The sequence below is a fragment of the Triturus cristatus genome, chromosome 9 (genome assembly GCF_964204655.1).
Source record: "Triturus cristatus chromosome 9, aTriCri1.1, whole genome shotgun sequence".
Classification (NCBI taxonomy): domain Eukaryota; kingdom Metazoa; phylum Chordata; class Amphibia; order Caudata; family Salamandridae; genus Triturus; species Triturus cristatus.
The window spans coordinates 992485019-992773376 of NC_140592.1; the positions used below are offsets into that span (position 1 = coordinate 992485019).

A 288358-nucleotide genomic window follows, 5' to 3' on the forward strand; every position below is an offset into this window, starting at 1 on the left:
CCTCCTGCGTGTGTGGGCACACATTACAGCAGGTGCAGTGTACTGAACACAACCAATAGAGGGCACCCTAGCTTCACTTTTAAGCAGGAGACGACAGTGTTGAAAATGGTAAGATTCAGACTGTCCTATTTTTCCTACGATGACTGATATAAAATATATTTTACAGAACTCTGTTATTGATAAATCAGATTAATAGCTGAATCAGGAAAAGAGCATTCTTTGGGCCCGATTCACAGAACTAACTTAAGACAAAATCCTAAACTTACTACCATTTTGGTATTCACAGAAGGCACTTACTCATTTTGGTATTCACAGAAGGCACTTACTCATTTCGGTATTCACAGAAGTTAGGAGTCCTAACTTTAGGACTCCTAAATGCCTTCTGTGAATACCAAAAGTCTTAAAATTAGGATTTTTCTCAGTTTAGTAGTAGTATAGTTAGGACTCCTAACTTTAGGACTCCTAAATGCCTTCTGTGAATACCAAAAGTCTTAAAATTAGGATTTTTCTCAATTTAGTAGTCCTAAGTCTAAATTTAGGACTACTAAACTGAGAAAAATCCTAATTTTAAGACTTTCGGTATTCACAGAAGGCATTTAGGAGTCCTAAAGTTAGGAGTCCTAACTATACTACTACTAAACTGAGAAAAATCCTAATTTTAAGGCTTCCGGTATTCACAGAAGGCATTTAGGAGTCCTAAAGTTAGGACTCCTAAATTTAGGACTACTAAATTGAGAAAAATCCTAATTTTAAGACTTTCGGTATTCACAGAAGGCATTTAGGAGTCCTAAAGTTAGGACTCCTAACTTCTGTGAATACCGAAATGAGTAAGTGCCTTCTGTGAATACCAAAATGAGTAAGTGCCTTCTGTGAATACCAAAATGGTAGTAAGTTTAGGATTTTGTCTTAAGTTAGTTCTGTGAATCGGGCCCTTTGTGTTTAACTGACGGCCCACATGATCGAAACCGAACCTGACTCAGCCTTTTATGCTTCTCAGATCAATAAAATGGATATCATTAAGTTGGCTATCAAACTGCAAAGTGAAATTTCTCTAAGTACTACTTAATTATTCGTTATTACTTATCTAATGCTACAGAATTACAAAACTCTCCACTAAAACTGCATTTTAAAAGCTGTCCACATTTCACCAATGTTACAGGCCAGTTTGTTTGGAAATGTGTCCCTTGCCTCTCTTTTTTCTAAATGTTGCTCGCAAAGAACCTGCAACCCCCAAATAAAGATGTCTGTAGCACTGTACAATTTAGAGTGGTGCTACTGGGTAAGTGCACCTTCAGCTTAACGGCTACTGTTAATAGCAATAACTCCTTATGAGAGGGAACCTTTGAACCATTGTTTAACCCTTACCACTTTTAATCAATATTTTGGGTCTACTGAGCTTTAAAATGTGCTGTTTGCTCCATATTGTCCCAGAAGTTGGGAGAACGCTTCGAATCCCGTGTAAAGATTTGGGGCATAGTTTAGCCAGTGAGATTTGTGGGGTGTGAGTCTCAAATTCCCCAAATAAAATAACTGGCTGCGAGGTGGAAGGGTGAGATGACCAGTTTTGAGATGCACTGTTTCCATGAGGGACAGTGTGAGTACTGATTTACATTAGGTGGCCCTGTGTCTAGAGTGGCACAGTGGGCGAAAGATGATGAGTTGGAATGCTACTCCGAGCGATTGTCACTGGTTAAACTATTTGCAAGCGTTCCTCCCATCACCTTTTATGTGTTTGATTGCCAGTAGTATGCGAGTAAACATGAGACTGGTGCAGCTTTCCAAGCCTACTACTGTCAATGTTTGTGAATTCCAAAAACTAGTAAATTTGCATCCATTCAGTAGCCCTGCTAAATATAGGCCTTACCTACTCCACCTGTACTTGGTTCTCCCACTGGGGAACTCATGACTACGGTCACATGCAAAACAGTGGCGTGGAGCCCCTGCCCTGAAATCACTTATTTTAAAAGAATTTTCACTGAACGCACTCTTCTTTGTCTCTGCTACAAGAGCCATGAGAACCCTTGATGGTAGAGTTGTCAAAATGGTGAATGTGGGGGGCGTGGCTTGGAGAGCCATCATGGCGGACGGAGCCTAATCGGGCTCCGCACGTCCACACCATAATCCTACCGAAATCCTGCCAAAATCCTGCCCAGACGTGGCTGGTGCCCCAGACTGTATAGGGGGCCTTATTTTCTTGTTGCTGGATGCCGCTGAGCTGCGGAAGGAGTGGTACCAGCGAGCGAACACCGGCCAGGCGCCGGCCGAGTCTCCTTCTCGGCACCCCGGCCGCACTCCGAAGTCTTCCGGCCACCTGATCCATGGGCACATATGGTGCACGGCCTTGCTGTTTTACAGCCGGAATCGGCCCTCAGCGAGTGACACATCAGTGAGAGCCTGGGATGGGCCGCAGCCCCCAGAAGTGAGCACTCCGTGGCGGCGCTGGTCCGCATTGTGACCCAACGCCCTCCGCATTGCTGCCTACGGCCATACCATCCATACATGCCAGCGGTGCTTCCTCCGACCCAACCTGCAAGCAGCATTGTGGATTCGGGCGGGCCTGGGCCAGGGCCTTTCCGCTGCTCCCTGATAACCTGGCATGGGCTGCCGGGTCCTCCAGTAAACCCCGGGGGGAGCCTAGAAGACAGTGTCTGCGGCCCTGCTGCTACCTGTGTGGACAAAGTAACCTCGGCCTGCCTGGGATCCTCTGTGCGCTGCGCTCAGCCGGTGGTAGCCTGGAGGGGGTCCTACTAGACCGGCATTTTTTACAGCGAGGGGCGCTCCGTGGGGAGCTTTAACGCCGAGGCACGCAACACCGCATGGCTCGTGGCCCCTCCATGTGTCGAGAATGCCTGGTGCGCCCTTCGTGGCCCTCGCAGAGGGTGTGGCGCGATCCTTTGTGGGCCGGTGCCTATCGATGGAGGTGTGAGTGTGCGGTGGATAGCTCTGACAGATCGTACCTTGTCGGGCCAGTGGCCCTCCCTCTTATGAAGCATCCGTCCTGAAGCCTTTGGTCGAGACATTTCCCGTTCTAACGGATTTTCTCTTGCACTGTGGCAACACCTCCCTGGGCACGTATACGACCCTGTGACATCAGTCCATACTCCTTGCGCAGCCGTAATAACCTTGACCTCCTCCACAATGGACAGGGACAAACCCAGCGCAGCTGGCCCCAAGCAGGGCACCCTAGACCAGTTCACCGCGCCCACTGGGGGCTCCACGGGCGGTGAAGGGGCGAGCTTGACACCCGACAGCACGGTCCTCCTAGCATCGATAAACAGTGACAGAGACATGCTGGATGCCAAGATCGGAGCAGTAGGGTCTGAGGTCTCATTCAAGATCTCCGTAAGGCTGCTGATCGCATCACAGAGGCGTAGACGAGGGTCTCGACAGTGGAAGATACAGTTTCCACCCTCCAGGAAAAGGTTAATAAACTCACTGTTTATACGCGCCTGGTCCAGCAACAGCGCCAGTTCTTCACCACTGCGAAACGCAAGTTGCGTGACATGAACCTACAATATATGCTTCTATATCCTGCCAGGATACGAGTGATCTTCAACTCCAAGTCGTTTTTCTTTGACACTCCGTAGGCCGTCTTTGCCTGGACAGACGAGCGCCCCCAACTCCGGTCAGGTTCACCGCCGTTACTGGATTCAGACTCATCACGCAGTTCACGGCGTCATAGGCCACGGGGGACCAAATCCAAGAGACAACATGGTTCCGGATCAGACAGGCTCTCCATGAATCCGAAGCAGCCCTCCTGAACTCTTTGGCGCACCGCTGGCAGCCAACCACAAGTTGACATTGATTGTTGTTCATTAAGACTCTCTGTATGAATCTTCCTCTGGGTGGGCGTGGATGCTAGGCCACAGACTCTGTGTACCCCTCTTGTTCTCAAGTTTTCTGGTTGGGTAGGGTGCCTTTGGTGTGGGGGCTCGGGTTTTCCCTGTTGGGAGCCTGGTGTGCCTCACACCGCGACAGATACTCCTAGTTTATTGTAGTGTCGGGTGGGGGGTGGTGGAACATTAGGGGAATGTAGTTTTAGGTTGTTGTTTTTTATGTTATATGCAGACAGACCATCTAGATTTCGATATCTTTGCTGCTATTCTTTTCGAGCTGAGAGATAATGGTGCTAGGTGATGCAACCCCTCTCGGGGACTTTACTGTGGTTTCGTGGAATGTCAGGGGCCTCCTGAATAAAGTGAAACGAGGTTCTATCTTACGTCAAGCTAGGAGGTTTGCGGTTGATATCTTACTTTTGAAAGAAACCCACCTCTTAGGCACCAAAGCCCATTGTCTAGCCCGCTTTGGTTTTCATCATGTTTATCATGCGGGGTGAACCAGGGGTTCCCGGGGGGTGGCCATTTTAATACATTGCAGGGTCCAGTTCGAACACGTAGTGCATAGGACAGATCCTCGGGCCAATTCCTTTTCGTCACGGCCACGCTTTATGGTGAAAAGGTTACTATAGGCAGCATCTACACCCCTCCCCCGCTAGGGACGGCCTTCATTGACAAGATTTCTGGAGAGATCTGCCTGAGGATGTGACCCTTCTGGGGGGCGACGGGAACGACACAATGGGGCCATTGGACCGGCAACGCTGTGCCGGTCACACATTGGAGGCCCCAATTACAGTAGACAAACTGACTAGTGCCCTCAATGCGATACACCCGGGGCGCGCCCCTGGTCCTAATGGATTCCCTATGGAATCCCTGCGGCCGAACATACACCTCTTAGGCCCCCATTTATTGGCGGCAATCCAGGAGGCTGAGGACCTAACCATATTGCCGCAGGATTGGCGACATGCGGAAATAGTGTTATTCCTCCAGCCCGGCCGCCCTCCTGACGACCCCTCCACTTACCGCCCCATTTCCCTCATTAACTTTGCGCCTAAACTGTTGGGGAAAGTCCTTTCCGAACACCTACGGGCATGTGTCTCAGATTTGATCCATCCCGATCAGTCGGGATTCATGCCCCAAAGAGCCACCCCCCCATAATATCCGAAGGGTACATAACGCTATGTATGGCAGCTGCCCCAGTGCTGGGTTGGCTGGCCGCCATGCTATTGGTCGATATTGACAAAGCTTTTGACTCACTGAGCTGGGTGTACCTCTCCCAATTGCTCGAGGTGATCAATTTTGGGCCGCGCTTCATTGCATATGTGCGCCTGCTCTACACCGACCCAACGGCGTCAGTGCACATCGCCGGGCACCGCTCCCACCCCTTCCATATCCAAAGAGGCACTAAACAGGGCTGCCCCCTGTCCTCGCTATTGTTCGCTCTTGCGGCTGAGCCCTTAGCAGCATGGGTTAGAAGTGATCCTGTGCTCCGTGGCTTTGACTGGTCTCAGACGCGATCGGACCGTATAGCGTTATACGTGGACTAAGTCCTATTTTTTATGACGGACCCCTGGTTCTCTGGGTCCCTTATACTGAAAATTCTCAGGGTGTTCGGGGAAACTACAGACTTACACACGAACCCTGCAAAATCTGTGCTGTTTCCAGTGTGCGGTCATCAGGGTCGCGATGCTTGGTCTTCGCAGCTATCCCGGGTGACGGATGGTTTTAAATATCTCGCCATTTTCGTGTCCCCATGCCCCAAAGTCTCCTGGTCACATAATATCACTCCGTTGCTAGCGAGTCTCAATGGCGAAACGGCAATATGGTCCTCTCTTCCCCTTTCCTTATATGGGCGTTCGCCATCTTTAAGATGGTGTTGCTGCCCCGGATTTTGTATCGCCTCCAAAACTTCCCATATCCTATTCAGCGCCCTTGGTTCGCTCAGGTTGACGCCATACAAAACCAATTCCTCTTAAACGGTGGTGCGGTCAGGGTCGCTCTCCGCACATGTGTGCAATCCACATACTGTAGGGGGGATCCTAGCAGCGGACATCTACTCTTACTATGTGGCGTCCTAAATGTTTGGCTAGAATATCATGCAACAAACATAATGTAAACATATAATACAATCTCTTTAAATTAAAAAAAAAAGTGTATTTCTTTAGCATGCGGAAGCGTTTCACCTTCGTACATCACATTATATCACTGAATAGACAGACATTTATTAAAAGTGATAACTTTTAGAAACATTTATTGCTACAGACGACATTGCCATTGGGGAACTAAGAGGAAAATCAGTAAATATGTCATTCCTAAACGAGACCTAGATTCTAATTATAGATGGAGCAACATTATAGTCCATTAAATGCCCCATAAGAGGTGATTGCAAAGTGGACATCCTGAACTCAAGTATTTAAAGTTTGCACATATGTGATAATAAAGGAAAGGGAGTCTGCCCAGGATCACACAATTTGGACAAGCAGGGAAGCCAGTATTGATTTCAGGTTATTTGGTTTCACGTTTTTAAACTTAGCATCAGAATGTGTATTTCTGTTTTTCTCTCTGTCTCTCTCATGCTTTAAATCGAAGGTCACTGGTTTGGCTTTCATTCTTGTTTCAGAAAAGCAGAAACGGGGATAGAAGACTTGACCCAGGACCCCCAGGCCGAACTAACAAGCCAAGAATGCATTTATTTGGGGGAGTGACATACCCCAAACACCGTCCCTGAAACCACGCCCCTGGTAAGAATTTCTAAGGTTCACACAAATATTGTCACCCGTTCCTTGGGATTGCTATAATCCTGCTTGTTAAATGTAATTAAAATTATGCTCAGCCTTGACTAAGCAAGCATAATTGATCCAATAATCAATCATCAGGGGAGAATCCTACCATAATCATAATATACAAATGCATTTTTACACTTCACTAATATTATTGCTTTAATTAAAAAATGGTCAGGTGTTTGAACTTGAAATCTCGACGACCTGAACTTTGCCTTCATGTTGTGATTAGTTGGGGGGCAGGACGCCCACTAGAACTCCTGGAATACTCCTGCCTCTAGCCTAGTCAGGTTACAGCGCCTCGGCGCAACTCTAGTGGCCTCAACTTGCTAAATAAATTAAATGCCAATAATATTTTCCCACCTACTCACTACTTGGTTACTGTTTTGCTTTTGTGTTCCTGAATTATCAGCTTCTCAGTTGAGCCTTGATGAAAATATCCTTATGTCAGACATTTTCACGCTAGCTCCCACGCTCTTTAAAAACTGTTCGCTACTATCGGCCTTCCCAGCCTGGCAGCGGTGTCACGGCATCGCCCCACTAAAGGTCAATGGATCAATTCTCCATTATTGTTCTATCTCTACAACCCTGTTTTTCCAGAACAATCCGCGGAGTTGGCACAAACGGGGGATCAATAGGAGGAAACCGCCTTTGTCTGTAAAACGCAACATGTAACATGCCCTGCAGTGAATATGGCCGCCTTTGGAACCCTCCCTGGGGCGCCTGCCAGCAGGCGAACTTTGACTCGAAGCGCTTGATAACACGATCAGGTGCCTATCGGATCATTAAGGAGCCTGTTCGTGTATTTACGGCCCTCTGAGATAATGGCGGGGTGGCACTTGTGACGCTGGCATCGACCCGCGCCCCTGGTTGTTGATAAATACTCATTCGGAACATGAGGGCGTCAGTGCGCGCGACTTTGGAGTCCGGAGGTGATTCTGCGCACTGAGCCATGGCGTTCGCATCCTGGTTGTGGGCCTTCGGCTGCTGTCTCTTGGTGACGGGCGTCCGTGGTAAGAGAATTTCGAATCATTATTTGGAGGGAATTCAATGAAAATGTATCACTGTGAATGCATATTAACTGCAGCAGTTTTACCATCTCGGCAGTTCATAGGCCCCTGACCAGAGCAAATCTTGGGTATTCGAATGTGTACCATTGGGAATTCGGGGCACCTGTGACCTCCCACGAATGATGTGCGAGTGCGCAGTGTGTTAGATGCGCCAGGCACTCTCTACTTGATAAATCAGTTTAAGATTTTATTAGGGGAGGGAGAAATAGGAAGTTTACTGGCAGAGGTGACAAAGTGGCCCATATTTGGTTCTATGGACCCAAAGATGAGTCTGTGACTGCGTTACTATTTCAATTTTGGATTTTAGTTGCATTTATATTCGGAGCTTCATAGCAGGGGCTCTGCATAGTATTTATTTTGTAAATCTAATCCTGCCTATACGCCGTTTTTTATGCTATATGTATTTAATGGAATTTTATTTTTCTTTATTCTAAATCTGATTGCGTAAGGGGACTTGGCTCGAGATGAAATTGTAGAGGCAGAATATTGGAGCTCTCATGTGGTTCAAGAGCCTCTAGAAGTACCAGCACCCTATTACTCAAACCACAAAAATTCAAGAAAAAAAAGACTTATAATCGATCATTTTCAGGTATTTGCGCCAAGGATCCGGAACTCTCTTACCCCCCTCGAAGTCAGGGTGATCCCTTCCACTGCCCTGTTGAAATCAGAAGTTAAAGAGCTCTTGATGAAAAAATATCTGCCTCAGTCCTCCTTCCCCACTTGACTCTAGGACCTTTTGACGCTGCTCTGTGCCCTAGAAGATATGTTCTTGAGAATGTTGGACATTCTAAATATATGCACCTGTTGATTTGATGTTTATTTGTGTGTTCCATGTACTCGTCCTTTTGCATAATCTGTAAAGCGCTCTGATTCCCTCTGTGGTCATGTTAGCGCTATATAAAACCTTCAAAATAAATAAATAAAATAAATAAATGTGTGTGAATGTATGCTGCAACCACACAACCTTAGAAACTTGGAGCCTCATTTATGAAAACTCGCATCGCTGCGTGAAAACGACGATGCAACAGTTTTTACTGCGTCCTCCTTGCGACAGGATGGACGTGCCGTATTTTATCTACAGCGCACCATGTCCAATGGAGTTACAGATGTCAGTTTTTCTGATGTATCTGTAGGCGCAAAAGAAGTACATTGCTGGGGTGTGCCTGAAAACAGACGCAACTCCAGCAATGTGTCCTTTCCAATGGGGCAAGCCCCATATGAAAGGGCCTGCATCAGTCTTATGCCTGCTGTGAGACATCGTAAGATATTGACGCAGTAGAGTCCTAGAAGTGTTGCAGTAAAATCTCATATCTTTCGCTACTCCACTTCTACGACCCTTTATTGTGGGGGAACGTCCACCCTGCATACATTATACCTGAAACAGGTATAATGTAGCACAGGGGTTTACAAAGTGACGCATCTGCTTAGATGTGTCACTTTGTAAATATGGTACAACGTGGCACATTATTTACGCCGCCGCACAGTCCCAAAAAGTGACACAACGGCAGCGTAAAAGTGTCACAGGCCTTCATAAATAAGGCCCTGGATGGGTATTTGAACCGGTATTATATGCAAGGGGATACCTCCCGTACAATTTTAATGCAAACGACTGTTCACACATAATGCACATGAAACCTTTCATTTGAGAATTATGCATGTAACATAAGGAAAAAAAACATAATTTTACCCACCCCATTCATAGTGCTGATACGTCGGACAGTAATATGCTACTTACACCTTTGCCCTAGGTCGGTGCAGGGCCACATGGCAGTGTTGACCGAATTACACAGGAAGAAAAGGCAAATTATGCGGCATAATGCAGTGGATTTTGTGATAATATTTTTTTATTTTTGTTTCAGTTTTACAATTGTTAACACTGTCTAGGCATAGGTTGCACCTCACTGGTACTAGTTTAACACCTACATATAGCAATAAACAACATAGGGGACCAGTCAGACTTGTACATGGCTTTCCACTGCATGACAACATGTGTTGCTGCATTTTGGGCAACTTTTGAACCGTTGGAGCTAGACACAATTGTTTTTGTTTGTTAAAATCTGCATATTATGCAGCAGAAGATGTATTATTTGGCACATGCAGCAAATCCATAATTATGAAAAAAAACACTTTGGCCCCACAATCGCATAATTCCAGTGGCCCTGGCTTGCTTGCAAGGGTGTTGATGTGTAGATTGGCTTATGTGGGAGGTAATTTGTTGTGTGTGAAAAAAAGAGATGCACTTATGTTCTATGTTGCTGCACCTTGCCTTGTAATAGTGTGACAATGAGTAAGAGATAGGGAGTTTAAGCTTATAAGGCATTGATGTTTTGGTAGGGAGGGTGAGGTAATGCAGTGTGTCCTATGGAAGTGTCTTGGTGTTGTACATGATTTCTAGAACTGCTTATGCTGTGTCTGTGCAAGCTTGTAGATGTGCACATATGTGTAGTGTAGCGAAGAAGAGTGAGAGACTGCTGTGCATGCACTTCTGCCTACCGTCTGTGAAAGAGGTTCAGTTCCAGCTCTAGAGTAGGTCTAATGCTCAGTTCTCTGGCATCCATGCCATCCTTGTTGGCAAATGTTTTGTTTCTGCTGGTGAATCGGACCCTTCATCGTCTGAGTCAATACATTTCTTGCGAGGTGTGGGAGACTCACCAGGGTGCCTGTCTGGAGTGGAAGGCTTTGTTCTGTGAGTTTCTTTGCGGTATTTGTTGAATGAAAATGTTCCCTTGCCATGGCTGGCCCTTTAGGAAATGCAGAGTGCCTTGAATGCTAGAAATCTGAAATTGCTTGGAGGCTGTGGCAAAAGATAAAGGATAAAGGATAAAGATCTCTATATGCAATCTATTTGCCTAGTCTAGACGAGACATGGCAATAGTAGAAGTGACATGAATCTACTGAGGAAAGCATAGATGTAGGACAAATATTTGATGAGTTTGCATTGAGCTGAAAGCACTGCTTGTGATTTCATTAACTTTAGGGGACAAGGGAATGGTTGGAGTCCATGATCACTCCAAAGTTTCTTACTTCAGTCGATGTTGTTGAAAGTGGGCTTAATTCCTGGAGTCAGATCTCCACTTAGGTATGATAAGTTAAGTAAGAGAAAATCATTGAGTCTTTTGGTGTGTCAGAGATTGTTTTAAAGAAGGTGATGTAAAAGGCAGCAGTAAGATGACACTAGACCTGTCCAAGAGGTTGGAGGATACCCAATATGGCATTATTTCTTTGGTGCAAAGCTCCTCTAGCCTCAGAAGGAGGAAGTGATGGTGGACTATTGATGTGGCTGACACGTCAATTCGTAAAAAGTCAGCAGCTGCATTTCTTCTATCCACTGTACTCTGGGTTTTTCTGCTTCTGACTTCTTCATTTGAATTAAATCATTGTTGCAAACAGAGTAGATTTCAGGGAAATTCCTATTTTAAGTTTAACAGTTTTATTAGAACAAAAATACAGAAAATTGCCATATATAGAAATTGAGGAATAACAATAAGAAGTCTAATTATAAGAAGCAAACAATACAAAGATACATATTTTAAAGCAGAAAATAGCACAATCATGTCTAAAAATGAGATATGTACGTTTTTTGTTTAATAGAGAGGAAAGAAGAGAAGGATAAGAGAGAGAGAAGAAGAAGAGGAAAAAGGAAGGAAATAATGAAAACATTGAAGGAATGTATCTAGGTTTTTGCATATAATACATAGTAAATAGTACATTTTGGATGATCTACCTAGAAAACATATAAAAAACTCAAGCAGGCATTGCAAACAATATATATAAACTGTGTAAGTAAGTTAAATTGTAACTTAGACAAATAGTAACTGGTGACCATAACTGATCACGCTTAATAGCTAATTAAAATTAATTCAAATGATTTTTTTATCTAATCTATGATTATGCCACATTAGATTCCACCAAACAGAAAGTTTTTCCTTTGTTTTGAAATGAGAAGTATTAACCTGCAACACAATAGCTATTAACAGATCAACCAATTTTGCAAGCAATGTATTCAGAGGCAAAATAACATTTACACCCTCTAAAAATATATTCTGCAAGAAAAAAGGTGATAAAACCCTAGTGACAACATTAACCTTGGACCATACTATCTTGTGGAAATCAATAACTTTGGGCGAAGCAAAAACACATGCATACATGAATTATCAAAACTATCACAGCTTCAGCAAGCCTGCTGTCTTTCTAAGACAAAGTTGGATAGTTTGTATGGGGTGATGTACATCCTATTATAAAAGAAAACAAGGGCCTGTATCAAGCTGGCCGAACACGCAACAGAATGTGGTAATGACCACATTTTGTCCCAGATATCTATAGACTAAGTACAGGGCAAATCTGTTTAGCACAGGTGTTCACCACATATGGTTTTAACAAAGTACAGGCATTTAATAATGTAGATAGCATCCAAAATTTGTGTGAAGACAGAAAAAGTATGTGCATATATGTACATGGGAAAATCAATGTGCGTTCTAGAGAAGACCATAACTTGTCGGTTGTAGGGGAGGGAGGTAATGAAAGACCTTAAATCTGTTTAATACTAAATGATTTATGATACCGCATGAAATCAGGTAAGTTAACACTACCATTATGCTTGGGAAGTTAGAGACTACAGAGCGACACATGGGCCTTTTTCCCATTCCATAAGCATTTGAAGTGAATACTATAAATCTGTGTAAAAATGTGTTTGGGAATTTTTATTGGAAACATCACAAGGAAGAAATTTATAATGGGTAAAAACATAATTTTAATTGTGTCTTATTGGTCCCACTAGGACCATTTCTCAGTACGGCATATGATTTTTTCCAGTAAATCAACAGTATTTGCTTTGAGTGTCCCTAATTGAGCCACAGTACCATGTACCTAATACCTTAATCTGTGATTAATTCCAGGCTAGACCTGACGATACAAGGGATCTTCTTCCTACCTAGGGATTTTATTTGATCGGTCAGGAACATGGACCCAGGCAGTTAAAGCCAGAAGGCTGTTGTTTATTGAGTCATTAACGGCATTATCAAATTTTAGTAGAAAACTAAGCAGACGCCCACCTGTTGAACTGCTATGGCAAAATGCGTGGCAATACCCACCTATGGAGCTGGAATTTGGGGTTATGCCGATGTAAACTCATTACAGATTGCGGAAAATATGTTTCTCAAGTTCCTTTTGACAGTACCGGATAGTACTTCAAATTATATCTGTCACTCGGAACTGGGTATGCCATATTTAGAGGACACGATTAAGATCCAGCCCGTCCTCCTGTGGCACAGAATTTTGACCGCAGATGAGAATGTTTTTAATCGCCATATATTGACAGATGCTCTGGGGATCGATGGGGTCAAACAAATAAAGTGACTAGAATATGTTTAAATGTTTTTATCCAAATTAGGACACTTAGAATATTTTAATGACCCTCATACTATGCGCAATGTGTCCAGGAAAGACCTTAAAGCCTAGCTGCATATGCCTTTTGGGTGAAATCAGAACTACAACCGAAATGAATAAACCAACGGTTCAAGCCCATCATCTTACCCTGTTGACCCCAACTATACAACCGTATATTTTGTTAATTACTGGCGATTATGACCGATTTTTGTTAACCCGCTTCAGACTGAATATTTTATAAAGATCCTTAAGTTTCCCTGAGTTAAATGACTGGTCAAGAGTATCATGTAAATGCCCATGCGACGGCGTTTCTGTACATTCAACTATACTTATATTATTCCTCTGTAAATGTTATTTTATCCCGAGAAGGAGATGGATTATTCCTGTACTAAAAAAACTTGGATTGAGACAATGTCGCCCGGTATTTTTGGCACTGCAATTCCTAGAAAATGAAACTGCTATTGCTTTTTAAAAAAATGCTTTTAATTTTCATAAATCCATTATAATGTAACCTTATTTATGTACATAATCTGCGTTAAAAGTAGCTATGACATGATTACGTTTTTCAAAATGGAGTTTTAATTATTTGACAAATGTACTGTGCTTTTATGGTTATTCTTTACAGTAACCGAATAAAGAGCTTTTGTTTCATTGGTTGATTGATACAAGGGATCTTTGACACAATACTTATTAAGGGGCAACACCTCAGATGTAGTTATGTTGAGTTTATTTTTGGAGATTTGTGAATAAATATTAAGTTCCTTAAAAAAAGCTGAGAGGGAAAATTGTGGAGATGACATGAATAATAAAATGTCATCTGCATAGGCATTACGTTTTATATGGCAATCTTTTATTATAAATCCAGTGAATTTTGGAAAGAGTTAAACTCAATCAAAAATAGTTCTAATGTCAAAATAAAAAGGAGAGAAGATAAAGGACAGCCCTGTCTAGTGTCTCGCTGCAGAGGCAAGTAAGCGGACTGAGAACCATTAACAAATACCGAGGCAACATTCTTTATTGGATTTAAGGAGATAAGAAAGTGAGTTATAACCAAGAGGAACATCTCACAGAAAAGACGTGGTAGTATTCCAATGAAGATAAGTTAACTGTACATCTTTCTGTAATGTTACTACTATAGAAACCCGAAGCAATTACAGAACCTAAATGGAGCCAAGCAATAAATGTCAGACACTTTGTTAAGAATATCATATTAGAAATTATTTCTGAACTGACTTACCTTTCTTCCATAATTTGATTGACACTTATTACAGAGAACCATGAATTGACTTTGGCTCTTCTTGCACAAAGTACAGGGGTTAAGGTATCATTAATGTAGCTGTAAGGGCCAGCAGCATCCAAAATATGGTTGTCTTTTGCTACCCAAATAGATATCAACGGTGGTTAGAACAGAAGTTCTCTTTTAAAGACACAAGACTCTCACCCAGCATCCTTAAAAGAGGGTTTTTTTTTCCCTAGGAGTTAACATAGATCACAAATATTCCTATATGTCCCAAAAAATAAATGTAAAGGCTGGCACATAATGCGTCCACAACATAGGACTTGGGTTTTATTGTGCAATATCATGGTCTTGATTGGATGCACTAGTAATGCTGTTCTAATCCCCATTTTTGTTGCATTTTGTTACTTTTCACAGACCTCTCATTTGTCCTGGCAATGCTTCCTAGCAGCCAGCAAACACCACAATGCAATTGGAAATCCACAGGTGGTTAAATAACTCTATCTGCCTCCCTTCGCATACACTAGTCATGAGACATCTGCAGAGCTGCGAGCCCTTGATTCAGACACTGGTCACCACATTCAGACAGCTGGAGTGTTCGCCCACAATATCCCTTTGTACAACAGTTTTAGGTGTAACAGTGCACCCATACCTTACAGTGCACCCTGATGTCACAGTATAAACCAGATACCCAGGTTCTGAGGGTCACTGGGTAACCCCATTATACTTGATATACAGTATAAATGTGGCCATAACTCAAAAACAATTCTCATGTATACTCAATTGCACAAAGCACAACTATATAGTACGAATTATTGCACATCCACAGAGCTCTCAGAAAGCATCTGTGCTCTGTTCTCTTCAAATGCTGGAATCCCAGCTCTGACAGTACTCTCAGAGTGATTTTGGCACATTACATTCCAGTAGGGTGTAGATGTGAGCCATTTTCTGGTAAGATAATTTATGAATTAAAAAAGTTTGCTGCCTCTTTCCCAAGAATCTGCTCAACCTGCGGGTTCTCAGTTTATCATCACAGAGTGACAGACTCAGCTTTCCATGCTTCCCGTGCACTTTTAATTATTATCATTCAGAAAGGTGATAACACATAACTTGTATTTGTAAAGCACATGCTCACCCATAGGCGGAATGGTGTTTATTGTTACCTAACTCAATGGTGCTCATTTTATCGACCTCAGATGGATGAAAGGCTGAGTGGACTCGCAGTGATTTGAGCCTGTGACCATGAGGTTGAACACAGGCCTTTGCAGGGAACACATTAGTCCATTGAGCAGGGGCGTAACACAGGCCCCGCATCCCCCGTGGTGCGGGGGTGGGGTCGAGCTTCAGGGGGCCCCTGAGCACAGTAGTCGGGCCTGAGAGCTCCGGATTCATTCCGGAGCGGGACCCCTCCATGTACTTTGCAGGGGGGGGGGCCTCAACTTTCGTTACGCCAGTGCCACTGAGCCACAAAGACCCGGCACCAGACATGGTTTTAAATGGCACAAGGTAATTTACACCCAATTTAGTTCGTTTTAAAAAGATGATCTAAAAGCAACAAAGAAGCCACTGATTTTCAGTGGCAATATATCTTAACCCTGTGCAAAGGTTCTCAAAACAAGAATGATACGAGTGAGAAAACCAGCTGTACAGCTTACAATAAAAGAGACAACCTCACTAAAGTGTTATATGTCTTAGCCGATGGAAATCATCAGTGTATGAGACCTGATATGATAGGAAAATATACAATAAACACTGGCTCCAATGAGGGGTGGAAACTGACGAACAGCTTTAGATATGATGGCGCTCCTGGCCCCAAAGCCATTCCAGTATCTCTCTTTTGTGAAAACCTAGACGCCTGGGCCACACGTCTTAGTGTCCTTTAAATTACGTCTGTCAGTATGGTTAGATGTGGAGACACACTGTTTCGCCATTGCACTTGTTGCATGCCTTAGAAGACTGGACCAAAGGCAACCTACTACCATGCTGTCAAAGAGACTTTCAAGCAAAATGCAGCAAAGAAAATAATGACTTCACCACTGATACTCCATCCCATGTAACAACTAAAGGTTCTGTTTTATAACTGACTTTAGTGCAGCCTTTGATTCTGATGACTCAAATGGCAGATTGTGGAATCCCTTATAAGCAGGGCCAGTGGAATTATGTGGCAGGAGAAGGGCAGGAGAAAACCAAATTATGTGGCTTCACTGACTAAATTATGAAGCAAGAAAAGGCAATAATGCCTCATAATGTGGAATGTTAGTTTGTCATTCTTACACATACTAACGCTGCCGGGGCACAAGTTTCGCCTCATTAGCACCAGTTTAACTTCCAAATACAACAATAAGCAGCAGAACGGTAACCATTCAAGTTTTGTGAGGGATCTTCCACTTCAAGGTGTTCCCATGTTTTTAGTAACTTTTGATCTGTTTGAGCTAGAAACAGTATTTTTGTTTGTTCAAATCCGCAGATTGTGCAGATGATGGATTATATTGAAACTGCAACAAATCCATATCTATGCAAAAAACGCCATGGGTGCAAAGTGGCACAATTCCTATGGTCGTATTTATAAGACACTATGACTCATTACCGAATTGTACTACCAATGGGTAGAGATAAAACTTAGGAAACCTTAGATTTGAAGGGTCTGTATTTCTAGAAACCAATGTTTAAGCAGGGTTGTGGGGTGGGTTGTGTGTTGATACCTTACTTTTTAGTTCGCATATTGCTGAGTTATTCAGTGCTTTAGGAAAAGTCAATATAATTCTCCAAAAATAGTGCGCCAACAGTTTAATTTTCTTCAAAATGCAGATAAGATCTCCTTGTTGAGTTAGTACAGTGCTGTTCATAAGCTGTCAATAACACGGATCGAACTAAATATGTAATCTTCAGGCAAAAACACAAAAAGCTAGCCGAAGGTGCTGAAATAAATTAACCCTTGAGTGGGTAACTGCAGAAGATATTTGGAGGTCTCGTTGGAGGAGAACAAAGGTCATTTTCAGCACTTTTAGGACATTGCAATGCAGCAGCCAAACTTGCTGGGCTTCATTATGTCAATGGGAGAGAAAAAACTGCGCTACATCTATTAAGATATGGGACAATTTTCTCACCTTTGGTGGGCATCACCCAATGCAGACACCCTTGAACCATTGTGCAAGACTCTGCGCATTCTGACAGGTGTGGGGGTTGTACTGGAAGGAAATCCTTCCAGTGCAAAAACGATACTTTAATACTGTTCCCACCTTGTATGTGCAGCACGCATGAAAAGTTTGAAATGTTTTGAGAAAAGAAAATGTTTCTGAAACCTTACGCCTGCCTCAAGGAAACATAAATGTTTGACAGCAAATTTTGTGTACTAAGTTGATCAGGATTTGCATCAAAGGCTGTAGGTGGTTGTATGAGAATGCCCATGTACCACCCATCGAATGCCCCTTGATGCAAAGTAGTGGATAGTGCTACTTTGTATCACTTCGGTCAACTTTCCAACGCACATCAGGTTTTGCCTTGGAAAGTAAATCCCAACACAACATTTTGTGCAAAGTGTTGGTAAATTTCTCCCCTAGATTCTATCAAGTCCAAAGCTTTATCATTAAATATGGCTTTTGTAAAACTGATTGAAAACCTGCCTTGTCCTTCTCTATACCTGATCCTTTGAACACTGAGAGTAAAGCAGATGTGAGCTTTGACTAATGGGTCAGCCATTTTCCTAGATAAACTGATAAAATGGGCTGAAGTTGCTCAATCCACTTTTATAGGATACTGCTTGGTCACTCCAATGCCACAACACAGGTCCAAGTACACATTTAGTTTGGATTATTGAAACAATAGAGAATCTTAGAATCCAGATATATTTAGCTGTTGTGTTAATATTCCATCTGCTCCCGAATGCTGCATTATATAAATCTAATCTGGAGAGACCTGCATACTGATTGGTGCTCATCATGCACGCTGGCCATTCTCCTTGCTATACTTACTGCACACACCAAGAGTGATGGAATTCACACACCAGCCCACCCAGCTGCGCCACATGGGGTTCATTCTCTTCCGCGATAAGCGGCACATGCAAATGCTATGGCAGGCCGAGCCTGCACACAGGAAGCACCCGTGGATAGGACACCCATGGGCCACAAGAGTCCTCTATATTGGTAGAGTAATGTATTCCTGTCTGAGGACATTATAAGGTAAGGCACCTATACTTCAAGGTCTGTGCATTTATAAAGGCAGTCTGCCCACGGTCATGTACCTGTATGTAGACCTCAAACTGTTCTGTAACATGCAATAAACTTAAAATGTACAGATATTGTGCATTATCCCATTTATATAAATGAAAGGTTATAGGCAAGGGAAATACGCATGTGAGCTACAGTCCTCCTCGCAGGCTAACCAGGTGTTGTGGGTGATATATTTGTGTATAATGTTTCTTAGAAAACATAATTGAGAACACTTCTCCAACGCCAATAATTTAGTCACAGGCAATCTGTCCAAAATAGAATTACAATTGTTCAACAAACCATTGATTTTTAAATTTTATTATTCAAACATGAGTACCAAATTTATAAATCCTTTTTCTTCTATATAATACATATACAATTCATATAAAAAAAACACCAATACACATAGAATAGAACATCACAAAGCCCCACTGACATTGCAATATACAAACATAGAATATATAAATTAATAAAGACAAGACACGAAAAAACACAAAGCACATAAGCAAGACAAAGGCACTTTCTGACAAAAAACAGTGAACATAAGAAATACACAGACACACTTAAGCAATATTCAAAATTCAGTATATGTCTGATGCATCATATCATTAATGTTACATAATTCTGATTTGATGAATCAGACATATATTGAATTTTGAATATTGCTTGAGTGTCTGTGTATTTCTTATGTTCCCTTTGTTTTTTGTCAGAAATTGTATTTGTCATGCTTATGCGCTTTGTGTTTTGTCGTGTCTTGTCTTTATTAATTTATATATTCTATGTTTGTATATTGCAATGTTAGTGGGGATTTGTGATGTTCTATTCTATGTGTATTGGTGTGTTTTTAATATGAATTGTATATGTATTATATAAAAGAAAAATGATTTATAAATTTGATACTCATGTTTGAATAATAAAATTTGAAAATCAATGGTCTGTTGAACAATTGTAATTCTATTTTGGACAGATTGCCTGTGATTAAATTATTGGCGTTGGAGAAGTGTTCTCAGTTATATTCTCTGTTTGATTTCCCTGCTTGCTTCTCCTCCTATCTTCGTTTGTACAGGGACCCTTTAGTATTGTTTACTATAATGTTTCTTAGGACAGAAAGGAAGAGAACTGTTTCACTTTCTTAAAGGCTTCTCCGAAACAGCCTCTTACTGAGCAAATCTGGTCTTGATTCCTTATGGCTGCCCTTGTTTTCTCCTGTCTTGTTGGAGGTCACAGGTCAAACATGCTTATGTGGTGTGCTTAATTTGTAAAATATGAAGTGCAGGTGTTCATATTTTGTTAAGAGGCCACACCCACTTCCCCGGCTTCGCCTACTTCCTCCAGTGGCAAGCAGAGATTGAGAGTGCAAGATTGGCGTGTAACATGATTAGAATAAAAAGTGGAAATGGGAGAAAGGCAAGGGAAGGAGAGTGGACAAGCTGGAGTGTGTGAAAGTAGAGTGGAAGGGAAAGGTGAACAATGAAAAGCATTTAATGAGGGGTGGCGGCGATTAAGAGGAAACGCGGACGTGGGGCAGAAAGTTAAAGAAGAATGGAGAGAAGGGAAGGAGATAGAAGTGAAAGGGAGGAAGAAAAGAGTACACCTCTGCTTTATTAAATATACAGTTATTAATTATGTAAAGTTGAGGGGTGACAGGGCAGTTTCATTCATGGTCTGTCTCTCCAATGCATAGCTGAGCTGTCCAAGACACAGAATAGGGATTCCTTAACTGTGTTAAGGTTTTATGCCATCAACCAATGTTTTGTGGCATCACAATAAGTATTACTAATAAAAGATAATAAAGTGTCAGTTATACCATTGGGATTAAGCTTTGATGGAGAATCAGGCTCTCATGCTTCAAGCAAATAGTTCTATTACATGATCAGGCTACAAGTCACATAATCCCACTTCCACCTATTGTCAAATGAATTCAGACATTCAACTCCATTCATAGAGGCTTCCACAAGCACTTTTGAACTAATTCAACTGAGTCTGCCGTCTGTGCTATATTAGGATTGTAATTTATGAAGAGCAAGTAACAAAAAGATCTCTATGACAAAAACAGAAGCCCACTGAGCTATCCGCATAAATACAGTTCTGTCATCTGCATGGTACATGTTCTTTGCAGAAGGCACATTGACTCTCTGTGCTGCAGTTGAAACTACTACTAGACAAAACACTGATCTGTCTCCAGCAGGGACATAGCATTTAATCACCAGTGTGCAGCATTATCTTCACATTTTTATTGTAGCCTGAATATTGCTGGAACACACATGGAACTTTGTAGTAGGCGCCTTCAATCCAAGGTATTTCCTAACACAGTGCCCCTGGCCTCAACTCAGCGCCCCCCAAACTCAATGCCAGGTGCTCACCACCCTAAAAGCTGCCCCTGTCTGATGCCCAGCTGCTGGTCACCCAAAACAACATGATCAAATGCACGTCGCCAGAATCATGTAAGAATTAACTTTTTATTGTCTGACTTTCTTACACTGCTGCTGATAACTGGGAACTACTTCAAAGCATAGGACAATACATACCTACATGAAACTCGTGCATCAGAGTTTCCAAACAAGTTGAGTACATAAACATGGCAGGTGCACATGGGGCCTGTGGAAGACAAAAATGTAAAAAATGCAGACCTGAAGAGCGTTAGACTCCCCCGCCAGCCTAGTCCCCCTGCCTTCTCACAAGCAGGCACAGCACTCAGTGGAGTGAAAAAAAACTTGAGGGGCCCCCCTGCAAAGTACATGGAGGCGCCCCATTTGCCCTTGAGCTCGGTCAGGAGATCTCAGGCCAGAGGCCTTCCGCCTGTGCACAGTGCTGGGCAGTGCGCAGTGTGTGATTGCTGCTGCTGAGGGCCCCCCCTGGAGCTTTTTTATATACAGTCATTTTAGCGTCATCCCCTCTGATGAAGTGAAGTCCAGATGAATTCTGCACAGGGGCAGCCATGCTGGCATACAATTTAGCTCAGTCTCTAATTACTAATCCATATTGAAACGGAACCTCAACCCAGGTATCTCAACACAGGGATTTAAAATGTGACTTTGACTTGAAGTCCTTCTCGGGATGTGACACATGTTTATACATGTTTTTTTTCCCTTCAGTAATGAAAATCCACATCGTTTTAATTTTCTGGTGGCTTTAAATTGAAATCTAATTAAACCTTGCAAAAATCCAGAAAAAATGCATTATGCTCCTTGATTTGCATTGCATGTGTAGGGAAATGTATATTTTATGATCTTTCCCCAGACAAACACAAACAAATCCAGCTAAATGTTGGTTCCTTGGTATTTATCAAGCTGTTAAAAAAACAAAGATAAGATGTTGCCCTTTGTGGTAATTGGCAAAACCGTGGCCTGCAAAGTGATAATGCCATATTTTGAGCACTATTCAGCATGCCCGTGTCACTGGCATCGCCTGCTCCAGTTAGCCCTCTCATGGGCAGTGCAGAACACAGAGGATTCTGACGGATGCAAAGAAAGTTAAATGCCTTTCAGAAAGATGCTGAATGTCCACACCCTTCCCTCAACTAAGATCAGAAGCACGGATTATCCTCAATGGGGTAAAAGGGTCCGCTGTGATGTTCAAAATAAAAGAGCCGGTCGGACACAGAAATTGGGGCCAGGAATCCCACTGACAAATCGGATAGTTTAAAAAGTGGCTCACACTTGCAAGTTGGGGCTGTTTTGAACTTGTATGGACATTGTATATGTGTCCTGGGGGACTGCATGCACTTGCGTTTGCTGCAGTCACTATATGTTGTGATATCAGGGAAATGAACACTGAAAACTGGTCCTCCACACCACAAAACGGGCCACAAACAGCCAAAAATCGCCCCACAACCTAACCTATCACACCAGCTTTTCTGGCAACTGTGAAGTTGCCCTATAGGCCAGACTGACCTTGCACACAAGACACTCACTGCTGACCTCTATGCACTGCACCTCCCAGAATTGAACAGGTAGGCAGGAAGTCGTACACACGGCCGACTTTAGCGCTGGTGGCGCCCGGTGCGACAATCACATTTGGTGCCCCCCACGTCCCATGACCGCTTCCTCGGATTCTCTTCCTACCCCCTGCAAAAGTGCTGCTCCTCTCTCCTATTATAAGATATTGCTAAACACAGCACCCCCCCCCCCCTGAGGTCACAGCGCCCCCTTCACAGGTCAGCGCCCAGTGCGGCCGCACCAGTCGCACTGCCCTAAAGCCGGCCCTGGTCGTACAATGCACATGAAAACAGACTGCACCGTTCTAAAACACACATATGTACCGGGTGAAAGGTAGTGCAGCTCTCTAAACATCCTGGCTGTAAGTATGCAGCAGGGATTTACAGGACATGGGTCTTTGGAGGTGAAGAGATGTTGTGTGGCATACATCTCAACAGGCTAGCAGGGGTAGGGGGAGGTACAGAGCGCCCAGCACAGCCTAGCCCCTCTGATAGAACGTTTTGAGTTAATGCAGTATTTCCTCCAGGTCGAAGAAGCTCAGAAATTCCCTGTGTATCCTTTCTCTGGTGAGGGGAAAGCCCCCTGGTTCGAGTGGCTAAGATTGAGAAGGCCTTCGGTCTCAAGTGCGATTTCTTAAAGTATCGGTACTAAGGGCCCAGTGCAGGCTTCAATACCAAGCTATGGTCGAGAGGGGTGCTATGAGAGGGCAGGGATCCGAGGGGCACTGTAACAGGAGTGGGCGAGTGCTGTGGCAGGGAGGGGCATTATGATATGGAGGGGAAGGGGACTGTGGACAGAGGGGCACTGAGATACAGGTGAGAAAGGCCCTGTGCAGAGAGGGGCACTGTCAGAGGTAGCGGTGGGGTACAGTGGCATTGATGGGAGGTGTTCTTTAAGAGGCTTTTGGCTGCAACGGCGGCCATTGCGGAAAGGAGAGGACGGATGTGATGGAGACGAGAGAGTACTGGGACAGGTATAAGCGAGGTAATAATACGCTGAATGGCGGGAGGACATTTTTTCTCTTTCGGTTTTGGCCCACCCTCAGCTGCTTCCCGTATTTTGCTGTAATTCTGCAAGGCCTTGCCTGCGCTCTTGAGGCATGCAGTTACTGGGCAGGTTCCTTTGGGTGACGCCGTGCCGGAATTTATCTACCGTGTCCCACAGCCAAGGACTATCTTTTCACTCTGTTGCCTAATAGATAACAGGTGTGTGTTATATACCGCACAGTGCACGCACTACTCACCTAACCTTGCAGCTTCGTTGGCACTGGCAAGCGAAGACTGCTGACTGGCGCCACATAAATTAAGTTCCCAGTTCATCGTACGTGCAGTTTAAACTGTGCATGACACAACACATCCGCCCTGCCCCACCCAGAAGACCATGCATCAGAACCCGCCAAAGCAAGCACACTAGTATGCACCAAATATGAACATGCATGTGCACAAGCCTTGCTCCGAGGGGCGTTTTAATGGCCCGTGCACAGTGCAGGCCAGTGCACAGTGCAGGCCAGTGCACCAACTATGTGCATGGGAGAATAATTTAATAGACCCGGCCCTGAGAAAGAAGTGCCGGTGCTTAGCACCGGAAAGCACCGGCACAAATTAAGCACTGCTTATGTGGTTTTGGATGGGTGGCGATCACTAAACGATGCAGTTCAAAGTTTCAGGGAGACACATGCCTGTCGGGAGTGATTCTGATCCCAGCTCGCTGACACAGAGCACCTGTGAGCATGTGGGGCAAGGGACAGGACCCCCAAAGTCATGAGTTGACTCTCTGAGCCTTCATCTGAAGTGTGCACTGTGCACAAGTACGTTCTAGTGGGAAGGAGACGTCATAGTACTCAAAATAGGCAACACAACGAGTGTGAATATAGAAAGGCCAGTAAGTGCCCAGCCATTTCAAGCACTGGCTAAGGTCATTTGCAAAGCATGTTACTCCCCCTGCCCATCCCTCGGAGTGCACACCTGAAGCCACCATGCTGTGACAGAAATGCATTGCAGTCACATATAATAACAACAATATTACCCATTAAGTATGTTCCGCTCTGTTGAGTCATGTCTATCCGCAGATAATTTGGCAAATATGCACCTTGCTGATTCATGGTCTTCAATCTATGGCCCATGCCTCTGCGTCCACGTGGCTGGACTGTGGCCACCATCCACACCTTGAACTGTCGCGAAGGTCCCAGCTAGAGTAAGACGTGGCTACTCTTGCAGTGGGGTAGGTGTCCTGATTTTTCAAGCCTATCACACATTTTCAGGATCTGAGCTTATTTGAACAACGAGCGAAAACGTGCTTGCCATCACTGTGCTGGTGCGAAGGCAAACGAAATGCTTAATTAAGTAGCACAAAATCAAAAGAGGGTGGATTTGGTCAAGAGAATAAACACAGGATGGAGTTTTAATTTCACTTGGCACAGTTTACTCGTAGACTGCTCTGCACTAATTAGGACACACCACTATATATTGGAGTGATATGCCTCTTATTAGCTATTAACAGCCCTGGCATTGATCGATCACTTGGCAGCAGTCTCTGGCAGAATACAGAAACAGTAGCTGCCAATACTACGGTCGATCAGAAGTGGCCAAGTATTGATCAGTCTTTAGAAGTATCGCCCAACTGATGGAGACGCTGCTCGATAAAAGCAGAGTTCATTTCAAAAGAAAAATGTCTCGGATTCTCACTTTATAAAAATCTTCCAAAAATCCCTTAAGTGATGCAAATGGAAGAGTAAATCTTCAGATGAATATTTTTAATGTCGAATACCACCTTACTGTTACCCCAAAAATAACATTCAAATGGTCAAACTTGCATGCAGCCAGCATTACCATTATCTTCCAAAATAAGGTTGGGCTGTGTCATATTTTCGTTCTATACAAAATGATTGCACAATATTAGAATGCAAAATTGAGGATTGCTTTACAAAGCTTTTAAACAAAAGTTGTGTGTGCAGTGCCCAAGTGTGTACTCACCATTCAGAGGTCAGCCTCAACCGTTCCCTAATATTGTAGTCAATTCATTCATTTTTTTTAATCATTGGTACCAGGGTCTGGTCTATAAAAAAGGAGATATCTTCATACTCGAATCAACCCAAAGCTTAATATTATCTGTTCCCACTACATGGTATGCTCCAATATTATTGCTTCCATATGTCCAGATAATTCCTGATGTATGACATTCCTATAGCACATGAGGGTAATATGCAAGTCTGGGAGCCCATGAGTCAGCAGCGGATTTGTAAGGTGGATGTTGAGATTTGAGGATGAATCAACCTCACAGGAATTGAGTGAGAGCAGGAAGAAGACACACAGAGAATAGGAGCAACGACTCAGAGGAGAGTGAGACACCACGGATTAGCGGGTCACATGCACAAATCAGAAGATTGGTGAGATCTAATAGGATGTGGCTGGGGCAGGTAACTGTACAGGGGACCTGGCGGTGAACTGGGATTGAATGTGGGGTTGCTGGACAGGTGATTTGATGACAGTGCAGGAGATGGAAATTATTAGACAGGAGAGAGGATGAGGCCAGTAGCAAGGGAGACAATCTTAGAGGTTTGGACAATGGAGTGAGCATGGCGGGTGAAAGGACAGGAGAGCAGGTAGTAGAAAAAGATTGCAGAGGGGGCAAGCTAGCGGGTAATTTCATAGGGGAGCTGCAGCTGTAGAATCAAGACATGAGTGGTTCGTTCTCCCATGTGTCAAGGGGAATCATGTAAATCTCCAGTTAGGGCAGGGGCATTTTTCCACTCGGACATTTTCCTGGTTGGCTGCAGGGTCGGGAGATGCTTTCAAAATGAGATTGCTTTCCATGTACCAAAATTCCCCCTAGACCTCCTAGACAAGTTCTCCTTTCTAAAGAAAGTAAAATCATTTCTGGCAGAATGCGACAATTGAAGTGCTGCTGAGTCCATCTTACTTTAGCAGCTGGGTGTTGGTAAAACTATACTCTATGGCCTCCCAGACTCTTCATAGGCACCAGCGTAAGGGGATCCTACATACTGGAGCACAGCTTGTCCATGGCATGAAGAAATATGATCACATCACCCTTATCCTAATGGAACTCCATTAGCTCCCATTGCCACCCTGCACCATTCTTCAAAACCAGCAGCATCTTTTACACAGCCATCATGACAAACACCCCGGCTTATCTTGCAGACAAGCCCACCATCTCTGGTAGTTCTCAGCACAGCTGCAGCCGAGACACAATCTGACTGGAGACTAGGTATAATAAAAAAAAGAAGTCAGTAGGCCTTTTCCATCTATGCGCCAAGGATGTGGACCAACATCCATGTACCCATCAAGAACATTCAAAATGCAGTATACGATTCTATTGAGGTCCGGTTAGAGCAGTTTACTGCCATGGTGTATAGATGCTATCATGGACAATGGCAAAAAAGGATTCTAAGAACCAAGGGCCTCATTTATGGGTTTTTTACCACAGGGCAGCGCTGCAGGCCTTGCGGCTGTGCTGCCCAACGGCAAAAGAAAAGGGTAGGAATGCGGCGTATCTAATAGATTACTGTCCTTTTACCCTGCGCCGGCACACAATGGGCTGCTGTGCGCCAATGGAGGCACCTTTGCACCATGGTGCAAGGGTGCCTGCCGTGCGGGGATGATTATTTTTGTGCAGGAAGGAAAACCTTTCTGAACAAAAACAATTACAAGAGGCTTTTTTCTCTTTCTATGTGTGCTGCAGAATGCAACACACATAGAAAGAGGAAAAATGAGGCGAAAGATAGATATTTCTCCTATGTGTGCCTCCCTTACGCCTCCCCTGGGGAGAAGTACGTTTTTGGCGCTGCCTCAGACTTATGATTTCTCATAAATCTGGTGCAGTGTCAAAAAACCCTGGATGTTGCTGGGAACAGCCCCAGCAACACCCATGGAACCTCCCTTTCACGCAGTTGTCTGCATGAAAGGGGCACATATTTATGGGCCTAGAAAAACCACTTAACATGGCTTTACATGGCCTTATAAATATGCCAGAGGCACATTGCACCACCAGAATGTAAACAAGCATTGGCATAGCCAATAGGTCTCGCCTTTGGGACCTTATCAGTGTTTAGCTATGCAACAGTTGATGTTGCACCAAAGATATTGTGCTGCATAATTAAATACTTTTCAGGTCCCAAAGGTGAGACCTATTGGCTATGCCAATGCTTGTTTAAGTGTTGCGGAGGATTCATGATGTGCCACAGCACCCCAGGACTGATTTAGTAAATTAAACCTATATGTTGTTATATAAATTTATAACGTGCGCGGCTACTCATGAGTGTTCCGGAGCGAAACCAAAGAGGGCAATGCAATGGGCTTAAGGTGAATAGATGAGTTTTAAAAATGTTCTTGAAAACAACTGGATCCTGGACGGTGCGCAGGACAGGAGGAAGAGCATTCCATGCAACCGCCGCTGTCACTGCAAAAAAGCTGCCCCCTATCTTCTGACGCTTGAAACGCGGGACCTGGGCATAATATAAGGACGAAGAACGCAAAGAGCGCGCAGGAACATAAAAGGAGAAACGCCTCTGTAAGTAAAGAGGGCCACCCCGTTGAAGCGCATGGTGGGCCAAAATCAAGAGTTTAAACTTCACACTGTCCACCATGGAAAGCCAATGAAGAGAGCGCAACTATTGATGCACACTGTCCCTAACCGACAGCACCGGTAGGAGTCTGGCTGCGGTATTTTGTACCACCTGTAACTTCTTCAGCAGGTAGCCCAGAGCACTGGCATAAAGAGCATTGGCGTAATCCAGCCGAGACAAGATCAACGCACAGGTGACCGTTTTCCTCGCCGCCAGCGGCAGGAGAGGAGAAATCTTCTAAAAGTTTTAAGCAGGCCAAAGCAACAGCCGGTCAGCTTCTTGATATGTATTGAGAAGGAAAGATCTTCATCGCACCAGACCACCAAGTTTTTTTGCTGGCTTTCCTGTATATCTCTTAGGTCACAGATTGCATGATAGGCTACAAGAACTGGTGAGACTGTTTAGCTATTTTCAAGCATTCCTGGAGCTGGAACTTGATATTCTTGAACTGTGGGAGTACAAGGATCCCACGTGGTTGGTCCTATACATGTATTATGTGGCCTGAAGTGGTAAAGAAAGACTAACATATGTATAATGCATTTTTTAATACAAATGCTTCATTGACAACTGTGTGGATGAACAATGTAATACTTATTGATAGGGAATGTATTTAAATGTGATTACTGAATCCATTGGTTTCAATGGTGAATCTTGGTATGTGATTATGACATGGCATTTTAATGTGGTGACCCCGTAACAAAGCCAAGGATGTGACTTGACTTAGGGTCGAGTAAATTAGTGTAGTTAAAGGTGCTTTTCAGGAAGGGTGCCATTAGGGAGGGGAGTAGGTGAGAGGGCTCCATGCAGCATAGAAAGGCTCTCATTCAAAGAGACATTGATCCTAAACAGGTAGATATTAATATTTACGACCATTATTATCACTAATGTACCCTGTAAGCAGCTACAATTTATGGGCCCTTTGTCATCTACCCCTTCCTTATAGGAATAAAGAGACTGGTGGATTATACGTAGAGGGTGCAGCCACTGCAGTAAGAGCCCAGCAAGGGTGTGATGTCCTGAGTAAGACCTCGATGAAGAAGAAATTGCCTGTGGGAGGGAAAGGGTTAGTGGGAAGGTGAATAACGCGCTGGGTCGTAATGCGGGTAGAGATGGGAAGCCAGGGCTCACTTCAGGATGGCTGCCTCCTATGTGGCTTTCAGGCAGAGGAGAGTCAACTTTCAGTTTCTGGCTTTGGGAAGGATGGGCTCCAATGTTGCTTTCTAGTTTCTGACCATCATCATTGTTGAGGGGAAAGTGGACTTTGTTCCAATGCGAGCAGGCGAGTAAATCAGAATCATTTTTCACTTTTTGCACCCAAAATGAAAGCCTACTGAAGATGTCATCCATTTTATGGGAGGAAAGGGTTAACGTGGGCGAGAACCGGGCCAAGATGGAGGGGGTGGGAGGGTATATGCGAAGGTAGGCCAGGCAAAGAGAACTATCAATCTACTTTAGCACAAGTGGTACTCGTCCCAAGGGCTCCTCAGGATGAAATATCACTCAGAGATCCGAGCGCTCAGGGGGACGGCCAGCCCAAGCAGGAGTTACGACAGCAGTGGGGAAGGGGGAGCACGTTTTCAACCAAGTAGGTGCAGTTGTTTGGGAGCAGCCCTCACAGTGAGGTCATGGGGCACTACAGCCAAGGCACACAGTAATCCAGGGAGATATCACTGACTGTTCAACAGTGCCGGAGAGAGCAAGTTGTTCCCAGTATTTCAAGTGGAGGGGGGTGCAGCTATGGTGGCTGCATTTGTATAGCACTGCAGCGCGGGCAGAGAAAGCTGGCGTCAGCTATGCAGGCAACGATACTGTCATGTTGCAGCATGGACAGAAAGAGCAGCGACTACACAGAAATCAATTACCATGGGAGATGAGGTGTCAACATGCCAAGTCCGGGTGGAAGGCAGCTCTAAGCTGCTGCAGCGTCGGGGAGCAGGAGGTGAACCCGCGAGTGGTGTGCGCACGTGCGCTTGGGAGAGCAGTCTTCACTTTTCAAGCACTGCACTCGTGCTTGTGATGTGCCGCTGCTCGTACCTTGCAAGGTGGATGCCGCCACAAGCATGAGTGCAGTGCTGAAAAGTGAAGACCAATGGCTAAAGGTCCTCCTAGAGCAACGCATGCGCGCTGCCTAGGCGAGACCTAAAAAAGTGACGTTACGGCGGCACAAAAGTGCCGGTAGGGCCTCATTAACGAGGCCCCAAATGATTTTGTTGCTCTTGTCACTCACTACCAATTAAAGAGCCAGGCAGACCTATCCATAGTAGTAACCATAGATTATCTGCTGTACTTACTAATGTCCGTTTCTGCTATAGGGGAGTAGCTGTTTTCTAATCCTGATGTCCTCTAAGGCGCATTGGCTGCTGTGCTGTGTAGGGTCTCCCAATGGGATTAGAAGCCCCAGAAGCCATGTGTTGCAAAGTGACCTGCCGCTGACCGAAAAGCCAGCAGACTGCACTCAGTGCTTGCTTAGTTAAATACCATATTTTACTACTTTTGAGGGAATGCCTTCTTCAAAACCAGAGGTCTTGTAATGTCTTTACCCGCCCACAAAGTGATGTGCCAAGGCTATGTAACTGTGTCTTTACTTTTAAACATGTACCTTATTTGACTTATACACCTCTCTCTCTCTCTCTCTCTCTCTCTCTCTCTCTCTCTCTCTCTCTCTCTCTCTCTCTCTCTCCTCTCGTTCTCTCTCTCTCTCATTTTTCAGGATCAAATGGGGAATGGTGGGAAAACTACATGCAAGGCATCCAAGAACACATGTCCTTGTACGGATACCAGGTACTGTATGGAAAGTCTGTGACTGAGAGAAAGAGAACAAGAAAGAGGGAGCATGAGACAGAGAGTGACAGCGAATGTAGTTGAGTGCATGGATCCAGGCACTTTGCTAAGCTTCTATGAATGTGTGTGTAAATTAGTGTCTGGTGGCCACTTTTCATTTGGGGTGTACATCTGTGTTACAGAATGATTTTTTCCATCCTTGGATATTTATGGCACAGTTTTATTGCTTGTTGACAAGTCACTTGTGATTTACGGCTGTTTCACAGGCAATCAATAGGATTACAATAGATTATCAACACAAGCAAAAGGGTTTCAATATTTGAAGGTTTATCAATCGCTCGATGAGAAGCACTGGGGTGATGAACCCTTAGGGGGCCCACCTGTAAAGTACGATGTAGCGGACCCACACCCTATTCCAACCAGTCGAGTCCCTCACAGCCTATTTTTGACAAGCTTCACAGGGATTGGTTTAACGGGGGGATTGGGGGGGGGGGGGGTTCGTGGGGGAATTGGTAAACCCTGTGACAAGGAGTTTTTTTGTTTCATTTATTCCCCACAACTGGGGACAAATCCGAGTAGGTGCTATTTGGGTGCTTTTTTATTGCACTTGATAAATTCCAAATCCAGGGGTATATCGGGTGCAATAAATGCCAAGTTCACCTGTGGGGCATTTATAATCAGGGCCGAAGCGCTGTATATTTCAATGTGCACTCGTTCACTTGCTCACTCTCTGCTCTTTGTCCCACATGCCTCATACCCTCTCACTCGCCCTCTCTCTCTCTTGCTTTCTCCTGTTTCTGTTTGCTCATTACTTGTCTGTTTTTCAACTGTGTTTTTATAACCTGCTAGTCTCTTAATCTGGCTCCCTCTTCTCTCTCTGGTATCTCTCTCTTTCTTCTCCTTTCTCTCTCCAGTGCTCACATTCAGCTACTTTGCTCACCTTTCACTTTATAACCTCGCAACCACTCTTTATCTCTCTTTCTCTTGCTCGCTTAACTCTTTATAGTTTGTGTCTCTCTTACTCTCTCCGGACTCTTCATAGAGTCTCCTTGCCATTTCTCTTTCCCGGGTGGTTTATTACCTCTATTTCGCTCTTTTCTTACTCTTCCTCACGTGTGAAGTTGTCACCTGGGCGCCTTTTTCCTGGGATTTTCTATATTGCAACAATAAATCAATAAATGGTGCACCTGACCGTGTTTCTTTCAGCAAACTGCTAAACACCTCTCCCAAGGCAGGCTCTCTGCAGGCAGCAGCGGTCACTGTTCTCCAGTGTGCTGGTTCTTCCTGGTATTGCATGGGTGCTTGAGGAACCCCCTCCAGTCCATGCCCTCCCCCTCTATATATTACATACGGCTGCAGGGCTGTGCGTTACACCACTTTTGATAACATACAGTTGTGGTAATATTTTAGCGAGCTGCTGAGAGCATATAACATATTTAATTGCCAGCTGGTTATTTCATGTGCTTGAGGACATTTAATGCAGTGACCTGTCTGAATGATGACCCTCAATCCTCGGCATCACCAAGCCAGAGACAGAGCAGCTCGTTTCACCAATATGAGGTCTGCAGCTGTCAACCTTTTTGTGCTATTTTGATGGTGGCTCTTTCACGATTAACTCTTCAGTGCACCTTTGCACCGATGCAGGCCCTGGCATGGTTTTCTTTTTGTGCTTGCTCCCTAAGAGGCAGCAGTCAGAGCAAAGCAAGATCAAAGGTCCCTAAGAGAAGGTCATTTTCTGTTGGACTCAGTCTCTAAGGTGTGCAGAAGGCCTGTCTGGAAGAGCGCTCTGCTGCTCTCAGCTCGATATGTTTTTATGGATCCTATGGGCATGTTCCAAGATAGGGCTCGTAAAGATATAAAAGGTCTATTGACTCTTAATAAACTATCTTCGACAACATAATTCTGAAAATAACACCCAGGCACAAAGTGCCACAATGCCCGAGTTCTCAAAGTTAAACCAGATCATTACAGCTCTGATCCTAGTGACGTTTTTAGAGTTAGTTTCTGTTCACAAATAGATCTAGAGCAGTGCTCTTCAATAGAATTGATTTTACCTGGAGCTCATTTCTACTCGGCTTTTCAGGGATATTTGTGTTTATTCCCATCCACTGTCTTTGCAGAAAGCACATTTTTGGAAATATTGTAGGTCCATGGGTGTAGTAGCACGGCTAAAATCAAGGCACAGTAACCCTCACCTCATATATCCAATTAAAGTTCCCTTAGCTATTGTAACACTTATAATATGCATACTTACGTAAGTGTTTCACCTGGCCCACACCAGCCCTGTTGTATTTAGTAGAATAAACTGCATAAGGTGGTAATGAAATATGTAGGCAAACTGAAATTATGGACAGCACAAAATTGATACCTTGCAGGGATACAAAGTTTAGATTTTTTTTATTCAAAGAAATGTTAAAGACTCACTGGAAATTAATGTCTGTTTTTACCACTGCAGGAGTTTCCTGAAAAAGCTGGAAGCCACGCTAAGCTGCATCCAGCCTTCGTCTGCCCTGACATGTCTCCCTCTCCAGTGGTCCCCACTTCAGGTGTGTTCCTCCTTCTGGGTGAAGGTGAAGTGGAATAGTTAGTGACTGGTTTGACGTGTCATCGCTTGAGTCAGTTCCAAAACTATGAATATTACCAAAGGGATGCCTTATTTGTCAATGGTGTGTGGATCAATCAATGAGATGAAATTAGTGTATCACTAACTTTATGGACTCCATGGCATCATCTTTTACCAATTTGAAGAAGAGGAGCAAAGGTCTGCTGGAAAGGCTCTCGCCATCAGCATATGATCTCTAAAGAGAAACGATATGGAACGATGGCTACATTTTGGGAGACCTCTGAAAGCTTTTCAGGTTAAAAAGTGATTCATGTGAGCATTCCTCGAATACCTTCACATTTGCTGTTGATGTAGGAAGAATATCCAATTTGTCAGGACATCACTGGATATTAAAAATGTATTTGCAAAGGTAGCTATCCAGTAGGAGAATTGAAATGTTTATCGAGTGGATAGGAGCAGCCAAGATGATTCTGACGTTTCGGACATGAAATATATCTGAAGTATTCAGCAATAAATGTGCTAAAATTATTAGCAGAGGAGTGCAAGATTCAAAGGTTCTTCCACTGGAAATTTGTGATGGATTTTTTTTTTTTTTACTTTGCCATTTATGTGAACTTTACACAGTTAGGAAAGTTTAAAAAGCATATTATTGAAGAAAACTCCTTTAAAAATAAATTTGTTCCAGTAAGTTCTGCAAAAGCTTTTTAGCGGAAAAAAATTAGTGTAAAAGCTTTTCTTGTGCAAAACTTTTTTTCCTACAAACTACTCTGTAGGCGAAGTTGACAAACCGACAAACTTCAGGTGAAAGACTCTAACCTAGTCCTACAGGTAAATCTCCCTCTGCACCAGCATGCTTCTGGGTCCAGGTTCTGTGAGACACACACTCAGCACATAAAGCCTAAAATATGTACAACATGTAAGAAGTTAGGGCCACAGATAGAAAATTTAGGAATTGCGATTTCCACTGTATATTCCTAAAAATGTATTTTTTTAAAATTTTCATAGGGGAAAGGATTCCCTGGGGAACCCTTCCTATTTGGAAATGATTGCCATAATGCGGTCGGAAAACATTCATAAGCACTGCAATTTGGTATTTGGAAGGGACGCCCTAAACATGCTCCTCACAAATACCGAATCGCAAAACCAAATTGCCATGCGGTAACAAGCTATGGCCAGATGCATCAAAGGGTTTTGCCCATTCTGTGTCTATGGGAAAACGTGTTCATGCATATGGGCCCTAGTGAATTGTAATTTTGCATTTGTGCATGTGAAGAAACATTTTTGCGGTCGGAAACGGCCCGATCCTCAAAATGTTTTTTGTACATATGGTCCATAGTTCCCAAGACTGGAGTTATTAAACTTACATGATTTGCCCTTAAGTTCTCTCTTTATTTTTCCTATCATTCAGTTGAGCGAGTCAAAGCTGCTGACGTCAAGATAGTTGCTGCTCTTGGAGACTCCCTTACCGTAAGTTGCAATTTGACTATTTTTCTTACTAATTTACAATGTGTTTCGTCGTGTATTGGCACATCATATGTAGCTAAAATTAGTCTATCAGTTGAAATGTTTCGGTTTTGAAAGTGGCATAGGTCCCGAAGAAGAGTGCTTTCTAAATAATGCAGAAATTCCCTATCATAATGACCAGCAACATTTCAAAATCGAAGTTTGGAATGGACGATTTTAATGCATTCCAAAATCATTGAGAGTAGTGTATATTTGTAAATTGTGCAATCATGTAGTTCCGTGGTCATTTAGGTCTTTATTTAAAGGTGCACAGTAATGTGAAATGCAACAACGGATTTGTTCTCAACCCCATATTCCAGTAAGGGGATTTACAGGTTAGACAAACACGATTTTCCCATTGGCAGCGCTGCTGTTGGATTTGTCATCTAGAAAACACCCTCCTTGCCAGGGCAACATCCTCCGTTCAAGGCATCGGAGGGCTGACTTCTCCAAAGCCTCCTGCAGCCTGCTTTTTCATGTCTGGTCCTCCCTGTACACAATGGCAGCCCCAGAGAAAGGTCTCACTGCATTGGGCACTTAGGTTTTTTTTTTTAAGTCAGTCCCCAGCTTTGGGGGACTGTCTGTCTTTGGAAAAATGTGCCAACATGGCCACCAATGCTTTGGCAGAGATGTCCCTCACTGTTTTCCTCCCAGTCAGCTATTGTAATGGAGGCCTGAGCTGCCCACAGGGAAAAGGTAAGTGGACAAGGAGAGGTTGGCGCATGACAGCGGGTCCATCGTTTTCTAAATGAATCACTACATTAACAAGTTTGATTTGTGCCATGTCAAACATTTAGGATAAGCCTTAAAAGCACAGGGGTCAGAGGGGGTCACAAATGAGAGCCATTACCACGTCACAGCTAACTACAGTTGGCAGACTTGTAACGAGCTTCCGTTGTGAAGCAGGGTGCTTAATTTGTCGAATAATACGTGCCGGGGCCCAAAGGTTTGTTCAGAAGCCTCTGGCGTGCGCTACTAAATGGCAGGAGTGCCAAATATGCCTAGTCCTCATTTCACCTCATGCCTGTTTCATTCACCACCAGACACCCTTGGTTCCTTTATTGTACTCTTGCAGGTTCTTTTTCACTCTTGTGTTCTCCCTTTGTCACTGTTTTTCTGTCTTTCTCCTGCTTTCCTATTTTTCTGTTTTCTCTCTCTTACGCTTTGTGAAAAAAAGTGGCAGTCCCCAAAAATGAGTTCCATTGTGCTCCACCTTCAACCACCGGCTCAAATTAAGTACTGAGAGAGGCATTGTGTCAAGTAGTGAGTAAGACGAAAGCATATTGACATTTTCAAAGAATTGTAACTAATATAGGGGTCATCTAGAGTATAAAAAATTATGGTAGTAAAAAATTGAATAATCACCGTAAGGTAGTTTTGATGTAGCGTTCTTCTGGTATCGAATGCCTTTTTTCTACATATAGTCCTCTTGTCTTATGTAAGCTTTGTTTCAAGTAGGCAGCAACGGCTGATTTACAATTGGTTGACATTTCAATGTGTATTCGTTTTTTTCTGTTGTGTTTGGAAGGTGGTGCCTGTGTGTACACCAGTTGACTGTATTTGTATATTTATTGTGTTTAGTGCAGCACTTTGTTATACCTCTCAGTAACTTTTGAGTGCTTGCAGTTAGAAGGTGCAACTAGATATCTAAAAGGTGAGGATAGTATCCAATTGTTCTTCAGCGCGGCCTTTCTTTTTAGGAAATGTCAGCTGATGGACAGCCTGTAAAGGTTCGGCTTGCAGGGTTTTCAGAGCTTTATGTGGTTGTTTGTGTTTGACTCTTAATTTCAGGTCAAGGGTGTTTGAGAGCCTTGATCCTTCCAGGCCCTGAGGACTCCCCTAGTGTTGCACTTGGATGAAAGATCGATTATCGATTCGATGGACGGACACAGAGTGAAGATCTATGTTGCAGATGTAGTGAGGCATTATCTTCTTCGGGAAAATTGGACCCTTGCCCCTGCAGCCTTTGTGGATGGCACACAGAATCTTACATTTAATCTTGGCATCTGCTGAGAGGCGGTGGAGGGCTCTAAGTGTAGGTTTGATTTGGCCTCGCTTACTGAGGTTAAGGCACATTCTGGCTTCTTGGTTCTGGAGATGTTTCATCCTGGCAATGAGTATCTTGGGTAGACCAGAGTAGATCTTGTTACATTGTTCAGTGCATGCCAGGACAAGGGTGTTCCTCATCTAAATTCTGTGTTCATTTTAAAGGTGTGAGATTTTTTCATAGAAGGGAGAGCTTCACAGTTACACTGTTTGCCGTGCAACCCTTCAGATTTATTGTGTGGCCAATAAGGTCATATACTGTGCACACATGAAGGAGGAATTCTTCTGTTATGCAAGGAAGTGTGAGTTAGGTGCTTCTCACCAGTCAGATGCTCATTGATGTATCCCCCAAAAAACTTTCAAGGGTACTATTGGAAAGATTGCAGGAATGGATCCAAGATCATGACATCCTGACCCCATTGCAAGCAGGCTTTAGAGCCAAAACTTCCACAATAGATCAGTTGTTTAGGCTCCAGTTAATTCACTGGAAGCATGTCGTTTTGGAAGGTGGGAGCCTGTACCTAACCTCGTGGACTTGAGATCAGCATTTGATATGGTGGACCGTAACCAGCTGTGGAGTATTCTGCTGGACATGGGCGTTCCACCCTACCTATGCTCACAGTTTAAACGTCTTCACGAAGGTACATATGCTAAAGTTAGGTATGGTAAAAATGGCCAGGTGACGGTACCGTTCCCCATTGGCAAGGGGGTGAGGCAGGGCTGTGTGCTTGCGCCGACCCTTTTTTCTGTCTTCCTCAACGGGCTAATTGAAGATCTACTAGCCATCAAGGATATTGACTGTCCGAAACTGGCGCTTTGCAAACTTCCCGCATTAATGTTTGCGGACGACACCCTGCTACTCTCGAAGTCAGCTATGGGACTGCAGCGTGTGTTAAAGGGGTTTAGCCAGTTTTGTAAAAAGAGAAACCTCATGGTTAACATCAATAAAACTAAATACATGGTTTTTAACGCCACTTCCATCAACTGTCCACACCCGATGATGGATGACAGACCCCTTGAGAGGGTCTCCATATTTGACTATTTGGGTCTTACCCTGAACGATAAAATGGGATGGGGTTCTCAAATCAATAAGGCTAACCTAAAGCTAACTCAGGCTACTGGCGGAATCTTAAAAGTGCAGAAGAGTTGCATTGTAAAGACTATAAGTCCACCATTGAAATTTATAAAGTGCAAGCCAGGACAGCCTCCCTTTATGGGGCGGAACTTTGGGGACACTGCCCATCCAAAGCCCTCTTACTAATTGAAAATAATTTTATCAGATATCTCCTGACTTTACCAAATATTACTCCACTGGTACCGCTAAGGATGGACTTGAATATCCTACCAATAGCGGATCTTATTTCGTCACGCCCGCTGCTTTATTGGCGGCGGCTATGGAGCACCCCGGAGTTCGGCTGTTATAGGGAGGAATTAAAAGTGGTAATGACATCCTTGGGGGCTGGTAGCATACCCTGGCTATCATTTGTAAGGCACTCTTTTCGTGCTATTGGAAGGGAGAACCTTTGGACCAACCCAGAAGAATTTTACTCAGCCATTCCTAAAAATTTTTGGCATCTGCATTGAAAGAGTGTAATCTGACAAAAATGTTGCAGTCAGCCAATTCTACCAGTTTAACCTATGGGTTTCTGGATTGTAAGTGCCACTATGAATTCGAGCGGGTGTGGGATTCTATACAACCTCTGATAGCTAAGAAACTGTTCCTGCAATTTAGGTATTGGTCACTACCACTACATGCGATAACAAACAAGTGGACGGGAGTGTCCCGTCGCCTATGCCCTGGATGCCACATGGAGGAAGAAACAATAGTCCATGTTATGCTCTTCTGTGTGGCATATAAACAGATTAGGCTGAAATGGATCATCCAGCTCTGTAGAAATCTGGGCATCAGGAACTATTGTGAATTTTTTAGAATCTTAAAATCCGACACTGACCCGGTCCATGTGGTTGCAATCTCGAAATTTTTATTTTCCATGTGGTCAACACGTAGGAACCTGCTAAAACTAGATCAGCCCACAAGTAACCTTGACCCATCTCCCTCTTTGCACTTGCCACTTTAATTAAACTTCCGCTTTCAGTGATTTTCATGGTCTCACGGTTTTTATTCATTGCATTGGTATTTTATTCAAATAGGTTTATATTTTAATCTACTTTAAGATTCTATATTTATCATGAATTTTATATGATGTATGTTTTTTAATGTGCTTTTTTGGCTGTAATAGCCGCAATAAAGCTTCCATGAATGAATGAATGAATGAAATGTGGCTTAGTTTCACATACTCTTGTCCTTTCCTTGACTTTGCTGTGTAAAGGATGTCTGGAAACAGGCCAGAAGATGGCTGACACAATCAAGACTGCTGTTGATTTTCTGGGAGATGGGTTGATGGTGTTATCTTTCATCATCTGAAAGCTAATCCCATAAGGATGTTCGTGTTCATCAAGCCAGTTGTGTCCATCGCAAAACTTGTAATGGGCATAAGCAAGAGTTATTTCAGGCATTGGCAGTGACGTTGGTGACTTGTATGATGAGCAGTTATCTTCACTGATGATTCTTGCTTTAATTTGTGCTTTGATAGAGACTATGATGATCTTTAACTCAAGCCATTTTGTTCCAGACAGCGATTGGTGCAAACGCTACCAGTGTCTTAGAATTGCCCTTTGAATATCGCCATCTATCCTGGAGGTAAGAAGACAGTAGTGATGTTGATAATACTGCAGGTTCATCTGCAGGAGCACCAAACAGATATTTAGAAAATAAAGGTTCACCTAGAATCGACTCCATATCTGAAATAAAACAAATTGTTGTCAAATTTATTGTTAACATTGTCATTCAATTTTGAAAAAGCACAGTATATTAAAACATTACATTTCAATCACAATACAATATTTGCAAAATCAATTAAATTAAGAGCTAAACATGAAATCATTTTTTTGAGTAAAACAAAGAAAACATTACATGCCCTGTAGTGTTCAATAGTACTGAAAACCCACATTGTTGAAAATGTTCAGAAATAATTAGATGGCATTTACTCTTGGTGTCCCACCATGTTCCATATAAAATGTAAATGTTCCCTAGAACATTCATGCCCAATCCCTTCTGGCAAGAGAGGATAAGTAGATGGGGATGGGATGTTTAGCATAGCAAAAAACAGAGGAGTCTAGAAAATAACTCAAACACGCATTAATCTGCCCAGCGCCCTGCCATTGCTTTTAAGAGATTGGGTTCAGGATGTATTCACAGATAGGCATTGCAGTCGGCAAGAACTAGCAAAAAATCAAGTTTCATTCAATAATGTATACAGAGCTGCTCCTTAGTATTAAAGTGTAATACTGGCATTGCTTTATTTCTTTTCACCAGTATTGGAGGTCATGGGAAATTTACTGAACTGATCACCCTTCCTAGTAAGTATGATTATTCTTCATTAAATTCCTGTTAACTTTTTTTTACATGATGTATGTTAGCTGTACCAGGAGGCTAGAGCTGAAATGGCCATAGCTGGCAGTAGGTGTTTTTCTGGTGAGCCGGAAGGGGTGGGGCCGGATTTTGACACGTGGGCGCTGGTTTTGTTACTGGGGGCCGGTTTTGCAGCAGTGTTGCAATATTGGCCCCCTTTAGCAAAATTGGCAGTGGTGCTTAACATTAGTACCCCCCCCCACCTCCCCCGGGGGCCGGTAGAGTGGAATTGCCAGGGCTAGTTTCTGTTCCCAGTCCGGCCATGTAGGAAGCTACCTCTGTGGATGGTTTGCATCCTACCTTTCTCACTCATATAAATGATCTCAATGTAAGTTTTGCAGCTACAGTACACAGTGACCAAACCTGGTGGATAGTCGCACACCTGTAAAGAAACAAGCATCAATCAATGCATTTGTTTAAGGACTGGTGAAATAATCTGGAGCCTGGACAACAATATTTTCCTATCCACCATCTATCAGGCATTGATACAAATGTGTAAATCTATGCCCATCATGAGTAGTTCCTGTGTGAAGATGTAAATGAGTCCTGCTCACCAGGACCTATTTACCTCCATGTACAACAATAAGTGCATTAGACATCCGCTCTGTGAAGGGCAAGACCGTGCCAGGAGGTTTCTTACTACTACATTGGATGATTGGATGTAGTGTCGTGGATGGATTTCCCAACTCCTATTGCTTTCCAAGCTGATTCACAAGTTCTGTCAAAACTCCCTCATTTAAATTATCCTTATTGCTCAAATGTTTGCCAAAATGTTTTCAATTTAAATCTATTGCTTCATTAAAAAAACAAGTCTTCTTTTCACCCCTATTTATTGATCTTGCACAGTTAGGGGACAGCCATTGATGAACTGTGCTGACTGCTTTGTCACTAATATGTCCTGATCTACCGCTTCACAGCCTTTCAGAAGGGAGCCAATTAATGTTTAACCACAAAAGAGCTGCCCCTAAAGTGATAACCACTATAAGGTTTGAGTTATATTGTGAGTGGGGACATCTCACAAAAAGTAATGGACATCACACACCACCTGATGTCATGCTTCACCATTGACCAGTCCTCGCCCTCTAAAACCTTGGTTTGATAGAGGGCGGGCATACACCTGACGACAGGGATGCACTTCTAAACAAAGTGGGGGCCCGTGTATGAGTGAGTGAGACTAAAAATCATTATAGGTATCCTCATTGTGTTTTTTAATGTGAAAGGTAACTATATGATGTTTAAAAGCAGGTGACGGTGTGTGGGGGAATTAGTGTCCCCTAACCGTTGTGTTTAGAGGTCGACATGTTTCTGCCGTCTTGGCCCAGGAGGGTCCAGGGCATTCATCAGGACCTAAATATGTAAATGGGGGCTACGTTCTTACCAAAAGTGGCAAGAGTGTACCACTGTGTGGGCGTGATCACTGTCACACTCCACAATTGGATGGCTCCTAGATTCAAGCCTGTGTAAAGAAAATGTAGGGGGAGAATAAAAATATATAACAACAGACCGTAGTAGTGGGGATAACTGAACTCAATACATGCACTGATCCAGTTTCTGTGTGAGTGACTACTTATGTGACATGTGCCACTCAATTTGTGTACATGATGGGGATGCAAAGGTGAGAGCACGTGCCAATCAATCACTCAGGTGAACAGGGAAAAATAATCAGAAATGAGTCCAAGAACAACAAGCATTGGTTCTACCATTGGGCTCTGGCTACATATTTTAGTGGCTTGCCCCTTAGACATGTTTTAAGATCATGTCCTATCTCACCAGTTCTCATATTTATAGTTTGTACCATTTGGTATTGGTTTATACCAACATTCAGCTAGAGTGTTTTCAACATAAGGTTGTTGTTATCATCAAGGTGCAGGGTCTTCATACAGCCAGCCAGTCAGTGAGTCAGTCAATATAATTTATTCAGTTTTGAAATAAAACTATAATAGTACTTTACATAAAAAACATCAGTTGCATTACATTATAAAATTGCAAGTTGCTATAACACATTTAGTTTTTTACGCCAGATATTTAAAAAACATGATAATAGCACATTTATTAATTCTCTCAAGTCAACAATAAAAGATACATCCACAACTTAAAAATACAACCATTTAATCCATCATCACAATTGATGCCATCTCGCGGCTTAAACCAATACAACTTGTGCAATCAACATGTAAAAGAGAGACAGAAGAGAACACAACATCATCATAAATAATTTCTCATTCTAGTAGCACACTGCTGGTGCTTGACTACTGCCCAACAAACGTGTATTGAGGGTAAAGTTTGGATAAAAACCATAGCTTGTCTTCATTGCCTCAGGTTGGCAGTATAACCAGAAAAAGGTGTCTAAAAGGTACATAAAATTTACAAAATATAAAAATCCATTGTTGACTGGGAAGAACAGAAGTCGCAGGGAAAATGTTATAATCACATTATAAAGAAATTGGCATAAGAAACGAAACTATACAGTGCAAAATGTTATGTATGAGGAACCCAAACAATATAGGGTTTACTCCAAGGACTAGTAGGTATTGGCATGTAGTTCCTCATAGTACGTTTCTGAGACTTGGTTTGCATTCTCTGAGTCTGGCACATGACTAAAATACTAGCCTTTGAATCATTCCTACAAGAGGCAACCAAGTCAACAGGACTATCAAATACTTCTGGCGTGTGCAGACTGCGGCTGAGTTTCTCAATATAACCTCTTCAATGCCTTATCCAGACTGATACAGTCTTTTAATAACAGCTGTGTAAAAGAAGTTTGACTCTTAGTCCAGATGGACAGTCAAGGAAAAACAGGATCGAACCTGATGTGATTGTTAATATAGTCCAGCTCTAATCCTGAGTGGCACAGATGTGCTCTGAAGGATGGCAAGCAGACTTCTCAGAAATCTGTTCTCCACTTTCTGAAGATCGAATAATCCTGAATTTCCATACACTGGATGCTGCAATAGAGAGACCCATGACTTGCTAACCATAAGCAATTCTCTGATGGATTTACTGCTCACCATTGAAGCAAAGTTAAATGGTGCCTCTATACTTCTCCCAAAAGCACCCTCCCAGAAGCGGGTCAGCAGGGACCACCCACAGGTGTCACAAAATGGGACCCCAAATAAAAAAAGGTGGAAACTGGACTAATCTTAGTTTGATTTACAACATAGGACCTATGTTTATAATTTTACGGGCCAAGGACCATAATATTGGTCTTTGACTGGTTTATGGTAAGGTCAAGGTCCAACATGAAGACTAAACGTTTGTCTAAACGTTTCTGCAGCCAAGCGGAGTCTGAGCCATAAGCACCATGTCATCCTCATAGAGAAGAGAAGGTATGGTACAAGTACCAACACATGGTACATCAATGACAGAACTGAGTAAAGGATTTCTAGTCCATTAATGTACAGAACAAACTAAGCGGTGGCCAGGACACAACCCTGTCTTACTCACCTTGAGATTTGGAACAGTTTTTTCATCCCCCATTTTGGCCATATCTCACAGTGCAGTGGTCTTAGATGATCTATGATGTCGACCTCCACTCCCTGATTTGTCATAATGTCCCATAACTTGTTATGGTTGACATAGTCAAATCCAGAACTGAGGTCTATAAACGCTGTGTAAACACAACCCCTTTCACAACTTTCTATTTATTAACTAAAAGATAAAAGTCGAGGCATTGCTCAATTGACCCCACGCCCGGTGTAAAACCTTATTGTAAACTGGATATAATCTGATTATCCTTTGCTCACGTCTCCAGACGATCTAATAGAACACTGTGGTGTTGATCAGCGATATGGGGCGATGACACTTTGGATCACTTTTATTGCCCACAGTAATAGCGTGAGACCAAGAGCAAGGTGGACCACGGCTGGCAAAGGCCCTCAGAACATCAGTTAGGAGAGGTGCCCACAAATCCACGTTTGACGTGAATAAATCTACAGGGACCTCATCAGGGCCTGAAACCTTTCTCACAGGGTATCTGGTAATTGCTTTGAGTACATTATTGAGATCTATTGAAAAGCCATAGGACTTCTGCTTCACTGCTGGTGGATGTAGAAGTTGAAATGCCACCACTGTAAACCTCTAAAAAAGAGGTTAAACCAGTTGTCTTAGGAAATAACAAAATGAGACCCTGGGTCAGAAGAAGCCCTTGAAAATGGGAGGTTAATACCCTGCCAGAATGCTCTGCTGTCTTTCTGTGAGAAGGCCTCTGAAAGAGATTTGTAAGCCTCCTTCTTTATTAGTTGTTTCTTTGTGGCAACAGCCCTTTTGTAAGCTGATCTGCAAGAGCAGACATACTCCCTCTTTCTGAGGATTATTTTAAGTGCTTTTACGAAATTCCTGTGAGATTTTGAACAATTATCATCAAACCACTGTGTATGTATAGCCTTCATGGGCTGATGAGGGACCAGCTGAAACTCCTTGACAGGTTCACATAACACAGAAAGCTGTAAATAATATCTTCTGTGCTATCCCTTTTATCTAAGCATGTTAATACCTCTGTATATTGTATGTAACCAGATTGGTTATAAAACGCTCCTTGCCTAGATTTTGAAATTTCAAAATAACACCCTTATTCTTCCCCGTTACAATCATTGGTCCTTACTTTACCCTGTTATTAGCTCCCCCTACCGCTAGAGTATGAGATGGACAACAGGCTGTGATTGCTATGTGGGGCTTATGGTATAATTGGGAAGGTGTCCCAGCATGCTTGATAAAAACAAAATGAAATGAATTAGACTGCTGCGATACCTTCCGATAAATGTAGGTTTTAAAATCTTAGCAGTGGACAAGGAGTCAAGAACAAAGTGTAGTTACAAAGAAGAAAATTAAAAACTTCTCCATAAGATGTGTGGCAAAATGAGTTATAGTTTCCACAGCATGATCTAGCAGCCCACAAGAACCCGATCTAGAGAGGGAGGAGCAACTGGAAAAAAAGAACTATATCTATCTATATGTTGTTTTTCTAAAGCCCCAAGGGGCATATTTGCTAGAAACTGGCGGAGCGCAGAGTTATGCCAAAATTGGAAAGGCTGCGCTCCAGCAGTTTGACCCTAAACCTGTCACGTTCCATGTTTCAAATTTAAAAACTATTTCAGACCGCACTTGTCCACTATCAAAACAAGTTGGATTATGATGAGTAGCAGATGTCAATGAGAGAGACAAACAGACGTCAGTCACATCCTTAGGGTTTCCTTTCCTCAGAACATATTGTCGGCGTTTATAGTAACATTTGGAGATGAAGCTGCAGCCAAGGTAGATTATCAGTCTAACTATTGATGCTGAACACAAGATGCATATCTGATCACAACTGGGGCACTAAAATGGGACAGCATGTGTTACATTCTCCCCATTTGCTAATGGTATTGTATAGCAAAGCAAATGGCTTTAACTTAATGAAGGCGAGACCTACTGCATTTTTTAATGCTTGTTTAAAGTTGTTTTAATTACTCACTTTGCTGGAGTCAGTCTTAAATGACTCACATCAGGTTCAGAATGGGCCGCTGATGCCACAAGTCTTGTCCTGCACCAGAGACGAGGTGCCGATTATTCACAAAGGAGGCACTTCTGCCTCAGTGACACCCTGAAATCAAAGCCAGGGGTGGGAGTCTCCCTGCGGGGCTTCCACAGAGGCTCGTCTGGCACGTCTGGGCTGGGGTGCATAGAGGTGGAGGTTCTGCCTTCAGTAATCAGATCTCGAATCGTAATGTTTTTGAAGACCCCTTGCAGCTATGAATGCCAAACTGGGAGGAAAAGAACCGAAGAAATAGGAGAGCTTAAACCAGCCAAGTGTTTGAAAATTATAAATCATGTTTGAGCGTCAACTCAATATTCATGGAAAAGGAAACTTTCTTTCAATTTTAGTCACCAGGAAAAAACTATTTCCACAGACTTCAAACAGGCTTCTAGTGTTTTCCAGAGTAAGCGTTTTTTCTAAAGTTCAGGAGTGCGCCCTGAGTTTAGTTTCACATGGAGCTCTTTATGAGGGCGCGTGCCTTGCACCAGTGCACTTTGGTGCACTGACCGACCTCACCACCCCAACCGAGCATATCGGCCGATAGTGCAGCACAGATGGAGCACAGAGACGGACAGAACCTTTCTAAGAATGAGAAATTCATATGCCTGCATGTTCCAGGCACGGACCGCATAGAAACTATGTTACCCCGTTTATTAGGGATTTCAAGCATGCTCTCCACTACGTCCGGCTCATTAACGCTAGCAAGGAGAAGAGTTCCTAGCTTGTTATAATAGATGAACAGTTGGTCTGGGACAAGGCCCGGCTCCAAGAATTTTTATTTGGGTGGGCCAAGGGTGCATTTGGGTGGGCCACTGCGGGCTCGATTTGTCGCATATATGTCTAGGCAGGCCTGCTTCAGGGCCCTCCTTTATCTATTCTTAGTCTTACAAGGCCCAGTAAAACGCACTCTTTTTCAAATCTCTTTCTAAATATTATCACTCTCAAAAAGTGTTTTTTCTATGTAATGTTCCTTTGATGGGAAGAGGAGGTTTCTGAGGTGGAAGTATCAGGCAACTGACACTTCTCGGGCTCCCTCTGTGTGAGCTTTCAGGGAGAATCCCTCTTCATTACTACCTCCACCTGACCCCGGACTCTGCAACGCACTCCCTTACAGGCTTGATTATCCACTACTCCTCTCCAGTGGACCTTATCTCACAGCTGACCTTGGGCCCCAGCCCCATATCAGGCATTATCGGGCTCCACTTTAATTTTTCCCGGTAAAAACATTAGTAAAATCACCTTCAAACTTAAAACATTGAATATAGCAGTAAATATAATTAGCATGCACTTTAAAGTATGTTCCACAGTAGCCCTTATGACCCGACTGCTAATTAAATAAACAAAAACAGAAAGGCCATGACAGGGACGGTTTTAGCGCGGATGCGAAAGTCTTTTTTGACGCCACACCAATAACCTCTTTCTCCGTAAACACCTTTACTACCACCTTCCAACAGTACCCCTCATCCCTCCATGGTCCCCCCCTATTGACCTCTTCCTCGGATTCCCTCACTGAAACACACCATAAGTGCCCCTCATTTCACCATAGCCTCTCCCCCTCGTGACCTCCTCCTTGGATTCCCTCACTGCCACCCTCCACCAGTGCCCCTCACCTCTCTGTAGCCCCACCCCTCATGACCTCATCAGACTCCCTCACTACCACCCTCCACTAGTGCCCCTCGTCTCTCCCTAGCTCCCCCCTCCACCCCATGACCTCTTACACGGATTCCCTCACTGCCACCCTCCAACAGTGCCCCTCATCTTTACGTAGCCCCTCTCTCATATGCATTTCATTTGTTGTATAGCGCAACTCATATCAGTGTAGTGTGTGTCAGTACTTTACACCACGCACACATTATACAGTGACAATGAATCATACAAGTATATAAATCAGTCTACAGGGAATGTCATATAAGCCAATGAGGATTACAAGGTGTATGAATCACATGTCATCCATACTGGTGGGCATTTTAAGAGGGTTTGGTCTGGGGAAACACAACCTTAGGATTTAAAGAGTATTCCATGGGAGTCAGCTTTACTGATAACAATGTATATCTGCCCAAACATACTCATTTTAGCAACATTAGAATAATGAAAGACTGAGGAGGTTCTAACTATATCACAAAACAGAAAAAGCGAAGTTCTAACTATACCATTCATGTTAGTATGCAGCTCTTTGATGCCAGTTCATTGGTCACTGTCCTATGTTAGGATTGTAACTTCTAAACTGCAAGTAACACACGGATCTCTGTGACAAAGGCAGTAACCCACTGAGCTTCCACATAAACTACAGTTCATCTACATTTAAAAACTACTAACAGACAAATGATTGCTCTCCAGCAGGATCATTAATCACCAGAGTTATCTGGGCATTTTGTATTGTCTTATTGTTGTCCTGCATCGGCCATGATAATGATAACAACTGTTTAAATGAAGCACACACGAAGTATGTATCCTGCTGGTCCTGTGCACATTTTAAACCGAAAAACAAATAGTAACAAATTCTCTTACCTACTCCATTAGTCAAACTTTGTGTCACAGCCTGATGTGATAAGCTGCTGCAGGGGTCAGGAAAGGTGAATAGAAATAAACAAACTTCTTTTCTCCTGCACTGCATAGAAAAAGAAATATCCACGCAGCAGGACAGTAGGCAAAGGTTACCTTTGTCAAAGAAAGGATTTGTCCCTTTCGCCATGTGGAGATGAAGGGGTGAAAAAATAAACAAAGCCTCACTAACATGTAAATGGTCTTTTAAAGACCTGTGAAGTACTCCGGTGCGGCTGCGATAATCTCAAAAACTGTCTGTGTGTGCGCGCCCAGAAAGCGGTCTCAGCCTGGGCTGACAGACACGACTGGGGGTTGAAGCACTCGGAGCCAAATGGTGTTGCGCCCCTGCCTTCAAGCCCTCACTGCGAGGGCCAAGGCTCCTGTTTGGGTGGGCCAGGCTCATGTTTGGGTGGACCTGGCCCACCCGGCCCACCCGCTAGAACCGGGCCTGTCTGGAACACGCTCTTCCAAGATGGATGGGCAGTCAAAATGGGGTTCAAAATGTAGACAACAGAATTAATTGAATGCACCGCTTGTCTAAAAGCTATTCTACTCCAGAATCCTAAATCACAAGCATTTGAAATGCGAACTCTCGCAAATGCGAGACCTTTCTGCCACTCGCGCTTTATCTGTCAACATCATAAGCTAAAGCGCGGGTGAAGCGAGTGCTTAAAAAATAAAGAAATAGACGTTTTTTCTATTTCTTTACTTATAAAGCAATCACAGCACCCACGCTTTAGTTTACGATGTTTACAGCTAAAGCGCAAGTGCCACAATTGTAGCAAAAGTAAGCAAATAGAAAATGGCGGCCGCACGCTTTTTTTTCTGTTTGTTTCCCTTTGTTACAATGGCGGCTTAGGCTTTGTACATCTTAAGCTAAAGCGCAGGTGTGGAGATTGCTTGAAAAGTAAAGAAATATAAAGAATTTTTTTTTTTTTTTTCAATTTGTTTGCTTTTGAAGGCACCCACAGTTTAGCTTAAGCTGTTTAAAGCTAAAGCACGGTAGAAGGCACGATAAAACGAAGTAAATACATTTTAAAAAGGCATGCGGCTGCCATTATTACTGCTGGCCATGCTAAAAAAAAAAACATTGCTGGAGACCCTGTCCTGCAAAAGCAGCCAGGATAAAGACCAAATAACGCCCAACCAGCGTATAGGAATAGTATTTAAAATACCCGAGAGCAAACCGATATCGGCAAATAAACATTACTAGTTAGACATCACCCAATAGCAATAAATGCATACCTGACACAAAACATGCAATATTAAACGAAATAATCACCATAAGCCCCATGCGCCTTAAGCGTATGGTTCATTTTTAAAGTAACAAAATGCATCCCGCACGCCACACGACATCCCGTAAACTAAACAAAACTTTTGCCATAAGCCCCAAACAATATTGAGAAAACATTCAGTTAAACATTCCCCAATAGTGGTAAATGCACCCCACATGCAGAAGCATGCAATAGTATAAAAAAAAAGTGCCATGACTAAATATTAAAGCCGCCGTCTCACGCCGTCAAGGAAACATCCAATCCCAGTGGGCGTGGCCTAAAGCGGACAGGGTGGCAACTAGGAGGGACTAAAATCCCTCCAGTGCAATCAATGAAGTATGTTCAGCATAATTAGTGCCGAAAACCGACGCACACCAATCACAATTGCAGGCGGAGTGGACACACGACTTCTGGAACCGTATTGATTCCAAGAAGCCCTCGCATGGCGAGGGCGACGCCTGTGCTGCTAACGCCAGGCGAGACCTAAAAAACATGTGGCTACTAAGACAAAAGCATATGGGTGGGGTTAAATGAATTGCTATTATGGCTGTGAACACTTAACCAGTCAAAGGATGTTAAATTTGTTGCATCAGATTTAATAATGGTAGCAGAATGGCCCTCATTTGTCTGCAACTTTGATATTTGAATTTCGATAGAACCCATTCAACTTATAATACGGTCCATGAAAGCTCGAAACTGACTCTCTTGGGATTAAAGCTTACTACTAATTAAGGAAAGGGCATTAACCTCCCTACAATCTTTTTGTAGTAGTGGAGGGATTGTCTTTACCTATGAGGTCCACCTGTTTTGTCCCGAGTTTCCCTTTCCCGTGCTGGGCTGGGCACAGGTAACTTTGAAACCCCTGTCAGGCTTTGTAGTTGTAGAATGACAATTACAGAGGCATCTGCCCTTCTCTGAAGTGCCTGAGCCGGGCAGCAATGGAGCGGTAAACTCACGTTTGGCACTACTAGATGTTTTATCAGGAACTGACTTGCTGACAGTAAACAACCATTCTTCCACTGAATTGATAGCGACTGTCAAAGGTTGTGCATGATAACATGAACTGAGGAAGCAATTTCAATTTCTACCATCAAGTCTTTATTAGCAAGCACTGCAAAACAGGCAGGCAAACGAGGCTGAGGATGAAAACTGTTTGGATGCTTCAAAACATTGATGCAGACGTTTGTCTGAATTTATCATTTCTGTAGTGTAAACAATGCTTAATACAAGATTGAAGGCACACGTATTACAGACAAGTGCAAGCAACACCATAAATAACATCGCATGTAGAATAAAAACAAACCATATCAGCAAGTAGCTAATGACAGAATCTGTACGAACTGTAGTTGGTAAAGCAAAACAAATGTGCAAATACTTCCAAGTGCATAATAAAGCAATCACCAGTCCAGCAATATACAAAAACTCAAGTATGTTTTGTAAAACAATCGAACTTTCTTAAATCAAGGTGAAAATACTTTCAAAGTGCATGATAAAAACAAGTCCAGCAATATGCAAAAATGAAGCCAGATTAGTCAAACAATTCCCCGTTTGGTGTGTGCATAAAGGCACATATATTTCAAAGCAACTGGTAAACAATAACATCTACAGCACCATACAATAACCAAACTAGTTTAGACTAACAATTCCCTTTTTGAAGGCTCAAATATTTCAAAGTGACTGGCAATACAGTAACAAATACAGCAGGCAGCAGCATACACAATCAAACCACTTTAGTCAAACAATGCCCTTTTGGTTTGTGCACGAAGGTGCAAATATTTCAAAGTGTCTGGTAAAATAATAACAAGATCAGCAAGCAGCAGCATACATTAATCAAACATATTTAGTCAAACTAATTACCCTATTGTTTATGCCTGAAGGCATACATATTTCAAAGTGCCTGGTAAAGCAATAACAATTTAGCAGCATAAACATCAAACACGTCCAGTCAAACAATGCCCCTTTTATTTGTGCATAAAGGTGCCGGAGCCCACTTTGCCCATGCCTTACAACGTCTCTGGATGGCATCTGCCTTTAATGGATGCAACAATCTCCCATCCAGTAATGGCAGCTTTAGAGTCAGCAATTGTGACCTGGGGAAAGTAAAGGAGGCCCTGGCAAGAGGCGATCCCAAGGATATGGCTCGACAAACATGATACGTGGCAGAGCACTTAGAATCAGGCCTGGACACTGGCATGGAACAGGAGCTGAGAATTTACTGTGCGTGACAGGAAGTGTGAGGGAAGATAGCAGCCCATCACAAAATGGTGGGCATGTAAATGAAAATAACAGGGTGGCCAGGCAAAGGGGCACCAAAACCCAGGCACCTAAATAATTTGAAAAGATGTCTTTCAGCCCCTCATGTTGGTTCGCAACTTGGAAAAGCAAAGGCATTTACATTTTAGTAAGAAGCATCCAAATCTGCTCAAGCGGCAAATGATTTCAAACAAATAGTAGCTAGTTGTAAGCTTGCTTTTAAAATATGTGCAAACATTTTTTCCAATATTCTCCATTCCCATATTACAGCTCTCCGTCTGAGCAAGTCTATATTGAAGTGTTTAGGATGTTCAGAGTTAAGTTGGAGATGATAACGTGGTTAGTTGTTAAAAGGGAAAAGTAAGATTCCGACCACCTTCCTTTCTCTTTTGCCAATGAATGCATTAGAATTTTAGAAGGGAGTAAAGCAAACTATATTAAGGGGTTAGTTATGCAGAGTGATGGACACATCCTTTTTTCCACAGAGAGGTTATTGTGAAGATGAATCCCTGATCTTCAAAAATGTAGATGAATATTGCACATTCGGTGAATAAATAACACCAATACTGGGAGGAAAAAGAGACTTATGTGCCCCCACTTTATACACACTGTTGTCTACAAAAAATATACATTTTCAAGCAACTCGTTATTTTCAACATGGTTGACAATGCTGTATTAGCATAGCAGTATGCTTAAAAAAATCAAAGTCCATATTCAACTCCATGAGCTATCACTCATGGTTCAAAATGCTGGAAGTACCATATAATGTCCAGAGATGGACACATATCTATACTATGGAGATCAAATGGGTGTGGCACTGGGGGTAGCACACCTGTGCCCATTCACGGATTAGCTGTGCCCCTTGCTTCCCCAGTGGTCATCACCGACCTAAGCCTCAGATAAAAATCAGAGAAGAGAGAACAAAAGTCATGAGTTGGCTGGGGCATTGAAACCAGGGGCACAACTGGACCCGAACTTCAGGGGGGGGCTACCACTCCCAGCCAGGGCTGGCCCTAGAACTGGTCGTACACAGTGCAACAGTCTTCTCTGGTGCCCCCTCCTCCATTTCCTCCTTCTCCATGAATTCCCTCACTACCACTCACCAACTATGCACCTCATCTCTCTATAGCACCTTTCTGACAAACATTTAATTTTTTTATAGTGCTACTCATAGTATACTTGCACTCTGCATGGTACTCGTTCTGTGTAGCAGGCACATTAACCCTCTGCACTTTGTGAGTGGCAGGAGTGCCCATGTGAGTGCACAGTGGCAGAAGCGACAGTGTGAGAGTAGGGTAAGAGGAGTGACTGCAGGGTGAGTGAGATGACCATATGAATTTGGGTGCGGATGTTGGTACAGAGTGGGACGAATGAATGCAAGGTTAGTGATGGGCTTGTTTGAGTGAGATTGCAGATTGAGCAGTGAGGGGGACAGGTGAGTGAAGGGTGAGTAGTGTGCTCTTGTGACTGCAGGGTGAGGTATAGGGTGAACAGCACAAGTGCATGTGAGTGCAGAGTGATCACTGTGAGTGCAGGGTGGGCGGGTGAATGGTGATCAGTGTGTGTGCATTCTGATCGCTGGGAGTGCAGGGTGAGCGTAAAAGTGAAGGGCAAGAATGTCGATTGAGTTGTCTGAATGCAGGGTGCATTCCCAGACACTTGAAGTAACTCAGCATGTTATTGACGGCTGTGTAGGGTTTCAGATTTAAGTTCAACTATTGATTGCTATTATAGCACTAATAGAGATTGAAGGTGTAGGAAATAAATAATGTACTGATCCTGCAACAAACTTCCAGTCTCATGATATGGGTTGCCAGCTCATTATTTTGATGTCCCAGGCAGGCCAACAATAAGCAGTCACCTAAAGCTGGATTTTCAGCACTTATCTGTGCTTACTTTGAACAGCAAATATAAATAGAAAGCACTTTTAATTGTGTTCTAGGGCTGCCTGAATGATCCATGACTGATAATTAAAGGAAACAAAGACAGAAAAGTCACATTGCAAATTAATACATACACATTTATTTATAACCCTATTTAGTGTCCACACAAGGTCTTTCCAGGCTCTTAAAACAACATATTGCGGGCATTTTTCTTTTGGCAACCCTACTTTTCCTTTTCATGAAATGCATTCTCAACAGTGATGTGATATGTGATGTCACCTCCGATATCATCAATTATTTTATTTGTGATGTTATCTTTAACATCAAGAACGAGCTGGGGGCAAGTGTAGGAAATTATGAGGTAGTGGCACAATGTGATTTGCGGGAGGCATTGTGGGTAAAGTGTTTTGGAGGAGCACAGAGTAATGCGCTTCAGTGAAGCACTGGTTGTCATACCTGAAGGGAACACTATGTGATGTGTCTCACTCGAGGACTGGGTGTTGGGAATGTGGTGTGCAATTTGGGACTGTGCATCAGTGGCACTGTGTGTTTTACAGACAAGGTGCATGCACATGTCTGTGTGCATTACAGAGCAGGTGATGTGCCAGGGGGTGGGAGGCAAAAGTTGATGTTCAGTAACAGTTGTTGGTTAAAGTGCAACTTCAAAGAGGCCTGAAAATGTACTGTGTCAAGTATGAACAACTCATCTGTTCCATTTTTTCTTTCCATTCAGGGATTTGGAGTACTATTCAATTATAAATGAGGGAATGCAAGTACTACAATACAAGAAAAATATATTAGGGCTGGATAATCTACTGACATGACAACCAGCACTTTGGAAGATAAAAATGACAGTCTTGCTTTCTAATGCACTTTGGCGATTTGTTTTTAGGGTCAGGAATCTAATCATGGAAGAAGATTGTGTTTAAATTGGTATGTTTAATACAGGCATAGATATACACATGAAACATTCATGGGCACACATTCAAACATGCACAATTCACATACAAGAATGGTTACACACCTGCATAGGCGCAAATGGCCTTATGTTTTCTACGACATCTTTAGACAGTCCTGTTTTTTTGTACAACACTTCGCTTATAGTTGTATAAGAAAACCTAAGCCCCAGAATGCAGTAATTTGGTGCTGGAAAAAACAGAACTGGCTGAGGGTGTCACATGTGAAATGGGCTACTTGGTAGAATAGATTGAGAGAAATAAAAATACATTCCCTCTTTATTACATTGTTAAATAGATTTATTTTTGGTTTGTTGCTTTAACTCCTTAACCGCGGCGCAAATTCTGCTGCTGGAGTCCTATTGAGTAGGCATGGCTGCGTCGGCCAACGGACATGCGCAGCACTACCGAGGTAGTGCTTGCGATGGCTGTAGGCCGAAGCGCGCACGCAAGGGGTTAAATATTTGCCTTCATCTTCTATGCCTACAATATGAACAAGAAAAGTGTTGAAAGTATTGATTTCCATTATTTTGTTTTACCCTGCTCCTCTCAAACATTTTCAAAGGCTGAGTTTAAAATCATAAAGCTTCCTTAGTTCTGCTTCTTTGACCTCCCTCTTTTGGAGAACCTTCACATTTGTCAACAGGCTTACAGCCCACGTTTCATTGGCCGGGGCGAGGGGTTGCGTCTTGATTCACCTTAATCCTCGTCAACCATGGACTTGCCACTGCTTAATTCATATTAGAATGATAATAATAATAATAATAAAGTGGAGTGCGCAAAGTATTTTTTTCAGGAGTCATCCTGTGACCCAGCCTAGCAAGGAAGTCATGGGCCCTGGTGCAAGCAAGTAAAAATGCCACTCTTTACTGCTCTTCGGTAGTCAAAAACAGCAATTATCATAGGTCAATGGGCCCCTCAGAGTTCTAAGTCCCGGTGCCATTGAACCTCCTGCACAGATGGTAGCTGCGCACCTGGACTCGGCAGGTTGCCTTTCTTCCACTACCCAAACCTTCCTCTCTTTCTTACTCTTGACATTTTCATTCATGCAATCTTCCTTTTATCACTGTTTTTCTATCATTCTCTTCCTTCTTTCTCCCTTTTCTGACGGACTCTCTTGCTCCCACTGAGCATGACAAATAAATGCATAGCTGCCACGTTTGTGGCATTAGAGCACTGCGACTAGAGGTGGACATCAGGGAAGTTTGAATGGGGGCTTCTGAAGGCTGTGTAAGGTCTGTAGGCAGCGTTACTGTGCACACTCGAGCTGAGAGACAGGAGGCGGAAAGACAGGGATTGGCTGACACTGAGACACAGATGCAGTTGTGCACACTCCAAATGAGAGACAGGAAGGCGTAAAGGCATGCAGTGACTGAACTTGGTCACAGACACAGTAACAGGCATTTATTTACAGACGCTGGGATTTAGACACAGGGGCATTAAGACACGGACAGACTGCCCCTACAACTTATTGCAGAAACAGGGTAGAAAGGCTCAGGGAACTCGCAGTAAATCGTAGGGATATATAAATGGAGCAGCTTAGCATCACTCCCGGCCTGGCCTCTCTCCTACGTCTGGGACCCGGCCCCAACAGGATATGTGAGGCCCCAACTGCAACAACACACTGATGTCTGGTGTTGCCGAGCTGGCTGACAGAAAAACAAAACACATATTGCCAGCCAACATGTGGCCTACCTGACGGCAAAATCATTCTAGAGAATACCCTCAGGACGACTCGGGCCTCTCTCTCTGTGATGTGAGGAAAATGCCAGTCCCCAAAACGGAGTCCAAATGCCCACCACCTGCAGCTGGAGCCATCGACTTAAATAAAGCACCGAGACTCACCTCACTTACTTCAAAATTTAACGACCGTTCCCTAATGAAACCTCGAAGTACACGCACATAAGCAGCGCCTCCTCTGTGTGTGTGTGCTACAGAGCTAATGGGGCCCCTGGAGTCTGGAACACGAGAGCTGCTGCGGGGCCTAAAATATGTTTTAATCCCGACCCCAAGATGCATCCCACCCCACCCGTTGAGACTCCTCGCTCCTCGAACACTGACCTGATACCTGGCCTGCAGCTTCAGTCGCAGGCGTGAATGGGCGGCAGGAGGCAGGACAAGGCAAAATGAAAGTATTGCCGGAGGCTGCGCAGTCCCTCTAAGTTAGCTCCGGGATTCCTCAACTCCTCACGCTCACTTTTAATTCTTCTGTGATGCGCCAGCCCCACCCTAAGAGAGTGAAGACGCAGAGACGCAGCTGCGCACTATTTAATTTATAAAAGAGGCCACAGTGAGGTGCCACGACGGGGAGCATAACGCAAGTTACATACGCTTTCACATCCCAGACGCATGTGTAGTGCTGTGCGACTGCGGAGGGGGCCCCTGGAGCGCAGGGGCCCCCCGCAACACGAGAGCTGCGGGGGCCTGTGTGACGCCCTGGTAAGGCAGCTCACTGTTAGTGTATGGGAGAGCTCGCCTTTTTACAGTGCAAAACAACTTTGGAAGTTTTTCTCTCTTTTTTTACAGGACATGTAAAACTTAAGTACACATGTTCCACTTTTTAAATACCATGCACCCTGCTCTTTGAACCTTTAGGGCCTACCTTAGGTGTGACTTAAATATATTAAAAAGGAAGGTTTGGGCCTGGCAAAATATATATTTTGCCCGGTCGAAATGGCAGTTCAAAACTGCACGACGGGCTGCAGTGGCAGGCCTGAAACATGTTTTACAGTGCTGCTTTAGTACCTTAAATTCTGCTGATCATTCTATTCTTTGGCATAAACTTGTAGGATTGGGTGTATCCTCTGAATTATTGTCTCCATTGATCCCCCTTTATTCTGCAAATAGATAGAGAGTTCTGCTGGACTCAGGAAATGAATTTCAGGTAAAATCTCAGTTGACAATGGCCTTAAGCAAGGGTGCATCTTAGCATCTTTGTTATTTTCTTTATATTTTTCTGGTTGTCCCATTATGTTAAAGCAGAGGGTTACTGATCGACCTAAATTTGGATCAAGGGAAGTTTTTCTCCTATTATATGTGGACAATTTAGTATTATTGTCTTTCACACCAATTAGATTACAGAAACAATTGGACATTTAGCTTCTTTTCACATCATCAAACTGTAAATGACAGGAAAACGAAAGTTATGATAATGGGCGGCAGAGGAATTAAGTCACCTAGGAGGATCTGGACCATGCCTGAACTTTGCCATTATGCCGTCGCTCTACAAGATGTCATTGATGCAGACCACTTCCACAAAATTCCTTGGTTAGTGTATATTAAAGGGCTGCTCCTCTTCCTTAGTTTGGCAGCACTAAGAGAGGCCCCTGCTGCTAGCGACTCCTCAAAGAATCCCTTAAGCAACAGTACTCTCTGGGTGTAATGGCCACAAACACTCAGAAAGCTGCCTATACTACTATGTCAAAAGAATTTCTTGATTTTATGGAATTCTGTGAGCTATAGCTTTTTTGGGATTTGATCACTGTACCAATGGATAGGAAGCTATATTTTCAATTTAGAGTTGAAGCACTGGCGTTGGGAAATTATACATACAAATGGCACCTTCTAGCTGCCCAGGGTGTAACCATCCATTTGAAAATGTTCCTCATGTTATTTGTCCTCGCTTATTTTGGTTATCCCCAGTATGCAATCAGTTGGGTATGTGCAGTTACTGGGCTGCCCTGTGAATACTTCGATCTGACTGTCGGCCACTAGTCGTTCGTGCAGTCGCTAAGTTTTTGGTGGCTATGTGGATGCTAAGGAGGAACTTACTTTCTACTTATCAGAGCTAAGGTGGCCCTGGGTGTGGAGGAATTGTGAAGATATTGTTATCGGCACTTAAAATGTACTTATGTGTTTTATTGTCTCGATTGTTACTTTTTAAACTTAAGGTACTCTTTGTAACACTAGTTTACTTAAAAAATAAATAATTATCTTTTGATGAGACAATGAATCCAGTTATGCTGTAATTCCTCATTTTACTATCTGCACATTTGATTTATTTATTATGTATATATGTGTGTTCTTTGTGTACACTTTTATGGTCCTAGTGGCTGAAATAAAGGTAATTTTGACTTGACTTGAAGTCTCCTAGATCTTTTAATGGGAAAAACTGGAGGTGGTAATAGAATAAACATATTTTTTTATTTTATTTATTTACTAAGCAATTTATTGAGCGCGCAAATACCCTGAGGTGTCTCGGCGCTTTCAAGACTAGTTTAATTAGGCAGAAGGAGAGGAGGGATTTGTTTACTGAAATAGCCATGTTTTTATGTTTTTTCGGAAAGATAACAAGGTGGGGGAGTTTTTGATGTGTAGAGGAAGTTTGTTCCAGAGTTTGGATGTAGCCACAATGAATCTTCTGTCACCCCAAGTGACTTTCTTAGTTCTAGGAACCGTTAGCAGCTGATCAAAGCCAGACCGCAAAGTCCTTTTTGGTCTGTAAAGGCATAGGTTTTTCTTAAAAAATTCGGGACCTGAATTGTGAATCGCTTTATAGGCTATACACAATGCCTTAAATTTTGTCCTGCTTTTGATGGGTAGCCAATGTAGTTGTCGAATGACTCCTGAGATGGGCTTAAATTTGGGAGTGCCTGAGAGAATCCTAGCTGCGGCATTTTGTACCAACTGTAATTTTTGCAAGACTCTTTCTTGTGCGTTGATGAGTAGACCATTACAGTAGTCTATTTTTGTCATAACAAGGGTACTGATGAGTGTTTTACCTGAGCTAGGAGGAAGAAAGGGTAGAAGTTTCTTTATCATTCTAATTGTATAGAATGAGGAAGAGGTGACAGAATTGGCGTGAGGCATGAATGATAACTTATCAAATAAGATTCCAAGGTTTCTAACCTTAGTGACCGGGACCGGGGGGGGGGCCAGTTCTTCTGGCCACCAAGAGGTAGACCAGCTGGGGAGTAGCTTTCCAAAAATCATCACCTCCGTTTTGTCGGAGTTTAATTTCAGACAATTATTTGTCATCCAAGTGCTGATGGTGGACATTCCCTTTTTAAAGTTATTTGCGAATGAGTTTCCATTCTCATGTATTTCTAGCACAATCTGGGTGTCATCGGCGTAAGATGTGAGTCGCAAGTCGTAAGCTTTGATGATTTAGGTGCAAACCTATTAAATAATTTGTTACAGCAAACAAATGATGGACGGAATGCTGACAATGCAGACATTCTCCCCCAGTCAAAATATCTGGGTTAAATCCATTGTTCTTTTGCCCACTATGCCACCCCAGTTTGGACCCAGCCATATGCAAATCAGTCTTGACCCTGTGCTCCATGGGAACAGTCCATACCGAACTGCCAGGCCAGGTTCTCCGTGGACCAGAAACACGCATCCTTGGACTGGTTTCAGGTTATATCACCCTTCTTCAGCCAGACTAGCTAGAATTCAGTGGCACAGTGAGCAAGGGACCCACGTCTGGGCATACCCATCCCACTTAGGGTGAAAAGTGTTACAGAAAACAAATGATGGACGGAATGCTGACAATGCAAACATTCTCCCCCAGTCAAAAGATCTGGGTTAAATCCATCGTTCTTTTGCCCACTACGCCACCCCAGTTTGGACCCAGCCATATGCAAATCAGTCTTGACCCTGTGCCCCATGAGAACAGTCCAGACCGAACTGCCAGGCCAGGTCCTCCCTGGACTGGAAACAGGCATCCTGGGACCAGTTGTAGGCATAGGGTCACGACTGATTTGCATATGGCAGGGTCAAGACTGATTTGCATATGGCTGGGTCCAAACTGGAATGGCATAGTGAGCAAAAAAACAATGGATTTAGGCCCAGATCTCTGTACTGGGGTGAATGTATGACATTTTTCTGCATTCTGTCCATCAATTGTTCTTTTTGCATTTGTCACCCCGAGTGGGACAGGTATGCCCAGACGTGGGTCCCGTGCTCCCCATGCCACTGGAGTCAAGCTATCCTGGCTGATGAGAGTTGAAAGCCCGAAACCGATCCTAGGATGCTTGTTTCTTGTCCAGGGAGGACCTGGCTTGGCAGTTCGGGCTGGACCGTTCCCATTGGGTGCAAGGTCAAGACTGATTTGCAAAAGGCTGCGTCCAAACTGGAATGGCATGGTGAGCAAAAAAACGATGGATTTAGGCCCAGGTCTCTGTACTGGGGTGAATGTACGACATTGTTCTGCATTCTGTCCAACAATAGTTCTTTTTGTATTAAATCAAATGTAATAGTGTACCGAAAGACTAAGATGTGGCCTGAACATTGTAATTTGCATGTAATAGGTCTGTCTACCCTAATGCTGCTACTCTTGTTACCTTTATGTCAGATAAAATTACCTTGTGACTTCAATGAGAGAGGTAGGTCCTCTCCATATCCTTTTACACCTTCACCTTAACTAACCATAGGGATCCCTATATAAGGCCTGTCGAATGCCCGATACCTAATCAGGCTGTCAATTGCAGAAACATGTTAGCAACTCAGAGAGACGTAAGTGCCATAGCACCTGCTAATGTTCTCTGATTATACTCTATAGTACTTTTATCTATACCAAGGGCACCACCTCATAAAGGATACCACATGGTTTACTCTAAGGTGTTTCTAACAGCATTAATTGGACCCTTAGTTTCTCTACAGAAGAAAATCAGTTTTTGTTTGTTATATGCCTGTACGACATCCAAACTGTTGTTAGTATAACCAGTGCTTGACTTGCTTTCCCAGAGCACCTGTTTGCTACTAAAAACTCACTCTTCTTCCTATTAAAAGCAGGTCCCTTCCAAATGAAAGAAGTGCTGATAGCTACCCATTTAAAATACTGAGAAAGTACTGAGTTAGACTTTTTCATTTAGGATTTTAATCATGTGAAGACCTCAGGTATTACAGCTGCCTTCCCGAGTGTGCCCTGGTAATCCTGATATGACCGGTAATGAGAGATTGGTCCCAAAATGATTTTAAATGGACACTGCCTGAAAATTGAGGAAACATGTGGGTATGGTGGGAAACTGAGTATTTTTCCAATATTAATTTTCACTCTTGTACCTTTCACTGAAATGTTATATCCGGTGACAGTTCCTGTTCCTAGAGTTCTTGGCTAGTATAAGTGATATAATAAGGATCACTCTGTACAACTGACCTGATCGTTTGTCCTAATTTTTAGATATCTTCAGGCTTTTCAATCCTGATCTCGTGGGATATGCAAAGAACAGGACCCTGAACAACAAACCTGCACCGCTGGAGCAAACCGGCTTCAATCTGGCCGTCACCGGAGCCAATACATAGTAAGTAATTTAACAATGTACTTAACTATCATTAGTGTGGCAGTTGCAGTGATATTGGGCCCCAGGTGTATTAGGGACCCACTGCACTCCAGTTAGACTGTATTTTACTACTCAACAGGGAGACATGGGGACCAGTGTTGTTGTGTTCCTTAGGGTCTGCCACACCAGCAATCCATGCCACATTATTACTTACAAATCTATTAAGATGAAACACCATTATTTGCAGGGAAATTATGTTAATCATAGAGTGGAAAATGTGAAGAACTGGCCTCAGTTGGCCTCAGAATAAGAACACAGTTGAGCAGATCCAGTAACTTCACATAAAATAATATTACTTGGAGAGTTGAGGCTGACCCTCTCAGGGCAGTCACTCCCACCCCACTTGCTTATTGCTCGGTTAACACAATTGTTGCAAACACAGACTACGAAGGGATGCAAAAATACAACTCATTGCCCTCGAAGCTCCTTCTTAAAGTTAGGATTCACTTGTTTTCCCTCTCCCTCAAGTTGGTGACCATATCACATGCTACCCCATGCATGGCATCAGCACAGTCTTTCTCTTTTGACTTACTGACGTATCGTTCCAGACTCTAGAGGTTCTTAGGCCCACTACCACTGTTTGGTGACCAGGCTGCCAGGTGACCTTAGCTCTTACAAAACCCTCCCTACAGCGTAGATCTTACTTTTGCTCACCCATGGCTATTAAAGTTGGTGTAAACAGACTGCTTAATTGGTACTGTCACAATTAGCCAGTCCTGACTCATCTCCCATTGCCTGCTAGTCTCGACTCCAATGCTACTCGATTACCTACTATCTCAATTAAACAAGCTACCAAACACTGCTTCACGAGGGAGAAATTTGCAAGATATCTGCATATTAAGTCAGTCTTTCCTTTCCTAGCACCCACTGTACTGAGCGTGTAAGGTATTCTTTTATATCAAACGTAGCCCATCAGTATGATCCATTTCTCTCCTCCTGCCATTGCACTGATTTCATTTTCTTGATAGAAGGTGTGGCAGCACTGCATCAAATTTCCCAGAACATGCAAGTGGCAATCACCTGCCCAAGCCATGCGCACTTAGTCCTCTGCCGCACGGGATCCCTATGACATTTTTCACAACCAGTGAATGCATGACCTAGAGACCACTTTAGATGCCTCATCAGCCTGTTGTAATGACAATAAAATCATAAATAAATAAAACATACACCTACATAAATAGAGGGGCTTTGGGTCAGAGTTGTCATATGTTGCTCTTTTCAACTGCCATTCACATTTGTTTCTACCCACCACAGCACACTGTGTGGTAAACTAGGTTTTGTGTTAATAGTATTTAAAAAACAATAGTACTTTTTCTTTCTGCAAATAAAAATTATATTTTCCTATGTTGTGCATTAAAACTGAAAAGGGTGTCAATGCCTGTCCTAAGTAATAATGTCTCCTAGTAAGTGCCCTTACTTTTTTGTTACAGTTATAAGTAATGGTTACTTATTTTCGTTTCGTGGTATGTATATAAAGGTCACATTTAGGTAGCTGTGTATTTCCGTTCTTCCCCTCTTATTATTTTTGTGGGACATTTGTTCAATTAAAAAATACAAACACATGTGACCATCACACTAGCCAATGCCAGAGCTATTTTCGGTGTCAATGCTTGATGACTTTGGCATACCGATTGTCATTGCCTCTAAACTAAGGGTGGGCAGAGAGCTCCGCTCCGCCCGCGGAGTCTGCGGTGATTTTCCTACTCGGTGTTCCGCGAAGAACGCGGAGTAGGCAAATCCCCGCACACTTCACAGCAGAGTAGAGCTGGCCCGCCGCCCACCTCCACCCCCCATCAATGATATAAGTTAAAAGTAATTTTTAAAAAGTTAAAACACTTAAGTTCTTACTGCGGCACCCCTGGGCTGCCCTCCTCCTCTTCGTCGCCATACGGGTACTGCTTGATAGAAGTGCGCATGCGCAGACGCACGCGCATGCACATTTCTCACGAGAAATGCCATGCACGGGCGCATGCGCACTTCTATCAAGCAGTACCCGTATGGTGCGAGGAAGAGGTGGAGGGCAGCCCGGGGATGCCGCTGTAAACAGGTACGTTTTTAAAACTTTTTTAAAATTACTTTTAACTTATATCATTAATGGGGGTTGGAGGCGGATGGCATAGCAGAGCTCCACGGAGTTCCACAGAGTTTGTTTCCAAATCTGTGGCCCTCCGCATAGCCCCGCTACGCACACTACGCTCAGGGTTACTCTAAACCACTTCCAGTTCTAACTCAAAGCATTCCAAAACTCTTGTTGCCTTGGTCCTCTCTCCTCCAGACAACTCTTCTGCATACTGCGGAATTGTTCAAGGAGCCCTATCTTCCTACTCGGAAACCTTCAGGCAGCTCTTGACCAAGAAACCAGATAAGTAACCTATATCGGTTGCAGTACTCCAAGGAATTACCCTGGCAACATTAGCCGCCTTAAGGCAAAGTGACCACCCCCTCACACATTGAACAAGACTGACCTAAACTTGTACATTTGTGGGCATTCACCCACTGGTCCTTTCCCACTCTGGAATTGGATGGAGGTTTTCTCTAGTGAGGGGCTTGAGTACTGGATGGAGAACAAATCACCTCCAAATTTGAAGGAGATAGAACTTCTCCATGGGGGGAAAGGAAAATATATTTGCGCATATGGATTCATTTCATATCAGCACTGGGGAAACAGGAGTATGGGAAATATGGAATATCAAACTTTTTTCTGTATGTGTTTACTTCACGTCTTTACAAAACCACGTCACATGGCAATCCTAATAACTGATAAAACCCCACTGAAATACAAATAGCCCTCATCAGTGAAAACATATAAACACTGAAAAAACACCTGCACAACCACAAATTAAATGCCATTCAAAGAAAGGAAAAAGAGAGTTAGAGTCATTTTTTTTCCTGAAGGGGCCAATACAATGTAACTTTGTTTTACAAGCTAGCAGTAAGAAAGACTGGGCTAACATTATTCTGCTTGAGTTTTGTTGTTTTGGGGTTGCCACTAAAATATTGTTTCTTCTTCCTTTTTTCAGTTTTGTGGTCTTTGGTCTAAAGATGCAGGGTATAGAAGCATGTTTTAGGTCTCGTTTAATTATTTTATAAACTGTAGAGAATCAGGAAATATCAAAATCATATTTGATATTTTGGCTGCGTTTGATTCTTTCACTGATAGGTAAAATGGATGGTTTCATATGAATATTTCCTAACATGTGTCATTACATTTACCCACAAAGAATGGGTAAAAAGCCTTCATACATCAGCCCACAGTTTCTAGTGGGTCAGTATTGATAGTAGGTGAATTGCCAACACCGTAGGCTTCAAACATTCAATGTCAGGTATAGTGACAAGTATGTGTATAAAGAGTGCTATTACCAAGCATCTGGGATAGTGGTGAAAACAGGATACCAGACTTTTGAAAAACACGGAACGCAGTGTCACTTGGAATGCTCTGCAAAAAAGGTTCTTTCCAGGTTCAACAAAGATTGGAGTGATATTGTTTGCATTTGCAGTGATTCAGCTACGTATATGAAAATGTTGTGTGATGACCTGTCAAAATTGATACCCGAGCTGAAGTGATTCCCTGTAGGAGATCCTTGCCACTTATACTGAAAGCATCTTTACAATCTTCAGAGTTAATGAGGGATGCTATTGACTTTTTAGTCCATTCTCGTGCACTGTTTTCTTATGCACAGGAACTAAAACGCAAATATTTATAACTTTGTGCTATGTATGGAATCAAAGAAAGAGTCATCCCAACTGTGTCCCTTAGCTGATGGTTCTCAGTCCAAGGGGCAATGAATGCAATGTTCGCCATGTGGCAACCATTTAGAGAATTTTTGCTGAGTGATGATGACAAAGGCAAGAAATGTGAGGATCTTTGGTCGCATAAAGATACTGATGTGAAAAAAGTGCACTCTACTGCATTATTAGTTTTTTACAGGAAACATAAATGCTGTAGGGGACATAATAAAAAAACACTAGAGTCTGAAAAAACAGTTGTCTGACAAGTGTTCAGCATCATTGGTGTAGATGTGAAACATCTCCTTGAGAGTAGGCTGGGCGACACCTTTAGTGACTTTGGCACCTCAACATGTTCCATGTTAGATTGCTTGCCACTTGGTAAGCAAGACAATGTTGGAGAGCAATTCAGAAATGTTTATTTAACAATGTATGAGAAATGGCTTGCAATCCTGCATGGAAATGTCCCTTCGCCACCAAATGGCATTTGAAGCCAATGAAACCTCACTGTGGTACTCTGTACAAATTCTAGATCGCAATCTTCAAGTGCACCAGTATTGGAATGGAAAGCTATGTCAGTGGCCAGAGTTAACAAATTGTGTTCTGGATGTTTTGGTGTTGCCTGTCTCAAGTGCCAATGTTGAGAGGGCCTTTTCACAGAAGTTTACATGTGAAGGAAAGAGTGAGCGCACATGCCCAAAGACTCACTGAAGAAATATTGTATTGTGTACTACAATAAGATTCATTTGCAAACATCTATTTGGACTTCATATACACTATACCTACACTGTCTATATACCATGTTCTATCAGTGCAGAAAGCAAGCAATAATAAAAGCAAAACGTTCCATAAACTCCGGAAAAACACTTTTTCTGTTGTTTTTAGTGGCGCCAAAATGTGTAACCACTCATAACAACTGTTTTTTAAGGTTTTGAAATCACTTGAAAACACTGAAAAACCCCACCAGAATTCACCAAAAATAGAAACTGAAAACAGAAAAGTCTACATGTATTTAAAAGATAGCCAGGGTAGAGAAGCTGATTAAGTCTGGGATTTTCTGCATTGTATGGCATGACCGTTTAGATAACAAAATCTAAAGTTAGAGAATTGGAGGGGCAGGAAAGGGCAAAAGAATTAGTCAATAAATTGGGGGAAATGAACCCTGAAGAGAAGTTAAAGAATGGGGCCAGCGCTGCAGGATGCAGATTCTATCAAGATGTGTGTGGTGAGGAGACATATGCAAAAAATCTTCCTAGTGGCCTTCAGTCGTTAGCAATATTTTTGTTCAAGTTTTATTAATCAGATTTTATTTGTGCAAAGACATTGCTATACAAGATGTTCAATATAATGCATGAGAAGTGCTTAGAATTAACTCCCAGTTTATGTGAAAATGAATCGTAGTTTGTTCTTTACATTTGAACGCAAAGCATTCAAAATTAGAAACATCAAAGACTAGTTAAAGAGAGGAATATCAAACGTATAAAAGGAACTAGAGTATTTGAAGAAGAATCCTTAGGCTTATGCAAACCTTGTCGCCCCATGTGTATATTTGAAACCAAATGAACACACTCTTGGTCTAGGTCAATGCATTTTTCAGGGCACCAGCAGCACTCCAACAAAGTTCAGGGTCCATAAACAATGGGTTAAAAAACACAACGGTAGACTGTCATGATGTTTTACTCTCTAGGTATCATCTAATAAGACTTTCTAACACCATGTATTGAGAATGTCCAGCTAACACAGTGTTTTGAACTTTAAATACCCATACTAAAGGCTGCAATTAAAACATTGAAGATACCTAGAAGAAAATGAGCTCTATTTCCACAGTGAGCCTGGAGACAGACGCCAGTGTAGCATGGTACAAAACTACCTGACGATGGTGTGACGTGGTATAAGACTATCCAGTTCTGCCTGGGCTTCTGCTAGGGTCTGAAACCATGTTGCCGATAAGTGGAGTTAATAGCTTAATTTGCCGAACAGTCATAGAAATAGATAATTTAACATACGTTTTTAATTATAAAATCATTAAATGTAGGGCTGAAGTCATGAAGAAACCAAATAGTAAAGTCATAAGATCCTTAATGCATTTACTATTTGATTGCTCGAAAGTGGACATGTATTAAAAATGTAGCAAACAAGCATTGGTAAAAGCCAGTAGTTTTTGCCTATGCAAGAGCTATTCACTTTGAGAATGTCTTTTAGCCGTCTTGTAAAGTAGCATTGCTGTGCAACATGAATAAAAGTAATGTTATAAAAAAGCGATATGATGCTGTCTGCACTGGTGCCTTGTCATAGAGCTTTTTTGGGTGGAACGGGCAAGCCTGGATGGGGGATAGGGGTACAGGAAAGCAATGATGATGGGGAGGAGTAGAGTCACAGGGACAGTAACACCGAGAAGGGATGGGTGGAAGAAGAAGAAGCAACATGTAGAAGTGGTAGGTAGGAGGAGAGAAGAAGCAACATGGAGAAGTGGTAGGTAGGAGGAGAGAAGAAGCAATATGGAGAAGTTGTGGGTGGAAGGGAGGAGAAGCACCACTGACAGGGCGGAGTGAAAGGGGAAGAAGAAATAGAACCTGAATCACATCGAGAGTGCTTGGTCCATGTTGCATAATTATCAATAAGTGAGAACCATATCTCCAGACACCCACCTGACTTATCCCAACCTGCCTCTGCTTCTACCCTCTAATAAATCTCGCAGACTCTATAAAGGCCACCAAAACAGAACACCCACATGGTAGAAGCAGTAGAAAAATGATCTTTTCTTTAAACTAGTACCCTGCCCTCCTGTAAAGAAAAGAATAACTACACAAATAGCACTGACAAACCCAGAAGCAGTATACACAGCCCCCAGGTCATTGCTACAACCACTGAGATGACTGCTACTAATGCATGTGTGACCATTAAAAAAGTTGTTCATGCATGACATGATGCAGGAAACCACACTGATGCTCACCAACACCGTAAAACCAAACTACATGATGCCTGACCTCATAATATTTGCCAAAATGGGACATCCAGGCATCCTTGATGATAAGGAAAAGATCCGTTGTTGGGCTGGCTCCCTAATCACTGAGGGTCTCAACTAACCGATTAAGTGTCAGCTCCCAACTCCACACAGTCAGAAGCTAGGGGCCGTGTGGGCGTGTCTTTGGTAAGGGACCTATTTGCTACTAATTATTCATCCCTTCGGATTTGATGACGAAGCTCTAGTCTATTCATGCCATCTGTGAGCTAAACCAGAATTTTAATAACACTTCAATACAAGAATAGCTGAAAAGGCCTGACCTACAGCCGCTCTATGAATTATTGTGTTTCATGCCAGACTTAAAAAGTAAATTGAATATTACATGATTGTGAATAAACAATTCCATACGAGAGAGCCGTAGCACATCATCTCCTAAGAGCCAGTGCAGGAGTCACGTTTTTGTGCCAGTTTAGTTTTGAGCCAAATGCTGCTTTAGGTTTGCCATTGTCAGTCATGGCTGCTGATGTTTCAAAACCAGTGGCGTAGCTAGGCATACTGCCACCCATGGCGGCTCCTAAGTTTGCCGCCCGTGGGAAGGTAAGAGTGGGGGAAGGTGATGGCCAACAGACAACTTGTTCGATGGGGGTGGCGTCAGTGATAAATATACCTACCCCTGTCACCAGGCGTCTGTACCACAACCCTTCCCCACCTCATTCACTACCCAACTTTCCCAATTCCTTGGAAGCCACCTCAGCAGCTAGCCAGCTATCCCCACACCTCTGCCCCACCCAATCTTCCACCACCCACATCTCTGCCCCACCTCATTTACTAACCACCTGCCCCCGAGACATCTGACCTCACCTCTGCTCCAGCTATCAAATGTGCCACTTCTTACAACACCGGTCACCCAGACATGCAGGACCACACGACTTGAGCCTAGTAGCATTTTAATGGATTGCTGCACTTTACAGCGTCACACGTTCCTGTTATGTGACATTTATATTGTGCACAGACTGCAGATTGAATAGGTTCATGGTGATGCAGTGGCATAGCGTGTGGGGGTGGGGGGCACAGGACTGGTTGCCCAGGGCGCAAAATTGTTAGGGGCATTTTTAGAGAAACAAAAATGTAATAGGCTGCAAAATTTTAAACAAAAAGTGGAAGGATACTTGCCTTGCCCTGGACGCAGGCAACCCACTCGATGGGCTTTGAGTAAGGTAGGGATTTTGCCATTTGGTGAATAAGGCCCTCATTACAAAATGCCTGGTAATTAAAGGAGAAGGTAAAGAGGCCACAGTAATGGTTCCAGCCAATATTATACTGGGCATCTTGGGCCTTTTTTAAGGTCGCAAATGGCCTGATTCACAGAATCGGGCTGTTTGTGACCGGAAAACAGGCTTTCCCAATGTACCAAACCCTATTTTGTAATTCAGTAACCTATTATCAAATCGCAAAATGGGTCAGCCATTCGCTAATAGGAAGCAGTGAGTTTAGGGCATCCCTTCCTAATGCCGAAATTGCATCGGTATGTAGGAATGTTTTGTTACCGGAATGCGGTTGCAAAAAGTTCATATTTTACCACCTACTTCAAGTAGGTGGTAACCCATTCGCAAATGGCAAGGGGTCCCCAGGGCACCCCTTCCCCTTTGTGAATGTAGGTGAAATCTTTTTTTAAGAGCAGGCAGTGGTCCACAGGACAATTGCCTACTCTTAAAAAATTAAAAGAAAACTTCATTTTATTTTCTAAATGCAACCCGTTTTCCTTTAAGGAAAACAGGCTGCATTATTTTTCTATTGTTTTTGTACAAGCAATCATGGACATGGTGGTCTGCTGACCCCAGCAGGCCACCATCCAAATGTCTTTAGTGATTCCTGGGGGTTGCAAATTGCAACCTACCTCATTAAAATTAATGAGGTATGACGATTTGCGACCCTCATCCGCAGACATATTCCAACTGCTCTCAGCAGGTTCATAAGTTTTAGTTTTTACCGGGCTCGGTCCCAGGAGAGCAGTATCCCCTTGAGAATACCACTTCACCTATCCTAGAATGAGAGCATTAATAGTGTCAGATGCTTGAAAGGTCAGGTCAAAGGGCAGTATTGAGGTCATGTTCATATCTTCTCATTGAGTAGGTGATACATAACATAAAATTCACCTAGATTTCTGCCTTCATATCTGTATGAATAATTATTGATGAAGGCAGGGTATTAATGAGATAAAGTTCCATATGATAACCTCAAAAATGTCACAGTGGAATTGCCTTAAGTTCATTTCGGAATTGTCCAATAAGGAATATCCAGTTTTAATTCAATGACTTTTCATGAGTGAATTTTTAACTCTATTGTATTCAGCAAAAAGAATGAAGTTAAGAAATGCTCAGTTGATGTTCAAAAAAATCATACAATAACTAAAAACGCTCTGTTGTGACTAAAGTGCAATGATTTTGGACATCTATGTTTCTTTCTTCTAAGCATGCCCTTTTCTTTATTTTAGTGAATTTCCAGAACAGATCAGACACTTGATTCAATCCTTGAAGTCTTACCCTGTAAGTCATTTTGATATTTTACAAATTCTTTGTCACTATGCACACAGGACATAACATGCAGAATTGGATAGACAAGTGCAATGACCCAATGACTAGGGGCTTCAAAATCAATTGCAAAACTACAAATATAGTGAAAATTAGCCATAAGAAAACTTAACGTTAAACGAGCCAATATTTTCAGGTTTTTATAGCAGATTCATTTGGGTATGACCTATCCTCAAGAGAAACAGCGGCTAAGTACAGCGGCCATACAGGATGACTTAAAAATAAAGAAATCTTTTTCAAATTTTACTAGGATTTTAGGTTAATTGTTTGATTGCTCCTTCATCGGAGTGACCATTACACTGACGTGGCCATTCCCATGACTTACTAAGAAGCAGGTGAACTATCACCTGTATACCGGATGCACAGCTGTGCTGTGCATCCGGTATACAGGTGTTAGTTCACCTGCTCCTTAGTTTGTTGTTTCAGGTTGGCTACCTTTTCTGGTTTGCACGCACATTTTTTTTTCTAGATTTGTAGTGAGTTTTGATTGCAACTTTTACATTATTGATTCTTTGTGTATTAAGATGTAGTGCGCTGACTATTTCAATGTTCATTCCCATGACTTGCCATGACCCAGATCTGACTGGTGTACCGCTCTGACTCCAGTTCTCGCACTTGGGGCACTGGAGCGACGTCAAAGTCATGACAAGTTATGGTAATGGTCACGCTGATGCAAATATTTTATTCAAATGACACCACATCTTCTTTTGTGATGACTGTCGAGATCATGGTTGTTGATGTGGCGGTGATCTTTGTGATGAGTGTGTATCACCCCATCATTTCGTGCCTGCTGGTATGTCACAATATCTATAACCAAAATATCGTCTGATGCAAATATTGTAGCTCAAATATTGTGTACATTTTCTGTTATTTAATCCAAATTGCTCCATTGGGTGTAGACTTTCAATTATTTAATCAAATGGGTCGATATTTTTAAAAACGCTATTTGGGGCACAATATTTTGGCCCGTAGATATTCAGGCCTGATATTCTGTTTTCATACCATTGAGGTTTGGTTGCACTATGCCAGCTCCATTGAATATCATAATATCCTGGTTACGTGACAGGTGGAGTGAAATTACCAAATTCCGCTCCACCTAAACATGACTGGTCTGGTGTTGCCACACAAGGGGGCAGATTTACAAGAAACTAACGCAGCGCGGTGCTGCAAGTCATTTTGCTGCGCCGTGCTGCGTTAGTTTCGAGGCACAGGGATGTAACATATTTATAATATGTTGCATCTCTGTGCTTCCCCCTGCGCTGGCGCACAAACTGCTGCCATGCGCTGGCATGGTGCAAGGATGCCTGCATCTTGGGGAGGTTGTTTTTGTGCAGGAAGGATTATCTTCCTACACAAAAACAATCATTTGAGGTGATTTCCTCTTCCGATGTGCGCTGTAGAATTGCACCTCGCTATGCTTGGCGTAGCATTCTGACGCATTTCCAGAGTAACGATTCCTCGTAAATCTAGAAATGCATCAGTGGACATGGGGGTTTCATGGGAACACCCACAGCAGCACCCTTGTCACACCCCTAACACACAAAATGTTGCATGAAAAGGGGGGATAGTTACAAGCACAGGTAAAGTCACACAGGGTGGCTTTACCTGTGCTTGTAAATATCACTCAGCAGGTTGCGCTGCCGGTGCGTCACGCAACGTGACGGACTGGCAGCGCAGGGGGCTTGTAAATCTGCCCCTTGGTTTTCCTGGGTGTGGGAATGCAGGATTGTGCTGGCTGAAAGCTGGGCAAGGCTTCTAAGGCAATAGCAGCCAAGTTTTGTCCTCAGCTCCACCCTGAATTTTTCGGTGGCAAGGAGGAGCATTCAGTCCTCCTCCAGCAAAAATGAATCTTCCCCCTCCCTCCATACATTTCCTAGCCCCCACTCCCAGCCCATGCAAAAGTCCCTGCACACATCTACCACTTTATAGCGGGTGGTAGATGTGTGTCCTTACCCTCGGAAAAGGGAATATTGTTTGGAATACTGAATAAATGCCATGTGCGCACAGTTATTCCCCATTTCAAACAGTTTGACTCCTAATAGTTGAATTCCATGCGGAGTTACCGGTTGGTAACTGTAATTCGAGCCGCTGGATACTCCGCCTGAAATTCAATTCAACTTGTAATCAGGGCCATAATATATTTTCTGTCCGAATGCTCTGTAAATGATCATCAGCTCTCCTGTTAAAGAGTGATAACCCTTGCTCCTTCTATGGCTGGGGTTCATGGCTCTAGGCGGTATGTGGACCCTGGAATTTTTTTTATTCATCATAAATATACACTTTCGTCAAGTATCTTGAGCTCAGCGGACTTATCTACTGGGTAAATAAGATAAATTGCTCTAAACAGGATCTTATAAGTCGCCAGGGATCTTTATGACAATATTGAGACCCCCACCACCCCTTCGCCAGGTCCAGAAGAGCTGGAGGACAGGGAGAGAAATAAGAGGCACAGTTTGGAGATGGCTAAATTGGAAGGTCAGAAGGACCTGGAGAGTAAGAAGTTAGACCTCGAGAAGGATCGATTGTCAATTGATTGTGAGAAAATGAAAATGGAGCATGAGAGAATGTTGAGGGAGATGGAGATCAGGGCGAGGAGTCGGGTTCAGACAGACCACTGGCCCCTTAGATGGTTGATGCAGATGAGGGGTGAGAATCCCAAGTTGTTGAGATGGTACATTTCCCTACAGGGTATGGATTTCACAGTGGTACAGAACACGCCAATGCTGATGGTCTGTCCAAATATTTCCTCCTTAGTGATGAGAACCCCCAAGGGGATGGTTAGTTCTCCCCACATTTCAGCTGGAGGGGATGCATGTTAGACCTGGCATCATTGGCGAGAGTCTCCCTTCCTCTCACCTCTCCCTATTGTTTATATTGGCTGGATTTAGATGTTCTGGGCGCCATGCCACTGCTACTTAGTGCCACAGCGCGAATGCTCCCTGTATATAAATGAATTGTATGAATAAGGATAACCATAATGCCTACATCTGTGTAGCCTGTTTCAATAGCGAGTTACCCTCCATTTCACTGTCGCTACTGCAAAACGATCCATTCTCATAGGCCAGGATGGGCCGGTTAAAGATTACTTTCTATCTTCCTATCTGTCCCTAGGAACCTAATAGGAACTTTGAGTTTGGTATGTTTGTGCTCAGGACATTGAGGGGCACCTTTTGGTCAGGACCGTTTGTATGTTACATGTTTGGAAATACCTTTCCTGAAAACGCGGTAGTTTGTGGCCTGAGCTTTACTGTAGGCTGTTGCAAGAATGTGATTTGGCCGTCTGGTTTTGGAGCAGCGGGGCAAGCTGGGTCAGACCTGGCTGGAGAGAGAGATCGGTATTCAGAGCATGAGGAGGGGTGACTCTTTGAACTGAGCAGGGCTGCGTCCGGTAAGATCGATGATGGCTCCACCTCCCACTGGGTGTCTGATAGCAGACTCCCTCATTCTGAAAGGGCTCCCCGACCCCACCGAACTGGTTCTGACTGGAATCAGTGATTTGTGGCCTTAGAGAACAAAGACTTTTTAGGTATAAAATGCTGAGCTGGAACTTTGTCCAAGTGTGTTCCTTCTGGATGTCAAGACGAAACTCTGTCCGAGCGGACCGAGGAAAGGACTTTGACCAAGCTTGCCGAAGAAACTACCCGAGGGCCTAATCGAGAGCACCTCCTGCAGAAGTCTCAGGAACATTAGACTTCACCCCGCCAGCCGTTGGAATTCCTGTGCGAGGAATCCTACTTGCAGGTGAGGCCTCCATCGAGTAATCCGGAGCCTCTACTTCTACTGTGAGGACCACGGACTGGGCATCTTTGAATCTTTTTCTAAACCTGGAGCGGGCCGCTGCAGCTATGAGAGAGCTGCCACTGCTGAGAGCACGCCTAAACCTGAACCTTTGAAATCTTCTGCGAAAACCGAAGCAGGCCGCTGCAGCTAAGGAAGAGCTGCTGCCGCTGAGAGCCCGCCTAGGTCTGAACCTTTGAACCTTTCGCTAACACTGTGTGGGCCGCTGCAGCTAAGGGAGAGCTGCCGTTGCTGAGAGAGCCCGCCTAAATCTGCACCTGCAACTCTTCCACTGGATCCGTGTGGGCTGCCGCCGCCGAGAGAGAGCTGCCGCCGCTGAGAGTCCACCGGAATCGGCACCTCTGAGCCCTTCGCTGAACCTGTGGGGACCGCTGCAACTGAGAGAGAGTTGTAGCCACTGAGCCTCCACTGCGGTGCCAGCCGGGCTGAGACCATCCTCTGTCCCGTGGGCCGCTGCAGCCAAGAAGAGAGCTGTATTCGCTGAGTGCCCGCACCCTTTGCTACTTGGCATCATCGTGATTTGCCCCGTGGGCTGCTGCAGCCAAGAAGAGAGTTGTAGCCACTGAGTGCCCGCACCCTTTGCTACTTGGCATCATTGTGATTTGTCCCGTGGGCCGCTGCAGCCAAGAAGAGAGCTGTAGCCGCTGAGTGCCCGCACCCTTTTGCTGCTTTACATCATCGTTGTGGGTCCTGTGGACCACCGCAGCTAAGAGAGAGCTGTGGCCGTTGAGCGGCCACACTTTTGGTAAACTTTGCATCCTTGGGATTTGTCCTGTGGGCCGCCGCAGCCGAGAGTGAGCTGCTGCCGCTGTGCGCCCGCATCTGGTCCCCCCTTGTTGAGGATTGTCGCTGTTGTCCTGTGGGCCGCTGCAACTAAGAGAGAGCTGCTGCCGCTGTGAGCCCACCACGGAGCTGCACGACGAGAGTCATCGCCACCACCAGCCCGGGCCGCCGCAGCCGCATGCCAATGAGCGCCCGCCTGTCCCAGAGTGCCCGAATCATTGTGGGTGCACACTGCGGACCTCAACCTCCAAGACTTGTGGTCGCTGGGAGTCTGCCTGTCACCGACTCCACTTCTTTGAGAAGCTGCGTGATGTGTCCACTTTCAACAACAGGTATCTGGTGTGCACCGGGTCGCGTAGGCTCTGGCCCTGAACTCAGTCTGTGTCACGCTTTGGGTGAATATGTGAAAATGTGTGTTTTTGAGTCCCTCTGGGGGGGACATGAATTGTAGTTGTTGAAACGCTTTAAGAAGCCTGGAGTTAAACTGTTGGATAAAGATATTATTTTTATAAACCTAGCTGGGTCTTGTCCCTTTTGTGGTGTCGTTGCTGCCTTATTGTACGTGGTCATAAACGCTTTACACACCGCCTCTGAGATAGGCCTAACTGCTCGTTCTACGTTACCACAGGGTTGAGCAGGGGTTGTCAAAGGGGGTAGCCCACTTGCCCTGACTTAGGAAGAAGGGTCCCTATTTGGACAGTGGTGCCAGCCCTGGCCAACTAGAGACCCCCATTTCTAACAATTGTTATGATTGATTGGCAATTCCATGATTGGCATATTTTATTTACTGGTAAGTTCCTAATACAGTGCACTGTGTGTGCCCTGGGCCTGTGAATCAAATGCTGTTAGTCGGCCTGCAGCCTATATATGTAACTCAGACCCGCCAATGCAGTGTCTGTGTGCAGTTTGGTACTGCCATGTTGACTGATATGTGTGGCATGCCCTGATAGTGTAATACTGCCAATTTTGTTTTTCACTTTTGAAAGGCTATCTGTCCCATAGGATAGAATGGAAGTTTATTTATAACATCTATAAATATAACTTTGCATTGGGACAAGATGGAAAGATTAAGTTTAGTATGCCTGAACTCAGAATACAAAGATGCATCTTTTAGTAAAGATGATTTTTATATTGTGTGTTTGAGAAAACCACTTTTAGAAAGTGGGTATTTTCTTGCTTAGCCAAACCTGGGTGCCTCTCATGATTTGTGTATTAACTGTCTGGCGTTGGGGTAACAGGGGCTGGGAATTTGCATTCTCTCAGGCAGCCACTAGGGGAGGGGAGTTGATGTGTGTCCTGTTTTTCCTGAACTAGTCAGGGCTGGGCTGAATAGACCTGGGCTGCATTCAGAGTAGGGGGAGGAGTTCTCCCAAGCACCTGGATAAGCTCGGTCTGGATTTAGAGTGGTGGGAGGAGATTTCCCTTGCACCTGAATAGGCACTGTCAGCCTCGGACAATGCTGTCTTCACCACCTGCCGGGCAGCTGTACCAGAGATGACAGAACTGGTTTTGATTGGGCAAAGAGCTTCTCTGCTACCAGAGAAAAAAGGAATTTGTGCTATAAAAAGCGAGGCCCAGACCCCTGAACTTTAGATTACTGCTGAACTAAGGAACCTGCCATGAAGAAGAACCGGGAAAGCTGGAGGAGGAGTACTGCCCCTGTGCTGTGTGCTGTTGGGGTTGGCCTGCAGTGGTTGCTTCTGCCTTGGGCAGGGAAGGGACTGGACTGTGCCTTCCTCATCCTGCTGTTAGAGTTTTCTCCAAGGGCTTGAAGTAGAGCGTGCCTCCTGTTGGAAGTCTCCTGGGATAGAAAAGACTTCAAAGATCATTCTGGGAATCAAGAGGAACCTTTGCCAAGGAGAAGAACTAGAGAAACTGAGGAGAAGTACTGCCCCTTTGCTGTGTGCTGTCTGGGGTTGGCCTGCAGCGGCTGTTTCTGCTAAGGAAAGGAGAAGGACTTTGCTGTGTCCCCTACTTGAGGAAGGTCTCCACGGGCTTGAAATAGAGCTTGCCTCCTGTTCTGAAGTCTCAGGGACACAAAGACTTCAACCCCAGTGTCCTGGATCTCTGGAGGTTGGTTTGGGACTGAAAACTACAAGAACTGTGAAAATCGACGCATCGCCTGTTTCTGACACATTGCAGTGGTGAGAGAATAATTTTCCGACGCAGCGCCTGCTCGCAGCCGAAGTGTCTGCCATGCGACGAATCCTGTGCACCGATCTCCGACGTCCGAGATCATCGCACCGATTCTGATGCTGGCCCTGTTGGAGAAGAACCGATGCATCGAGGGGTCGCAGCTGAAGTCTTCCCATAGCCGGTCTTCATGCTTCGCATCGTGCCGGATTGTCACGCATTGCATCGAAGCGCCAAGTCTGTCGCATCATTGGGGGACAAGGTAAGAAACCGACGCATCACCTCCCCACGCAGTTAGAAACCAACGGATCACCTCCTCTCTGCTAAGGAACCGACGCATCATCTCCCCTGCGCAGCAGTAAGGAACCAACACATCACCTCCCCATGAGAAAAGAACCGATGCATCCCCTACCTGAGTGTAAGAAACCAACACATCACCTTCCCTGCGACACTTTTTCCTTGCATTTTTGACGCATCCAAGGTACTTTGTGTAAAGTGTTGCATCCAACATTTGCTGGGAACAGAACTGTTTCTACCTTTTAAGAATCATATTTTTAGTACTGTATTGTGCATTTTTGTTGTTTTGGTCTTGTTTTGGTATAGATAAAGATTACTTATTTTTCTAAACTGGTGTGGTATCCATTTATAGTCTTTTCATTGTATTACTGTATCTGTTCACAAATGCTTTACACACTGCCTCTGAGATAAGCCTTAGTGACCTTAGTGACTTATAAGTATTAGTGACTTATAAGTATTTAGTTAGTCCTGGTGTTAGAAATGGGGGACTCTAGTTGGCAGAGGTAGGTACCTTTGCCCATGTAGGTACCCTTCTTCCTAGTCAGGGTCAGGGGAATACACTTCTAAAATAACCCCTGCTCGGCACGAGCAGTGGTTATTTTAGAAGTGTATTCCCCTGACCCTGACTAGGAAGAAGGGTACCTACTTGGGCAAAGGTACCTACCTCTGCCAACTAGAGTCCCCCATTTCTAACACCAGGACTAACTAAATACTTATAAGTCACTAATACTTATAAGTCACTAAGGTCACTAAGGCCCTAAAGGCTCGAAGTAGGAGATGTGTATTTAAGTTTTACATGTCCTGACAGTGATAAACGCCTGAAGTTGTTTTTCACTGTAGCAAGGCTTACAGATAGAGAAATACTTCTTCTACTCATTTTCCACTCATTTGGATTGTAATTTAAAATCCACTTTCTTATTAAAGTTGGCTTTTAAGTTACTATTCTGAAAATGCCACTAATGGACAGTTGGCATTTTTTGCCTTTACCAAATGTGCCTTTCTGCCAGCGTCCAGGGTCACATGGCTATTAATGGCTCCCCTCTGGTGTGATGTGTATTGCTTCCAGACAGGGGACAAAAGTGCCTTGCATTTGGGGAAGGGTGTTCCTCTGAGCAGGATGGTCTGGGGTGGTATTCAGCCCTTCCTGAGCTTCAAACGGTAGCCTGAGGGCTGTGCCCATTCCCTTCCTGACTTCTGAAGCTACAAGCTCTGTCACTGGGAAATACAGATGATACCCTGACCTGCCCATCCTTTGTTACCCTAGACAGTATGGAGCCAAATCCAGGGGGAGGGGGAGAACTGACCAGAAGCCGTTTAGGGTTAGACAAAGAGAGTGAACCCCACTTAGTATAAAAGTTGCACTCTCAGAACACTATTGGACCTGTTGAATATTCTGAAGAAGGACTGCCCTGCCCTCTGAAAAAGGTAGGCTGGACCTGCTTGTCTTGAACCCAGAAAACAAGAAGTGACTCCACAGGTCACTTGGTTGACCTCCTTTTTGAGCTACAGGGACACTACAGGCTTCCAGAGGCCTCTCCTGCAACTGCCCAGTTGGACAACACCTGTAGACCTGCCTGAGCCCTACTGCTGGCCTCTACTGGAGTGAGTTCTGACCCCCAAGAGGTGACAACCGAGGTCCTGGACCCTTTACTGGTGTCAGAGTGAACTCCCCCACCCTTCAATCTGCTAGAACTGAATCTGAGTCTCCCACCAACGCGAAGCTCTAACAGAAACCTGCCTTTTACACCAACAATGATCATCTTGCAGCTCCCACCAACAATGAAACTCCTGCTCAGGCTCCTCACGTGGAAATGGACTGTGTGAGAAGGGAAACTCTACACCAGGATGAACCTAGTTCCTGTGTCCAACCTGCACTCCATTGTGGGTGGCCTTAAATTGTGACCCTGACCCGGTCCAGCGCGACCAGATAATCGCGAGTGGTGCTTTGTATCTATCTCCATCCCCTCAACTTTTTATGATATGCTGGGTCCTTGTACCCCCAAAGGATATTTGAGCATCACTGTACTAGAGAAGTGCAGCCTATTTTGAATATATATTTTTAACTGTGCTGTCAAACTATTGTGCTTATGAAACCTAAAATTAAAATTGGCAAATCACAAGAATGTCATGATTTTAAGACAGTTCAGTAAATGGACCTTTAAATACTTTACTTGAATAACATAGTCTCCTTTCGACCCACAGGGTGTAGCCTTTGCTAAAGACTGGAAGGTGATTACCATTTTTATTGGTGCAAATGACCTTTGTGACTACTGCAAAAACAAGGTAAGAAGATTCTAATGTGCATATTTGCTATAATAATATATCCATAGATAAAGGCTTGGATGGGTTGACTGTGGGACGGGCAGGACTGAACGGAGGTGTGCTTCACATAGAAATCTTGAAAGCAAAATGTAAATTTCATTTATTGGGAACATTTCAGAAGCAGGGCTTTCTTGTCGGTGCTCAAATGTATGCATCAGACGTTGTCATAGACTTTCTGGAAAAAATTATGCAGTTAATTTGTATCATGTTTTGAAATGGAAATGGGGCACTCACAAGAGTACTCACGTACACAAACGCACGCCACCATGCACACAAACACCCATGATCCACTGACCACTGACGTTCTTCAACTGCACATTTATGACTCTGGACTCAGGGGCTCATTTACAAGCCCCTTGCGCCGCCCGAATGTCACTTTTTCCCATGTTAAATAAGCCCCTTAAAGTCCACTTGACTAGCACGTTTCTGTACTGAAATATTTTAACCCCTTCGCCGCGGCAGGAATTCCGCCGCGGCGCTGGGGGGGTTTGGGGGCAGATGCGGTGCCGCCGTGCTCGTGACGGAACCACTCCGTCATGAGTCACGGGCGAGCTGTGCTCATGACGGAGTGGTTCCGTCACAACTCCGCCCACTGCGCTAATCGCCCGCACAGGCGGGGAATTAGCGCCGCGTGGGCGGAACGGCCGCCAACGGCCGCAGCATGACGGAACCACTCCGTCATGAGCACACGGCGCCCGTGGCTCATGACGGAGTGGTTCCGTCATGAGCACGGAACGGGTTAAACATTCACACCTTAAAGTGATTGAAAAGTTGTTAGTTGTTTTTTTTTTCCAGCTTTTTTTTTTTTTAACAATAGAGGATTTCGGGGAACTGTTACAGTTTGGAAGAGCAGTATTTTTGGTTCCGATACTGCTTCGATATATTTTTAATACAGAGAGGAAAGCCTGGTTATACTAAGTTTCTAACACCTTACAGTGCACGCAGCAGCATCAGAGGAATTCAGGCGTTTAAATCCTCATTATAGTCTCCTATAATGCCATATATTAAAATCAATATTAATGCACCTAACATAAAAACTGCACATTTGCAAGACTGCTAAGAAGCAATTTCCTTCGAAAATCACTGGTGACGATTTTGTGCCACGTACAGTTGCCAGATCAGTTTAAGTGGTTGTGAAAAGTGCACAGTACATAAAAATAATTGAATGTTATTACACAGCGTCCATTGTCGATTGCACCGGGTGGCAACTAAGTAAGTGAGTGTCAGGACAGAGACAGCGCCCAGTGAACACACTGTAATAGATATGTAAATGTGCCAGGACCCTGCATGCACCGTACCTAAATAATAGAGTGCTAGGTCACCGTGTTGAAGCCTGTTGTGCCTATGCTGGCATCCACATAAGTATGTTGGTGCCAGGTTACACGATCCATTGCACGGTGCCAAGACTACCATAACAATGGGTTCCAGCATTGGCACAGCACCATGCCTGTGGTATCAGCAATGAATGTCAAAGTAATGTATCATCCTGAACTGTACTTCGTATTCTGCATCACACACTGAAATTAAATGAATAATGTGTCATGACAGCATTATTTGCAATAAACTTTGCAATCCAAATAAGTTAGTCAATATACCCCTGAAGTCAGGGCTCGAGTCAAGGGTAGACGTGTGTATTCGCTGTCTACGCACTATTTTCAGAGGGTAGGCTCCATCTACCCTGCTGTAAAGCTGGCTACTTTCAGTGGAATGCCAGTTTCCTTCCCTATTTCTCCCAGAATCAGGGGAGTCTACCAACTTTGGTGACTGGAGGGGTGAGCCAATGGGTGGTGGGTGGGTGGGTGGTTTCATAAAATCAAAACAATTTAGTAAATAAAATAAAAATGTACTTACCATGGTTGCTGCTGCGTCGTCCTCGCTCCAGTCTTCTTCCCTCGTAACTCCAGAGCCCCAGCTAACTCTCTTAACCAATCCCGGCGCTGCTCTCGCAGCTTCAGAGCAGCAGCAGAATTGGTGGTAGAGGCCTCTATCAGCACACACAAGAGCACTCAATGCTTTTGCTTTCTCTATCCCAGCTGTCTTAAGACAGCTGGGTTAGAGAGGTTTAAAGTGCGCATGTTTGGCTGGCCGTTGCAAGATGGCTGGTCAAAGAGACATGCACACTTTAAACACATGCAAAAGGCAGTCCACCCTTCTCCCTGCTGCCATTCAGGAGCAGCCTACCCGTGTCCTGACACTCCGTTAGGGACGGGGTGATGAAAAATAAAATGGTGAGGAATTAACTTCTTTACCACTTTATTTTTCCATCTCTGAGGGCATTGCAGTAGGGCAACGCTGCTGAAATATGCTAAACTCGTCCTGTTGTAATTATCTGACACTGGAAACTTTCAGCAGTGCCTGCACGTTGTTTGATTTTGTTACCAGCAGCAACGTGCAGGTGGGGAAGGAGATTATCAGATTCCAGCTTCGTCCATAACAACAGCCGGAGTTAATGGGCCATTAGACCTCTTTTTGTTGGAGTATCCTGGCTGGGAGCTATCGGGAGCCTCATACCTAGATTCAATGGAGGGGAAATAAAGACACACATTTTACCACTTTATAGGTACTTAAGAGAGAAATGCATTTGCCATTGCTCCGTACCTATATATAAATGATATGCATTTACTGTAAGAATGTCAAATGTGTTGGTCGCTCCAGTATTTACACAAATAACAATTTAAATACCACTATTTTATTTTATTCCTTTTAAAGCGCTTTAGCACTACTCATCCCAATGCAGGGTGTCAGAGCGCTTCACATCACACCTAAAGGTTATTCATTGACAATAAATAATATGCATGTACATCAATATAAAGGATGTGTTACATTAGACAGTGAGTGTTACAAGGTGTAGTAGCCCCATGTCCTTCATACCTCACTGTTTTTATTAGAAGGATTACAATTCTTTGAACTTCAAGTAACAAAAGGATCTCTGTCTTAAAAGCAGTAACCCACTTACACGTTTGCCTAAAGTAAAACTCTATCATCTACGTGTTACCTAATTTACTTTGCAGGAGACATATTAACCATCTATGCTACTTTGATTGAAAACTAGGACTAGGCAAAACACAGATCTCTCCAGCAAATATGTTATCCTCGAGAGTTATTTTACCATTATTATTGTTATTCCCTGAGATTTAGCTGGCATGCAAGATCTCTGCAATAGGTGCCTTAACCCCATAAGATATTTTAAAATACAGACATTGCAATCAACTAAGCAGAACAGATTTACTGCCACGTTTCTTCTTGTTGCCATTTTCTTTGTGGCAGGGTTTAAAAAATCATAAATGTATAAGTTGAGGCCCAGATTTTGCATCGGGGTTGCGTCAATATTCTAGCCCAAAACCAATGCAAAATCTAATTTTTTAAATATTATAATACACTCAAATGTACTCATGATAGACCTGCTAGACCAGGGGTACTCACAAACTTTCTCTCGGGGGCCAAATTTACAGTGTGGTTTGTGGCCGAGGGCCGCACCGGCGGGGGCAGTGGGGGAGGGGGCGGGGCTAGAGCAAAAAAAAAACTGTGATCATGAGGTTGAACACAGGCCCCTGCAGCAGACGCCTTCATCCACTGAGCCACCAGACCCGGCATTCACACCTATCTATCTATCTATCTATCTATCTATCTATCTATCTATCTATCTATCTATCTATCTATCTATCTATCTATCTATCTATCTATCTATCTATCTATCTATCTAGTTCTGTCTCCCTCCCTCCCTCTATCACTCTCCCTCTATCACTCTCCCTCTCTCTGTCTCTCTCTCTGTCTCTCTCTCTCTCTATTTCTCTCTCTCTCTCTCTCTCTCTCTCTCCCTCTGTCTCCCTTTCTCTCCCCCTCCCTCCCTCAGTCTCTGTCTCCCTCTGTCTCACTCACTCTGTCTCCCTCCCTCGCTGTCTCAGTCCCTCCCTCCATTCCTCCCTCTCCCTCCCTCTTGTCTCCCTCCCTCTATCTCCCTCCCTCCCTCTATCTCCCTCCCTCTCTGTGTCTCCCTCCCTCTCTCTGTCTCCCTCCCTCTCTCTGTCTCCCTCCCTCTCTCTGTCTCCCTCCCACCCTCTCCCTGTCTCCCTCCCTCTCCCTGTCTCCCTCCCTCTCCCTGTCTCTCTTCCTCTATCACTCTCTCCCTCCATCTGCCTCACTCACTGTGTTTGTCTCCCTCCCTCTCTGTCTCCCTCCCTCCCCCTGTCTCCCTCCTTCCCTCTCTCTCCCCCTCCCTCTCTGTCTCCCTCCCTCTCTCTCCCTCCCTCCCTCTCCCTCTCTCTCCTTCCCTCTCTCTCTCCCTGTCTCCCTCCCTCTCTCTATCTCTCTCCCTCTCTCTCAATAAGTTTGTCTCCCTTTCTCTCTGTCTCTGTCCCTCTCTGTCTCCCTCCCTCTCTGTCTCCCTCCCTCTCCATCTGTTCTCCCTCTGTCTCCCTCAGTCTGTCTCCCTCCCTCTCCCAAATTGTCTGTCTCTCTCTCGCTGTCTCTCCCTCCCTGTCTCCTGCTCTGTCTTACCCCTCTCCCTCTTTCCCTCCCTCTGTCGCACTCTGTCTTCCTCCTGCTTTAAACTCACCTGCTGCTCTCACTAGCTTCCCCCCCCCCCTGGCCGTCACCTCACCCAGCGCTGAGTCAGCTTCCCTGGAACACAAACAGCCGCCGCACCCAAGTACTTCACAGGTCTTTTAAAGGCCAAGTCACTTGTAAATGAGGCTTTGTTGTATTTCATCTCTTCTTAGCGCCCCTGCATCCCCACTCATTCAGAGGGGAGATGCAGGGGCGCTAAGAAGAGGTGAAATACAACAAAGCCTCATTAACAAGTGACTTGGCTTTTAAAAGAATCGCCCGGCCCCCGTAGCTCCGCGCTGCTTCAACCGGCGGTGCTTGCACAGGTACGATGTCTGCAAGGTCCGCGGGCCGCCAGGGAAGGCTTGCCGGGCCGCTGGCGGCCCACGGGCCGTACTATGAGTCCCCCAGTGCTAGCCATATGTGAGGTCTTAAGATCTGATCTCACTTCCTGTTACATCATGGGTTGTGATGCCCCTTCTTGTGATGCCACATTCGATGGCGGGCACCAGCATGTCACTTCCTATGATATCACTTCCTGTGATGCCACTTCCTGTGATGTCAGGCGTGGTGAGGCCACACCCATTCTGCAGATCTCGGCGAGTCCCCCAATTCCTCTTTTAAGACTTGAGCCCTGCCTAAAGTTATTAGTTTATGCATATTTTACCCTGTACACTTAGGCTGATTGCCAGAGATTTCTATACATCTACATACTGGATCCCACTTTCCTCTATTACTACAATGTATAAGATTACAAGCACCAACAGAGTAAATAAAAGGTAGTATTCTACCATTGTGCTAAAACAGTGAACATAATCAGGCATATATACATTACAGTAATCAAAAATCCGATTGGCCGCACTCTGCTAGTCCTACCAGCGTGTTACCCCAAAGAATTGTGGTCCATGAAGTAGCGTCGGCGGGTACGCCTATGCCAAAAGTTTAAAATGAAAATAAGTGTCGCGTTAGCCATCCCTGGACACGTGTTTCGAGGTAGTTGCCTCTCGTCAGCAGGGAGTAGGTATGTGTGTAGGGTTGCTGCGTAGGCTGCCAAAAAATATTCTCAGGTAAAGTACCACTCAATGCGCGCAGGTGCGTAGCCATGGGCTCGTCAGCCCCACCGGCTCAAGGGAGCCTGAATGTAAACAAAAATCCGATTTGGCCGCACTCTGCTAGTCCTACCAGCGTGTTACCCCAAAGAATTGTGGTCCATGAAGTAGCGTCGGCGGGTACGCCTATGCCAAAAGTTTAAAATGAAAATAAGTGTCGCGTTAGCCATCCCTGGACACGTGTTTCGAGGTAGTTGCGTCTCGTCAGCAGGGAGTAGGTATGTGTGTAGGGTTGCTGCGTAGGCTGCCCAAAAATATTCTCAGGTAAAGTACCACTCAAGGCGCGCAGGTGCGTAGCCATGGGCTCGTCAGCCCCACCGGCTCAAGGGAGCCTGAATGTAAACAAAAATCCGAGTGGCCGCACTCTGCTAGTCCTACCAGCGTGTTACCCCCAAAGAATTGTGGTCCATGAAGTAGCGTCGGCGGGTACGCCTATGCCAAAAGTTTAAAATGAAAATAAGTGTCGCGTTAGCCATCCCTGGACACGTGTTTCGAGGTAGTTGCCTCTCGTCAGCAGGGAGTAGGTATGTGTGTAGGGTTGCTGCGTAGGCTGCCCAAAAATATTCTCAGGTAAAGTACCACTCAAGGCGCGCAGGTGCGTAGCCATGGGCTCGTCAGCCCCACCGGCTCAAGGGAGCCTGAATGTAAACAAAATCCGATTGGCCGCACTCTGCTAGTCCTACCAGCGTGTTACCCCAAAGAATTGTGGTCCATGAAGTAGCGTCGGCGGGTACGCCTATGCCAAAAGTTTAAAATGAAAATAAGTGTCGCGTTAGCCATCCCTGGACACGTGTTTCGAGGTAGTTGCCTCTCGTCAGCAGGGAGTAGGTATGTGTGTAGGGTTGCTGCGTAGGCTGCCAAAAAATATTCTCAGGTAAAGTACCACTCAAGGCGCGCAGGTGCGTAGCCATGGGCTCGTCAGCCCCACCGGCTCAAGGGAGCCTGAATGTAAACAAAAATCCGATTGGCCGCACTCTGCTAGTCCTACCAGCGTGTTACCCCAAAGAATTGTGGTCCATGAAGTAGCGTCGGCGGGTACGCCTATGCCAAAAGTTTAAAATGAAAATAAGTGTCGCGTTAGCCATCCCTGGACACGTGTTTCGAGGTAGTTGCCTCTCGTCAGCAGGGAGTAGGTATGTGTGTAGGGTTGCTGCGTAGGCTGCCAAAAAATATTCTCAGGTAAAGTACCACTCAAGGCGCGCAGGTGCGTAGCCATGGGCTCGTCAGCCCCACCGGCTCAAGGGAGCCTGAATGTAAACACAAATCCGATTGGCCGCACTCTGCTAGTCCTACCAGCGTGTTACCCCAAAGAATTGTGATCCATGAAGTAGCGTCGGCGGGTACGCCTATGCCAAAAGTTTAAAATGAAAATAAGTGTCGCGTTAGCCATCCCTGGACACGTGTTTCGAGGTAGTTGCCTCTCGTCAGCAGGGAGTAGGTATGTGTGTAGGGTTGCTGCGTAGGCTGCCAAAAAATATTCTCAGGTAAAGTACCACGCTAGACATATGTGAGGTCTTAAGATCTGATCTCACTTCCTGTTACATCATGGGTTGTGATGCCCCTTCTTGTGATGCCACATTCGATGGCGGGCACCAGCATGTCACTTCCTATGATATCACTTCCTGTGATGCCACTTCCTGTGATGTCAGGCGTGGTGAGGCCACACCCATTCTGCAGATCTCGGCGAGTCCCCCAATTCCTCTTTTAAGACTTGAGCCCTGCCTAAAGTTATTAGTTTATGCATATTTTACCCTGTACACTTAGGCTGATTGCCAGAGATTTCTATACATCTACATACTGGATCCCACTTTCCTCTATTACTACAATGTAGTGATCAAGTCCACTCAGTTGAGATGATTTAAAGAGGTTTTATTTGAAGATGGTACAGGATCACAGGAAGATTAGAAGTAGACCAGATAAAGACCCCACCAGGAGCAGCCAGCAGGCAGCTCAGCCCAGTCAACTGTCATTACTCACAGCAGATTCCCAACATTCTGACAGCATCATCACAATAACATTCCACTGGTGGTAGACAGGCAATGCATTAGCATTAGCAGGATATAACATATCCCCCTTTCTTATACGGGAAAACATAAAGCTAGAAACGTAAGAGGAGAACTTGAGAAAGTGAAAGCAAAACATCCATCAACAGAAAAGCAGTATGAACACAACCATTAAAAGAAGAGCAAACAAGAGAGAAATCGAAGAACAGAGAAGGAAAGAAATCAAACATAGAAACCATCCTCCCTTCTTACACAACAGCGAAGAAGAGTCAACTTAAGAGACAAGGACAACAAAAAGCACAAAAGACTTCCTTCAAACGCACCCACTGGCCAGAACAGGAATGAAATGGGGCTGAAAATGGAAAACAAACAGAACACCGGACTACAGGCAGCGACGAACGCAGAGGAAGAAAACACGACAGAAAAACAAAGGAAAAACCAGAAACCACAAGAGACACGAGAAGAAGACCACAGAAGGAAAACTGAAAAGGAGAAAGAAACAAGGAGAATGAGGAAAATAAGGGCGATTCCCCATCAAAACACCACTAAAATAACACAAACACAAAATTGTAAGGCAAAGATAATAGTGCAAAAATAGCATTAAACATAAAATATCAACAGAACATACTTAGCAATGAAAACATGGAAAGCACCCAAATATGATAAAAACGTAAGCTAAATATGTAACTCAAATACATGGGTGAGAACCCACGACTAATCTCTAAGGATAGAGATGAGTAGTGCACAAAACTGGAAATACTCACCATACATATAAGTGTAGGGACAAACTTGGTGTTGAAAAACTACACCGTGCACTGTACTAATGTACCTGCGATAAAACAGCACATATGAGTAGGTACTCATGACAAATTCCCAACAACGATAGGAATATTTGGGTAAGAACCCATAGTAATGCAAAAAGGACTGTAACCCTTGCATGAATTCCCTGTAAAAGGGTAGAACTGACAGTGTTTGGATCCGAACCCGCACTTGTGCAATAAGACTATAACCATTGCATGGGTCCTCGTGAGAGGGAAACAGAATAGTGCACACTTGAAAATTGTATAAACGTACAACAATCTTCTCCTCCTAAAACTTCAACATACGCTAAAAACACAGGTTCCCAGGGTGGTGAGCGATCCCTCACCTGAGTAGTGTGAACGGAGCACACCCCAAACTGCACACCCAGATATCAAACCTGTAAAGCAAACAGTCAAAGAATAGTAACATGTAGACCCTGTGATAATCCCACAAAAAAAAATGGCAAAAACACACCAGGTGAAGAAATGTCATTAAAGATGTGTCCCAAAACCTTCTAATTTGAAAGCGGCAGTTGACACTGCAAACATCAGGTCAAAAGAAACAAAAAAAAAATGACCAAAAATCAAAGTTAAAAACAATGATAGATTTCACCTGACATTATTCATCGTAGTACTGCAGTAGAAATGCCCTAAACAAGCGCTGCCACCCAACAACAGACACCCAACCAAAATGATGGGAAATTCTTACAACAGTAGCTTGTCCTGAGACTCTGTGCTAAATCCAGAACTCTCCGTCATCCACAGCAGACAAAATGACATTTGTGCAAGACGAGTGTGGAGTCTCTATCCCTGTAGTATGAAAGGACAAGATGGACCAAATAAATGAACGTTGGTAAGAGGGTATCCCCAAACCTAGTGTTGACAAGAGGCTCTGTAGACATTCGTTGTATAGGAGGAACATCTGTACTACGTAGACAGCGTTGAGACAGGCTGTTGGAACAGCATGAATAGACTATTTGGGACGCTGTAAAAAACCAATAACAATTCTTTTAAGATTCTATGGACCAGCAATAACAGACCTTTTGAGATTCTGTGGAGAGTACATCACAAGAAACCTAGAAAAGCATAAAATATCCATTAGAACAACGTAGATGGGTGACCCACCCACTACCAACACATGGGACTTAACCCATAAGAACGACATAGATGGGACTAACACCCACTAAAAACACATGGGACTTGTACCCATAAGAACGACGTAGATGGGACTAACACCCACTAAAAACACATGGGACTTGTACCCATAAGAACGAGGTAGGTGGAACTAACACCCACCACAAACACATGGGACTTGTACCCATAAAAACATGGTAGGTGGGACTAACACCCACTACAACCACGTGGAACGTGTACCTATACGAACCACAAACACATGGGACTTGTACCCATAAGAACCAAGTGGAACTAACACCCACCACAAACACATGGGAATTGTACCCATAAGAACAAGGTAGGTGGGACCTACACCCACTACAACCACATGGGACTTGTACCCATTTGAACATAAGTGAAACTACTGCACAATAACAAAAATGCGTAGGAAGCCATGATATAGTGTGCAAAAATAACACCTTGGAGGTAATTTCATGTGCACTGAACAGATGGGAAAGTGACCCATGTGACACCCCGTGTGGAGGTAAAAATGTTGTGCACCGTAGAGATGAGACTGAAACCCAAGTACACAAATATAAATGCAAAAGGGACTGCCACCCTTGCATATGTCCCCGAAGGAAAGCAGACTAGAATTGTATACTCTATAGGCACCCTATGTAGGGTAAAAACATCCCCTTTGGACAGTCACCCCAAAGGTCAAGTAATATACAATGCACAAAAAAAAACTAACAACCATTAAAACATTGCAAGCACAAGATAATGTACAATAGGCTACAGGCTGATAAATAAAGTAGTCACCGTAGTCATTTGAATGAGAGGAGACACGCAGCGTATCCGTGTGAGTAGTTCTAAGTCCAAAAGATGCATGAAACTACAAGTTCGTTAGATTACACTTTCCATGTAAAAGAATTCCACATGAGCCTAACCTATAATAACAAAAAAAAAATGTAACAGGTGTGCCTGACAATGCAATGGTGTTGAACAGGCAGTCGAAGGACTCCAAGGAACAAGGAAGTTTCATACTGCTCACAAAACGCCGAACAGAAACCCAAGGGAACTTGTGCATTGCTGCAGGACAACTCACACAAGTGCTCTATAATGAAGTTTGTCGTTGCCCTCTTGACCTCTGGAGAGATTGTACATTGCAGATGCGTGGACTGAAACCACACAACGTGTGAACTAGATAGATGTGCACTGAAACAGAGGTGAAACAAAAAAAAAAATAAAGAAAAATATAAAAAAACACCTCATGGAGAGGTCAGCCTTGTGCACCAGTAGGAGGACAAAACCCTAGTAATACACCTTTGGAGAAGGTACATAGATTGTGCACGATACTACACTGTAGTAAGTTCAAAAGTGTGCACTGTGACCATATTAATTCACTTGTTAAATATAGCTCACTAGAAATTAATACGTCATTGAGCAATGACATGCCAAGCACTAGAAATGGAAAACCTTGTAAATTGTAAACGAAAATAACCCCGTAATACACCTGCCATGGAGCTTTAAACATGTGATGAGTAATAGTCACTTAAACCGGTAAAGTGAGGCATAGTCACTAGATGGCAGCATAGGTCAAATAAGTGACAAAAGAATAAACTAAAACACAGAAATGATGTAAACACATCGTCGATCCGAAAATCCTCACAATGGTGTGCAGTACGTTTCAAATAATTATTTGAAGGAACAAAGGTTGAAATAAATCGTAGTCAATTCACCCCTTGGCAGCACCTGTAAATAGGCCGGTGAGATGAAGAAGGCAAATAAACCCCTGGAAATTCCCGTACCTACATGTTGAAGTATATTAACGCTCATAAAGGAATATGGGTGTCAGAGCAAAGAATCGGAGAAAAATTCGCAGTCTGCAGCTTGAAACGTAGAGAACCTAAGATGGCGGCACGTAGGATCACGGAGTACCGAGTGACTCACGGCAGGTACATGCATGACTAGCGCTGCCCATGCAGTCTTCGAAGAGAAGCGTCACAAAAGGCTTGGGATCGATCTTGACCAGCAGGATCCATGGCACTGACGCAGGTAAAGTGGTGCTTGCAATGGTCTCGCGGCAAACATTCAAATGTTGCGGCTCCTGGCACACATTCAAAACTCGCTGAGTGTAACGGCAAATTTTAAAATATTAAATAATGTCACACTTAAATACTGTAATTTGTTGCCTGGAGGAACACTTTTGCTGCCGTATATCAAGATGTACAATTAAACATGCCTTTTGCGCAAAGCTCGCCGAGGTCTCAATAAAGTTTACTGTCTATTGAAGGTATCTTTGCTCATTTAAAGATGAAACGAGATGTGCAAGTAAACACTACACACGAAAATAATGACACTCCTCGGCATGTCAGGCAGTAACACAGGGGCAGAAAATTTTCTCTCACCCGACTTGAAGTTCATCACAGGGAAATAGTAGCTCTACTCAACACGGATTGCTCTTGATAGAGTTGAAACGCTCGAGCTTCACCAGAGGAGATGAGATTAATTACAAACGTAAAAGCACTGGATAGAAAGCTGAAATGAGGTTGCCTGGCAGGTAGCAAGTAGCAGGTAACAAGTAGTTGCGACACACTCTCTGTGGGGATTTGAATTTGTCCCGTGGTGTGACACTGAAGACAGGAACACATCAAGATAGTCCAATTACCTTGCCAGTTGAAACGCTGTAGGGATAGGATAAACCAGCACTTGTGATGTTGTGGGAACAGCAAGTAGAAGCAGAGGCTGCACATGAAGAGCATCAGGCTTACCCTGACATAAAATACAGCATTTCCCAGATGTTAGGCTTACCCTCACATGAAGGTGCAGCACAAAGCGAAGACGTTGAAAATGTTGGCAGGCTTACTCTCACTGAGGGCACAGCACTTGCGCAGACACATAGAAATAACTGGCAGACTGCTATGGGCGACCGATGGGAGGTCACTGGTGGGGTCAGGATGCCAGTTGAGGATATTTGATTTGAGTTGCAGGAGGTTTTGTAAATTACAAATTGCTTGAAGTTCTTGTAGAGGTGACAGAAGTAGGTTCTTTCAGTTAAAATCGTCGCCAAAATTCTGTAGTGATCAAGTCCACTCAGTTGAGATGATTTAAAGAGGTTTTATTTGAAGATGGTACAGGATCACAGGAAGATTAGAAGTAGACCAGATAAAGACCCCACCAGGAGCAGCCAGCAGGCAGCTCAGCCCAGTCAACTGTCATTACTCACAGCAGATTCCCAACATTCTGACAGCATCATCACAATAACATTCCACTGGTGGTAGACAGGCAATGCATTAGCATTAGCAGGATATAACATACAATGTATAAGATTACAAGCACCAACAGAGTAAATAAAAGGTAGTATTCTACCATCGTGCTAAAACAGTGAACATAATCAGGCATATATACATTACAGTAATCAAGTGTACTTCTACGATGCAAACTCTACCTAGCATGTATGTGGGTGTAAAGCCAAGAATCCCCCAGGAAAGATCGAACCCCATTACCTGATGGGAGAGAATGAAGGACCCCGTCTTGGTCTCGAGTTGGACACCACGCAAGGGATGTCAGAGCACTGCGTGTTGTAGCTTTTGCAGGCTGGAGCCCTAGTTTCTTATGTCAGCATGGATGCTTCTCCTCTGACTAGTGTAGGTATGGTTCTTTTATACCATAAAGAAGGCCTTGGGGTTCCTTACACAATCGATGTGTTGTGAGTATGATTATGTAAATGAGCCTAAATCAATGTCTGCAATTATGCAAAGTAGTTATTTCGCCCTGGGATGAAGATGACTATGCCTTTTTTATACAGAATATGTTAATCCTGTTAAGTATATCATGTGCAGGGGACATTTCTCAGAATCCTCATGCATAATAAATGAGGTTAGCTTCAAGGAAACCCATCGAACTTTATTCAGCACATAACTGAGTAAAAGGCCAGTGCTAGAACCCTTATGCAGAGCAAGGTAGGACAAATGTAGGTGAAAGGTAATTTGACTATTTAGGCCTTGAATGGGGTACATAACACCATTGATACATGAGGAAGAAATATTAACTAAAGCTGTCCATGGATTTCCCAAGTGAAGATGAATTAAAGATGCTCAACGTTGGGCTGAACCTTTTCTCAAGGAGGCTTTGCAAAATGGCAGTGCTGGAGGCCCTGCATTAGGCCTGTAACCAGATGAAGTTTGTTGAAAGCAGGTTCTGGTGAGGGCAACATTCCAAACAGGTTAGAAGCACTGCTCAAAGTACAAGGGACACAGAAGCATATGGTCTATTTTGTTCTTGTGGTAAAGCACGAAGAACTGGGGGGGCAGTTCACTTTAGTTAAACACAATGCTTTCTCTGATAAAATTAGGCTGGACAGCTGGCGCCCTTTAAACAGATATATTTTGCCGGAACCCGATGATTACCAGGTCTTTACTGGGAGCCGAAAGCAGCTCTGGAAACCGTTTTTATACTAGCCCCACATTGCATCGACCAATCACGCTTTGGAAGTTAGTGGCGCCCTCTTCAGTATGTTGTAGCAGTCTGGGGGTTGGTTGACATGTGCCCTCAATTCCTCAAGAGTATTATTAAAGAAAATAGCCAAACGATTCTTTTACTGAGCAATTTCCCAAATATATCGTGAACACAGCCATAGATTTCACACACAATTCTCCAAAGGAATAAATAAAATATTGCAGATCATCAGCGAGAAATGTAACCTGTGCTCAGGTGTATTAGTTTCGCACAGCAACAATTCATATTTGTATTTATAAGTGCCACTATAATAAGGCCCACCCCTCTGAATTCCCACTGCTGTCCCTCAAACCACTGTAGGAATTCTTGGCCTCCTCTATCACCAGCCCAGCTCTGAGGACATCCATAAATTGGGGGGAAAACTTTGCCTCAATTATAAACAATAGAAGGGAAGAGGTGACTCACAATGTCTTGTAGAATTAACTATCTTTTGTTGAAATGTAGTTCATTGCTGTAAAGGGCATGGAACGTACTGCAGACTTATTATTATTGTTCATAAAGTAATAACAGAGGATGGTAGAATGCTGTTTCTCCGTTGGGTTTTTCAAAGTCTGAGTGTATGTTAGCACTAGGGTGGCACACTGATAAAATTACGATGAATTAGAAAATTAATAGTTCACTCCAAGAGTACCAAAGGATATAAACTTATCCATGACAAAGGAGGAAGGAAGACCATTGTTTTTAAGGATTAGCTTTCACCCCCTTGAGGAAAGGAAGAATATCTGCTAAACAGGCAGAGAAATAGCCCATATTGATGTTGTAGTGTTTCAGTGGAGTAAACTTTTAGTGAGATCTTATAAACTTCAAGGTACTTTCCTGCATGAAGTACATCAGTAGTGATGTAAATTCGGGAATGAGCAAACAGCTAATTAATTTGCAGCTTCTGAAGTATGGAACTAGGTTCATTGCTAGTGGCGATGCAGATTCTCTTGCAGCAATCAGTTTTTTGATCCCATAATAGAGTTGGCAACAATGGAAAGTGCAGAGGCGTAGCTAGAGCTTGTGGCACCCGGGGCTATCCCTCAGATTGCCGCCCCTTGGGGGGAGGGGTGCTGGGGAAAAAGGACGGCGAGCACTTGAAAGAGGTCCGAGAGACATGTAGTATCGCCGCTAATAGTTACCTCGATCATGCAAGTTACATGCACATACATGACACGGTCCAAGGCTACACAGTTGAATACACCGATGACTGGCAGTACAAAAGAGAACACACAGACTGCATGATCTATCTGGGGACTCAGAAAAACCGCATGTGACATCCATCAAAGAGCTGCGTGAACGATTACCTGTTAATCCCCTCAGCACAATGCAAACATGCACATACATGACACTGTTCAGGGATCCATCATCTACAGCAGACATTAAATGACCATACATCATGGTCCCCCCATTGAAGCAGTGGGGACCTGCACAAACGTGATGTGCTCATCTTTAAATGCACATGATTTTTCTTGCGCAAATGGGAGCCAACCCACGGACCACGGCAGCTGCTGGAGCCCGGAGCAGCAGTCACAGCACTGACTGTGTGCAGCTGCTGCTGTTTGGTGAACCTGAATCTCTAGAATCAAGCCCGAGCACTGTGTTTGCCGCGGGATGATTCCTTGCAGCCACTCCACTGCCAGGGCTGTAGGTGGCCCAAAAACCAAAATGTCCGGGCTGGCGCACCCTCCACCTTGCTGCAAATATAAGTAAGCGAGACTGAGTGTGAGAGCGCACTTATCTTGTCACTGATTGTTATTAAAACTGCTTTATAAATTTAGCGCGCAGTCTGCATCAGCTGCCTGCCCTTCTGTGATACACTGAAGTTCTCTGCAGTCACACACAGTGAGACAGCGAGAGTCTCATTCTGTCTGGACTCAGGTCACACACTCACTCTGTAGTTCAGGGATGAGCCACGCGAGGACGTACTTTTTGAAATATTATAGCACTTGCTGCGCTGTAGTGCCTTAGCCTGAGACTTGCCCAATCAATGCAGCCCAGTGGTGCTGCTGTTGAGTCAGTCAGCGGCTAGTACTGACTCTGTGTGCTGACAGCTAGACTCTTAAAACTTACTATACTTAGGCAGCTGAGCTGAGAGCTCATCTGTGCTGCTGACTGCAGGGCTGGAGCCAGAAGGTGGCACACCGACTGTAACCACTTCATGTTAATAATTTGGTTGAGAGCACTACATCGCCCTGGCTGCCAGCTGTGAGCTATTTGACATGACTGTATGGCTTAGCCTGAGGCTTGCCCAATGCTCATTGTACCTGACTAGTCAGCTGACTGTGTTGACTAACTTGTAATTTGAATTAGGGACTGCAGCTGTGAAGACAGAGAGATCTGTGCTGTTGAGGGCTCACATCCTGGGCTGCGTCCCACTTGGGACAGAGAGTGGCCTGGAGTCCACTGAGTGATGCTCTGCAGCATCTGATTTGATTGATTGATTGCCACTAGGAGGATCCAGGGGCCCAGCAGGCAAAGGAAGTAGCAAAGGCAGGAATCAATGTTATGGTTTTTCTGCCAGTCTGCCCTGCAACACTACTAGGAGGCTGACAAAAGAATGTTGTTGGGGCCTCAAATACTGTTTGGGCTGGGTCCCACGTGGGACAGAGAGGCCCTGGAGTCCACACTGTCGCTGTGATCCTCTGCAGTTTTAAGAACGTCTTAGAGTTTCTTGTTTCTCAAATGGGTGTAATTTCTGATATTTGTATGTTTACTTTGTCTTCAGTGCTTGATATTGTTTGCGAGAAAGTATCACTCATAGTTGTTGTCACTCATAATTACACAGTTATGAAAATGTCACACATAGCAATCTGAATCCTTAGCAACCACTCTGCCACTCACTAAATATCCCCTCTGAAAACGTTTAGCTCTAAGCTCTTACCTCACTCAGCCTGAGTTCAGCAGCACAGCACTTCACAGTGGTGGCAGCCAGCCTGCCAGGGTCTCTATGGCAGGGTTGGTTCACGTCTGCTGCAGCAGCCAGCAAATCGCCCAGCACTGCCACTGCCCCAGAATCGACTCCTCACAAGAGCGCATAGTGGTAAAGCACGTGACGCGTCACTGCTACGTTCTCATCGCGAGGGCTGGCCAAAATGATGCCCAGGGCCGTCATTGGTAGCACTCACGCGCTACTTGATTGACGGCCCTGGGACAGTCCACAAGCAACCACAAACGCGTCATTTAGCAGCAGTGAGCAGTTACAACAAGCAGGTCAGGTGCGCTTGCACTTTTAAACGGAAACGGACACTACTGTAATGTCAGTGAGTGTCCCCAAATAAATTATAATGGCCGCCGCAACGGCCACCAGTATAGCGCGGCCGCTCCCAAAATAGTGCCACCTGGAGCGGACCGACCCCCCATCCCCCCCCAGTTACGCCTTTTGGAGAGTGCATATGATAGTGCGGGAGGTCAATGCTGTAGTACTCAGCACGTGACAGATCTACTGAACTAGTGTCCCGCCTGGAACTCCTCAATAATCAAGAGGACCAAATAACAAATGTACGCTAAATAGCATGTCGAATAAGAAATGCTTTTATTAAAAAAATAAAAAATATAAATTTCTATGAATACCTCAAAATATTTCAAATAAGTTGTTTCCTTTCAGGCACTGCACTTCAAACAAGGATAATATCTCACATGCTTGAACTTCATGATAAAATATCCATTATGTAATGGCTGTAAGGAAGATTGATAAGTAATTCCAGAGCAAAGCATGTGCTTATTGAAAAGCTGACATGTGGGACAAGAATCTAAGTGAGAAAAGTAATCAGGAGTCCAAACTGTGAATGTAAACCTCAGCCAAACAAGGCAAGCAATTATTAACCAATGACAGAACGCACTGGATGGAAGTCAAAACAAGTAACAAGCAAAAACATATTGTAAGAAAAGCTAACTAATCTGAAAAGTGAAATAATTAAGATGAAAAGTTTTCATTTATAAAGAAAAATATGCGTTTCTTGTTTTGAACTAGGTCTAGATAAATTAATATGGAAAGCGCAAAGACGGATTGATGGCAGTGGTTTTCAGGTGCAGACTGAGCGTTCTACCAACCAGCCAATGTTAAACGTGAATCTGAAATTAAGTAATAAGAGAGCATAAGAACTTCGAGACCTTTCACATACTTTCATAAGGCTTATGAAACTTGGGGGCAGACCAGCAAGGGCCGGCGATAATTATCGCTAAGCGCACTTAGTGCGAGGATAATTATCGCCGGCCAACTCTGAATTTTGTCACGGAGATAGCATGCTATCAGCAACGCTTTTCTCCAGAGCGATAAAATTCAGAGCGCAAGCTGCCAACTGGGCGATTATCGCTGGAAATCCAGCGATAATCGGACAACTTTTGGCGAAAGCTTGCTGATAGGGCTACACATACTTAGCCATGATATCCACCTTCCATAGGATATCATGGTTAAGTCAGTTTCAAACCGAGGTTATCGCTACTTTTCTTGTCGCTATGCTTCTTTAAGTGAGGCTTGAAAATAGGAGAAAGATGCAAAGCTGGGCGTTAAGGGAAAGGGTGAAGAAGCGGAAATTATCGCCGCTTTTCGTCCAAAAACGGACGCTAAAGCGTCGATAATTTTAACTCCGGCCCTTGCTGATATGCCCCTTGATTGTTGGAAATCGTGCAAAGGTTTTCGACTGTGTAGAACTCATTCTATTATGAAAGTTGCTGTTTTGGGGATATCAGCGTTAGTTTTATTTGATAAAAAAAATCTGGTATTGAGAATGTTTTTATTCTATTTTAGAGTACAGCTGCTGTTATGTATTGACTGATCTGTACGGCTTTTCCAATCATTTCGAGTTACTTATGTTTTGTTCGGTCTTGATGTCTGACAGGGCGTTTGGAAGTTGGTATTTTCATGACTTTGCCCTGTTTAGAGCAAAAATTATTTGTGGAAAATCAGTAACGTTTGTAACATATTTTTGACAGCAGGCCATAGAATTCGCATTTGGAATTTTAAATTTGGGACTAGAGAATCTAATTAAGGTTTTCTCCAGGCAATGGTTACACAGCACTTAAGAATTGCAAACAGAATATAACAATGTCTCACAAACGACTTCTGAGTGAAGATTGGACTTCGTGGCTTTCCACTGTTGTTCACTGGAATTTATCTTGTACAGGACACCGCTAGCTGGTGAGTTTACTTGTGTTATGGATTATATGCCGATTGGCAACTGAAAACTAGTGAAGCCGTACTTACTCGGTTCTATATTTTATTACATCTAAAGGCTCTCTTCCCGAGTGCCAATCCTGGTTGTGTCATCTATGATCTCTTATTTTCTCTTTTTTCATATAAACATTTTGGGCCTCATTTATGAAAAGTGACGCATCACTGCGTGAAAACAGCAATGCGTCACTTTTCATTGCGCTCTGCTTGCGACATGCTATTTACAGTATGACGCATCATGTCGCAAGGAGTTACTGATACGTCAGTATTTCTGACGTATCTGTAGGCGCAAAAATGACGCATTGCTGTGGTGTGTCACAAAAGTGACGCAACCCCAGCAATGTGTCTTTTCACATGGGGGCAAGCCCCATGTGAAAGGGCCTGCGTCAGTCTTACGCCTGTTGTGTTAGGCAGGCGTAAGATATTGACGCAATGGCGTCCTAGAAGTGACGCAATGAAATAGATTTCACTGCGTCACTTCTACGTGGCTTACTTGCGTGGGAACGCCCCCCTAAATACATGGGGGCAGATTTACAAGTCCCTTGCGCCTCTTTGCGCCGTCATTGCGTCACTTTTTTTTTTTTTTTAAAACCTTTATTTTCAAAAGTCAGGACACAGCTATTCAGCCGACAACCCGGAGGTTCGGCAGCATCGATATATAGCAACAGAGATGCGTCCCCAGTACCGTGAAAGGAGAAGTGCAAAGGTTCAATTTTAATTAAACACAAAAACACACAACAAACCCCAGCAAGGCAAGAACACTGAAAGCCCATGGTGAAGCCCCCCAGGGGAGGCCGGACCCCACTCATCTACCAGTTACAGTACAGTGTAAAGAGGAAGAAGGGGGACAGCAGAGGCCAAAAAAGTCCATAAACCATACTGAGCTGGAAAGAAGGTTAGGAGGAAAGCTGTTCCTCGGGAGGATCCAGATCCGGGGCAAGACATATCCCCCCCTGTATTGATTCCACCGCCCCCAGATGGCGTGCCACTTCCGGGGGCGGCCTCGAGCGCAATAGACCGTCTTCTCCCTTAACATACTCCAGTCCATATTTTCTTTCCACGCGGTCAATGTGGGGGGCCCCGCGGAGCCCCACAATCGCGCGATATCTCTCTTAGCGACCATGTTACCCAGAGTCACCCATTGGGTCTGTGCCTCATCGTGGTCAGTGGGCCCCCAGACATTCAGGAGGCAACACCGCGCTTCCGGCTGCATAGCAATGCCCGTCACCTCCCCCATCACTGCATGGACTCTCCTCCAGAATTCCGTAATGACACCACATTCCCAAATGATATGCAGGAAAGTACCCACCATACCACATCCCCTCCTGCATAGGCCGTCCTCCGAGAATCCCATGTGAACCAGCCTTGGCCCCGTCACATACACTCGATGCAGTATTTTAAGCTGCACCAGCCTCAGACGCGACGGGATCGCGACCTCCTTAGGAGAGGAAACAGCCGACTGCCAATCCTCATCATCCAACTCGAGGCCATCCCTAGTCCACTGGTCCCTCAGCCCCAAAAGCATGTCCGCCCGGACGTTGATCAGTTTCTTATAGATGAGCGAGATCGTGCTCTCGGGCATATGGCCATCAAGGACCCGGTCCTCCAAAGGAGAGGACTCAGGCACCTTCTCACCCTCTACGAGGACTGATCGGAGGGCGTGACGCACCTGAATATATCGGAAATACTCGGAGGGCCCCAGCTCATACTCCGTCTGCAACTCTTCAAAGGACTTCACCTTCCCCTTATTCAGCACATCTCCCACCCTGGAGATGCCGATCAGGTCCCATTTATCAAACCCTTTTGTGTGCCAAAGCCTTCCCAGTCTCTCCGATTCAAACAGCGGGGTAGCGAGGGTGAGCCTATCCTTCCAGCCCAGCGAGTCAGTTGCCATCTTCCACACACGCACTGCCACACCAGTGGGCCCCGTGAGGGACGAGTCTAGGGACCGCGAGTACAACGCCCTGTAGTAGTTACCTCCACGCAGCAACCACCTGTCCATGGCATACCCAGGGCTGAGGACAGGGCCATAAAACCCATGATTAATCGCGCTCAGCTGGGTGGCCCAATAGTACCGTCGGATGTCTGGGAGCGCAATGCCCCCGTCGTACCATGGAAGCGTCAACTTTGCAATAGCTATTCGCGGCCGCCCATCCCAAAGCAACGCTCGTTGGAGGCCTTCTACCTCCCGAAAGTATTTGGCCAGAACCCAGTCCAAAGTATTCTGCAGTGCGTAGAGGAAGCGTAGAAGAGACATCATTTTGAACAGGGCCGCACGCCCAACGAGGGAGAGCGGCAGCCGCCGCCAGCCTTCAACATCCCGCCTCAGGCGTGCCAGGGGGGGGAGCAGGTTCTTCTCATATCGCACAGCAGAGTCCATGGAGATAAAAATCCCCAAATACACGAAGCCCTGCTGAGCGACCTGTATCGAACATGTTCTAGGGATCGGTGGAACCTCGCCACTAAGAACATACAAATACGATTTACTCCAATTGATAACAAGACCCGAGTTCCTACCAAAAGATGCGAGTACGTCACAGACCACTATAAGTGATTTCTTGGGTGAGGCAAGATACAGCAGGATATCATCGGCATAGAGCGAAATACGGTCCTCGTGTTCAGGCGACCATCTAAGGCCCCGTATATCCGGGTGCCAACGTATCCACGCAGCCAGCGGCTCAAGGGCGAGGGCGAACAACAAAGGCGACAGGGGACAACCCTGCCGAGTACCCCTCCCAAGCTGAAACGGAGTCGACGCCCGACCATTCACCACCACACTCGCAAGTGGCCCCTCATACAGCAACCTCACCCAGCTCACAAAACCGTGGCCAAAGCCGAACTTGGTCAGCACGGCCCACAAATATGCCCATTCCACCGTGTCAAAGGCCATCGTGGCGTCAAGAGACGCCACAATAGCTGGTTCACGCAGCGTGCCCGCCCTGGCGATTACACCATGAAGGCGCCGAAGATTTAACGCTGTGTTTCGGTGCGGGATGAAGCCGGATTGATCCGGGTGGACCAAGTCACCGAGTACCCTAATCAATCGGGTCGCCAGGATTTTAGCCAGAATTTTCGGCTCTGCGTTAAGAAGTGAGATAGGCCTATATGAGGCGCACTTATCTCGGGGTTTGCCCTCTTTGTGTATAACCACGATCGTCGCCAGTCGCTGGTCCAACGGGAGGGTCCCACTCCCCCGCGCCTCCACAAACATGGCGCGCAGGTGAGGGGCGACCCTATCCGGAAATAGCTTGTACAGGTCGACCGGCAAGCCATTCGGTCCCGAGGCCTTGCCCGAGTTTAACGCGCGGATAGCCCCCGCCACCTCGTCAACCGTTATGTCACCATCTAGATCGTCCCTATCTATATCGGAGAGACAGGGCAACTCGATATCACGGAGGAGATCACACGAGTCCTCGGGCGGCCTGTCCGACACTGAGGCATAAACCCTACAGAAATAGTCCGAGAAACACTTTACAATCCTCTCAGGTTCCACAATCGCCTCTCCCCTCTCTCCCGTCAACTCTGGCACAACTCTATTGACCCGTTCTTTTTTGTCCAGCCAAGCCAGGAGTTTCCCTGCCTTGTCACCAACATCATACAAACGGCCCTGCTGTTCCCTACTGAGGGTCTTAGCGGCGTTCGTCACCAGGTCCTTATACTCAGCTTGCTTCAAGCAAAGCTCATGCAGTGAGGACTCTGTAACCTCCTCCTCCAGCGCTCCCTCCAGAGCCGCGATCTCCTCCTCAACCTGCAGAACCTCGCCATCTCTCCGCCGCTTGGCAGCTACTACTAGGGAGAGGGCTTCCCCTCGGAGCACGGTCTTAAATGCTTCCCACAGCGACACTGCCGAGTCCACGGATCCCTGATTGTCCTTGAAAATTTTTTCTACTTTCTTTACCAGCGCGCTGCGCATCTTGGGGTCTCGGAAATACCACGGGTTGATAGGGGCCACCCTTCCTCCACCCTCCCTACCTAGATCCAGCCGGATCCACACTGGCGAATGGTCAGATATACCACGCGCCATGTGCCTCGCCTCGGAGACCAATGAGGCATGCGCAGCCAGAGTGAGTAGGTAATCAATCCTGGAAAGACTACCATGTGCCCCGGAGTGGAACGTGTATTGGCTCTGTGTGGGGTGCCGGAGCCTCCAGCAGTCTATCAGGCCAAGCGTGTCTAGGAAGTCTGGAAGCCACTTCTGAGCCCCCCCTGTGTCTCTGGGCGGGTATCTATCCAGCAGGCCGGAGCCAACAGCGTTGAAATCACCTCCCACCACAAGCATACCCCCCGGGAGATCTAGCAGGGCCCTACCCAGATCTGTGAACGTGGAGGCCTGCAGGGCCGGCGGGACATAAACCGAAACTAAAACCAAAGCTCTTCCTTCCCACCGCCCCGCCACCGCCACAAACCTCCCCCTATCATCAACAATGGTGGAGTCCACCTCAAATGGTAGCGAGGCTCTGACTAGGATGCCCACACCCCTGGACCCAGAGGAGAATCCCGAATGTGCTATGAATTTATAACCCTTCCTATTCAGAGCGTAGCACGTATTACCTATAAGATGCGTCTCCTGCAGCAGGGCAACATCCGGCATTGACCGTTTCAAGAATTGCAAAACAATCCCACGCTTAATGGGATCCCCCAAACCATTAACATTCCAGCTTATAACACTTAAACCCCTACCCCCCATCCTCAAACGTAAAGAGGCCCACCCCACACCCGAAGAGCCACCATGGAACAGTCCTGGAAAGAATCACCATGCCTTGCAGAAATAAACCCCCCAACAACACAGTAAAATCTACAAGATTTCACTGCGTCACTTTTAGGATGCCACTGCGTCAAAACCTTACGCCTGCTTGAGGCAGGCGTAAGGAGTGACGCAGTGTAGTGGGAATAGGCCACAAAATGCATTGCTGGAGTTGCGTCATGCTTGCGACACAACTCCAGCAATGCGTAACTTTTGCCCCAACAGATGCGTCAGAATTTCTGACGGATCTGTCAATCCTTCCGCCATTGTGCTCCGTATTGTAAATACGGTGCATCCATGGTGGCGCAAGCATTTTTTAGGGTGGCGCAAGGAAAGTGACGCATCTCTATAGATGCGTCACTTTCTTGTAAACCTGCCCCATTATACCTGACGTAGGTATAATGTAGAGCAGGGGGTTGCAAAATGACGCATCTACTTAGATGCGTCACTTTGTAAATAGGATGCAAGAGGGGGCATGTTTTACGCTGCCGTTGCTTCACAAAAAGTGACGCAACAGCAGCGCAAAAATGACGCAAGGCCTCATAAATAAGGCCCCTTATTTCGATTTAACGTTCGTTACACCTTTTCATACAGGACACTTTATTCTATTGGTATAGCCTCACAGTGCTGTCCGTAGACATGCAGAAAAGAGCAGAGATACATAATATTGGTTACATCTGTACGTTTATGACAAAAGTATTTTTTGTCATAAACGTAAGTTATGGCAGAAAATTTACATCCACGCCAGTCAGGACTTAAACAGCATTCATGTTAGGCATGGATGCATGGACTGCTGTGAATTTCTGTGCGAAAGTGTAGTAAATTCCATTCAAGTGGTGGGATGTGAACACTCCAAAGTATAACTTCCTTTGCAAGTTTGAGTGCACCCCAAAAATGTGCATTTGTGGACATTTCCAAACTGTGTTCGGAGCTGCTCTTATCATAGAACTGTTTGGAGATTTACTCCAGGCAAGGGATGGGGAGGACTCCCATTCCAGAATGGGAGGAAGGAACGGATCCCTTCCACACTTGCAGAGGATATACAGGAAGAGTCTTGTCCACGGGGTAAAAAGTTTTCCAGCAGAGAGCAGAAAGGGGCATATGCACAGAAAGCTTCATTCTCCCTGTGAAGAATTCCAGGCTATGTGGAACTACATACAGAGGGACATTCCCAGAACTACGCCTGAAAAGGGGTGTCTGGCACGGCTTGTGGGCATGCTATGAAGGAAAGTTTTTAATAGAAAGGAAAAACAATTAAAGCACATTCAATCAGACATGTAAATCTCCACCCTTGTGTTTACTTGTTTGCTGTGAATAGGTCCTGAAATCTATAACACTAGCCTAAACTACATTTTATATTACCTTATGCAACCTAAATTAAAGCTTATCTTTTTTTTAGGTCTCGCCTGACCCAGCGCCTGCGCTGGTCTGGCGAGACTTATTGAGAGGGCTCCAAAAAGTGCTACCAGGCCAGCCTAGAGCTACAGTGCATGTGCGCGGGCACGCGCGCCGTGCTTTACCGCTATTACTTTCACTTTCGCTTCCGCTTTAATGTTTGATCGCGATCACTTTCGCGGCCGCTTGGTATAGCCAATAGGTCTCGCTTTTGGGACCTTATAAGTATTTAGTTATGCAACTGTTGCATGGCTAAATACTTATAAGGTCCCAAAGGCGAGACCTATTGGCTATGCCAATGCTTGTCCATTATTGCAAGCTTTTGAAAAGCCTATAGGTCTGGCGTTGGCCTCCAGCGATTTGGCTTTGGTAATTCTTGTTTTGTTCTGTCATGGTTTTTACAAACCTTTGTTGTTGGGGAAGCTGCCGGGCTCCATCAACCTAAAAATATAAATGATTTGCTATAAGCTAAAATATGTTTTGATCTCAAATAAGCACATTTTAGTGCAGAAATTCCTGGCATTGTAGGGAACTAACTTGTGTGTGGATGTTTTCCTTGTGACAGGACAGCATGCTATATTAAAGAGTGAATTCAGCCTATGACTGAAGTAGGCTGACCCATTGTCCCATACCGCATGCTGGTGTGGGTGGAAGAAAAATGTTAGTGACACAACAACAGACTAATGGATGAAGACTGGCTGAAAAAACCCTATAAGTAAAGGTTATGCAAATAATTTTAGTAAAATTAAAAGGTGTTGGCGGACACCATGCTTAAAAATGTCTGGGGGGGCTTGACTGCCAGCGTCATGCATTTGATAATTATTTTTCATATTATTTTGGTAATCCTTTGTCAGAAACAGAGAGGGTTTAAAAACGAGATAAATAGAGAGCCTTGCAAAGACAGATGGAATAAGAGGGTTGCATTGATAGGTAGATTGTAATTAGGGCTCCTGGTTTTATGGTATTTATTTTTTTGACATTTCCGTCTGTATTTATCCATGTTTATTTTTTGTCAACTTTATCTGTATTTATCCATATTTATTATGGGTTTTGTAAAAAAAATAAAGCTGAAACTGGTATATTTCCACATTTATTTAACCAATAAATATGCAGTCATGCTTGAATGCCTGCCAGGTTTCAGCGATATGAACACCCACAGAAGATAAATCAATGCACTTATATGAACATATGCACATTTCGGAATCAGCCTTGTGCATATCTACTGCTGTTTAAGCCTTTATACTAAAATTCCTTTCTTTTTTAACCCCCTTTCCTCTCAGTCCACACAGTTATTGGCCTGGTAGACATGGCAGAGTATATTTAGAATCACTCACAAAGCACACCATTTCCGTTTTTATCCACAGCTAAAAATAAATACAGACAAGAAAATACATTGTTTTCTGTCTGTATTTATCTGTAAAAATCTGTAAAAACTGAAAACAGGGAGCCTTGATTGTAATGCATTGATAGAGAGACAGTTTCATAGATAGAAATGGTTGCATAGATATAAAGAGAATTGAATTCGGCATACATAAAGAAGGTTATGTAGAGAGGGTTGCTTAGATAGATAGATAGAGAGAGAGAGGGAGAGAGAGAGAGAGTGAGAGATAGATAGATAGATTGTTTTATAAGTATAACTTAGTCCTCAATTAAAATAAATACCAGCCTGACATACAGGAGGGTAGTTGTGTGCATACTAAAAAGTAGAAAACTTTATAACTTTATAAAGAACAGTTTTAAGTGGACACAATCTCATCTGAAATAGCAGCAGTCAGTCAAATATAAGCTACTCCATAACGAAACTACAACAGCATTAGTATTAGCAGGAGACAGGTACTGATGTTTGGAATGTGTCTTGTGCTGGCATAAAAAATGACTGGTAAAAATCTCCTTGCTATAACTTGAGGCTCTAAACAAAAAGACATTAAAGTAATATTAAAGTAAAAACAAAAACACTGGCACTGAAGGAAACTATGTTCTGTTAGCATATGCTCCTTGTGAAAAAGCAAAATGCAGTCACTCAAACTGAAGTTAACCAAAGGCTGAAGTAGGCTGGCCCATTACCCCATGCTGTAGGGGATGGAAGCAAAAGGTCAACAACACAACAACAGACCTCTGTTTGAAGAGAGCTGGCTCAAAGCCCCTTTAAGTAAGAATATTGTACATATAATTCAAGTAAAATCAAAAGGGCCTGGCTGTCGCCAGCTCAAACAAAAAGAGGTGTAATGCAAGCATCATGAAACACAGAAAACACTGCACAATCAAACAGTTGTTCGGCCATCAAGTATTGCTATCGCAAAACCTTGTGTTCAAGCTCTGTTCCACAGCGCCACAGGAACATTAACAAAAAATCCTCTAAGTCATGCAAGTGTTCCGCACTGCGCACAGCACTATTTTCATTAGGGGCAAGTAAATATGTACCATAAACCAAATTATCTCTAGATTGTTAGGCATAGTGGTCCAGAGTTTTAATGAGACTCTTCTCTGTAAATCTAGTGAAAATGTATTTGAGGAATGTGAAGTGAGTCTGGAATGTGATTCAGTTGTACGATGGAATCACGCATGCAATTAAAATGCATGCTTTTACAACCAAAATGTAAGTATTTGCCAGGTAAGTTTAATGCTATATATATATATATTATATATATTTTTTTTAAAACAGGTGTTCACCGCCGCCGCTCTGTCTCGTCCCGGGTGCTGGAGCTCCTGCGGTGGTGAGCCGCTAAATACGCATGCAGAAAGGCCACGATATCCAAGGTGCCAAAGAGTGGAGAGCACACACGGAAGTCTATTCAAGCAAAGTGTTTTATTGGGCAGACCCCCTGCACTGACAGACGCATTTCGGTTATGACATAGAGGAAGGAGCAAGCAGAAACACGCCTGTCAGTGCAGGGATTCTGCACAATAAAGCACTTGGCTTGAACAGACTTCTGTGTGTGCTCTCCACTCTTTGGTGCCTTGGATATCGTGGCCTTTGTGCGTGCATATATATATATATTTATATAATTGATAAAGGCTGCTGCACAGCCGATACGCGTCTCTCCGGTCGCAGGGTCGAGGGAGACCCGAGGAAATAAAGAAGCCCTATACCCAACAGCCTTGAGTGCGTGCCTTTCTTCCCTTGTGGAACAGGATTGCTTGTTGCTTGGTTATATATATATATATATATATATATATATATATATATATATATATATATATATATATATATATACGTATAACAAGAGTGACAAGGGTCTCGAAATGCATCGGCATAGTGGATCAAATTGAGGAAGAGCCATATGGTGGCTCATCACAGCCTGAGGGAAATATAAAGTAAAACGTTAACCCTGGTTGTTTTCATTTTTTCTCCCAATCCTGGGCATCCTTCTTCTATGATGAAAGGAATGTAATTGGAAGAGTTTGCATTGTTTCGTGAATTAAGATTGGTGTACACAAAAAGATTTTTTTGTTTCACATTTATGCTTAATGTATATACATGCTGTTGTTTGTATTTGTATTGTATATCTACCCTTAAATGAATAAGTGTTTGTCTTGTTTCAGACTATTTAAAAAAAAAAAAAAAAAGATTTGTAAAAGAAAATATCAAAAGGTTAAATAAATAACCAGATCTATTTGAATTGATTCCAAGCGATCACTGCTTTAACTGGCAAGCAGTTAAATCAAGAAGTGGCCGGGTACATTGTTGTGCTCTCCTTTTAGAAAGTGGACATTTCTTACTTTCTTTACTGCTCTGTGCACCTTGCAGCCTGTCTCAAATACACATCTGAGATGGGTGCCAGCTACACTTTGTGCATTCCCTCTAGACAGCCACAAACACGGGAAGGGTGGGTGTGACAGAGAACTCATCTGCATTCAACTACACTCTGATAGCTCTTCCTGGGCTGGAAGAGAGGGAGAGAGATGACACTTACACCTGAATATCAATGTCCTGTGTCCCACACAAAGGACTGATTACCCCCAACAGATAGCATGGCAGACAGGACTGGGATGAACGGGCAGCTGTGCACTTTGAGTGCATGCTTTGAAGTCACCCCCAATTCAAAGGCACATTTGGGTATAAGTACTGAGGCTCTGACTCTACCAAGACAGTACACTACTGGACCTGTCAATAACTCTGCCAGGAGTAAAGACTGCTGTGCTACAAGGATTGCCACTTTGCCTGACAGCTACTCTGAAAGAATTGCTTTCTGTTGTGCTGAACTGCCCTGCTGCCTGCTGATCTCTGCCTTGCTGAGGACAAGGACTTCGCCCATCTCACCCAGAGTGACTCCAAGGGCTTGCTGGCTTGCCCCCTGTTCTGAAGTCTCAGGGCCATCAAAGACTTCCTTCAGCTCTTCAACAACACTAGGACTCTGCAATCTGGGTGTCAAGCCCTGGCAAGTGTTTCCAATCCAGTCCTGTGCCCTTAAATGGTGGTTTGTGCTATCCATAAAAACGGACACATCTATGACTTTGCGGCAATTGGAACTGACTCATTGCCCTTCGACGCCGGCGTAGCAGCTGCCTGCCGACATTGCTTCAACAGCCTGCATGGTATAAAGATGATAGACTGCGTGGCTCCATGATGATGCATAGTAAAGGGGTTCTATGGCGAAGCCTTCCTCGACTGCGTGACTTGGAAGTGACGCATCACCTGCATCCACGGGATCGACAATGCTGCATCACCTCCTCTGCTCCTCGTATCAAGTCCTTGACTTCGACGCTTGCTCCATCTAAGGTACTTTGTCAGCGGGACCTGCGTGAGTTCTGTAGCTGGCCTGCCCTCCATCACAATTGGCCTAAAATTGGATGTACCCCGGTCTAGCGCGATCTCAAGTAACCCATAAGCACTGATTGACTCTAAGCACTACTTTTTGATTTATTCTTTAAAACTTCGTAACTCCGGTTCTACTTATTAGATTTTGTTGTTTTGGTCTTGTTTTACTCATACAAATATAATCTATTTTTCTAACCCTTTGTGAAGTATTTTTGTGGTGTTTTCATTGTATTACTGTGTGTGTGTTGCACAAATCCTTCACACATTGCCTCTTTACATTAGCCTGACTAATCTGTGCCAAGCTAACAGAAAGTGAGCACAGGTTATCTCATAGTGTATACCTTGCTTACCCTGACTAGGATTGGACCCAATTTTTAACACACTACCATTATGTACCAAGTTTATCACTATAAACAGGAACAAATATTAAATAAGATTGAAGCATGCTTAAAATGTAGAGAAGGGATGCTTCCCAAGAATTAATATACATTTCCTATGATGTTTCTCCTAAAAATTGCAAAAATACTCTAAATGGTCACAGTCTCGAGATTTGCAATTGCCATTAATTTTTTTGTCAGATGTAAATCTAACAGGTTTTATTTTTTTCTCCTTCAGACTCTTTTTTCTGCAGAGAGTTTCATTGCCAATCTGACGCTTTCCCTGGACATGCTGCATCAGGAGGTAGGCTAAATAAGAAATAAAAAATGTTTTAATGGGGATCATTCGAATCAAAATCTGTCCGCACTGTCATGTGTTGACTCTATTAGGACCCCGCCGCTTACCTTCAATGTATCATTCTGGTGGCTTATACAGTCAGTAATTACTGAAATTAGGAAAATACTGTAATCAGTATCATAGCAACCTGGAATGTGCCGCAATGCAAGTAATGAAAAATTGCCTAACTCGTTGCATGCCCATATATTGTCCAGCTATGTTAATCTACCAGCTTACATGCAATAGAGCTTCTTGAAAAATATGGTGTGTTAAATCTATTGGAATGTCACGAGGGAAGCTTCTGTATTTCATAGAGGAAGGTTTATTCATTTCTCTGAGGGTGCTTGTGTTTCTCAACCTTTGTGGTGGCTCATCTAATAGGACCTTTAGGCTTTGGTCATCCTTTTTTCCATTTGCCAAACCAAGGCCCAGATTTACAAAAGTTACATGCAAGGCAGTGTAGCACCGTAAAATGCTCCACTGGTTTGGATTTCATAACAAGAAGAGAGCACCATAAATACAGTGATATGGCACTCTCCCCTTCTCTCCATAGCGCCGGTGCAGAATTTTGCCATCGAGCACCATGCACACACCTTTGCTCCATAGTGTAAGGATGTGTGTGTGAGTTTAGCATAGCTTTTGTACTGAAAGGGTATCTTTCCAGTTCAAAATACGACTAGACAAGTTTTAAAACTTTTTCTACTTTGTAGGAGTGCTGTACCGTGCAGCACATATGCAAAGTTGGAAAAAAGGAGAAATGAAAACCTTCCTCCTTCTAACGCCTGCTCTCCAGCAGTGTTATTTTTGGCGCAAAACCATGTTAGTATATATGATTTAGCCTAAACAATCATGGGTGGTTGCATGGGAAAGCCCATGGACCACCCATGTAATGCCCCATTGACACTAAGTAACGCAAAGCAGCATGTCACGCTGGTTTGCGTTACTTTTTCTTACAAACCAAAGCACATACCAATTTGCGTTTGTTTGTAACTCCCCAAAAAGTTTTTGCACCGGGCAGGAGTTAAAAATGTAATGCAAACCTGAAACAAAACAATTGTAAATCTCGGCTCAAAAGTGTAAAGCTGTACAGCACCTAGCTTCATATTTACGAGTTGCAGTAGAAAAAATGTACAAACTGCCCATGTCTCCCATGACCAGGTCACCAAGCTAGGAGACACAGACATGCAGTTTATGTATTTAGAGTACTAACAGGTAGTGCTTTTTTTAGAGAAGGCATGCCTGTAAATGGGCTCACAGCTGTATAATAGAGGATTGTCTACAAGTGTTTTTCAATAGTGGCATGTCCTCTATATGGCAGGGCCCAATGAAACTATGCGCTGTCAATTACACTATGTATGCAATTTTGGGTTAATGTAATGCAGAAGCTATACAGACTAGGGAGGCACAAGGAGCATCAGAGGCTAGGGAATGCAGCCTGGTGAAGGAGCTTAAGCGTCATCAGTACAGGAGATCAGTAAAATGCAAGATAAAAAAAACACAGAAGAAATCTTGAATGCTGTATTCATATTTATGCTTATCTATTTTTTCTGACGGACAGACAGACAGATAGATAGATAGATAGATAGATAGATAGATAGATACAGAGATAGATACAGAGATAGATACAGAGATAGATACAGAGATAGATACAGAGATAGATACCACAGTGGCGGTCCCCACTGCATACTTATACATGATAATATACAACAAAAATCACAGAGAGGCAACATAAGTGTTTTAAAATGCACAAATGCAAAACAAGAGAATCAATCCGGACTCTTCAGTGATGTTATATCTTATCCTTTAATGGATACTCAAACCACACACGATGTAAGGCGATGAGATAAAGCAGCCAAAGTGCAGCCAATGCATTTCACCCTGAATAGGGCTTCCTCAGGGCAGTAATTAAGTACTCCAATCTAGAAGGTTATCGGGAATGTACCCAGATTGTTATATCGGCCAAAATTATTTTAAATTAATGCAGTTTTGTTCCTCAAATGAAATCACTCCCAATAACACGCTTTGGTTTGTACCCAAATTGTCTTAACATCCGCAATTGCTCAAAACGATGAAGTTGAATTTCAGGATACACGGTCAAATCCAGTTCATGGTCTTTATATTCAAACAGACTGTCAAGTGCTCACTATGATGGGTGAGGCATCTATGGTTTTTCCATTACGATAGAAGTCACTCCATAGATACTCCTCGGAGGACGCAGTATCTTTCAACCCGCCGCCGAACTAAAAGTCAGTTTGGCGGTGGGTTGAAAGATACCGCGTCCTCCGAGGAGTATCTATGGAGTGACTTCTATCGTAATGGAAAAATCATAGATGCCTCACCCATCATAGTGACCACTTGACAGTCTGTTTGAATATAAAGACCATGAACTGGATTTGACGGTGTATCCTGAAATTCAACTTCATTGTTTTGAGCAATTGGGGATGTTATGAAAATTTGGGTACAAACCAAAGTGTGTTGTTGTGAGTGATTTCATTTGAGGGACGAAACTTCATTAATTTGAAGTAATTTTGGCCAATATAACAATCTGGGTACATTCTCGTTAACCTTCTAGATTGGAGTACTTAATTTCCGCCCTGAGGAAGCCCTATTCAGAGCAAAACTCGTTGGCTGCACTTTGTCTGCATTATCTCATCGCCTTACGTCATGTGTGGTTCGAGTATCCATTAAAGGATCAGATATAACATCACTGAAGAGTCTGGATTGATTCTCTTGTTTTGCATTTGTGCATTTTAAAACACTTACATTGCCTCTTTGTGCTTTTTTTTAAAATATATTATAGTGGTGTGGTCCTTCGGCAGTGGACCAGGGAGGTGAGCAACAGTGACTCTGTGCAACTTTGGAAACATTGTATAGCTAGGTAGTGTGGCTTTAATTATCCCTTACTGCCATCTTTTTCATTTTTTGAGTACTTATACATCAGTTAGAGTTTCCATACGAAAATAGTTTTTTTTTTGCTAAATCTTCACAAAACCTTCCAAAAAGAAGCTCCTCCTCCTCATCTCTTCCCTCAAACATTTTGGGGTAATCTGTCAAGTAGTGGCTGAGAAAAAGTGAAGTCCCAAAACACTTTTCCCCCTTGCATTTTCCATAGGAAAAATTAGACAACAGTACAGTGTTGGCATATCGAAATGAGCTATTATAGACTGACAATATCTTAGAAAAGAGTTATTGCATGGTTACAGTTATAGTATAAGAATTTGTATCTGCTGAACTAGAAAAAGACAGTCATCACCTCCTAGTAAGTTAAACATACACAGTGAAAGGAAGGAGTCCAAATGAAATGTCGATTGATGTTCCATGTGGCGTGTTAGTGTCATTCATGATTATTTGGGCTATTTTTTTCTGGGAAACATCATCTAGAGTTTTTTTACATGAGGTTTTTACATGTTTTAATATATTTTCCATGTAATCTATTTTAGGTACCAAGGGCCATTGTCAATGTGGTTCAACTGTTTAAGCTTGAAGGTCTCCGACAAGTCAATGATGGGTCCTTTGGATGTTTGCTTCAAAAGTAAGTTAATTGTTTCATTTAAATACAAGCGCTAACCCAGGTTCTACCGTAATCTTAATGTGTGTGTATGTAACACATGGTGTAACTAACAATCATAATAACACAAATTGCTTACAAATAATTCTACTATAAATGTTAATCACATCCAATATAGGAAAATAAAGGATTACATCTAGATAATTTTGTTCAGTTATGTTCGAATGCTTTAAATTGAATTGGTAGACTTTAGAAAAGGGATTCCTGGCTAGCTGAGGAATGCAACCAGTCCAGGCAGGAACCACCACTCTAGTCAGGGTAAGCCAGATACACAATAAGATAACCTGCGTTCACCCTCTGGTAGCTTGTGACAGAGCAGCTAGGCTTATATACAAATGCAATATATAAAGTATTTGTGCAAAACACACACACATTAACACAATGAATACACCACAAAATGACCTCACACTGGTTTAGAAAAATAGAGAATATGTATTTGTGCAAAATAAGACCAAAATGGCAAAAATCCAATCAGTAGAATTGGAGATTTGAATTTTTAAAGATTAAATGCAAAAAAAGTGCTTAGAAGCCAATAGTGGTCTACAGGATACTTGAGGTTGCGAGAGACCGGTGCAAATCCAAAGTTCAGGCCGACCGCAATCAACAGCAGGCTGGCTACAGGACCCAGACACGTCCCGCTGAAGAAATACCACGGATGGAGCTTTGGTCAACGTTGAGAGTCTACTGTGTTGTCGTCAAGCTGCACAAAGGGGGTCCCATATCGTCGTTGAGCTCTGTTAACATGAATGTAATGTGTTGTTGTCGAGCCATGCAAGCTGTGGAACCTCTGTCATCGGGCAGCCTCTATGTTGAAGGGTGATCTGTCATTTTTGCTGAAAACAGCTGCAGAACCCACTTTTGAATCCCAGAGCTTGGAGGCTGCACCTCAGTCAAGGGAAGGACTCACAGAAGGCAGAGTACAGCAGCACTAGCAGAATTGTAGGACGTCTTTTGGGTTCCTGAGACTTCAGAAAACAGGAGGCAAGCCAGTAAGCCCTTGGAGATCACTTGGAGGGAAGGCATAGTCTTTCCAGCAGTTGAGGAGAAGCAGGTAGCAGGACAACTAGCAGTAAAGCAGTCCTTCCAGAAAACCAGTCCAGTTGAGTCCTTTAAGAAGCAGAGCAGTCCTTCTGACAAAGGTTCAGTTCAAGATCCAGAAGTGTCTGATTTTAGGGGGTCAGAGAACCAGTACTTATACCCAAAAGTGCCTTTGATGTAGGGGGTGACTTTAGAAGATCTCTCTGAAATGCACAAGGATCCCTTTCAACCCATTTCTGTCTGCCAGGCTACCTGCGGGGGGCTAAATCAGTGCTTTGTGTGTGGACAGGACACTACCTATCGAAGTGTAAGCGTTAGCTACTCCCATTCCTTCCTGCCCAGGAAGTCTCATCAGAATGCAGATGAATGCAGATGAATACAGATGAGTGCTCAGAATGCAGATGAGCCTTATCTTCTTGTATTTGTGGCTGTCTAAATGGAATGCACAAAGTGTAGCTGTCACCCAACCCAGACATATATTGGAGACAGACTGTCAGGCACGAACAGCAGCAAGTAAAGAGAGATGTCCACTTTCTAAAAGTGGCATTTCTAAAACAGTAATGCTAAATCCAAATTCACCAGTAAGGAGGATTTAACATTCCATTCCAAACATATCAAACAAGGAAAAGCTACTCCTCTCTGATCAATAATTACAGGTTAGAAGTGCAAGGAATGTCTAATACTGGCCCATGAGAGAAGTAAGTTTCACAGTAGTGAAAAAACTAAATAGGTTGTTTGTCACCACCAGGACATGCAAAACATAAAAGGTACATTTCCAACTTTTACTTACATAGCACCCTGCCCTTAGGGTTCCTTAGGGCCTACCTTAAGGGGACTTATTTGTAATAAAAGACAGACCCCCCCCCCAGGGTATTTTGGCATAGATTTGCAAATTTAGTGGCACAAAAATGGAAATGTAGAGGCACAAAAATGGAAATTTTGCGGCATTTTTGCAGCACTTTATTTTACTCTTAATCATTCCTTTTCAGCCTTAAATCAATGTAAAATGATTTATCAGAGTATTTAACTTTGAAATAGGTATTATAATCTGTCTGAGAGAGTTTTATTGCTATATTCTCCTTTGTGGCAACATTCTGGAGCATAGGTTAAGCCAAGCACAATAGCACAGGGAGACCCCAGAGACACTCCTGACCATGGGGACGTCAGAGACCCCAGTGACCATGAAGACGTCAGACACATCCCTGACCATGGAGATGTGAAAGACATCCCAGACCATGGAGATATGTGTCGGTTTCGACGAAGCTCGCAGATGTTGTGCAAAAAATTTTAAGCACCAACATCACTTAAAATACCAGCATCAGCTTAACTTTGAAATGCCTCAAAAGGCAAATGTTTGGAAGCGCAAATTTCACTAAAACAGCAGGCATCTACTAGGAGCTGGTCCAACAAGCAAACACCACTGAACACACAACATGTGTGTGTACAGCCAGTAGGAACTCCCCATTTTTGCTATCTGCCGGTAGACCATTTTTCGCGGTCATAATGGGAAATATTGCAGCCATCGCACTCCTTAGCAGATTTCGGTGTAATTTCGCAAATCTCAAAATCGCGAAATGCTGGAGGGTCTGCCTCAAGGAAGACACCTCACAAGTTTCTCAGGTGCATACGTGCAGTAACTCCCACTGTCCAGGCTTTTACAAAGGATGCCGGGATCTGCATTCCTATTTCATGATATATATATATATCATCCTTTGTAAAAACTCCGAACAGTGGGAGCTGCTGCACGTACGCATATATACACAACTACAAATCCCAAAATGCAGAACAAAAACCTGACTAAGCTGTGGTAGTCATGCCTGAACCTTGGAAATATAAAAGTGCTGAGAGAGGTGGGGCGCCCACGTCTGAGTCAGTGGTTCTTTTGCTTTCACAATCGGCCTGCAAATTCTGAACAATTACAATTAATTAAAGATGGAAAGTTTTACAAACTATTCACCATTCTGAGTCTGCCAAAACTTTCCATTTATTTAGCGTGAAAAAATACTAGTTGAAATGCATTTTATTTATCATGTAGTAGATCTAAATAATAACTCTCCATTACACGTTTTCGTTATTAAAGAAAGTGCATTCTAGCTTAAAATAAAAAGCCACAAATTCATTCCAAAAAGTGTAGAAAACCTCATTAACTCTGTATTATCAGTTTCACATTCCAATTTTCTTTTTAGTCTTCATACTTTGAAAATACATGCATACAAACACACTCCCCCACTCCCCACACCCCCCTCAAAAAGAACCAAAATAGAAGCAGTGCTTGACCTGTGCTAGTAGGACGTGATGTGAGAAAGTAAGCGCTCGTCTGTGATGACTCGAAGCCTCCTCCGTGCCCCCCTCCCATTCACAGTCTCACAGCCTGGGATATCTGATGAACAGGCTTGTTCACTGCACCTGTTATTTAAGTCTCAATCTCTTTGGCGCCGATGAGACGCCTGAGGAACACCTGCACAGGAGAGACATGTCTTGTACTAATTGTTCTTCCTAGAGTGCCCACTCCTCCCCTTCTTTCGCCTCAGCTTCCCTTTTTGCCCCTCTTTGTGAATACTAAGAGTATGCAAACTTTTTAGTTGTTATTGGCTGTAATGTACAGGGAGAAGCTATTATGGCTGTAATGACGTGTGTGCGTACAGTCAATATGAACTCCCTATTTTCTTTGCTATCTCCCGGGATATCATTTTTCGCGGCCATAATGGCAAATATTGCGGACATCGCGCTTCTTCGCCAATTTCGCGGTAATTTCCTGAATCGCGAAATCGCAAAATGCTGGAGGGTCTGAAAAGGGGAGTTTAAGGCTTGACAAGTAGTTTTAAATGCCAATTCGAAGTGGCACTAAACTGCACACACTGGAACTGCAGTGGCAGTCCTGAGACAGGTTTGAAAAGCTACTTCTGTGGGTGGCACAATCAGTGCTGCAGCCCACTAGTAGCATTTGATGTACATACCCTGGGTATATGGTATGCCATTTTACAAGGGTCTTACCAGTATGTAAAATATGCCAATCAGGTATACCCCAGTCTCATAATGTTTTAGGGAAGAAGCACATGCACTTTAGCACTGGTTAGTAGTGGTAAATTGCTCAGAGTCCTACGGTCAACAAAAAGAGTTCAACAAAAAGTGGAGGTAGGTCGAGTACTATTCTGGCTGCAGTGTTTTGGATGGTTTGTAGCTTGGTGTGCAGGGATGCCATCGTAGATGGTGTCATCTTAGTCCAGTCTGATTGTGATGAGGGCCTGGGTGACAGTCTTTCTGGTGTCTGAAGGGAGCTATTTGATGATATTTCTAAGCATGCTGAGGATATGAAACAGTCAGAGGTGACAGCGTTGATTTGATGTCTCATGGTGAGGTTGGTGCCCCTGATGATGCCCAGGATTCTGGTATGGTCGGAGGGTGTGGGAGTGGGGCCTAATTTTGTGGGCAACCAGGTGGAATCCCAGGGTGAGCTTTTGTTGCCAAAAAACAGCATTTCCGTGTTGTTGGTGTTGAGTTTGAGGTAGTTTGTTCTCATCCAGTTGGCCAAATCGGTTAGGCACATTTTGAAATTACTTTTGGTGGTGTTGGTGTCTTCTGATAGGGATAGGATGAGTTGGGTGTTGGCAACGTGTGGAATGATGATGAGACAGTGGGCCCAAATGATGCTTGCTAGAGGAGTCATGTATACCTTGAAGAGAGTAGGGCTGAGTGAGGAGTCTTGCAGGACTCCATAAATGAGGTCCTTGGATTCTGAGATGAACGATGGGAGGTTGACCCGTGGCACCCTTCCAGTCAGGAAGCAGGCCCTCCACTTGAGAGCTGGTCCTTGGATTCCGGTTTCATGGAGTCTGGAGATGAGTATGTTGTGGGAGACTGTGTTGAAGGTGACTGAAAGGTTGAGGAGGATAAGTGGAGTAGTCTGGCCTCGATCTAGTACGGTGCTGTTAGACCCGGAAGGTCCCAGGAACCACCGACTCCGACGCGGTAGCTTGGCGCGAGGCGGGAAGGCACTCCGGAAGCTATGTGTGAAGTAGTTGTACAGCACACACTCACACTGACCCAGTAAAGCACACACAATAAATAAGACACCACTCCAGGGTCATTGACAAAAACAAGTAGCTTTATCTATTTTTGGTCAGGATTAGAAATGCAAAGCTTTCACAGGGTGCAGAATGAACGATTTCTCTAAATTCAGGTCACAATAGGTAACACTTCTGGGGCACATGTTCACTAAAGGTAATATTTCTTGTGTACATGGTCAACATAGGCGACATTTCTTATGCCCCGGTTCAATAAAGACCACATTTCCTATACAGTGTAAATACAACAGGGTAACACTCCTAATCCACTAGGCGATATAAATGAACATTCTCAAGACTCTTACTCAAGGTGGGCATGCAGACTCATTTAGGTAGAGTAAATCAATAACAAGGGCAGTTCTATATTTGATTTAGACCCCAGCCCTCCTTCACTGATTCACTTGGGGGAGCGGTCATAGTAGAGGTACAATGTAGGCAGCTGTCACTTCTTGGGCCCAAGCTCCCGGCAGTTTCATAGAGGGCACGACAGCAGGGGGGGGGCGGAAGCAGTTCCCAGGCAGTGCTGACGTGCGCCTGAGAGTCTTGTGTGGAATAGACCCTGCCCCTGGCTCCTTCTGGGCCTTCTCAGCTGCTAGGGCGGGGGGGGGGGGGGTGTCACTGCTCGAGTGTAGGCCCCAGATCCCCTTCCACTCACTGCTCAGTCTGTGGGGCTGGGAGACTTAATTCCTGCCTCTGCGCTGGTTCATGCAGGTGCGGGAGGCCCCTGCTCCCAGTCGGCCTTCGCTTCTCTCTCTGGGCCTGGCTGGGGGTGGTTCACTTCTCCCACGGGTAGGGGGAGGCCCGGGGGTCTCTCAGGCCTTGCTCACTCCCCGGACCTCCTCTCCTGGACTCTGTTGCGGTCTCCAAGCTTCCGGCTTGTCTCGGGGCCCGTGAACCAATCACTGCGCGGCTTCTTCGGGGCACGGCTAGTGACGCGGCCGGCGCCCCGGTTGCCAAGCAACGCTCGCTCGCACGCTCCAGGCCCAGCACGGCCTTCACTCAGCCGCGGCAGCCCTCCCTCAGCTTTGGGGGCCACGGCGGCGTCCAGAGGCCCAGCGCTTCTTCTCTCCTCGGCACCCGGGCTGCAGCGGTGATCTGGGACATACAGCGCTTCGTCAGGCACAGCGCTTACTCACAGGTACCCGGCAGCGGCGGTGATCTGGGCATACAGTACTTCGTCAGGCACAGCGATGGGGGGGCACAGCACCAGCACTCGAGGTGCGGCTCTGGTCGCAATTACCGCCCCAGCAGGACCGGGGCCCACCTTAGCTCGCCAGCACAGCGCTTGCAGACAGCAGCAGATTCTTGTGGGACAGCGCTTACTTGGCACAGCGCTAGCAGAGGGTGGTAGGTTCCAGCATTAGAGCGCTTGGGTGATGCGGCGCTTTTACCTTGTGGTTCCCAGCACTTCCCAGTCTTGGCGCTGGCAGTAGATGACAGGGAGTATTGGCAGGAATTAGCTGCAGGGTTTAGTTGCAGGAGTTTGTAGCAGTGGGAAGAAGGATGGTAGTCTCATGCAGGCACACTGGAGTTGGCACCCCGGGTCCCCCTCACACTGGGCAAGGTCAGCAGGCTGGCAGGATCACTCAGCTATCTTGGGGACAGCAGGGCCTAAGCTCAGTCATCCTCAGTAGTGTAGCTTCCCCCTGGCTCAGCAGCCTATACTCGGGCGGGGGTCCCCAGGTCCAGTAGTGCACCATCTGACTGTCAGGTTTCCCTCCTTTACCTTTATACCCCTATTATTGTTAGGAGAGAGCACCTGCACCTCAGCACTGTTCAGCAGCGGTAAGGCGCCCAGAGTCCTATGTCCAACAAAAAATGGCAGTCAAAACTGAGGCAGAAAGGGAAAAAATGCGGGGTAAGACCACCCTAGGGCTGACAGGTCTAACATATGCGCTGTGATGAGGGCTGCTGTGGTTGCTGCTGAAACCTGAGAGCGAGCTGTCCAGGAGTACATAGCATTCAAAGTGGTATAGAGCTGATGGTTGATTGCCTTATCTATGGATTTGGCTGTGAAAGGGAGCAAGGAAATGGGTCGGTAGTTGCTGAGAACTTCGGGGTCCGAGGATGCTTTCTTGAGAAGCAGGGTGACTTCTGCATGTTTCCAGGCATCTGGGAAAGTAGCTTTAGCGATAGAGGTGTTGATGATGCTTTTGAGTGCTGTGCTTCTTGTCAGTCTCCCAAGGTTCAAGAAGCGGTGTGGACATGGGTCTGTGGGGGGCTCGATTGGTTGGATTCCATTATAGCCGCCTTGTCTTCTCTAATCAGTGAGGTCCACTTCGGGAGTAGGGTGTCCATGGTGGTGTAGGTTGGAGATGAGAGGGGTTGGTAAGGCGTGGTTGAGGGTTAGAGTTCCTGTAGATTTTGGATATTGTGTCGTGAAAGAAGTCATGGGTAAAGGAGTTGGAGGTGGCTGCCGGATGAGTGAATTCCTTAACGATGGCCAAGAATTATTTGTATTTGTTGTTGCTGGCTTTCAATCCTCTGAGTCAGAGCTTTCTTCTTGGTCTCTTTCAGTTCATAGTGGTAGATACTTAGTGAGATCTTGTAAGCATTCCTGGAGGCGGGCTCTTGCGAGGTTGTCCATTTTCTCTCAAACCGTTTGCATCATCTCTTGTACTCTCTGAGTGCATCGGTGTACCAGGTTGCTTGTTGGTCCTCTTCGGTTTGGCATTTTTGAGGGGCGCGAGGATGTCAGCGATACAGTTATTGAAACAATCTGTGTTTCTGTTGGTGTCATCGGAGAAGATTAGAGGGTGGCACTGGAGGGTGTTGAGCCATGTGACTTCAGTCACATTCTTCCAGCTATGGCTAGGGGTGTGTAGCCTCTCCGTGGGTGTGGTGGGTGCGGATGAGATGTTGTAGAGTATGATGAAGTGGTCCATCCATGTGAGTGGGGAGATGTGGCTGACCTTGAATTTTTCACTGTAGGTAAAAATGGGGTCTAGGGTGTGTCCTAAGTCATGAGTGGTGCCCTTCACGAGCTGAGTGAGGCCGATATTTTGTAGGCTGTCTAGTAGGAATTTGGTGTTTGAATCTGCGGGGTCATCAAGATGAAAGTTTAGGTCACCCAGGAGTAAGAAGTCTTTGGAGTTTAAGGCAAAGGGGGTGATTAGGTCGATGAGGAGGTTGCTGAAGTTGCTCTGGAATTCTGGTGGCCGGTATGTGAGGATCCCCCTGATGGTGGATTTGTTATCTGTCTGGAGCTTGAAAAGTAGGTGTTCAATGAACAAAGTTTTTGGGTCGTTGGTGTTGGTGCATCTTATGGTGTCTCTGGGAATTATGGCGATGCCTCCTCTTGGTTTCATGGTTCGATCATGGTGCAGGATCTTGTATCCTGGTGGGATGGCGTTGGCAATGACTGGGAAAGATGAAGGGTTTAGCCAGTTCTTGGTGAGGAAGACGAGGTCCTGATATTATACAGCATTGGCAAAAAAACATTGCTTTGTACCAATGCTGCTTAGCATCACCAAAAAGCAGTGGCAAAGTCAGTAGGGCCCAAAAGCTAGACCTATTTGCTTTGCCAATGCGTGTTTTCCCTTTACTGAAAATTTGATACCTAAATAGGCCATTACCAAGAATGTACACAGGGTTCCAGAGGTTCCCTAGTGTCCAAGCATGACTTTAAAAAAAAGGCAATCAGGGAGCCTCCATCTTTTGTGGTACATTGCACCAGTATTGGTTTTTCTAAGGCAACAACCCAAATTTACATTTTGGGACTCTTAGTTCTGCTTTTTCTATGGGCATTTAGCTCAAAAGCAAGAACCCGTTAACAGTGCATCACACGTCAGGCTGTGTAACTTTGATCAAAATCTTTTTTATAAGACCAAGCTAATCAGCAGAGATGATAGAATGACTGCAGCAGCTGCAGGGATTTAGCTGTTCTGCTCTTATGATCTGCATCTTTATATAATGCCTTAACCTACTTTTATTCTACAATGCAGCAGAAAATTATGCAGTATAAATTCTCTTCAGCACTGCTATCAAGAGGACCACTTTGGGATTCAGCAAACTGGGCAGCCTGGGGAGCTGAAACGTCTGAGTGGTGCGAGAAGGCAGAAACATAAAATGGTAAAACTATGTTTCTGCTTCTCGCATTGCGAGAAAACAGAAGTGCCTGTAGTGCCTGGTTGTGGGAGGGCGGGTGGGCGGTCCTGCTCGAGGACAGGGGGAGTGGCTTTGCCCACTGTTGTGGGTACTGACTGTTTGGTCGGCCCCAGGGCCGACCAACCCAGACATGCACACTCTCCCTTTTTCTGTATGTAGGCTGCTGCATGCAGCCTACTTAGAGAAAATGGCCCGGTTGGGCGCTCTACGCTGCGCCTCACCAATCACAACGCTGTCATTGCAGCGTTGTGATTGGTTAGGGGAGCAGGAGGATGGAGGCTGCCTAAAATGCGCCAGGACTCCAGAGCAAGCAGGAGCTGAGGCGGCGGCGCGTGATGCCGTCCTGGAGGAAGCAGGTAAGGTAAGTTAGGAATTTCAGACGAATGGACAGATAGATAGATGATGGATAGATAGGAATGTTAATGTTTAGCGAATAATTAGGTGAGCAACTTGATAAATAATTAAGAAATGCGAAGAGAAAATACACTGTAAAGGTTTATACTGAAGAAAACGGGGCAACAAAACATGTTCATGTTATATAATAAAGACAAAAGTGAAAAATAAGGGCAAATATTTGATAGATGACGTTTAATGATGAACTAGGGATAATCAGACAGCTAAGATATAAAACCAAACATACTATGCATATATAGAGAGAAGAAATATTGGTGCACGACACGTACCATAATATGTAATGAAGAGATAATGTAAATACGACCACAATATACAACAACAAAAAAGGTGAGCAGAAGTGAAATGCGAGCAGGCGGCGGGTAAGATGTGGGATGGGGGAGATTGGGTATGCAAGGCCGATTGAGAGGTAAGGTGATGGGTGTGGAGCGAGATGTGAGAGTCGGCTGCGGGCGTGAGAAGGGACTGGAGAGAAGGGGTGGATGATGTGAGTGAAGTGAGGGGAGGCAAGGTGAGAGGGTGAGAGGAGACAGGGTGAGAGGAGACAGGATGAGTGAGAGAAGACAGCAGAGAGAGGTGAGGAGAGGAAATTTGGTGGGAGAGAGTGGAGGTGAATGAGAAGTGCTGAGGGGTGTGAGAGGTGACGGGGCCAGAAAGGCCATGAGATAAATGTGAGAGACTGTTAGAGATGAGGGGAGTGAAGAGACAGAACGGCGAGGTGATTGAAGGTGCAGTTAGAGGTTTAATGGAGAGAGTTGAGAAGATGAAAAAAAGGGGATCGTGGTTGGGAGAGGTGAGTGGGTGGGAGGGAAGAGGCATGGGTGAAATGCTTAACTCTGCACAGGACCGCCAGGGTTTTAAGGAACACCAGCGACTCCCATCCAGGCACAGGTGAGCTTCGGATATTTATTCTCCAAAGTGTAAGTCTGCAGCACCCCCGGAAATCTGCAGCACCCCCGAGTCACCGGATGAACGTGTTACAGGATTTCTTTTTAGGGGGTGGACATTGATGCCAGCGGAAACGAGAGAGGTGCTTGGTGCGGGGGTGCGTCTCGCCCATTTTCATGGTTTAGTGTGTGTTTCTGCTCTGTCTCAGTTCAGCATGTCTCTCTCTTAATCATTGGACTCTCTGGTACCACTCTCTCTCTCTCGTGATTGTGTCTCAATCATTATCTCATTCACTCTCTTTTTAAACATTTCTCCCGAATATGTGTCCTTTTCTTTCACCTTAGAAAGTCTGGACCAGGAACCAGTATCACATAACGTTCATAAAACACTAGCATCGATAAAAAGATTAGTCCCGACACCAAATAGTAAAACCGAATTAACAGATTGTAACGGTTTCTGAATAATGGCCTCACATTTACAAACACGCTCGTCCAATGCATTAAGAGAGACTTAAAAGATTAAACTGGCTAGAGAACCCTTCAAGCCATTGAGAAGGGGGTGCGCGTGACTATTATATTTTAATGTTTTATAGCGTTAATTTGTCTGGGGTGTGTACCATTCGAGGCCTACAGGGATTGGCCGGGCCTGAAGTGGTGCAGTGTACTGCGTGTGGAGGTACAATGTGGTATGCCCCTCAGGCAACCAGACGGCGGCAAATCCCATCCAAGACCACCAATATACAATTAATAACAAAAGCCAAGCTGAGGCACAATTTAGGGCCACAGTTTATACTGTTAACGTTCCTAATGCAGTTACTGGTCTGACACTGACCCGCACTTCACAGGAGTTTTCCCTCTGTCCATGTGGTTGTGACAAGAGCAAATGGTGGTTTTTGCAGGACTGTTCTCGGTTCCTGTTGAAATTAGCGTCCACGCGCATTCTACAAAGATGTTTTTAAACGAAGACAAGTATATTTTGATATTTTTTGGTATATTATGTTACATGTGATTACAATATTTAACTTAACTGTAAACCACATTGCCTTTTGTTACATTTACTTTCTTTACTCTCCGACATGCTGCGTTATGTTCTGCAATGTGAGGGAACGGTGCGCGAGGTTATGTTCCGTCACATTATGTGATGCTATGCTAGGTTGTATTACGTTGGACCACTTTACGTTGTGTTGCTTGTATTCCCTTAAGATGCATGTCTTTTTGTTATGTTACGTTGTTATGCATTATGTTAATCAATGTTATGTTATGCTTCTTTTGGTTCTGACACGTTATGATGGGGTGCTATTTGTTATGTTATGGACATTACATCTCTTTATTTTTCAATTCATTTCGTTATATTATGTGTCTTGTGCGATATTATGCTACCCTTTACGTTTGTGTTATGCTACTTTATGCTATGCAATGGTTTGTTAGAATGCACTATGTTATGTAAATGACATTGCTTTATGTTACAAATCTTTTTATTATACTGTGTGGCTTTTCCTTACGTGATGATATGCTACGGTGTGCTTCATTTTGTCAAAATAGATGCACGGGTTGTGTAGCGCCGTAATAGCTTGAAAGGTTTGCATGGCAAACTTGAAAAAGGCACTAGAAAAGATTCTTTGTAGGGTCTAAGGGAAATTTTAATGACCTGCCACAGTTCTAATCCCCTAAATCTATAGTGTAAACAACAAAACGATGAACTGGGGGTCTAGTCAAATCCTGCTTACTAAGCGGAAAAATAGAGAGAAACGGGCTAAAAAAGTCCCAAAGAACAAAAAGAAGTGAAAAGAGTAAGAGAGGCAGAAAGACGAGACAACCAGATGCAATCGGGAGTGAACCTTGGAGCGGAATAATTGGATACCCATCAATTATCAATGTGATCAGTCTTATCATCAGGTTGTCCAATCCAAAATGAGATGCTTCTCTTGATCATAGAGAGCATCTGAATGAAAAGATTACACTCGTAGGTTGTCCAAGGTTGTCAAGGATTTGGAATGGAAAAACAAACCATAGTTGGAAGATAAGATAATTGACAGGAGTGCAGTGCTAACAAGAAACAGTGAGGTGGTGTGTTAAAATAGAATTGCGAGTAAACACTAACAATTTATTACGTGTCTCGCATCCTAATTAAAACAACAGTGCAGAAAGGCAGTATTAAACAAATGACTGCCGTATAAAGGTCGACATGTTTCAGCCAAATGAGATACAATCACCTCTGAGGCTTTCTTCAGGACCTATGTTGTTATTTATCTAGCTACTGCAGTAAAGTGAAAAACACGTATAGTGATAAACATATAGATAAAGACAGACAAGTACATTTATCTCACTATCATGTGAAGATGGCACTTTGTACCACTTTAAGTGTATCCTCCGTCTCAAAAGGATGCTGCGTGCATCTGCCAAGAAAGCAAATTGAAATTGTCTCAAAACCGGAAAAATAAAAGATAGAAGCACTTTTTTTGTCCTAAACAGAAAACTAACATTGTATTAGATGTTAGAAGGCTTACCCGTAATGATCGGGGAGCAGACCTCACCTCGCCCGGATCCTGATTCCAGACTAAGAGGCCCCGCTCTATATAAAGAGAAAAGATGAACTACCAATATCTGGAAGGCAATCGATGCAAAATCCAAAGTAAGAGTATATGCTAGTGTAATATACTACTAGCTACAAAAACTGGTAGCCTGCAAATAGGAATAAAACCACGGAGTGTGTCATGCCAAACAAAAGGAAACTCCCCAACAGGAAGTGAAAAAGGCTTAAAAAATGGGAGATGGAATACCAAATGTGCACCAAACATGAAATTTCATGCATACTGAAACGCCTGCACCTCTTAGGGGCATTAGTGCATGGGTTCGCATAATGATGTTAAAAAATGGTGTACAGTCTACATGTCGACAGCTTTATCAAGGAGTAACTTTACCAGGGAAAAGACATGTAGAAAGGTCTCATTTCTTCGTAAAACGAAGATGTTGTGGTAAAAACCGCCCGATATTTTTTTTAAGTAAAAGAACTTAAGCAGTGACTCCGGTGCTTACCTCTCCGTCGTTGCCTCGTTGCGGCACCAGAATCAGGAGGGAGGTAACCGTGACTGCAAAGACGGCGTTCTAATAAAGCCGCCAAATCTCATCAGGGCAACGTGCGAGTGAGTGTGGATTGGTCCGTCAACCCTGTATCCGGAAAAACAAACCGGACTACAGGGGGACGTCATAATGGCCGATTGTGTAGTTCCTCAAGGTTGCTGGGATGTAAACGTATGCGTATCCAGTGCGGTGGCATGGCAAAAACAGCGAAACAGAATCTTATATTATTATTATTAAAGCCGCCTATGCCTATCAACTGTCAAGCACGGAATCATGCTGGCTGTAGCGACAACTTAGTTAACAAAACTGTAAAAGACTACAAAGTGATGTCATAATGGCCGCTGGTGTAGTCTGTTTCTGTTCGCTGACGAGACTACAAAGCTGGAAATGCGTGCGTGCTCGATATCAATACTCGAAAGGTAAAATGCCCATGCTTGCTATTGAGGTGTTAAGCGTGTGTATCTACAACTGACAAATGTATACCTCTCTGCGACCACAAAACCTCTCATTTATAATTGAAAAGACGTCATGTCAAATATTGGGGCATGCCAGTAGTGAAAGTGTAAAGGACTACAGGATGACATCACAGAGTAGGCTTGAGTAGTTCATTAGCTATGCTGGAAAAAAGACTCGCACTATAAATAGTGAATATATCTGAGATAAGAGAGTCATGATGTCTGGTGTTGAAAGTGTGTTGGTAATGAACAAAGAATAATGCAAAGAGGCAAGTGCTATTTAGTAACATGTGGGGAAGAAAACAGGCACCCAGATATTAAAGCATGCTCTAAGAAGATACCAAAATATTTCATAGGGTGGTCCAAGGAATTTCATCATTTAACCCCCTCACATCGCTCTGTAATTTGAACACCCATTTTTGTTCTTTCATAAACAGGTATTTAGTGGTGTCAACAATGTGTGATGGTATCAATGGTTTTTCGAGCACTGTCCAGGAAAAATCGTCTGCTGTATGATTCTGATCAGCGAAATGTCTAGTAAGTTTAGTCGTTGATCTTCTGCACCTGAAGGAACTCTTATGTTCTACCATGCGAGTCCTTACTTTCCGGGTTGTCATACCCACATACTTGCATTGGCAGGAACAAGTAATTAGGTAGATCAGATTGTCACTGTTGCAGTTGGTGAACCTCTTCAGCAGCCAGGGTCTGTTCGTACCTATATCGATAGAGGTAGTGTGTTTCGTTTGTGGACAAACGGAGCAGTTGCCACAAGGGAAGTGGCCAGCCACTGCCGGGAGTTCCCAGAGCGTGCCTACTGATCTCTGGGGCAAAGTTTTGGGGCGGGTGTGTACCAACCGGTCTCGTATGTTACTAGACCTCTTAAAAGAGAACAGAGGGGTTGCCAAAGATCCATCACAAGAAGACAAAATCCGCCAGTGTTTCCTTACGCTTTTTTGTATTTTATTCGCCATTGTACTGAATGTGGTAACAAAGGTCATGCGTTCAAGAGTAGGTTTCTCAATTGCAGGTTCCAAAAGTGCCTCGCGATGATTGTTAGTGGCCCGCTTGAAGGAGCGTTTCACTAGCCTAGGAGGATAGTGTCTCGAGATCAATTGTTCAGTGAGGACCTCAGCATGTTTTTTGAAAGTATTCACAGTTGAACAGTTCCTACGGACCCGTAGGAACTGTCCAAATGGTAAATTGTCCCTCAACGATTTTGGGTGTTGACTGTCATACCTTAATAAGGAATTACGAGACATTGGTTTCCGATAGAGCTCACTTTCTAGACCTGTGGGTGTAACAAAAATGGACAGGTCTAAAAATGCTAGCCTTTTGTCATTGATCTCAACTGTGAACTTTAAGAACTGATTTCTCGTGTTCAGCCATTGATGAAAGAGAAGAATAGACGCACGGTCTCCTCTCCAGACCACCAGCACATCATCAATATAGCGTTTCCACTGTGACAATCTGATCTACCTAATTACTTGTTCCTGCCAATGCAAGTATGTGGGTATGACAACCCGGAAAGTAAGGACTCGCATGGTAGAACATAAGAGTTCCTTCAGGTGCAGAAGATCAACGACTAAACTTACTAGACATTTCGCTGATCAGAATCATACAGCAGACGATTTTTCCTGGACAGTGCTCGAAAAACCATTGATACCATCACACATTGTTGACACCACTAAATACCTGTTTATGAAAGAACAAAAATGGGTGTTCAAATTACAGAGCGATGTGAGGGGGTTAAATGATGAAATTCCTTGGACCACCCTATGAAATATTTTGGTATCTTCTTAGAGCATGCTTTAATATCTGGGTACCTGTTTTCTTCCCCACATGTTACTAAATAGCACTTGCCTCTTTGCATTATTCTTTGTTCATTACCAACACACTTTCAACACCAGACATCATGACTCTCTTATCTCAGATATATTCACTATTTATAGTGCGAGTCTTTTTTCCAGCATAGCTAATGAACTACTCAAGCCTACTCTGTGATGTCATCCTGTAGTCCTTTACACTTTCACTACTGGCATGCCCCAATATTTGACATGACGTCTTTTCAATTATAAATGAGAGGTTTTGTGGTCGCAGAGAGGTATACATTTGTCAGTTGTAGATACACACGCTTAACACCTCAATAGCAAGCATGGGCATTTTACCTTTCGAGTATTGATATCGAGCACGCACGCATTTCCAGCTTTGTAGTCTCGTCAGCGAACAGAAACAGACTACACCAGCGGCCATTATGACATCACTTTGTAGTCTTTTACAGTTTTGTTAACTAAGTTGTCGCTACAGCCAGCATGATTCCGTGCTTGACAGTTGATAGGCATAGGCGGCTTTAATAATAATAATATAAGATTCTGTTTCGCTGTTTTTGCCATGCCACCGCACTGGATACGCATACGTTTACATCCCAGCAACCTTGAGGAACTACACAATCGGCCATTATGACGTCACCCTGTAGTCCGGTTTGTTTTTCCGGATACAGGGTTGACGGACCAATCCACACTCACTCGCACGTTGCCCTGATGAGATTTGGCGGCTTTATTAGAACGCCGTCTTTGCAGTCACGGTTACCTCCCTCCTGATTCTGGTGCCGCAACGAGGCAACGACGGAGAGGTAAGCACCGGAGTCACTGCTTAAGTTCTTTTACTTAAAAAAAATATCGGGCGGTTTTTACCACAACATCTTCGTTTTACGAAGAAATGAGACCTTTCTACATGTCTTTTCCCTGGTAAAGTTACTCCTTGATAAAGCTGTCGACATGTAGACTGTACACCATTTTTTAACATCATTATGCGAACCCATGCACTAATGCCCCTAAGAGGTGCAGGCGTTTCAGTATGCATGAAATTTCATGTTTGGTGCACATTTGGTATTCCATCTCCCATTTTTTAAGCCTTTTTCACTTCCTGTTGGGGAGTTTCCTTTTGTTTGGCATGACACACTACGTGGTTTTATTCCTATTTGCAGGCTACCAGTTTTTGTAGCTAGTAGTATATTACACTAGCATATACTCTTACTTTGGATTTTGCATCGATTGCCTTCCAGATATTGGTAGTTCATCTTTTCTCTTTATATAGAGCGGGGCCTCTTAGTCTGGAATCAGGATCCGGGCGAGGTGAGGTCTGCTCCCCGATCATTACGGGTAAGCCTTCTAACATCTAATACAATGTTAGTTTTCTGTTTAGGACAAAAAAAGTGCTTCTATCTTTTATTTTTCCGGTTTTGAGACAATTTCAATTTGCTTTCTTGGCAGATGCACGCAGCATCCTTTTGAGACGGAGGATACACTTAAAGTGGTACAAAGTGCCATCTTCACATGATAGTGAGATAAATGTACTTGTCTGTCTTTATCTATATGTTTATCACTATACGTGTTTTTCACTTTACTGCAGTAGCTAGATAAATAACAACATAGGTCCTGAAGAAAGCCTCAGAGGTGATTGTATCTCATTTGGCTGAAACATGTCGACCTTTATACGGCAGTCATTTGTTTAATACTGCCTTTCTGCACTGTTGTTTTAATTAGGATGCGAGACACGTAATAAATTGTTAGTGTTTACTCGCAATTCTATTTTAACACACCACCTCACTGTTTCTTGTTAGCACTGCACTCCTGTCAATTATCTTATCTTCCAACTATGGTTTGTTTTTCCATTCCAAATCCTTGACAACCTTGGACAACCTACGAGTGTAATCTTTTCATTCAGATGCTCTCTATGATCAAGAGAAGCATCTCATTTTGGATTGGACAACCTGATGATAAGACTGATCACATTGATAATTGATGGGTATCCAATTATTCCGCTCCAAGGTTCACTCCCGATTGCATCTGGTTGTCTCGTCTTTCTGCCTCTCTTACTCTTTTCACTTCTTTTTGTTCTTTGGGACTTTTTTAGCCCGTTTCTCTCTATTTTTCCGCTTAGTAAGCAGGATTTGACTAGACCCCCAGTTCATCGTTTTGTTGTTTAAACTTGAAAAAGGGCCTTGGTGACAAGTCAAGTGATGGCCGGCACGTTTCAGGAGCATAGCAATACATTAAACGGGGCCTTGAGGCAGCAGTGGCGTTACGCAGGGGCCTGGTTGGGGATGGGGGTTCAATACAAGGTCAATGATATATGTGATACATATATATTTTGAGCACAGCCTGCAGCACTTCCAGGATAGTGTCACACTCTCAAACTTGCTTGAAAATCCATCATTTGCCTACTCTTTTTTTAAAAATTTACTTGGGAGGAGAAGCCCCCTGAACCCCCTGTAGGTAGTTCAGGCTTGCTCGCTACGCTCGCTCGCCACAGTGAAGTACGACAATTGTTTTACACCTCACAACTTTCAATTGTCACCAGTCGCCACTGGTCACTGGCAGCTGGATAATGTCTGGAATGTCTGCTCTGAAATACACCCAAAACCTTGTTCAGATCTCAGCCCAGTGGATGGGGATCTGTGCGGTCAGCACTGCAACAGAACAAGACAGTCCGCTTGAAATGCATGAATAACAAACAAAGCAAAGTACATCAACAGCAAAAATATAACTTGTGCGTCTGTGTCTACAATTCATTTGTACCACGGAAAGGTAGAAATCAGCACAGTACATTAACTTCCATTCTTGAGGCTGCTAGAGGCAGCATGTGAGCTGTGCTCACTGGTTGCACCAAGAGCAGGCCCTGGAGGGAGGAGCTCAGGTAGGCCCTAGGGTGCCACTTCACGCAGTCAAGTTAAGTAACACCTGACTGCAGCAACCACCCCCGGCTCCTGGGCACACTGGAAGCTTCCTTGCCATTTATCTATCATTCATAGTATTTGTCAGCTTCTCTCCTTCAGCTGCCGGGACCTTTCTTTAGGAGTTTCTTCATCTAAGAGTGCATGTTAACGAATCGATCTGGTGCATGGTAGAATTTTTTTATGTGAACCTCTTTGAGAGAATTACTTTCTGCACCATCACCAATGAACAAAACTAATGGCAGAAAATGTAAACATGTTGTGGGCTGATCCAAAAACATGACAGACAACTGTGCAAGCCAATGGCTAAAGGGGGCTGACTCAAACCCATTCTGTGTATGTTTTGACATGAGGTCTGGCAGATAACTAAAGATATATTTAGCCTTTAAATGGACATGGTAAAATGTTTTGTGTAGAAAGTAACTATATAATTGCGCACCTGATTTGGGTCTACGGTGAAATAATACAGGGGAAGCATAGTACTGTATTTGTAATGACATACTGGTCTATATATTAAGAATACAAATTAATTCTGCATATTAAAGTCAATAAGCATCTTTTGATAAATGGACCTGTTAATGTGTTCTTTCTAATACTTGTGCGATAACGTCATACCTCCAAAAAATGTACCAGTAGTGTTAATAGTTTTAAATATAGCTCTTAAATAAACTGGATATGAACATAATTGTAAAACTAGATTTCTCACATAAACCCAAACATATTTCACTCAGTCTCAAATTCATATACACAAGGTAGGTGGAATTTGTTGCCTCCTGCTGGACTCTGAAGAAGAGGCTGAGGGAGATGGTGCATATCTTTCATACTCCTTTCTCAGATTTTCAAAACATCGACAGATCCTGGAGGCATGCCTCCCAATAATGTGTTGTGGTGTTTTGGATACAATGATGCAGTTGGACATTTTCAAGCGGTCTGGTGTTAGATTGATCCATCTGGATATCGCCTTCACAATGGCAAAAGCCCTTTGATAGACACGACTCATCTTTCCTTTGTTTTTGAGCTTCAACATATTTACAAATATCATAAAGTAATTTAGTATGAACAAAGACCAATCTTATCACAGGTGAAACTCAATATTTTCTTTCTGTCTGTTTTTTTCTTAACAGGTCTTTTTGCTCATGTTTGGTAAAACCAAACAACAATTCTCCAGAGCTATTGGAGCTAATAGATCAGAACATGCAATTTCAGGTACGAATTGAATTAGATGCCGCAGAAAGGGTAATACAATGTGATTTAAACATAAGCCGCTGTGGAACAGGGCGGCTGCTTTTTCTGAGTATAACAAACCCGCCTCTTTTACTGATATAAGGCCAGTAAGGCCAGTCATGAAATTACAACTTCTGTTTTTCAGGCGATCTAAAGAGAAGAATCACAGCATATACTATTTTCAATCATGTATTTGGTATTGTACATTGGCCAACACATACCCCAAGCATCTATACATGCATCCAACTCTCTTTGGCTTAGATTTTTTTTCTTCATGTAAACCTTTCAATCTCTCTACTAGTTTCAGTGTTTCAGCGATTGTGTCATGGCCCCTAGCGCGAGGAAAGGAATGAGCCCCGTAGCTGCTTTTTGAACTCTGAAATGCAGCAATGGAAGCTACCACCTTTATTAGTATAGGTTATAAACTGGGGATTTTGTGTCTACCATACTCTTGCTTGCAAATCTCTCATGTAACAGTTGTGATCAGTCTATGAAGAATATGCCTTAGCACAGGCTTTACCAAAGTCCAGCAGTATATGGTACTCTGATTTTAAACATTTTCCTGGCACAGTAGAACTGTATAAGCAGTTCATTTACCTTGGCAGGCCATGACTGTGTTTTATATGCCATTATCTCTTTATGTTTCCCAGGCACTGCCCCTCCCCAGTAAACTCTCACTGTAGTGCTTACTACTTGTTTGTCCATATGCTTATTTTATGATGATTTTTTAACGGTTGAATGTCTTATGCTGATTGCAATCATGTGAATAAATTGTACTTAGTAAAGCATATTTTCCAATTCTGAGTATCATATTTAGAATACCCTTGAAAGGTTAATAGTTTCTAGACAGCATGCATGGCCTATTCTAGTGACAACATTTATTTTAAATAAGGAAAAGACAAACATATTCCTTGTGATACACTGACCCTTCCTGTAGCCAATATATTGATATCTTTTCTGTTGGTATTAACTTGATTATTTCAGTAAATTTATTCGCAAGCTATTCATCAAATGATTTCACAGGAAAAATGATAATAAGCCTTCCCCTTTCATGCTCTTTATGGTGATCCGGCACACCTTTCTGAACCTATAGGCTCTGGTGTAATCATCAAATAGGTTACTCCGCAGGCTATATCGACCCTTGATTAGCAACTGGAAGTTTATTGAGGGAGCTAGTAAAATTCCAGTGAAATCAATTGATATCTGTTAGAAATTGGGTCTCTAGTTGGCAGCGGTATGCACCCTGTCCAAGTAGGTACCACAATCCTAGTCAGATTACCTCAGATACACACCCTACATTAACCTGTACTCACCCTCTAGTAGCTTGACACAGAGCAGTCAGGCTTAACGTAAGGGGCAATGTGTAAAGTAGTTGTACAACACTTAAATTACAGTAACACATGAGAAAACCCACAAAAAGACTCCACACCAGTCTAGAAAAAAAGAGAATATTTATCTAAGTAAAACAAAACAAAAATGACAAAATCCAATAAGTAGCAGTCAAGATATCAATGTTTAAAAGTGAAATCAAAAAACACTGCTTAGAAGTCAATAGCTTTAAAAGGTTACTTGTGTTCACGCTAGACCGGCGAAAATCCAAAGTTCCATGGAGGGCCCGCTGAAAAAGTACCCATGTATGGATCAAGGTTCTGTGTCAAAGACTCAATACGTCTGATCCAATTCACGCACGTGGATCGATGCCTCACAGTCAAGCCTCGCAGTCGGTGTCAAAGGACTGCTGCTGTGTCGAAGTTGAGCCTCACTGCGGCGTCTCCAGGTCGGCGCTGAGTCATCATCAAACCTCGCAGTTAAGACCTTGGTTGTCTTCGAATTGGCACTACGCTGGAGGGCACTGCATTGGTTCTGATCTGCACAAAGGGTTCATTGCATTGACTTTTGCAGAAAACGGCTGCAGAACCCACTTCCGAGGTCCAGGACTGGAGGGGGCACCTCAGACAAGGGTAGGACTCACAGGTGGCAGAGTCCGGCAGCACCAGCAGAGTTGTAAGAAGTCTTTTGTGACCCTGAGACTGCAGAGAACAGGAGGCCATCAAGGTAGGTGCACTGAAGTTCTCCAACCCCGCCAGGACTTGATTGATCAGCCTCTGGAAGGTGATACGGGTGTTCTTCAATCCAAAAGGCATGACCCAGAACTGGAAGTGCCCTTCTGGTGTTGAGAAAGCTGACCTCTCTTTAGCTCCCTTGGTCAAGGCAATCTGCCAGTACCCAAAAGTTAGGTCAACTGTGCAGAAGAACTTGGCAGCTCCAAGCTTATCAATAAGCTCATCAGCTCTGGGGATCGGGTGTGCGCCAGTCTGGGTGACTGCATTGAGCCCAAAGTAGTCCACACAGAATCTAAGTTCAGATGTGACACCTGGAGTGGCATCCTTGGGAACCAACACTACTGGGCTGGACCATGGGCTGTTTCAGTGCTCAATAATCCCCAACAGTAGCATCTTGGAGACCCCTCCTTGATTCTAGCCCTCACCTTATCTGACAGCCTGTAAATGTTTTTGTTTACTAGTGTGGTGTTCCCAGTATCAGTATCATGGATACACCATGCACTGAGTCCTAGGGTGAGGGAGAACCAAGAGGAAAAGTGCCCCAGCAACTGGCAGCAGTCTCTCTGTTGATTTAAAATCAGTGTAGGGGAGGGGGCGACACCCTCCACTGACCCATCCTGCTTCTTGGAAGATATGAGATTGGGGAAAGTTTCACTCTCCTCTTCTACCCCATAATCAGTAACCAGAAGCATGGTAATCTCATACCTCTCAAAGTGGCGGTTCAAATGCAGGATCCTCAAAGCTTTCTCAGGAGTCTTGAGGTCCACCAAGTGGGTGACATCACGCTTGCGCTCCCTCACCTCATTAGGCCTAGACCAACGGTCTTGCAGGACCCGGGGCTCCACTGGCTCTATTACTCACACTTTTTTACCAGGCTGAAACTCAACCAGAGTGGTATTCTGGTTGTACCATTGTTTCTTGTCCTCCTGACTAGATTCCAAGTTCTCCTGTACGAGCTTCGAGAAGTGGGCTGTCTGGTTGTGGAGCGCCAGCATGTAGCTATCTACATCCTGGGGTGGCTTCTGGGAGCTTGCTACCAGCCTTCTTTAACCAAACTTAAAAGTCTTCTCACAGGGTGTCCATATAGAAGCCAACCCCCTTCTGTGGATCCTCCCTGTAGACGAACAAGAGGCATGGCAGGAGAATGTCCCACTTACACCTCATGGGTTCAGGTAGACCCATAATCATGCCTTTGAGGATACGGTTAAACCTTTCAACCAACCCATTGTTTCGGGGGTGGTAAGGTGTGGTGAACTTATAGGTCACACCAGACACCTTCCACATGGCCTTCATATAATTGGACATGAAATTGGCACCCTGGCCAGGTACCACTTTGTTGGGGAAACCCACCCAGGTATATATCCCCATCAGTGCCACGGCAATGATGGGCGCAGTAATGGTCCTCAGAGGGATAGCTTCGGGCTACTGGGTGGCATGGTCCACCAAGACCAGAATGAATCTGTGGCCCATGGCTGTCTTGGGATCCAAAGTCCCCACAATGTTGATGCCATCCCATTCAAATGGGGTGCTAATAACAGTTAAAGGTTACAGTGCAGGCTTGCACTTCACCCTTGACTTGCCACTCTCCTGGCAGGTAGGACAGGACCTACAGAACATATCTGAGGCCTTCCTCATTTGAAGACAATAGAAGTGGGTAACAAGCCTGTCAAAGGTCTTGTCTTGCCCCAAATGACCTGCCAGTGGCACATCATGAGCCAGACCGAATGGGAAGGTCCTGAATTGCTGGGGTACCACTAAAACATGTTGCACCAGGCTCAGGAGCCTTAGCCTCACTATACATAAGAACATTATCCCAGTAGATCAGGTGCTGCCCAGATGCATCACGAGCTGCATCGGCCTCAGTCTGCCACCGAAGACCCTCAAGAGTATTGCACTCTTTCTTCTCCTTGCAGAATTCTTCCCTGGAGGGACCCCTTCCTGCTGCCAGTTGGTGGGTTTTGAACAGGTTCCCCAGTTCAGCCACATCTTCCCCTGTAAGTACCGGGGTATCCCCCTCAGGTTCTTCCTCCTCCTGGACCGTGGGAATGTCAGGAATGGGTTTCCAGCACCCCTTGCCCTATCTGTTTTTGGAAGGTACATGGGCCATTCTTCCAAGGTGCAGGTCCTTCTGACCACCCTCAGGAGCTGCCATGGAGCATATGGTCAGTCACACCCCCTCAGGCCACCACATCATCTCCAAGTGTGACCTGAGCTAGACCGCCTTCCAGATGGTGTGCTCCAGGTCGTTGCCCAGCAGATAATCCACAGGCATGGATTAACTCACAGCTACCTTCAGCATACCTGAGACCCCCCCAACTCAAAGGGAACCAGAGCCACTGGATAGTGGCTCTCACGGTTCTCAACAGCAACAGCTTGGTGGAACGTGTAAGGGACTACCTGCTCTGACGACACCAGATGGCACCTGATGGTTCTCATACTGGCTCCTGTGTCTCTCAGAGCTACCACCCGCTGCCCACTGATGAACACCTACAGTCTGTACTTCTTAGTATTGTCAGGCATGTGGGTTCTATGTACCATTTCCTCATCACCCAGGGGCACTAGGGTCAACTCCATATCTGGGGCAATCTCCTCCCCAAGCGCTACACTGGCCAACCCCAGTGACTGCCCATCAGTGAGGGGCTGAGCCCACTTGGGACATTTGGCATCCCCTTTGTATTGCCCTTCCTGCTTGCACTTCGTTGGAGCCTTCCCACCAGACTTATTCTCAGGGATCCATTTCTTCTTTTTATCAGCAGGGGGAATGGAACCCTGATCAACAGCCCTAGTTCAGGGCCATTTAAAGAACTTCTTTCTCTTTTTATCCCCCCACCTCCTTCTGGTGATGACCCTGCCCACACTTGTGGTGACCCACCCCAGATAACTTCCTGTGGATCCCGGTGCTGACCCAGCGTTCCATCCCCTTAGCAAACTCTCTGGAATCATTGAGCTTATAATCAACGAGGTGTTGGCGCGGATCTGGAATTCAAAGACTGAATATATGCTCTGTTGGAAATTAAATTATGCCCTTAGCAAGCTCTCTAGGGTCAGTGAGGTTATAATCAACAAGGTGTTGGCGCAGATCTGGAAATCAAAGACTGAACATATGCTCTGTTGGAAAACAAATTATGCAGCCCCTGATAATCTTTTACCTCACTGCCCTTCACCCAACTATCCAGTGTCTTACAAAAAGAATCCACACAACCCACCCAGGTCTTTTGGGCAATCTTCTGACTATCCCTGAATTTCTGTCTATATTTCTCTGGAGTCAAACCAAACTGTCTGATTAGGACCTCGTACTTGGGGAGATACCTCATCTTGTCAATTCTTTCTAGGGCTAGTAGAGTGTCCCTCCCCTCACTAGAGATATGTCTCCAAATAATAGCCTCTCCCAATCATCCTCAGGGGCCTCATGCATCTGGAGTGCAATTTCATAGGCCTAAAACCATCTGTCTATGTCATCTCCCACCACAAAATTGGACATCAGACCCTTGGGCATGTGGACCCTCCTATCAGAGGGCAGAGAAGAATTGCAGCCACCATCATTGGGAGACTCCACCCATCTAGCCTTGATGTAAAACACTCTAAGGCTCAATTACTAAGCACACATCATCTTGTTCTGCCCTATGGCCAATTTCTTTTGGCTCTCCTCAATCTCCACGGCTAGCCTTTTCTCCTCGAACACCTGTTTATTTTCATCCAAGGATTTCTTCCTCTCAAATGTGAGCTTAGCTAGCTTCAATTTGAATTTTCTCCTCCCTTCTGTCCCCCAGCTCCTATGGGGACATGCTTTAGGATGACACACTTCTCCCTGCTCTGGAAGGAACCCCCATTCCTGGAAGTCAGTTGCCCTTCTCCTCCACAGACAGCAGCCCATGACTTCCTCTTAGACTCTGGTCCAAATCATCCTCCTCGACCAGCTCTTCCTCAGCCTCACCCTCCTCTGAGGTCTCATTTAATGCAGCACGGGCTTCTGACCAGGCTCTCAGTGCCTTCTCCAGCTCCACCTTCCTGGTGGTGCTCTTTACTGGAGGCCCAAAATCCTTGCAGAAGTCCTTGAGCTGGGCCACGGTGTAACCCTCTAGTTTGGCCAGCTCAAACTACATTCTTGCAGGTACAGATGCAGAACCTCAAATCAGAGACATGATTTTAGGAAATAATAAACATACCAATCAGGGTGCATTGAAACATAAAAAAATGCCAATTGAAGAGAGTAGGAAAAAATGCCAATGGGTTGTTAGTTACATTGGATGTGCAGCCAATGACATAGTGCCGGAAAGGTGGTTAGGCCGAACCTTCTGCGTGCCGGACCGGCACGGGACTGTTAGTACCCGGGTGGCACCTACGGAAGGTTTCCGGGGCATTACTCATGGGCCGACGTCCCCCCCCTTATTTTAGTTTTCTGTATCTCTCCTATAGCGATTGTAGGGATGGGGGAGACTCGCCCTTATTAGGGGAGGCTGAGAGTCGGTCTGGCGTTGTCTAACCATCGCTTATTGGTCCAATTGGCTATGAGGCACGTGTCAGGATGTGATTTGTATGTACTGTTCTTTTTTTTGTGTGACTAATAAAAACAAGTTTGACAAAAAATGCCAATGGGGAACAGAGACAATTGATTCATATTGGTCTAGATGTGGATAGAAGTGTACACCAAATTACTGTAAGGTACTGCAAAAACCCAAGTCCTATCGTTACCACTGATCTCGTTGGCAGAGGTATGCACCCTGTCCAAGTAGAGACCACAATCCTAGTCAAGGTAAGTCAGATACACACCCTAAATTAACCTGTACTCACCCCCTTCTAGCTTGGCACAGAGCAGTCAGGCTTAACTTAAGAGACAATGTGTAAAGAATTTGTGCAACACTTAAATTACAGTAACACTGTAAAAACACTGCAAAAGGACTCCACACCAGTCAGGAAAATAGAGAATATTTAACCAATTAAAACAAGAACAAAATGACAAACATCCAATAAGTAGATGTCGAGATACAATTATTTTATTATTAAATCCAGTAACAGTGCTTTGAATTCAATAGCGCTAAATAGTTACTTGAGGTTGCGCTAGACTGGGGTAAACACAAAGTTCAGGCTGACTGAAATGCAGGCCGACTAAAGGACCCATGTAAAATACCTTTGTATGGAGCAGGCTTTGATCTCAAAGACTATTGTGTCTGTTTCGAATCACGCAGTCAGGCTGATGCATCGGAGTCGAGCCTCTCAGTCCGTGTCAAAAGATCGGCACTGTGTCGCAGTCAAGCCTCAAGGCGGCATCTCCAGATCGGCGCTGCATCGCTGTCGAACCTCGCAGCTGAGACCCATGTCATCGTGCAATCGGAACTGCGCCAGAAGTCACTGCCTCGGTTCTGATCAGCACTAAGGGGTCACTATGTCGATTTCTGCAAGATAACAGCTGCAGAACCCACTTCTGAAACCCAGGGCTGGAGGGGGCACCTCAGACAAGGGTAGCACTCACATATGGCAAGGTCCAGCAGCACCAGCTGACTTGTAAGAAGTCTTTTGTGACCCTGAGACTTCAGAGAACAGGAGGCACCCAACAAGCCCTTGGAGAAACTTGGGTTTAAGGATGTAGAGACCATGACCAGTCCTCACTCCCAAGCAAGAAGCAGCAGGCGAACGCCTTGGTTTGAGCTAAGTTTTGATTTGGTGGTGTCTGGGGACCAGTACTTATAGCAAAATGTGCCTTTGAAGTGGGGGAGACTTCAATGAGGCCTTTGAAGACCACAAAGTCCCTGCCTTTCCTCTCCTGGCTCCAGACTTACTGAAGGGGGGTATGCAGCTCTTTGTGTGGGGACAGGCACAGCCCAATTCAGGTGCAAGTGTCAGCTCCTCCCTCCTAAACTACCTCAGGAAGGCTCATAAGCCTGGTGATGGGCCATCGGAATGCAAATGTCACACCTCAGCTCCCTTTGTATAACTGTCTAGAGGGAATGTACAAAGCCCAGCTGTCAACCAACCCAGACGTGTATTCAGAGACAGGCAGAGTCATAGGATGGTTAAAGTAAGAAAATGCCAACTTTCTAAAAGTTATAAGAACAAACTAATGTAAGGGTCCTCTAGACGATGTAAATGTGAACAGTTCTTGTATCAAAATGCTTTTTGATTCTGGGGCTAAGATATCATTAATACCAAAAGTGTTTTTTGATAAGGAATTGCGTGGTAAGGTCAAGGTATTTAAGCCTGACATCAAACCTCTTGCATATGGTGGACAGCCTATAAAACTGTTTGGGTACTTCTTAGGTGACATCGAATATAAAGGAAGGTTAACTGCAGGCAAGATTTATATCTCCTGCAGAGGCGACAGCATAATAAGTTGGTTTCATCAAGCAGATTTAGGAGTGTCATTAGCTCCTGGTTGTGACCCGTGTATAGTTCTAAGAGATTTGGGTACTACTGCTAGAGTTAGTTCTCATGGTCCTGGTACTTTGAACTCCGTGTCTCTTAAAGATAAACCAGGTAATGTATGGCAGCTCCAATTTAAAAATGTGTTTAGTGATAAACTAGGTTGTCTCTCTGGATTCACTCACAGTATAACTCTAAAAGCAGAGGCAAATCCTGTTACGTGTAAAGTACGTAATGTACCTTTGGCCATGCTAGAACCAATGCGTCTAGAATTAGAGAAGTTAAGAAAGGAAGGTATCATTGTGGAGACTGAGGCATGTGAGTGGTTGGCTCCGGTAGTTTTGGCACGCAAGGCTTCCGGAGAGGTTCGTTTATGTGTGGACTTGCGCGCTCTCAATCGTGAGGTTGTACCTGATAAATATCCGTTACCCAACATTACAACCATGTTGACACAGCTTGGGGATGCATGTGTTTTCTCGTCTTTGGATTTAAGGGCTGCATATCACCAGGTCAAAATTGATGAGAAATCCATGGGTCTTACTTCTTTCATAACCCCTTTTGGAACTTACAAATTTACTCGGCTGCCATTTGGTTTGATTTCCGCAGCGTCTGTGTTTCAGAGGGTCATGGAGGATGTACTTGATGGGATTCATGGGGTAAAAATATACCAGGACGATGTGCTGGTGTATGGTTCGTCCCAAGAGGAACATGACCAACGATTGAAAGCTGTTTTGCAACGATTTGCAGAGAGAGGTTTGACCTTAAGAGAAAATAAATGCAAGTTTAATCTTAAGGAAATTGATTATTTAGGTCACTGTCTAACGTCCACTGGGGTCAAACCCAAGGTGAGCCTGGTTAAAACTATAAGTGAACTACCGGTTCCAGAGTCAAGAGATGAGCTGGTTACTTTTCTAGGTATGGCGGAGTATTATAATAAATTTGTACCGCAGTTTGCTTCCCGTACACCTAATTTGAGATCTCTTTTAAAAAAAGGGGTCAAATTTATCTGGTCCTCCAAGTGTCAGTTGGAATTTGATGATGTTAAGGTGGCTCTTAATTCTGCTCCCTCTCTACAGAGTTTTGACATCACTTCAGACTCTATACTTGTTACGGATGCAAGCTCACGTGGTTTGGGTGCAGTTCTCAAGCAAGTCAGGAATGGGAAAGAGGTTACCATCCTTTTTCTCTCAAGAGCTCTGGTAGGTCCGGAGCTTCTTTATTCTGTAATTGAGAAGGAGGCACTGTGCATTTTTTGGGCAATCAAGAAGCTTAAAAAATTTCTTTGGGGTAATGCTTTTACCGTTCATTCGGATCACAAGCCTTTAAAGGATGTGTTTTGCAAGAAAAGTCTTGATGCAATCTCTTCACGGATTTGCAAGTGGGTAATTGCGCTGCAAGACTTTGATTTTGTGGTCAAATACATACCAGGGGTTGACAATAAGGTTGCGGACTGTCTGTCCCGGTTAATTCCAACGCAAAATGAAGATAGTGTTGAGGATGTTGAGGACTCTTGGGAGGTTGACCAATTTAAGGTGTGTGAAGTTGTTGAGGGTGTTGTCACTGAAAGTGATTGGAGGGATGCCATGTCTGAGGATGTGGATTTGATGGAAATTTGTGGTTTAATGGCGAATGGTTGGCCTTTATTGAGAAATTTGAGTGAAAATGCTCGTAGGTATTGGAACGTGAGGAATGAACTGTCTGTGAGTAAAGGTCTGTTGTGGAGAGGGACAAGATTAATTCCTCCGTCTGTGATTAGGGGGAAAATCATTCATCTTGCACATCAAGGTCATCAGGGCATTTCAAAGACAAAAGAAAGAGTGCGTCTACATTTCTGGTGGCCTGGTGTAGATTTAAGTGTGGAACGTCTGATAAGAGATTGCACTGAGTGTAACATATCTGATAAGGTGTGCAAAACCAGGGTACAACCCATGGTTATTCGTGAAGCACCTATTCGATGCTGGCAAGATGTAGCATTGGATATTCTAGGGCCTGTGTACAATAAGAGTGGCCAGTTTTTTGTTCTAGTTCTGATGGACATGTTCTCTAGATGGCCAGAAATAAAGGTTACACAGAGTATACAGACTAGTAATGTAACTAAGTTCTTGGAGGAGGTTTTTGGTAGAGAAGGGTTTCCTGAATCTTTGTTAACTGACAATGGGGTTCAGTTTGTCTCGTATGATATGGAAGAGTTTTTAGCAAAAAAGGGCATTAAACATAAACGTTGCTCTCTCTATCATCCTGAATGTAATGGGATGGTGGAGAGATTCAACCGAGTATTGAAGGAGTCCATCCAGTTAGCCAAGGCGCAAGGGAAAGACTGGGTAGCTGGGATTCATGAGAGAGTCAAGGTTTACAGGATCACACCTCACTCCACTACCGGTGCTATTCCCTTTGAACTTTTTAGAGGTCGTACTCCTAATAGTGTATTGTTCCAGTCCTGGATGAGGGAGAAAGGGGGCTGAGACGGAAAATGTAAGTAATGCTCAGATGCTAGCAAGACAAAGTGCCAAGTCCTTGCAAAGGAAAAGTAAGTTTGATGTTAGACATGCGGTGGCTCGCACCTGTGTAAATGTTGGTGATCGTGTTAGAGTGCGACTCCCTCATAAATTGGGTGCCTCAAAGTTCTCCTCTCCTTTTAAGGTTGTTAAACTTTTTAACAATGCGGTTAAACTTCATGATGGACGCATTTGGAACTTAAATAGGATATCACTTATCCCTAATAATCTACCTGAGTGTGAGGACAAAGTTTCCAGGCTGGTGCCGAAGTCCATACGAAGGGATGATAGTGCTTTATTGCGTAAGAGCTCACGTGCTGTTAGAGTTCCTGCTGCCCTTCATGATTTTGTGTTAAATTGATCAGAACATTAAGCGTAGGTGTTCATGTGCTGTCAAAGTTCCTGCTTTTCTCAATGACTTAGTGTTATTTTGAAACAATGTACATCCTTGTATTTGTTTTTTCTTTGTTGATTCGGGGGGAGGTGTGTGGTATCCTTGATGTTGTCATATCTTTATTAATTGCTTACAGGTATCCATTGACTTGGTTATGGAATGTTATGTAGGAGTAGAATGTAATGACATCTGTGTAGAATGTAATGACATCTGCTTGTGGATGTCAGTGTTGGTGTCAGTTGAAGACTACTGTTCTGTGGATGGGACCTTGGATGATGTATGTCCTGAATAAAGAAGATTGAAGACATATGAGAGTCAGCATCTTCTTCACACTAACGCCAATGCTGACTCTATTTAATCAACACATTGAATTACTGTGATTACCATTTAATTTCAACGTTATACATGCAAAACTTTCCAATTCACATAAAACTGTCATCAACAGAGGAACAGCATCATCATCAAATAAATCAATTAACATTAATTACATCAAATAAACATAATTCCATTGTCAAAACAGTGAATTATTACACACATCAAGACACACAATAAAAAACACGTAACAATAAATGTCCCAGTTCTGAATTTTAAAGCAACTAAAGGGTCACTAAGTGAAATACCCTTACCAAGCTCCTGCTCTATTGGCTTACAACCTAGGAGTGTGAGCTCAACCTTTCATTTAATTTAAGGCCTGGAACAGGGATCTGACCATTGAATTATTTCCGCCAATGATTCCCTGTGTGCCTAAATTTTCTTTTTCTTAGACACACTCCCTAATGCTCTTAAGCTGCTGATGCATTTCGAACCCAGCATCAATATGGGGTTCTCTTCAGGACCCAGAACTGTAAAACACTGAAGTGTTTTAAAATTTTGAAAAGAACATAATTAGTGAATGATCTGAATCAATCTAAATGTGGGCTCAAAAATTGCAACAGCGCCACCCTTCACTTGTTGACTTACACATGTTTTAGTTGCAAGGTAGCATCCTATATCAGAGCTCTTCTTATCCATTTTTTATTTTAAAGCTAGATGAAACAACGTAAGGTTTAAGGGTAACTCCTTTTATAAAAAGTCTTGTTGTGAAAAATTCATGGCGACCAAACAAATTAAATTGACTCGCTTGTTTTTAGTATTTGAGCAAACAAATTAAATTGACTCGCTTGCTCTTTGTATTTCTGAATGAGGCATGGAACTTGTGGTTTCACTATAGGCCTATGTGGCACAAGTTGTTCTTTTCCCTTCTTTGGTCCTGCAATAATATGATTGCAAAGTTTTCCGTCCTTTTTGTTTGCAGAAGGTAGCCCTTGTATTTCAAATTCGTAGTGCAGGCTTAAAAAACAGTGAGCAATTTAGGAGCGTTACAAATAGAGTCCACTCACTTGAACAAGTTGCCATTTTGAGGAGGTCCAGGCCCTGCCTTTTGATGCTCTCCCAATGTGCTTTTTGTATCGTCTACAATTGTGGGGTGTAGAGAAACATTACAGCCAGTGGCGGCTGGTGAGATTTTAAAGTGGTGGGCTGAAAATTTTTGGTGTCGAAAGGCGCGCGAGCGAGCGCAGCGAGCGAGCCCAAACCACCTACGGTGGGTTCGGGGGGGTTCCCCCCCCCGAGAAAATTTTGAAAAATTAGCAGCCAAATGGTGGATTTTCAAGACTTTCGGAAGCCATTGTGCTTAACAGAAACAGGCCACTGCCTCCCCTAAAACTATCATCAGTTCCAAGGCCTCATGAATAAACCATTCTAAATTGCAATAAACCACAATTAATTTTAACAATGTTGCATAAATAGGTTGGATCTGCCTACTGACCAAGTGGAATGATTGCACGCAGAAGGGTAGATGACGAGGAAAAAAGGTTTGTATTTACAGCACAGGTTCACAAAATGGAAACTCATCGAAAATCATGTAGGTGTGCAATAAGTGGTCTTAAAACAGGCACAACAATGAAATAGCATACATTTCTAAAATTTAATTTCACAGGCTACTATGGGAGAAAGTTTAAAATTATGTGAAAATTGTGCTTTAAAATTCACTATTAGTGCCCATTTTTTCCAATGTTTCTCAAAAGGAGAGAAACACCCACCTGATTACTACAATTCAGGTGCCTGCTCTCTTGACATATCATGTCCACACCTTTATATAGATGACAGTCAAAACAGACATTTGTTTGTGGTGTGTTGTTACATTAATCATGCAAATATTTTGGAATTTCAGAAATGTTAATTAATGTGATGTCATCAGGATTAATGTCATGTGACATCACTCCCTAGGAAGATTCAGAGTCAAAGGTCCTGTGTTGTCACTTCCTTTGACATCATTAGGGTCAAAGGGTATATGATATCACTTCCGTTACCCCAGACATTTTAGTGAATCAATGCTCATGCTCACCGCAGACAGTGGTCTAAAACAATGTGTAATGAACAGAAATGGGCCATCTCTACTAAACAGACTTCAATTCAAGTTGCTTTGGATTGCAATATCTTGTAAAACAATTATTTCAAGAACGTTTGTGAAGGCTATGGGACCCAAACACAGATGTACATTCCTACCACAGCATGAATGGATTTAAAACCTGATTGTAAAAGGTTTTGATGCATCTAAAAGTTCCAGTGTGGGTTTCATTGTATGTCACAGTCGGACTGGCCTATAGCGAACTCTGTCAGCGCCAGATGGGCTGGCCGTTTCATTGGCTGTTTGTGGGTTGCCTGTTTTAATAGTCTTGTGGCTGAATTGTTATTTGGTAATACCACAAACATTGCCTGCAGCAAGCACATGTGAATGCAATTACAGATATCTTGGAAAAACACATATACAGCTACAAGTTCAAAACTGGCTTCAGTTGCAAATGTGGACTACTTTTTTTTTAGATATCGGATTCGCTAGAAAGGACTACTTTGTTTTTGGTGCCCCGCCCAATTTTCTGTCTGAGTCCGGCTCTGTTTTATGTTACTCTTGTAGGACTCCTAGTTGAATTCGAAACGATGTCACATCTAGATGTATCAATTTGCTTTAGGAGTCAAGGCAGCCGCCAAGTCACTTCATACCGATAACGACAATGCCCCTAGGCTCACCCATAGAAACCGACTTGTTTTGCCAGACTTAAAAAGATTACCTAGCAGAGGCTTCCAACGGAACGCGACCAAAAAACAGACACTCAAGCGAAGGAGGAGGGTTGAAAAGCAAACATGCACACAAACGCGCTACTTGTGAAATACAATATGTTACTGCTCACAACATACTTATGTCTAAATTCCTGGAAACAAATGTAACATAATATGCCTCATACAAACGTTAAAATACTCCCTAAACAAAAATGTATAGAATGTTACTGTAGGTTACCAGTGAGAACCCTCAATTAGGCTGGATTCCATGCTAGCGAAACCTCGCAGCTGTATTTAATTACGTTTCGCGCGGGAAGGAAGGCCTCATAAATGTCTCTGTAATGCAGCGTGCTAGCATCGCTCACAGTCTCCTTCTCATACCCCGCGGTGATTCGTATGCTCTGTGCTGGTTCTTCCGCCCTGCTCCCCTAGGGTAGGCTTAGATTAATCTCTGATGTCATTAGCACGAGCCATGGCGTCCACATATGGGAGTCTAGAGAACGGTCCGGTAGGCCCTACCTGCCCGAGTTCACACACGTCTCACTCTCGGTCCTCCTGACAGCAACCTCCTGCAAGTGCAACCAAATGGATGGATGGTGGACTAGGCTGGCTGCTGCTACAGAGCACGACCGGTCCGCTTTCTTTTTTCAAAGGCCCCGACCTTGACTCACTAGTCAGTCTCCACCGCTCCTGACACGACACAGTCCGTCCCGAAAATGGCGGCTGCTGCTACATGCGCGGGAAGAACTACTCCGAGTCTGCGCAGAGGGTCCTATCCACTCGTCACAGGGACAGGTGGTTCACTTCTCACCACGCCCTGTGACTAGTTGGGAGGGGGTGGGGGTGAATCTCACACTCTCCTGTCTCCTCCACTCTCTGATTGACGTGGAGATGTTAGCAATCCCGGGCTTGTGTAAAAAACGCCCGGGGCTAACTTAATCTCCACGCCATCAGGGGGTGGAGACTGGGCCTCCAGGCTATGTCTTTGCCTGCTGATGGCGTCACAGCCTTCAGGGCTGTGAGGTTCTCAGCCGGCAAAGACATAGCAGGTGGTGCAGCGCGGGGGTATTGACAGTGGGAGGCAGCAGACTGACGACAGTGCCCCATGTTAAAGTTTGCGGCGATGTGTTCTTTTTCTTTGCGTTTTTTTATTTTCTTAATAAAAAAGAAACGTACTGGTATTTATTTATTTTTTAAATCAAAGGAAACTTGTTAAATTAATTAACTGGGAAATTACCTGGGGCGGAGCCCCGACGCCCACACAGAGAAACCGCCACTGATTACAGCCTAATATATCTTGGTGGTTTGAGTAATAATGCATGGCTCTGAAGGACTCATGACTTCTGAAACTCTATTGGCTCAGCATTTTATTGTCCCCACACTAAATTGGGGCAGGTAACAAAGTAGAAGTAATGGTCTACATGCAGGGACTTCTGCCGTTTTTACCAGCGCTTCATTCCTTCTGTGTCTTCCATGTGTCTACGTTCTGTCCTGCATCTCCCTGCTGCTCCTAGGGAGGATGGTGGCTCCAGGGTGCCATCCATAACTGAAATCCAATTTACCCGGAAAGGGTGAAATCCAACTAAACTAATGCAACGCTTGGGCCAACTGTGTCTCAAGAATACACACTTGTATTGACGGCCACAGCTGCATCTGGAGCTTTCCTCCAATCACAATCTGGAAGGGGGCACTGGCACACAGCTACAAAGTATATCTTCTATTAATGTCTTTGTTCCCTCTATCAGGAGAACCACCACGTTTATCGCAATCCCTGCCTCATCCGTTTAAGATAAGCTCTCAAGGCTTTCCGTGGGTATTGTAACTGCACAATTGTCATATTTCCGCTGGAGCCAGCAGCAGATATGTGCGCCATGCTCAGTACCCAGACATGCATCTTCTATGAAATTTTTAAGAGAACATTTTGTAAATCTAAATATGCTGAAGAAAAAGCAAGCAATCATCCCCAATATGGAGGCTTTGGAGCTTGTGCTGCTTTGTGGAGGCAATTCCCTAAGCAGCTTGACCAGATACTTGAATAATGTGAGTTTTTGTTCAATTACTGAATGCAACACAAGTTATCTTACAGCCTGTTATGTAGTCATTGACAAGCCACGCATTTTGGCTTGTTGCTGGTGCCTAAGCTATGAGCAATACTTAGAGCCTGATTTAGATCTTGGCGGATGGGTTACTCAATCACAACAGTAACGTATATCCCGTCTGCTGAAATATGAATCCTATAGGATGTTATGGGATTTATATTTTGGCGGACGGGATATCCGTCACCTTTGTGATGGAGTAAAATGTCCGCCAAAATCTAATCAGGCCATTAGCCTTTAATGTATAATGTTGTGTAAAGCAGCAGTTCTCAATATGACTTACATGGACAAAACTTTCAGAGTACTTGCAGTTTTTGTATAATCACAATGGAAGAGACATATTCTTTCTCAGCAGGGTTTGTGTACTTATCAAAGGGTCTGATTTATGGTTTGACAGACAGTTCTCCATCCATCAGAGTGGTGGAGGATATTACTTCTGCAATCCTGAAGGGCTACTGCCAATCAGATTTAGAGGTGCTCCTGGTCCAACTCAAAGTGGGAGTTTCTTTCTAAAAAACAAAAATGAATGACTCCCACAACCTAGAAACTTTCTCCTAGGGTGAGGTGGGCCATTATTTTTTTTTCTGTACCACACTGCCAGGCTTTTTGTGGTGGTGACGGAAGGAAAAAATAAAAAATTATGCTGCCCATCCTATATAGGGCGGAAGGTTTAGTGTCTTTTCTTCAATGGCCTCTACTCCATCAGGCCATTGGAGGAAGTTTTCCATTGACAGAGGCAATAGGGGCCTGGTTGATGGAAAACTTAAGGTCTGTCTCTATCTCTAAATGAGGTGGTCGGACGAAGGGTTTGGCAGACAGGGTTTGTGATGGAGTATCCTGCCTTCCACACTCTAGATCAGGCCATTAATTGTCATTTTAAACAAAACGTCTCACACAAAAACTTAACAGAAATATACAGCAGCATTCTTAGAACATGGTTGGCTTCTTATTTGTGCTGCCCTAGAATATGGTTAACTTTGATAAATGTGCTGTTCCGCACTGCTGGTTTTGTAAGTTTGTGAGCATTAATCAGTTACAAGACTAGAAGCCTGAGCTAATTGTAATCTCATTTGAGGATGACCTAAAAACGATGGTGGGCAGAAAATGATTATTTGCACTATTTCTACTGGGTATATAAACTGCATTTGATACTGGCAGCTACAGCATTGGCTCAGTACCTCCAGTCAAATCAACCAGTTTTGCCACCTACTCTGGAGTTTCCTAGGGATCAATAATCTTTTCATTCTTTTTCAACCTGTACCTGACACCAATCCAGAGGCTAATTAGTTCTTATGACCTAACACATTATAACTATACAAATTACACACAAATTATCTTTAAACTGGAAAACCCAGACAAAGTAGAAACGTCACACCTGGACCATTGTCTCTGTGGCATTGAGAACTGGATGTACACTGACAACTGTTGTGAATGAAGTGAAGTGCTTGTAGCTGATAATCCAGTAGCCAGTAGTGTAGGTTATAAGAAGAGGTTTATTGAGACTCAGTTACAGTACGCTGTTAAGTAAGGCCCACCAGGAGCAGCATCCCTGCTTCTCAGACCACTCACACCACCTGTTCCCTCATCCAAGCCCAAACACTCTCAACATTCTAAATGACCTCCCACACTGGCTGAGCAGCAAGGAGCAGAGCAACAGGGAAGAATGCATTGCAAAAATACACATGATACAACAACCACCTTAAGCTTAACTGTTCCAAAACATAGATCCTAACAGGTAGATAATGAAAAACTATAATAAAATCACCATCTGGTTCAAGGAAAAAGAGAGCCCTGCTATTGACATCAGTGCAAATGCTCAGATACAGCTTTCCTCAAGTATGATACCCCAAGATACTATAGGCGGCTATCTGCTTTATGTCATATGTTGACTAAGCAAATAGACTGTTTGGGCTGATCCAAAGGAACCAGAACACTGCTGCAAAACAGCTACTCAATCCCAATAGAACCATTGTAAACATACTAAAAAAACAGATCACTCACAGCTGAATTGGCACATTGCACATTCAGCCCCTCTTAAAAAAAAGTGTTTATGGAACCTCATTCACTGTACAAGCAGAACAGCCATGTAATTCACTCCCAGCTAGGACCAGACACCTCCAAGACAACCTAAAATTCAGGAAGGAAGTAAAGACCTAGCTCTTTCCAAAATGTGGATACTTCTCTCAGCGTAAACCAACCAGTGCTGAAATAAGCACAATCCCTGTCCACTCCTGGTTCATGACCTACCACACACTCACCATGGAAGTTCATTACCACAAACTTGAAGCAATATCAAAGAGCATGCTACTACTGGATTCCTGGGAATACAGATAGTATAATTATATGGAGTGAGTTACCAGCCAATCAGTAATCACCTCACTTTCCACAGTACTTATTACTGGGTTCTTCTCTCACCACCCAATATTATCCTACAAACTGGACAGTAGTCCATAATCTCTTGATGTATAAATCAACAATCTTTTATGAATCCTCTTATATCGTCCCATTCATCTAGAGTCTTGGGTAGACCAAAGGAACCGGGCTGCCTATAACAAGTACATGTCAGTGGTTTACCCTCTATCAGTTCTGGGCTGATGTAGAGCGCACACTGTACTGCAGCATGTGCACTACATAGACCTACTGTTTACATTCCTAAAATGGTTAATCCTTCTATTCCCAATGGCTACCAGTATCCAGTCCAGACTGTTTGTTCGTATATCACCACGGGGTATTCTATCTAGGACATTTGCCCTCCCTACATCTTGTGCATGAACACCTCTCAGCCAGACTTGCGAGGATCATTGCATGAATGCAGTAAGGCTGCCTGCAACCAGATGCACCCAGTATGCTGTTCCAGAGCTGTCCATGAGTAGTCCCTAGATAAGGGGAAAACCTAATATACCATTGGCTCTTGTCGCTACTTAAGGAGATCCTCCTGGATTTAATTGGGTAAACACCAGAGATCATCCCCAGCAATTGTTCTATACAGCCCACATCTGTGACTCGCCATCCTGTCGATCCAGGGGTTTTACTTAAATCCTACACATAACAGTTTGTATCTAGTGAAAGCCATGAACAGTCTCAAACGATCCCTCATATACTGCTGTGTATATGAGGTCTGGTCTGCTCTTCTGGTAGATTATAAAGACACCCTACAATGACTGCCTCGATAGAGTGCACGTCACGGACTGCAATTGACGGGTGGATCTATAGAGGCAAAACATTTCAGAATTAGTCATACATAAACAGGTGTAATCAGGAAGGTTCAACAAAAATATTAATGCAAACTCTCCCACTCCTCTTCCTCCCGTCACATGCTGAGGAGCAGCACTCAAGACTAAACAGGAGTACGATTCTAGAACTCAAATACAATTTTAACACATTTGCCAGCAATGCCACACTGCAATTCCTACACTCTTACAACCATGCACACCTCCCCCTCCAGGTGAAACCTGCCACTCAAGCGCTAATGTGCTTTGGTGCCTTGATAGTGGTATCAAGCTCTGTACAGAACAAGACGCGTATTTGTGACATGTTTGTGGAGCTAAGATCAGCGCTTTGAAAAATCTTGTAAATTCACAGATGTCAAGACTACCCCATTATGTGCAACATGAGGACCTGTGAGAAGTAAAGCAGTTCGTTTTACTCAGAGTGTTAAGAGCTGCTCGACTTAACGGAACCCTCATCGGGGCTTTAGAGTAAGCCCCGGTCAGGCAAAGGTTTAAACATGACACTTGTCCTGCTAGAAGTTTCCTCATATTTAATACTATTTTTCGTATTTCCCCTTCAGTTCCATTCAAACAAGAACATTTGGAAACTTAGTCACATTTGATCCCACAAAGAAGAGTAAATGGTATCTTTGTTTTATACACTATGAGTGCAAGGTCGACCTGTCTTTTCCAGTTGCATCATAGAGAACCAGCTGCATGTGATGAGACCCTTGTTATTTCCTCTTTATTGTGAAGAGTTCTGTAGATGTTTTGGGAAAACACGATCCCCAAGTACACAAAGCGTTTACCTCTTCCTATAGGTGATTTTCCAGCACAACCTCAAGTGTTTATGATACATTGTAAAAAACATAGTAGTTTGCTCTATTAAACAAAAAAATATCTATCTGCTTGAAGGAGGCACTAGAGGCCGATGGCAGACTCATGATTTATAGCGGAAGCCTTGATTGGCTCGTTCGGAAATCTAACACACCTATCCAGAACAATCTCATCACTGCAACTCGAATGCAGCACAATACCTGCAGTACAACACAACAAAAATCATTTTGCAATAGTGCAGCACAAATAAGCAGCAGAACCAAAAACAGCAGAACTCATCACCACCACACCAAAATGGCACACAACAAATATGTACAAACATTTGTGTCACACATTACCATCTTAAGAATACAGGGGCAGATTTCCAAGCCTCTTGCAACATCTTTACGACACCGTTGCGTCACTTCTGTGACGCAGCCGCATCGTAAACAATGCGCCACTATGCAACATATTTACAACGTGACGCATCTAGTGAGATGTGTCACGTTGTAAAGCCCTGCACTACATTATACCTGCATCAGGTATAATGTATGCAGGGTGGGCGTTCTGACGTAGGAAAGCCTCGTAAAAGTGATGCAGTGAAATCTACAAGATTTCACTGAGTCACTTTTACGGCGCCACTCCGTCAAAACCTTACGCCTGCTTGAAGCCTGAGTAAGGAGTGACGCAGCACGTTAGGAATAGGCATTTCTAATCATTGCTGGAGTTGCGTCGTGCTTGCTACATGACTCCAGCAATGCGCTACCTTTACGCCAGAAGATGCGCCACGCATCTTTCCATCCTTGTGCCACGGTGCGCCGCATTGTAAATGCGGCGCATCCATGGTGGCGCAAGGCTATTTTTCCTTGACGCAAAATAACTGGTGCAGCTCTGCTAATATGCAGAGATGCGCCAGTTATTGTAAATCTGCCCCACAGTTTTCATAACACAGGGCTAAAAGGTGTTTGGGTGCAAGCACTGCCTTGACCTTACCACCATGGACATGAAATAGCGCCTGTCAAAAATGTTTTGTGATCCAGGGCTGCATTGTCTCAAATTCGAGGATCAACTTCAAATTAAATATCTTTGGATACATCTATTTTTGACACACCTCCTCCTATCTGAAGGTTACATTTTTGTTACCACAGGAAATAGCATAAGACAAAAGCTCTTTGCATCAGGAATTCAGACATGGATTTTAAATTCCCAAATGCCTTAAGTACTCAGTTTCAGTTTAAATCTTAATTCGATCTATGTACAGACAGATCATAAAAGTACAAATTCATCGATTAAATCACATTAAAACTCATTAGGTAAAAAAGCATAAAACATTTTTAAGACCTTATTAAACTTTTTTAATTCATTATCAAAACCGAAATCGTCTGTACAATTGAATTTGTGAAGATTAAGAGTCATAATTCATGATAGCAAACCCCTGGCCCTTCTATTCCTCCAACAGGCCCATAAAAAGGAAGCTACAAAATAACAGACGTGGGGGTTCGGGAGAGCTTTCAGTGCCACTCTGCATTGCAAGATATGTTTCTGCCTTAAAATTGGGAGGCGGAACCTTTTTCTTTCGTTGAGATAAAACTTCCAGAAAAGGACCAAATATAGGTCAGACTGTGGTGAACAGTTATCACAGGGGCAGGGCCCTAGATCTGCATGCTTGTACCTCTTCTCTGGGAACCCCAACATCAAGGGAATTAGATTCAGGCGGAAGCGCAGCAGAATAAATCTGTGTTGGGCTACTGTTACGAAAGAAAGGTAACTGTAGCCTTCCTCTGGTCTTCGTGGAATTTGATCATAGACTGCAAGCGCCTGGGAATGCCTGTTCTTTTCCCAGCGGTCACCCTTGGCCTTCAGCAAAAAGAGGTTAATTAATTTCTGTTTAGGGACCTTAATACATATTGTTGGTTCCCTAAAAAGGTCTCTCAGCCCTATTGCACTCAATTCCCTTTCCACATATCTGAGCCAGCCAATCCTGCTATGGCCCTCGAGCCCCAGGCAATCACCAATTATACGTTGGGTTAAGTTGACGGTGGCCCTTCGCCAAATCGAGAGCCACAACAGAATGGATGCCATTCTGATAAAGTCAGACAGATATGGGAGGCCCAATTCGAGATGCAGGATGTAATTAGATGTAGAAGGTGGTAGCGAGACCCTGGTCTTAAAAAAGGTGTCTTCCACTATCTGCAGTTGATCAATTTGGACCATTCCCCACATTCCGGCCCCATAGGATGCCGCCGCCTTAGTTTTACTTGGTATATGTTTTTTATTATATTAAGAGGGCTGGCGCCTAATTTTTTTAGCAAAGCCCTTTATGGCTTGGGTTCCTCTTTCCATACCCAGGGCCCTTGCTGCCACTAGTTTGTTCCAGGATTGCTTGTTATCAAACAATATCCCCAGGTATGGGAACGAATCAACTACCTCGCTTCAGTACTCAAACATTTGAAAATTGAAGGCATAATTTTCATTCATTTCTGTCCTACCAAGAGTTCTGCGGAAGTCAATATGGACAAAAGAGCCCAGCAATGTTATATGTAGGCTTTTGCTACAAAAAAATAACCATTATCATCATTAGTGAAGAGGTATCCTGCCAAGGGCTCTTCTATTATACATGTAATTGATCCATGATGTGATCAGCTGCAGATCTATGATGTAATTCCTTGTAATGAAGTGCAGCTCTTAAATCATAGCTGTTGGCTATTCATGATGTGATTGGCTGGAGTAAAGTTTTACCCCCAAGTATTAGCCATCGTCTATCCATGATGTTAATAGTTGAACCAAGCCATGTAACCTGCATTAATGTAGCACCATTGAGCCTTAGCTCTCATGTTTCCATAAAAAGGTCAATCGATGGAAAAAGATTCTTGAGCTTTTCTGGCAAATGTGATTATATGAAATGTGCAGATGATAGGAAATAAGTAAAGCCCAAAGAAAGTTTAACTGAACAGCTTTTACCCTGTCACCTCTGAAAAGATCTTCTTTCAGTGCAGTGAGAAAAGGCCTTCGAGGGAACATTTATGTTATCAATTAATGCCATATCAAATTTGACACTGTCACTACTCCCTCTGGTGTATATCCCAGCACCTACTGGAAGTCATAATTCCCTTAATAGCTGGCATCTAAACCATGTCTTTCCCAATGATCACACAAGTTCTTGACCACTTCCCACATCCGGTACGCATAACTATGAAAAATGTCCTCACCCATTGACTCCACAATTTGAGCAATCTACACCCTATGAGTTGGGTGTAGATTGCTCAAATTGTGGAGTCAATGGGTGAGGACATTTTTCATAGTTATGCGTACCGGAATTATGGAATCTGTGAACTGTCTGACTATGCAGTTTCACAAAGTTTCAACCCTGTACCGGCTATTTCGTTTTTAGAAGCATCTGCATCCTGTCCTGGGAATATGGCCGATAGTTTCCCCCGATCAATGTTTTCAAAGGTTGTAGCAAAGTCAAAGAAGGTGGCATACAGTAAACAGCCCTTTTCTGACATAGCTTGCTAACATTAGCAGTTTGTCTTTCATATTGCAACCTTATTAAACTGCAGATTGAAAGAAAGGGAAAAGGTGACTCTCCATTGCCCAATGCACTAACTCACTCTTTAGTAGTTTAGCAAAGAACTTTCCTTTGGTGTCCAAGAGGGTAAGTACCCAAGTATAAAATTACTACAAATTGTAGACTTACATGCCTCCGACCTCTCAATTTGGGGGTAGAGTCTGAATAAACATAAAATATGAACAGAAAGGTACTAGTATATTTTGTGTTCCACACACTTGGCAGAGACTTCTGCAACAGGAGCAGTGGCCTTCAAATGATAAATGTATAAGGAAGTATAGAGAAATATTTAAAAGTTATTAAATTTAAAAAAAATATATATTTTTTGTTAAGTATTTATGTACATTAATTTTATTTATTTATTTTAAACGTAGAACACAACAAAAGCAGTTAGAGCAACTTCAGTTTAATTTGAGTTAAATATTTCATTAATTTAAATAGATTAAATGAAAGCAAATTATTTTTAAAGATTTATTAAAATTGTTTATAATTATTCATTATACATTTAAAAATAATGACTGCAATTATCTATATAATAAATTTAAATGATTATTCCTTAAACATTAAAGTTGCATTTATTTTTAAATTAAAAATATTATGGAAAGAGTTTACAATAAAATAACTTATTTTTTATCTATATATATTTGGATATAATTTTAAAAAGTCGTAATAATTTTTTTTTTAAACATCTTATTAACAAGAAAAACAAATGCTTTCCATTCAATCACAATCACAATCACAGACATTTATATAGCGCGCTACCTACCCGGAGGGTCTCAAGGCGCTAGGGGGGGGGGGGGGGGGTGCCGCTACTGCTCGAATAGCCAGGTCTTGAGCTTCTTCCTGAAGGAGAGGTGGTCTTGGGTCAGGCGCAGGTCGGTCGGGAGGGAGTTCCAAGTCTTGGCGGCCAGGTAGGAGAAGGATCTATCTCCTGTTGTCGTTCTTCGGATACGGGGGACGGCGGCGAGGGCGTGGCTGGCTGATCGGAGATGTCGTTTGGGAGCGTAGAAGTTGATGCGGTTGTTGAGGTAGCTCGGGCCTTGCTCGTGTAGGGCTTTGTGTGCGTGGGTGAGGAGGCGGAAGGTGATTCTTTTGTAGACGGGGAGCCAATGCAGGTCTTTCAGATGTCCGGAGATGTGGCTGTGACGTGGGATGTCGAGGATGAGTCTGGCTGAGGCGTTCTGGATCCGCTGGAGTCTCTTCTGGAGCTTGGCGGTGGTTCCGGCGTAGAGGGCGTTGCCGTAGTCCAGTCGGCTGGTGACGAGGGCCTGGGTGACCGTCTTCCTGGTCTCGGTGGGGATCCACCGGAAGATCTTCCGTAGCATGCACAGGATGTAGAAGCATGACGAGGAGACGGCGTTGACTTGTCTGGTCATGGAGAGGGAGGAGTCCAGGATGAAGCCCAGGTTGCGTGCGTGGTCTGTCGGTTTGGGTGCGCAGCCCAGGGCGGGGGGCCACCAGGAGTCGTCCCAGGCGGAGGGCGAGGAGCCCAGGATGAGGACTTCCGTCTTGTCTGAGTTCAGTTTCAGGCGGCTGGTCGTCATCCACTCGGCTACGTCTTTCATCCCTTCGTGAAGGTTGGCTCTGGCGGCGGCGGGGTCGTTGGTCAGGGAGAGGATCAGCTGGGTGTCGTCGGCGTAGGAGATGATGTTGAGGTTGTGTTGGCGTGCGATGGCCGCGAGGGGACTCATGTAGACGTTGAAGAGGGTGGGGCTCAGCGAGGATCCTTGAGGGACGCCGCAGATGACTTCGGTGGCCTCTGACTTGTACGGTGGTAGACGGACTCTCTGTGTTCTTCCGTCGAGGAAGGAGATGATCCATTCCAGTGCCTTCTCCTGGATTCCGACGTTGCTGAGGCGCTGCACTAGGGTGCGGTGGCAGACAGTGTCGAATGCCGAGTAGAGGTCTAGGAGGATGAGGGCCGCTGTTTCTCCGTTGTCCATCAGGGCTCGGATGTCATCGGTGGCAGCGATGAGGGCGGTTTCGGTGCTGTGGTTGGCTCGGAAGCCAGACTGGGAGGGGTCGAGGGATCCATTCGTCTCGAGGAAGGCGGCCAGCTGCTTGTTGACGGTCTTCTCTATGACTTTGGCTGGGAACGGGAGGAGCGAGATGGGGCGGTAATTCTTGAGTTCGGTGGGGTCCGCTGTAGGTTTCTTTAGAAGGGCGCTGAGTTCGGCGTGCTTCCAGCTCTCCGGGAAGGTGGCGGTGTCGAAGGAGGTGTTGATGATGTCCCGTAGGTGGGGTGCGATGACCGCGTCGCCTTGTTGAAGACGTGGTGAGGGCAGGGGTCGGTCGGAAATCCGGAGTGGATGGAGTTCATCATGCGAATGGTGTCTTCGGTGCTGATCGGAGTCCAGGCGCGGACGGTGGTGGTGGGGGGCGGTGGTTCGGTTGTGGCATGCGTCGGTTGAGTGCTGAAGCTGTTGGGTATGTCCGCGATCTTGTTGTGGAAGTAGGAGGCGAGGGAATTGCAGAGGTCTTGCGATGAGGTGATGTCGTTGTTTCCGGCGTTGGGGTTGGAGAGCTCTTTGACGATGTTGAAGAGTTCCTTGCAATTGTGTGCGTTGTTGTCCAGCCGGTCCTTGAATGCAGTTTTCTTGGTGGCGCGGATCAGTTGGTGGTGCTTCCGGGTGGCCAGCTTGAGGGCGGTCGTGTTGTCCGGTGTTGGTTCTCTTCTCCAGGCTTTCTCGAGGGCTCGGCAGTTCTTCTTGGAGCTCTTGAGTTCGTCGGTGAACCATGGGGCCTTCTTGCTGCCGGGTCTGCTAGGCGGGGTCCTCAGTGGGGCGAGTTCGTCTGCGCAGTTGTTGATCAACTTCGTGAGGTTGTCGGCGGCCTGGCTGGGGTTCGCTGAGCTGGCGGGGGGGTGCTGGCTCAGGGAAGCGGCGAGCTGGTCGGCTGAGATCTTGTTCCAGCTTCTTCGAGCAACCGGTTGCTGGTGGTGGTGGATCGTCGTTCTTTGGAAGGTGAAGTGGACGCAGCTGTGGTCCGTCCAGTGGAGTCCAGTGGTGTGGTTGAAGGCGATGTCTTTGCTGGATGAAAAGACTGCGTCGAGTGTGTGTCCGGCGAGGTGGGTGGGGGTGGATACCAGCTGCTTGAGTCCGAGGTTGGCGAGGTTGTCGAGCAGGGTGGTGGTGTTGCGGTCGTTGTTGTTCTCCAGGTGGAAGTTGAGGTCCCCCAGGAGGATGTAGTCAGCGGAGGGGAGGGCATGCGGGCTGACGAAGTCGGCGATGTCCTCGCTGAATTGTGTGCGTGGTCCCGGGGGTCGGTAGATCAGGGTCCCCCTGAGGGTGGTCTTCGGGTCGGTGTGGATCTGGAAGTGCAGGTGTTCGGCTGTTTTCAGGGTGTCGTCGGTGTTGGTCGAGATGTGGATGGTGTCCCTGTGGATGATGGCGATGCCTCCTCCAGTCTGGTTGTCGCGGTCTCTCCGGGTGATCTTGTATCCCTCTGGGATGGCGATGGCGATGTCGGGTGCTGAGGAGTCGTTCATCCAGGTTTCCGTGAGGAAGGCAACGTCAGGAGCTGTGGTGTCGAGGAGGTTCCAGAGTTCGATGGCGTGCCTGTGGACGGAGCGGGTGTTGAGCAGGATGCACTTGAGGTGGTTGCTGCTGGTGTTCGGCTTGGCGGGTGCTGGTGTGGGGCAGGTCCGGATGCAGGTGAACTTGCAGGCGTGGCAGCTGAAGGGTCCGTGGGTGTGCTTCGGGGTGGCTCGGTAACATCCAGGGATGCCGCCGGTGTTGAGTGCGCTGAGTTCGGTGGCATTGTAGGACAATCGGGTCGTCTTCCGTCTGTGGGGGCCAGGGGTCCTGGCACTGGGCGCGGTCCAGGCGCGGACGGGCGCAGACGGGCTTACCTTTGGCGCGCCTTCGGCACACAATCGGCGCGCCCGCTGCGCGTGACCGCTGCGCGTTCGCACGGTCGCCATATATGGCGAAGTGCGAGGGGGGGCGGAGCGGCTGGGAGCGGCTGGGAGGCGGGAGCGGGGAGGGTACAGAAGGAGAAAAGGGGCATGGTTAGCGGCGGTGGCGGGGAGCGGGGAGCGGGGAGGGAAGAGACGGGGGCAACAAGAAAACAGGCAAACAGGCACTACAGAAATACAAATTTACAATACAATAAATACAGGGGCACAGGGCAAGAAAGCGGGGCCCAGGAGCCTGCAGGTCAGGCGAGCACGGACCACGCCGCTCGGTGGCAGGGGGCGTGGTCACGCGGCGGCAGCCGGGGCAGCGAGGCAGGCAGGCTAGAGGCACACGCAGCAGCTGGTGGCCGTGCGGCGCGGGGGGTGTCCTAAACTAGGTCACACTCACCTGCGTCGCACGGTCGCCATATATGGCCAAGTGCGAGGGGGGGCGGAGCGGCTGGGAGGCGGGAGCGGGGAGGGTACAGAAGGAGAAAAGGGGCGTGGTTAGCGGCGGTGGCGGGAAGCGGGGAGCGGGGAGGGAAGAGACGGGGGCAACAAGAAAACAGGCAAACAGGCACTACAGAAATACAAATTTACAATACAATACAATAAATACAGGGGCACAGGGCAAGAAAGCGGGGCCCAGGAGCCTGCAGGTCAGGCGAGCACGGACCACGCCGCTCGGTGGCAGGGGGCGTGGTCACGCGGCGGCAGCAGGGGCAGCGAGGCAGGCAGGCTGGAGGCACACGAAGCAGCTGGTGGCCGTGCGGCGCAGGGGGTGTCCTAAACTAGGTCACCATTCAATGAGACAATATACGCAGCAGTGGGTCAGCTAATACAGTTATATAGCATTATTCACACTGTACAGTTCCCTTAGTCCTCTAATAATCCGTGGCGATCCTGGTTTACCCCAGAGCCCGCCCGCACCTTGGTTGGTGATACCCCTCAGTCAGTCAGTAGATCTCCCCTGTATGTCATCTATGCCTCCTAGATCTATTCCCACTTGTGTCGGCACCCTCTACTCTGATACACAGCGTGTTCTGCCCTTTGACACCAGTCGAGATCCTTTTTCCAGCCCTCTATCGATGGAACCTCACCAGCACCCCAGAGTCTAGCTATATTTCGTTTCGCCACTACGCCCGCTAACACGAACAAGGCTGTAGCCCATGTGGGCCAAACTGCCTCCCCTGTCACTCCTAGGATATGCCACCTGGCGTCTACCAGGACCGTGGAGCCCACCACCTCGGACATGACCTGCGCTATGGCTTCCCAGTACCTTTGAATCAGAGGACACGCCCACAGGATGTGAAAGAATGTCCCAATCTCGTTACATCCCCGCATGCACTTGTCAGACCCACAATAGCCAATGCGATACTGCACTGTCCTAGGAACATAGGAACGATGAAGAATTCGGAGCTGAACTAGGCGGAACCGCGCCCTTACCGCTATTTCGCTGGGGCTCTGTATGGCCTTCGCCCAGTCGTCATCCTCGGGGAGGCCTACATCTGATTCCGAGGCCTCTCGTAATGGTCGCAGGGGGTCTGACGTGTTGTTTATTAGTTTTTTGTACGTGAGTGAGATGGCTTTATCCTCCATTGGGTCGAACAGAAGCCTATTCTCCAATAGAGTATACTCCAGCAATCGCTCCCCATCCTTCAAATGGCAGTGTATTGCATGCCTGACCTGTAGGTATCGTAAAAGTTCCCCCTTCTCCATCTGATATTCCGATTGCATAGCGGTACAGTCAAGCATCCTCCCCTTTTTCCAGACATCTTCCAGGAGATCTATACCGATGTTACACCAGTCACAGAGGCCTCTGGGGCGCACAGTTTCCAATATAAAATCACCTTCCCATAGTGGGGTTTGTTCCGTCAGTTTAGCTTCCCACCCCGTCATCTTAGTTGCCTTCCGCCATGCAATCACCACTGTCTCATTATGGGTTGGGAGACTTGAGGTACCCCTCCGCTTCTTGTGAAGGGCTGCGAAATAGCTGCCCCTTCCCATGGCCATCCGATCAACCCGGTAGGCTGGTTACTCTGTGGGGGTGAAAACCCACTCATTAATATTGACCAGCTGTGTTGCCCAGTAATACTTTCTGAGGTCCGGTACCGCCAATCCTCCCTCATAGACCCCCAGTTGTAGTTTCCGTAGGGCAATTCTGGGGCTCCCTCCCCCCCACAGTAGTGTGCGCTGCTCTGTTTCCAGTGCATGTAAAAAACTCTCCGGGACCACGAAGGGAGTATTCTGGAATGCGTACAACAGGCGTGGTAGGGCCATCATTTTAAACAGGACGCCGCGTCCCATAAGCGACACCGGCAGACTCCGCCAGTGAGCGACATCCCCTTTCAGCCTGTCCAGTTGTGTATATACGTTAAGGCGCATAAAGTCTGTTTCGGAGTTCGTGATCCATATGCCCAGGTACTTGAACATCTCCTTGCATGTCAGATCTTTACAAGCCGATGTCAGCACCGGAGGCTCTCCCACGAGCACGAACACCAGGGTGCTTGTCCCAGTTGATGCGATAGCCGGAGTACTCTTCGAATGATCGTAAAATGTGGATGAGCCGATGGAACGTTTACCTGGGGCAATGTACATGGAGTAATACATCATCAGCATAAAGGGAGATACGCTCCTCCCATCCTACCCCTGTATCAATGCCCCACACCAGCGGGTTGCCCCGCACCCATGACGCCAGCGAATCAAGTGCAAGTGCAAGGAGAATCGGGGAGAGAGGACAACCCTGCCGCGTGCCTCTTTGGAGCTCAATCTGTAGTAACTGTAGAAGTGAATTTTCTGAATAGGAATGTGCTCACTCTTTTGTAGATGGGTGCATGTCCCACACTAAACCCCAGCCTAGTTCTCCCCTATCCCCTCCTTATGTCTCAATAAACGCTTCCCATTAAGAAGTCGGTATTCCCCATTTTTCAGCCACTCCCCTGTCTTTCCCACTTTTACTAGTAAAACATAGGCATACTTTTGCAGTGATCTGTGCATGCAGTGATCTGTGCAGTCGGGAGGGACATCTCCATTTAGAAAATATAGTAGGGGCAGATGTGGAGGCGTGGACCTCAGCATGTAGGTTAATGAATACCATTTTGTAGTGTTTTTATTAAAATTGCTCTGAATTCTTTAAAAGTTTGTTGTGATACATATACATGTGTCCACATGTCTCTCTTAAACAAATGTATTATGCATGGAATAGCACAGTACGATATACATTTTTGTCATTGGTACATCTTTTTCATATATACAGAGCTTTCAGCTAGAACAGTAAAACTTTCAACATAACTAAATCATGCATATATGTACAGAAATGTAGGCCTGAGCATACCATCACGGACGTCCAATCATCCTGTGGTGTAAGGTTACACCTAGATCTCAAGTAAACAGTTTCATTCCATAAGCCCTTAACTCTCATGTCCGTCTATTCGGTGTCATTTAGACATCCATCACATTTTCATGCCCTCTCCACTTCACCCAGCATGTATATCGTGTGTGATTACCTGGTGGAATTGTAGTAGCCCATTAAAAGGGCAGCTCGTCTGTTTTGGCTAGTATTACCTAGAATGTAGTGTCTCTATGATTATGGATCCCTCCCATCTTTGTTTTTTGAAAAGGGTCAGTACTCTGCTCTGCTGTCACCCACTTCTAGACCCCACAGCCTTTTGTGTATTGTAGGGGCAGTGGAAGCCATCCACTGCATTGCAAGGTTTTGTTTGCAGATCTACAAATCTGGATACATTCTTGTTTTTTGGACCTGCCAACCATATCTTCAAGGTAGACATCTAGTCCCTTCCCCATGATATCCCACATCACCCTAATCAGTGCTTCCTGCACGTTTGCATGACTGGTCAGTGCCACATCATATGGAAACATCTGCATCATCGGTCTAACATCTCAGGCATGCCGATAATATTCCGAGATATTTTGGGGAAAGGTAAGTATGGCGTAGGTAATATAGCTAATTATATTTAAAATGTGTTTTTTTGTTTACTATTTTCGTGTATTCTCATATCCGTGTCCAATCTTTGGTTGGTGTTTCTTTACCTAATTGCTGCTACCGGGGCCCTTAAGAATGGTCGTAGTGTAGTCGGTTATGGCTAAAGTTCTATGCCTTACTCTGTGCGCCATGTTTAAGGAGGGTATGCAACTCTTCTGATTTCGGGACCTCCGTCTTACCAGTATTCCCCCTTGTAACAATCACGTCAATAGGTGCATTATATGTCAGAAACTGACCTACATGGAAGATGTATTCATTCACTAATGCCTTAAACAGAATAAGACTACCAACCGCATATAGATCTTCCAATGTCGTAATATCATTCTGAGTCCAGTCGTGGGTTAGGTGTACTGTAGATACCGCAGCTAATTTGGGGACCCTCTACAGTGGTAGTTACAGGGAACACGGGGCCACAGACCTTCCTTTTTGGGTATATTTGTCCCTGCATGTCATAACTGTGCGCAAAGACCTCGAACAAGTCATTCCCGACCTCTTTTAGGGTACATCAGCTGGTACATCAGCTCTAATAGATTACCAGTGCCGGTAATGTTAAGAATGTCTATGCAGAATATCTGTGCACCCAGCGTCATTTTTTCATTGCCAACCATTGTGCCATCCATACCGTCTGGGCAGCTAAGTAGTAGACGACTAAGTTGGTCACCCCCTCCCCCGAATCGTCCTGTGAGTGCATTGCTTAGTTCAATGACGTACAACGTCTCTGTTTGACCCATATAAATCCTGACAAAAAGTATTTAATATCTCTGAGAAATTGACCTGGAATAATCAGTGGGAAGGCCATGAAAAAAATAAAGCAATCTAGGCAGAACTATCATTTTTGCTATGGCTACCCTACCCAGAGGAGACAGTGAGAGCCTAGTCTGGAATTACATCGAAGGTCATATTCTCAAAACACATTTATTTAAGTTGCCTCACTTCAATTCATTGTCCGTATGGTATATCTGGACACTGAGGTGTTTGAAAGATTGTGACTCCCATGCCAGTTAATACCCAATATCAGGTTGGTGGTCAGTGGTTACCGGTCTATGTAGTGGAAACAAACAGGGGGGCAGATTTACAAGCCCCATGCGACAACTTTACGCCGCCGTTGCCTCACTTCTTTGACGCAGCGGCGTCATAAGCAATCCGCCACATTGCAACATATTTACAACGTGGCGCATCTAGGGAGATGCGTCACGTTGTAAAGCCCTGCACTACATTATACCTGCATCAGGTATAATGTATGCAGGGTGGGCATTCTAATGTGAAAAAGCCTCATAAAAGTGACGTAGTGAAATCTCCAAGATTTCATGGAGTCACTTTTACGATGCCACTGCGTCAAAACATTACGCCTGCTTGAAGCAGAAGTTAGGAGATGCAGCATGTTAGGAATAGGCATACCTAACCATTGCTGGAGTTGCGTCGTGCTTGTGAGAGGATTCCAGCAATATGCTGCCTGTACTCCAAAAGATGCATCACGCATCAGTCTATCCTTGCGCCACGGTGTGCCGCATTGTAAATGCGACGCATCCATGGTGGCGCAAGGGATTTTTTACGGGACGCAAATGAACTGATGCATCTCTGCTAATATGCAGAGGTGCACCAGTTCTTGTAAATCTGCGTCAGGATTTTTATCAATTAACCTTGAGTCCTGATACCTCCCTGAAAGTCAATAGTAACAAAATCAGCGGGGTAAGGCTTGTTTCCGAATCCCTAAGAAAGAGCAGTGCGTTGTCTGCAACCATGCAGCTCCATGAATTTTACCATGTCTGTTAATGCCCCATTCATATTCTCTAGATCTCAAAAGAATATACCAGCAGTTCAGGTGCCATCACAAATAAAATAGTGGCCAGAGCTGCCGACTTGGGAACTGGAGAACCAGGTTCGAGTCTCTGTGTCAGCTAATCGGTTGCCTACATTTTTTTAATGAATGTTTCATTGTGTAATGTAACTAGTGCTCGTGTAAAGTGCTCCAATACCTTCAGGTCGAGTTTGCCTATATAAAAACTACATGTATGCTTTTGCCATCTCTCCCATTATACCCTGCCTGTGTGGACCCTCTCCAATGGTCCCCTCTAGACCCCTGTCCACCACGCATTCTACACCTGATCCCTCAAACGGTAGCGGCTGGCCTGACCCCGCTGCTCAATAACATCATTTCCTCTGGTGACTTTCCCAGCTGCTGGAAAAAAGCTTGTATCCGACCGATTCTCAAAAAGGACTCCTTGGATCCAATGGTACTAAAGAACTACCGGCCAATATCCTGCCTCCCCCTGCCAGCTAAGATTCTTGAAAAAGCTATAAACCAGGAAATGATGAGATATGTGGACCAAAACAAACTCCTGGATCCCTCTCAGCATGGTTTCCGCCCCTATCACTCGACAGAATCCGCCCTTATTATGGCCACTGAAAACATCCGAAGGGAAATGGACAAGGGCGGCAGAACGGCTCTTGTCTTACTAGATCTTACGGCGGCTTTTGATACCGTAAACCACTCCATCCTATTAAATAGACTCAAAACTTTAGGCTTCGCGGGCACGGCACTTACCCTGTTAACCTCCTTCCTGGATTCTCGTATTCAACAAGTACACTGGGCAGGCTTTCACTCTGATGAATTCTCTCTTCCAGGTGGGGTCCCTCAGGGCTCGGCACTGTCACCCACCCTTTTTAATTTGTATGTCACTCCCCTGGCTGCCCTAATTCGATCTCATGGCCTTCAATTAGTGTCTTATGCCGATGACACTCAAATCATAGTGACAGTGTCCCAGCCTATCGAAGCTACGGCAGAACGCTTCAAAAACTGCCTCCTGGATGTTAGAAACTGGATGAGTTGTAATTTTTTAAAATTAAACGCGGACAAAACCGAGATAATTGAGTTCGGTCAGAAACCATCTGTCTGGAGCAACCTATGGTGGCCTCAGGAGGCAGGCCCCTGCCCCAATCCGGTTGATAAAGTCAGAAATCTTGGCTTCTTGATGGATAAGGATCTCTCCTGTAAAACGCAGATTAACCAGGTCACCTCCACTTGTTTCTACAACATCAAAGTCCTAAAAAAAATCCTACCCTACATCCCCCCTACTCTAAAGAAGACTGTAATGGCTGCCCTGATAATGTCCCGAGTGGATTATTGTAACGCACTCTACTTGGGCACAGGTGAAAAACAAATTAACAAACTCCAGGCAATTCAAAACGCAGCAGCTAGGGCTCTACTAAATCTACCCTACCGCCACCCTACGTCAAAAGCTATTAGGGAACTTCACTGGCTCCCAGTTAAAGCCAGAATACAATTTAAGGCCCTTTGCCTGGTCCAGAAATCTCTGTATGGCACTGGACCTGATGACCTGTCTAAACTTCTCCCCCGTTATGTGCCATTGCGTGCACTAAGGTCAGCCAACCATGATCTAATATGCCACCCAAGAATAAGAAGAACGCGATGGGGCGGCAGGTCTTTTTCACACCAGGCCTCCAGATTGTGGAACTCTCTACCCTCCCACCTGCGCTCACAAAAATCTAAACAATGTTTTAGGAAAGCATTAAAAACCTGGCTTTTCTATCCTCATCAATGATCCACTCTCACCTTTCTCTACGTTATCCCAGCGCCAAGACGCCTCGGCATTCGAGCGCTTTATAAATATTTCAGTATTCAGTAACGGTTGCATATATGGCAGCTGTATCTTGCACAGCAGATTACCCGTTACTCTCATCTTAGCCAACACTGCAAAAGATACAGCCATAATAATGTGTTGAAGGCCTTTTTGATGTCAAGCGAGGTCACAGTGTGCAAGCTTGGTGTCTCTTATATCCAATCCATAATATGTAGGAACGAGCATATAATTACTTGGGTGTTCATCCTCGTATAAACCTGCACTAGTTTTGGTAAACCAGTTTGGGTAAATATGTGAACAGTCAATTCAATATAATTTTACAAAGTATCTTGCATTCTCTGTTTAATAGCAATAGTGGCCTGTATGACTTGACACTGAGCCAGTCCTGTTGAGGCAGCATGGTTACTATTGTCTCCTGGGCTGATTCTGGGAGTATCCCCTTTTGGTAAGCTCCCACGTGCATAGCATGATGCTTCGGTGAAAGCTGGGAATTATAAGTGGCATTAATCTTTAAGGTCAGTCATTAAGCCCTGGATATTTCCCTCATGCTAATTGGTCTATGGCGAGTTGTACTTCCTGTGCCCCACTAGCTGTCATTTTAGGCCTCAACGATGGTAGGAGGGTCAGTGCGTTCCCTGCCCATTGGGCTCAGAACATTGCAAAATTCCTTCTTTGAGCTTTCGCCAGGGAGGACTCACCAAGCTTCTCAGTGCTGAATCATTAAACACCTTGCCCAGGATAATTGGAGGATGTGATCAGCGAGGTAGGAGCTCAGAATCTAAGAGGGATATTCTCAAGAACGTGTGATAACTACCGCAAGAGTAGCGTAACGCAGCTTTCAATATCGCAGCCTATCGCGCGAAAATAACCCCGTGACAAAGTGGGATTCACAACAAGGCGGTACCATGCGATAGTCCCCAGATAACGTGCCAAATGTCAGTGTCAAAATCAACGCCACGCTGCAGAAGTGCGATACGCGAACGCAAAAAACCATGCGATGAGGCCAACCGCGGTACAAAAAGTAGCGAAAATCAGCCACAGGCCTGCAAATCCCACGCGTCTGGCAGAACAATGCACCATAAAAACCACAGAAAAAATACACCAAAAACAATCCAAAGTCCGTAGCAACATGGATGCACCATGATGGAACGCAGGGGCCAACCCGGACCCCACAACCCCCACAGACTACCAGCAAGGAACAACGGGGTCGGGGAAGCCCAAGGAGAGGAGGGAGAGGAAGACGGGGTGCAGACCACAGGAAAACAAGACCAGCGTCATGGAGGTGACAGAACACTACCAGCAACTGACCCACTAGCAGACCACCTGGATTGCAGTCCGAGTGCCCAGGAGGCCAATAGGCGCCGGCATGACGTGACTACCTAAACTAGGCACAAACCCGCTGCCAACAGGAAGGCAGCAATGGCGACAGGAGGTGGCAGTCCAGCGCCAGCGGAGGAGCTGAAGGAAACCCAGGCCACAGTCATCAGTGTGGAGACGGTGCAAGGAGTAGGGAGTACGGACACAGCTCGAGAGGACCTGAGACAACATCAACAGGTAGTGCAACGAACAGGGACTGGGGGAAAGGGGTGTGGGCACAATGGCATACGTGCACAATGAGTTGTAGCATTCTGCACACCCACAATCACCCAGGTCCATGGCCCAGATCCCCTTGGCACACAGCAGCACACACACATAGCACGAACAGCACACCCACATTGACGACAATGAGGAACAACGCGCATAGCCAACACTGCAGAACAGAGGACACAGCTGGCTCCGCACATGCACAGAAACATGCCTACTACATCTGACGGAGACAGAAACTGTGAAATGGAAATGTACGCGTATGACATCACATCCGTCATGTAGACCAAATGTACACTGTCCCGCAGAAGAATCCTGCACCCCCCAAACAGTCACAATGTACATTGCAATACAGTCTGCATGCAAACCTGCACAATGCGCCAACATATATGTCAACGCAAAGTCAATACGCACCTCCCCTTCATATCGCAGAGGGGCACACAACACCTTCAGCAGAGCACAGAATACAACACATCAGTGATGCCGGAGAGGACTACCACATCTTCGACACCTACGCCCTACAACAGCATATGAATATCCCACGCAACCCCCCACCAGAACCCGGACAGCCAAGATACTCAGAGAACACCCAGCTTGCAACAGACCACACAGCAGTAAACACCCGCAAGCACAGCTGGCTCACAACACGTCACCCACCCACACATCGCACCCCAATGCCATGTTCCAGCATGCCAAAAGGAGGCGGACCAACAGGTGTGGTTGGGGGTCGAACCCATGGAATGCGAACCAGGACACAAACGTAGGTGTCCATCACCCTTCAGGGGCCACCAACACACCACTAAGGAGACTCACACTGCCATAGAGACACATGCAGTTGCACATTCACAGTACAGAACCACGGGCAGGGGCGCTCAAATTGCAGTCACACACCCATGTTGGCTCTGCGTATGACGGCCCTGGCCACTCCCCTTACAAATTGTTTGGGTGACGACAAAGCTGCATGTCCAAGCTCTAACCTGCTGCCTGCGGTGACACGTCTGCATCTGATGTACACAGCACAATGTAATGACGTAGGGCCCATGGCCCTCATGCATACAACAAGACCACAGGGACACACGCAGATGATATGTTGAACTGGCTACGGGCATGTGCACACAGCCCCTTTATTGGCAGGGCCACATGTACAGTGACGCCTGTGTTGGATGTGTGTGGGGTGAGTGTAAGCCATTCTGCACGGAATGTCTGGTGCTGGCAGCCACTTGAACATTAGACACCAGTGCAACGGAAAGAGAAAACACATGCATAAAAGAGTCAACTGCTGAGCAACATGGAGGGAGCCAGAGAAAGTCCAGAGGACAGCCAACATGCAAACAGAAGTGTCCGTGAGTTGCAGTGCACTGGGGATGGGACACTAGAGATAAGCGCGCCCATGTGAAGAAAAAGTTTTGGATTGTGTCCCTCCGACAAGCACCAGATGCAGATGCAGTGGGGTGTGTCATACCTGCATCATCTTCCCCATCAATGTCCTAGGGCCCCCACACTGTTTGAGGTGACATAGCTGCGCAACCTCTCCACAGCTCAAAACTCAATCAGTAACAGATAATGGCTTGCGGTGCACTCAGTCACTGGCACCTGGAGTGCTGAGCAGGGTATCAGGCCGATGATGGCATCCACGACAGGTCTGAGCAACTCCGTAAGTCTGTCATGACCACCGTGTTGACTGTGGCAGATGTCTGTTGGCGGTGGTCCTTGTGGTGGTGGCGTGTGCCTTCTGCGGTGATGCCACGTCCGGGCCGGTCAGGACTCGATTTGGTGTGTGAGCCCTGCTGGGACGCTCTTGGACCCGGAGGCTGCGTGCAGCGCAGGGCCACAGAGAAACGGCATTGATGATCCCAAGGCCAACGCTTCAGGGGCCATCCAATATCTCAGAAGAAGGGGTCCCGGACCTGACCAGCACAGAGTTAGTGGCCCCGGATGAACAGCGGCCATCACAGGCACCCAGCCACGGGACGGTGACGTGCGGTGCAGTCAGATTGGCCATGCGACCTGAGCGGGTCACCATCAATGTCCGAGGTGTATGTTGCGGAGGGCATCGGGGGACAGTGGAAGGTGTCCCCCAGGGCATGACGTCGAAAGGTTTAATTTTATCCGGAAGCAGCAAATGGAGGAGTGGAATGTGACTGCCTCGTTGTCACCACCAATTAGGTATCAGCTACATGAGGATGAAAACTGCCCCCTAGTCCATAGACTCAGATGCCACCAAAGTTCGACCAGAGAGTGTCCATGATTGTTGGGGAACAGACTTAGTGGCACCGGGGATGAGAGGGGATGCTGTCTGCGATGATGCTGGTACGCTGATATGAACTCAGCCATTGCAAAATGAAGATTCCGTGACCTACTGGACCGGAGTGTGGGCCGGAGGCAGTAGTCAGCAATGGCCCACAGCCATGTGTCGTTGGCTGGTGAGGCACAGAGTTAGTGACACAAGGGCAGTTGTCTGTAGTGTTCGATCACCTCTGTAACGATGATCTTGTTCCCTCCGGACTGCAACGCGTCATCCTCTTACGCCTCTCCGTGCGTGCGATGACATGTAATCTGCCTTTTGAATAAACGATGTTCAGTTCCAAATCTTTGACTCACTCATGTGCAGCGTAGGCCAAGGGCAGTAGTCCACGTAGGGCCACAGACACGTGTGGTTGTGATGCCATGCACAGACTTGTTGGCACCACATCCATGTGAGTATAGTGACTTGTCCTATGCCTTAAATGGTGTTCACTGCCATGGTGTAATCAAGACTCAGTTCCAAATGTGTGACCTACCTGACCGTGGTGTAGGCCTGAGGCAGCGGTCAGCACGGCCCATTCACCTAGTGCAGCCGGCATAGGTTGGATGGTCCCACAGGCCTGCGTAGTTCAGGTTCAGTGGCACCACGTGTTCGGACACCTCCGTGTATGTGACCCAGGTTTCGTACGGACTGAGCCACATCTTCCTCTTACTCCTCTCCGTGCCACCACTGGTGTGGACTCTGCCATTCGTGATTTGCGCCTAGGTGCTGGATGTGGGACCTACTGGTCCGCAGGGTAGTCCTGGTCCCTCTTCCACGCATGGCCGGCTGGCGTTGGACAGGGTCAGTGGCACCACGTGTCGCAGGCTGGCATTGAACAGGGGTTAGTGGCACCACGTGTCGCAGGCTGGCGTTGAACAGGGTTAGTGGCACCAAGTATCGCAGGCTGGTGTTGAACAGGGTTAGTGGCACCACGTGTCGCAAGAAGCCCATATGGAACTATGCCTCAGTGATCAAAGGAAGTCTGGTGCTGTTGCCGGTGGCCCGGATTTGGGATCACTGCCATTCATGACTCAGGACACAGTTTCACACATGTGACCTACTGGGCTAAGGAGTAGGCCTGAGGCGGCAGTAGAGTACGTCAATGAAAGAGGACTAAAGCGAGCCTGTGTCGTGGAGGCCGTGATGGACTGAGGAGGCTGCCAAGGTCGCGGCCCTCTGGCTTGGAGCTTGATCTGGAACATGGTGGGCCCTCCTGGAAACACGCCGTTGTTAGCAGGTGATCAGTGTGGCCTGGCTGCGCAGGGGCGGGCCTGACGGGTTTGGGGTCTGGCAGGCGCACGGCATCGCAGGCAACTCCGCTCACGAGGACGGCGTCGGCCTAGTGGCGGGGTGAGAGGCGCCGCCTTGGCAGAGACGTTGTGCTTTCCGGAAGAGGACCACGCCCAGAGCTACGTGCTTTTTATTCACACCCCTATGCTGGCGTGGCGTACGCCGGGTCATCCCACTCCGGTCACGCTTGGGGGGGCGTTGCAGGCAATATTTCCACAAGGTCCCCCACTGGCTGGGGTGAAATGGTTGCATCCTTATCGCCTGTTTTGTGTTTTTATCGCCGATCTGTCTGGTCGTTGAGAATGTTGAGGTGTGCTGTGGTTGCGGTTTTTGGCACGGGAACGCCCACTCTGCATCTCATTAGCGATAGTCGCTGGGGTCCTCTGTGGCGATGTTTTTTGTGGTTGCTATCGCGGGTAAACTGGTGCTGTGGGCTGTTAGCACCAGCTTGTGAATGGGGAGGTAAATTTATCAAGACTTTGGCTGCGATAAAGTGCCGTTAATTGGGCAATAGCTCCTTGTGAATATGCCCCCAAGTGTTTGTCATCTTCAGTGGCTAAGCCACGCCCACTACCATTTTATAGTGCTTGAGTAGTACCATTGTAGTACTACTAAACATACTACAGAATGCAGCATATTATAATTATTGTCTCGTCTATCCATGCCGGAAATGTAATTGGTATGTTTCAGCATACAGTTCGCATAGTAACCCTCGGATTTCACAAATGTCTATAAACATCATAGGTTTCTTACACGTTTAGGCACATTTTATCATTTTTGCCTAAAATCTTTCTTCTTATTTTGGTGTAGAAAAAAACATTTCCACCCAAGAGTCAAGACCCAACATATGTGACTTTACATTTCAGCAAGACACATCTCTCTATTGAACTATAACTGATACTTAATTTTAGCTGAAAATACTAGACACAAGTTATTCATAACATGTTTTTGAATGCCTTTAATTATATGTATCTGGCATTATTGAAAATGGGTGATAAGGGTATTTTAAAATTGTGGGCTCTCAATATTTAGGAATCCTCTGTAGATCTATATAATACTGCTCAGCTCTAAACTTCTGTCCTCGCTCATTTAAAATCATTTTAGTACTATACACTTTAAAGTATTATATGCCTAAAGTAGACATTATAATTGCATTTGAAACTGGAACATCTTAATGGTCTACATGGGTGTGAAAACCATGCAAGTTTCTATGTTTGTATAATATTCACAAACTTCCTGCAGTGGCGTAGGAAGGGGGGTGCGGTGGGTGCGGTCGCCCCGGGTGTCATCACTGAGGGGGTGACAAAATGGCAAATATATGTGTTTAAAACACCTATGACAAGAAATTTTCCGCACCGGGTACCCCCGACCTTCCCTACGCCACTGTATATTTGTGAAATTAAAGTTTACGGTACCTTGATGACTTCCCAGAAACCTTCCTCTGAAAACTGTATATAGGGAAAATAAAAAGTTTGCATCTTTCATGATACTCATTGGCAACGAGTCAATATATATGTACTAATGTGTTTGAATTATAAATGTGGCAGGTGATTCAATGTATATATTTGGTTTGGTAGTGGTATGGACTATTAATTGAAGTTTGGACCTTTTTTCTTTAATATGGTGCATATTTGTTTACTCTCTATGACTTTTCTTAATATAAAACGTGTCAGCCTCCTTGAGAAACACGTACATAATAATCATACTAACGTTTGGCTCCAAAAGCAATAGTTGTGACTATTTGTGTTGTGTTTCTCTCCACAGAATAGGTTAGAAGAACTTATATCTTCTGACAGGTATAAAAGCACAGAGGACTTTGCAGTAGTGTTGCAACCATTCTTAAAACAGGTGCAGCCCCCTAAAGATTCTGTAAGTATCCTATGGTTACATGAAATTAAGAGCAGTAGAGACGCGTGGAATCATATCTCCACACATGTGAGCAAAACATTAATTTGATGGTACATAACAACTTTCCCTGCATCTTTCTCCCCTGTGTTCACTACAATCATACACTTACGTGCAAGTGCCATTGACATATAGAACATGCATTAAGCTAGAAGCAATTCAAAAGAAGTGCCAATGAAAGAAGACTTACTGTGGACTTATTCATAACCCTGCTGACACTACAGTCACACTCTGCCCCTTTCAGGGAACTCCTTCGATACAAAATTCAGTCAGAATAAAACTTTCTAACCAGACCCTATAGCAATTTCTCGAAAATGTTAAAAAAAAAAAAAAAAGACAGTTTTAAAGACAAAAATGTATAGTTTGGACAAGTCCTTCAGTCGCATTTTTCTGTGAAATAGTACACTGCAAAACTGCCAAAGCTAAAATATTTCAGTGTAAAGCTCTTTTTTGCAGGCTGTCATGCAGACTCACTGGAAGACAAAAGGGACTTAACTTGTTTTTATTTCTCCTTTTTCTGTAGAATGGTAAAATTGATTACTCATTTTTCACCCCGGACTGCTTTCACTTTACCATCAAAGGTCATGAAGAACTTGCTAAGGGGCTATGGAATAACATGGTATGTGTCTTCGTTGGTGCATTTAAGCTACCTTACAAAAGTAGAAATTGCTGGCCAGTGAAAGGGTTGTCCAGATGAACAGTGTATAATTTGTAAAAAGAAAAGTGCACGTACGCAGTGCTTATTTTGAGCTGGTGGTTAGAGGTGGGGTCCACTGGCGCTCATTTTTGAGGATCTCGACTTGTTTTAATTAATCAGACTTTGATCTAGAACAAGAGAGAAAAAACCTGCAAGGTGGGAAGGGAGGAAGAGAAAAATTAAAAAACTTTGGAAAAGTTAAAAAGCAGGGATGAAAAGGAGCTCATGAAAGTGAGACATAGGGATAAAAAGAGTATATTGGTGGATGAAGGAGACATGAGGTGAAAGAAAGACTAGTCAGCCTTGGCATTTGGGAACCCCGACTTCGGCAGCAGCGCCGGAGAGCTTCTTAGAAGAATTTGGGTTCCCGCACTTAATCGTTTTCAAACTAAGCACTGATGGGCCCAATATTTTTGTTAGGTGGCCTTCCCTAAGGTCAGGTTCTCAAACACCAAGGCTGCTTATTTTTCTTTGCAAATCGTGCCTCTTTCTTCCACCAGCCTACACTTGATGCCTCTTTATTTCATTCTTTAAGGTTCATTTTTCCCCTGCTTTCTCCCTTTGTCACTGTTTCCCTATTATTCTCTTCCTCCTTCTAACTTCCTTTCCTTCCTTTCTCTTAATTCCTTCATGTTAAAGTCTGATGATGAAAAATAAGCCCAGGTCCCTAACCATGAGTCTTAATGCCAACCACCTGCTAAACATTTACATAAAGCAAGCACTGCAGGCAGCCACTAGCCATGCCACAAAATATAAAAAATGTAAAAATCTGCAAAATCGGCCACATCAACACTCAATGATGTCCACAAAACTTTGCCTTCATAGGACCTCAGAGTTCAGTGGTTCTTGTATAATGTGTTGATAAGTGCTAACATTGAACCATGATTGTTTTAAGTAACACTCATCCCTGATTGCCTTGTGTTCATTCTAGAGCGAGTTGGATTTATTACTAGACATGCTCACACTTGCTTTTTCACTTTTAGTATACTCCATAAGAGTGGAACTGTTCATATAAACGAGGCTTGGCAAATATAATTCATATATAACATTATTTTTCAGTGTCCTCTACAGAGGGTTGCCAAATATAATCTGCAAGGCAACTACAGTACCCAGTATGTTCCTCTTCATACCATTCCTGATGCTTCTCAGTAAGCCAAACGTTGTCCACTTGGCATGGAATGTTGTAAAAAAGAACTACCTTCATTCTACCCACGAGTACATATTTTGTAATAAGTTGGAGGGAATTTGATATTTTAGTTGATATGTACACTTTTGGAATTACGAAACGGAGGGAGGGATTGATGGTGTCATGCAACAGTCCAGGATATTTTTAGGATTGATGTTGTAATAAATGGAAGGAGAGACACTGCTGCTAGGGCTTTCTTATCATTGATTATGTTTCTGTTTATTATATTGCCATGAATCCAGTGATGCGCACTATACGTTTGGTGATGTGTAAAGGTAAAAATCGAATATTGTTTCGTTTCACATGATGTTGCTATCGAGTCACATATGGTACTTGTATGTGGAGCTCGCTGCAGAACAATTACAATATTTTAAAAAGGTCAATGAAAAATAATCTGTTAAGACCCTTTCTTGAATGCTGCTTGAGTGAGAGGCATTCTACTGAGCTGCAAGTGGGCCCAAATGGGTTGGATATTAACAGCATTCACAATTGAAGCAGCAAGAAACAATTCAGTTTATGTCATGACCCAAATAAATGGTCAATATTAATTCATCCATATTATCAAAGCGGGTGGGATGTGCGATACAGTTTTCCATATCACAGTTAATCATAAATATGTGCCTTGGTTAAGAATTGATGCCAATATGAGCCATCCTATCAGGTTGGCAGATCAGTAGCTGTAAATGTAAATCTTATATGAAATTTCCACCCTGCTGGACATGCCCTTTGACTGTCATCATGGACCACAGTCCTGCCTCTTCATCGATGAGGTGTGCAGTTAGAGAGGCTATGAACATTTGTGTGTAAGAAACAACAGAGAAAGCAGAACGACAAGAGAATGTTACAAGGATCCTTATTTACTGATTTATGTGTTTCCTTATAGTTCCAGCCAGACGGACAGAAAGATGAAGTTGAGAGCTTTTCTACACCAGTGCAGCTTATTTGTCCCTCAGAGGTAAAGTTCATCTCACAAACAGCACACAATGGTCATTTGTCTTCTTAGTAATGAAGTAGGTTTCACAACAAAAAACTTCACAACCCTGAAGTGTGAGCTGCATCTGCAGAGGTGATAGAGTCTCATTTATGGCATAACACAAGACTGCCACTAATATGGGTGCGGGGTACCAGTATTCCAGGGTGCACTGTGACGGAAAGTACATGCAAACCACTTGAGTTTCCTTGTGTTGATGGAATGTAGCTGATCAAATCTTCAAAGATGCTGAATGTGCAGGTTTTTGGTTTGAGCTGGGTATGATCAGAAATCCTTCATATGTAGAGCACGAGAGATGCAGTTGTTCTAAGTTGGTGTCTACCTCATTAGGCAATCCATCGCTATAAGAAAGGTGGAAGTGTGCTTGAATGTGCCCGTGTGTTTGAAGCTAGTCTTTCCTAAGCAGAGTGAGCATAGAGTGTATGTTCTAGTTACGCCTGTATTTTGAGAGCTGGCTTTTGACAGGAGCCACTTAACGGCACTGATTGTGCATGTTCCCTGTTGTTGAGACAGATGATGCTTCTTGATGACCAATGAAAAAATATCAAGTATTATTTTTGAATGCTGAATAGCCAATAGCACATAAAAGCTAAAAAAATGTCTTCGTGTTCAAACAGGCACATCCATATATTCAAACCGGAAGAAGAATTCGATCTCTGGGCTCTTCCGCGCCGAAAGGACCCGCTGTGTTTCATATCCTCATCCTGCTGACACTATTCAATCTTTGAGAACTGCACATTATGGATGAACATAAAGCCATCCCTCTCCAACCAGCACTGTGTATGCATCCATAAACTCATGCTCCCCTCTCGGGAAGCAGAAAGATAGGGTGGTTTTACATAGGTACACTTACGCTGAAGAGGTGTAATCATTGAGTCATGTGACGCAAAGGTGGAACCAATCTAAGGAATAGATCTGTCTGATTTTCTGCTTCTTTGTATAAAAAATCCCCAGCATTGTTAATAATCTTTGTTCTGTCGATCACCAATCATGAGCGACCCCCACTGTGGACTCACTGATAATAAATTATCTCCATGACTGTGTTGTATGTGGGATAAACCCACCAATGATCATCAATGATCTCTACTGTGTTTTTCAAGCCTCGCTGCTGCCACCCCCCTAGAGTAAGCTGATCACGAATGGTCCTCACTACTCTCCTCAACCTTGAGTGAGCTGATGAACATGGGATTCCAACTACCTCCTCAGTCCAGTTAGACAACCTTTCCGTATAAATATTCGAATTTGTATTTTTCCAGTTAGACATTGGGGGTCTGATTGAACTTAATTATTTGTTATTTTAACAAAGAAAGTCATACTCTATGTGCTGGATTACTTGGTATTTTCTTTATCCTCCAGAGTTTTCTGCAATGGCTCCAGTGGACTGAGAAGGAGGCATCAGTCAGCAGGTCATCTGTTGGACCTTGTCCTTTCCTATGCTTCCTCTGCACAGGACATGCCACAGTGCACGGCTGCCCCGGCAACCGCAAATGCCAGTGACCGAGGCGTGGATCAACCCCTTCTCTGTTACTTTATCATAGTAGTCTTCCTGATTTAACTGCATACATTCTCTCACAGTGAAATTCAATGTTACAGGCACCACTTAATTCTGTTCATTGTCACCTTGACTCATAAGCCTCCCGCTACATGAAAAACAGTGACCTGGCCAGTATCAATACAATTCCTCAACTTTCTTCATTACTCAAAGTATTTAATTGTAGAAACCCTTTCTTAATACAAGTTGTTCTTCCTAATAACCTTTGCCAAATAAATGTGTTTATCTGTTTTGAACAAAAACTGTCTTAATATTACAAAACTAGGAATTGCAAAGGGTATAGTACCACACACTCTGAATTTACTTCCATTGTCTATATTTGTGGTTAGGGTAATCATGTTCCTGAAAGGATAGGGAACTTAATATACTGCTCGCCCAAACATATATAATCACTCAATGTACAGGCGCCTATTGCGGTGCATAGTACCTTTAAAGTCAAGCAACTTTTCATTAGGAATGTCAACAATTGTGCTACACATATATTTTGTGATGTACACGGTACAACATCTGCAACACACAGATATCAATGAGTATACACATGCATATAAGATCTTTTGATAGAAATTATTGGAAGTTAAAACAAACTTGAAAAATACGGTCAAAAACAACTTGGTTATTTTTATTATGCAAAAAAATAATATTTTGGTAAAGCTGGATTAAAACAAGAATAGAAAAATAAAAATATATTTCATTATACACAATATTAGGAATATTGAGGTTGGAATATATATGTCTACTGTCACACATTACCACATGTACCACGGTATTATTATGCTTATTAGCATAATATTCCATTACACATTCTGGTAAAGTAAATACTTCGTAGCTGTAGATCTAGGGCGAGAACTTTGAGTCAAAGGTGACGGTGTTGATTAGGTGATTCATTTTGAGTTCGGAGTCCAGGATGATTCTGAGTAGTCGATCTAGTCTGTGTACATTTTGGAGGAAGATTAGCTACATTTCAAAATAAATGTTTTTCAAAGACATAATAATTCAAAAGCATCAGGTAGGATATAAGGTACTTTGTTCAGAATAAAAAAAGTTCAATCAAAATGTTTTTATATATATATCTGTTATCAATAAGCATAGTAGGTATGCGTTTTGGAATTTTGACATACCATGTCACAGGCAATGCGCATTGTCCCTCTGTAATGCACAAACGTACTTGAAAAGGTGCACTTGTAGCCAGCGAAAATGCGTAGCCATCATATGTAGTGCACAGACATGTGTGCACATGTTATCACCTTGAAAAAGTAGTCAGCCACTGCTAATACATATATATGTTTAAAAATACGTTTTACAATTACACGTCAGCAAAACGTGTACAATTATCATAAATCATTTGTTTATCACCAGTGAACTGTGTCCCTCACTTTTTTGATGCGCAATTTTCTGAGATTGCTGAGGGGAAAAGGCAGAACAGTAATAAGTGCCTATAGCTATCACTTTCTAATATTGTGACACTTGGTTGGTATTTTTGGTTTAAGGGAGCTTTTGCCACTGTTATTTACCCCAGCACACCTAAGTGCACATATCACCATATTATTGCGACTCAACCAAATGTAGTAGCCAATCAACAGTACATGTTCTGTGCAGAAAAGTCACATGTGCATTGAGACGTTTTGAATTAAAGTATTTGGTAAATGAATTACATCAGGCAGGTGCTGACCCTTCGCTGGACACTCCCTTGTAGCATCATAGGCTACATTCATGGATGAGGGAGTCACCACTGGTGGAAGCATCAGAGTATGGTGGGTGTAGCAAACAAAGTGAGCTGGTAGAAAGCAGTCTTTTATAAGGGTTGTAGAAAGAAAAGAACATTGAAAGTTGCAATAAAGAAGTCAATAGAAGGGGCGAAGGAATAAAAGGCATTTAAAAGGGATACAGAGTACCAATACATAGGAGAAACACACAAACAGAGGGTTTGCCTATATTGACTCAAGAGGCTCAATTCCAAAGGGACACAGAGAAGTAGTTACCCAAATAGAAAGGCGGAAAGAATTAAAGGACCGTATTCATGAAAACAATTGATGCAAGGGGAAGAAAACGGGGTGTTCCAGGTAATGGAGGCAATGAGGCACAGGATAGGTAGGATGATACAAAGGCCATTGGCACCAGTAAAAAATCACATACTAAGTAAGATTTAAGGGCAAGCAAGAACAGAGACAATGAGGCACATATTTAGAACACACAAAGGCAAGGAGACACATCTATGTATCTATGAATGTATATGGTATTTCTACGGCATGAACCTTGCCAAAAGGCAGTAGAGAACTATATAGGGTGAATGACAAGCATGATGTCAGTGAGTAATAGGAAAGGTAGCTCAGTTGTGGATGGGTAATGCTTTGTGATCTAGTGTTCTTTAAAACTTGAGTTTTCATCTCTTTCCTGCATTGGAACAACAATGGATGAATCCCGGTGGATACAAGGATGTTGTTCGAGATCCTGGGTGTATAGATGGAAAAAGGCTTTCTGTCTTGTTTTTTTCTTTTTTACACTTTAGTCTGCAGTCTGATAGTGTCCTGGCTGCAAGTGCTCCATGGACCACTAGAGATGATATGCTCCTATGCAAGATAAACAGAAATGCTGGTCATGATATCTTTGCAAATAAAGCTGCTTGTTTTGAAGATGGTGTGGGTCAGCAGTTGGTGCCAATGAAGTTTTATCATAGGGTGACGCAATCATATATCTTTTGGCCTTGGACGAGACATGGTCTGGCTTGTAAGTCTTCCTTAAGAGATGCCATTGTGGAGTATGGAAGGGCAAGTAGCAGGGAGTTTTCACCATCCAGATGTGAGAGTACAAGGCCTTGAACAACAGTTCTGCATTCTCTTTCTGAAAAAAAAAACAATTTCACTTTCTTTAGTAGGAAGAACTAGTGCTCAACCACCTTTGTTTTTTGGCAAGGTGTTCCTTGAGACAGAGGCTGGTTGTGATTGAATCCAAGTGACTTAGCATTCAGTGAAAGTAGGAGTTCAAAGCCATCAAGGCTCATGTCATTGAGTCAGGTTTGTACTGTTTCTTGCCGATTCAGGGAAAATGAAACACGTGCTAAGAGGAATATGGATAAGGAGACACTTGGTGCCTGATTACGATGATGACAGATACACGTTCACCACTAAATAGTGGCATATGTCCTATCGGCCCTATTTAGATGTATTGTTATCATTACATTCTAAAGCATGCTCAACTGATCTTTTTAGTGCTTGTCCTGTGACTGCCAACCTCTAAATCTGGACTCTAGATATGAAAGTATAAAAGCAAGGGAGACAGTAATATGAAGCTACAAAAGTGGATGCGATACACGGAGCAACCCAAAGACCAGGATACACATAGGCAAAATGCGCACATAAAAGGAAACACAGACAACAGAGCTCAAACAGAAAGCCCAGTGTTACAAATACAGAAGCTTAGATACATAGAAAAGAAGATTGTGGCAAGGAAGCATATAGAAAGATGGTAAGAATGGCAAGGCTCCTCAGAGACAAATAGTCAATAAATGCTAATAGGCACGCAAAGCCAAGAAGGCCCATAGATATGGATGCACAAAGCATGAGGGAACAGACTCGAGGCTAACCATAGAGATGAGAAGGCAGATAGACTGTGAGGGGTGTATGACGTTACAAGGCAAACTATTACAATGCAATTTCCATCACAACAAAAATTACTATTCTAACAGCGCTGGGTGCTTACCGCAGGGAAGGTGCTGGTCAGTGAGGGATATGCTTTGTAAAGGCATGCGTTCCAGTGGCATGCTTTGTAATGGAACTTGCGTTGTATTGACTGCGTTGTAAAGGCATTTTGTTGTAATGCCTGCGTTGTAATGGATGTTTCCCGACTGAGCGATATACTAACAAGTATGTATACGCAAGAAGGAACAAAGTGATGGAAGCTTTTTTTTGGGCAAATATCTTTGTTGCATTTTGTGTTTCTTGGCATAAGAAATATCAAAACACATTTGCATTAATTAATACCACTTTGCATCAGAGGAAGGAAGTTGGATACATTTCATTCGTATGTGTCCAGATTACTGATGGATATTTGTGTATGGGGTCGCTTCCCCTCCCGCAGATACCCAACTCTCGGAGGAAGTGCCCAATCAGGGTAATACATAACACTTGTTAACAGGAAACCAATGGCGCATCTGCCTTTTCTGCAAGTTTCTCCAGGTAAGTGTCCCAACATTCCAGCAGATCTGTCCCATCCCCTCTAGTGCGCAGTCGTCTATGTATCACTAATTTGGCTGTTGCCCACCTGTGCAAGTTCGCCTGCCAGTGTTTTAGCGGGGATGCTGAAGCCGACTTCCAGGCCACAGTGATGTTGTTTCGCTAAGATGAGGGCTAGATTCTGAAATCTGAGCAGCACCTTAGTTATCTTAGTGATATGTCCTCCGTCAAGCAAACACCGGAGTGGTTCTGGCAGAAACAGATGACTCGTCACCTCCAACACCGTTCGTGTAACTTGTTCCTAGAAGGGGAGTATGATCGCACAAGACCACACCAAGGGCCATATGTAGGTAAATTACATTTACCGATTCTTAAATACCGAATTTTACCGATTCGGTATTTATGAATCGGTAAATGTAATGTAGGTAAACAATCGGTAATTATTACCGATTCGGTAAATATCGGTATTTAAGAATCGGTATTTACCGAATCGGTAATAATGCATCCCTTCACATTCATTCCTATGGGCCTGGAGGCTCATGGGAATGAATGGGAAGCCAGTTACCATTACCGATTCGGTAAATACCGAATCGGTAATAGGGGAGGCATTATCATGGGTGGCAGGGTGTCACATTGACACCCTGTTGCACCCCTGATTCGTGCATGTGTGCACATGTGGCGCACATACATGCCCTTAGGGCATGTATGTCTGCCACATGGCACTTTTCAAATGGCACAAAAATGCTTTTTGAAAGGTATTCGTCATTTACCATCAACTTGTAGTTGGTGGTAAATAACGAATCCAGACACCAATGATGCACTCAGTTGAGTGCCCCCTACATAGAATTTCTGGATTCGGTATTTACCGAATCGGTATTTTACCGATTTCTTAAATTCCGATTCGGTAAATACCGAATCCAGAAATCAGCCACCTACATCGCAAATGCCTAAATACCGGTCGGTAACGGGATATTTACCGAATTTCGGCCGTTACCGACCGGTATTTGGCTACCTACATGAGGCCCCATATGAAGGAAATCAGTGTCATTCGATCAGCCCCTCAGGCAAATGTTGGGTGCACCCGGGAACATCTTGCTAATCATTTGTGGGGTTAGATTAACATGGTGTAGGTATTGGAACTGAATGAGGTGAAACCGCGCATTGTTTGTTACCTGTTTGACCGATTGGAGGCACCGGTCTCACAATTTATCTGTATTATCAGTTCCAAGTGCCAATTTCCACCAGTCCTGTAGCTTCACGCCTTCCCCAGCAAGTCGGCCCCTAAATGCCGAAAATAGCCGTGTGATAGCCTTGGTGGCATTCCCCCATCAGGGCTACCTTCAGAGGTGCCTTCAAGGGAGGCTGTTACCGGACAGACCCCCAAGTCTTGCGCATCACACCCCATAAGGCATAGTAAGAACTGTTTCCAACATGTGCTCCAGTGCTAAAGTGTCAAAGGCACCGAATCCCTTGTCTGATACCACATCTGCCTAGGTCACAATTCTCGCTTCCTCCCAGTCAAGGATTTGATGTGTATCCCTCAAGCCTGCATATTCTGGTATAGTCCAGATCAAGAGACTGGGTGGGTATGGCGTGTGTTGCCAACCGCCACATGCATACTGCTCCTAGATATATAAAGCTGTACGTAACAATAGACTATCTGTGTCCTGAGTGGGGCAGAGTCTAAGAGCATGTGTAACAGCTGTTGCCCTGCTAGCTCATTTAGAATACCGACATATTTGAGTGATGGTGTGGTGGGAATTCTTGGGTTACATTCCTGTCTGCAGACAATGTTACGCAACTATTTAATATCTACACTGGGGATGAAATACCAGATATCTATACTCCATATGAAGAGATAGAAATACCACTAATCTACAAAGAACACATAAATTGGTTTAAAGGCACCCTCCCACACACAACAGCAAATGTTAGACTTGGTCCTCTCAGCAATGAGGGCGGAACATGGTCAGTCTTAGCTGGATACACATCGCATCATAATGTTGATAATTTACCAGTAGCAGAGGTGCGGAGACTTAACAAAGATTTAGTAACAATATATAGATGTCTTACACAGTTTTTTATGTGTACTTTAACACTTAACCCTGCGCTTACTGCTCAAGCTGCACAACAACAATTGGCTACCCCGGGCACCAGCCCATAAAACGCTAAATGCAGTCATGGTAAACGTTCCCGTCAGACAGGAGGAGATTCTGTTCTGGATTGCACACAAAAAGCCAGCTTGAAGTGGTATTTCCATACAGGCCTGCAGGAAAAACACAGAATATTAACTATTTGCTGGCCGATGGGGATGGCTCCCCCTGTTGTAGACAGCACAACTTGGGGTACAGACTTTGCTGCAGTAAGTACCAGGACGCATGGTACCTCTTCCCCGACTATTTTGCCTGAAGTGCTGAAACAGCTCCAGAATGAGTACGGGGCAGCACCTGCCCTGGACTTAGGGATAAAACTGATGGGCAATTTGGTCGCAGTATCCGCCATTATGTTAAGCAACATAAAGGGGGAAGCAGCAGCATTGGCTGTACACCAGAGCATATGGAATTTGACTCCTGCATAACAGGAGAGTGAATCACCTAACATTATCGAAGAAACCTATACTATACTAGGTAGAGATAATTTGCGAGCCAAACCTGGTAAACCATAATTGAAGAGTAATTTTGAAAAAGATAACTCTAAGCAAGCACCTAACTCTTCAACAAAGAAGAAGCGGGCAAATAAACAAAACAATACAGACAAGACAATATCACTGGGTAGGTCTTCTCAACAGGATGCCACTGAAAAACAATATAATCTTTGAAACCATGATAATATACGACCGCCTGACTAGTATCAGGATACTGATACACGTTTATCTCGTTCCTTCCAGGGATTGTCTGATAAACGTTCGGAGAGAGGTGGATGATCAGGGCGCAGATCGGAAGAGCATGTGAAATGGAAGAAGGACTCATAATGTTTATCTAACTACATAATTAAACAGGAAGATAAACTGAAACCTTCCAAACCTCAATTCAAAAAGAAGAAGGTAGCCAGACTTAAGGTCAGGCATTCCCTGTATATTAAGATGCTGCTTCTGATCCCAGATCAGTAAAACATTCATACGCCAAGGAGTTGGGATTGTTTGGGACAGGAATTTGTATGATGTGTATGGCCCCACTATGCATTTTTCAAATTCCTTATTTGTTCAGAATTTCTTAGAATTATGTCATCACCCCTAGCACTGTCTCTGACAATTGGGACATTGATACAGTTCATGAACTGCTAGAATATCTTGAGCATTCAACTGTGTTTTCTTCTGATAAACTGTATGATGGTACATCTAATTATGACAACATGTTTTGTTTTCAACATTACGGTCATCATTTTCTGCATAAAGCAAATATTCCACGTTCTGTTTATAATTACACCCAAATGGAAACATTGCCCTACACCATCACCTGCAAAGAAAAATATGATAACTGACACCAAGCTGATAGATTCAGTCTCTTTTCTTTCCCAGCTGTCTGGACAGGGTTTTGACTTTTGGACGGTCACTATAGACGTAAAATCTATTTGGGGGACAAAAGGCTAGCAGGTTTAGGGAACTGAGGCTTTGTTTAGAGCATGTCTGATACCACAACAATTGATTTTCCTGAAAAAAATTGTGCAACAAACAACCTGTCTTGGACTAACCAAGATTAAATATTTGAACACGCCCCCAAATTCCCACTTTTGCATGCTTTTAAAACTGGCAACAATATACACACTACAGTGATTAGATACCATGCTGCATAATGGCACACACAATCCATCTGACCTCAATTGGAAAGGATGGTCAGTTTGCCCACTAGACAGGAATGGTTGTCCTTCATGCTTCCTCAACAACACTGAGGGTTTTAAAACAAGTAGACCTGATATGCAGTACGTGCAATCTGGATACTCAGGATGATGATAACTTAGACTGTTGGGAAGTTGTGCCTTGATTACCTAAAAACCTTAACACTGTCTCAGGTGAAACAACACTTGTCCCTATTATCTGATGACCTGGAACTCAGTGGCTTTTTATGAGGTCCCCGGAAGCCATATCAAAATTGCTTCTTGTATGCTGTATACAATGAAATATGGAAGGTCTCTCAGCAGGAGGCTTCTAAAAGATTGTGAGAAATTGATAGGGCTAATTTAGAACAGGTTATTGCAGTATGTGACAACAGTATGACCACTTATCATCTAGTGTATACTCTTTTGGAAACATAGACATTGCACAATAAGACATGTCCACATACCAACATTGGCAGTCACAACTTAGTTCTATTATACTATTGAGCTGGACTTTACAAACACTATGTTCTGGCGACGTGTGCAGTGACATATTAATGTCACAAGTCTGTCTGTTTTCTCCATATCATCCTACAGAACAGCAGATAATTATGGCTCGCAAAGATGCTAAATACACTATGTAACACATAGGGAAGCTAGAGAAATTACCTTTCACTGTTGCTGAAATTGCATCCGTGGATTGGATAATCCATGGGTATATCACACATTTTGTTTTCAGTACTGTCTACAACATTGCAAAAAAAGATCCGACATCAGTGATCAGAGAACCTAGCTAGATGGGAAGGGAGGGGTCTACTTAGTGAGTAAGACACACCTCAAATAGAGAAAAGAAAATACTTTTCTTGAGTTCCCTCACTGACCAAAGGTTTCCCCTAGGTGACATGCTTCATCATTGGGGCCATCCCAAGCATCTACTGCTTGGGGCGTGCTGCGACTTGCGACAGTTACGTAGGAGCACTATTTAGTGATGACTATGTTTAGTGCAGTGAGAGGGGAGGTGTGTGGGTTTAAATTAAAAATTACCTAGCTAGTGAGCGTAAATGAGTTTATTCGTGCTCCTAGTTGGTAGAGGATAAAAAGGGGGGTTAATAAAAGGGAGGAATTAGGTAATAATGTGATAATAGTCCCTAATATTGAAAGCCAACATGTTTCGAGGTTATCCCCTAAACATCTTCTTCAGGACCGCATGGGGACCAGCCCCATGTGTACCACTCCGTGCAAAGACCTATAATAAGGTGATAAAGTAAAAAGGAAAAATAAACGCGCACATTAGTGTCAGCGTAAAACAATTACATACGGTTAGATTGAACGCGTAGTATCTGGAGAAATACAAAAAACATACATGTTAATACGCTGCCTGCCCAACGATGTCGTGGGCAGGTGATTCATCTAAGATCAATTTCAACCGTAGGTGATGGTGCTCATGCCTGTAACTTAGAATAGGTGTAGACATCCAATGTAGTCTGGTAAAACACATATGAAAAGACATTACACTTGTGATGGGACATCCGACATAACAGACACAGCATAAAACATATATAGTGGCGTTTGGACCTACTTAGTAGTTAATCAAAATTTGCCTCATGGTCTGCTGGGGTGGAGGAGCCTAAATAACCCTAGGAGAGAGTGGGGGTTATAAAGCTTAGAGTTGGTATGGCGTTACAGCCCTGCAGAATGGACAAAAGTTCAAGTTAGTGAAAAAAAGGAAAAAGGGGCTCAAGGTTGCAAGTTAGCCCCAGGCGCAGGAGAGAGAAAACTTACTTGATTTGGCTTGCCTTCGTCAAATTGACCTATTGGATCCCATCGGCGGACCGCATCTTAGCGTGTCCTGGGTTCCAGTGGTTTAAATACTCTCTGAGATTGTTAGAAAATGCTTAGTCACCGCCTCTGGGAAGAGAAGAGCTGGGCCGTGTGTAGCGCTTCGTTTGTAGCGGCCATCTTGAGTGTAGTAGGCAATGCGTTTTAGGTCTATGAAAGTTGGATAAGGATTGTAAAATAATTGTGAAGGGTGCGGAGCACACTAGCATTGAAGGGGAAGAGTTAGAGAATTATTAGAAAAAAATTATTGAAAGCGGACAATGGCGAGTCTCGAACCTGGGAGGTCGAGAGGGAGTTGTCTTAGTAGTAGGAGGAAACACAATAATGTGGCGAACATTTTAGCCTAGTCGGCTAAGGAAGGGAAAGATAGGGAAAGACATAGTCCCAGGCACAATTGAGAAGGGTGGGCACTGGCTCATAGCTAAAAATGGGGAAAAAATGACTAATGAGGAAAAATTTAAGGTAACAAAATAAAAATAAAAATTACAATTAAAAATTAATGGAAAGTAATATTAAGAGTATTAAGGACAAAATTAGAATGATGCAAGACATTGGCAACAAAGGTGTAAAAATGATCCACATGGTTTTCTTAAAGTAAAGATTATTAAGCAAAAAAATAATTAAGAAAAACAGGTAATAAAAATTAGGAAAAAGGACTAGGGGTTAGGCAAAAATCAGAATAAACAACAAGTTAAAAAAGGAAAAATGAAAAAAGCAAAATATGTCCGTGAGGTTATGCCTGTTTATCTGACAAATTGGCCCCACGGGATATTGTCATTTAATCCTTTGGAATCGGTGCGCAGTTTGAAGACCCAGCGTTGTTCTTTTTCTAGCAGTCTATGCTCGAGGTTGTCACAAGGCTTGATATGCTCCAGGACCACCCACCTCATGTTGTTAGGTGTGTGTTGCATGTCGTTAAAATGTGCTGTCATTCTGGTACTTGCTCTGTGGCATTGGATGTTGCTGCGGTGTTCACAAATCCTTGAGCTCACCTTCCTAGTTGTCATGCCAACATAGTGGAGATTGCATTAGCTTGTGATCAGGTAGACTACACCCACTGTGTTGCATGTCGTGAAATTTCTGAGTTCCCATGTCGTGCCTGTGTTGAATTGGACCGTTTTTGTGGTCGAGGTCAGGTGGCAGAGACTGCAGTTATCCGATGGTTGTAGTGCGTGCACTGCTATAAATATTTTGAATTTTAGGTATTTTTTGCTTAAAATTTGTTCCGTGCGCCTGGGTGTCACTTCTCTGAACAAGGAGTATATGTATTAGATATTCTTGGTAGCAAACCCTTTGGAATTAGGGTGTGTCCCCGGGGCACTGGTATGTAGGTATTTGTGCCTTAATTCTTGATTTCAATAAAGTTGCATAGACTTTCAATTGGTAACGTTCGTTTATTTCATCACGTTTGTTTTCATTTTTTGAAAAAAGATGCGGATTTAAACAAGTACCACGATCTTACAAATCCCGATGCATTTCGGCATTTTTTAGCCTTCGTCAGGGGTTTATCTAGAAAGAAACAATATATATACAGTCTTGATATTTCCGAGTTGTATGAACTACCACCTCTAATGGTTAGTGCTACCATAGCGATTGGTGTTTGTGCTATATATGTGATTGTTAAAAGAGAGATAGTGAGCGTGAATATGTGACAGAACGGTTCGCGTTTCAGTGAAAGGCGTGCTCTTTTGCGTTTACGTGTTCGATGGATTCGTGCATGTGAGTGTACTGGGGATTCTATCAAATACGCGTTATATCTATGGTAAAGGAAAAAGCTGAACAGAAGAGGCGAAAACGATGGTCAACGTGAGTGTGTAACTAAATAGTTCGTGTTTCGGTTAAAGACGTGTGTTATAGCGTTCACATGCTCGATGGATTCGTGCCTATTGGAGTGATGGGGATTCTATCAAACCGCGTTGTGTCTGAAGTAAAGGTGGAAGCTGAACAGAAAAGACGAAAAACGATCCCTTAGGATGTAATTGCTTACTTGAAGATGTGGACGGTGTTTGGAAACTTCTTAGCGCGTTCGGTATGTTGACGTGCTCGGTGCTCCGTGGAGTGTTGAGACGTCGGGGTAGGTGTGTCTCATTAAGTATACTGGTGTGTGTGAAAATCGAAGTGGGACTGGTTACAGGCAATAGATAGTGAAAGAGGACTACGTTAAGGTGAAGCTGACTATATGAAACGATCATATGGCTACAATAAATGAGAATCATTTGGCAATGCTAAAAAAATTATTAAACAATTTAACAGAGGGCAATCAATTAGAGGTAACACTTAAATTCCATCCGATCATTCATCCCATGTGGTTTCATTGAGTTCAATGTGCGTATCCAGTAGTTTTCACGTTGTAGTAATGCTCTGTGGTTGTCTTTGCCTTTAACTTTGGTGACTACTTCTAAGACGTTGAATTTGAGTTGGCTGATATTGTGTCCGGCTTCATGAAAGTGGTTTGCCACAGTGGATTTTGAGTTACGGGTTCTGATGTTGCTTTTATGTTCGTTTATGCGTGTTTTAATTTTTCTTTCTGTGTGTCCCACGTAAATCTTGCCACAGGGGCATTTTAAAGCATATATGGTGTTGGTGGTGTCGCATGCAGCAGTTACTTTTAACTTGATGGTGTGTCCTTTCATGGGATGTGTGATGTATGAACCGGGTATGATATTATTGCAATTGTTGCAGTTCCAACATGCTATAGTTCCTTTATATCGGGTGTATTGATCTTGATTGGTAGGATTTTTTATGATCTCTCCCAAGTTCTTGGCTCTGGTATATGCAAAGATAGGTTCATTTTCAAAGATTTTATTGAAATCTGGTTCTAAACGCAATATTGGCCAATGTCTTCTGATGGTATTTTTGAAGCTTTTGCTCATTGTGGAGTATTTAGACACCACGGTAATTCGATCTTGTGTGGTTCTTTCTTTTGGTGATAGTGCTGTGGTTCTGCTGATGGTGTTGCTTCTTATTTCTGCTTGATGTAAAATGTGTTCTGGGTATCCCCTTGTTTTGAAGCGGTTTAACATTTCTTTTGTACGTAATGTCCTGGTGTCAGGGTCTGATACGATTCTTTTTACTCTTAGAATTTGTGTGAAGGGCAAGTGGTTTTTTAAGGCGTTGAGATGAAAGCTGTCATATGACAGAGTGTTGTTTTTGTCGGTGATTTTTCTGTGAAGATCTGTCTGAAAGCCTTGATTGGTCTGTATGATGGTAACATCCAGAAAGTTGATGGTATGTTCTTGGATTTCAGAGGTGAATTGTATTCTTTGATCTATTGTGTTAAGTTCTTCTAGTAGTTTCATGAGTGTTGTTGTGGATCCCTGCCATAGGATAAATATATCATCTATGAAGCGTACAAACATTTTCAAATGAGTTTGCCATTCTGGGTTCGTTAAGATGTATTTTTCTTCGTAGTTTCCTATGAAGATATTGGCATACGTTGGGGCAGCACAGTTTCCCATTGAAGTGCCGGTCTTTTGTAAGTACCAGTCTGTTTTCCATTTGAAGTAACTATGTTGTAATGTGAATATCAGCAGTTCCATAAGAAAAATGTGTAGATCTTGATTGTACTCACTTTGTAGGAGGGCTTGTTCTATGGCTTCTATTCCTAGTTGATGAGGTATGGATGTATAGAGAGATTTAACGTCTACTGTGCACATTATCATGGGTTGATTTATATCTTTGGTGGTTTCATGGAATTTGCTTAAGAAGTCTGTGGTGTCTTTGATGTAAGTTGGTAGTTTAATAACGCTGCGTTGCAAGTGTTTGTCCAAGTATTTCCCTCCTGGTTCGTGGAGACTGCAGTTATGACAGGGGTGATGGCCTGTAGGTAAGGTGCTTATGGTCTTTTGCATGTTCCTCTGGTTCGCTTTTGGGCGTGTGTGTACCAAGACGTCCACATGGGGCTGGTCCCTAGCTTCCCAGCTAGCTAGGTTCTCTGATCCCTGATGTCAGATCTTTTTTTGCGTTATTAGTACCTAGGAGGACGAACCTAGCCATATCCTCCTCTCCCCTCTCCCTATTTCGATACTGTCTACAACATCTCCAAGTGGGCAGATATGAATTGTTATTGGAAGGGTTTGTACACAAGACTTGTGAACTGCCTTTTAAATTCAGGTATTGAAATAAGGGAACTGAAGTGTTTTTCAGTGGTACAGACTACGAGAGTACTTTAAGTGGATCCTTAGTTTGCAAGGATATTTAGTTGCACTGGGCTTGTAATGTTTCTGTGGTGAACTTATCGTGCTACTTAAAACATTCTCCAACGGCCGTGATACGTCCGACTTTCAGATTGCTCTCTAATGGGAGTTAACTGATGTTGAAAATTCAAGGTTGCTGCAGAATGAAACTGGGTTGCTTATCTGGTGATGGTTAGTTCCATAGTTACTTAATGTACCCGAGTCCTGTTTCCACCTGCCCATACAGTCAGGGAGGCAATGCTTTGGCCTTTAATTAATCTTACCACAGTGCATTTTTATGCCCTCTCCAAACTGGAAGCCTTACTGTGTCAAAAGGATGTGGCCCTAACTTCTGCTAAGGAGACGTTTGATCTTGCGGTGGGAAGGTCCTCTTCAGAAATACAGGCACCACTCCACACTCATTTCTATCAACATTTAGGGCAGCTGGAGCATCGTATTTTTAACATGTCTAGTACGAAGAGTTTAGCAGATTTTTTCAAAAGTATAAGCTCTGGGTTGGTTAGCACCTTCCAGACAGTTTTCAGAGTCATTACATCTTTTATTCACTCTGTCCTCTGGAGCATCTTTGGAGGTTTCTGATTGCTGGGACAGTTGTTTTAACATTTTTGCTCTGCAATGGTTGTCCCATTATGAGATCAAATGTAGCTGGCACTACCTCAGGTGCTACTGTGCTGTGAGCACATGATGTATTACTTTGGTGCAGCCTTGATTTGAGAACCGAGTGAGTTTTGGTCTTATTATTTCAGCTTGTGTGGCTTCACTGCATGCAGCCTTGTTCTGCTGCGCACCTTCAATTGTGCCTTGGATTTATGCTTGGGATTGTAACTGGTTGAGTTTTGGGACATTAACATACTGGTGGACCCCTTATAAGCTCATATGTATAGTTGTCCCTTGCATATTCCATTGCTCCTGGCCGCAATCTACGAGCCTCTCTGGGCTGCGTCTGCCCCGGATGGATTGGATATTGACTCTAGTTTGGCAGAACCCCGAAGGGCTATTTGTCCTCCCTCAGTGGCTGCTCTGGGGCTTGGATGGGAACATATTTGCTCTATAAACCTGATCTGGGGTGTGCCTCTTGGATCATCATCTGCGGATGCTGGGAACAGAAATGTTATAGCTAACATTTGGAACACATAAACATCTAGCTATTCCGTTTGGTGGGAACTCTTATTTGGTCGGTTTTTAACATTCTAAATTTATTTTTATATTGACCTTTTTACGCTTTTATATTTTTTAAGTCAGCTTTCTTTGTGATTTGGGCTTCAAAATCTCATGTTTACCTTTTAAACAGCATTTAGCTTGGTTTTTAAGTATACATTTTAGGATTCTTTTTGCATATGCTGCTACACTTATAGCAATAGGATTTGCTCTTATAGATATCTCTTAGTCAACCTATGTCTTAGGATTGGGTGACATGTAGTCCAGTTAGGCCTGGAGGGAAACACTGCTATTTTACATATAGACGGGTCTTAAAGTTGCCTTCACTTTTACTCAATGACTTCTGGCACACATTTGTCATTTCGCAAGAACACTATCATATTACCTTGACACCATCTACAAGGTTTATACAAACATTGTGCAAATGTGCTCATTGTTTTATTACATATGGCAACATAGCTATCCATAACACACAAACAATGGCAGCCTGATCAAGATCTCGGCCCAAGACAAGGATGCCTTTTGTTATAAATAAACATCCGTTTCTGGGTTTCGGCAGAGGAGTGCTTTGCTGTCATTGACGAGGTCCCTACATGCTGATGCTTCAGACCAGCAGCCTGCTGATATCTCTACAAGGGTTATCCAGCTCGTGACAATGACGGGGACCTACATTCTTTACCTTCAGGTAACGGGAGTTGGATCATCCAATTCCAGGATTCTTGGCATAACACACACACCCTAGACACTTAGGTTAGGGGATGCTTAGTAGGAGTATGACAGATTTCTATACTGTTTTATATGCTTGCATATACACATTGTTTCAGCCTGATGGTGGAACTTTTCGTTCTGTTCACTGTCCTAGTACTTTTAATAACTTTCATTTGCTTCTGTCTATTGATCATTGCCGCACATATATTTCTACAAGAATCATGTTGGTTCGCTAAATATTGAAAACGTCACATTGTGTATTCCTTGTATATTTCTCTGAGAGAAGGAGAGCACGAGTGACTGAGTGACTCAGTGAAAGGGTTTGAGATCTGTTACAACAATGCCTGGGGGATCAGAGTTGGCATGTTCAGTGCTTGCCAGAACCATTTGATATGCGAATGGAGTTAGGTGCGCTTATGGTGGCACTGTGAGCTAGCGAGTCTATAGGACGACATACCCTTAGGGGATGCATGGAATGCACCATTGCAATGGTTATGCTGTCCACAAATGTGCAGTTCCTATTTTAGGGTAGAAACTACATGACACAGGCTAACTGGCACCAATTCCACACCAGTATCCAAACCTCCTCAGCACCCTGGTGACCCAATGGAGGATGCTCCCATTTGGATTCCAACCAGTCCCAGTCTTCATGGGCATATTGGAAAAGAATTGGTTTATCACCATCCAAGACTCAAAGATTAGCTATAAAAATCATTGTATGCTTGATCCCTAGTTGACAAACTTTAACTTTCAACTTGTAGTAGGAAGCTCTACATTTTTGTACGTCAGCTTTATAGTTCGAGAATATTGTAACCCTCTGACTCTCTACCTTCCATGAGCCTTTGGAGCTAGCAATCAGTAGGATGCTATACCTGTACCCGTAATTGAAGATCACACCACCAGCAGGCACGGGAGTGTTCCGGGCAGTGGTAGCTGGGTCAGTACCCAGTGTGCCCGTTCTACTGAAAGGAAAGTGGATGTTTTGCCCCCAGGATGGTTGTCAGATACAACAGGCTGCATCTCCGTTATAGTTGCATCATGCGCGAGCACTCTCTCTTTCAGTTTATGTTCCTCGCTCATGAGACCCCTGTCGATAATCAAAGTGTCTAATTTTGGTTCCAGGGTTATCCGCAAACCCTGTATGGAAGCAAGAAGCACTGCAAATTTAGCATTAGTGTACTGTAGCCCGTGGTCCAATATTGAGGTTCATACCTGTCGGAGCTGTCCCCGCTTCAGATGTGGAGGGGTTTGTTGAGTGTCACCTGTTTTAGTGCCTTTAGGGTGCACGATCATGACGTAAAGAGTGCTGAATTTGTTGAGCTGGAGAGTGCTCACAGTGTCCCCCTTCTCCTTGTCACAGCAGTACCCAAAGTCGGGCCCTGTGTATCCATCCTCACAATGGCACACAGACATCAAATAATAAACCCAGGGCCTCTGGGAGTTTGAGACCCGCTCTGTGAAAAGGTGGCACATCATGTCCAGGTCTTTGTGGCCGCGGTTGGAGGAAAAGAGGAGGGAGTTGCTTCACAGCAACTGTCTGCGACACCCCTCCGAAGACATTCAGGCCCCAAGCATTGATGTAGGCCCCCGCAAGTCCAAACAGGGTCCTCGGCCACGGGGCACAAATTCCTATAAAGTCTTCCCCCACATGGTGTGGGCGAGGGGATCAGGGAGGAAGTAAAGCATGAAAGCAGCAGTGATCACCGTAGTAAAGGGGGTTGGAGGAAGGTAAACTCAGCACTGCAGGTTGAGGCACCCTCCCGCTGGTCGAATCCTCCCAGTGGCAGCCCCCACACTTTGGGGTCTCCTTTCAGGTCAGCATGGCAGTTCATCCATCAGGGCCCAGATTTTTGCACTGCTGATCCTGCGCACTGTCTCCAGCACAATGGCAGGCGCACACTGGCAAACTTGGCTTCTGTGCTGTGATCCGGGGTGAGCCCTCTTTCCGGGTCGCGTCTGTTGCAGGGTTGCGGGGTCTCAAATACCTTGTGGGCCAGGATAAATGTATCTCTAGATGGAGCACGCAATTATACACCTGCTCTGACCGCCATCTTGCCCAAGCCCCCCATCTTCACAGAAGCTTATAGACTTAAAATTCAGTTAGAGATAAGGATTCACTATCAATTGATTGTGGATGTAAAATACAACATTAAAATAGAGACACCTCAGTTTGTACAAGTCCACCGAAATTGGAAATTCTACTTGGTGAAAACTCTTCTTCTGATTCTCTTTTACTTTCTTTAGTACGGAGTAGATGAAATGTATTGTACAGTTAAGGCTTTTAAACATCTTCTCACTGACAGATGGACTCTTAATTTGCATAGGTAAATATTGGCCCAAATTAGGGAAATACATTTACAATAAACATGATTTGAACAGACATGGCTTACACATCATATGTTTGATCCTAAATCCTGCATCATCTAACAAGTGCTTTCCTATATTATTTATGTTGGATCATCCTTTATGAGTTCTGTTTGTTACTTCACAGAAAACAAACAGTTAAACAGTAGCCATTCATTAAATAAACTGGCAAGCAAATTAGCTACGACTCCCTTTTCCAATGTTTTAGATTGCTTTCCATTGCTTGAGTCAGAAAATCATGACATGCATAGTATGTACCATGGTTTTGATGGACCAATATAGAACTTTCAATATACGTACTGTAAGGTATTTCAAATGTGCAAATAAGTATTATTGGATAATTTGTGAAACTCTTTGTTAAAAAAAATCAAGAACCTGCAAGGACTGTCAATAATTTATGTCATAAAATATGCGTTTGCACTCTTAAGATAGCGCTTTCTGATGCTTTTGTAAACGTGACCCATGGTAGTATAATAGAAATCTCATGTGTTACACACATAAACATATACATATCGTATGTGCAACTTGCTCTAAATGTAGCCAAGAGAACTCAAGGAAACTCCAGCTCTAAATGGATCACAGAGACTAATTATGAAGCCTTGCCCACAGACCGGCGTTCACCCACAATCTTCGGAAAATGCTTTCTGTTGCTACGCAAACAGTCAGTAACATCACTTGCAGTCCATTATTTTGCATCCACATGGCACACCAACCATTTGTTAGAAAATTATACATTTTTTAAACAAACATCATGTTCAGGCACAGAAAACTAGGATTACCGAATCTGCAAGTATGACTAATATCAATGGGAAAGGTTGGGGGCTGGGAGAATGAGGTCATGGTGTTATACGGTTTCCACTAGAAAAGGTAGGACTGCATACTAAGACAACATCTATTTATTTATTTTATTTGAAAAGTTTTATATAGCGCTTCAAGACCCGGGGGTAGCAGAGCGCTGAGCATAAAGATTCCAGTCGGTACAGTAGATTCAGCTGGATCAAAAAATATACAGACATTACACATTAAAAAACACTTCTTAAATAAGCAAATAGGCTAACAGTTATGGCCATGAGTAGAACGAAAATGTCACTACAGACAGTTAACACAGAAACAATAAAAAAAGGCAAGGGAGCTAAAGAGGGGCCGTTTACCCAGGACAAGGCTATCTTTTATGCAGTTAAATGGGATAGGGCTGATCAAATATACATTGGCCGAAACATACAGCACAGCTCAAATTAGGAAAGGGGGAGAGGGAGAAATCGGGGCTGTTAAGTGAGGAAGCGAAGAAAAATCGAGTGAAATAGGGTGGGAGGGAGCAAAAGAGAGGAGAAGGGAGCAACGAGTTTGGGAGAGAATCGAGGAGGAGCTAGAGGTAAGTGTTAAAAGTAGGGAGGGTAGCATTAGAGTGGACAAAAAAAGTCAAGTTGAGAGAGACATGGGAGACGAGTGGGACAGAAAAAGACTATCAGGGGGGAAAGAATAACGGGGGATGAATAAAGGGTTGAATGCAGTGATTACGGACCCCAGTATTTGCAGAGAAGGTGGGATTTGAGTTCTTTTTTTGAAGCTGTGGTACGAGAGGTTGCAGCGCAGGTCTCTAGGGAGGGCATTCCAGATGATCAGGGCGTTTCCCGAGAAGGCACGGTTTTGTGTGGAGCTCCTATTTGATAGGGGAGACGAGAAGAAGAGCATTTGAGCCTCCCGTCTGCTGGGTGCAGCCCGCTTTTTCAAGTTTGTCGGAGAGATATAGCAGGGTTTGCTGGTGGAGGGCTTTGTGTGTAATGCAGGCAGTCTTGTATGCAGATCTTCCAGCAACGGGTAGCCAGTTTAGGGCCTTGAGGGCTGGGGAGATGTGGTCGAAGCGTTTGCAGTCGGTGATTAGCCTGGCGGCAGAGTTGAGCACAAATCTGAGGGGGGCAAGGTGTGTTTGGGGATTCCAGTGAGGATAGCATTACCATAGTCTATTTTGGAGAGGACTAGGGATTGGACAACCCATTTAAAGTCAACAGAAGGAATGAAGGGTTTGAGTTTTTTAAGATGCTGGAGAGTGCAGAGAGCTCCTTTTGTCGCATTCTTAATGTGGTTGTTAAGAGTTTATTGTCGATATTGAAGCCAAGTGATTTTGCTGAGTTAGATAAGGAGAGTGAGCAGTTCATGGCATTAAGGGCAGAGAGCCAGCCTTGGTTGGGGAGCTTGTTGTTTTTGGGTGAGAAGAGAATGATTTCGGTTTTATTAGGGTTAAGTTTGAGGTGATTGTAGAAGAACCAGGATTGGATCATACACAGTGCATTGTTAAGGTGGAGAATATCGGAGTGGGATTTGATCTTGTAGTACAGTTGGGTGTTGTCCACGTAGAGATGGTAGTTATTTCCTGCTTGTTTCAGAATGAGGGTAAGGGGTTCCATAAAGAGGTTGAAGAGGGAGGGAGAGAGAATAGAGCCCTGGGGTACGCCTAGGGAGACTGGTGTGGGGTTGGAGAGGCAGTCCTTGATTTTGATTTGTTGTGTTCTGTGTTGGAGAAAGGAGGAGAACCACTTGAGGGCTAGACGGTTGATGGCAAAACGGGTTTTGAGTGAGTTAAGTAGCGAGGCGTGGTTCACTGTATCGAAGGCGGTGGAGAGTTCAAGGAGAATGAGAAGGCAGGACTCCCCATTGTCAAGGAACCGGTGGAGGCCGTCGTCAATCTTGAGCATGGCTGTTTCCGTGCTGCATCCTTTTCTGAAACTGTATTGCAACGAGTCAAGTAGGTGGAAATTGTCGATGTGATTGTCGAGTTGTCGGAGAGCACATTTTTCCAGGACTTTAGATATCAGTGGGAGGTTTGAAATGGGGCGAAAGTTGTTAGGGTCATTCGGGTCGGCAGATGGGTTTTTGAGGATGGGAGTGATTTGACCGAGCTGGAGAGAGTCAGGGACAAACCCCGTGGCAAAGGAGGAGTTAATGATTGAAGTCCAGTAAGGGGCGATGATGTGTTTGAGGTCATGGATAAGGCTGGGGGGGAGAGGATCTTTGGAGTGCGAAGAAGTTTGGAGATGATGTTGAGGACTTCCTGTTCAGTGATAGGATGGAAATTCTGCCAGGAGGCATTATTTTTCAGCTGTAAGATGGAGGGTAAGGAATCAGGAGAAGTAGAAACAGGACTATGTGTTGGAGTGCTGGGATGATAGGGCGTGGGTGGGAGGACAGAAAAGATATCACCCGCAGGTAGAAGGGAAGGCAAAGCAGGGGTAGTGAGGAAAGATTGCTTGATTTTGGTGATTTTCTCAGAGAAGAAGTTGGCAATTTCTGCACATCTCTCTGAGGAGGCAATCAGCTCCGGGGGGGGGGGGGGGGGGGGGCGGATGATGTTTGTTTTCTAACAATATTGAACAGTTCTCTGGGCCTATTTTTGGGATGATCAAGCTGTGAACAAACAAAACTATGCAAAGGTTGGTCGCACACTGCTCGTCACACCAGCAAGTTGCCCCAAGTGACTGTGGTAGATGTAGTGGCGACGGCGGGTACGCCTATGCCACAATGTATAAAGAACAGTATGTGTTGCGTTAGCCATCCCTGGACACGTGTTTCGAGGTAGTTGCCTCTCGTCAGCAGGGAGCAGGTCAGTGTAAAGGGGTGCCGCGTGGACTGCCAAAATGTAATTAAAACAGGTCAAGTACCTCTCATGGCGCGCAGGTGCAGATCCAAGGCTCGTCAGCCCGTTGGCTCAAGGGAGCCGTAATAAATTATGCAAAGGTTGGTCGCACACTGCTCGTCACACCAGCAAGTTGCCCCAAGGGACTGTGGTAGATGTAGTGGCGACGGCGGGTACGCCTATGCCACGATGTATAAAGAACAGTATGTGTTGCGTTAGCCATCCCTGGACACGTGTTTCGAGGTAGTTGCCTCTCGTCAGCAGGGAGCAGGTCAGTGTAAAGGGGTGCCGCGTGGACTGCCAAAATGTAATTAAAACAGGTCAAGTACCTCTCATGGCGCGCAGGTGCAGATCCAAGGCTCGTCAGCCCGTTGGCTCAAGGGAGCCGTAATAAATTATGCAAAGGTTGGTCGCACACTGCTCGTCACACCAGCAAGTTGCCCCAAGGGACTGTGGTAGATGTAGTGGCGACGGCGGGTACGCCTATGCCACGATGTATAAAGAACAATATGTGTTGCGTTAGCCATCCCTGGACACGTGTTTCGAGGTAGTTGCCTCTCGTCAGCAGGGAGCAGGTCAGTGTAAAGGGGTGCCGCGTGGACTGCCAAAATGTAATTAAAACAGGTCAAGTACCTCTCATGGCGCGCAGGTGCAGATCCAAGGCTCGTCAGCCCGTTGACTCAAGGGAGCCGTAATAAACTATGCAAAGGTTGGTCGCACACTGCTCGTCACACCAGCAAGTTGCCCCAAGGGACTGTGGTAGATGTAGTGGCGACGGCGGGTACGCCTATGCCATGATGTATAAAGAACAGTATGTGTTGCGTTAGCCATTCCTGGACACGTGTTTCGAGGTAGTTGCCTCTCGTCAGCAGGGAGCAAGTCAGTGTAAAGGGGTGCCGCGTGGACTGCCAAAATGTAATTAAAACAGGTCAAGTACCTCTCATGGCGCGCAGGTGCAGATTCAAGGCTCGTCAGCCCGTTGGCTCAAGGGAGCCGTAATAAATTATGCAAAGGTTGGTCGCACACTGCTCGTCACACCAGCAAGTTGCCCCAAGGGACTGTGGTAGATGTAGTGGCGACGGCGGGTACGCCTATGCCACGATGTATAAAGAACAGTATGTGTTGCGTTAGCCATCCCTGGACACGTGTTTCGAGGTAGTTGCCTCTCGTCAGCAGGGAGCAGGTCAGTGTAAAGGGGTGCCGCGTGGACTGCCAAAATGTAATTAAAACAGGTCAAGTACCTCTCATGGCGCGCAGGTGCAGATCCAAGGCTCGTCAGCCCGTTGACTCAAGGGAGCCGTAATAAACTATGCAAAGGTTGGTCGCACACTGCTCGTCACACCCGCAAGTTGCCCCAAGGGACTGTGGTAGATGTAGTGGCGACGGCGGGTACGCCTATGCCATGATGTATAAAGAACAGTATGTGTTGCGTTAGCCATCCCTGGACACGTGTTTCGAGGTAGTTGCCTCTCATCAGCAGGGAGCAGGTCAGTGTAAAGGAGTGCCGCGTGGACTGCCAAAATGTAATTAAAACAGGTCAAGTACCTCTCATGGCGCGCAGGTGCAGATTCAAGGCTCGTCAGCCCGTTGGCTCAAGGGAGCCGTAATAAATTATGCAAAGGTTGGTCGCACACTGCTCGTCACACCAGCAAGTTGCCCCAAGGGACTGTGGTAGATGTAGTGGCGACGGCGGGTACGCCTATGCCACGATATATAAAGAACAGTATGTGTTGCGTTAGCCATCCCTGGACACGTGTTTCGAGGTAGTTGCCTCTCGTTAGCAGGGAGCAGGTCAGTGTAAAGGGGTGCCGCGTGGACTGCCAAAATGTAATTAAAACAGGTCAAGTACCTCTCATGGCGCGCAGGTGCAGATCCAAGGCTCGTCAGCCCGTTGGCTCAAGGGAGCCGTAATAAATTATGCAAAGGTTGGTCGCACACTGCTCGTCACACCAGCAAGTTGCCCCAAGGGACTGTGGTAGATGTAGTGGCGACGGCGGGTACGCCTATGCCACGATGTATAAAGAACAGTATGTGTTGCGTTAGCCATCCCTGGACACGTGTTTCGAGGTAGTTGCCTCTCGTCAGCAGGGAGCAGGTCAGTGTAAATGGGTGCCGCGTGGACTGACAAAATGTAATTAAAACAGGTCAAGTACCTCTCATGGCGCGCAGGTGCAGATCCAAGGCTCGTCAGCCCGTTGGCTCAAGGGAGCCGTAATAAATTATGCAAAGGTTGGTCGCACACTGCTCGTCACACCAGCAAGTTGCCCCAAGGGACTGTGGTAGATGTAGTGGCGACGGCGGGTACGCCTATGCCATGATGTATAAAGAACAGTATGTGTTGCGTTAGCCATCCCTGGACACGTGTTTCGAGGTAGTTGCCTCTCGTTAGCAGGGAGCAGGTCAGTGTAAAGGGGTGCCGCGTGGACTGCCAAAATGTAATTAAAACAGGTCAAGTACCTCTCATGGCGCGCAGGTGCAGATCCAAGGCTCGTCAGCCCGTTGGCTCAAGGGAGCCGTAATAAATTATGCAAAGGTTGGTCGCACACTGCTCGTCACACCAGCAAGTTGCCCCAAGGGACTGTGGTAGATGTAGTGGCGACGGCGGGTACGCCTATGCCACGATGTATAAAGAACAGTATGTGTTGCGTTAGCTATCCCTGGACACGTGTTTCGAGGTAGTTGCCTCTCGTCAGCAGGGAGCAGGTCAGTGTAAAGGGGTGCCGCGTGGACTGCCAAAATGTAATTAAAACAGGTCAAGTACCTCTCATGGCGCGCAGGTGCAGATCCAAGGCTCGTCAGCCCGTTGGCTCAAGGGAGCCGTAATAAATTATGCAAAGGTTGGTCGCACACTGCTCGTCACACCAGCAAGTTGCCCTAAGGGACTGTGGTAGATGTAGTGGCGACGGCGGGTACGCCTATGCCACGATGTATAAAGAACAGTATGTGTTGCGTTAGCCATCCCTGGACACGTGTTTCGAGGTAGTTGCCTCTCGTCAGCAGGGAGCAGGTCAGTGTAAAGGGGTGCCGCGTGGACTGCCAAAATTTAATTAAAACAGGTCAAGTACCTCTCATGGCGCGCAGGTGCAGATCCAAGGCTCGTCAGCCCGTTGGCTCAAGGGAGCCGTAATAAATTATGCAAAGGTTGGTCGCACACTGCTCGTCACACCAGCAAGTTGCCCCAAGGGACTGTGGTAGATGTAGTGGCGACGGCGAGTACGCCTATGCCATGATGTATAACGAACAGTATGTGTTGCGTTAGCCATCCCTGGACACGTGTTTCGAGGTAGTTGCCTCTCGTCAGCAGGGAGCAGGTCAGTGTAAAGGGGTGCCGCGTGGACTGCCAAAATGTAATTAAAACAGGTCAAGTACCTCTCATGGCGCGCAGGTGCAGATCCAAGGCTCGTCAGCCCGTTGGCTCAAGGGAGCCGTAATAAATTATGCAAAGGTTGGTCGCACACTGCTCGTCACACCAGCAAGTTGCCCCAAGGGACTGTGGTAGATGTAGTGGCGACGGTGGGTACGCCTATGCCACGATGTATAAAGAACAGTATGTGTTGCGTTAGCCATCCCTGGACACCTGTTTCGAGGTAGTTGCCTCTCGTCAGCAGGGAGCAGGTCAGTGTAAAGGGGTGCCGCGTGGACTGCCAAAATGTAATTAAAACAGGTCAAGTACCTCTCACGGCGCGCAGGTGCAGATCCAAGGCTCGTCAGCCCGTTGGCTCAAGGGAGCCGTAATAAATTCTGCAAAGGTTGGTCGCACACTGCTCGTCACACCAGCAAGTTGCCCCAAGGGACTGTGGTAGATGTAGTGGCGACGGCGGGTATGCCTATGCCACGATGTATAAAGAACAGTATGTGTTGCGTTAGCCATCCCTGGACACGTGTTTCGAGGTAGTTGCCTCTCGTCAGCAGGGAGCAGGTCAGTGTAAAGGGGTGCCGCGTGGACTGCCAAAATGTAATTAAAACAGGTCAAGTACCTCTCATGGCGCGCAGGTGCAGATCCAAGGCTCGTCAGTCCGTTGGCTCAAGGGAGCCGTAATAAATTATGCAAAGGTTGGTCGCACACTGCTCGTCACACCAGCAAGTGTCCCCAAGGGACTGTGGTAGATGTAGTGGCGACGGCGGGTACGCCTAAACAAAACTAGTTTTTTAATTGAAGATGTGTTTCTTGTATTTCGATCTTGCTGATCTGAGGAGTGCTAGATGGGAGGGAGAGGGGTGTTGTCTCCATGTTCTTTCAGTCTGTCTAAGAGAACGGCTTTCATTATTCAGATCGGAGTTGAACCAAGATTTGGATGGGATGTTTCTTTGTTTTTTAGGTCGAGCCTAGAACAGCGCATGCGCTGCTTGCTCGACTTTTAGTTAGGGGGTTTTCAAAGTGCTACCCACAAGCTTTTCCTGGCCTAAAGCTTGCGTGCATGTGCGCGTGAACACGCTCTGCCGCCATCTGCCTTTCTTAGCTCATTAAGCCTTGTTTTACAGTTACGAGCCGTCATGGCTCATTAAGTGATTTCGCGCGCAGCACGCGCGAACACAACTCCCTCCGCCCCTCCCGCTGCAGCCCCCGTCTATGCATTCCACGCGGCCAATGCTTGTTTTTTTAAAGCCTGCTGTTTTCCCAATGCGTAATTTTACAGAATGTACAATTGCACGCTGTGGAAAGGTAGTTCGAAGTTAAAATGCACATTTCTTCGTATTGCTTTTTTTTTCCATGAGGAAAACACTTCCTCATCCTCGGCTCCCCCGCACATCTTAAAAAGAAATTTACGCCAGCCTGGAGCTGGAGTAAAACTCCAACCATTTCCAAGGTGGGAAGGAGTTGTATAGGAGTCCGTTAATGGCCTCAAATGCACTGGTTTGTGGGAGTTGATAAACTTGTAAGGCACATCAGTCCTTGATCGCTCATTCCCCACTCTTCGGTGGAGTTCACGACTGCGCAATTCAACTCACTCCCGGCAGTGAATTGAACTGTAGTAAAACCATATGCCCTGGCAGGTATTCTTTTGTGGCATGTTGCCAGGCGTAAAGAATTCATTTATGTTTATGGCTGGATTCGCTTTATGAAGCAGCCCATTATGTGTACAATTAGTAGCATGGTGTGTTTCGGCCCTGGGCCGCCTGCATTCTTCAGCTTATCCTTTTCCCTTTCTTCTGCACCCTTTCTAGTGGGTTCATCTGCACCAATGTGGCCGTGGGCTGCATGTAGCCCATAAAGCAGCCATTCCAAGCCGAGGCTTTGATGTATTTGCTTTGTCTGCGCTCCAAATGTCTTCAGAGTCGAGTGATTGTGGTCCTTTCAGCGCTGCCCTGCCGCATACCTTTTAATCACCTCCAGCATCTTGGCAAGCAGGATTTTGAGGTGGACTGTACTCCGTGCCAATATCACTTTAGCGAGAGAGTCCCGTTTAAAAAAAAAAAGATAGATGACAGTATTTTTCCTTTCTGATTATATTTAAAGGCTTGTGTTCAGTGTAGAGCAGCGCTAAATGTTTTTTACAGACATTGCTGGTTTGCTTATCTTTGTGAGGGAAGTCCCTACGCAGCGCGCATGCATCACCACAGCATCACTCAGTGCCACCACAGCATCACTACCATGGCATCACTCAGCACTACCACAGCATCTCTCAGCACCACCACAGCATCACTCAGTGCCACCACAGCATCACTCAGCACCCCGACAGCATCATTCAGGGCCACCACAGCATCACACAGCACCACCACAGCTTCACTCAGTGCCACCACAGCATCACTCAGCACCACCACAGCATCACTCAGCACCACCACAGCATCACTCAGCACCACCACAGCATCACTCAGCGCCACCACAGCATCACTCAGGGCCACCACAGCATCACTCAGTGCCAAGACAATATCGCTCAGCACCACCACAGTATCACTCAGCACCACATCAGTATCACTCAGCATCGCCTTTGCACTAGTACACCACCACATCATCATCACTCAGCAAGACCTGAGCATCATTCAGCATCACCTCAGCATCGTCTCCTCACCAGTCACCACTACCACTACCACCACAGCATCACTCAACACCACCACAGCATCACTAAGGGCCACCACAGCATCACTCAGCACCACCACAGCATCACTCCGCGCCAAGACAATATCGCTCAGCACCACCACAGTATCACTCAGCACCACATCAGTATCACTCAGCATCGCCTTTGCACTAGTACACCACCACATCATCATCACTCAGCAAGACCTGAGCATCATTCAGCATCATCTCAGCATCGTCTCCGCACCAGTCACAACTACCGCTACCACCTCAGCATCACTCAGCACCACCTCAGCCTGCTCTCGGAATCTGGCATCTGTTGATTCTCCCCTAGCGTCTGGCCGCTGCTAGTGTTATAATACAGGTACTAGTTCCCAACCTTCACCCTCCGATTGTTTATGCCCCCTCAAAAAAAAGCTTTAACAAACAACCATTGGAATAGGCAGAAACAAGTTGCCAGCATTGCAAGGACAAAAGAAAACTGAGGACATTTTTTATTGTAAATACATTTTTTAATATGGTCGTTCAGATGTACATAATGCCTTCTTGGTCATAAGGTAACAAAAATTCTTCTGACACTTTTTTATTATAACTTTTCAGCATGCTGCACAGCAGCCGCACTTCTCTACAGCACAGCTTGAAGACATTGGCAAAGTCAATAGCTCTGGCTAAACACTTATAAGGCCCCAAAGGCAGACCTATTGGCTATGCCAATGCTTGTTTAGTTTGGGAGGGGCTAAGTGATCCAGCACCTAATTGACTGTCTTGTTAAAATGCTCAGTGAGCTCGTTGGCATTGTGGGAGAGAGGGGTGAGCAAGAGTTGGGCTTGGAGTTCAGATTCAAGTACGTCTGAGGGAATTTGACTAAGGTTTCTGGTCCATTTTAAGGGTTTGGAGATTTTTGTTGGGGGAGCGGGATTAGTTACGATCTTACAAAGAATGAGGTGATGGTCCGACCAGTCAGTGGGAGTGATGCTGGTAAGGGACGTAAGGTCGTTGTCAGAAATGATAGCGTCAAGAGTTGCTCCTTTGATGTGGGTTGGATGTTGACATAGTTGTTTGAGATCGTTAATCTCTAGGAGGTTACGGAGGCGCACGACTATGGGATCCTCTACATTGACTTCAGAACGCAGCGACTGAGTACATCTACACCATCAGAGACTGTTGGCCCAACTCCTAGCTAGCTCAAAGGGCCTCACCCAAACCCCTAACCTTCCTGCGGTAATAGGTGACTTTGGCAACCTCGAACATGACACTCTAATCCCCAAGGGAGTCACGGAAACAGATCTTACACCTTTCATTGTTTACTCATGCATGCACCTGGTAAACATAAGAAACACGTACAGGTAGTTTTCAATACATGTATTGAAACAATTGTAATATTGCATAGAATGAATGAGCTGCGATTACTAGGCAGATAAATCAAAGCAAAGTAACCAGCATTAAGAACATGGTGAAAAGAATAAACAGTCCAATCATGGCAGTTCGATTTCTATATATCTATATATCCCTACCAAGCACTACTCCTACTCTGAGAACATAGTGTGTGTACCTGCTGCCCGATCTCTTACGTTAGCCTGAGACACCATATCTGAATGACTTGGTCTGGGCAATCCCTCACTGCAGGATGGTAAATCTGAATCAGCCAGAGCTGCATGTCGAACACAGCATGCGTTCCAGGACTGTCTTGGCTGGAGTGCCCCTCTGCCCCATAAAGGGACAGTGCATTGTTTATATAATAAAACCACTGTATTAGAGGTACAGCTATAATGCAATGATATGTCTAGATATTAGAAGTTGTCTCCGAGCGGGCAATGCAAGTACCAGGATATATTGTTCTGTGCTTCTAGTCTTGATCGATCTATACAGATTCTGTAGCATGAAAGACTTTCTGAAAACAAGCAGCTTGTACAGCATCTTCTCAGAAGAATATCATGCAAGCAAACATGTAAAAACAGTCTAACTAAAACGAAGTCTGCTAAGATGTGTAAAATATAAAACAAAAAAGGAGAACCAAAGTGGGTCCACGAGGGCCTCTCTATACCCACCTCTTGGCCATGAAAAAACTCAGAATCTATATAAAATAGTCTAAAAAGCAGGCATATATTCACCTTCCACAACGTAAGCAAACTAAAACTGTTTGAAAACTTGTCAATTAAAAAATATAAAAGAATAAACGTTAAAAACAACTCATTAAAACAAGGGCCAAATTAAAAATTACAGGAGGCTCCCAAGATGTCATCCATATTTCCAGTGTCAAGTGAACCCAAAAATAATTCTTTATCCGCAGACGATATTTCTACAACGGCATCTTTGATTAGTTCCAAAGAACAAACGTGGTCTGCACTCTCATTCACCAATGAAGGCGTGTCATTCTGTAATGCACCTGCATTAGAAGAGCTGGGATCCAGGAACTCAGGAGCTGAATCATCCATATTCAAAGAAAGGAATGTATCATAGAAAGCAGCCTGAAGCAATGACATTCTCATGGGACAACTCCTAATATGGGCCCTCATCGGATGCATCAGCAGATCCATGTCCATAGATTGTAACAATTGCATTGCAAGGCAGATTTCAAGTGTACACTCAAAAGGGCACCACAGACAGTGGAACACAGGCTGCACGCAGGTAAGCCACACTGGTCTAAAGGACAGTCACAGTAAAGTTCCTGAAGCAAGGACACTCAAAAAAACTGTACCATGTGTTCACAACACAGTTGGACATGAGGTAGATTTATCATCATGTGGCCTCGAGGTGGAACACCCATTGCGGAGCAACAAAAATCGGATCAAAATACCACAGATCAGGAATAAAACAAGTGGTATGCACCCAAAAACACTATACTATATAAAGGAGGGGTCACTCCAAAAATAGTCTGAAACGTGCTAACAAAGCTAGATCCAACCACTTTAAAGAAATGCACCACACCAGAGTGCTGGAAGCATTAAATATGTGTTGCACAAGTTCACCAAAATGCCGAGGCAGTGTTGTGCATAGTAGCAATTGAATTTCAAAGAATTACCTCACTACTTGTAGTTCAAAGGTTTCTTAGGCAGATGTGTGTGCCTCATCCTTCTGAAGCAATAAGGCTTTTAGTCGGCCCAGTTTGTCAAAGTTAGCCTTCAAGGTTGGAATGGAAGACCGTAAGCTAACTCCTGCAATCAAGTGCATTGGAGGGAATAGCACAGAATTACAACATGTGACTATCTGAGAGACCGACAACACTCCCACTGGTATGAGCTGCAGAAAAAAAAAACCCTTGTACTAGTCTAGAAAAAATATTTGTTTTGGTGGACATATATTGGCCCTCCCCTTGGTTGCTTGACCACCCACCAGGTTCGCGCCTATTTTCATTGCTGGCTGCCTGTGCAGTACAGTCGAGTACTGAGAGGTAGCTGTGCAGGTCAGTGTGCCGACTTATTTATTTTAGCTAGGCTGTGTGTGGGCCTGTTTGGTCTGGTGCTTCAGTTTCACTGGTGATGTTTAGATAAAACAACAAACCTTGTGTCAACTATCCTTAATAAATGCAGTCGCCTGTACCTTGCTAAACACCTTCTCCTTCAGTGCCCGAGATGAGGTGGAGAGACCCTTCCCAGTGTACTGTGTGGAGGTGGTAAAGGGGGCAGCATGAGGCCGGATGACTTTACCGGGGCGTCACCATGGGGAGAGCAATCACGACTCTCCCTTCCCAACAGCAGTAACGAAGGCAGTAGGGATGGTGCCCAATTGGAGAGAGCGGGGAGCCCACATCCAGCTCATGGCAAAAGAGTCAGGAGCATAAGGCAGAAAGGTGAGCAGTCATTAAACGAAGGAGCACCAGGAAAGGAGCATTCACTTCATGGGAGCACTGGTTTTATTCAGCGTGACGTGTTTTCTACTGGCTGTTTGCCGGGAGGGAAGTCAGTTTTTATGTGTACCCTAAATGCAAACTAGATTTCCGTTATAGCTGGAGTAACCCTATAGGCCATTAAATCAAATACAAGACATGGGAGAAGATGCAGTGTTACTGCCAGAGCTGCAGACTTTGGAACTCGGGAACTAGGTCCAAGTCTGGGCTTTGTCTCAACATCCTGTAAAAATTCACAAATGTCTTAATCTTCCCATTCCTAAAACCAAATCTGACCTTCTCTAATATAACTGGTGCTTATGTAAAGTGCTCCAATGCATGTTATATAAAACTACAACAAAAAGCAATGAATAGGATTCCAATTTCCACCTCACTCACTAATTGAGGTCATGTATTTTGTGCTGAGGCCATTTACTCGCAACAATTCAGCCATGGTGTTATTTAGAAAATATTTAGTAACCCCAGAAAGCTTGTCCTTCCTCCTATGATTCATTTGTACAATTTCTTTGCAGTGTTATACATCTGCAGAGTACAGTTAAACTCAAAGATATGAAGGAACTTTATTGCACGAATAGTTGGAACCATCACAATTTATACAAACATGTTTTTGTATGACACATATTTGAAGGCACTCTCATATGTGATAATGAACATAAAGCAGGTTCTGTAAAATAAACAGTTTGTCTAGGATCGCACAACTTGGTGATGCTAAGAAGCTGGGATTTGTCCCAGCTTTTCTAGTTCCACACTGAACAATTTTATTACTAGATGGGTATCTCTTTCTGATATTGCATGCTAATGCTTAGTCTGTAATTCGTGGAGGATGAGATTAGAGCATAGTTCATAATGCCTGCTGCTCAACCATGTTCAGTGCTACTTTGGGTGTATGAAGCTTTCTCGCACCTCTTTGATTCCCTCAAAACCCCTGAATCTGAGGCTTTGCTGCAGCGACACAAAGCCTCTAGGCAGCAACTCCATGTATGTAGCCTTCTCACACCTACCCCTTCCCTCAAAACCAGTGCCGCACTGGTAAACGAAACTGGCCCTGGCAAACAGCTCGGCCGGCCCCCCTGGGGGGGAGGGCAGAGCTGTTTGCTAGGGCCGGTTTCGGACGATTTTGTTACAGGAGGCTGACATTGCAGGCCAGCGGTAACAAAAACGGGCCCAAAACTGGCAACCCACCGGGGATACGCCAGGTGCCTGCCACGGCCAGTCCGGACCTGCTCAAAACCCCTGAACCTGGTGCCTGGCTGCAGCGATACACAGCTTCCAGGCAACACACCTATATAAGGTCACTAGGTTAGTGCCCTTCCATTTCTGGTGCTTTGCGGCAGTTAGATCTTAGAGTTTCTCGTTGCTCAAATGGATGTAATTCCTGATATTTATATGTTTGCCTCGTCTCCATTGCTCAGTTTTACTCACGAGAAAGTGTCACTCATAGTCGTCGAATGTCACTCATAATTATACTGAAATTCTGAAAATGTCACACATAAGCAATCTGAAAACTTGGCAGCTATGCTTTGGAGAATGGGCATTGCAAGAAAGGAGTGCCCCCGTTAGCATTGTTGCTGGCCATTTGGCAGTGGATAGCCGTTGGCAGTGTGTATGATGCAGGCTGTTTGCCACTCTAGTTAAACTGTTGGCGACCCTCGACACTTGCAGGCTCCTTGGGGCACTACCTGAAGGCGCTTGTTTTTGGACTGTAAGGGCATTGTTTTCAGGCTCATGGGACATTAATAGAGCAGGCCATTGTATTGAAATTACGACTGGTGCAAGGATGTCTGCGTTGGCGCAAAGTTGCTAAACTTAGCGCCATCGCAGGGGAAACGCAAGGCTGCACCACATTCTTGTAAATATGGTGCAGCCTTGCATTTCTGAAGTGGAGGAGTGAGGCGTTAAGCCAGGAAGGCTAAAGCCTCTCTCCTCCACTTTCTTGTACATATCCCCCAATATGTCTTCCTTCTGGCACATAATCGCCCATAGTAGTCTGGAAGGGTGCACTCCAACTGTCCACCACATTCAACAGAAGTTCTAGGTTCAGCACTTTTCCAATCTTTATTCTACTTTTCCTTCTGACAATATGTCTTGTACTTTCGATTCATGCACCATGGCTAATAGTAGCCTTCCAGAGCCTAAACAGGAGTTTTTCCCACTGGATGATACCAGAGAAGTGATCATGCTGTTGAAGCCTGGTAAAGTGCCAGGTCTTGATCTTATTGTGGGAGACCTGTACCACTCAGAGATAGAATTCTGGTTCCCATACATTAACATCCTGTCTAATGGTATAATGTCTGGTGCTCACCTCCCTGATACTAAGAGAGGTGCTGTAATTTTTCCTATCCATAAAAAGGGCGCAAGAGCCGACCTGCATAACTACAGGTCCATTAGTCTAATTGACATTCTCCAGAAGGTGTTTTGCCAGCAGGTCTTAGGCAAACTGCAGCAGTGGGTATGCAACGGTAGCAATATTTCCCCTTTCCAGGCTAGGTTCAATAGACCAAGGGACATATCAGCAAGGCGGCGCTATGGGATTATCGCCGCTTTTGCGTCCGTTTTTAGGTGAAAAGCGGCGATAATTTCATTGATTTATCAGCAAAGACACGCTATTGCGTGTTTTGCTGATTTAGCGCCCCTTACAACAACGCCCAGCTTTGCATCTCTAATGAGATGCAAAGTGGGCGTTCCGTGCCAAAACACCTGGAGAAATGTCGCTAACCGTCATTTCTCCAATTATCAAGCTGCATGCAAACAAGCAGAGCGATAAGAAAAGTAGCGTTAACCACAGTTATTGCTACTTTCCTTACGCCTGCTTGTAATCTGACATATTAATGGCCTGAACGATGATATACCGTGGGCAACACTTAACAATACATAATCCTTTGGACTGGCGCTCTTTACGCTTCATGAGACAATGCTCACAATATTGGAGGTGTGAGTACATTTACTGGTGGTCCACCATCCATCTCATCCTATTAGATGGAATTTACATTATGCAAGATGTTCCCTGACGGCTATGCTTTCAATTAACCCTTAACTCATATGGCCAATACATTTGGTCCGTTCTCTCACATATTTACATGCATCCCACAATTGACAACATCTCCTCCAATCAGCAAGATAAGATTTTGTTTGAACTACATTCCGTATTGATCATCTCTACCTAAACGCATTGGTTAATCTTAGAGAGATTATTCCCGTTTATTTTAATACCCTTAGTCAGTTTCTGGTATGACAGCAATTTGACGCTCCTACCACCTATGTGGGTTGAGCACTTCCTTGACTCCGCGTTAATCTCAATAAAGTTTTATTCATGGTCTTGACCACAGGGCGAGAGCATCCCCAAGATGGCTGATACCTTTGCCGCTCTAGTCTGTCAATCAGCCTGGGTAGCACTTCCGTATTTTAACTCCACGCTGGCGCTATCACCCTACGGGAGCCAGAGCCACGGTAGGAGCACGGCTAATCGCACGCCCACCCCTCGTGAGTACATACCCTGAGATGCCTGCGATAATATGTCTTTGATGTTAATTGCAGGGAGTTCAATAACATTTCGTCTTTTCACTAGGGCGAGCATAGCAAAATTTGGCTTTACAGGCGATCCCGTACAGCAACGACTTTATTCCAGGGGGTGAGTTAACCCCTCTTGGAGTCCCGCATACACATAGCCGTTGGCACCTTTTGACTTCTGCACTTTTATGGTTGCAATTCTCCACAACGGCAATGAGAGCTTCCCACGACCCTAGAACTGGGGGCGGCAGCATTTACTCGCATTACGCTCGCTACCTGCACCAAAACACCCCCCTCATGCTCCGTAACGTCCCCATCGTTACACTCTATAATTCCATCCCCGTTACTAGTCGCTTGCAGCAATTGGCACTATTGGTGTTGTAGTTTATGTAAGCGTTATCTCGTACTGTGAACCTCACCAGAGATGCACTCTCGACGCATAGCCATGGTTGCATGCATTTCACCTCTGGATTGTTTCTCACCTTGCCATCAAGTACGCCTCAATGATGTGCCCTTACCTTTTTCTGTGTATTGTGTTCTGTGTTTTTGTGTTTTTCTTCTCCTTTAGGTCTCGCAACTGTGGGCCCACCAACCCGTTGGGACCCCATGGACCCCCTCTGGTGATGTACAAGTGTTACTTTCACCTTCACTGTAGTAGAGATTATTTTTGAGCACCTTCTCACCACGGTCCTGAAGAATTGCCATCGACCCGTATGGGCATAGGGCAAGAAACATGTCGCCCTTTTGATACATCCCTGTGGATCATTATTATCCTGACAGGGCCCACTTACTTTAATTAGGCTGGTACACCACCAGACTAAAATTGTTCCTTGTTGGCAATACCAAACCTATTTTAATTCACCACACCCTGACTCACTACACTTGTTGCACTTAGCCCCACTCACCCATACGGCTGTCTCTAAAAAGATCTCCGAAAAAGAGCCCCTACACTGGAGCCCGTCGGGCATTGCAGCGCCGGCCTGACGAGGAGCACAGCCCTATGATAAAGCATGACACCTTGCTAGGTGTGTGAGGGCATTCTATAAGAGACCTGTCTCTCCCCTCCCCTTCCCCCCCCTTCCCCTTCCCTGAGGAACTGCACACCTTCGGTTTGATGTAATCTGACATAGCCATGTAATCCAATGGGAGGTGGATTACATGGCTAAAACCACCCTGCCCTATCAGCAAGGTATCGCTGGTCGCATTGCGGTTATCGCTGGATTTCCAGTGATAATCGCACTGTTTTCCAGCTAACGCATGGATTCCTATCTCTTGGGAGATAAGCGTTGCTGATAGCACGCTATCGCCGCGATAGAATCCAGCGTTAGCCTGCGATAATTATCCTCGCGCTAAAAGTGCTGAGCGATAATTATCGCAGGCCCTTGCTGATATGCCCCTAAGTTTTTAGGCTTAAGAAGATTCTTTGAAAATACATCATGATATTGAAGGATTATCTTTATGTAGCCTTCATCGACCTGACAGCCACCTTTGTTTGGTCCCCAGGGCTTGTCTTTGGGAGTCTTTGAGATTGAGGGGGACCTCACCATCTTGGTGACAATTATGAAGAGGCTTCATGAGAACAACCTCGCCCTAGTTCGGTGGGGTACAGATGGGGCTGTAACTGAATGGTTTAGCATTCTTTGCGGGGTCTGGGAGGGGTGTGTCCTAGCCCCATTTTTATTCTCGTAATACATAATTGACACATTTAAATTCCTTAATGTTTGCACTTATGATGCCTCCAAACTTGGTGGTGTTGCTATCCCTGGTTTAATGTTTTCCGACGATACTCTGCTTATCACAAGGACCCCCGTGGGTATCCAAAATCTATTAGACAAATTCCATGACTTTTGCAACTCAAGAGGCCTAGAAATCAATGCTCAGAAAACAACATTATGACATTAAGACTGTATTGATCTTTCACCAAGAACTTGAGGCCAGCCTATTGGAGGAAGACAATTACTTTGATTATCTAGGAGTAAGAATTTGCAGATCTCTATCATGGTCTGAACATATCAAAAAGAGTAAGGATACTATTCTGCACAAATCAGTGGCAATAATGAAAATCTACAGGGCTACCTCTTTGAGGACAGTGTAACTGGCTTTAGAAGTGTACAAGGCTGTTGGCTGCACTATACGGGGCAGAGGTGTGGGGTATGGCTTCATTAAATTCCCTTATAACATGAGAAAACTATTTTATAAGATCATTTTTGACCCTACCTCTTAGCACTCCCATTGTCCCTGTTTATTTCGGCCTGGCTCTAAAATGGATTGGCGATCCGGCAGTTCTGAGGCACTTGATATTTTTGGTTAGGATCTGGTCAACTCCTGAATTAGAATCTTATAGGCAAGGTATAAAGAAATTAATCCGGATGGACAGAAACTTGACTACTTCATGGCTGTCAAAAATTAAGAAATGGCTTTATGCCCTGGATCTGGAAGCTTTCTGGACTGAATTGCTCTTAATCAGCTCCTCATCCAAAGCTAAAGTGAAGACAGCTTTCTGGGATTATACAAAAGTTGAGTATGTCAGGAATGCCGATAGCAATAGCCTTACTGAAAAGATTTTTTTCTACAAAATCCACCTTGAAGTTGGAAGTATACCTTGATGAGATTCTTCTGCACTGGGCCAAAACACTTTTTATTAAGTTTATGATTTGCACATTGACACTGAACAGTTAATTACCTGCAAGTGGCGCAAAGTGTGCTAGGATAAAAAAGGTTTGCTCCTTTTGTTTTACTCGGGTGGAGCCTATCAAACATGTTATTATCAATTGCCCATTGTATTCATGTGCCAGAGCAAAATGGCTTAAACCCTATTGTCGGAATTTGGGGTTCCACAATTTTTCACCTGCTTTCAGAATCCTCCGTTCATATTTGAGTAGGGCAACTGTCTTTTTGTATGAGGGGATTTCTGTTTGCAGTGGGTACAACTAGAAAACGCTTGGGTCTTCCATTATAGTATGTTTCTCTGCTTCTGGGGCACCAAATAAATCTGTAACTGGCTCCTGAGTGTTGGGGGCTTTGAAAATTGAATGAGTGACTGCCCTTTATTGTTATGCACTGTTAATTCCATATTTCCCTCCCAATTTTATCATGTGGTTATGATTCACATTGTCATCATGATCTATACAATTTGTATAATGTTTATTTCATCCTGTGATGCATTTTTGTTTTTTTCTTTGAAGATATGTCTCCGGTTGTATGTGCATCTGGATTCAACAGGTTGATCTATGGAACCTTGGTTGTTATGTGCATGTTGCAATCTGTTTGGGGAAGATGGTGGTTTCATAGTGAAAATACTTGGAGATGATTGCGTTATCATATGTATTTGTTTTTGTTTTTACTGGGTTTATGTTACAATTTATCCTGTAATTTTATGGATTTTTATTGATTTTGTTCTTGTGTATTATTGCATATTGCTTTTATGGTCTTCGATCGAAAAAAAGGATATTATTACTACTGTCATGTGTTCTGAAATCATGCAGGCTCTAAACAATGTGTCTGTGCCTTTCACTTGCCAGTATTTTGGTCCCCGAACGGATTGTAAATTGTAGTGTATTTCCAATAGTCGAAGCCTTTTAGATCCACCAGGGAAATGAATGAATTCAAATAAATCAATTTTGTGCATGTGAGCATATTTTTCTTTGCCTGTGAAGGGGTAAGTTTAAAATAAGAGGACACTGAATCTGAAGGATTACGACCTGAAAAATATGCACATTTTTCCATGTATGTTTTGGAGCTATCGTCTGGGAAGTCGGGCAGTGTTCCCATTCTGTAAAATTAAAAACTGTTTGAGAAACACTGTGTAAAAAATGATGTGCATTGTGATGATAGCAAAACATTTCCCCATAATTAGCAGAATTTTGGTACAAATCCTCACTTTCAAATACAGTATAATATTCAAGCTCTGAGAGCATTGAGGTAAATGATTTTTACATCCCAATCATCAGAAATATAACCAGGGATGATCACCTAATCCATCGCAACCTTAAACATGTAAGGGATCTGCAGTGTCTCTTTTGGACCACAAATATTATATGGGACCTTATTCCAAACAGTTCCATCAAGCACTGGAAAAGCAGAAATATTCACAAGGGACAGGTCTCTTCACATTTCTGGGACAAAGAATGAGGTTTCAACACCCTGACTACCAGTTCTGAGGTAGAGCATTCTGGAAGATAAAGCCCATTTATAAGCAAAAAGAAAACTGTCGCAAATCCAATCCAAAGAAGCAGGAAAAGTAGTGAGATCCGAATGTCACACCATGGAAGGATCAGATAAGTGCTTTTCAACCAAAGAAGAAAGTCACATACACAATGAAGGGAAGTGTCAGAAGAGTCAGAAAAAAGTAGTCAACAATGTAACCAAAAGCAGTCTGTTGAAATACAGGAGCATTAATAGGCCGAAGAGAACAGGTAGACTTCTACAAAGGAGGTTCCTCATCAACAACTGTAGGGTATATTCACAAGAACATGTGATAACTACTGCAAGAGTAGCATAACGCAACTTTCAATATCGCAGCCCATCGCGGGAAAATAACCCCGTGACAACGCGGGATTCACAACAAAGCGGTAGCATGCGATAGTCTGCCACAACCGTGGACAATGTCTGCGATAAAACCACCTAGACAGAGAAAAAAACACAAACCACAACACCTAAAAACCTGCGATGGGACAAAGCGCGATGAGGAAATCAGCGATAAGCAGCGCCAGGCCTGCAACACACCTGGCAGGTGGGAAAAATCTCCAAAAAAGCAGAAAAAACACCCACACACAAACTGACCTACACCCAAGCACCATGGAGGCAGCCGGAGCAGGCACAGAGGACGAGCGCAACCCCACAAGCACCCCGGACAACCAGCCCGGGACATCGGGCACAGGGAAGGGCAAGGACAAGAAGACAAGGAAGACGAAGTTCAGCCCGCAGGCGAACAGGATCATAGTCACGGCGGTGATGGAACACCATCAACAACTCTTCGTCACCTCCAACGTGTCACTGGGCACCAAAACTGCAATATGGCGGGACATCGTCGACAAGGTGAATGCCGTTGGAGAGCACAAGCAGACAATGGACGAGATCAAGAGGCGATGGAATGACATCAAGCGGAAGACCAAGGAGAAACTCTCCGCCAACCAGAAGGCAGCAATGCAGACTGGAGATGGGGGCCCAGTGCCACAGCTGGAGCTGGATGACACGGAGGAGCTGGTGTCGACCGTCATAAGTGTGGAGACTGTCGCTGGAGTCGGGGGACCGGACACTGCCTGACAGAACACAACCGCAACAGGGTGAGTGACCACCAGGTACTGGGGTGACAGGTGGATATGGGCACAATGGCACACATACACAATCAAGCAGAGCACAGTCCACACTCACAATGACTCTGGGCCATTGTCCAGGTCTACAGACTGTTACAATGTACAATGCAATGCTGTCTGAATGTCAACCTGTACCATACGTCTACACACATGTGGACACATTGTAATACACCATCTCCCCTTCACATCACAGGGGCACCATCAACACCTCCTGCAGAGCAGTCCCAGCCACTCTTCATGGATGATGAGGACAGCGCCAGCATCAACACCCAAACCATCGAAGACATCATTGACCTCATCCGCCACACACCTCCAGGCTCAGGGCAGCCCAGCTACATTGAGGAGACCCCACCCACCACCCAATACACCCAGCAGGAGGCACCCACAGCCCCGGCACCCTCCCAAGACCTCCAGGAACAACACATGGCCTTCCAACGCCGTGTGCTGGAGTGCCAAATGGAGACGGCTGAGCAGGTGCGGGTGGGCTTCGGCATCATGGTTGCCAAACTGGACGCCATACTTGGGTGTCTATGTCCGCCCCATGGTCTCCAACGAGCCCTGACTGACATCGCTGGAGAACACCTGTCTGCTCAGAGTGGCTCCAGCGATGCCAGCCGTGAGCTGGCACACATACGGAGGCTCATGGAGGACATGGTGTGGAGTGAGGCAAAAAGGATGGCAGCCACCACTGCACCTCATCGAAATGTAGCTGGGATCTATCATGCCCTACAGAACTCTACCATGGCATTGCCGCCACAAGGCGTGGCGCAGATGAATGCTGCTGCCCCCACACCATCCACATCCCACCCCCTGGTGTGTCAGTGCCTCTCAGTGCAGCTGACGTGTCCACTCAGGCCCCTGATGTGTCAGTGGCACACAGTGCGGCAGCCGGATCCACTCAGGCCCCTAATGTGTCAGTGGCACACAGTGCGGGACCCGGTTCTGCAACATTCACAGGTGGGGCAGGGCACACACCCGAGGACGTGGATGGGACTGTGGTCAGAAGGACCAGGCACTAGCATTCATCACCGTCACCTGGCCTATCTCTGCTTGGTCCCGCACATGGCCTCATGACCTTCCACTGACCCACGATACACTCCGATGCACTCACCTTGGACAGCGACATGGACTGCCACTTCCAGATTGATGACCAATGACACGGTGACCAGGCTGCGGACTGTACCCTTCCCTACAGCAGGACTTGTCATCCCCGGATGGACTCTGGCTGGCCCTCCACGGGCCCATATTGTGTAGTGTGCTGGGCATTGTCCTGAACCGCTCCAGCTGCATAACTGCACTGGATGTGCAATAAACATCCATTGACGCACTGCTGTGTCATGTCTATGATCAGTCATGTATGCATGTGTGGATGAATGTAGGGACAGTGATTTCCCTTGTGTCAATGATGCTAATCCTGTGGGATGCCAGTCAGAAGGTGCTACATTGCATTTTGTGTACCAGGTACCGTGGACACTACAACAGGGACACACGCATCAGTCACTTCCATGTCCGGACATGGACTAAACCATGCCCAGAGCCCACGTGTCATTGTGGCAAGCTCTGCACTGGTCTGGCGTACAGCAGGCCAGACCACTCCGCTTACTCTCTGAGGGGGGGCCTCATTGCTCCCCGTCGCAGGCGAACTCCCTGGTGGTGTGTAGGTCACTGGTCTAGTTGTCAGCATGTCACAGCCACTCCCTGAGGGCAGGTTTGCATGCACACCACACCCATCCGGCACAGGTGTCACAGGCCATGTGACTCCGCCAACATAAGGGGCCGATGATGTCCCATTCTCCTCTGCCTGTCGTAACTGGATAGTTAAACAGACTTTGCGGAGCACACAGCTTATACAACGCTATTCAGCAGTATCAAAAACACCAATCCAAACACAATTCAATTGATTTCTAATAATCGTCTTCTTTTAATTCCGTTTATTCCAATCCCTTATGCCAACGCGTTTCACCGTGGTCGGGATAAAACCTACGGCTTCTTCAGGGCTTTGAATTCACAAATGCTTGTCTCTGAAAGTATCCGTCCATGTAGTGTAATTATCAACGTTTCAGCTCTGAGCAAGAGCAATAATCTGGCTTTTAGTATCCAACCATAAGTTAACCACCATTGAAATTTGTCCAAATATCAACGACACTTCTACTCTTGTTCATCAAATCAGCCTGAGCTCATCTTTTCCCAAATGTTACTGCATTTAGCTACTACGGCGTCTCATTCATAGCGCCCCAATCTAAGATTTCAATTAAAGTCTCCAAGCACCTGTTTGTGCCTTCACGCAAACGAACCCGAGTACAGACGAAGAACCTGTCGTACATGGATGACAGACGCCACGGTTCCCAATCATGAAGGGCACAAGAGTTTTGTTGCGCACAGGGTTAGTGGCAACCCAGGCCTGTGTATGGCACGGGCCGACCACCAGGTGGCGATGACTGGGGTTGCACAGGCTTAGTGGCAACCCAGGCCTGTTTATGGCACGGGCCGACAACCACGTGACGCTGACTGGGGTTGCACAGGGTTAGTTGCACTGGATGACAGACGCCACGGTTCCCAATCATGAAGGGCACAAGAATTTTGTTGCGCACAGGGTTAGTGGCAACCCAGGCCTGTGTATGGCACGGGCCGACCACCAGGTGGCGATGACTGGGGTTGCACAGGCTTAGTGGCAACCCAGGCCTGGTTATGGCACGGGCTGACAACCACGTGACGCTGACTGGGGTTGCACAGGGTTAGTTGCACCCGGCGCATTGCGGCAGGCAGAGGCACCCCGCCACGGGACGGTGACTTTGGGTGCACTGAGTCAGTGGCACCTTAAGCTGCTGAGTGGGTGGGCACCCCACGATAAGGCCCCATCCCGGCGGTCAGGCAACTCAGGTTTCGTGTGCCCTGCTGGACCGCAGTGCAGGCCAGAGCCAGTGGGCAGCACGGGCCTACTGCCACGTTTCCTCGCTTCCGGGTCACAGACTTAGTGGCACCCATTGGGCTGATCGGGTGTGCAAAAGACACACAATTGATGTACGTAATGCTGAATCAAAACTGAGCGGGTGTGCAGCCTGCGATGTTGCCGGGTGCACTGATATGTCCTCTGCCATGGAGTATTCAAGACCCAGCAACAAACGTGGGACCTGGTGGCCTGCGGAGCGTGGCTGCATGGTGTGGAGGGTGCCATGTCCGCGGGCCCCAGGCTTTTGGCTTGTAGTGGCACGTGGTGGGACCTCCCGTCTATGTGCCAGTGGCAGAAGGTGAGCAGTGAGGCCTGGGTGTGCATGGGCGGGCATGCTCCGTGGGCGGCGGGTGCCTTTGTGATGCCTCTGCCTGGGTGTGCATGGGCGGGTAGGCGATGTTATCTTGTGCAAGTGTGTGTACTGTGCCAGTCATGTATCTGGACTCTGTTTCAGATGACGGCTCTGACTCAGATGTGTGTCCTGGTGTACTGCTATACATACGGGCACGTGGTTGAAGACCCACCGGTGGGAGCAGGTGAGCAGTGTGGCTTCTCTCTCCCTCTCCCCTCTCTCTCCCTCTCCCTCTCCCCCTCTCCCTCTCCCTCTCCCTCTCTCCCTCTCGCCCTCTCTCCCTCTCTCCCTCTCTCCCTCTCTCTCTCTCCCTCTCTCCCTCTCTCCCTCTCTCCCTCTCTCTCTCTCTCTCTCTCTCTCTCTCTCTCTCTCTCTCTCTCTATCTCCCTCTCCCTTCTCCTCCCTCTCTCTCTCTCTTCTTCCCTCTCTCTCTCTCCCTCTCCCTTTTAAAAAACGGGATAGGAGAAAAACTGCTAGGCCCAATGGATGATTTTCTCGCCAAAGCAAATATATTCATTGACCAAAGTATAAGTCTAATTGAGGGGAGGGTCTCAACTGAACTTGCAATCGCACGTCGATCCTCAATGGGACTATTAGCAACCGCAAGAACTCCAGATATACAGTCACCGCCAACCCAAACCTCTGTGGCTGCAAACAGACTTAGCCTCCCAAACAATGTAGACCTTTCAGCCTCCCAACTCTCTGTAACTTTCACAGAAAGTGACCTAGAAAAAAACCCCAGACATCTTTCCTGATCCAACCCTTGAAGAAGTAAGGCAAATGAGAGGGACACTGAAAATACCAAAGCAACCGAGCACATAGTTTTGGTTGGTGATACAAACCCAGCAGTATTACCCCATCACTCTGCCCCCCCAAATAACAACGTAGTAGTAATACATCAGCCACCACATGACCTTCAAGATACCTCTATTCCAGATCCCCCAAGCCCACAACATTTAGGCAAAGAAAGAGAAGCAGCGAGATTAATCAAGGAGATAGCTTCCCTCCTAAATTCCTATATTCGCCCTTTAGAAACTAGACTTAGTAACATCGAGATTCAATTAACAAAAATTTCCGGTTCTTTTAAACCTATACCCCCACAAGCCCTTCCAAAACCAGCCTCAAATCCCACGACTACTCTTCCTATACTTAAGAAACTTGTAACCTTACCTCTTCCGCAGATCAAAAAACAACCCACAGTAAAACTCCCTACAGTACCAAACCCTTCCACTGTACAAAAACCGATCCCCAAGCCCCTGACCATTCCCCCACAAACTAATTCCCAACCTACACCAATAGTAAATACCCCAATCATAAACACACCTGCCTCTAAAACCCCTGTCACAACAAACACAAATCCACCAAAAACAAAAGGAGCCCCGAAAGGGACTACTGATCAAAGACCTACTTTAAACATGCCACCTGAGACATGTCCATACGTGGTAGTCATGACGGGGGTCCCCGAACTTACAGGTGAAGGGACGGAACCCAACTGGTCATTGAAGAACAAAGTCCAGTATTGGCTGAATACAAACCGCCCCGTCCCGCCACCCTGGAAAAGCAGAATAGCATCAGTCTGCAGGACTTCGTGGGTGGGCCATAGGAAAAAAACTATCCGGGGAGACTGCGTTGTAATCACGTTTGAGGACCCCAGTATAGCTGAGTATATCTGCTCCTGGGAATACAATAACACCACAGGGGGGATCGCCACAAGATCTTTGTCATACTTCTACCCAAAAAGATATAATAACAACAATTACATACGTGACACTGATAACATCTGGCGGAAACCTATTCCACAGCCGTGGGAGCTAGATGTCGCTGGACCAAAACTACTGCCGCGACATAGTGACCCTGATAACTCCTGGTGGTCAGTAAATCAGAACCACCAGCAAAGAGAAGTCCCGTGGCAGATTATGGGCCCACAAAACAGACCTAGAAACTGGGAGCATTGGGAGAGACCACCCCACCAACTATACGGATCCAACTATAGAGATACCATCAATGGGCAAAACTGGCCAGGCTTACCGACTATGAATCGGTTCAGCGGCCTGGAAATGGTCGATTGACCAATAATTAAATCCCCGGAGCCCCCACAAACAACCTTGGCCCCATCCATCTCCACTCCAGCCCCTCCACAAATGAAAATCTCAGCCTTAGATAACACATCCTCACAGCTTCCTGTGATCTTTTGGAACGTGGCGGGTCTCCGAAACAAAATAGAGGACGGTTCGGCCGCTGGTTTCTTGAAGGACGCCCAAATCATTTGCTTACAAGAAACCTGGGCAACGACGCCCCTACACCTTGAGGGATACAGGACATTTACATCCCCCGCCCTTCCTAGCATTTCAGGTAGACCTAAAGGGGGACTGGTAATCTACCTAGCAAATACAATTTCTGACATGAAGATCATCAAGGTAGACCTATTATCAAATTTCCAGATCCTCACCTTCATAATTGGGAAAAAACTCTTCATCACAATAATCAACTTATATAACAACTTAGAGGATGACAACTTTTTGAACGTTCTTTCCCTAATTCAAGAAAAAATAACCGAACATTGGCACCCCAAACAGAAAATCGAAAATGCCCATATAATTTGGGGAGGAGATTTCAATCTACATCCCTGCCCCAACAACGACACCTGTGGAATGGTGGATGAATATGAGAACTCTATAGTCCACTTTATCCATTCAGGAGTGGGGCTAGCCATGAACAAAATACTTTCCGATCTGGATCTGCAAATTATAAACCCTATCCAACAGTCAAATAACAAACTAGAACCCACCTACAGAGGAAGGGGCCACGAGACCACCGTTGACTACGTAATAGTCTCAGAAGGCCTCAAAGATCAAATTAATAATTTTAAAATTTTGGAAAACAATCTTAGTGATCATTCTGCTCTAAGCCTAAACTTTCAAACAAATCAACCAAGAACACTGATGGCAATTATAGCAAAAACTCTAACACAGAACAGGCTAGAACTGGGCAAAAATAATGGATATACCATAAAATGGGAAAAAGTGGATCCCAATATTCTCACAAAACGGTTAGTAAAATCTGCCTATAATAACATTTTGATCTGTCTCGACCCTCATGCGGAGCCGAATCAAATCGTGGAAAACTTCAAGACAATAATAGAGCAAGTCAAAAAACTGCTAACCAAAACACCTAACCAAAATAAAACAAGCTCCATAGGTTGGTTTAACCGAGACTGTACCAAGGCACAGACTAACCTGAAGAAAGCTCTCGGAAATCCAAATAGAGACAAAACAAACATCCAAGCTCTTCGACGGGAGTATAACACTGCTAGAAAAGCAAGGAAAAAAGAACTGAAACAATCTTTGTGGAATGCTCTGCACAAGAGTGCACTTCTGAAAGACAGCCAGGCATTCTGGAAAATAGTTAAATCCCCCTTGCTAACGGACCCCAACGGCCCAAAAATAGACGTGGCCATCGACGAGGATTCGTGGGTGAACCACTTTTCAAAAATCTTCAAACTGACATCTACTAGTGAAGAACACCATCCTAACATCTACCCAGTAGTATACCCAATTTCAATGGAGGTTGAGCTGCAGGATTTCGAAATGGCGTTATCTTTAAGTAAGAGTGGGAAAGCTCCCGGCCCTGACGGGGTCCCAGTCGACTTATTTAAACATCTTCCAGACCTCTGGGTACCAATACTCACAAGAGTTTGCATAGCAACAACGAAACTCGGCCTGTTAGAGTCATGGTCATCTTCCATCATGGTCCCAATCTTTAAGAAGGGGGACCGACAAGACACTAAGTGCTACCGACCAATCTCGCTCCTCGACTCCTTGGGCAAAGTAGTTGGCAGAGTCCTTCTTGAAAAGCTACAGCAATGGGTAGAAGACAAAAACATCCTCTCGGACTTACAGTTCGGGTTCAGGGAGGGCTTTGGAACTGTCGAACAGGCCCTAAATCTAAGCTTGTTAACATCAAAATATACCCATGCTAAACCTGGTCCCATCTACATGGTATATGTGGATTTGTCCTCCGCATTCGACTGCGTTTCGCACGCGAAGCTCTGGTCCCTGCTGAGCGTTATGGGGGTAGACCCCCCTCTTTTGGACTTTCTGAGGGAGCTATACAGTGAAGCCACGGCGAGAGTGAGGTACGGGACAAAAGGAGAACGGACGTCACCATTTAGGGTAGAGCGGGGAGTGAGGCGAGGCTGCGTCCTGGCCCCCTTCCTCTTCTCTTTGTACACCAATGGCCTAGAAGAGACTATGTTGAGAGGGGGGAGGGACCTCCCTAGAGCAAAAGATCGCTTGATCCCCGCGCTGCTTTACGCGGACGATGCAGTCATTTTAGCACGTACCCCCATCGAACTGCAGAAATCTTTATCTAAATACGCAGACTTCATGGGTGCCTTGGACTTGCACATTAACGTCAAAAAAACTTTTGTCATGGTAGTCGGTGGATCAAGAAAAGTAACTAAGTCCATCTTTCTGAAAGATCAAAAAATTGAAAAGACCTCACAATATCCCTACTTAGGCATTATGATCGATGACGCCCTAAACTGGAAAGGGGCGGTTGAGGCCAGGAGACATCTCTTCAAACGAGCGATCATGGCGTTGATGAAATTCTCCAATAAACTCGGGAAAAGACCACCAGTAGAATTGCTACAGATTTATGCTGCGAAATGCCAAGCCATCGCACTATACGGTGCAGGGATCTGGGGACATACACCCACCGGCTCTATACAAAAAGAGGAGAATATCTTCATGAGATTCCTTTTATCAACTCCAAGAGGCACCTCCACCTATGCCTCACACATGGAACTGGGAATCCCACATATCGAAGATTTAATGAAAATCCAACCTCTTTTACTTTGGAGGCGAGTTTGGTTGTCGGAAAAAAATAGCCTGACTAAAAGCATTCTACACGACACTATGGATTTGGACCACGCTCACAAAATAGCCTGGCTCTCTTATGTAAGACATTTTTTTTCCGACCTGGGTCTACAAAAATATTACCACACGCCAGAAAATTTGAAAGAAATATCCAAAAAAGAACTGAAACTAGTTGCGCTGAGCCATTTGGAATCCCTTAGACTGACTTCGCTGATTGCGAAAAAATCTGTTACTCACGCAACTATGACACAGCAGTCCCCGAAAATTCAGTCATATTTGACTCTGGAGATCACAACATATGAAAAGATGCTCCTAACAAGGTTCAGAATGAATCTCTTCTTCAGACTAGTGTCATTTCCTGAAAAAAATAACTGGAATACTCAGATGGATCCGTGCCCATGTGATGATCTTTCCCAACAGTCCACCATGCACACAATATTGTTTTGCAAGTTTTTCCATACCCACCGAAAAATCTGGCTAATCCCTTTACTAAAAAAATGGGGCCACAGACAATGCCGTCCAGCTATGCTGGCACTTCAAACTTTGGACTCCGAATGTACTGTTTACCACGTACTGAATTTTCTAAAGTGTATCATGAGGCACAGAAATAACCTGTAAAACAGAGGACTAATTCGCATACCATCTAACCGTTTGCATTTTCTCTTTTTAACTGTATATTCAACTATACTTTTTAAACAAACTTTACTGTGAATATTTGTATGCTATGATATCTTTTATGGTTTTGCAATGCTAAAAAACCGAATAAAGATTATTATTATTATTATTATGGTCCAGGGGGTGGTGTCGGTTGGTGTTGTGGGTGTCTGGGCCGCATGATGTGTGGCTCCATGGCATCTGTTGCACTTCCGATGTGGCCCTGGGCTGGTGTCCCTTTTGTGGTGCTGGCTGCCGTCCGACTTAACACCAGGTCAGAGCAGGTGTAAATTTCCTGGTGCTAACGCGCCTTATCGCCGGTTTTGTGTTCTAAACGTCGATCTGGCTGGTCATTGACAATGTTGAGGTTTAGTGTTGTTGCGGCTTTTGGCATGGGAACGCGTACTCTGCATCTCATTAGCGATAGTTGCGGGGATCATCTGTGGCAATGTTTTTTGCGGCTGCTTTAAAGGGGAAACTGGTGCTGTGGGCTGTTAGCACCAGCTTGTGAATTGGGAGGTAAATGTATCACAATTTTGGCTGCGATAAAGTGTCATTAATTCTGCGATAGCTCCTTGTGAATATGGCCCTGTGTTGTTAGGTGTAACAGTAGCAAGCTGTATAATCACATCCAATGCATAGCTTATATTTGTAGCTGTAACTGGAATCAACAATAGTTCATTCTCTTCCCTCCCCAGCTAAGGGGAAACAACATTGGTGTTGCTTAAAACATGTAGAGGACGGTCCTGTAGGGTAGTGAGAGAAGTCAGGGAACTACCCAGGAGTCCTCGTGGCCTCCTGTGTAGTACTGGTCACATGATGCAATTGAATTTGATCAAGGGAGACATGTTGTTTGTCCTTACAACCAGCAAGGGGAGGCAAAATCTCGTTTCTTGTACCTTGAATGATGAGGACTGTTAGATATGGCATAATTGGCGTGGGTTTCCCCTGTATTTGTTTGCCTTGACCTCCTTTGTTTTTGCTGTGTGTTGGACTCCGTTTTGCCACTACTGTTCGGTGGTAAACTGCAAGTGCTCCCTTTGTAAATTATTGTTATGGATTGGTGTTTCCATGATTGGCATATTTGATTTACTAGTCAGTCCTGAGTACAGTGGACTGTGTGTGCCCAGGGCCTGTAAATTAAAAGCTGCTGGTTAGCTTGCATCACGCATTGTGCCACCACATAAGCAGCCTATAAATGAAACGCAGGCCTGCCATTGCAGTGCCTATGGGCAGTCTAGTACTGCCATGTCGACATGGCAAGGGCACTCACTTACCAGGCCCTAACCTTCCCTTTTCTTACATGTTAGTCACCCCTAAGGTACGCCCTGTGGGCAGGGTACAGTGTATGTGAAAGGTAGGACATGCCCTGGTGTGTGTAGCATGTCCTGATAGTGAAATACTGCCAATTTCGTTTTTCACTATTGCAATGCTACCTGTTTCCATAGGATTGAATGGGGAGTTTGCTTATAACATTGTATGTTATGTTATGTTATATGTTATATGCGGATTTATAGCGCGCTCCAATAGTCGAGACTGTCCTGGCGCGGGAGTGAAACTAATCCAGGTGGTAGAGGAATTGGTTAATCATGGATTTGAAAGAGGTGCGTTTTAAGCAGTTTTTTAAAATTAGACAGATTGGGAGAGTGTCTGAGAGCGTCAGGCAGGGCGTTCCACCATTGAGCACCCTTTACCGTCAAGGATTGTCCGCCCAGACGAGCTCTTTTAAATCTGGGAACGACCACCTGCTTTCTGGAGGTAGATCGCAGCTGACGGGTCGGGAGGTAAAGGGTGAATCTTTTGGCTAGGTAGGCAGGGCATGGTCCATTAAGGGCCTTATAAACGAGGACCAGAGTTTTGAAGTGCACTCTTTGGGCTACAGGGAGCCAGTGTAGATCCTTCAACTGTTTGCGAATGCTAAGTCTCCTAGAGATGTTAAAAATGAGTCTCACCGTTGCGTTCTGGACTACCTGTAGCTTTCTGATCAAGTAGTCTGGAGCCCCTACATAAAGGGCGTTAGAGTAATCCAGACGGGAGAGCACCAAAGCTCTGGCAACCGCTTCCTTGGCCATTTGAGGGAGAAGAGGAAAGAATCTGCGAAAAGAGTAGTCAGGGTTCCAAAACACGTCCCCGCCAGTCGTGCAATCTGATCTCGAAAACATAAATCTGCTCCAAACCAAATACCCAGGTTCTTGGCCAACCCACTCTCTCCCGTTGGACATGTTGATTCAGTGGGCCAGATAGAATTCTTAAAGTTGGTGGGAAATTGGCCGTAGAGCAGAATTTCTGTTTTTTCCTCGTTGCATTTGAGGCAGGCTCTGGCCAGCCAAGCAAATACAGAGGATAGGCATTGGCGTACTCCAGAGGTGCACAAGTTCTCCTTTTTCCAGGTGAAGAGAAGCTGGGTGTCATCGGCATAGGCCATAATCTTAGCACCCCAGCTCTCAGCCAGCCGGATCAAGGGAGTTAAGTAAATATTAAATAAGAGGGGACTTAAGGTTGACCCTTGTGGGACTCCAGTTTCTACCCTTCGATTAGCGGAGCAATAGGGAGGGAGCCAAATCTGTTGAGTCCGGTCAGAGAGGAAAGACCTGATCCACCTCAGTGCCGTACCCGAGATGCCGATGTTCTCCAGTCTAGATAGGAGCTGGAGATGGGGCACCGTGTCGAAGGCGGCCGAGAGGTCCAGAAGAATAAGGGCCGCTCTGCCGCCTCCGTCAAGGCAATCCCTAATGGCCTCCGCCACCTCTACCAATGCCGTTTCCGTGCTGAAAGAGGTGCGGAAGCCTGATTGGGCCGGATGAAGAGCCTCAGAGGATTCCACAAATCTCTCAAGTTGCCGGAAGGCAGCTTTCTCGCAAACTTTAGCAAGAGCTGGTAGGAGGGATATAGGCCTGTAGATGGAAGTGATCGAAGGATCGGCCGAAGGTTTTTTTAATAGGGGGAGAAGTTTGGCTTGCTTCCACTTGGGGGGTAAAATTCCAGAAGTAAGGGATTCGTTGACCAAAGCGGTGACCATAGGGGCAATAACTTCAGCTATTCCATTAAGGACCCTCGCAGGGCAAGGATCTATAGGTGACCCTGATCTCAGAGATTTTAAAATGGTCAGGATATCTATATTTTTGACCTGAGTAAACTCGGTCATCTCTGCCTTAGCCTTAATTACTTGGGAAGGGGAAAGAGGAAGAAGTTGGTGAATTAAGGTTGGAGCAGATTGTGGGTCGGGTGGCTGGTCAGGGTTATTCAGACTGTTTTGAATGTTTCGAATTTTCTCAATGAAGAAAGTGGATAGTTGCTCACACCAATCTGTGGAGGGTGGAAATGAGGTCTTCTCTGCTACCGGGGTAGTGAAGCTTTTAACTATAGAGAAAATTTCTCGACTGTTGTTTTTCGCCTTTAGAATTCTAGATGCATAGAATTCCCCTTTAGCTGTTTTAATTGCTGCATAGTAGCTTTTTTGGGCTGCGCGGAGTTCCGATTTAGCAGTAGGACAATAGTTCTTTCTCCATATTCGCTCTAGCGCCTTACACCCAATTTTTTAAATTTTTAATTGTTCAGTATACCAGGGGGAAGTGGGAGTGATCCTATGGTTGTTTTTTCCTTTGCTTTGTGGTAAGGATCTACTGGAGGTGTCTATCCAGGAAGAGAAGTTGTCTACAGCTTCATCCAAATTTTGTGCTTTCATTGGGGTGGAGTGGGTAAGGACCTCCACTAGGTGTGGAATATTAATTCTCCTTGGACGTTCCCCAAGCTTGGGTGTGGATGACACACGGCTGGTGTTTATAGACCAGGAGAAGTGAACAGGAAAGTGATCTGACCATGTAATGGGGTAGGGTGGATCTACAGAGATGTTAAAATTAGAATATACTAGATCTAAACAATGACCCCCTTCATGAGTGGCAGATTGCACCTGTTGAACCATCTGAGCCAAATTGCAAATTTCTTTCAGCTCTTTGACTCCAAGGGAAGAGCTTGTGTCCATGTGTAAATTAAAATCTCCCAACATTAGGAAGTGGGGGAATCGGAGTGCACGTTGGATAGTGATCTCCTCCAGGGATTTAATAAAATTACCTAGAGGACCGGGTGGGCGATAGATCAATAGTCCCCCCAGGGTGAATTTGGGGGATAGTGCTAGGGAGAATTCCATAGCTTCTCCATCCTCAATCCTTCCTGTGCATTCCATCCTCAGAGTCCATTTCTCTTTGTAGATCACGGCTACGCCTCCTCCCCTGCCTTTGTTACGGTCCTGTCTTGTGATCTTAAACCCTCTAGGGACAGCCAGCTCCACCACTGGGGCACAACTCTCGTTCAGCCACGTCTCCGTGATGAATAGGATGTCGAGGTTCTTATCGATGATAAATTCGTGAACTTCTTCAAAGTGCTTTGTATAAGCCCAACTACCCCTGGGAACAAGGTAGGAAAATAACATTTAGTATGCCTGAACTCAAAATGTTAACCTTCGCTGCTAGGCCTTTTCCCCTCCTGTGCTAAGCCTTTTTTGGGCTATTTGGGGTAGTGCGCGCTTAGGCCCCTGTAACTTTTTGACCACATTAGGTATCCAGGCCAAATTTGCGTCCTTTTCTTCCAACATCATGGGGATTCTAAAGGTACCCAGGGTTTGTGGATTCTCCTAGAGGGTTCCCAGAAATTAGTGAAAATACAGCAACATTTTGTTTTTTTGTGAAAAATGGGAAAAACTGGCTGCAAATGAAAGCGTCTGGGTTTTTCTCTGCAAATGGTATCAAAAAAGGGTTTGTGGGGCTGAAATCACCATGTCTCCAGCTTTTAGGGAATGACAGATTTTTGTCAGAATTCTAACATTTTTTACACAGTTTTGGCATTTTTTGTGCTTTCAACCTCCTTCCAGTTAATGGTAGAAATGGGTACAAAAGCAATAATGGATCCTGGAAAGCTATACATTTTTGAAAAGTAGACAAAATTCTGTATTCAGCAAGGGGTCATTTGTGTAGATCCATCAAGGTTTCTTTATAGAAACTACCAGTTAAATATAGGAAAAATTGAAAATTAGTTGAAAAAAGCAGCCTTTTGTGTCAACATTTTCACCTGTAACTTCTTCTACTTATGACATCTCTTTGAAAGCAATATACCGTTACATCCGCTGGACCTTCCTGGTTGTGGGGATATATAGGACTTGCAGGTTCACCAAGAGCCCAACGAACCCAGAGTAAAAAACTGAGCAGCATTTTGTAATGGTTTTTTATTATGTTCCGGGTATATAGCAATTATTGTGGGAAAATGTAACATGGAAAAATCGGTATGAAAGACACCTATGTATTTCTGAAATGGGAACAAATTACAGAGTTTAGAAACAGTGCATATTTGCACATTTTCGAAATTGGGAATACTCATACTAGCATGAGAATTATTGGTCATTTTTCAAAATGTCTTTTTTTTTACACAATGTCTTTCATTTGGAATGGAGAAATGCATCAAAAATCAATAGGTAAGAACAGTTGCTTTACAAACCTGAACTACTCTAAGTCTGCCGATAAAAATGGTACCTCACTTGTGTGGGTAGGCATAGTGCCCACGACAGGAAGTGGCTCAAAACCTAACGTGAACACACCACATTTTCACAATGAAAATGTACACATTTTTTGTGAAGAGTCTAGCTGTAGTTTTTGAACCCTAGCTCTGCCGGCACCTAGGGAAACCTAGCAAACCTATATATTTTTGAAAACTAGACACCCAGGGGAATCCAGGATGGGGTGACTTGAGTGCCTCCCACCAGGGTCTGTTACCCAGAATCCCTTGCAAACCTAAAAAATTGACAAAAAAAACACTTTTTCCCCACATTTCTGTGATGGAAAGTTCTGGAATCTGCGTGGACCCACAAATTTCCACCCACCCCATGTTCCCCAAAGTCCTACGAGAAAAATGGTACCTCACTTGTGCGGGTCGGCCTAGTGCCCGCGAAAAGTGAGGTTTGCAGGGGATTCTGGGTAAGGAAACATTGGGGGATCCACACAAGCCATACCTCCCTGGAAGCCGCCGGGTGTCTAGTTTTCAGAAATGTATGGGTTTGGTAGGTTTCCCTAGATGGCCGCCGAGCACCGGTCCAAAAACTCAAGTGACCCCCCTTGCAAAACCAGGTGGTTTTGCGATAGGCCATTTTGATGTCGCCTCACTACGTTTTGGGCCCTTGCCTGCCGCGGGTACTTGGGCCTCCCACACAAGTGAGGCACCATTTTTACCGCGAGACCTGGGGGAACACTGGGTGGTGGTAAATGTGTGTGAGCCCGGTGATGCCACAACTTTCCCACACCAAAATGTGTGAAAAAAGTGATTTTTTCAGCTAAAATTGAGGTTTGCAGGGGATTCTGGGTAAGGAAACGTTGGGGGATCCACGCAAGCCATACCTCCCTGGAAGCCGCCGGGTGTCTAGTCTTCAAAGAAATGTATGGGTTTGGTAGGTTTTCCTAGATGGCCCCCGAGCACCGGGACAAAAACCCAAGTGACCCCCCTTGCAAAACCAGGTGTTTTTGCGATAGGCCATTTTGATGTCGCCTCACTACGTTTTGGGCCCTTGCCTGCCGCGGGTACTTGGGCCTCCCACACAAGTGAGGCACCATTTTTACCGGGAGACCTGGGGGAACGCTGGGTGGTGGTACATTTGTGTGAGCCCGGTGATGCCACAATTTTCCCACACCAAAATGTGTGAAAAAAGTGATTTTGGGGGATCCATGCAAGCCATACCTCCCTGGAAGCCGCCGGGTGTCTAGTTTTCAGAAATGTATGGGTTTGGTAGGTTTCCCTAGATTGCCGCCGAGCACCGGCCCAAAAACCCAAGTGACCCCCCTTGCAAAACCAGATTGTTTAGACATAATTATTGGTTTGTTTCTACAGCGTGAGAATTTTGGAACAATATTGCAATGAAAATGTGGCAGACATTTTGAGGTTTGCAGGACATTGGGGATAAAAAAACTTTTTGAATTCACAAGAGAGACATCACCATGAGCTCCCATGGGTTTTCGACAATATCTACAGTTGGTGGGTTATTCTTACATGGAAAGTACACCTTGGCAGAGAAACTAAAGACAAAGATTCCTGCACAACCATCTATTCCTCAAACACACACACATACTGGTTGGATTTGGCACGAGGGCAAGTCATGGTTCAGTGTATCAAATTTTATTAACAAGAGATTTCACAAAAATTAAATGCACTGTCAATAATTAAATGCTCGTGAGCTGTAAAGCCACGTCAAGGCACCAACCACTTTACAGGTCATTCACACACCTTTCATACGTGATACAAACAAGGCCATTCACACCACCAGGCACAAAAGCAACACATTACAAAATTCACAAAAAGGGACAAGGTACACCCTGCTTCAGAAAGACAAATATTACTGCACAGCCATCTAATCCTCAAGCACACACACATACTGGTTGGATTTGGCACGAGAGTGAGTGATGGTTCAGTATATACAATTGTATTAACAAGTGATTTCACAAAAATGAAATGCACTGTTAATAATTGAGAGGGCGAGAAACTGAACCATTGACTCACAGCTCGTGAGCTGTAAAGCCACGACAAGGCACCAACCTCTTTACAGGCCATTCATACACCTTTCAGACGTGTGAGACATACAAAACCATTCATACCGCCAGCCACGGGCCCATCACATAACAAAACTCACACCAGCACACAGCGCCATTCAAGGGCCCATCACTTTCACACGCCCACAATCCTGACACAGCAACTACACAGGCTGATGGATTGCGTGGAGTGGCACTCAGCTAGCAGTGTGTGTAGTGACCAGCAGAAAGTCCCTACTCACACACAGCCAGCCGAACGCCAGTTCACACACACCGCTAGCAGAGCGCCAGTCCACGCACACCGCTAGCCAAACACCAGTCCACGCACACTGCTAGCCAAGCGCCAGTCCAGGCACACCGCCAGCCAATCGCCAGTCCAGGCACACCGGCAGCCAATCGCCAATCCACGCACACCGCCATTCAAGCTCCAGTCCATGGACACCACCAGCCAAGCACCAGTCCGCACACACCGCCAGTCCACGCACACCGCCAGCCAAGTACCATTCCACGCACACCGCCAGCCAAGCTCCAGTCCACGCACACCACCAGCCAAGCACCAGTCTACGCACACCGCCAGTCCACGCACACTGCCAGTCAAGTACCAGTCCACGCACACCGCCAGCCAAGCACCATTCCACGCACACCGCCAACCAAGTGCCAGTCCACACACACCAACAGCCAAGCGCCAGCCTACACACACCGCCATCACATTTAGGATTTTTTTAGACAAAAATAAAAACACAAACAAATCGCAAATAGATACAAATCTACAAACACAAAATCAGCAACTAAATACATTGCACTAACGCCAACCTTGAAACAGAATCAAATTTTCCAAAGAATACAGACCAGGCAGTTCACTTTACCACTCATGAATGCTCCCAAAAATTCTTTTGCATGTGGTACGCTCTAAAACAAGCAGGGACACACAGCCCAGGTTTAGAAGGACAGTCGGAGCAGTACATACGAATCTCCTTCCGCGTACCTCTTCGCCAACAGACTCAACATCTCCTACTGGGAAAATCTTTTGAGGGTGTGGGAGGAATGTGATCAGGAAAGTGGCGATCTCTCAATCTAGCAACATCCTCCACCACTCCAACTCTAGGAACACTTGCCTGTTCCACTACAACAAGGCTGCCTATTACAGACTCCTGAAACCTAGCAAAAGTCATCTTTGACTCAGGGCAAGAATCCTGGAACACAACAAAAGCATTAAAGGTTGCCAAGTGGAAAAGATGGATAGCCAACTTCTTGTACCAAATGTAAGCCTTATGAAGAGCAGCGCAAGGTTCCAACCTCTGATCTACTCTGTCAACACCACCCATGTGCCTATTATAGTCTAAAATGCACACAGGTTTGCGCGCTTCAGCGACCTGACCCCAAACAGTCACAGGTGCAGTGCTTTCATCATGGATGGTAGTCAGCATGTAGACATCTCTCCTGTCTGAAAACGTCACAGCAAGAAGCTCCTCGCAACGCAACGCAACGCACTGCACTGTCCCCGCACAAGTATTTGACAAACAAGTTCTTTTGGGAAACCTTTAAGGGTTGGAGCGGATTGTGCCACAAGCAACAGTGTCCACTTTGGCCAATTCCCTGAACAACCGCACACCAGTGTAGAAGTTATCTACATATAAATGGTAGCCTTTGTTAAAAAATCCTCTACCAAGTTCTCAAACAATTTTCTCAGTCACTCCAAAAGTGGACGGACAACCAGGGGGGTTAATCCTGGATTCCTTACCGGTGTACACCCTGAAATTAGAGACATATCCAGTCCTACTGTCACACAGCATATACAGCTTTATTCCATAGCGTGCCCTCTTACTAGGAATGTATTGCCTAAAAACCAAGCGGCCCTTGAACAACACCAAAGACTCATCCACTGCAATTTCTTTTCCAGGAGCATAGATCTCAGAAAATCGATCAACAAAGTGATCAAGGACAGGCCTAATCTTAAAAAGACGGTCACACTCAGGGTGATCTTGTGGCAACGCTAAACCATTATCAACAAAATGCATCATCCGAAACAGAAGCAAATACCTGTCACGACTCATGACTGCCGTAAAAATAGCAGTTGCCATCAAGGGACTAGTAGACCAATATGAAGACATTGATGGCTTCTTAGCAAGCCCATCAAAAAAGTTAAACCCAAGAACTTCTTCATCTCTTCAAGATTTGTGGGAGTCCACCGGGTAGCTCTAGAGTGTGGCTTAAGACTGGCACTGTTGTCCCTCAAAAACTGTTCGGCATACAAATTAGTCTGCTCAACAATCTCTGCCAAAAACACATCGTCCATAAACAACTGAAAAAAAATTATCGGCAAAAAGTTTTAAGTATTCACTCTACACCCTGGAACACCAGTAAAGTCTGGCAATGCCGGCTGCACCATGCCAGGGGCAACCCAGAGGTCATCACTTTCAAAGGGAAGCCTTGCAGCCCCAGCCTGCAGCCCAGATGCCTCTTGCCGCACTACACCAACGGGAAGCCTTGCAGCCGCAGGCTGCAGCCCAGAAGCCTCTTGCCGCACTACACCAACGGGAAGCCTTGCAGCCCCAGGCTGCAGCCCAGATGCCTCTTGCCGCACTATCGGAACATCAGTCTCCTCCTCTAACACAGGCACTTCATCCGCACTAAGAGTATCTTCATCATCCGATGACTCCATATGGAGAGAAAACTCACTGCCAGAATCTTCCCCTGCCTCCTCTGCCTCAGATGCAGAGTCCGTCTCTGAACCATGGTCAGAGGAAGACTCAAAAAGCAAACCAACAACCTGCTGAGCAGTAATCCTGCGGCTAGCCATCATACTTACTAAGATAGCAGACTGCACAAACAAGTCAACAACAACCAACAATGTGCAAACCAAGTAAGTAAAGAAATGTGTACCTCTATCACAAAGATCAATGTACTCAAAAACTATACAATTCAATTACAAGATACAGCTGCACTCACCAGAACCTACTCTGCAGTGACACAGCAAAAACAAACGATATCCAACTAGAAAGAAGAAAAAAAAAAATGACTCACAAGACAACAAAATACACATCGAGCACAAATGCAAACAGTTTTTGACACTCAAAAACCAAACATACTGCTATTATTACACTGCAAAAAAAAATTCATGCAGAGAAATCAAACACATTTACATGGTACAAAAAAAAGTCTCTTACCAAACTACACAAACAGCAGAACCACCAGTAACGAAACCGCAAACTGGAAAGAGCAAAAGCCTTCACCTAGAACAAAAAAGTAAAAAAAAAAACATTATAATTGCAATTCACAAAAAATATAACAATAAACATTATAATATGCTATGTTACTACCCAAATGGTCAATAGGGTTGTGTGCCAGGTGGGGCAGAAAACAGCAGGAAAAAAATCTGTCCAGGGGCGGGGGGTCCAAATACATATTATAAAAAATTGCCCGCTGGAAGAGACCCTTGCCCAAGGGGTCACTTCCATTTTTATTTAAACTAATTCCCTGGTGTCTAGTGGGCTTTTCTGCCCCCCCTGGGACCAGAAACGGCTACACACAAGACCGATCTGCCCCCAGGGGGGGCAGAAAAGTCTTGATAAATAATTGGGCCCCCAGGAAGCAACCCTTGCCCAAGGGGCCGCTTCCTTTACTCAAAAAACAACATCCCTGGTGTCTAGTGGGCTTTTCTGCCCCCCCTGAAAGCAGAAACAGCTACAAAAACGACCGATCTGCCCCCAGGGGGGGGGGGCAGAAATGTCTTAATATTAATTTTGGCCCCCAGTAAGCGACCCTTGCCCAAGGCGTCGCTTCCTAACACTAGAAAAGACATCCCTGGTGTCTAGTGGGCTTTTCTGCCCCCCCCTGGGAGCAGAAACGGCTACTTAAGTGACCGATCTACCCCCAGGGGGGCAGAAAAGTCTTAATTAAAATGTTGGCCCCCAGGAAGCGACCCTTGCCCAAGGGGTCGCTTCCTAACACTAGAAAAGACATCCCTGGTGTCTAGTGGGCTTTTCTGCCCCCCCTGGGAGCAGAAACGGCTACTTATGCGACTGATCTGCCCCCAGGGGGGCAGAAAAGTCTTAATAATAATATTAGCCCCCAGGAAGCGACCCTTGCCCAAGGGGTCGCTTCCTAACACTGCAAAAGACATCCCTGGTGTCTAGTGGGGCATCCCTGCTCCATGTTCGCGACGCTGTGCGCGATCGTGAAGCAGGAATGCCCAGCATTGAGACATCAGGGGAGAGGAAATACTCTTTCCTCTCCCCCATTGCCTCAAGGCATCCCAATTTCCTCCCCCCGCCACACCGGAGGCAAACACCTACCTCGTTCGTTGGACGCGCTGGAAGAAATGAATTCCAGCGCGTCCAACACTTCCTGATGACGTCGGCGCGTGCTGTGCGCGCTGACGTCATAGGGAAGATTGGGGGGGCTCGGGGGTTGGCAGCGGAAACTCTTCCGCTGCCAACCCCCCCAATTGGTTAAAAAATCGAGCCCCCAGGGGGAAAGCACCAGCGCTTCCCCCAGGGGCAGTGCTCATGACGGAGCGGTTCCGTCATAAGTACAGCCCAACCGATGCTCATGACGGAACCGCTCCGTCATGAGCATCGAAGGGGTTAAAATGTATCTTTTAGTGAGGATGACTTTTACATTCTGTTTGAAAATGCCAGTTTTAGAAAGTAGGTATTTTCTGGCTTAGCCATCAAATGTGCCGCTGCTAGGATGTGGATTGACTGTCTGGGTTTGGAGTCTCAGGGGCTGGGGAGGTGCAGTGGCTCCGGAGAGTCTGATGAGTCAGGGCTGGGCTGAATAGAACTTGGCTGCATTTAGAGTAGGGGGAGGAGATTTCCTTTCACCTGAATGGGCCTTGACTGCCTTCCACAATGCTGACTCCACCTCCTGCCAGGAAGCTGCACCAGAGAGGACAGAACTGGTTTTGACTGAGCACAGGGCTTCCCTGCCACCAGAGAACAAATGATTTTGTAGTATAAATATTGGGGCCCAGACCCCAGAACTTTAGATCATTTCTGGGAATCAAGAGGAACCTTTGCCAAGGAGAAGAGCTGGAGAGGCTGAGGAGGAATACTGCCCCTGTGCTGTTTTGCTGTCTGGGGTTGGCCTGCAGTGGCTACTTGCTGCCAAGGAAAGGAGAAGGACTTTGCTGTTTGCTGTGTCCCCTGCTAGAGGAAGATCTCCAAGGACTTGAAATAGTCTGTTCTGAAGTCTCAGGGACATAAAGACTTAGGGGAAGATTTACAAGCCCCCTGCGCCAACACTAAGTCACCTTTCGTGACGTACTGATGGTGCAGGGGGCTCCTTCATATTTCCAAGGAGAGGAAAAGCCACCCTGCATGACTTTTCCTCTCCTCGTAAATATGGCCCCTTCACACGCAGCACTGTGTTTGGAAGGGGCGTTCCATGGGTGTTGCTGTGGGTGTTCCCACACAACACCCATGCGACAAGACACATCTCCAGATTTACGAGAAATCATAAATCTGGAGATGCGTGTGAATGCTATGCCACCCTAGAGGTGGCGTAGGGAGGAGCAACGAGGAGAAACGTTTTCATTTCTCCTCGTTTTTTTCCTCTTTCAATGCGTGCTGCATTCTACATCACGCATTGAAAGAGGGAAAAGCCTCTTGTGATTGTTTTTGTGCAGGAAGGTGTCCCTTCCTGCACAAAAACAATCTCTCCATGACGCAGGCATCCTTGCACCATGGTGCAAGGGTGCCTGCACCGGTGCATGGCTAGAGTTTGTGCGTCAGCGCAGGGGAAACACAGAGATGGGACATATTTTTGTAAATATGTCGCATCTCTGTGCTTTCCAAACTAACGCAGCACGGCGCAGCAAAATGACTTGCTGCACTGTGCTGCGTTACTTTGTTGTAAATCTGACCCTTAATTTATTCTGTCTTTCAGCATCTGGAACTGACGTTTCAGCTGCCACCGAAGGAAATTGCAACACTGACATACAACGCTGTACCCTGCATCTCAGCTGTGGGCACCACTCGTGAAGAGCCCGACGCATCGCCCCCACTTGCACTGTAGGCCCGATGACTGCTGACACCATGCCGCATCGACTCCGAAGCCGCCTTTGAGGCTGCTGCCTGCACGGGAGCAGAGGACACCGTTCGTGACGTCCATGATGCACTGTCCCAACTCGCACCACAGCCTGACCTCACCGACGCCGGTGCTTCATCAACGTGGAGCCAAAACTCGACGTGGTTGACTCCCGAATCCATCGACACCACACCATCGTAAGGAACGAACGCCTCGCTGCCACCGTGACATCACCTCCCCGACACAGTAAGGAACCGATGTCTCACCTCCCCTGCATCGCAGTAAGGAACTGAGGCTTCTCCTCCCCTGGGGTAGTGAATAACCTATATTGAAGGATAGCATGATAGCTGTATTGTGGATTTGTGTCGTTTGGTCTTGTTTTGGTTTCGATAAAGATTACTTTTTGTAGTGTTTTCACTGTATTACTGTATGTGTTCACAAATGCTTTACACACTGCCTCTGAGATAAACTTTTCTGCTCATGCCAAGCTACCAAGGGGGTGAGCAGTGGTTATTTTACAAATGTATCCCCCTTACCCTCTCTAGGAAGAAGGGTCCATACTTGGACAAAGATGCATACCTCTGCCAACTAGAGACCCCCATTTCTAACAAGGACTGACCCCGTTGCCCGGTATGATGGGCTAAACTCCTTCTTTATTGCAATCTTCTCTTGAACTTGACTCCAACATTTGGATTCCAGCCAGAAGGTGCTGGTTGCTCCTTCTCTCCATCAGTGGCAGGCATTTTGAAAAGGTCATCATCACAGAAGTCTTGTTATTCCTGTAAGAGAGCAAAACATTTATTTATGTTGAAAGTAGGGGGTATCTGTTACCACTGCGTTATGACTTTCAAGATTTGGAATGAACATCTGGATGCCAAACAAGACCTTTTATGGGGCCCAGCCACCTAAAGATCATCTAGAAAAATTATTTAATGCTGTGTGCAGTCCATACAAGTGGTGGATCCTACTACAACCTGAACCTAATACTCTAGCTGTTAAGGATTGCTTAAAGTCACGGTTTTTCCTCTGCACGAATTCCCCTCAGGAGGATAGGGTGAGGAATAATGTATAGCAACACTCAGTGCTCTCATAGTATGCCTGTAAGCCCTAGAAACAAAAGCAGGACTCTGGTCCAAGCTGAATGGAGCTACTGTATATGTCTCAATGAAGACTTGCAATGCTTTAATGACAGTGCGAGAGGCAGCCATTTGTTGTGGGAAACCCCTAGGAAACTGGAGCAAGAATCTACAGCAAGTAGAATGAATTTAGAGGACCGCAATGATTGAGGTACATGCAATTAAGCGGCTTATTTGAAACTAGGAGACGTGCCTGCAGTAGATGTGCAATGGCGGAGCTTTTAATTTGCTTGCAAATGTCACACCTAAGGACATATTGTGTTTTCTGTTTGTATAGACCATGCCTCAAATAGCATTTCTGTACTAGTGAAATTGTAGCCACCACACCAGCATGGGCAGATGCTACACCCTCATGGGCAGCTATGATTAATTCTAGCCTGCGGTCTTGGTTGGGTATCACATGATCACTCACCCCAGGGATGGTAGCAAATGGTATGTTTTGGGCCCTTAAGTGATGGTAATATTTTGCTGCATAATTTTTAGGTAGGGGTGCCAGTGGGTGAAGCTTTGATGGCAACCATTGTATCTATATCTACCCTCATGTGAGAATGAGTAATCACAGCTACAGTTGCAGTCTCAACTGCAGATTTGGTAGCTTCATCTGCCAATTTATTCCCTACAATGTGTATTCAAAAATGCAATGTGTGTATCACATGAGCCCGTGGCAAACTGTCTTTGAGTTGTGCTACCTTTCTCCAAAGCAGCTTATGCTTGATAGTATTTCCCTTCGAGTCTCTGAATTCATTTAGGTGCCAGTTTTGTAAGTTTTCATTAAAATATTGGATACAATAATCAGAATCACACACTCTGTGTGTATATTTCAGGATCTGTATCCGTATTCTCTAGTGTCAGATTTAATGCTTTTATTTCAGCCAGTTGTCCTCTAGGGAATATGTAAAAGGTTTTTGAGGATGGAGTTTTCCATCCATCAGGAGACTGTGTACTGCAGCGCATGCCGTTGAGTATTGGTGTTTTGTGCCTATAGGAGGCTGGGCTGAACCATCAGTATATATTATAGGACTTATTTACAAGCTTGTTACTTTTTTGATGCACTAGGTGGTGCAGTGGTCCAGCCCATATTTTCAAGTCCACATAAAGTCACCCTGCGTGGCTTTTCATGGCTTAGTAAATATGGCCCCTTTTCACGCATTACTCTGCATAAAAGGGGCATTCCATGGGTGTTGCTGTGGGTGTTCCCATGCAACATCCATGAAACCTGACGCATTCCCAGATTTGCAAGGTTTTGTGAAACTAGGAATGAGTCAGATTCCCATGTCCCCCCAGAGGTGGCATAAGAGAGGTGCAAAAAAGGAGAAATATCAAAGAGCAAAACAACTCTTTTTTGTGCAGGAAGGTGTGCCTTTCTGCAAAAAAACAATCACCCCCTACAATGCAAGCACCCTTGCACCATGGCACAAGGGTGTCTGCATTGGTGCATGGCAGCCAATTGTGCACCTGCACAGGGAAAAGGACCGGAATGTACTGTATCTTATAGACACTGCACATTCTTGCCCTTTTATTTTAATGCACAGCAGCGCGTCAGGAAGGCTTGCTGCACTGCCATGCATCAAAATATCGTAAATGAGGCCCTATGTGTTTATAGTGGTCAAGACACAATATTTTACTAGGCATGGGGTATCCATGTTCATATTGGAGAAATTTGTGAGTCTGTAAAGTAGGGTCAAAGACTTAGTCTACTTAGCCATCAGGAAGTGGACCATCGCATCCAGGATGTAAAGCATTTGTGTTAGGAAAGCTGACCTTTGTAACAGCCTATTGTTCTCCTTGAGCCAGTGATCTTTCCTTTATGCAAAATGTATTTCTGCATTATAATAAAGATGCAATATATATGCTATTGGCACTGTGTCACCCTCATTGAATGTGTCATATGTGACATATGTAAAGCAAATGGCACCTGCAATTATACGGATGATCACATTAATTTTGTTGACACTTGCGTAAGTATGTTGAGGCAAGCATGTCAGCCTGTAGTGATATGAGTATCTGTGCATGTTCTGATGTCCACATTGTACTGGAAAAATCAGGGCAAATAAATTCTATAAAGGTTGTATGCATTGTGCATGACCTGGTATGTATCTTCTGCCGAAGTTGAAGAATCCTAGTAAGGATTGCAATTTTGTAATGGTGTTTGGTGTTTGGTGGTTGTAAAAGAGCACATTTCTCTAAAAAATGTGGTGCCAGTCTCTTTCCCTCATTTGATAGCTCATATCCTAGGAATATGACACTGAGAAAGGCAATTTGTGTTTTCTTGAAATTGAATTTGTATCCTAGTTCAGCGAATCCCAATACAATGCGATCTACTCTGGCTAAATGTGAATTTCAGTCATTGTTCTTTAGATATATGTCATAAACATACAACAATGCTTATGGGTCAATATCATGTAAAATGGATGTTACTTATGCAGCAAACAGTTCTTATACCCCTTAAGGAGCAGGAAAAAATGGCGCTTTGAGCCAAGCACAGAGAATGCTGTCAAATCTCTGCTTTCAGGCCCAATGTTTTGGCAGAAAAAGCCAATGGAAATATCCAAGGTTATTTTGTAATTTTTTTAGTGACAATACTGTTCATTAGATCCATGATGTGCGAGTTTTGTATTGCTAATGTGTTTGTATGACTGTTTAAATGTCTATAGTCTAAGACTATGCGAAAGGAATGATCTGGTTTTGCTACCAGAAATAAGGGATTATTCATAGGAGATACGCAGGGTTCAGCTATTTCCTGGTACTCAAGCTGTGAGAGAATCTCTCTCACAGATATTTTGCTTCTTGTTTAATGGGGTTTTGTGACTGTGCTTGTGGGCTGGCCCTTATGGGTCTAATCTGATAAGGTGACTCCTTATCCCAGCAAACATGGTTGTGGTATAACTCTATGGCTTCTGCAAAAGCCTATTCTGCGGCATACACTTGTTTAACCTCTTTGGGGACAAGCACTGAAAATGAAGGTAACATTATTTCTTCTCCTTGTGGGACTGTTCTTTCAAACTCTGGTGGCCAATCGACCTTTGCTAGGAGAATGTCATAACTAAGCGTTATAGTTTCCCTGATTATTACCCTGATGGTCTGCTGTGTGTCACCCTCAACTTGTAGGTTTAATTTGTAAAGTCTATCTGGAGGGTTGACGTGCTGATCTGGGGATTTGACTTTTATAACAATTGTCAGTTGCTGACTAACTATCGTGACCTCTGCCGCACTGTCTAGCAGAGTCACTGCCCACATCTTGTTCTGACAGAGAGTATTCAATATGTGAGGCATATTTAGCCAGTATTTCCGCAACCTTCTTCTTTTTGAATTGGGGTTTTTGTTGTGGAAGTTTCTCTTCCTTTTTTTATGTTGACGTCGGATGAGTGCTGTGAGTACTTTTTTTGGTTTTACATACTCTTCCTGTCTGCGCTCTGTTCGCCCCCTCTCTCTGATCATTTGTTCGATGAGTCCTGAAAGGTACAAGAAGGATGCACCATCTGGAATGGCATGAAGTCCATAGTTGACCGCAACGGGGTTGCTGCTCTATTTCTCTTGGACCTCTTGGCTGCCTTTGACACAGTTGATCATGACACTCTGATACAAAGACTCTACGAAGCCGGAATAGAGGGGACTGCTCTAGACTGGATCGCATCCTACCTTCGCAACAGAACTAATGTCATCCATACCCCATCTTTCTTGCCAAACCATACTCCACAAAATCAGGGGTCCCTCAAGGTTCTATCATCTCGCCCATGCTTTTCAACATCTACATGAAGTCATTGCTGGCACTAATCAATCAATTTCACCTCAAGTGCTATAACTATGCAGATGACACGCAAATATTCCTTCAACTGGAATGCCCCGAAGACATTGGACACTCGCCAATTTTCAGTTGCCTTAGAGCTGAGGATCAATGGATGACGGGGAGCCATCTCAAATTGAATGCTTCCAAAACTGAAATACTCACATGTGGTGATTGGAAACATTATAACCCACTCGCCACTTGGCCTGATGATCTGCGAACACCGCCTAAAGTATCGAAGTAAGTAAGAAACCTCAGACTGACCATGGCCTCCAAGCCATTAATGAATGCCCAGGTGGACCAACTAGCAAGATCAAACTTTGTTACTATAAATACTCTGCAACAAATCTTGCGCCATTTGGGATTTCCACACAAGGTCCAAGCTACTATCTCTCCTTTTCTGTCCAAACTTGATTACGCCCTAGCCACTACCATGGATCACAATTAACAACCATGAAAAGACTACAAAGGAATCAGAACCCGGCTGCCAGACTACTCTTACATATAAAACCACAAGACCACAGCTCCCCTGCCTTGAAAACCCTGCATTGGTTACCGGTTGCCAGACAATCTATGTTTAAGCTGCTTTGTATCACCCAAAAAGCGATAAATGGAACTGAACTACTCTTTACCATTAATAAAATCACCAAACACATTCAGCAAAGGAACCTCCTCTCTAGAGTGGCATCTTGCCTCAAAAGCCCAAAATACAAGAAAAAAAACATGAGTGGCACATCCTTCTCTATTCAAGCAGCCAAACTATTGAACTCCTAACCCCCAGCATAAGATCCACGGATAACCACCTTATCTTCAGAAAACTACTCAAGAATTGGCTCTTCCCCACGTAAGCACCATATGCCAACAGAACGATACAACAAATCCCTCTGTAATAAGCATTTATTTGTACTGTAGATAAGTTCCTATATATGTGTATTGCTTTGTATAAACGTGTAGAATAATTATGCTTAAAGAAATATACAGATATTCATTAGTTCTGCCAAACAAATGTACATATTACTGATAGTTATATTATTCTATATTTTTAACATATATATAAGTGACTGCATATTTTTTTTAATCTTGTATCCTACCTATTTATCTACAATTACTTCACTATTGAATAACAATTTTTTTATATATAAACAAATAAATAAAATTAATTTTAAGTACAACACCACTTGAAAGCCGGAGTTTAGTTAATGCATCTTTAATCCACATATACTTACTTCCATTATGCATCTATATACCTTCCATGTACTTATGGATGTATATATTTATTACTTTTCATCAAATTCAGCATATCCAATGCACTAACCTATTTTTCACCCTATACCTCTCTCAAAAATGCTCTACCACAACTCTCTGACTCATCTCAAACCTCTTTCTACTACTCTTTCCAATGCACTACCCTATTTCTCACCTTATACCTCTAGCAATATTTTCTCTACCTCCGCGCTCTCATTCATCCCAAACCCCATACCACTACTATGATCCCCAAAATAACCCTTTCTAGACTCTTCCCTACTCTACCCCTCCTTACATCATCTCATACCTCTTTTACTATTGCGATCTCCCAAAACAAACCTTTCTAAACCCTTCCCTCTGACTCTTCCCCCTTCACACCCCTTTTACTCATCCCAAGCCTCCTCCTAGTGCTATGACATCCAAAACAAACATAAAAAAAGTCTAAATTCATCCCTCTTCTATCCCTCCACTATCCTTTTCATTCCAAATTACAGACTAACATGCCCACTTCTCAAATTAATTTCACATTTCACTAATTCACCACTAATCCTGTATGGGTTCCTTAGTAGCGTACTACTTGAAGGAAAGGCACTTCAACACCCCATCAGGGGTAGTAAGCATTATATAAATGCAAACCTTTTCCCTATTTTATCCCTCCACTATTCTTCTGAATCCAAATAACTGACTAACATATCCACCACTCGAATTACTTTCATATTTTACTATGCCAAATCACCACTAATCATTTAAGGGCTCCGGAGTAGCGTGCTACTTGCCGAAGAAGCGCTTCAATGCCTCATCAGGGGTAGTAAGCGCTATATAAATGTAATTACAATGCAATACAATATCAGTGTACTGATACCTATCAGGCGGTTTAATTTAATTTAATACTTGCCAAAAAGAGCTTCAACACCTCATCAGGGGTAGGAAGCGCTATGTAAATGCAAACCTTTTTCACTCTTCCATCCCTCTGCTATCCTTCTCAATCCAAATAACTAACTAACATATCCACCACTCAAATTACTTTCATATTTCACTATACTAAATCACCACTAATCCTTGTAGTAGCGTACTACTTGAAGGAAAGGCACTTCAACACCCCATCAGGGGTAGCAAGCATTATGTAAATGCAAACCTTTTCCCTATTTTATCCCTCCACCATTCTTCTGAATCCAAATAACTGATTAACGTATCCACCACTTTAATTACTTTCATATTTTACTATACCAAATCACCACTAACCATTTATGGGTTCCGGAGTAGCGTGCTACTCGCTGAAAAAGCGCTTCAATGCCTCATCAGGGGTAGTAAGCGCTATGTGAATGTAATTACAATACAATACAATATCAGTGTACTAATACCTATCAGGCTGTTTAATTTATAACGGTTGTGTAAATTATAACATCTATCAGAGGTCTCCGGTTGCGAAGGTCCACCCTGTGATTTAGTTTTTTCTTTATGTTTTGTTTGTCCCAGCATTTCTTAGACTCTGGTGTTTGTTCAGTATTGTCCGTTTTGGAACCACCTCTAAGATGTGGCTTATTTCGTCTGGCTCCCAAATTATCTTGACCTATAGATGTATAGGTTTCTGTAATAATTTTTGGAAACATGTGTTCCTGGTCTACTGCTGCTTTCTGTGTTGGCGTATCACCAGTTCTACTGCTCCCCCTTAATTTTACTTAAAATAATCAAGGGTACTGTAGCAAAATTGGCAATTAATTGCATCCCTAAGTCCAGGGAAGGGGCCGCCCCATATTCATTTTTAATCTGTTTTAGCACTACTGGTAAAACCGCAAGTGATGGCGTACCATGTGTTATGGTATGTATTCCAGCAAAGACTGTACTCCAAGTGGCACAGTCGTCAATTGTGGGGACCATCCCACGTGGCAAGGACGTTGTGAGAATTCTATGTTTATCATGCGGTTCCGTATGGGGAAACACTGCTTCAAGCTGAATTGGTTTTTGTGCCCCACAGAACAGAATTTCCTCCAGTCTGGTAGGACTCTTGCCCATAATAGCATTAATAGTTAACAGGCTTATTGAAGGCACAGAAGGCATAGCTAACTGTGGCTGTACATCTTGAAAAGCCCTCACTGGGGCTGGGGCAGTAGTTTTTATGTGCATAACAAACTGCTTTGGACATCTATTTATTCTACCTAGACCAGTATAGAGAGTGCATAGTTCACCTGCATTAAGCAGTGCTAAAGTTGGGTATGGTGTGTAGCCAGCTTCATTACTGAGGGGACCCAGTTGTATGTTCTGTAATGTGTGAGGTAGGGTGCCTTGGAACCAATTTTGATGTTTCTGAAATGTTAGTAGTATTTCTAAATTCTTATAGGGTCTGTATTGGCTTGTAAGACAGCTTCATTGTAATAGTGAAATGTTTGTGTGTTAGCATTTATTGCTGGAAAAGTGACCCATGAGTAGAATACTTAAATTCGATAATCTTTGTGAGCCTCACCCATGAAGGTAACGTCTCCACCCCCATTTTGTAGCCAATTTAATGTTAAGTGTGCTGTAATAGCAGGTCTGCAATTAGCAGGACTATTAATTTGATTTACCATTATAGTGTATGGATTTTCAGAGAGGAAAATACTATGGTGGGGTATCCTTTTAAAGGATCAAGCTTGAACAACCTACAGACAAAAATAGGTGCTTCCTTTAACAATGAGAAGGGTTCATCGCTAACACCACAGACATCTCCGGTTAAAGCTGAATAGGATACCTTAGTCACACATAAGAACTAATCAGGAGACCTTTTAAATAAGTACCTAACCTAAGAATGTTGGTGGGGCTATGCTATACAGTTCCTTTGAGAAAAGGTAGGACTGCAAATTAGAACTACAGGACTTCAGAATACAGGGACTGAGTCCCTCTACACAATCAGAGACTGTTGGCCCAATTACTAGACAGCTCACAGTGCCTCACCTGAACCCCTAACCTTCCTGGGGTGGAAGGTGATTCTGACATCCTTGAACGAGGGAATTGTGGAAACAGATTGTTAGAAATAGGATTACTGGTTGGCTAGGGCATGCACCTAAGCCAGGCAGAAACCACCACTCTAGTCAGGGCAAGGGAGTTACATGCTGAAGATAACCCCTGCTCACCCCCTTGGTAGCTTGGCACGAGCAGTCATGCTTATCCCAGAGGCAATGTGTAAAGCGTTTGTGCAACACGCACACACACAGCAGCAACACACCAGGCACACTAGAAAAGAAACTCCACACACAAGGTTCTATAAAAATAGCCTTTGTATTATCACAAACACATTAGAATCATAATCACTGTCAGAACCATTAGAACAGGTAATAACACAACCAGTAACTACTGGCAAAATACTATACTCCGCATCATCACAAGCAGCATAAACGCATTATGTCTGCATCATATTAGGCATAAACCTCATAGCATGACATTTGCATTAGGCATTACATTAGGCATATATCCTAATACCCAGTAGTGCACCCCAGTAACACTAGGACGGTGCACACATCATCTGGGGACCTTACATCACACCAGGACACCAAATGACCCCAGGCCAACTGGCCTTCCTTGGGGCCCGTCTGGGCTGTCCCCAAATGCCCTCTATTCAAAAGTCAGGGCTCTCAATTATAGGACCTTCCAACTGGTTCTCTGGCTGCCAATGCAACCATCACAAATGAGCGCAATGCACTGGGGGCAAGGGTGCGTCTCACCCCTTCCTCATTACGACAAGAAATGCCCCATTGTTGTAGCTGCCCGCGCTCTTGCGGTGCAGCTGGGGAAACTTTAGCCTTGGCACCACCCTGTCTTGGAAGCCCCACTCTGGGACTTCTAAACTCAACTGACCCTTTGTTGCATGTGCCCGCACTCTTGCGGTGCAGCTGTGGCAGAGAAACAAGCACTGGCACCCACCGTGCTTTGGGAGCACCAACAATGCTCCAATCTCAGCCCCCACTCACCAGGGCTATTCCTCACCAGATCCAGGCACCAACAGTGTGCCTTGGTATGCCCAGGAAGCTGACGGGCGGCTTCTCCTCTGCACCGGCCGCCTGGGGGACTCTGGTCGAGCCCCTCTTCTCACCACCAGGCGTCCGTCGCCTGTCTTCCGCTTCTCCTCACTCTGGTCCGAGGTGGGGGAGGGCGGAAATGGAGCCCGCGAGGCTCCTCTCACCTGATTGACCAGGCCCCGCCCACAGTCAGGTATGGGTGCCTGACTTCCGTTTTCGGCACACTTGGTGGCTCCTCTAAGCCCAGAAATGTGGGGTAGGCTCTCCCGTTCTAAGGGGCACAGAATGCTGCGTGGGCTCCCACTCAGAGGAGTACAGAATGCTGGGTAGGCTCCCGCTTCACTGCTGCAGGCACCAACATACAGGGTGGGCTCCCACTCCATTCCTGCAGCACGAGGGGAATCCCTATGCCAGGATTTATACATTATATTTATACCGGGTTTCTCTTTGTTCTGCCCTGGCACAGGGCTTGGGTAACCAGTCTCAACTGGTTCCGGGGGGTACTGGAACACTTTGTGTACAGTGCTTTTACTCCCCTTTATCAGGTGGGGGCTCGGTCATCAGAAACACCGCAGGGGGGCGGAGCCAGCATTCACCCAGGCAGGCACAGACCTATTCAGGGTCAGGGGACTACTCCTCCCACTACTCCAAATGCAGATCTTCTACTCAGCCTAGAGCTGACTCACCCTGCCCTAACTGGAGCCACACACCTCACCAGCCCCTGTCACTCCAGAGCAAGACATGCAATACACATCAGGCAGGCAGACACATAGCACCCAGAAATGCCAACTTCTAAAAGTGGAATTTTTAAAATCGTGATCATAAATCTGCGCACACCATTATACAGCATTTATTATCACTATTCCAAACATACCAAACTTGACCACGCTGCTCCTCTCATATCAGGAATTACCATTGAAACACTTATCAGGGAATCCCCAATGCATTCCTATGAGAGGGCAGCCTCACAGCAGTGAACAACTAAAATGGCTGTTTGTCACTACCAGGACATGGCACACACTTAAGGTACATGTCCTACCTTTTGCCGACAACGCACCCTGCCCATTGGGCTAGCTAGGGCCTACCTTAGGGGTGATTGACATGCAGTAAAAGGGGGGGCCACAGATGTTGCACACACTTTAGGTGTCACCTCACAGCGGCAGTAACACTGTGCGCACAGGCCCTGCAATGTCAGAGGCCTTAGACAGGTTTGAAAGGTTACTTTGGTTTGTGGCGCAATCAGCGCCGCAAGCCCACCAGTAGCATTTAATTTACTGGCCCTGGGTATTTGAGATACCAATTTACAAGGGACTGACAGGTAAATTAAATACGCCAAACAGGTGTAGACCAATCTTACCATGTTTACCACAGAGAACACACGCACTTTAGACTGGACAGCAGTGATAAAGCCCCCAGAGTCCTAAAACCACCAACACCAGGTCAGAAAAAAGACTAGGAGGAAGGCAAAAAGTTCAGGGATGACTCTGAAAAAATGGCCAAGTCCAACACAGATCTTACCCCTATTGTTGTCTACTCATGCATGCCCTTGGTGGATATAAGAAAGACACAAAGGACATTTTCAATACATTTATTGAAACAATCGTAATCTTGCTTAGAGAGAAGAGCAGCTATTATTAGGCAGATAAAAAAGCAAAGTAACCACCATTATGAACATTCCTAATTTCACATCATAGTGGTTGTAACCTCCATCTGGTCTCTTATGTTAGCCTGAGACCTCATACCTGAATAACTTTGTCTGGAGTTGGATTGGCAATCACTCTCTGCAGGATGGGAATTTAGCATCAGTCAGCCCTGCATGTCGAATACACCACGCGTTTCAGGACTGAAGTGGCTTGAGTGCTTCTCTGCCCTACAAAGGGACAGTGCACTGTTCATATAATAAAACCACTGTGCCAGAGGTACAGCTCTGATGCAATGATATGTCTAGATGTTAGAAGGTGTCTCTGAGCGGGCAACACAAGTACCAGCAAACCTGTTCTGTGCCCCTAGCCTTGAACGAAAGGCTTTCTATAAAGAAGCAGCATGTACAGAGTCTTCTCAGAAGAATATCATGCAAGTAAATATGAAAAAACAATCTAGCTCAAATGAAGTCTGCTAAAATGTGTTAAATATCAAACTAAAATGGAAAAACAAAGTGGGTCCCTGAGCAGTAGCGGCTCCTGGAGGGAGTGCTGCGGGAAGGTGGGCGGGGCGGGGGAGGGGTAGGGAGGGGGTAGTAAACTCCGGCTCACGGCTGACCGAAGTAATGTAAATAAATAAATAAATAAAATGAATTTCATTGCGCACGCTGCATCGCCATTAGGCGGCTTATGTGTAACATAAGATCTCTGTTCCTTCCTTGGCTAGTGCAATCTTTTGAACTACACATTTATTTTGTGGGTCTTTTCACTGTGGTCCTTCAGTATCCATGGAAGGTTCCAACATTACTCTTATTTCTATGTCTGTGGCCATCTGCATTTATGGTTCTGACAATAGGTCAATATACATAGGAGAACCAACCCCATGATAGCACACTGTGAAGGGAGAACAAATGAAGCTCATCTCCTCCAGTAGTAGTAGTAGAGCTTGTATGTCAGAAAATCGATAATAAATTTACCAACTTGCATAAATATAGAGGCCTAAATATTATTTACAAAAATGTCACTCCACTAAGAACTCCAATTGTGTGATACTTTTGAAAACGCTTTTTAGGACACTATCGGGCATATTCACACAACAAATGGAGCGCAGAGCTGCGTGAAATTTGGCAGCGCTGCGTTCTGACATTTTCAAAATGCAGGGATGCGCCATATTCTTAAGAATACGGTGCACCCCTGTTTCCCCTAGCCCTGGAGCAAAAAAGGTGCTGCCATGTTGCAAAGTTGCCGGCGCAGCAGGGATGATTGGTTATGTGCAGGAAGGAACACCTTCCTGCACATAAACAATCAATAATGGCAATTTGCACCTTACGCAGCACACATGGAAAGAGCAAACAACTAGGAGAAATTGATAATTTCTCCTTGTTGCTCCATTCTAACGCCTGGTATTCCATGGCAGTAGTTTTTGGTGCTGTGGCAGCGTCAAAAAGCAGAGGGTGATGTGGTGAAATGCCCACAGGAACACCCATTGCATGTCCCTTTGACGCAGAGGACTGCAGCGGAAAGGGGCATATTTACAAGGTGGTGTTCATGGCGCTGCGCCACCGGAGCGTCAAAAAAAGTGACGCTCCATGGCGATGAGGACTTCTAAATATGCCTCTATATTTTTTATCATGTGATATTTAGACTTTGATTGTCTGATTCCATGCCCTGGAGCAGGGGGAAGGGGAGGATGGAAAATGTATTTGTAATACTGAGGGACAGACTTACGTTTCCTGGCGCATCCCTGCAAATCAGCAGGGATGTGCCAGGAAAGATGCGTGATGTAAGTTTACCCTTGCGCCACCACAGATGTGCCTCATTTACAATGCGTTGCATCATGGCGCAAGGATAAACAGATGTGTGTCGCATCTGCCGGCATAAGGTTGGCGGTGCTGGAGTTGTGTCGCGGGCGCGACGCAACTCCAGCACTGTTCCAACCTGGCCTATCCTCAACATGGTGTGTCACGCCTGTAAGAAACTGGCTCTATATATACTGCACCAAAGTGAGGTACAGTGTGTGTATAGAGTCCAAGAGTCTCCAGAGGTTTGGCAGAGGTTAAAGTTAGATAGAACCTTACTTTCTAAAGTGGTAGCTTGGTCGAGCAGTTAGGCAGTATCAGTGGACAGTGTAAAGCATTTGATGTACACACTCAGTCAGCAATTGGTCTCACACACTCAAGAACTGAACTCTACGCCAATTGTTTTGTATATAAAAAAATATACTGTTGTTTTATTTCTAGAACCAAGCAAGCCTGGTACAGGTAAGCATATAAATACTTTGCAGTAGTAATTGACTTGTTTGAACACAGTTCAGAATTGCAGTATACCTGGTACTGGTTTTGATGACAGGTTTAAGAAAGCAGATTGCAACACATTGCAGGTATAGTACATTCAATTGAATGGGCTTTTGAAGTAAAATGCAGTTAATTACTTATCAGATTACTTTTCTAACCACAGGACTGGATCCTAGATTCAGCCCTGAGACATCTCCTGAAAACAGGTGAGCAAATGCGTTTTGGTTAAAGGTATGATTTTTAAGGAATATTATTGTATTTCAAAAGTTGACACAGACACTTTTTCACATAGAATCACCAATGTTATCCTATGGGAGGAAATTCACTTAGCCGGTAAGTTAGGTTATCGTTACTTTTTCTTACTCAGTGCTGGATCCTGGATTCAGCACTGGGACATTCCCTGAAAACAGTTGAGAAAATGCGTTTTGGTTAATCGGCTGATTTTTAAGGAATATTTGCAGTTTTCTAAAGTCGACAATTAGAAACTTTTTGAGAGAAAAAGTGTCAATGTTATCCTATGAGGAGAAATGAGTTATCGGTTTACAGGTAAGTAATCGGTCTTTTGAGTTTGGGTTCTGGGGTTAGACTCAGGGGTCTCCCAGGGTCAGTGATGCACTGTTGTTGCACCTTCAGCGGCACTTGGGCTGCCGGGTGCAGAGTGTTGAGGCTCAATGTTATCCTATGGGGGATAGGGGGACTCCGGTGGGTGGCTGCTGGCAAGCAGGCCACAGGGTTGTGGGAGCAAAGCTCCTAGGGTTAAGCTCAGGGCACATTGGGGACTTAGGGGCATACTATCAAGGACCACGTTAAAATTATCGCCGATTTAGCGGCAGAAAACTGCCGCTAAAGCGGCGATAATGGGCTTGATAATATGCCCTGGAGAATTCCCATAGAAGACCATGTTCACACCAGAACATGGGCTTCTATGGGAATTCACAAGGGCATATTATTAAGCCCATTATCGCCGCTTTAGGGACAGTTTTCTGCCGCTAAACCGGCGATAATTTGTACCGCCGTACTTGATAATATGCCCCCAAGTTAGCACCAAAGGGGCACCCTCAGCGGCGCTAGGGCAGCCGGGTGCAGGGTGCAGTTTTGAGGTCGGGTGCCCTGTTTAATTCAATGGAGATTCTCTGGGACAAAGAAACACTGCAGGCTCGGGGACGAAGATCTTCCAGGAGTGACCACCACTTTGATGGGTAAGTTGGGATGTAGAGGGATGGTTAGGCACCACTGGGTTGGGCACACAAGGCCGTGGGACGACGGGTGCAGGGGTGCCTTTGGACGTCGGATTTTCTTACCCGCTCTGGTCGCGGTAGGGGGGTCTCCTGGATTGAGGCTGCAGACTTCGTCTGGAGGCTTGAGGCCGGTTAGGGGTCACCGGATCTCGGGTCAGGATCACCGGGGGGACCTCCTTGTGGTGTTTGTTCACTCAAACACAGGCCGGCCTCGGCAGGTGCAGAGTGTGCTGGATTCACAATTTACGGGAGAAGCGCTTGGAAAGTGAATGCAGGCAGGTCCTCCCGGGTTTTTGAGGTTGCTGGCCGCTGGACACGATGGGGTTTTGCAGGAGCAGGTTCGAGGGTAGACAGACCTGTAGGGATGGGGCCAAGTCAGTGGGCGTCGTCCTCTTGTTAGCTCTGCATGGCTTCTCGTCCTTCTTCTTCTTTTCTTGTGGTTGTTGGATCTGAGGAAGGAAGGTTCAGGGTGCCCCTACATACTAAATTTAGGGGTGTTACAGGTAGGTAAAGGGCAGGGACCAATGGGTCCCTTATTCTGCCACTTTCCACTGGGAGGGGGGCAGGAGCCTGTCCCTGGTTGGCTGGGTCACCCCATCCTCCAGATGGCGGGCACTCGAGGTTGTGCTTCACCTCACCTCCCCCACCTTAGGGGTGGAGTTGGCAGAGGTGGGCACACCTCTCTTCCTCACTTGTTTTTCCCGCCGGTTCTCCCACCCAAAGTGGGGGGAAGAACCAGTGGGGACCAGTTGCTGAGTACAGCAAGTTGTCTGGAGAAGCTCACAAAGGTGGCAGGCCTTTGAAGCTTCCCCTGCCCATCCTGGGGGAGGGACCTAGCACCTCGTCCCAGGATGTGCACTGTTGCAGGCCCTCGAGAGCGGATGGTTCTCGACCCAGGGGTCCAGCAACATGTCTGGTGGGTGGTAGCCTAAGCAGCCACCCAGTCGGGACCCTGGTTGTGGGTCGGGTTCAGGGGGCATTTCTAAAATGCCCTCTGTCATGTATTGAAACCCACACTGGCATCAGTGTGGGTACAATGTGCTGAGAAGTTTGATACCTAACTTCCCAGACTTCAGTGTATCCATCATGGTACTGTGGAGTTCGTAATGACATCCTCCCAGCACCATATACTCTTTAATGGTACACTGCACTTACAATGTCTGAGAATGGACTCACCACTGGCATAGTGCACCCAGGTAGAGGGGTGACTGACCTAGGCCAGGGCAGTGGTTGGTAGGCATGGCACACAGGGATGTGTGCCATGTCAACTCTTCACTTTTGATCTGCACCAAGACACGCAGCCTGCAAGGCAGTGTGTTTGTGAAAAACTACAGGGCCCCTAAGGGTGGCACAATTGGTGCTGCAGCCTTTAGGAGCCTTCTCTGGTCACAGTGCCCTGGGTACATGGGGTACCATTTACCAGGGACCTACCTGTGGCCAGAACTGCCAATTGGGTTTTGGTTTGGGGAAAGAACACAGGCCTTGGGGTCCTGATTGGCAGGGCCCCAGAGCACACCAAGTCAAAGAGCATCAGTAGTCTGGCAACAAAAAAAAGGCAGGGAGGGTTTACTGCAACAGAAACCCACTTTCTTACAACGCCTTAAGCCTGCTTCAAACAGGCGCAAGGTTTTGACGCAGCGGCGTCGGAAAAGTGACTGAGTGAAATATTGTAGATTTCACTCAGGCACTTTTCTGGGGCGTTCCTGCGATGGAACGCCCCCCCCCCCACCTGCGCCGGAACGCCCACATGAAACATGGCGCAGGTTTCATGTGGCGCAGAGCTTTACAACGTGATGCATCTCCCTAGATGCATCACGTTGTAAATAGGGCACAACATGGCGCCTGGTTTACGCCGCCGCTGCGTCACAGAAGTGACACAACGGCGGCACAAATGTGGCGCACGGGGCTCGTAAATCTGCCCCTGAATATTTGTGAAAAGCGCTGCTGGCAAATATAATGGGTGGTAAATTGAACTGTGCTGCACTACACTATGTAAATCAGGATTTCATCAGCATCAAGCCTAAGCATATGCCATGGGGTATGCATCTCAATGCCCCTATCTGTATGATTAATACTGACGAGACAAACTAGGGGTTCAATAGTTAAATAGAAAATTACAGTAAAAAGAGCACACAGCCCAGCGGTGTCCCTACTGTGGCTAGATCGATTTAGAGAGAGTCCATTAGTGCATTAATCTAGAAGTTGGATTCGATTATGGCAACAACAAGCGAATGAAAATAATCACACTCTTATGCAGTGTAGACTCTTGAACAGAAAAAGCTGGTCAGCAGTGTCAGAGGCCATCTCCATTGAAACTTGTAAACACAGTAGGGATCTGTTGGTCAAAGTGCAGTATTATGGGCAGCAGTCTTCTTGGGGTCCTCTGGGTAGGTCGGCTACAATCATTAGGGAAAGAAGTCTTGAAGAGGTGCAATTAGATGCAGATTTACCAGGCTTGGCAAAAGATTGATTAGTGGATCTAAACAAGCGACCACAGGGCATTGCCTCCTCATTCATGCAAAGCAAATATAGGATGATGGATGAGATTGCTTATACATTTCCGCAGCAAAACCATCTTGTCCAGGGCCTTACAGTTAACTTAAAATCAGTGCCATATATGACAGTATAATCCTGAAACTTATGAGTGCATTATCGTGTAGAAGCAATCAGTGTTGTTAGTTGGGGGGGGGGGGAGCTGGGAGGGGGAACCACCACTCAGGCAAAACCACAATCCTTGTCAGGGTGAACCACAAAAGCCACTAAATTAAACTGTGCTTAACCCTCTGGCAGTTTGGCACAAAAGCAGTCAGGCTTAGTTTAGAGGCACTGGGTTAAAGTATTTAAGCAGCACACATACAGTAATAAAGTAAAAACACAAAAAAAAAATCCCAAAATAATTAAGAAATATAGAGTACATTTTAATAACTAAAACGATGCTAGAATGATAAAAATCCAATCAGTAGAAAAGAAGATATGACATTTTAAATTCTTAAGTCGATATGGTAACTCGATTTGATATAGCGTGGGTGTCTCACTCCCGAAGGAATCTCTCGGTGCTGCAAGCAGTTCGAGGCAGGAGAGTTATTCAAAATAGGCAGGTCTTTAGGAGTTTTTTGAAAATATTAAAGTCTGAGCAGGAATGGATATAAAAAGGAAGTTGGTTCCAATGATGAGGCGCAAGTTAGGAAAACTTACCTACCACCGTACTTCACAGTACGAATACAGTGGGGGCATAGCAATAGTTGATCCTTAGATCTGAAATTCCTACTGGGTAAGTAAGGTAGAAGTGTCTCTTGAGGATAAAGTGGGTCTTTGCCAAACAAAGATTTATGAAAGAGACAAAGAAGCTTGAACAAGCAGCGTTTCTTCACAGGAAGCCAGTGAAGGCATATCTGAGTAGGCTTCGAAGGAGATCCACAGGGGAACTTGCATTCCAAAGTGCAGCTGTATTCTGAACCACTTTCAGTTTTGAAAGAAGTGACTCAGTCGCAGCTACCAAAAGGGCATTCCCATAATAAAGCAGGCTCACAAGTGCTCGAATTAGAGCTCTCCTAGAGCTTAAGGGAGCCACTGAAACACTTAGTTGAGCATGTGCATAATACCAAAACATACACCACAGGTTAATATAGTGCCTAAAAGCATAAAGCGCCACTTGCGGTGCCTAAAAGCACAAAGTGCCACTTGCAGACGACTTGCAGTGCTAGACCGGGGGAAAGTCCAAGTTCAGCCTGACTACGATGGAGGACAGGCCGAATACAGGACCAGGTTAGTTCCACTGAAAAAATGACCTTTTTTGAGTCCAGGGCGAAGAGTCCAGTTTACAGTGGAGGAGGACACAAGGAGCAGGGAGAGCAAACTCAGTAGTCGTCACTGGAACACATAGAACACATAGAGCAGACTGGGTGACAAGGGCTTTCGTTGCTGTAGTGTGAGGAGTCGGTCGGGGATGGTTGTTGCTGGATCTTCGCATTGGCGGTCACCAAGGGCTGTTTTTGCTGTAGAGTGAAGTGCAGATCTTGCACTATTTGGGGACCAGAGACTCACTATAGAAGAGGCCAGTATGGCTCAGGCAGGTCCAGTTGCAGGTCCAGGCCAGTCCAGTAGCAGGAAGGCAGAATGGCAGGTGTAGGAAGGCCTCTTGTAGCTCAGAACAAAAAGTCAGACAACTGACCCTTGGAGTCACTTACTTTAGCATGGGATGGGAACAGGTCCTCTCATCCTTTTCAGAGGGCAGAGAAGCCCTCTAGGGGTCAAAGCAATTCTCAAGCAGTAGGGCAGTCCTCTGATTGCAGCAGGGCAGTCCTCTAGGAGGCAAGACGGCCTCAACCAGCAAGGAAGTCCTCTGGGGAACAAGGCAGTCTTCTTCTATAATGTCCACAGGTCCAGGAATGTACTGATGAGGTGTTCTAAGGTTCCAATATTTATACCTGGTGCCAGCCTTTGAGTGGGGGATTCCCTATATTACCCCCACATCTGGTTCTGGAAGTTCTTCCCTTACCCTGCCAAGGTTTTATGATGTTTGGTGTGAGAAAAGGCTAGTGGTAGGCTCCTTACTGTGTGTTGGTGGCAAGGCCTTTGAAGTGTAAGTGAGGCAGGGATCAACTCCGCCCCCAGTCCTTCTGGCAGGATTCCCCATCCTGCCAACACCTAGACCCCTTTTGTCTTACGGTCTGGGAGGAATTCACAGTCATGCAATCCAGAAACTTGTAGAAGGCACAAATGTTTAGGAGAAGAAAAGGCCAACTTTCTAAAAGTGCCATTTTCAGGATTGTGACTCAAAATCTGACTTTATCATTAAAGTCAGCTTTAAATTAAAATTCATTTGAGAGTAAACATAACATCGCTACCAGCTCTAAATCCTAAATTAATACTTAATAATTGTAATAAGACAACCTATTTTAGGTTTATGGGAGAGGCAGGCCTACACTAGTGAAAAACAAATGAAGGTGTTTTTCACTACCAGGACAGTTAAATCTCAAGACCACATGTCGTACTTTTATAACACTCTGCACCTGGTCCTATGGGCCTTTAGGGCTCACCTTAGGCATACCTTTTTTCTATTACAAAAGCAGGTTGAGGCCTGGCAAAAGGTTTATGGCAGTTTAAATCTGCACTACAGCCTGCAATGGGTGAATTTAGACATGTATTAAAGTGCTAATTTAGTGGATTGAACAATGAGTGCGGCAGGCCCACTAGTAGCATTTAATTCGGGTAAATGTAGTACCATATACTAGAGCCTAGCATTGCACGCAGGACCCAGGTGAGACCCAAATTGGGATTATGAAAGGATGGACTTTGTTAGAGAGATTGACAATCCAATTACCAATGATAGGTAAGAGGGTAAGGTGGCTAAAGGTGCTTACAACATCCACCCGTATGGAAATGGCACAAGCCCTCAAGTTAATGAAGAAAGAAAAGGCTCCAGGACTGGATGGCATTCCTTGCAGTTTATATTTATCGCAGCTCAAAGTGTTGGTTTCTTATCTAAATGCCCTGAGTAACGCCATCATGAGAGGCAAGGATATGCCTCCTTCAAGGTGGGGTGCCACCATTGTCCCAATATACACAAAGGGTAGCAGAGATTTGCCTTCCAGCTGAAGGCCTATGAGTCTATTAGATCAAAGTAAAAAAATATTTGTAGGCAGGTTCTGGCAAGGCTGCAATTATGGATATCAGATAATCATATCCTTGATACACAGGCGGGCTTCAGGCAAAGGGTTAGTACCACCGACCAAGTCTTCCGCTTCAAGGTTATATTCTGGAAGTATGTGACCTTGAAGAGGGACCACTTGTATGTTGTCTTCCTAGATTTGAGGTCAGCATTTGACTTGGTCCAGAGGGACAATCTATGGAGGGTGCTGGATGCTTACGTTGTCCTGGAAGATCTTCTTTGGATTCTAAGATCCCTCCAAACCCACAACTATGTAGAGGTGAGATGGAATGTGTGAGGTGATTTGACGGAAAGGATCCCTATTATTCGAGGAGTAAAACACTCTTTAGTCTTTTTATTAATGGGACAGTAAAATGGCTATCAGAATATAAGCATAATGCTCCCAAGTTTGCAGGAATAACAGTGCCAGTTTTAATGTTCTCTGATGATAACCTTCTTATTTCAAAAACCGCAATGGGCCTACAGGCAGAATTTGATTCCTTTGCCACCTTTTGTAAGACCAGAGGCTAAGAGCTAAACCCAGTTAATTCAAAGTATATGGCAAAAAATACATACTGGTCTTTTAAGAGGCAGAATGACTATTGAGGGCGCCTGATAGCACAGGTCAAATATTTTGACCACCTTGGGGTAAGGTTGACAGAAGCTCAGGCAGGGGTGTGCAATTGTAAAAGTGTAAACCTGCCCTTAACCAAAGAATGTTGCCAATTAAGAGAATATATAGGGCCACCTCGGGAGGAGCGGTTTCACCTGCATTAAATATATATAGATCTATGGCGGTGGCTGCAGCAATATACGGGGCAGAAATATGGGGGGTATGATGATGCAGCTATTCTTACCCTAGTTGATAATACATTTATTAGGGGACTTTTTAATTTTACCTGAGAGCACTTCCTTATGTCTCTGATGTTGGATTTAGCACTAAACTGTATGGACATGGTTGCCTCCATAAAACCATTGATTTACTGGGTGGGATTTTGGTCAACACCGGAGCTAACCCCCTACATGGAAATGCTAGCCGCACTGATTGTATGTGACCACAAGTTGGCATCTCATGGTTAAGATATGTCAGAAAACAATGCAAAATGGTGAAGATGGAAGAATTATGGAACAATTCACCAGCAATCTCGAAAGGTGCTATACAGAAATTGAAAAGAGCATACTGGGAAAATGCTACCCAAGCGTTTTGGCATAACTGCGATGTTAGCACTTTAACAAGGCAGTTTCTGAGCTATAAATGTTTGCCTAATTTTGAACCATACCTGGACAGAATTGCTCCCCCCCCCCCCAAGCCAAACGATTGTATGTACAGTTTAGATGTAGTGCGTTACCCTTAAATAATTTTCCACCAAATGGGATAAATCAGGTGGCTTCCTGACACATTATCAATGTTGCCCGCAGTTAAAAGAAACAGGGGGCCATATGTTTTTCTTCTGACCTAGATATTCACCCCCACACAAGAATTGGATCATTATAGTGTGTAAACTGTTGGGCGTGAGGCATTACTGGGAGGCTTTGAGATTGCTGAAAAGTGATACAAAGGAAACAATAATCTTTGTGGTGGCCATATTCTAACAGCAGACATGGCAAATTAGATCAAAATGGCTCCCTATGGGTAACTCTTGACTCCATATGACATGAGGAGACACAACTGTTATAACTGTGTAAAGAATAATTTTTAACAAGATGAAAATGTCATTCGGTATACCATTTCTCGCGCTGGGACGCCCCATTGCTGGGGCAGCTATGCGCGCTATAAATCTGTCAAATAAATAAATAAAATGAATTTCTGCAATGTTCTTAAACTCTGTTTTATATATCAATTCTGATTTTATCTGAGTTAATTTTATTACTTATGCATTAGGGCTGAACATTTTATATGTTTGGGTATTATTTTTACAGTTGCATACTTACTGGGATTGATTGGTTTGATTAGTTTATGTATGTATGTGGAACGTGTATTGCTTTTAAGGTTTCTAAGTCAAAATAAAGTATAAGCTTTTACTAGAGCCTTATCAGAAAATCAAATGTGCAGATCAGATTTAGGCCAATTTAACCATGTTTTAGGAAAAGAAAACAAGCACTTTAGCACTGTTTAGCAGTGGTATAATGAACAAAGTCCTAATGCCAACAGTAACAAACTCAGAAAACAGGAGGGACGAAAGCAAAAACCTTGTCGGAAGACCACACCAAGGATGTCGGGTCTCACATACACACACACACACGTGTATATATATATATATGGCAGTGGTGCAGGGCAGTAAATAAATTTACTTTGCACCATATGTTTGGGTCCGCGTTTGTCTGTTCCAGGCAAACTGGATGTCAGGAGGCGAAGCTGGTGATATGTATATATATATTCACTAAAAAAAAAATAGGTTTCTGGCACGTTATAGTTAGGAATTAGCATTTAAAAAACCTTTAAAATTCACTGGAAAAAACATAGGTTTCAGGGGCGTTATAGTTAGCTGGACTTTTCACTCGTACAAAACCATTGAAATTCCCCCATTATAGTTAGTTCAGCTAACTATAACTCGCGTGCCTGCAATGCACTGCTGATGACGTCACATATTACATCACTCATGACATGGTCAGTGACATCACTGATGACATCTCAAATGACATCACTGATGACATCACTGATGACATCATCCAGTGAATGTGTGTTTTTCTGAAAATTACATATGTTTTATATATGTATATCTCAAGGTCAACGGAAGAATAAATGGGTATATAAGTGTCTAAGTGGATGATTTGTTTTTGAAAAATTGATTGTATAACTGACTGATTAAGTGTATCTTAGTGAATACATGGCTTAGTGAGTAATGTTTAAATATGTAAATATCTGTATCAGTCTCTCACTTTGTGTATAAGTGGCTGCATGGGTTGGTGAGTAGATACATGAGTGTCTATATAGGTTATTAGTTGTTTTTTTGAGTATCAGTATGAGTGTCTGAGTGTCTGTATGGTTCGGTGGGGGGTATTACGTAGTGCATAGGTGCATGAATGAGTGACTCACTGTTTGTATGTGTTGAAGACAGCATGTGTGCAGGACTGTATGGGTGGATGAGTGTGTGCATGGGTGTGTTAGTGAGTGAATGACTGTCTCAATAGTGTCTTTATGAGTAACTACATATGTTTTAAACTAGTATATGTGACTATTGGTGTATATAGGTCAGTATATGTGAGAGTGAGAGATTGGAAGAGTTCCTGAATGAATAAGTATGTGTTTCTATAAGTGATTGTTTAAAAGACTAAGTATGTGTAAGTTTCTGGTGAAGTAAGTGTGGTGGTGTGTGTATAACTGTATATGCAAGTAAATGGATGTTTGAATCTTTATTAGCATGAGTGACTATGTGTGTGAGTAACTTTATGGATGAGTGGCGTTGTGTAACAGGATGTATAGGTGTATGAGTACATATGATGAGTGAGTACATGTATGAGTGACTATATAGGACTGTTGGTGAATGAGTGGATGTGGATGTGGATCTTACAATTACTGAATAGGTTGTTGTAACTGGTATTGGTATGTCCATTGTTTTGAAAATTTTAATTTCTATTTTTGAATGTGTGTATCAAAGGTTATATTAGGGGGAGAGGAGGTCTGCCACTCTATCACAAGGATGATGTCCTCAGTGATGTCATGAGTGATGTCATGAGTGATGTCATGAGTGATGTAATATGTGACGTCATCAGCAGTGCATTGCGGGCGCGCGAGTTATAGTTAGCTGAACTAACTATAACGGGGGAATTTCTATGGTTTTGTACGAGTGAAAAGTCCAGCTAACTATAACGCCCCTGAAACCTATGGTTTTTTCAGTGAATTTCTAAGGTTTTTTAAATGCTAATTCCTAGCTATAACGTGCCTGAAACCTATGTTTTTTTCAGTGAATTTCAAAGGTTTTTTAAATGCTAATTTCTAGCTATGCCTACAGAGATAGGACATGTGAAGAAAGAAGGAAAAACGCACAGAAAGAAAAAAAAAGAAATGCAGAAAGAAGCAACAGAAGTCCTCAAAGAAGAAGAAAAGTGCAGGAAGAAGTATAACGTGCAGAAAGAACAAACAGAAGAGCAGAAACAAGCCTTGTTGCAAAATCATCCTGTACCCTCAACTTTTTCAGACGGATACTGGTGGTAACTGAGTCTGACTAACCAGTCCTAGAGCCAGTGCTATGTTAAAATACACTCAGAATACAGTGAAAACACCTACATACACTAGGGCACACTATGTGTTGGGGTCCCCCTGTGATTAGCATGACCTCCTCTGTAAGCCCCTAGTATATAATAGGGAAGGGGATTAAAACTACCTCTTAAAACGCACCACAGGGTGTGTTTGAACACGTCACCTCATGCCCCGTCCCCTCCCTTCCCCACTGTGTAAACACGCCCTGTAGCCATTTTAAGTTGGGAGATTAAGTCCCCTTGAATCCTGAGGGTTCCTAGGGTCCAACTAGACCACTAGGTACCTCCAGTAAGCGCCACAGAGCTGCGTTGCAGAGAGGTGTAAAAAGTGGCACGGCCTGCACCACCTCTCTGCAACGCAGAGCAGTGGTGCTTACTGGAAGCACCTGGTGGGCTAGTTGGACCCCAGGGTCCCTCAGGATTGAAAGGGAATTATTTCCCCAACTTAAAAACGCGCCACAGGGCCTGTGGGCGTTCTGAGCTGAGAGATTAAGTCCCCTTGAATCCTAAGGGTCCCTAGGGTCAAATTAGCCCACTAGGTACCTCCAGTAAGCGCCACAGAGCTGCGTTGCATGGAGGTGTAAAAAGGGGCGTGGCCTCAGAACACGCAGCTCCCTGGCGCATACTGGAGATACCTGTTGGGCTAGTTGGCCCTCAGGGACCCTCAGTATTGAAGGGGAATTCATTCCTCAACTTACAACTGGCCAGGGGGCGCGTTTGCAGAGTGCTGCAAGGAGGGGGCGTGGCCTCTGGCGCGATGCCGGTCTTTTATTTATTTATTTTTAAGAAGGAGGGCTGTGTGGCCCCCTTTCTTTTTCTAATTTATTAGCCCTGGGGACCCCATCCCCCAGGGCCCGCACCCTAATTTTTTTTGTTGAAAAAAATGTATTTGGCCCTCCCAAGGCCTTAATCGGCCCCGGGGACCCCAACCCCCAGGTCATGGCCTTTTATTTATTTTTTTATTCTTTAGGAGGGGGGCTGTGTTGCCCCCCTCCTCAGGCCACTTATGGCCCCGAGGACCCAATCCCCCGGGGCCGGCCTTTGTTTTTTATTTAAAAAAAAATATATATATATATTTATAGAAACACCTAGGACATGCTGGACAAACCGTATGTACCTATCACCATGACGATTTGCGTGATATTCATTAAAAGGCGACTATACATACAATGAATCCACGTAGAATGTATTCACACCGCTAGTGAAGCTCGGACATGTCTGACACCCTACCGTGCCTAATCCCGGCGCCCCCGCTGGTGGGTACTCTCCAAGTAGACACCCTTGTCGTTTATTTATACAAACATGTGTAGCTATTGACGGGCACATTTAATACACATGCACACCAAGCCATTCAAAGGGGATTCGACAAAAATTCGACCAAACTATGCAAGAAACCCCCTCACGGTTAATAAAACACACATCCACCGCCGGATGAGTAATACTTTTTATTTTACTCTCTGGAAAGGAGACAAACCTCACTTGAGAGTCACAGCGTGCTCCTGGCTGAGCCCAATGCTGTGTTACACCCACCAGTGTCCGCCGAGTGCCACACACCTCTGTGTTGTATTCCACCAGCTAGTGCGTATGCTATGACACTCTCTAGCCCATGTGCACTGTAACACCACCCCGTGAATATGTCATGCCACACTTGCCTTCGCACGGGTTATATTGCCCAATCTAACGTGCCTTCCTCGATACCTATGTTATAAAGCACAGCGCTATGCCATACATATTACAATCTGGGATCCATATCTTTGTCACAGTGCATATGCAATGTTACACTACCCAGCACATATTTTATATTACAACTTTAGAGACTACTTAGGTTACACAACACTGCTCTGTGCATATTACACTCCAAGGCGCATATCACATAGCAAGCGCTAGTGCCTGTGCTATCTCGCGCTCTCCAATGAATCTGTCATTGCGCACAATGTATTGCCTATTATATTTCACGCCCCGGTTCATCTTATATCACACTTTTTGGTGCATAGTTTATACCATATACTATATCCAGTTTTCATTTTCAATCGTGCTCTCAGGACTATGTTCTATATAACACTGCGTCCACCTACCCTTTTCACGGGCATTACATTTTGCGATGGGGGGTGGAGGGTCAGAGGATGTTTCTGCCAAGTGAGCCCGGAGTCACAGTCCCAAACGTCCTCTTCTTCCTGAATAAAAGTGAGATTATGCTGCATACTTGTTCATATTTTAAGTAGTTCGCACAGACACACATTTTAAAAACAATAAAGTTCCTAATACCCACCTTCTATGAACAGTTACCTTGCTGCCCCATCCACCTCCTCCCTATCCTCTGTTGTCTGAATCCATGGACTAGCCTCCTCTCTCCTGCCCTCCTAGCACTCTAGTTGCTCATTAGATCACTGTAGTAAAGCTACTGCTCACCAGGCAAGTCTGCTGCTGGTATTCAAAGTGCCTGTTTCAGTCTGCATGTCAGAATGTTATTATGAAATAAAAGAGGATTTCAGATGTGCTGCCACTGCCCTGCATATAGCATGATGTACCAGTCCACTCATCCTGCCCTCCATTACCCAATTATATGGCCCATCATTGACCTCCTGCTTAGCCTCTGTGCTTTGCTTGCTGCCCATATTCTCCTCCCCCCTGCCCTCTGATGTCTTTGTGCATGCCCCTGCTCCATCCTTTTTGACCACCATGTTCCATGGACCTGCCACTCCTATCTACTCTGAGTGTTCTGTTGAGCTGCCACTCCCCTACCACCTGCCTAGCATTTTCAGATGACTGTAACCTGTCCCTGCCACCTCCACCCTGCCTGTCCACATGCCATGCCCCTATCCCCTTCCTCCTGTCCTCCATGGTCCATTTTACTGCCACACCCTTCTGCCCTCCCTGGTCTGTTGTGCTGCAACTGCTCCCCCTGCCTGCCCCGCGCGTCTGTTGTGAGGCCCCTTCCCCTGAACTCTCTTGTGTGTGCCCAGGTCCTGACCCTCCCTTCTATCCTACATGGTCCTTTGTGCATGCCCCTGCACCCTCCTTCTTGCCCATCATAGCCATTGTGCTGCCACTAACCCTCCCGCTTGCCATGCATGGTCTTCTGTGCTGCCATGGCCCCTACCACCTTCCCTGTGTGGTCAGCTAGCTGCTCCTGACTCCCTCCCACCTTCCCTCCATGGTCTGTGTGTATGCCATCATAGTCTCACTGTTGCTCTCCACGGTGTGTCTTGTTTCTAGTGCCCATCCTGCCTGACCTCCATGGTCATCTTGCTGCTCCTGCCCTGCTCCCTTGCCCCCAGCCATCTGTTTCCATGTGCAGACCCCTATTCCCTCCCTCCTGGCTTGTCGGTTCCATTGTAATGCCCCTGATCCGTCCCTCCTGCCCTTTATGGTCTGTTATGCTGCAGCTTTCTTTCCTGTCTGTCCATTATGGTCAGCTAGCTACCATTGCCTCTTTCCCCTCTGTTGTCTGTTGTCCATGCGCATGGTCCTGTCCACTCCCTATTGCTTTCTATGGATTGTTGTGCTGCACTCCCGTCCCGCATGCCCTGTGGGGTGTATTGTGCTGCTGCAAACCCTGATACCTGCCCTGTAGGGTCAGTTTGGTGCACCTCTCAATGTCCCTCCTGTCCTCTGTTATCGGAGTCCATGTCCCTACCCCAATTCCTCCTGCCTACCGTGATCCAATGTACCATACTTGCGAACATTTTGAACTTGGTAAGAGGGAGATTTTGAAATAAAACTGGGGTATTGATTTTCCCCTTTGAGTTACATTGAAAAAGAGAAGATTGTAGAGAGGATCAAGTAAAGCTCATTTGAGCTTAAAAACATTGGACGTTTCCTGGCTGAAACGGGTCTGTTGGCATGTATGGTTGTATGACCACTGCCTCTTCCTTCTGCCCACAATGGTCTATTATATTGCCACAGCCTCTCTTGCCAGTCCTGTATTGTTGGTTTGTTGCCCCTGCCCCCCTTTCCACTGCCCTCCATAGTCTGTTGTGCTGCCACTGCCCTTCCTGCCTGCCTAGTGTGGTCAAATTCTTGCCTCTGCACTCTCCTACCTGCCTTCAATTTTCAGAGTCCGTGCCCCTGGCCTCTGCCTCTCAACAGTATCCCAATGAACAACTAGATTGCTAACATTCTATATTTATTACAAAAGTGTGGAATGCCTGACGTCATCTTGATGTAATCAAAACTGTAATGCCTAGAGCATTTCCTTTAGAAATTACATATATGAGAGGGTCTTATTTGCATCAAAATTATGGTTAGTGCTCTAAAAAACTAAAATGAGGACATATTTTCTGAGTTTTCAAATAGCGACAAAGAACTTTTAAATTATTTGTAATCTTAGTTTTTTTATCCAGTTGACCACTTGATTAAATGTTGCATCCAAGGGGAGAGGGTGTGGTGTTACTTTCAGAGCTGCAGACTTTGCAACTGGGGAACCAGGTTGGAGTTTCTGCTTCAGCTCAACATTCTGTGATTCTGGTCAAATCACTTAATCTCCCCATGTCTACAACCAAAATGAATTTGATCTTGTGTGATGTAACCAATGTTCATGTAAAGCACTCCAATACCTGACAAGTCTGCACTATATAAAACTGCAAATACACAAAAAATAAGTGTTTTGCACACTTCTGTCATTGGGCTACATTTGGGCTACATCTGGGTGATATTTGGGCTACATTTGGGCTCTTTTGTCTCTGGTGGCCATTTTAGGAGATTTATTTGTTATGAAGTTTCCTAATTTCCTCATTTACTGCAGTCTCCTCAGTAGGAAATGCTTTCAGTTTTTTACTTTGATTCCATCAAGAAGGTATCCAGATATGTCACACATTTGCCATAAATTCTGAATGTTAGCACTCTAGTTGCTCATTAGATCACTGTAGTAAAGCTACTGCTCACCAGGGACGTCTGCTGCTGGTATTCAAAGTGCATGTTTCAGTCTGCATGCCAGAATTTTTTTATGACATAGAAGAGGATTTGAGAAGTCAAAATGTGCCCTAATTTTTCTTTCTGCAGCACTAATCATAATTTCTATGGCAAAATGAACCCCCTCATTGTGTTCCTTTTTAAATTAAATGTTTTAAGTGTTACCAGTTTATTTCAATCAAGATGGCTTCAGGTGTGCCATACTTTTGTCATAAGTAAGACAGTAAGCGCTCTAGTTGTTCTTAAGAACACTCTGGGACATTCTGTCATTGGGCTATACTTGGGCTACATCTGGGTGATATTTGGGCTACATTTGGGCTCTTTTGTCTCTGGTGGCCATCTTGGGAGATTTATTTGTTATGAAGTTTCCTAATTTCCTCATTTACTGCAGTCTCCTCAGTAGGAAATACTTTCAGTTTTTTACTTTGATTCCATCAAGAAGGCATTCAGATGTGTCACACATTTTCCATAAATTCTGAATGTTAGCACTCTAGTTGCTCATTAGATCACTGTAGTAAAGCTACTGCTCACCAGGCAAGTCTGCTGCTGGTATTCAAAGTGCCTGTTTCAGTCTGCATGTCAGAATGTTTTTATGAAATAAAAGAGGATTTCAGAAGTCAAAATGTGCCCTAGTTTTTCTAACTGCAGCACTAATCATAATTTATATGGCAAAATGAACCCCCTCATTTTGTTCCTTTGTAAATTAAATGTTTTAAGTGTTACCACTTTATTCCAATCAAGATGGCTTCAGGTGTGCCATACTTTTGTCATAAGTAAGACTGTTAGCGCTCTAGTTGTTCTTTAGAGCACTCTGGGAAGCTGCAGTAGAACACAAAGGAATCACCTGACAGGCTCTGCCCTTGTTGGATGTACATGTTTTACTGAGAATGTCAGACTTCCTTCTTACATGACTGAGAAAGATAATGTGAATTTACAGAAAATATGCTCTCAGTTTAGCTTATAGATCACCTTCCAAACCTCTGTGGGAAAAGTATGAGAAAATAGTTTTCTCTCAAACATGGTTCGTGATATCACAGCAGACGGCTTTTTCACATGGTAAAATCACCTTAGAACACACCACAATTCCTAAAATGAGTATGGTACCATCAACAAATGATTTATAATGTAACTAAAGTCTTAAAACCTTCTATTAACTGCAATGCTTTTTAATGAGGTGCTCTCATGTATATTGGTCCCAAGATGGCTGCCAACACTTCTTGGATGAAGTACTGACAGCCAATCAGATCTCACGATGAGATGTGTGGTTAGGCTCTGCCCAGATATGTATGTGATTTTACTTTTGCTTTTCTCAGGAACTACTGAACAGATTGACACCATATATGCAAAAGGCACATGCCTGACCTGAGGACTACCTCTTTGCCAAATTTCAAGTAATTCTGTTCAGCCGTTCGGGCTGTACCTTGGACTAAAGGTCCCTATGGAAAATTGCATGGGGAAAACGCGTTTTGGGACCCCCTTTTTTTCTCAGCCCCCGCTTGACGAATCCCCCTGAGACTTTCAGGGTAGGAGCGGAGCGCCCCACCTATTTTGAAAATTTCGCGAGGATTCGTCAACCGGCGCCAAAGTCATTCCAAATAGAATGTTGCGGATTTCCTATGGAAACACGGTCCTAACTATAACTATCTACTGGCGACCGCCAGTAGATAATATATATATAGATATATGTATATATATATATATATATATATATATATATATATATATATATATATATATATATATAACTGAGAAAACCATAGGCCTCAGGAACGTTATAATTAGTTGGACATTTCACTCATACAAAACCATAGAAATTCCGGCGTTATAGTTAATTCAGCTAACAATTACTTGGGCCCCTGCAATGCACTGCTGATGATGTCACATATTACATCATTCATGACATGGTCAGTGATATCACTGATGACATCACTGATGACATCATCCAGTGACTGTGTGTTTCTGTAAAGTTTAATTTTGTTTTATATATATGCCAAGCTGTATTGAGGAATGAGTGGGTGTATAAGTGTCTGTATGGAGGATTTAGTAGGTAAGTGATTGACTGTATAAGTGAGTGATTAAATGTGTCTTACTGTATGCATGGGTTAGTGACTAAACTGTGTGAAAGTCTGTATCAGTCTGCCTGTTGTTGTGTAAGCTGCTGCATGGGTTGGTGTGTAGCTGCATGAGTGTCTATATGGGTGATTGATTGCTTGCCTGAGTGTGTGTGGGTGTGTGGGAGGTGTGTGACTCTGTGCATAGATGTGTGAGTGGTTGATTCACTGGGTGTATGGGTTCAAGAGTGCATGTGGAAACAGCTGTATGGGTGGGTGAGTGTGTGTATGGGTGTGTTGGTGAGTGAATGGATGTCTCAGTGGTATATGTGCAAGTAACTACATATGTAAAAGGCAGTATATGTGAGTGATGGTGTATATAAATAACCATATGTGAGAGTCAGAAATTGTGAGAGTGGCTGCATGGATGAGTGTATATGTGTATCTGTGATTCTATAAGAGAGTAATTATGTGTTAGTATCTGTATGAATAAGTGTGGTTGTGTCTGTATAACTGTATAGGTGAGTAAATGGAAGTATGATTGATTCTTTGCATGACTGACTAAGTGTGTGAGTAACTCTGGATATGTGGCAGTGTGTGAGTGTCTGTATAGGTGTATGAGTGCATATGATAGTGTTGTATTGATGAGTGACTGTTAGAAAGGATAGACGGACCGGGAGGGTCGGCCGGGGTCAGGAGGAGAGGTCTCCGGGGAGAGCCGTCTCCAGCGATCGTACAGACAAGTAACTTCCCCCCCACAGACAGATACCACACACGGATAAGGTTCAGTGTTCTTTATAAGCACTTCTTAAGGTACGGTTGAATGGTACAAGGAGGTCTGGACTCAGGGGTCCCCTCGATTCAAGTCTCTCAAAGCAGGGTAAGGGGTAGCGGGACAGTCTGTCTACCAGTCAGGTAGTTTGGATGAGATGATGACTAGCTCACAATCCTCGAGCTTGGTGGTTTAGTTGGTACGGGCCGCGGCAGCGCCAGCAGGTCCCGGTGGAGATGGTCGGTACACGGTCCGCGGTAGCACCAGCAGGTCCCGGAAAGATGGTCGATGTACGGTCCGCGGCAGCGCCAGCAGGTCCCGGTGAGGATGGTCGTTACAACGGGCCGCGGCAGCGCCAGCAGGTCCCGACGAGGATGGATGTTGTAGAAGGCCGCGGCAGCGCCAGCAGGCAGGACGATGGTTCACTAGAGCGGGCTACGGCAGCGCCAGTAGTCCGTCAAGGCTGAGTTCTCTCGGTGTCTCTCGACTCCAGGATACAACTGCCTTCCTGCTCCGGAGTTGCCCCAGTTATAGGGCAGGCGCCCTTTGATGTCCGGACCCTCGCACTTGGAGGTCGGAGGGCCCGGGATGAAGGTGTCCAGACACCCAGCAGGGGGTGGAGCCAGCGCCTGGGGGAGCTGGAGGCGATCGGCACCTGGCGGGGGAAGAGCTCTTGACACTTCGTCCTCCCATTGACCTGCCAAGTGGTCCGCTCACCTCCCGGGTGGATGGTGGTGCCGGGATGTCGGGGCCGGCCAGGCCCGGGGTTAGGGTCGGGGCGAGGCCACGCGGCCTCGTGGTGCAGGGCCCAAGATGGCGGCTTGAACCGGCCGGGGGAGCCGGTGGGGCTGGGCCCCGTGATGAGTAGAGGTCCGAGGGCAGAAGATCCGTCGGGAGACGGGGTACAGGTGCTTTTCGTGGGTTATGCCTGGTGGGCCGGAGCTCGGGCCCTGTCATGCGGGGAGGGAGCAAGCCCTTCGTGTGGCCTGTCCAACATGCGTCCCCCCCAGCTGAAGGCGGGGAGAGTCACCCATCTCCTTGGGGACTCTCTTCGTCGAGGCGGAAAAAGCGGGACAGGCCATCCGCGTTGGCGTGGTCTTGGCCTGGTCGGTGCTCCACAGTGAAATCCATTCCCTGCAGGGAAATGGACCAGCGCAAGAGTTTTGGGTTCTCCCCCCGCATCTGCATCAGCCACTGCAGGGGTCGATGGTCGGTTTGTACCCGGAAGTGGGTACCGAAGAGATAGGGCCGGAGCTTTTTGAGGGCCCACACCACTGCGAAGGCCTCCCTCTCGATGGTGCTCCAGCGCTGTTCTCGGGCCAGGAGATGTCGACTGATGAAGGCCACCGGCTGGTCAGGACCTTCGGGGTTTAACTGAGAAAGGACGGCTCCGATGCCGTGGTCGGAGGCGTCGGTCTGTACCACGAATTCCCGACTGTAATCGGGGGCCTGGAGCACAGGGGCGGTGCACAGGGCGGCCTTCAGCTTCTCGAAGGCCGCTTGACAATCGGGGGTCCAGTTAATCCGCTTCGGTTGGTTCTTGGACGTGAGATCCGTGAGGGGCCCCACGATGCTGCCGTAGTCCTTCACGAACCGCCGGTAGTAGCCGGTGAGCCCCAAGAAGGCTCGGACCTCGGTCTGGGTGACGGGGGGCTGCCAGGACTGGATGGCAGCAATCTTAAGTTGTAGCGGGGCCACCAGCCCGCTTCCCACTTGGTGCCCAAGGTAGGTCACAGACCCTTGGCCAATTTGGCACTTGCCGGCCTTAATTGTGAGGCCGGCCCGCTGGAGGGCCTGTAGGACCTCTTGGAGGTGACGGAGGTGGTCGGGCCAGTGGCGGCTGTATACAGCGATATCGTCCAGGTAGGCAGCGCTGAACTCTTCGAGCCCCGCCAAGACCTGGTTCACGAGGCGTTGAAACGTGGCGGGGGCATTCTTCATGCCGAAGGGCATGACCTTGAATTGGTAGTGGCCATCGGGGGTAGAGAAGGCTGACCGATCCTGAGCCCTGGGTGTGAGGCCGATCTGCCAGTAGCCCGCTGTTAGGTCGAAGATACTGAGGTAGCGGGCGGCCCCCAGCCAGTCGATCAGCTCGTCTGCTCGGGGGATCGGATGAGCGTCGGTCCGGGTGACAGCGTTCAAGCCCCGGTAGTCGACGCAGAATCTCAGTTCAGGTGCGGTGCCGGGGGCAGCGGCTTTGGGGACCAATACAACCGGACTGGCCCAGGGACTGTCCGAGGGCTCGATGACCCCGATTGTGAGCATCTTGGCCACCTCCTCCTGTATGCAGGCCCGTACCCGATCTGGTACGCGGTAGGCCCGGTGTCGGACAGGGGGACTGTCCCCGGTGTCCACGTCGTGCAAACACCAAGGGGTGACCCCGGGGGTGAGGGAGAACAGGGTAGCGAACTGCAGCAGGAGGTTCCGGCAGCCCTGGCGTTGCTCCGAAGTGAGGGCGTCAGAGAGCCGGACCCCGTCCACGGAGCCGTCATTCTCCTGAGTCTTCAGAAGATCCGGGAGGGGTTCGGAGTCTTCCTCTGCCCCACTGTCCGTAGCCATCAGGAGGCTGAGTTCTGAGCGCACAAAGTGTGGTTTGAGTCGGTTGGTGTGGAGGACCCGAAGGGGGTTCCGGGAGGTCCCCAGGTCGATGAGGTAAGTGACGGGGCTTTTGCGCTCGACCACTTTGAAGGGCCCCGTCCACTTATCTTGCAAGGCACATGGTTCGGTGGGGGACATCACCCATACTTGTTGTCCAGGCTCGAACTCAACGGAGGAGGCATTGTGATCATACCACTTCTTCATGCCCTCCTGGCTGGCCTCGAGGTTCGCCTTGGCCATCTCTCTGAAGCGCCGGGTCTGATTGCGTAGGGCCAGGAGGTATTTGAAGACGTCTGGAGGGGTCTTTAGGGGGGCCATCTCCCAACCTTCTTTTACTAGGCTGAGGGGCCCTCGCACAGGGTGCCCGTACAGGAGTTCGAAAGGGCTAAAACCGAGGGACTTCTGGGGAACTTCTCGGTAGGCGAAGAGGAGGCACGGGAGTAGTACATCCCACTGGCGACGGAGGGGCTCTTCCAATCCCCCAATCATCCCCTTGAGGGTGCGGTTAAAACGCTCCACTAGTCCGTTCCCTTGGGGGTGATAGGGGGTCGTGAATCTGTAGGTGACCCCGCATTGTTGCCAGAGGGACTTCATGTATTTGGATATAAAGTTCGTGCCTCGGTCGCTGACGACTTCTCGGGGGAAGCCTACCCGGGAGAAGATCCCCATTAGGGCCCGGCCAACCACCGGAGCTGTCACGGTCCGTAGGGGCACCGCCTCGGGGTAGCGGGTGGCATGGTCCACCAGTACTAAGATGAACCTGTGTCCTTGTGCCGTGCGGGGGTCCAGAGGCCCCACGATGTCTATCCCCACCCTCTCGAACGGGGTGGTGACCACAGGGAAGGGTTGCAGAGGGGCTTTCAGCTTCCGACCACTCTTCCCGCTGGCTTGGCATGGGGGGCAAGATCGGCAGTGGTTCAGGACGTCGTTCCTCATTTTCGGCCAGAAAAAGTGGGTCACTAGGCGGCTGTACGTTTTATCTTGGCCCAGGTGTCCAGCCAGGGGGACATCGTGGGCCAGGTTGAGCAGAAAGTCTCTGAAGCGGGGAGGTACCACCAGTACTCGACCGGCCCCCAGCTCGGCGATTCTTTGCTCGCTGTATAGCAGGTCGTTATCCCAGTAGACCCAGTGAGTTCCGGTGGAGTCCCCTGCGTTCTGGGCGCTGGCTTGTTGGCGGAGTCCCTCGAGGGAGGGACAGGTCTTTTGTTCCTGGCGGAACTGTGCTTGGGTGGGCCCCCCCTCTTGACGCCACTGAGCCAGGTCAGGGAGGTCCTGGGGTTGCGCGTCCCCTTCGGTCGTCGGGTCTGGGAGGCTGGCCTCGTCGTTGTCTTCTACTGGGGCGACTGGGGGCGGAGGTGCTGGCCATTCTGGTTCTTCTGATCGAGGGACGGCACGGGCGGCCATGGACCGGGTGGTTATGCAGGCCCAGTCCGGGAGGCCCAGCATCCCCAGGTGCTCTCTTCTCTCAACGGTGGCCCACGGGGAACTCTCGAGGTCATTCCCCAGGAGGCAGTCCACGGGGGCATCGTCCCGGACCGTCACCTTCAACAGGCCGGAGACCCCTCCCCATTCGAATGGGACGCAGGCCATTTGACACATACTTTCAGAGTTGTCTGCCGAGCGGACGGGGCAGAGAATGTTCGGCAGGATCTGCTCGGGCTTCACCAGGTGACAGCGGACGGCCGTCACACTGGCGCCTGTGTCACGCAAGGCCTCGGCTCGCTGTCCATTAATGGTCACCCACTGACCGTATTTCCTGGTGTTAGCGGGTAGGGGAGCCCGCGGGACCATGTCTCTTCCCCCTAAGCACGCCAAGACCATGGCGGCCGGTTCCCACTCTTGCTGGGCCGGCTCATACTCCTCTGGTTCCTCCAATGATCGCTCTTCCCCCAGGGCGGCGGCAGCTACCTGGCGGGGCTTGGGTGTTTGGTTCTGCGGGCAGCTCGGGTCATTGGCGTAGTGGCCGACTCGCTGGCATCGGTGGCACGTGACGTTGGCTCGGACCCCAGGACGCCACGGGGGGTTGCCCCGACCGGCCGGAGCCGGGGTGCTGGCCACGTGTGTTGCGGGCAAGGCGTCTCTCCCTCGCCCCTGGCCCCCTCCTCCTCCCCGAGGACGGTGCTGGCCTTGGTTGTTTCTGTTCTGTTCGTGTGGCCCCCTCCGGCCCACTCGGGTGCTTTCCCATCGGTCAGCTTCGGCGGCGAGCTGCCGGGGGTCAGTCAGCTTACTGTCGAGGAGGTGCTGCCTGAGCTCGACGAAGCAGTTGTTCGACAGGTGCTCCCATACCATCAGGTTAAAGAGTTGTTCGTAGGTGGTGACCTGGCTCCCCTTTATCCAACCCTCGAAGGCACGGCTGAAATAGTTCACGTATTCTACCCAAGTTGTACCTGGGATCCGGGTGCAATCTCTGAACCTCTGGCGGTACATCTCGGGTGTGAGGCCGTAGCGGGTGAGGAGGGCAGCCTTCATGTGGTCGTAGGACGACATTTGGTGATCTGGGAGCTGCAGTAGGGCATCGCGACCCTCGTTGATAAACCTCCCCCAAAGTCCGGCTCCCCAATCACTCCGGTCGATCCGGTGGGAGGTCATGGCGATCTCGTAGGCTTTAAACCACTGTTGTATGTCGTCTTCTCGGACATACTCGCGGACAACATCCTTGGGGATGTGGACTTTTTTCTCGATTGGCCCCGGGGTGTGTGGTCGCTCAGGCACCCCCAGTTCCTTATTCTGTTTCCGAAGTTCTATTTCCGCCAGTTTGCGCTCGTGCTCGAGCGTTATTTTTTTCTCCTCCAGCTCTCTCTGTCTCTGCTTCTCTTCTCGTTCTTCTCGGAGCCGCATGTGCTCGAGGTTGAGTTTCTGTTCAGCTAACTTGAGTTCCCCATCCATCTTGAGTCGTGCCATTTCCAACTCGTGCAATCTGGTTCTTTCTCTTTCTCGGATCTCCTCCTGCGAGAGGCCCGTTCCCCGCTCCTCGGGAGCCGTGGCGTTCCCCTCTGGTGTGATGCTGCTTTGGTCGGAGGGTCCGGCGACCCCAGTTTCTGTCCACGACTCTAGGGCGTGCTTTAGATCATCTTTGGTACTCAGGCCGGTGGTAGCAATGCCAAGTTCTATGCAGAATTGTCTCAGTTCGCGGTGGTTGTATTCTTCTAATTTATCCATTCGGAATTTCTCGGTGGAGTTGCTATCTTTGGCTGACATCGTGTTTTTGTCGTGGGGTGAGCTACTCTCTGTACGATTACACGTTGATTCGGATCGCGCCGCTGGCCACCAATGTTAGAAAGGATAGACGGACCGGGAGGGTCGGCCGGGGTCAGGAGGAGAGGTCTCCGGGGAGAGCCGTCTCCAGCGATCGTACAGACAAGTAACTTCCCCCCCACAGACAGATACCACACACGGATAAGGTTCAGTGTTCTTTATAAGCACTTCTTAAGGTACGGTTGAATGGTACAAGGAGGTCTGGACTCAGGGGTCCCCTCGATTCAAGTCTCTCAAAGCAGGGTAAGGGGTAGCGGGACAGTCTGTCTACCAGTCAGGTAGTTTGGATGAGATGATGACTAGCTCACAATCCTCGAGCTTGGTGGTTTAGTTGGTACGGGCCGCGGCAGCGCCAGCAGGTCCCGGTGGAGATGGTCGGTACACGGTCCGCGGTAGCACCAGCAGGTCCCGGAAAGATGGTCGATGTACGGTCCGCGGCAGCGCCAGCAGGTCCCGGTGAGGATGGTCGTTACAACGGGCCGCGGCAGCGCCAGCAGGTCCCGACGAGGATGGATGTTGTAGAAGGCCGCGGCAGCGCCAGCTGGCAGGACGATGGTTCACAAGAGCGGGCTACGGCAGCGCCAGTAGTCCGTCAAGGCTGAGTTCTCTCGGTGTCTCTCGACTCCAGGATACAACTGCCTTCCTGCTCCGGAGTTGCCCCAGTTATAGGGCAGGCGCCCTTTGATGTCCGGACCCTCGCACTTGGAGGTCGGAGGGCCCGGGATGAAGGTGTCCAGACACCCAGCAGGGGGTGGAGCCAGCGCCTGGGGGAGCTGGAGGCGATCGGCACCTGTCGGGGGAAGAGCTCTTGACACTTCGTCCTCCCATTGACCTGCCAAGTGGTCCGCTCACCTCCCGGGTGGATGGTGGTGCCGGGATGTCGGGCCGGCCAGGCCCGGGGTTAGGGTCGGGGCGAGGCCACGCGGCCTCGTGGTGCAGGGCCCAAGATGGCGGCTTGAACCGGCCGGGGGAGCCGGTGGGGCTGGGCCCCGTGATGAGTAGAGGTCCGAGGGCAGAAGATCCGTCGGGAGACGGGGTACAGGTGCTTTTCGTGGGTTATGCCTGGTGGGCCGGAGCTCGGGCCCTGTCATGCGGGGAGGGAGCAAGCCCTTCGTGTGGCCTGTCCAACAGTGACTGTATGGGTGAATGATTGGATGTGTGTGTAGGCCTAGGAATCAGTCAGTAAGTATTTAGTAACAGGTATTGATGTGTCTATTTTTTTAAAAATGGTAGTCTGTATTTTAGAGTGGGTGTATCAAAGGTTATATTCAGATGTGAGGAGGTGAGGAGGTGCATCAGATTATCACGTGGATGATGTCATCAGTGATGTCATCAGTGATGTCATTTGAGATGTCATCAGTGATGTCACTGACCATGTCATGAATGATGTAATATGTGATCTCACAACCACTTAGAAGGGGGACCCCTGACCGGGAATAATAGGCAGGTAGTGCAGGGGGAATAAGGAAAACCTTAGACTGGTAATATGTGATGTCATCAGCAGTGCATTGCGGGGGTGCGAGTTATAGTTGGCTGAACTAACTATAACGCCGGAATTTCTATGGTTTTGTACGAGTGAAATGTCCAACTAACTATAACGTTCCTGAAGCCTATGGTTTTTTCAGTTAATTTCTATGGTTTTTTAAATGCTCATTTCTAACTATAACGTGCCTGAAACCTATAGTTTTTCAAGTGAATTTCAAAGGTTTTTTAAATGAAAATTTGTAAGTCTAATGTACCTCAATCCTATGTTTTTTTTTATTTTCTATATATATATATATATACATATATATATATTTAAAACAAATTTGAATAATGTTTAGTTAGGAAAACCATATTCATTCTTTTAAAAAAAAAGAATTATACAGAAGTCGCGCACCCTTCGCGCACCCTACACGATGGCTACGTGCATTCCGGTAGCCATTTTGAAAAGTCGCGCTGGGGTCGCGACTTCAGTGTAATTTGTAAAGTATGAAATATGTTTAAATTAATTATAAATAAGGGTTTTCCTTTAAGTGTTTGTCTAAATTTATTAATAAAAGTATTTTTAAAGTATTATTTTCAATATAATTTTGACAAAAAATTATTTGATTATTATCGGATTCGGAGGTTAGGGAGGGATGGCCATTTTGCTCGATCAGTTTTGCAAGATTTTTTGGTCTAGTTAGGTGGACACCCTCCTCCGGGTGAGGTACGGCTTGAGGATTCTATTCAAAAGGTGTTTGGGTAGTGTAGGGAGTCGTGCTGGGGGAGTGGTTTAGGGTAGTGTAGTGGTGTTTGGGTAGTGTAGGGGGTCATGCTGGTGGTAGTGTTTTAGGGTTTAGGGTAGTGCAGTGATGTTTGTGTAGTGTAGGGGGTCGTGCTTGGGGTAGATTTAGGGATTAGGGTAGTGCAGTGGTGTTTGTGTAGTGTAGGGGGTCATGCTGGGGGTGGTGTTTCGGTGTTTAGGGCAGTGCAGTGGTGTTCGAGCAGTGTAGGGGGTCGTGCTTGGGGGGGGGTTTCAGGGTTTAGGGAAGTGCAGTGGTGTTTGGGCAGTGTAGGGGTCGTGCTGGGGGTGGAGTGTCAGGGTTTAGGGTAGTGCAGTGGTGCTCGGGCAGTGTAGGGGGTCGTGCTGGGACTGGTGTTTCAGGGTTTAGGGCAGTGCAGTGGTGTTCGGGCAATGTAGGGGACGTGCTGGGGCTGGTGTTTCAGGGTTTAGGGCAGTGCAGTGGTGTTTGAGCAGTGTAGGGGTCGTGCTGGGGCTGGTGTTTTAGGGTTCAGGACGGTGCAGTGGTGTTTGGGCAGTGTAGGGGGTCTTGCAGGGGGTGGTGTTTCAGGGTTTAAGGCAGGGATGTATGACGTTACAACGCACACTATTACAACGCATGCACTTACAACGCATTTTTTACAACGCATAATCCATTACAACGCATGACATTACAACGCATGACACTACAACGCATTTTTAAAAAATACCTTTACAACGCACTACCATTACAACGCATACTACCTTTACAACGCATACCATTACAACGCATAATATTAAATTACATTTAAGGTAAGTATTAGATAGTATAGGGGTAAAAATTACTATTCTAACTCCAGGGGGTGCAACAGTAGGGTAAGTGTTGGATAGTGTAGGGGTAAAAATTACTATTCTAACTCCAGGGGGTGCAACAGTAGGGTAAGTGTTGGATAGTGTAGGGGTAAAAATTACTATTCTAACTCCAGGGGGTGCAACAGTAGGGTAAGTGTTGGATAGTGTAGGGGTAAAAATTACTATTCTAACTCCAGGGGGTGCATCAGTAGGGAAATTGTTGGATAGTATAGGGGTAAAAATTACTATTCTAACTCCAGGGGGTGCATCAGTAGGGTAAGTGTTGGATAGTATAGGGGTAAAAATTACTATTCTAACTCCAGGGGGTGCATCAGTAGGGTAAGTGTTGGATAGTATAGGGGTAAAAATTACTATTCTAACTCCAGGGGGTGCATCAGTAGAGTAAGTGTTGGATAGTGTAGAGGTAAAAATTACTATTCTAACTCCAGGGGGTGCAACAGTAGGGTAAGTGTTGGATAGTGTAGGGGTAAAAATTACTATTCTAACTCCAGGGGGTGCATCAGTAGGGTAAGTGTTGGATAGTATAGGGGTAAAAATTACTATTCTAACTCCAGGGGGTGCATCAGTAGGGTAAGTGTTGGATACTATAGGGGTACAAATTACTATTCTAACTCCAGGGGGTGCATCAGTAGGGTAAGTGTTGGATAGTGTAGGGGTAAAAATTACTATTCTAACTCCAGGGGGTGCAACAGTAGGGTAAGTGTTGGATAGTGTAGGGGTAAAAATTACTATTCTAACTCCAGGGGGTGCATCAGTAGGGTAAGTGTTGGATAGTATAGGGGTAAAAATTACTATTCTAACTCCAGGGGGTGCATCAGTAGGGTAAGTGTTGGATACTATAGGGGTAAAAATTACTATTCTAACTCCAGGGGGTGCATCAGTAGGGTAAGTGTTGGATAGTATAGTGTAATATTATGCGTTGTAATGGTATGCGTTGTAATGGTAGTATGCGTTGTAATGGAATGCGTTGTAAAGGTAGTTTTTAAAAATGCGTTGTAGTGTCATGCGTTGTAATATCATGCGTTGTAATGGATTATGCGTTGTAAAAAATGCGTTGTAATGGTAGTGCGTTGTAAAAGTTGCGTTGTAAAGGTTGTTCCCCTTAAGGCAGTGGTGTTCGGGCAGTGTATGGGGTCTTGCTGGGGCTGGTATTTCAGGGTTTAGGACAGTGCAGTGGTGTTCAGGCAGTGTAGGGTGTTGTGCTGGGACTGGTGTTTCAGGGTCTAGGGCAGTGCAGTGGTCTTCGGGCAGTGTAGGGGGACGTGCTGGGGCTGGTGTTTCA

General features: G+C 45.1%; 1 protein-coding gene and 1 pseudogene across 1 annotated transcript; one reads left to right on the plus strand and one right to left on the minus strand.

Moving 5' to 3' along the window:
* Window positions 1-7472: 7472 nt before the first annotated feature.
* On the plus strand, window positions 7473-183583 carry LOC146799170 (phospholipase B1, membrane-associated-like). The gene is made up of 16 exons (XM_085626591.1): window positions 7473-7629; window positions 30746-30816; window positions 33272-33362; window positions 34788-34846; window positions 39562-39629; window positions 40305-40348; window positions 61946-62066; window positions 71291-71342; window positions 80601-80681; window positions 111474-111539; window positions 115013-115104; window positions 135040-135121; window positions 177662-177766; window positions 178326-178421; window positions 180569-180640; window positions 181294-183583. The coding sequence occupies exons 1-16, from the start codon at window positions 7569-7571 to the stop codon at window positions 181402-181404; spliced, it is 1272 nt and encodes a 423-aa protein (XP_085482717.1). The 5' UTR covers window positions 7473-7568; the 3' UTR covers window positions 181405-183583.
* Window positions 183584-219895: 36312 nt separating this feature from the next.
* Window positions 219896-227524, minus strand: LOC146799171 (uncharacterized; annotated as a pseudogene).
* Between the last annotated feature and the right edge of the window lie 60834 nt (window positions 227525-288358).

Coding starts and splice junctions, on each gene's coding strand:
- LOC146799170 (XM_085626591.1), top strand. CDS start 7,569: ATGGCGTTCGCATCCTGGTTGTGGGCCTTCGGCTGCTGTCTCTTGGTG. Junction 33,363..34,787: donor TCCAGTGGTCCCCACTTCAG/GTGTGTTCCTCC, acceptor CCTATCATTCAG/TTGAGCGAGTCAAAGCTGCT. Junction 115,105..135,039: donor TTTGGATGTTTGCTTCAAAA/GTAAGTTAATTG, acceptor TTTTCTTAACAG/GTCTTTTTGCTCATGTTTGG.